At 34.8% G+C, this 262013-nt stretch overlaps 26 protein-coding genes, 2 non-coding genes and 1 pseudogene across 44 annotated transcripts; 12 read left to right on the top strand and 17 right to left on the bottom strand.

Annotated features, from left to right (window-relative positions):
• Nucleotides 1-3196: 3196 nt before the first annotated feature.
• Nucleotides 3197-7895, bottom strand: LOC145601154 (OVARIAN TUMOR DOMAIN-containing deubiquitinating enzyme 1-like). The gene is made up of 8 exons (XM_081657105.1): nt 7662-7895; nt 7349-7414; nt 7161-7244; nt 6932-7054; nt 6686-6738; nt 6533-6582; nt 6355-6455; nt 3197-3759 (listed from the first exon to the last, which is right to left on the bottom strand). The coding sequence occupies exons 1-8, from the start codon at nt 7800-7802 to the stop codon at nt 3505-3507; spliced, it is 873 nt and encodes a 290-aa protein (XP_081513231.1). The 5' UTR covers nt 7803-7895; the 3' UTR covers nt 3197-3504.
• A 912-nt stretch (nt 7896-8807) lies between these two features.
• Nucleotides 8808-16549, bottom strand: LOC145600127 (protein MEI2-like 4). Its single transcript, XM_081656017.1, has 13 exons — nt 15701-16549; nt 13416-13739; nt 12778-13211; nt 12482-12640; nt 12258-12374; nt 11989-12140; nt 11783-11853; nt 11292-11696; nt 10512-11148; nt 10247-10331; nt 10048-10116; nt 9768-9947; nt 8808-9439 (listed from the first exon to the last, which is right to left on the bottom strand). The coding sequence occupies exons 1-13, from the start codon at nt 15810-15812 to the stop codon at nt 9281-9283; spliced, it is 2904 nt and encodes a 967-aa protein (XP_081512143.1). The 5' UTR covers nt 15813-16549; the 3' UTR covers nt 8808-9280.
• Nucleotides 16550-26246: 9697 nt separating this feature from the next.
• On the top strand, nt 26247-39955 carry LOC145601226 (histone-lysine N-methyltransferase, H3 lysine-9 specific SUVH4-like). Its single transcript, XM_081657198.1, has 17 exons — nt 26247-26380; nt 26458-26513; nt 26631-27689; nt 27899-27973; nt 28664-28717; nt 29589-29643; nt 29730-29839; nt 31436-31612; nt 32302-32400; nt 33108-33206; nt 35154-35203; nt 35288-35376; nt 36243-36402; nt 37900-38005; nt 38083-38274; nt 38797-39033; nt 39591-39955. The coding sequence occupies exons 3-17, from the start codon at nt 26673-26675 to the stop codon at nt 39702-39704; spliced, it is 2634 nt and encodes an 877-aa protein (XP_081513324.1). The 5' UTR covers nt 26247-26380; nt 26458-26513; nt 26631-26672; the 3' UTR covers nt 39705-39955.
• Nucleotides 39956-42683: 2728 nt separating this feature from the next.
• On the top strand, nt 42684-45435 carry LOC145602323 (trihelix transcription factor ASR3-like). Its single transcript, XM_081658511.1, has 3 exons — nt 42684-43567; nt 44179-44220; nt 44967-45435. Exons 1-3 carry the CDS (start codon nt 42736-42738, stop codon nt 45257-45259), a joined length of 1167 nt encoding a protein of 388 aa, XP_081514637.1. The 5' UTR covers nt 42684-42735; the 3' UTR covers nt 45260-45435.
• Nucleotides 45436-48372: 2937 nt separating this feature from the next.
• LOC145603164 (ADP-ribosylation factor GTPase-activating protein AGD3-like) lies at nt 48373-65103 on the top strand. 2 transcript variants are annotated; one of them, XM_081659291.1, is made up of 19 exons: nt 48373-48971; nt 52363-52439; nt 53918-54018; nt 54314-54384; nt 55239-55301; nt 57589-57633; nt 58456-58521; nt 58627-58674; nt 58799-58894; nt 59380-59421; nt 59862-60077; nt 60175-60306; nt 60400-60624; nt 60728-60814; nt 60897-61232; nt 62295-62440; nt 62523-62616; nt 62782-63272; nt 64604-65103. In XM_081659291.1, exons 1-19 carry the CDS (start codon nt 48927-48929, stop codon nt 64629-64631), a joined length of 2409 nt encoding a protein of 802 aa, XP_081515417.1. In that variant the 5' UTR covers nt 48373-48926; the 3' UTR covers nt 64632-65103. The 2 variants fall into 2 exon arrangements, with proteins under 2 accessions (XP_081515417.1, XP_081515416.1); XM_081659290.1 differs by having other exon boundaries at nt 64596-65103.
• A 2528-nt stretch (nt 65104-67631) lies between these two features.
• On the bottom strand, nt 67632-68572 carry LOC145600804 (putative LRR receptor-like serine/threonine-protein kinase At1g51820). Its single transcript, XM_081656668.1, has 4 exons — nt 68569-68572; nt 68394-68409; nt 68167-68328; nt 67632-68034 (listed from the first exon to the last, which is right to left on the bottom strand). The coding sequence occupies exons 1-4, from the start codon at nt 68570-68572 to the stop codon at nt 67632-67634; spliced, it is 585 nt and encodes a 194-aa protein (XP_081512794.1).
• Nucleotides 68568-70427, bottom strand: LOC145600803 (cysteine-rich receptor-like protein kinase 7). The gene is made up of 5 exons (XM_081656667.1): nt 69593-70427; nt 69385-69477; nt 69179-69244; nt 68856-69082; nt 68568-68772 (listed from the first exon to the last, which is right to left on the bottom strand). Exons 1-5 carry the CDS (start codon nt 70425-70427, stop codon nt 68578-68580), a joined length of 1416 nt encoding a protein of 471 aa, XP_081512793.1. The 3' UTR covers nt 68568-68577.
• Nucleotides 70428-71416: 989 nt separating this feature from the next.
• LOC145602299 (inactive leucine-rich repeat receptor-like protein kinase CORYNE) lies at nt 71417-77595 on the bottom strand. Of its 3 annotated transcripts, XM_081658488.1 has the most exons (6): nt 75249-75495; nt 74908-75165; nt 73171-73706; nt 72759-73068; nt 72164-72567; nt 71417-72033 (listed from the first exon to the last, which is right to left on the bottom strand). In XM_081658488.1, the coding sequence occupies exons 3-6, from the start codon at nt 73582-73584 to the stop codon at nt 71713-71715; spliced, it is 1449 nt and encodes a 482-aa protein (XP_081514614.1). In that variant the 5' UTR covers nt 73585-73706; nt 74908-75165; nt 75249-75495; the 3' UTR covers nt 71417-71712. The 3 variants fall into 3 exon arrangements, with proteins under 3 accessions (XP_081514614.1, XP_081514613.1, XP_081514615.1); XM_081658487.1 differs by having other exon boundaries at nt 74908-75495; XM_081658489.1 differs by lacking the exons at nt 71417-72033; nt 72164-72567; nt 72759-73068 and adding an exon at nt 76477-77595 and having other exon boundaries at nt 73579-73706; nt 74908-75811.
• A 1954-nt stretch (nt 77596-79549) lies between these two features.
• Nucleotides 79550-93284, top strand: LOC145600802 (uncharacterized). The gene is made up of 2 exons (XM_081656666.1): nt 79550-80270; nt 92512-93284. The coding sequence occupies exons 1-2, from the start codon at nt 79550-79552 to the stop codon at nt 93282-93284; spliced, it is 1494 nt and encodes a 497-aa protein (XP_081512792.1).
• A 544-nt stretch (nt 93285-93828) lies between these two features.
• Nucleotides 93829-99397, bottom strand: LOC145600982 (aspartokinase 1, chloroplastic-like). 2 transcript variants are annotated; one of them, XM_081656873.1, is made up of 13 exons: nt 98837-99397; nt 98672-98754; nt 98550-98590; nt 98281-98435; nt 97597-97746; nt 97408-97503; nt 97155-97271; nt 95139-95258; nt 94965-95057; nt 94731-94853; nt 94472-94588; nt 94331-94393; nt 93829-94252 (listed from the first exon to the last, which is right to left on the bottom strand). In XM_081656873.1, the coding sequence occupies exons 1-13, from the start codon at nt 99221-99223 to the stop codon at nt 94103-94105; spliced, it is 1695 nt and encodes a 564-aa protein (XP_081512999.1). In that variant the 5' UTR covers nt 99224-99397; the 3' UTR covers nt 93829-94102. The 2 variants fall into 2 exon arrangements, with proteins under 2 accessions (XP_081512999.1, XP_081513000.1); XM_081656874.1 differs by having other exon boundaries at nt 94737-94853.
• A 1470-nt stretch (nt 99398-100867) lies between these two features.
• On the bottom strand, nt 100868-107413 carry LOC145602086 (snRNA-activating protein complex subunit-like). Of its 3 annotated transcripts, none has more exons than XM_081658226.1 (11): nt 106147-107413; nt 105029-105312; nt 104734-104800; nt 104543-104598; nt 103986-104187; nt 103129-103217; nt 102937-103021; nt 102429-102524; nt 102057-102182; nt 101719-101976; nt 100868-101237 (listed from the first exon to the last, which is right to left on the bottom strand). In XM_081658226.1, exons 2-11 carry the CDS (start codon nt 105229-105231, stop codon nt 100947-100949), a joined length of 1473 nt encoding a protein of 490 aa, XP_081514352.1. In that variant the 5' UTR covers nt 105232-105312; nt 106147-107413; the 3' UTR covers nt 100868-100946. The 3 variants fall into 3 exon arrangements, with proteins under 3 accessions (XP_081514352.1, XP_081514354.1, XP_081514353.1); XM_081658228.1 differs by having other exon boundaries at nt 105142-105312; XM_081658227.1 differs by having other exon boundaries at nt 105029-105309.
• Nucleotides 107414-107598: 185 nt separating this feature from the next.
• LOC145602089 (protein NEOXANTHIN-DEFICIENT 1-like) lies at nt 107599-110793 on the top strand. 4 transcript variants are annotated; one of them, XM_081658234.1, is made up of 10 exons: nt 107599-107762; nt 108143-108366; nt 108479-108542; nt 108738-108784; nt 109132-109186; nt 109325-109363; nt 109624-109795; nt 110035-110098; nt 110179-110235; nt 110447-110793. In XM_081658234.1, exons 2-10 carry the CDS (start codon nt 108215-108217, stop codon nt 110679-110681), a joined length of 885 nt encoding a protein of 294 aa, XP_081514360.1. In that variant the 5' UTR covers nt 107599-107762; nt 108143-108214; the 3' UTR covers nt 110682-110793. The 4 variants fall into 4 exon arrangements, with proteins under 4 accessions (XP_081514360.1, XP_081514358.1, XP_081514356.1 ...); XM_081658232.1 differs by having other exon boundaries at nt 107608-107762; nt 108052-108366; XM_081658230.1 differs by having other exon boundaries at nt 107609-107762; nt 108140-108366.
• On the bottom strand, nt 110744-113692 carry LOC145602088 (serine carboxypeptidase-like 45). Its single transcript, XM_081658229.1, has 9 exons — nt 113249-113692; nt 112979-113074; nt 112499-112591; nt 112276-112355; nt 111853-112134; nt 111649-111773; nt 111358-111450; nt 111145-111262; nt 110744-111044 (listed from the first exon to the last, which is right to left on the bottom strand). Exons 1-9 carry the CDS (start codon nt 113625-113627, stop codon nt 110895-110897), a joined length of 1416 nt encoding a protein of 471 aa, XP_081514355.1. The 5' UTR covers nt 113628-113692; the 3' UTR covers nt 110744-110894.
• A 1019-nt stretch (nt 113693-114711) lies between these two features.
• Nucleotides 114712-124677, bottom strand: LOC145600891 (coiled-coil domain-containing protein SCD2-like). Its single transcript, XM_081656751.1, has 17 exons — nt 124016-124677; nt 123654-123883; nt 122287-122362; nt 122131-122172; nt 121984-122046; nt 120323-120372; nt 120205-120232; nt 119866-119940; nt 119653-119763; nt 119513-119573; nt 118245-118361; nt 118000-118121; nt 117790-117859; nt 117561-117602; nt 116606-116646; nt 115508-115634; nt 114712-115124 (listed from the first exon to the last, which is right to left on the bottom strand). The coding sequence occupies exons 1-17, from the start codon at nt 124415-124417 to the stop codon at nt 115042-115044; spliced, it is 1740 nt and encodes a 579-aa protein (XP_081512877.1). The 5' UTR covers nt 124418-124677; the 3' UTR covers nt 114712-115041.
• A 3161-nt stretch (nt 124678-127838) lies between these two features.
• On the bottom strand, nt 127839-135073 carry LOC145601203 (RNA polymerase II C-terminal domain phosphatase-like 3). Its single transcript, XM_081657160.1, has 12 exons — nt 134014-135073; nt 133792-133924; nt 133582-133637; nt 133392-133452; nt 131925-133295; nt 130881-131519; nt 130624-130770; nt 130254-130522; nt 130033-130144; nt 129226-129483; nt 129021-129067; nt 127839-128878 (listed from the first exon to the last, which is right to left on the bottom strand). Exons 1-12 carry the CDS (start codon nt 134700-134702, stop codon nt 128815-128817), a joined length of 3846 nt encoding a protein of 1281 aa, XP_081513286.1. The 5' UTR covers nt 134703-135073; the 3' UTR covers nt 127839-128814.
• A 975-nt stretch (nt 135074-136048) lies between these two features.
• LOC145601695 (uncharacterized) lies at nt 136049-145612 on the bottom strand. Of its 4 annotated transcripts, none has more exons than XM_081657754.1 (14): nt 145331-145612; nt 145130-145223; nt 144910-145044; nt 144673-144770; nt 144125-144208; nt 143827-143960; nt 141655-141727; nt 141513-141558; nt 141230-141339; nt 141046-141153; nt 140885-140944; nt 138389-138450; nt 136546-136861; nt 136049-136418 (listed from the first exon to the last, which is right to left on the bottom strand). In XM_081657754.1, exons 1-14 carry the CDS (start codon nt 145418-145420, stop codon nt 136218-136220), a joined length of 1611 nt encoding a protein of 536 aa, XP_081513880.1. In that variant the 5' UTR covers nt 145421-145612; the 3' UTR covers nt 136049-136217. The 4 variants fall into 4 exon arrangements, with proteins under 4 accessions (XP_081513880.1, XP_081513882.1, XP_081513881.1 ...); XM_081657756.1 differs by having other exon boundaries at nt 144910-145038; XM_081657755.1 differs by having other exon boundaries at nt 145130-145220; nt 145331-145611.
• A 2631-nt stretch (nt 145613-148243) lies between these two features.
• On the top strand, nt 148244-149948 carry LOC145600801 (uncharacterized). The gene is made up of 6 exons (XM_081656665.1): nt 148244-148555; nt 148801-149025; nt 149159-149224; nt 149337-149405; nt 149615-149698; nt 149799-149948. Exons 1-6 carry the CDS (start codon nt 148244-148246, stop codon nt 149946-149948), a joined length of 906 nt encoding a protein of 301 aa, XP_081512791.1.
• Nucleotides 149949-155742: 5794 nt separating this feature from the next.
• On the top strand, nt 155743-156966 carry LOC145602043 (uncharacterized). Its single transcript, XM_081658154.1, has one exon. The coding sequence runs from the start codon at nt 155847-155849 to the stop codon at nt 156804-156806; it is 960 nt and encodes a 319-aa protein (XP_081514280.1). The 5' UTR covers nt 155743-155846; the 3' UTR covers nt 156807-156966.
• Nucleotides 156967-161459: 4493 nt separating this feature from the next.
• On the bottom strand, nt 161460-173922 carry LOC145600800 (uncharacterized). The gene is made up of 4 exons (XM_081656664.1): nt 172104-173922; nt 171939-171989; nt 171753-171825; nt 161460-161966 (listed from the first exon to the last, which is right to left on the bottom strand). Exons 1-4 carry the CDS (start codon nt 173324-173326, stop codon nt 161766-161768), a joined length of 1548 nt encoding a protein of 515 aa, XP_081512790.1. The 5' UTR covers nt 173327-173922; the 3' UTR covers nt 161460-161765.
• An 18223-nt stretch (nt 173923-192145) lies between these two features.
• On the bottom strand, nt 192146-204662 carry LOC145601975 (putative pentatricopeptide repeat-containing protein At5g13230, mitochondrial pseudogene; annotated as a pseudogene). 2 transcript variants are annotated; one of them, XR_014104481.1, is made up of 5 exons: nt 201844-204662; nt 199655-199714; nt 199484-199565; nt 195922-195966; nt 192146-192570 (listed from the first exon to the last, which is right to left on the bottom strand). The product of XR_014104481.1 is annotated as a putative pentatricopeptide repeat-containing protein At5g13230, mitochondrial pseudogene, transcript variant X1 (transcript). The 2 variants fall into 2 exon arrangements; XR_014104482.1 differs by lacking the exon at nt 192146-192570 and adding an exon at nt 192918-193612.
• A 4359-nt stretch (nt 204663-209021) lies between these two features.
• LOC145603184 (small nucleolar RNA SNORD36) lies at nt 209022-209105 on the top strand. The gene has a single exon (XR_014104716.1). It is a non-coding gene; the product is annotated as a small nucleolar RNA SNORD36 (small nucleolar RNA).
• A 126-nt stretch (nt 209106-209231) lies between these two features.
• On the top strand, nt 209232-209335 carry LOC145603307 (small nucleolar RNA snoR100). Its single transcript, XR_014104824.1, has one exon. It is a non-coding gene; the product is annotated as a small nucleolar RNA snoR100 (small nucleolar RNA).
• Nucleotides 209336-211180: 1845 nt separating this feature from the next.
• LOC145602944 (protein TIFY 9-like) lies at nt 211181-216087 on the bottom strand. The gene is made up of 6 exons (XM_081659086.1): nt 215778-216087; nt 215532-215697; nt 215260-215350; nt 214882-215008; nt 214678-214744; nt 211181-211689 (listed from the first exon to the last, which is right to left on the bottom strand). Exons 1-6 carry the CDS (start codon nt 215893-215895, stop codon nt 211626-211628), a joined length of 633 nt encoding a protein of 210 aa, XP_081515212.1. The 5' UTR covers nt 215896-216087; the 3' UTR covers nt 211181-211625.
• A 7386-nt stretch (nt 216088-223473) lies between these two features.
• On the bottom strand, nt 223474-225789 carry LOC145602654 (uncharacterized). Its single transcript, XM_081658820.1, has 3 exons — nt 225568-225789; nt 225230-225464; nt 223474-223657 (listed from the first exon to the last, which is right to left on the bottom strand). Exons 1-3 carry the CDS (start codon nt 225620-225622, stop codon nt 223603-223605), a joined length of 345 nt encoding a protein of 114 aa, XP_081514946.1. The 5' UTR covers nt 225623-225789; the 3' UTR covers nt 223474-223602.
• Nucleotides 225790-227173: 1384 nt separating this feature from the next.
• LOC145602682 (GEM-like protein 5) lies at nt 227174-228846 on the top strand. The gene is made up of 3 exons (XM_081658847.1): nt 227174-227656; nt 227988-228262; nt 228407-228846. Exons 1-3 carry the CDS (start codon nt 227326-227328, stop codon nt 228617-228619), a joined length of 819 nt encoding a protein of 272 aa, XP_081514973.1. The 5' UTR covers nt 227174-227325; the 3' UTR covers nt 228620-228846.
• Nucleotides 228847-233815: 4969 nt separating this feature from the next.
• On the bottom strand, nt 233816-235643 carry LOC145602063 (protein CURLY FLAG LEAF 1-like). The gene is made up of 2 exons (XM_081658195.1): nt 235114-235643; nt 233816-234540 (listed from the first exon to the last, which is right to left on the bottom strand). The coding sequence occupies exons 1-2, from the start codon at nt 235444-235446 to the stop codon at nt 234145-234147; spliced, it is 729 nt and encodes a 242-aa protein (XP_081514321.1). The 5' UTR covers nt 235447-235643; the 3' UTR covers nt 233816-234144.
• A 2823-nt stretch (nt 235644-238466) lies between these two features.
• Nucleotides 238467-245841, top strand: LOC145600799 (xyloglucan endotransglucosylase protein 7-like). Its single transcript, XM_081656663.1, has 5 exons — nt 238467-238495; nt 238813-238851; nt 244443-244680; nt 244838-245031; nt 245436-245841. The coding sequence occupies exons 1-5, from the start codon at nt 238467-238469 to the stop codon at nt 245839-245841; spliced, it is 906 nt and encodes a 301-aa protein (XP_081512789.1).
• An 865-nt stretch (nt 245842-246706) lies between these two features.
• On the top strand, nt 246707-250059 carry LOC145601578 (GSH-induced LITAF domain protein-like). Of its 2 annotated transcripts, XM_081657617.1 has the most exons (4): nt 246707-247292; nt 247894-248020; nt 249020-249119; nt 249685-250059. In XM_081657617.1, the coding sequence occupies exons 1-3, from the start codon at nt 247003-247005 to the stop codon at nt 249101-249103; spliced, it is 501 nt and encodes a 166-aa protein (XP_081513743.1). In that variant the 5' UTR covers nt 246707-247002; the 3' UTR covers nt 249104-249119; nt 249685-250059. The 2 variants fall into 2 exon arrangements, with proteins under 2 accessions (XP_081513743.1, XP_081513742.1); XM_081657616.1 differs by lacking the exon at nt 249685-250059 and having other exon boundaries at nt 246709-247292; nt 249020-249377.
• Nucleotides 250060-253414: 3355 nt separating this feature from the next.
• On the bottom strand, nt 253415-257894 carry LOC145601811 (bHLH transcription factor RHL1-like). 2 transcript variants are annotated; one of them, XM_081657888.1, is made up of 7 exons: nt 257287-257893; nt 256951-257073; nt 256672-256842; nt 256180-256245; nt 255137-255202; nt 254596-254658; nt 253415-254231 (listed from the first exon to the last, which is right to left on the bottom strand). In XM_081657888.1, the coding sequence occupies exons 1-7, from the start codon at nt 257755-257757 to the stop codon at nt 253869-253871; spliced, it is 1323 nt and encodes a 440-aa protein (XP_081514014.1). In that variant the 5' UTR covers nt 257758-257893; the 3' UTR covers nt 253415-253868. The 2 variants fall into 2 exon arrangements, with proteins under 2 accessions (XP_081514014.1, XP_081514015.1); XM_081657889.1 differs by lacking the exon at nt 256180-256245 and having other exon boundaries at nt 257287-257894.
• Between the last annotated feature and the right edge of the window lie 4119 nt (nt 257895-262013).

Below are 262013 nucleotides of genomic sequence, written 5' to 3'. Positions count from 1 at the left end.
TTTTTTCAATTTTAATCCCAATGATTTTATATTTAATTTGAAGAACAATGTTTATGTAATTAACCTCATTCTTCAAAGCTAGTGTACAAATTTAGGGTTTACTTATGCCAAAGAGTACCCAAATGTACTCAACCCTCTCTTTTTAATTTGTTCATGTATATTGTCAATGTTAATTACAATAAAATTAGTTGTTTAAGTGTAATGAGTAGCCATGTACGTGATGGGATTAGTTATATACAAAGTATGATTGAGCTACTAGGGTTTAGTTCAAAATTGTTTCTTTAATTTGATAAAATTTTATGCAAGATCGACAAAGATGCATGTCGATTTATCAGTTACAATATGGGAAATTATAAGAAAAACCTCACATTTGCTACAACTTGATAGACCTCTTTTTATTTAAAAGTTGTAATACACAAAAAGCATGTAAAATTGAAAATGAAGGCACAAAAAATGTTCAATATGCAACGATCATACATAGATTTACTGAAATGAAGTTTTATTTGATTCAACCTGCTTCTATGCATTTGTTAGATTTAATATAAATATACTATGTATATGTTGTATATATAACTTTTTATCAATGAATTAATAATTAACTTTACTATAAAAAAATAAAAAAAATAAAAAAATAAAAAAACACCTTTAAATGCATATTCTTTCATCTAGAGAACGTTTTAGATAAAATGTCTAGCCCATTAGTTTATCAAAGGGCATAATTCTAAAAGAAATGTTTTTTTTTTTTTTTAATCATTTCATTAAACACATTTGGAATGAAAAGTGAGAACTTTACCATCAATCAATTATAACATGTAGAAATGATTTTCACGCATACTTTTCACAACATATAAATAAAATTTTCATGTTCATTTTTTATTCTCAAAAGTTTTTTTTTTCCAGATATGGAGTATCATGCAATTACATTTCATGTCATGCTTGTGATGTTATTAGTTTTTCAATGCTAGACTCAAAATTACAAATAGTGATTAGGATGCTCGAGAGCCGAGACGCTAGTTAAAAAATAAAAGATGCAAATTATTAATTGCATCAAAATAATGGCCTTATTTATTTCATAAACTTATCACTATAGAGTTAATAAGCTAAGGTTTCCCGTCAAAAAAAAAAAAAAATTAAAAAAAAAAAAAATTAAGCTAAGGTTAGTCAAATTCAAGTGAAAAAATTTAACATCCTCATATCCTATTTGTTCTTCCCTATCTTCAATTATGAATTATCAAATGTTTTTCTCATTTGAAATCTTTTCATATCATTTTACTTTATTTATTTGGGGATGTGCCCAAATTTATAACATTTTTCTCTTCCATGCAATTTTTTGACTAAATAAAACACACTTTAAATAACACTATTTTCTTAAACCTCTATTTCCTTAAGTTTCAGTGTTTTTTTTTTTTTTTTTTTTTTTGAAAACCAAGCAGCGAATATCATTAATATAGATTAATTTCCGCCAAAGTAATTAAGCTCTGGGGGAAAGGACCGAGAGATACAAATTCATCACAACCCCTAGCATCCCATCTTGCTACATTATGTGCTAAAGTATTACCCGCTCGCTTAACATGAGATATAGAAAACATCCTATTTTTAATTATATTTAATCTTCTTATGGTCTTTATAAAGTTATAATTACATTATTTTAAATTATTTTTCTCACATCCAAATGATTTAATGACGATGTATTTCTGTTAAAACTTCACGCACGGGAGTAAGAGCTAAATATCTTCCTACTCATCCTATAAACTACGATAAAAGTGTTACCTTTTGTGTTGTGCATATTATTAAAGTTGTTCCACCCGTCGTTTATAAAAATAAGATTGATGAAAATGAAAGTCCTAAACGTACTTATGATTAGAATTTAGAAAAATGGGGCCTCCCACTTAATTCTCGCCGGGAGATTATTACATACTTGCATCACTAAAGCATGCAAGGAGTGTCAAATTGCCATAAACGACAAAAACTATTTAAAAAAATAAAAAAAAAAAAATAAAGGGAATAGAGACCTCATAATTATTATTAATCCATCAAATTGTCGTTATCCTTGATGAAAGAATGACCCGATACATTCAAATTAGACATAAAGGAAAGCAACATTGTATAAACACAAGTCTCACATTTAGCACTTCATTCCTATCACAAATTCACAATTCACAAGTTAACTACTGCACTGGACTACCATGGTATGATCAATAAAGTGAATAAACTATACTACCCAACCCAAGACCATTATTCAAATGTACTTGTACAGCGTTCGTATTAGTGTACCCCCCACATATTTCAAAACTAAGGACGATTAATTGGTTAAAATCTTAGAAGTGGTATCCAAAGACTCACTATTTAACTTACATAATGTCCAATGAACTAACCACTAGTAACACACTCTACCACCACCAGATGCCAGTCCATCTCATCCCCGCCCTGCCCTAGCCCCTCCCCCGCTCTCCTACAATGAACTAGACCCAGCTTGCCCATCCCACGATATTGCTGGCAATGCCAATATGTACCAGCATTTTTTATAAAAAAATAAAATTAAAAAATAAAAATTAAAAAAATAAAAAATAAAAAATAAAAAGGGGGGGCACTCAAGATTTACCAACACCCACAATCTCCCTACTTAATGAGACACTTTCCCAAAACTTTTAACTTGTAAACACTACTATACCATATTTTTTCACTCCAAGTTTAAAACAGCAATGATGAACCGCTTTTGTTCATCTTAATCATCACAACCCCCCAATAAATCCAATTATAGCCCCATATTAGTCCTCAAATTCCCAAAACACCCCCTATTTGTCTTCAAGATCCAGAAAACAGCCCTGCAATGAACAAGCATTTAGCTGTTATGAACCAGGCAAAGTTCGAAAGAGTGCATCACAGCAATAACTACCAACACTCGAATCAAACCGTATTCATTGCCAGCACTCAGCAGTCTTTTCAAATGTGATCAGAAAGAGTCCTTCCTACTTCCTAGGCGGAAGGTCTCTAGTTCACCCCAATTGCCAATATTACTAGCACAAAACAAATCTGTACCACAAGCCTATGTATAAACTATCAGGAATTACCAGACCCAGAAATCCCTTTCCTTAACAAGTGTCTAATTGTCACCTGGTATATAGTGACAGCATGTATACAAGAAAATAAGGGGCTCGCAGGAAGCAATCTCCGGCCATTACTTCTGCACTATAACTAAAAAAGCAATAAACTTTATATTTCAAAGCAATTGCCATTTGAATTCGAAAATGGAAATATACAAAATACACCTTCCCTTGGGCAATGGACATGATGGTACAGTTTTTTAAGTGAGCAAATGACCAAATAAGTTGTTTGGACTATCCCAATACTTCCCAGTTCCCACATGCAACATTGAGGCTCTTTTTAGACAAATACACTTTTGATGAGAAAAACGGTTATCCAAAGCTCCACCTACTCTACTGAACCTAATCCCTTGTCACAGAAAACACACCTTCCAGCATTTACAGAAATGCATTGCCTACATTATTTTGGGTAAAGAATGTCATAGTGACCTGGACGATAAAGCAAGGTTATGTAAGGTTTGATCTCCAAGCCGCTGCCACCACTCGACAAGGCAGAAGGTACGAAATCATGGTGATTTACACTAACACCACCAGTATCACAAGAGCTACGATCCAGGTATACAACGCGAACTGGCACACCTAATGCATCTGATAGAGCAATGATGTGAACATGATCACTTTCTTCACCCATAGGCTCCACCGATGATTTGCAAAACTACAAATAACAAATAAAATACTAAGCAAGTTAAGAGTCCAGAAAATATTTTCAGATGTAACAGAAATCCGCCTAGCAAAAGACAACTAGTTTTGGACATAATTACTTTTGTTAATATGAACTTTGCATTGATTGATCACAGTGGGACAATGAATGAAAGGGCAACAGCTAACAAGTTTAGGATGTTGCAAACAATGCAACAAAATTTAAAATTAGGAAATTTAACATATATTTCTCAGGCTACCCAAGATAAAACACATCAGACAAAAGAAAAGGCAATAATATTACCATCCATAAAATTAAAGCACATGGGAAAAAAAAGAGGAAAAAGAAAAAAAAAATAAAGAAACTGATCTAAACCAAACCAACATGTCTTTCTTTTATGCAACCTGGTAAAAATTTATTAATCCCAAGACAGTACCAAGGTATTTCATTATGAATCAACAAGGGGCAATAATTGATGATAAGAATAAAGATGTCATCTAGTCAAATTATAATAATAGAATGAGAATTCCAGTTTTTACATTGTAGCTGCTTTGTAAATGTCAAAATATCTCTTATTCAGGTATATAACTGTTTCGTTTTCAGAAAATGAATCCCAAAGACAGGGGAAGTTGTCAACAAGGTATGCCAATGTCCAAAAGGCAACATCAACTGGGAAGGGGAGGGGGGTGCGGAGGAGAATAGGTTTAGGTACTATCATAGTTGACCTTGAATATGGGACATTAACAAAGCAGATCAAAATGGATGTAGCAGCCTACAAGATTCATAGAAATTGTTTCTACAATCAATCAATATGGTATCAATAATTGTACGTGTCAATTGTATGGTGAATGTCTATAGTTTACTCAATATAAACAAAGCAATAATTCAAAATATTGCATCTATCGAAAAGCAGAGGAAGAACATATTACTTGTAATTACTTGCAAGCACATTTTTCATGGGAAAGATTGAAAGACTCTTTCCACTATCTACATGCTAGTATTTAAGGGGGCATTAATTTGGGTGTGCTTCAACACCACATAGACGCAACCGAAAAGGGATGGATAATAGTTACCAATATATACAGATTATATATGTGTTCCTACAAACCCAAATCGGATCACACATGAAGGGAATTCCAATACCGCAATGGGGAATGCTCATTGGTAAGCTATTTGGAAATTCAAATATTTGCATCTGGGAAATAGCAAGGAAAGCATATAAAATTTTCGAACACATGAAGTTTTTACTTTCCATCTCCTTCATAGAATTAATAAAAATTAATTCAAAGCATAATTAATGAACACGACGAGAAAATCGTGATTGATCAATAAGCTTCAGTCTCTACAATTTTTCCAAGTAATAACACCTTGTAAGTCTCATGTCCTTGTCTCAAAATAATTAAATTTTTCTAAATCGCAAATTCATCTAATTTTTCACTTATATATGTTCACATTTCGGATATGCCCTGAGGTTTATATCTATATACACAAGAGGTTTATTTCTCTATCCATATATCCCCTAGTATCCATCTCACTGTAGTTATCCATCCATAAAGTAACATCATCAACCAATCAATAGCAATGTTAGTATATGCTTAGCAACTCCTACTTTACTAACAAAACCACACCTTAGGAATGAACTCCAAAACACGTATTAAAGACCAAAATCCAGATGCACATCCCATAGATACCTTCTTAATACATCCTAAGGCTGGATATATACAGCATTACAGCTTGATAAAGGCTAACAACAAAAGGGGTTATTTTTGTCACAGATCCCACTTCCAGAAAAAGGGCTTGATTTGTTCTCCCTTTGCATTAGGAAAGCCTTATCCGTCTTATGTGAGAAAAGTGACTACTCCGGATTCCTAGTTAATCATTTCCAAGTAATTCAACTAAGTCATCTTCTCTTACTATCCAACAAAATGTAATAACAAAAAAAGGACCTAAATCCACTGTCTTGGCTATCTAGCTCCCAAAGACACCAGTACTTTCTAAAGTCAAACAGTAGGTGACAATGAGCTTAGCACACCTAGGATTGAACAAGCCAACCATATTAATCAACATAAACTAAAGAAAACTATGATTCATGAATAATAATACACTATCCATAAATAACCTTCATGTTAGGTATAGACACGCATATTAACAAATTTAGTATGGTGAAGTGAGGATATGAGAGAAAGATAGTAGAGGGGACCACATCACATGGATTGAGCATAACAATTTCCATTCTAAGTAACACGAAGATTTTTTGTGGATATCCTAACAAGGAATACGTGAAGATTATTTGTGAACGAAAAGTGTAGAGTAGATAATTATCACTAAATATTAGCAAAAAGTTAGATATATGTATCATAGCTTCAAAGAAGATGATTTTGTTAAGATGGTTTGGCTGGCTAAGGACCTAAGTCAACTTACTCTATTCTTTACTATATTTTATTATCACTGCACTCTTTTCTTACTACTCAAAGGATCCCTAGTTAAACAAGCTATCTGACAGCAATTCTGCCAACAAATAAATTTGCTGTTGCAACTCAAAAGTATTTTTTACCAAAATAAAAAGCTAAATGTAAATGTCTATCTTCCAATTTAAAACCAAAGACAAACCTGATCCACAGTTGCATTAGTCAATCCCAGTATGAAGGGTTCAAAGAACTCCGCACGCTTTCGTATCTCCCCAGATGTTATAAATCTAAAGAACATTACCACTGACCAACACATATGTCAATAAATAAAGCAAGAAAGGAAAGTCAATAATACATGTTCAACATGTAATATAACCCACCATAATCAGATATTGATTGATCACGACTCCTCTCAACAAGCTCGTCATGACTGATAGAACAAAAGAAACAAAATGAGATCATGCTAGCATAAGTTTATGTGAGGGAACAACTAACATATCAACATGAGGACATAAGAAGCCAACAAAGAGGACCTTATTGAAGCATCAGTCCCTTGAATAACGTTTTCCAGCTGCTCAAGAAATAACTGTAGACATCCGCCACAAAAGAATTTAGAGCAAAAAAGTAAATTATATATCCATTGAAGCGAACAGTATAGTGGTTGGACTCGAAAGTAAGAAAACGAGCAATAAGATCATGGGACTAAAATCAACCGCAGCATGTAAGGCATATAATGAAATTCCTTATGATGGTATAAAGATATGGAAAAGTGCATTCACCCCAAAAAAATCTTCAAACGTAAAATCTGCATAGCCAAGACTCTGGAGTGTCTTCCGGCACTCTTCAACATTAGCCTTGACGCGATCTACCTCAGCCTTGTCTTGACTTTCTAAAATATGCTCCTAAAATCAAAACAAAATAAGAAGACAAGAAACTGAATTCGATAACAAAATGAATAGAACAGATTACACTACTAATCACATATCCACATAAAAAATAGGCTCCTACCAAGTATGAAAACATGAAACTTCTAAAGAAGCAATTCCCATCTCCTCGAGTTCGCCTAATTGCAGAGTATTTTTCATCAAGAATCTGCTCAGCAGATAATGAGAGTCATTTATAATTATCATATTCATATACAGTTATTAAGCACTGAAAATCAAACTCAAAAAAACAAAAAGAATATGAATATAAACCTTGATCTTTTCAAGCAGAATAGAACTTCCTGATTGATATTCAGCAGCTAAAGCAGAAAGAGGTTCCTGCATCAAACAAATGCATCCAATCACAAAAACTGATTCAATCAAATACAGAATAATCTAAAATTTAGGTTACAAATTCAATCAAAAGAGGGCCTACTATAACAATGATCATAAAAGATTCGAATAATTGATGACCTAATTTTATCGTAAACAATAAATTGGGATTAAGAATTATTGCAAACTCGCAATCAATCGAATCTTAGGGTTTTGCAAACAAAGAAATTGAGGAATGAAAAAAAAAAAAAACCTTGTCGCCCAGAAAATGGATTTTGTCGGCTTGTTCAGCGCGAATAGCAGAATGTTGAAGCATGATATCGTCGTCCCTGAAATTCTCCCAATCACCAGCAGCAGTAGGATTGGAATTGCTTTCTTCTTGTTGTTTCGCCATTGTTTTCGATTTCAAGCTCTTCTTCTTGATTTCTTCTATCGACTGAGTTTTCTGTATTCTTGTAAATCGTCCACTGATACTAGCCTACTACTCTACAGTATTTGTATCAATTTTATTATTGCAACGGATTTTATCGTTGAGGCTACGTGTCTACAGCCTATTAGGCTTTTACAGCTTTACTTGGAATTTAAAGTTTTTTGTGATTCTCTTTACACACGAATTAAAGTACTTGTACAGAGTATTAAAATTTGAACACATGTAATCAAAAATCAAAATGCCAATTATACTCCGTATCCGTTATTATTATCATGTGATCTATTGTAAAATGTATTTATTACACGTAATCAAAATACACTTACCTCTTTATTGAAGTAATGTGGTCTTTTGTAAAATGTAGTGGGAAAAAGGTTGCTCATGAAGTAACTCACATCCAACCTTGGGATATTGGAAACCGTTGCCTAATATCCCGGGGAAACATCGTGGATGTACCTTCAAAAGATATAATAATATGCTTGGATTATATTGGGCACCTAAATTATCATATAAGTACTAATTTTTTATTGAGTGTGTCAAATTGACAAATTGTTACTTTGATGATATTTAATGTAAAAAATATATACTAGTACATATAGCAACATAGGGAGTAATTTTTTTCTTGCTTTTAGTCAGTTTTGATAGTTATAATAAATCTCCATTGTTCGACATACTTTGACATATATTCTTTAGTTACGTTCTCTCATTTCTTAGAAAGGGTTTGTAATTTATTGTTATCTAAGTGGTTCGTTGATGAAAATTTATGCAACATTGGCCACATACGGCTATAGTAGTACTGAATGCAACCATATGTCGTGTTGCAAAACAGTAATAGTATCAACCAGGGCATTGTTGCTGTTGATTACTAAAGCACTTGATCACAACAATTTACATACAAAAGTGAGGAATAATAGAATATGCAAGATTGCAAGCACATCTTGGCAGCAAATGCATGAAACAATGAAATCAAAATTTCAAATTAAAAGTCTTTTCATAAATTTACCCTCGGAAGGGGTACGATGACAAGAATGCCAACATACAAAGTTAAATAGGAAAATCAGTAAAAGGAGTTCAGCCCAGGAAACCTTCTCCCAGCTGCTGCAGAGCTCTCTTCTATCTTCACCACTTATATACACCTACGGAGTATATATTTACGAATACAGTGTAATTATAAGACTCAACACCAATCAAAATTTCGAAGCTCCAGTTGTTGCTCCATTTACTAACCCTCCTGATAATTACATGCACCGAGAGTAAATTCTCTCAACGCGTATGTATAGTTAGATTACTTTTATTATTGTTGATATTAATCATGCAAATACTGCATGACCAGTGCCTCACCTCACCCCTTCAGTATATTAATCCATATCCTTTCTTTATTTCTCCCTCTTCAACCTCTCCAATTCCTCCGTAAAACACTTTTGACTTTAAGTTTAGTTCACTGCTCAATCTGATTCCTTTCCCGAGCTTGAAGATGATTTTCCACAAGAATATTCTTCCTTGCTAACAACATTAGGCGGGCTCTCTAGTTGATATTCCTCGTTATTGCAGGATCTTGATTTACCAGGTCTAGATCTAACATTAACACCCATGGGAAACGGCACCTGTAATTTAAAGAAAATAAAAATTTTAAAAAAATAAATAAATAAAATAACAGGAATCAGAGAGACGAGGTTACAGAATCATCCACCCGTCACAAATAAAATATACCATGCGTCACCAACAGGATCAACATCAATATTAAAATATTAACCCAATGCAGTTGAAGAGGCTTTGTAAAATGGGACAACATTACTGCAACTATAATTGCATACAATGGTAATATGTGTGATAGGAAATTAAAAATATTTTTAGATAGAAATAGAGAGAAGAGCAAAGTAAGTCAAGAGTTAGTAAAATATTTGCTCGATGATGTCTTGGCGATGCTCATACCTGATCACCAGCATTGGTGCCATCACTGTGGAAAAGAATAGGTCTGCATCGCTTATCCTCGTTCATTAAGCTAGAATTCTGAAAATGAGCAACAAGAGCAGCTTTCCCTTGTATGCGAGCGTAAGCAAGTGATGCAACCTTTTCACTGTTGAACTTTTCCCATTTCTTCCCATTTAATGTCTGCCCATTTCAAATCAGGTCAAGATACACTCAGAAGTAAGCAAAAAATGAAAATTTTGAATTAACAAGCCACTAGTTAAAAATTGAAAAGAAAACAAACCTCATAGCATGAAATGATATGGCTAGGATCAATCATGTTGATAAAGGCATAACCCACATTGCACTTGTTCTGCGTAACATGAGGATAGGTGTTAAAGAAAATCATAGGACACAGTCCACACAGAGGATAACAAAGGTAAATGACTCTTTTAGGTCCTATTGACACAGCATAGGTAGTCACCAGATAAAAGTAAACTTGCCTTAAAATCAATTGGTAAATAGATGAAGTCATAAGTTCCACGGTGGTGTTCGTCAATGGCGGCCATAAGCATCTTGGACGTATATCTACATACACGTAAAAACGTGGTAGGGAGCAGGTACAATTAAACATGAAAAATGTCAAATTCAAGATACCACAAGCAATTCACTAGGATTGATACATGTAGTCCATTTTGTGGGATATATAGCATAAAAAAGATTACTTATATAGTAATTTAATCCAATTAAAAAGGAAACTCTACATACTTGTTAGGAATATTCTTTATCATAAGAGTGGTTCGATTGTCTTCCCCCCGCCTAATGCGCTCAAGATCAAGTTCATATAGTTTCTTGTTGTCAGCTTGAGTGGAAGAGCCATCACTTCTACGGCTTCTAGCACGTTCAACAGGATGTTCAAATGAGCCTGCCATGTTCATCTGGTTCCTGGGAGGATATATCATGCCTCTTTGATGATGGGAATTCAGAACATTTCTAGAAGAGATTGGTAGATCCAAGCTATTTCCACTGACATGAGGAAACAAATTATGAGAAACAAAATCCATGCGGTGCAGAGGGCTGCCTGAAAGTCTCATATTCCCTAATGGACCTTGGTGGAAGCCAGATGCTTCAGGCGACCCCCCTGGATAAGAATTTTGCCTATCCCAAAGAGAGTAGTTAACAGCTGGTGCCGATCCCACATGATGGGGTAGAATTGAGTTCAGCATATGAGATGGTGATCTACTGAATCCATGAAGCTGATGTTGGTTTTGAGGACTACAAAACCCATTTGATAGCGAAGGGGAGTTTGGCCACCCAAAAGCTGGAGGTTGGTGGTGATTAGTATTACTCCACATGTAATGATGCCCGGGAAGAGATCCGCTCGCATTCCCAGATTTAGAAAAACCTAACAGAATCAAAGATACAATATAAGGAGTTTAGACATCCATCTGATTGATCTGAACCAAAATAAGTAAATTTCATGCTCTACATGCCTAGATTGACTAAGGGATGTTCACAAAGGAAATACACAAAGCTCAAAACACATACCGTTACACATTTTGACATTTGAGCTTATTCGGCCCAATTGATTATTCTCAACCCTTTCCTGTGGCAGGGAACTAACAATAGCAGGCACGTAACCGTCAGAATAGCAAGAAACACCAGTAGCTAAACCATCACTATACTTCGGAACTGGGCAAGGATTAAGAGTTGGCAGGCCACGAAAATCATAATTTACTTGGCTGGCTAACTTTCCAGACTCAGAGAGCCCAGCTTGATAGCTTCCTGATTCAGCTCTGAGAAGGGATGGTAAGCCATTGGGGACACTAGAAGAGATTTCATGACACGCAGAATTATCTATGAATGAACCCAGAGTTGCCTGTATGCCGGCACTTGTAACACAACTAGTATCGCTTTCCATGCTAATAGAGCTGATGGAGCCACTTGAAATCCCTGAAAATAATGTTTCTAACATTTAAGGAAAGAGTATCACCCCTTCACATTAAATCAACACCAAACAAGTAAGAAAACCTCCTTACCAGCACTACTTTGCTGTACATGAACACCGGATTCCTCTTGCTCCATATCTGAGGGCAGTGGTTGCATTAAACTGCATAAAGAGGAATAATAATCAAAAGAAAATAAAAGCTGAAAGAGAGAGATAGAGATATTGGCAACATGCTACTGAAACGTAGGTTTCAGAAAATTTGTATTATACTTCGTAACATGAATTTTTGCTTCATACCTTCGTCTTGCACCCCCAGGACGACTTGGCTCAACCTTTATCTTCTTACCAGCAATATCACTTTGGTTCAACGCACAGAGAGCCTCATCAGCGGCTCTGACATCATAAAATTCTACAAACTTTTGATTACTTCTGTGTGGGATTTCCCGTATCTGTGGTACATAAAAAGCATTGGTTACATAATGCCCATTTAAAAGTGGTACATGTGCACTGAAGAAAATCAGACACTAGAACTGTTAGCATATGCAAAGAATATCTGATATACTTACCTCCTTAACCTCTCCGTATGCACCAAAAATCTGACGAATATCATCGGTTGTAACAGAAGCATCAAGGTTAGATACCACAAGAGTTCCTTGGTTTACATCCTTATCTGAAGGATTGTCCTAAACAAATCAATCATGGGGAGGAGGAGCATGAGTGTATTCCACTTTCGTAACTCTACTGAAAGCCAAGTCAAATGCATGAAAAGCAGAAAGTAAATAATTATTACCTTTGGGATTGAGTAATGTATATCAAGCCTCCTTCGTCTCAAAGGCTTATTTTGAAGTGCCTTCATTGCATACCTTGCTGCTCTAATGTCAAAGTATGAAATCATTACAAAACCCCTATGTTTGCAAGTTGTATAAAGGGTGCGGATATCTCCATATTGCTGCAAGTTTAGAACAAACAATTAGATTAACAATCCTCTGTCAAATTTCACAGCTTCAAAATCGAGACAAGAACATAATTAATTCAACTACATTCACAATCATCACGAGTGATAAACAAAAAAATTCCTACCCTTACCTCAAAGAGAGCCTGCAACTCGGAATCCTCAACATTGCTATTTATGTTTCTCACAAACAAAGTACGGTACGGATGTTCTCCATAAGGATGTTCCCCATTAAAAGTGACACTAGTTCCAGTGAGTTGTCCATTAAAGCTGCAAGGAAATTCGGAATTCCTTTGTCCTGCAGATGATGTATCATCTCCTAAATCCATCCCTCCAACACTACTAAAAAGGTCCAAATCTTCTATGTCATCCTCTCCTCTTAGTTGAATGTTACTTTCAATCCCATCAACGACAACTCCAGAGAGCAAGTCATCATCATCAGGAAGCAGATTTCCTATGGTCTGGGCCTCAATTTCCTCGAGGGACTGAAAAGGTTCTTCCTCCTCATAGTGCGAGGCAACAGTATCAACAAAGTGACCATGGAAGTCGACATTTGAGGATAGTTGCACTATAAAAATGAATTAAGAAACATTGAGAACAGATTAGTCATCCAGCACAGAGGAGCATAAAAATCACTATTTTACCATATAACAGTGTCATAAGATTTTAAGCTAACATAAGAAAATCAAAATGAAATCATTGTGTGGGAGAATCACATAGCAGACAAGTTAAGTTTTAGCATCTTCTCATGTAAGAAATAAAAGCCACTTACAATTTCGGGTAAACAATTCAGACATTGAACTTGAAAATAGCCCATTTTCATAGTGAGATATTGTGTTATTCTTCTCCCATGACTGTTGTGCATTAGGATTTGATCTAGCGACAGGATTAAGGTCCATAGAACTCCACAAATTCAAGGACCGACTAAGAGCTCTCTCTGCTCCCACTGCATGTCTTTGCAAATTAAAGCTGACCGTCTGTTCAAGATTTTCATGACCATTGGTTGCTAGAGAATCCACATGTACTGGTTTCTCTAAAGGCGATCCAGAAACAGGAATCCCGCATGAAGTGCCAGCAATTGCATCTGTCTTCATACCTACAAAATTGATAGTGAAAAAAACATCATTTCTCCAACAATAATTTCAGGTTTCTTAAGTACATGCACAGAAGAATGAAATCAACCAAGCTGATAATAAAAAAGGAGGGATCATATAGAGACAAATAATCACATCCAACTTTGCTGCAGAATGCATAGATTTACAGCATGTTTAGCATAGTGTTTATGTGGTGGAAATGGAATCAAATAAGAGTTTCCACTACTTAAATCTGTTTGGATAGCACGATAAGAGGGAAAGGAAAGGGAAAGGAAAGGCCGGGAGGTAGAGCTCCATTTTCTTTCAATATCCTCTCAGTTTAGGGGAATGATGTTTATTATAAATGGAGGTATAAATGGAGGTTTCCCTCCCCAATGTCTTGCCCAAACAAGGGTCTTATCCAAACAAAGTGTTAATGCTTGTTGTCATAGGTAGGTAGCACAATCATTTCCTGAAGGTAACCATTACCAATTTTCATAACCTTTCTCAACCTTTAATGGTAACAAAAATGCTTCCCTCCTTTATCCCGAATTTTCTATACTAAGAATCCATTTCTCCTTATGTCTACCACAACAAATAATGGTAACACTTACATTATCCTTTTCTTCGTATATAAATAAAATAGCTTACCCTTTCTCCTTATTATATTCATACCAAACATGCACTTATAAATAATCCTAAACTTGTGCATACATAGCACATCCCGACGTTGTTTAATTTACAAATTCCATTGAAAAAGTATCCTTTCATTAACTTCTTTAAAACTTGAAAGAATATTAACTTCGTTATCCCACAACGTTACAGAAGCAGGGTGTACACTGCAAAGTGTGAAAGTTTCTGCATTGAACTTAAACAGCAACAGCAGGCTCAAGCAAGCAGTTTTTAGTATTTTATATTGAAAAGGTGTTAGAAATTCTGTCTGCAAGCAAGATAAGATGGATATCAGCAGATGTTTGGAGCTTATGCTAGCTGAAAGTTGGAGAATTAAAGTTTTTCATGATAATAAATGGAAGGATTATTTTGAAGATTTGAACAATGTTTGTTAGACTAGAAAGGGCATTAACGATAAAGCTATATTAGATTATCTGTTTCTTATTATTTATATCTTGTGTATAACAGGATTGTGACGAAGTAGCAGCAAAAGTTTCTGACCAAATCTCAGACAAAAACCACAATGATGATGATCACATAGAAACTGACAGCAGCACTCCTTACACATATAGATCATTTATATTTCCTTACAACTCCAACTATATGTGTTTGGTTATAATCTAATTTCCTTATCAAAATCACAGAAAGAAAATCCAAGGAAGAAAATAAAGCAAAACATCAAAGGTATGGCACACTAATTCCTGATTTATCACCACCAATTTCTCAATTCCGAAAAAAGAAATGGATTACTCCTCCAATAAGGCATGACTACAGAAGATTCACCATCTACATTAACAATTGAACATACTTATTACTCCATCTCTGCATATATTACAATAAAGGACCTAATTTACTTACATAATTGATCAAGAGGTATAAGACAAACTCTCCTGGAAAGGTAAAAAAGATGAAACAGTACTGTATTTATGAATTACCTTTGATAATACTTTCCTTGCAAAATTTCAGAAAAAAATTCAAAGTGTTCCTATAAAAATTGTTCTCATATCATATCATATCATACTTTTACTTTGTACTTGTAAATAATAAAGATGTTACATCACCCCAAAATCTCCATCAACCAATTCTAAGCCATCCCTCCAAAACCATTTAAAAAGGTAAACATCAATATAACAATGATCTCTACAACAAAATTAAATACCCAACCTTGCAAATAAAAAAAAAAAAAAAATAATAATAATAATAATAATAACAAGTTTTAATAATACAATGTAGTACGAATTATCATGCATTTGCACAGGAAATTACTTGGGTATTAAAATAAAAAACCAAAAAAAAAAAAGGGAAGAATTACCAAAGTTATTGATGTTCCAGAAAGGAGATTGTCTGTCGGCAGGAAATTGAAGATCCCCAGAAAAGTAAGGTGAAGCAGACAAACCCTGCTGATCCATCATTTGAGACGGCATATTTTTCCAGTTTTTGATAAAAATCCAACAAACCCAACAATCCAATTCAATTAATTCACAACTTCCAATGTCGAATTTGGGGAATAGAGAGAAATTAAACCAAAAAGACAGACAGAAAAATTAGAGAAGAAGAAGAATGAAAAGAAAGAAATGTAATGAATATAGTATAAATAAAAAAGAATAAATTACGGCAAAAGAAAAGGAAACTGGTTAAGAATTGCAGGAAGGGGTGGAGGGATCTAGGTATCTGTGCCGTGCAACAACATCCAAAGGCTTTTTGATGCCTTAACTCTCTTCATCTCTTTGTTTTGTTTCCCTGCATTGCACGTTAACCTCCTTCCCTTCCTCCCCTACCTGCTTATTATATCTTATTTACGAAATGTTTATCAATTCGATCAAATAAAATTCCTTTGTCTTCGCGCCAAAGGAGGATATATATGTATATGCCCTCGCTCGCTCGCTCGCTCTCGCCTGCCTCTGCGGAGAGACGGGGGAGGGAGGGAGAGGGGGAAAAGGAGGAGGAAGAAGAACCAAAGATTGGTTTTTCCAAACTAAAATTATTGGAGTAATAATTTGGGGGAAAATGGGATATTGATTTTTATTTATATATATTGCGCGAAATCACCGTTTAGATCATGGAACACAGAAATCATGTAAGAGAGAGAATCCAATCCCCCTCCAAAAATTAAATAAACTTCTCTAAAAACAACAAGGTGTGGAGAAAGAAGAGGACACAAGATGCGTTGGTCAATTATTTTTCTTCTTTCTTCTCTTCTACGAGTACTTTTTATATGAGTACAATTTTTTTTAAAATTTAATTATTTATTAGTTAATTTTTTTCATATTTTTTTGAGGCATAATTATTTGAAAATTAATTGATAAACATGCACAAAGTTTCAAATGTGGCTAGCCATATTGTGTCCAACTGTCTGAGGTTACTTATTTAAGGGGGTAATTCCTGATGGACCTAGTAACCCCTAATTGAATAACTCTTGATCGACCGAGTAACCCTCTGAATAGGTTTCCCTTGACCGAGTAACCTTGACCGATCGAGTAACCCTTGAATAAGTGACCCCGGTCACACGGAGTGGCCAGCCACACAAAAAACACGTTATTGATAAAAGAGTCCTACAAATATACAATGTTGTCTGAAATAAAAACAAAGCTACTCGTAGCAAATAGTACAACATAAATTGGAGTATATAATATATTAATTGAGGCAATATAATATTTTAATTGGAGTACAAAATGCCATTAGTAAATCACAATTACATTAAAAAAAGTAAATTTTTAGTAAGGAAGTGAATAAAAAAAATGGAGGAAAAACAGCACCACGTGTCATTCTTGGTGTCTATTTTAGTATTATGTTATTGATTATTGATGAAAACCAATGCTAAAATGAGAACTAGGAACTAATCTAGGCCCTTAGATCATGTTAATTGGACAGTCCACATTTATAATGACAACCAGGTCTAAAATGAGAACTAAAAACTAATCTAGGCCCTAATAACTGAAAGAATTATGTCTTCATCAAGCGCAATTACTAGATATATATAAATGGATCAAATTATGGAGATAATTGAGTTCGTCCATTTGGGTCGTCGTTATATCATAACTAGAGGTATTAACAATCTTTGGGCTAGTAAAATAGGCCAAAGCCCAATTTGACGGATCCTATAAGCTCACACAAAGGGCCTAGATCGAGCATTAGAGGACGAGGCCCATGATGGACCTCATCACTCTAGGTGGTCGGCCATAGTGTAGGTTTGGAGGGTTTTGGGCTTCCTAACCTAGTCTAATTATAATATGATTATAAGTAGACTAGGGGCCTAGGTTTTACAAGCAAACACGAAACCAAGCCTCTCAAACTCTCTCTCTCTCTCTCTTACGGCTCTCTCCTCCCCTCTCGGCCGGTGGTGCACGGTGTTGGTGGTGATTGTTCGTGGTGGTCCGATTGTCCATAAAGGCAGTTAATCTGGTGATCGTGGTTTTCCCCTTCACTTGACCAATCTAGTATTGGTGGACGACTCTTTCGAATCCCGTGGACTAAGTTGAGGAGCAACGGTTGGGCTATATTCTCTCGCTAATTTGTCGATCGAATAGCTACGTGGAGATCACACTTCAAAGGTATAATTATGTGATTCTTGTGTGTTATGCATGTTATCTTGGTTTAAGTGCATATGAATTCATGAAATTCCGCTTATAGTACCTATAAACTCTTACAATAACATGTTAATTGGACAGTCCACATTTATAATGAAAACCAAGTCTAAAATGAGAATTAGGAACTAATCTAGGCCCTTAGATTATGTTAACGGGACAGTCCACATGTTTCATATGTCATTAATGACATTTTCGTAAAAAATTAAATAAAATCAGTAAAAGTAAATGAAATAAGTCATAAAGTAAATGAAATTTCCATAACAGTTAGAAAAAATGGGAATTAGCATAAAAAGTTGCAGAATTACAAAAATGCCATTAATGAGCACGGGGATCGGAACATCTTATCCATCCAATTATAATGATTTAAGGGTCTAGATTAGTTCCTATTTTTCAGTTTAGCCTTAGATTCTCACATGATCTCGATTATGTATATTTTAGGCTTAGGTTCTCACCGATCTCAATTATACTTTTGTAATGACTGTAACACCCCCAAATCCCCCTCTACGGAAATACCAGTATAATACGTATAATTATACCGTAGAGATAGACTTGGGCGTATAACCGCCGCGTGATTACGCAAGGCTACTCAAACTTACTAAATAAAACCAATACTTTGCAGCGGAAACTCAACTTTCTTTTATTAATGCTTATGAAAATAGTAACATTGTTATGAGTACTATAAATAAAGACAAGACCAACATTCCTAAACTAGGTGAAGCAAATCCCGGGACTCCCATATGCTTATCCATGACTCCACCTGAAAATAGTCAACACTACTTACCATTACGGTAAACAGGGCTGATAAGTCTATTTTATATATATATTTATTCCCCGTCCCATGGTCATATTTGTGCTAATTTGAGCTCTACGGAGCTATTTTTATTACTAATATACGTTTTCTAGTGTTTTTGTAGCGTTGGTATTATTTTGTAGGAATTTGCAGATTTATGACAATTCCCGAGCTTATTAAACCACTACGAAGATATTGGAGTTTGAACGTTATTTATGACCGTATTTTTGAAGCGCAAGACCGAGTTAAAGGAATTAGGTTGGGTGATTAAGGACTCAATTAAGTGAGTAAGCTACGAGAGTCCAATCAACTAGCATGGATCAAGTAGTGAGTAGAAGTATTGTGGACCTAAACCTTAAGAAGACCAATTCAAGGGAAAGACCCAATCTCCTAAAGCTGCTAGTCGTGAAAACTGAAGACTGACCGGGCCCGATCTCGTATCAGCGTTAGTATGCCGCAAGTCAAATTGGGCCGGTTGTTTGGGTTTTGTTTGCCGACTTACTCGGTTTACATTATTTAGAGGAGTGGTAATTTGAGTTTTAGTGGGATTAGGGGTTAGAAGTTGACTCCTTATAAAAGGAGGCAATAGTAGTACGTAGAAGTTAGGCAAGTTTTATTAGTTTAGATTTAAGTTTGTTAATTTCTTTTCTTAGTTTAACTTTTATGTAGTTTAGTTTTAGTTTTGTTATGTTTTCTTTCCGACTTTTCTTTGTTCACTTCAAGATTTATTATTTTGTTTTCTTACTACTTTAATACTATTATTCTCTTCTCTTAATTCTTGCTTTTAATCATGCTTTCTTTAATTGCTTTGATTAGTTTAGTTATAATTATGCACGAGTAGTTTATTTCTAGGGTTCTTGGGAATCCATAAATAATATGAAGGGATGATTTATTATTATTGATTGTTAATGTTGTTAATTAATTTCCTATTGATTGATTTAATGCTATGCAATTAGATTAGCGCTGGTTTAATTGTATGAGTTTAGCAATATTGATTCGAGATTCGAGAGATGAGAATTACGCAAATTATGCAAATAATGTGCACACTACAAACTCCCTCACCTCACTCACTAATAGCTCCCCCAAGCCAAGCTTGGGACTAGTAACCAATGGGGCAAACATGGCTTGTAATGTGGCTATAAACAACAAAAAGTGCACAAGCAACAACATGGGTAGCAAGAAGGGAACAAATGTATCTAAATAAATCTGAAGGCTACCTAAAAGAATGAACGCCTTCGTCCTCCTCATGTGCATAATAATGAGTCATGAAACACTACTCATAGTTGCAAACCAATACTCAAATTCATTGACATACCAGGAACTAAACACACATTCCTAACCAAATCAACTAGTCAAGCACTATATTCACAAGTAGTTGGACAAAATTGACGCATGTTAAGGTTTCAAAGCAATCAAACATCAAATCACGATCAACTAATCCACAATATTTATCATCAATAACCAAGAATCAAAATAATTTCGAAAAATTTCATCAAGGGGCACAGGGAAGTATGATTCATAATTCATTGGAATAAAACTAACCTAAGAAAGCAATAAAATCTATACTAAGCACACCAAAAGAAAACAAAAAAAAATAAGTAAATAAATAAAAAGAGAGAGTGAAAGATATACCATGTGAACACGAGAACCTCCCCCCAAGCTAAATTGGACAATGTCCTCATTGTCTTAAAGGGAAGCTAGTAGTCAAGGTGACTACTCATCATCATCACCACATCAATGTCACCAAAGCCTCGAGGATTGCAATGCATCTCTTTGGAACAAATTTGGGCAAGAATGAAACAAAGTGTTAGTGGGAAAAAAATTTGAGTCAGGTGCACTATTCTGATCATAAATTTTGATCTACAAATCATAATGCAGTGATTCTAATTGCATTGGAAAGTAGACTTGAAGAGCTTTCCAACGATAGGTCACACGCCAAAATCGGATAAGAAACGCAAAAGTTATGGCCTGTTGAAATTGACGAATTTTGCTGACACGTACGCGCGCCCGATCGGGCGAGCTCTGCCCGATCGGGCCCGATTGCAGTCCAACGTTAAATGCAGCCTTCTCTAGCTCAAATTCTGCACAAAAACCAACTCCCACAAGCATGAGTTACACTCTCCTTACCTCTCTAAAACAAAAAACAAAAACACACAACAAAAAGAAAAGACTAAACTAAAAAAAAAAAAAATAATAAAATACGGGTTGCCTCCCGCAAAGCGCTAGTTTATTAAGGTCCCGCTCGACCATACTCTTTCTCTCAATCGGAACAATTCAATGCCTTGAGTAACTTATCAAACGCTCCTGCAAACATTTCATTAGGCACTAGATAGGGCTTAATAGCAAGCACATTAATCCCTACAAAGAAAAGGTTAGGAGCACATAAAGAGAACTCAAGGTAATAGGAAAAATCAAAAGAAAGAGATGAAAATACACCACAACCTTCTACTTCCTCCGAAAAAAATTTAGAATTAATAGAACGAACATGGAGGTAGTCATTGTCTTTATCATCCAATAATGATTTGAATATTTTACCCTCATGAATAACCTCATCATCAACAAAGGAATTTTCAACCACCGTTTCTACAACTAATGATTTTTCAATCACCGATTCGTCAACCAATGATTTTTCAACCACAAATTCTATAACGGGTTCTTCATCCTCAATAACATTTGTATTATTATAGTGTCCATAGACTTTTTCATCAAGAGCCTTCCAATAACTTTCATTAGCAACTAATCGTTTCCGAATATGATCATATGTTAATGGAAAGACTCTAAAATCATCAGGAGCATGCACAAAAAACTCACTATAAGGGCATTCAGGATTTTCATGACAAAGACGTTGACAACAACAGTAGTCAGGTGCTGCATAAAAATCATATAATTCTTGTAGTGTAAGCATGGGTATTTTCAACACATAAGGAATATAAGGGGAAAAAAAAATTTAGACTCTAATAACAACTAGAAATAAAAATAAAACCGTTTCCCCGGTAACGGCGCCAAATTTTGACAGGGTAAAGTCGTATCCCCTAATCAAAAGTAATACCTAAGTCCTCTAACTACAGTAGATAGGGAAGTAGGGTCGAACCCACAGAGAAACTGGTCTTTCTACTCCTAATTAATTTATATAGTCTAAATTATTAAAGTAACCAATTTGTTGTTTGTAATGTGAAATTAAACTACGGAGATCAAGTTCAGGGAGAAAAACAATAATAAGAAGGCCTAGGGTCATAGGTTCACCAATAATTAATATTCCGGGATAAAACATAACAATCAATTAATCAACATTACACAGATAACATGATTAACAGGCTCTCGCAATTTATTAACCAACATAGATCTAACAGGCTCTCGCAATTTACTAGATCTAAGTCCCTATTGAAAATAGCCCTTAATATCAAATTAACATCTGCTCGATTCATCAATTCAATATTGCCAAACATTCACAATCAAATTACATCTGCTCGATTCATAATCTAATTGTAAAGAATTAAAACAATTTAATAAGAAATTATCATGCAATATCAATAATCAATAATAATAAATTATCCCTTCATATTAATTATGGATCCCCATAAACCCTAGAATTAAACTACTCGGACATAGTTAAATCTAAAACATGCATAGTAATAAAGTAAGCCATAAGGAATTGAAGGGAAGAAATTACTGAAATTAATTGAAATAGAAATCGTACCAAGACGGCGAAATTACAAAGTAGTCGAGATCAAAAGTAAGGTAGAGAGAAAAGTCTAGAGAGAGAAAATATTAAGTAGAGAGAGAAAGTGAAAAGGAAAGAGTAAGTAAAAATAATTATCCTCAAACGTACTTAAACAACTTCTAAACAATACTCCTAAATAAAAACTAAGTGTTCGTCAAACACACTCCTCCAGAAACACGCGCCCGATCGGGCTAAGGGCCGCCCGATCGGGCGCGCCTTTTGCTCGATGCTCCTTAGCTGCGCACCATGCCCGATCGTGCTAAGCATCGCACGATCGGGCGCGCCTAGCACTTGTAGCCCCCTTGATGCCTTGCCTTGCCCGATCGGGGCTATGCTTGCCCGATCGGGCCCTTGTGGCTCCTCGAGGCTTGGACTTCCGATTGGGCTCGACTCCTCGGCCCAATCCAAATCTCCTCCTCGGGTCTTGAATGCTCGGTCCAAACCTCGGTATTCCAAATACCGAGCCCTTAATCACCGGCTCGATGGATCTAGCCGGCCTTGGGCTTCAACAACGGTCATGTTCCTCCAATGCTCGTAGTTGCTTCATAAAATCCCGAAAAAGTGCTCCAAAGGTGCAATTCCCTACAAAACTCAACAAACACTACGAAAACACTAGAAAACGCATATTAGTAACAAAAGTGGCTCTAAAGAGCCAAAAACACTACTAATTATGACCAAGGGACGGGGGTAAAATACTATATAAAATGGACATATCAAGGGTGAACCAAAACAAATAGGAAGTACGGATTAGCAAAATATGCTAAGTACGATAAGTGCAAGATAATGTAAACTCAATTTATTTGCAAACATGCTTTTAAAACCAATTCCAATAAATAATCCAATAATTCCAAAACTCATGATTCAAAACCAATTCCAATGATTCAACATTCAAAATAATTGATAAACCAATTCCTTTAAAATCCAATTCCTTTTTGAACCAATTTCTTTAAATTCAATTCCTCACCCAAGTGTGCACACCCCCCAAGCTAGTCTCCTTATATTACAAGGCTATTCTTGAGGAAAGACTAGGTCATACAAAGTCCATAGTCTTATCAATAAACCAAATCCGCATAGTGGGATTACCAACATGCTTATAAAGCATTAATTATAATATTTCAATGGTTCAATAAATCCAATATAATTCAAACTCCTTTTTAATAATTCCACATACTTTCAAAATCATAACCTCTTAAATAAATATTTGAGAATAAAATCTCATATAAATAACATTTCAAAATCAATAACTCTTCAATGAAAAACCTTTTATTTAATTCAATAAACTTTTCAAATCATCCAAACATGATAAGTAATTCAAACCATTCAAAACATGATTTAAAAATCAATCATTCAAAATACTTTTATTAAAATCAATACCTCCAAACATAATTTATTTCAAAATCATAATTCAAATCAATTTAATTCAATCACCAATCAAATCATATAAAACATGTTATTCAAACCAATCACTTTCAAAGGTATCTAGCCACCTAACGTACCTTGATCTTTGCTTAGCTATACACACCAAAAGAATCTCAAGAATCTTGGTCGAACACACCCTACAAATAAATATAACCTTAATCAATATAAGGTTAACAAATAATTAAAAACCCCTAACTATATGTACATGATCCTTTTAAATTATTTTCTCATAAACATCATTAAATATATGATTTTATATAATTAAAACTACCCATAATAATTTTATATTAATCTCCCATAATAATAATAACAATAATTGAATAAGAGAAGAGAAGAAGAAAAGATAAGAAAACAAGAAAGAGAGAAGTATTGGATTTGCGTTGGAAAGAATAGGCAGAACTTGCAGAGGCTATAACTCCTTCGATATAACTCCGAATTGGGTGATTTTTGAGCCTAACCTCAAGGATTTTTTGAGAGGAACAATCTTTTGTGAGACGTCAATACCCCAAAAACTGACCAGAAGTGCCCGAAAATTGGCTTCAAAGATAAACGGGATGATTTGTGTAAAATTGAGGAGAAGGAAAGAAGAGAATTGGTGTGAAGAATGTGAGAGGTATGAAGGGGTATTTATAGGCTAGTATGAGCATGAATTATGGTAGGAAAATGTAGGAAGAATTATGGTAATTAGGGTTTAAGAGATTACTTGGAGAAGTGAATAAAGAATTAAGGAAAGTTTGGATATATAGGTGATTGTATATACTTGAATATGGAATGTATGTATGTCATGAAAAATAATAAGGAAATTAGAATTACTTGGGGAATAATCAAGAGGAACAAAAGGCAAGAGGATATGATGATTGGATACTAAAAAGATGGAGAATTAGAATCAAGGAAAATAAGAGATTCCCCTACTAGTATTTAGGAAGATTTTGCTCGGTTTAAGGAATAAAAATAATTGTGTAAATAATATAGAATAATTAAATAAATAAATAATTAAGTACCAATTATTCACCAATAATTAACTAAGAAAATCATATTTTCTATACATAGAAAATCCAAATTTCCTAGCTAAATAAATGGGAATTTTCGGCAATTTAATATAATAAATAAAATATAATTTTGCTTTAATTAAAATATCCGAAATATGTAAATAATCCGGTTTTTAAGATAAGATAAATGGATAATAAATCTTATCCAAAATAATGATTAGTTTTCAAAATACTTTTGGCGCCAAAATTCAAATATTATTTTGGCTCCAAATAATAAATTTACTAAAATACCCTTTTTATAAAATAATTCCTAATTAATTAATTTGGAAGATACGTATGAAAATACGGGGTATTACAATGACTCCAACACTTTTTTTTTTCTTTTTTTTGAAAACAAAATTTTTAAAAGTTAATCATAAAAGTCTAAATATAGCAAACAACAGTGGAGTAATATATAGAACCTAAAATAGGAAAAAAAAAAAAATCAACCTGATAAAAGTTGTATTACCACAACATTAAAGATATGATTCAATAAATCATATCAATATTTTTCAGTAAATCATATTCTACCATAAAATATGTTTAATGATATTACTTTCCTAATATGAGTATGTAAAATATATCACACAAATATATTTTCCTATATTTTATGATATGAATTGATATTGATATTGATATTGATTGATGATTCTTTAGAGTCTAAACCAAGCTTGGGCTAGCCTTAAAAACTTTAAGGTGTAAGAATTATAAGTCAAAACTAAGATTTTAAAAGGAATTAAGGGCCTTTTCTCATTGACTGAACAGAACTAAACTTAATATTTTAATTAAAAGAGACTGAACTTATTAGAGTTGAACTGAAAATAATGTATGAGAACAGGCCCTAAAACCCAAGGTGATTGTTTTCCCTAAAGTCTTGCCTCATTTTCGAGTTCCTTTTGTGAAGTTTAAAAACAGTTATCATGCGAACCCTATAACAAACACTCCGTATAAAAATTTACACTGATCAACTAATTATATATTTGTACAAATTATTTAGTTAATTTAGATTTCGTATATCTCATCATTTATTTATTTACATCTTCTCGATACAATAGGTGTTCAATGTTCATAACATACAATAACGGCCTCACAACGTGTTTAGTTATTAACCTTAGTTTGAAAGACATTAAAAAATGTGCATGAGGAGCATGACCAAAAATTTCACTAGTCATATGACATGACATATGACTCATATTAGTCATATGTCATATCTAACTTCCAAGTTCCCGCCCTTGAAGTCTTACCTTTCAAAAATCCCTTTATTAATATTTTTTAATAACACATTCCGTAATTTTAATTTTCGAAAAACCCTAATAAATAAAAAAGGTAAGACTGAAGTAGAGACAAACTATTCTGCATTCAATCGAGTCGCTGAAGCAGCAGTCAATCGCTACTTGCTAATCACTCAATCAACAAGCATGCATTCTTAAATTTGAGTGATTAACTGGTATTTTTCAAGAATTCTTCAATTTTTTGTTTTTAATCACTGCAAATTTCAATCTTTCATCATTTTTCGATTTTCAGGTAGCGTAATTGGTGCTTGAATTGCGACGGATTAGGGTTTGTTTCTGAATTGCGAGGTATAATTCTTTTTTCTCTTTAATCTTTTCGTTTTGATTCCGAACAATGTGTTTGTTTAGTTTTGGTTAAAATTTGGTAATCAACAATGTGAATTTTGGGTTATAATTGTTATGCAGATTGAATATTTTTGAAATTCGAGTATTAGGTATTCTTAATTGATGGATTTAGGGAATATGAGTAATGGGGAATTTCGGAGGAGACTCAGTCCTAGGCTTCATACTGAGTCTGAGTCTCATGATGCCGGGAATTCGGGTTCTGTTCCTAGAAGATTTAGTCCAAGATTTCATAATAACTCTTCAGTTGTTGAGATAGATTCACCTCCTGGTCAATCTAGTGTCAAAGGAAGGCTAAGCCCCAATTCCCGTCGCCCTGCCCAAGCGAAGGAGATATTAGATACCCCTGCAATCATTGCACATTCTAAAACCCCTACCCCTAAGGTTGTGGCCACTGATTCGAATTTTCAACGAAGGATGAGCCCTAGGCTCCATGAGAATCTCAGAAGTACTACAACACCGCAAAAAGATACCGTTTCACTTGGGACAAGCCCTGAAGTGCATTCGATTTCTGTTAATCAAGTAAGTCAAGTTGAGAGAAGATTTAGCCCCAGGCTTCACCCATGTACAGTGACCAATGGGAAACTAGATACTTCCAAGGAACCTAGTATTCAGAGGAGAGTAAGCCCTAGAATTCAAGGTGATCAAGAAAATCTGCTAGAGACTCCAATGGCAAAGACTATAAGCCCTACAATGCAATGTGAGCATGAAAATGAGAAGAAGAAGACTATGTCGACGACTCCAATGCAAAGGAGATTAAGCCCTAGACTTCATATCAAGCAAGATAACGAAAATCACAAAACTCTACTGGAGAGTCCTGTTGATGATAAGAGATCACTGGATGCTTCTCTTGCTAAGGACATAGTTAGTGCTAAAAGAAGTAAACATGACCATACTAAGGAAGATAACTGCAAAATGGACTTTGAATGTTCATATGTGAATGAAGTAACCCGTGCTTCTAATGGTGAAACACCTAATCAGTTTAATATGGCATTAAAAGCCTGGGAAAATGGAGCAATGAAACAAGATGGAGCCCCTCCTGATGCTGCTGGAAGAAGTGATCATGCAAGGGTAAAGGAGACTTTGAGAATCTTTAATACATACTACCTTCAATGTGTCCAGGTACTTCATTACATCTTTATTTTTTATATAGCAAGAAAAATAAAATCATTTGTTTTTCATGTCATTCAAACATTCATTTGACATTATGACTTATAAATAGTCCAAATGTTTGTGTATTAAAATATTCTACCAGCTAGGAAAGTATCAATTAGTTTGATGTAGTGTTTTCTAGATTTAACATTATTTTGTTACATACCAATTTCCTCTAGGAGGAAGAGGAGAGGCGCAAGCAAAATGAAATTGCCCTAGAGAAGAAAAAGAAAACTTCAACGTCCAAGGTGAAGGTGTGTTTTTCTACTCAAAGTATTACTGCAATTATGATCAATATTTTGCTATTTTTTGTTAAGTTTATATACCAACATCATGCTTGAATGTCAATTTTTAACATTGTTTGTGTTGACTCTTTAGCTCCAGCATGGGAGGATGTGTTTTGATAAATTTTTTGGAGATAGATTTTATTACAAAATCTCTGTTATTTTTTCCCTCTACCTGTTTTAGCTTAATGTGAGATGCTGTTTGAGATACAATGCATCTGTTTATTGGCTCTTTTTGTTACAAGTAAATCGACATTCACTATTATTAAGCTGTTAAGGGCTTTGTTACTCATCTTGATAGGTTGATTCAGACAAGGACATCACTGTGAGATATTACACTTTCTCAATGTGTGACCTTTACCATGGTCATGACTGCAAAATCTCGCCACTTTTTAATTTTTGAGATTTTCTGTTTAACTATATATCAAAACCTTGGTTGTTCCTTGATGCAAGTGTAGGAAGCACACATTTGAATATGCTTAGAACAGAGTACGAGTTTGTATCTGAACATCTAAGGGCTATTCTTTTGTCCTATGCAATTTACGTTGTTTCACTTTTCCTTTATTAGGCCTATTTTTTCATCGCTTTTGTCCAGTTTCTTCAAGGATTAGGATAGATATGGAAGTTGACGTGGAATTAATTTGTTGGCTTCATTTACAGGAGCAAGATGTAAAGCGGACTTCTTGTCGGCCTGATCTCAAGGCTTTAACAAAGGCAAGTTTTGCACTATCCTTAATTACATTGCTCTAGACAATAAGTAAATTCATCACATTAGGTAATAAATATACTTTGTGCTTGATTCTATGGTTACACATTGGCGTGTCAGATTTCATTACATAACTACTTAAGCTGTTATATTCCTTAACAACATGTTCCTTTACCAAAAGTTAAAATTATAATAAAGAGTACTTGAATGCTTCTGATTTGATCATCTTGACTTTGGAGGTTGAATTGACGTAAGAGGTTTTCCTGGGAGTTTTTTATCCATTTTTTGCACTTATAATGCTTTTCGTATCAATAAGAGATGGATAAGGTCCTCCACTTTTCTGCCAGGCTGTTTTTGCTGGAAAGTATCATTCCCTTGTTCCTTCCAGTCTTGTAATACTCTGTAACTTAATTTCTGTGCCTTGAGGTAATACTATATAGATTACTGTTTGTCACTTGCTCAATTCTCAGCTCCTTGGCATGTCAGAACTCAATTTTGTAATATGTGAATAATACTCATAAATAAAATTGAGATTGTTCTGCTGCTGTATCAATCTACATATGTCATTGTTTTAGATGGTAGACCTTTTGGCTCAGACTGTTACACTCATCTATACTACAGTATTTACTACGTATATCAATATGCCTTCAGTCCTGTCTGTAATTTTTTTACTATACATGCTTTTACGGCTAAACTGATGTCACATCGACAATATAGTTGTTTCTTTATCACTCATACATTGAAAAATATATTGTGGTGCTGTTGTTGTGAAGCACATATGACTGTTGTCCATGCATTTTCTAGACCCTTTCTGCAGTGAAATCAATACAAGTTGTTCTTACATTCACTTTTGACTTGTTTATAATGTGTTGGTGACAGATGAGAGAGAAGAATGAAATATTGTATCCTGAGAAGACAATTGGTTCTCTTCCTGGTTGGTGCATGTAACCCGATCAAAAAGGATTTCTTATTTTCTCAGTCCTGAAACTAACTGGATTCTGCTGTTTGTGGATTGTGCAGGAATTGATGTGGGGTATCAGTTTTATTCTCGAGCTGAGATGACTGCGGTTGGATTTCATAGTCATTGGCTGAATGGGATTGATTATATTGGACAATCTAAAGCCAAAAAGGTAAAGTATTTCAGAGTTAGTTGAGATGAGATTTGACAAATAGATTGGTCATAATTTCCCCTATTATTTGGTTTATGAGTTATGTTGTCTTTGGATATTAAAAAGGGAAGGAAAGGGAAGGGGAGGGGAGGGGAGGGAAGGGAAGAAAGATTCCTTCCAAATCTTTCAATTGATGGAGAGGTGAATTTCTTACAATTTAATCCCTTCATTTCTCTCCCCTCCATTTCCCTTTCTTTCTCATTTGTTATCCAAATGAAAGATAATCAATCCCTTCCTTTCCCTCCATTTCCTTCAATCCAAACACAGCATTAGTTCTACTTTCATTTCTTACCAAGAATATTTTTTAAAATAATTTCATGCATAACATTCACATAGTTCTTTTTTTTTTTTTTCCAAACATTTTCAAATAAGGCTATTGATATAAATTGATAAAATGCTGCAAAAGAACCGTCTTTATTAAATCAGCAATATGTTTTGTATGATAGGATGTATGAATTAGCTCTGCACTACATTTTCTTATATGTATTTTTAGTTCAGATTGTAAGAGATTATGTACAAAGAAAACAGAAACAAGATGAATCTTTATGATCTGATCTAGTTTGATATAACTAGAATAAGTACTAAGCTCTTGAAAATAAGGTGTAGAGAACCAAGCTCTAGTACTTCACAGCTTCACTAACCTTAGGTTATACTTCCTCCGTTCCACTAATATTGCAACAGTTACCATTGTAGGAAGTTTCATAACTTTTGCAACATTTTTTTAATTGCACATGGTTTCTCTCTACGCCCTCTGTTTTTTAAGTGTTATACACTTTCTTTTTGTGGCTGTTGTTTTAGTTGCTACACTTCCTTTTTTGGCAACATACTCCATTTAAATAGTAATTTTCTCATCTCATGGTCCCCACTTAAATCCACCACTACTTTTATTTGTTTATTATTTCTCTCCCTCTCACATTCCTTACTTCTAATAAAATTCTAACTCCACTATTCTGTAATGACCATATATGGGAAGTGGGCATTTATTTTAAAACCAAGGGAGTATTTATTATTGATTTAGGGTTGACTGTATGTAAAATTAGCCAGATTGATTTGTTGAATTTGCATATTGTAACGTAAAAAGATGTGTAAACCAAAATTTAAAGGTGGTAATGGTTGTTGGATGCCTGGATGTTAAAATTATTATTTTTTTTCCTTTTTTATTTGGGTTTTGTTGCTCTTTTCTTGTTGTTTTGTTTGTTTGGGTTGCTTTAGTTTTAATATTGATATGTTTAGTTGTTTTCTTTGCCTCTTCTCTTCTTCACACTGCATATTCTTCCTTATTTGCTTTGGGAAAGATTGTATTACCAAATTTCTAGTTAAGTTTGTGTTCTTTGCAACTAGTGACAATCGCGTGTAATAAACCTATATCAAGTTGGTGGTTTGATTCTGTTTGCGCTAGAACAATTGAAAATCAGCCTAGCCTTGGTTGAGTCATTGAACTTGTCTACATAATCCTTAATTCACGTTCAGCTCATGCCATATTAATAAAGCCAACTAAACTAATATTGAATAATTCAAGGACTGCAATTTAATTTTCCTTTTAATTTTATGCAAAAGGTACATGCAAAGTGTACTTTTCCGATTGCTGTGGCCATAGTAATGTCTGGCCAGTATGAAGATGATTTGGATAATGCAGATGATATTATCTACACTGGTGAGGGTGGCCATGACTTGCTTGGTAGTAAATTACAGCAGGAGGATCAAGTTTTGGTTCGAGGTAATCTTGCTTTGAAGGTGAGTGACTTGGGAATTTTCGTACTTTGGCTATTGTTATTGATATCTTTTCCTTCAAAACTATTACTTGTATCTCTTTTGGGATAATATTTTGTATTTGATTTTTTTTTAAGATGATCCTTCTTACTGTAATCACTCCATCCCTTGTCCCTAGCACATTTTTTTGTTTCAATGTGGCTTCTTGTTGTAAATTTTTAAATGGACCTGGTACACACTAATTTATTGTGGACCACTAATATTAGGAACACTATGGTTGCTTTATTAATAAAAAAAGGTTGCTATATTAATATATAAGATTTATGCGAAAAAAAAGTCATTGTGATATTATAAAGGCTATAAGAGGTTATTTTGATTTTTAATGAGATTTTTTATATATTGGTCAATATAAATAATAAAGGTTACTATGTTAAAATTAGGGTCACTATGCTTAACATTACGTTGTACTTCAGGTTCACGATAATATTAAATGTCACACAAGTTTTGATAAGGTTACTACCTTAGAAATAAGGTTAATATGATAAAATTAGGGTCACTATGTTCCATATAACGTCAGTTGCGTCCGTATAAACCTCGGGTTCACAATAATATTGTGGTCCAAGTCCATGCTAGATTTTTTGGCTTCTTGCTCTTTTTGACTTTTTTCCAAGTCTTTAGATTTTCTTCTATTAAAGTATTTGGTAATCTTGCAGAATAGCATGGATCAATCTGTTCCCATTAGAGTAGTCCGTGGGCGTAAAAATGCTGGCAGTTACTCTGGAAAAATTTACTCATATGATGGATTGTACAAGGTAGTTTTCTTACGTGATTTAAGTAAGTTTGGTTTTTTTTTCTTTTTTTTAAAAAAAATTGTTTTTCTTAATTTTGGCTCTCGTTTTGTGGAGTAATGAGAGTTTGAGACTTCTATTTATATTTTGTACAACTACCCATGCTTGGTGCTGCTCTCCCTGCTTTTCCTACAACATCAAAGTACTCCGTGTGTTGTTGATAAACCAACTGCATCTTATCATCTAAAATACCGTGTGTTGATTGGTGTAGAGATTATATTTTATAATTGTAAAACTTTTGTTTCCTCATGTAGTATCCATACGTGCGACTGAATTTATCTTCATGCTTCAGGTGTTTGGTCCCCTGATAATGAAAACCCTTGTGCAAATGTTCATTTTGCACTCCTTGTAATTTGACTTGCGATCTTGATGGTCCCTATTTTGGAATAATTGAAGCTAAAATTTCTGTTTTTGGGATAACCTGTCGAGTAGTTGATTAATTACCATATTGTTGCTTTTATAATGGTTCCTTTGTTCCATACCCGATATTCATCTTCAATATTACTGCCTTCCTGTCATTAATACAATTGACTCACATTTATAAAATTTGTTATTGCAAGGTCTTTGTTGTCATAATATTTTTATTTGATGAATTGTATCAACTTGAGTTAACAGTAGTCTACAGATATTGTAGTTATTTGATCCTCCAATTTTGCATTTAATACATGCAGGTTGTTGATTCTTGGGCTGATAAAGGTTGTAGAGGCCATGTTGTTTATAAGTACCGTTTAAAACGGATTATAGGACAACCAAAGTTATCTATCAATCAGGTTGATATTTGATTTTATTTTCGTTCCTAACTCCGAATTGATTTGCTTGTTCTTCTGATGTGCTGGTGTTAAGTCATCGATATGATAGTAAATTTGCTGCACTGAAGATGCCTTGACATGAATGGATTGAGGAAGCTTATCTTCAGATCTATAATCACTGTTTTGTGTTCCTATATTTTTTTTTGTTGGTTCCTCGAGCAAGTTGGTGTTTACTCATTTATAGTGGCAATTTTTCTTTGGCATATGCTTTCTTCAAATTGAATATTTGCTGTTAAAATCACATTTACCTTGAATTTTATTGTCAGTGTTTTGTGTTCCCAATATTTGTCCATTTTTCTTTTGTCGGCTAGCAAGTTGGTGGTTACTAATCTGTGACGGCAACTATTTTATTTGGCACATTATATGCTGTGAATATTGCATATAATTGGCTCTTTATTTTAACTTTAATTTTATTTTTTTTTTGAAATAATTTTTGTAATACACTAATACCTGTCTGTGCTACCTTTCAAACCTAGAATGTTGAGGAAAGATTTGATGGTATTAGAAGACAAGCTTTAGTAGTCACTGGAGTAATATTTGGTCATCAATTATGCTGTGAGTGAGAGAATCTGCTGCGCCATTTTTCTTAAAATTAGTTTCTTGAGAGACTTTCTTTATATCTTGTTTAGACCACTTTATAATCTGATCCCAGTTTAGCCAAGCATGGGGATAAGAAACAACCCACATCTGCACATTATCATTTGTATTGTCAAACCTTTTATTTATGTTCTATGTGATTATCTGAATTATAATTACACTGTAAGCCCTTGGATATTTCCCACATCTGCAAAGGGATAGGGATATACCCACATCTGCACTTTGTTGTATTGTGCAGTAAAAACTTTTATTTTGTGTTCTTTCTTTGCAAATTATCTGAATTATAAAATTTACTGAAGCCTTTGGATATTCCTGCTAGCTTTAGCATAGGACTTCAATGATGAGAAAAGTTCTACTTTCTCAAAGTCGGCACATTTATTGTTTCGAACCTCACTTACTAAGTAAACTGCCAATAGGAGAAAATGAGGGAAAGTGTGTGAGATATATGGTCACAAATGGGCTTGACATCTATACTTTTGACCAAAACCAGTGTTTGATTTTATCTTAAATGTGTGTATGCAACATTGCAACATGCAATTCTGGAATTTGTTTAAAAAATGTCCTGTCTAGCACCAGCGTCCAAATTTAGTACACTGTCCCATGTCCATATCTTAACCCTAACATGTTCGACACTAAAATATGTACCCGGTAATAGACATTTGTATCAGTGTCTGTTTTCAATAGTGTATTAAGTGTGTATATAGGAGCTTGTGAAGTTTCTGGGTAGCTTAAGATAGCTGCTTCCTGAGCGAGTTCTTGGAGTTGTAGCAGTATATAATAGCACCCAGTTAACATTGAGTAAATTTAATCGTGCTCTAAATTAATTGACAGGGCTTCCCTTTAATGGGGGGTTAGGGTATTCCTACAAATATTATGTATCAGGTTGTATAAGACCATGTCTTAGAATCAAATCATAGCTTTTTAATTTGTAGATAAGCTGACCATGTGATTCATTTATTAGGATGCCAATAGCAAGGCCTGTTATCTTAGGTTAAAGTTGAAACATCGAACCTTTTTTTAAAAAAGTGTAATAGATTTTTTAAATGTTGTTTGCTCGTTTGTACGTCATATTTGATAACTTTAAAAGGGGATGCTTTCTTTTGCCTGTATGCATGTGCAAATCTCTGTGACAGATAGTGTGAAGTTGATGCTGTTTAATTCTTCATTTTAATTGTCTGAACCTGCTTCAAATATTCTATTTGCGTGCTATCAAATACCCCCATGAAATGAAAATATTATAGCTGTTTAGGTTCAATTGGTTAATTCTTGATGCATGTATTGTGGTATTCTTAACTCAAGCAATTTTCTCAGGTCCAATTTATTCGAGGATGCCCGCTTAAGGTTGTTTCAGACTTGCCGGGGTAAGTTTTGTACATTAGTCTTAAACTGTGACGGTACATTTTAAAGATAATATGCTTGCTTATTACAATATTTTTATCGTGAAGGTTGGTCTGCCGTGATATTAGCAATGGTCTTGAAGATAATTGCATTCCTGTTACAAATTTAGTTGATGACCCTCCTATATGTCCCCCAGGTAAGTTTGCTATAGTTTCTGTGCGTGGTGTTAGTAATTGGATCCAGTCATTAGTAGCTTGTCTTTTTTTTTTTTTTCTACCATCTGTTGTGGTTGCTCACTTTAGTCAGGGCCTCATGGTCCTTATTCCGTTAATGCTCAGTTCTCCTCCGTTTATTTTCACGTACTTCATGTAAAAAAAAAATATCTTTTGAGTTAAGCTCAGCCGCTCAGGGCCTTTGAGGCTACACAAGTTCAATTCACATTTTAAATACTTCCTCGGTTTTTTTTTACGTGCAACATAGGAATGTTATTTAAGGAAGGGACTAGAGAAGGTAAAGGGATGGATTGATTATAAATTAAAGTACTGATAAGGGGTGAAGGGTTGGAATCTTAAGGTGTAAAGTTATTCTGATTAGGTTGTCCATTTACCTTCTTTTGATCTCTTAGTGAAAGTGCATACTTAAGGGGTTTTCGCATTTGCATATGCCAGGATTTCATCTTTTGGGCCACTCATTTCTAATATATATAATAAAATTCCTTTCTGAAACTATAAATTTACCTTGTACCAATGTCACAAACATAGTTATCATCATGGATTTAAAAAGTATCCCTAATTAAGCTATCATTGATAAATGTATGCATTATTTTGCATTTCTTAAATTCTCCCACAACTTTCAGCTGGAAAAGAAAAAAGGGATAAAATGGGCCTTAAGATTTGCAAAAATCAGGAATAGAAAGGGTATATACCCTACTCCCCCTCCCCGTGTTATTACATTTTTTACTTCAGACATGATATTTTCTGTCCTTTACATATTTGTTGAATAAAGTGACAGCTGGCAAACCATTTAAATTTGAATTACTTTGTGATGATGCAATATTTGTAGGATTTACGTATATCAAGTCTGTAGAAGTTGCAGAAAGTGTGAAGCTACCTCCAGCTGCGCCAGGTTGCTCATGTAAGGGGAGTTGCACAAACCACAAAACTTGTGCTTGTGCAAAACTCAATGGACAAGATTTCCCTTATGTGCTTCGAGATGGTGGGAGGTGAGGTTTTTCGTATACTATTTTACTGATTTTCTTTTTTTATATGGAGTTCCTTTGTATACTTTAATGTAAGTTATACATTTATGCCTTTTTTTTTTTTCCCTTCCTGTTATTGTTATTTAATTTGTGGATGGGGGTGTGGGTGTGGGTGTGGGTGTGGGTGTGATATTTATTTGGCTTAGGCCTATTTGATTTACATTTTCTTTTAATATTTTTTTTCTTCAATCTTGGGTACATAGCTATCATAGAAATGTGCATGGAAAGTAAGTTGGATTTGTGAATACAAACTTTGGAATTCGAAGGTGAGCAGAAGTAAGACGGAGTATTGGGTGTAAGTTTAACGACCTGAGAAACATGAGGTAGGAGTGATCACCTTGGATAGGATGATTGTCATGAGGTACAATACCTGGGATCTATTATTCGAAAGGATGGAGAATTGGACGAAATTATAGCGCATAGGATCAAAGCGATTTGGTTGAAGTGGAAGAGTGCAACGGGGTTCTTATGGAAAATTCTACCGAACTGAATAGTGCTTGCTTTGTTTAATGGTACAGAATGTTGGATGTAAATTGTAAAACATTGCCACGTGCATATAATGAATGTGGCAGAGATGTGTATGCTGTGATGGATGTGTAGCCATACAAGAAAGGATCGATTGAGGAAGGAGATAATTAGGAAGAAATGAGGGGTTACATCGATCGAGTGCAAGATGAGGTAGCATTGCTTAAGGTGGTTTGATCATGTTAGAAACAGAACAAGGGAGAAAAGATGCGAAGTGTTGGATCGGTATAGGTAAACCTAAGAAAACTATCTAGAGGGTGATTGATAGTTATATGAGTGCTTTGGGGATTGAGGAAAACATGGTGTTGAACAGGGCGGTGTGTAGGGAGAAAATTTACGTCAACGACGTGTCATGAATTCATGATTACATACTACCTCCGCTTCATATTATTTGCAACCTTTGCCAAAAATAGAAATAGATGCTACACATTGCAACAAAATGTTTTCTTTTCTTATGAGGTTGTCATTTCTTTATCATTCTGCTCATCACACACATCTATATTTTTCTCTCTCTATTATACACTCATGAACAAATTTTTCTAAGGATTTCATGCAGCCCTTCCAAAGTTGCAAATAATATAATATAATTTTCGTTTATTTAACTTAGCATTTACTATTATTATTTACTCAATTCGTGTTTTATAAATTTTATCTATTTCCTTTACTAGAGTTTTCTCAAACCATTATGTATTTTACTCTCATATTTTACCACTGTTACTCCTTTAAAACTTTCTTAAATTTTACGTTTTCTCACTTTACACACCTTATTTCAAACTTTTTCAACTGGTTATCTTGTTATGGAACCTTATTCTTTGGTGGACGATTCCTTATGATGATTCATGTTACCCGACCCCAAATCATTTTGGGACTAAGGTTTGTTGTATTCTAAATTTTTTTTCTTGGAAATTATGTTATTGAAGCAATTATGATTCCCAGGTTAGCTGAGCCCAAGGATGTTGTCTTTGAATGTGGACCAAACTGTGGCTGCAACCCTGGATGCCTAAATCGCATATCTCAAAGGAAAATCAAATACCGTCTTGAGGTTTTGTAGCTTTTGATAGCATCAAATCTTTAATTATCATGTATCATACATTAACTGTGCTTTTGTCTTTTGAGTAGGTGTATCGTACACCTGACAAGGGTTGGGCTGTTAGGTCATGGGATTATATTCCTTCAGGTGCACCGCTTTGCGAATACATCGGGGTGGTGAGAAGAAGTGATGAACTTGATAACATTGCTGGAGATGAGTCAAATGAATACATCTTTGAAATTGATTGCTTGCACACCATTAATGAGATTGAAGGAAGAGAGGTAATGTTGCAACTATATTCAAATGTCTGCTTATTGTTTATTGACAAGTTGCAACTTGTAATTGCATGTATGAATGACATAACATCGAAGTGAGGAAGCGGATTTAAGAAATTTTCTTAAATTGAATGGATGTTGTTTACTAACTATTTAGATATTGCAATTGTGTGCACTGTGCACAGTGACAATGTTAATACAAAATAAGTACTGTTATGGATGCATCATTCTCAAGCCTTGGATTTGACGACCCTGTATATGTTCTCTTGTATGTCATGTTATGGCCTGTAGCACGAGCTTTGCATTAGAATCTCATAGAATGAAATGCGTATTTGTTGGACCGTACTGGCAAGTAGTGAGGGATTGTTATCTGATACAAAGTATATCATTCGTTTGTGGTGTCAACCAAATTCTTAGTTGATCATTGTGTTTTTTCTTGTGTTGCCTAGTACAACTAATTATAAGAAACAGTTTTTTTTGCACAATCCTCAACTCTCATCTTAAATAATATTTTCTTTCTTTTTTCAGAGACGCTTAGGAAATGTACAGGTGCCCTCTGCTATAAGTATACCAAAGATTGATAAGACTATGTTAGATGGTACACCGGAGTTTTGTATTGATGCAGGGACTAGAGGAAACGTTGCTAGATTTATTAATCACAGTTGCGAACCTAATTTATTTGTGCAATGTATTTTGAGCGCACACCATGACTTACGATTAGCTCGCATTGTGCTCATTGCTGCAGACAATATACCTCCCATGCAGGTATTTTGACTCCTTTGAATGCTTGGCCTGATTCTGTTCTTTATGTTTGGAGGACTGGCTTTTCTTTTTGAAAATGCACCTCAGAAAATAATTGTTTAAACATGTTTCTCATTGTTGCATTATGTGATTAGTTTGGCTTTGAAAAGACCTTGAATCTGTGCTTAGAATTCAATGATCTAATAATTGATTATTACACATTCATTCCACTTCAGCCATCCAGTTTTCTGTGGTACCTTAACAACTAGGTCTAGGATAGCAAATAAATGCGTTAGTTATTTGTTATATTCTGTGTTCACATAGTGTAATTTGATATTTTGACTACTGAAACAAATGGCTAACAAAGTAACAAGCATGAATTCATCTGATCTGTCATTTGTCTTAGAAGTACAACCTTCTGATTGGTTCAGTTTACTTCTGATTCACTCCTTTCCTCATTGTTGCTCTAACTGAAGTCATTAGTAATTGCTCTTTTATGCTTTTAATTTTTTCCTTTTTTCCCCCTAAATACACTGAGACCTGTCTGCTGATTACAACTTGATGTATGCTTCTTGCAACAGGAACTGACTTACGACTATGGGTACGCACTAGATAGCGTTATAGGTTCTGATGGCAAAATTAAAGTATTGCCATGTTTCTGCGGTACAGGAGATTGTCGGAAACGTTTGTATTAGTGTATTTCCCTGACTGGTGCTGAAGCTCAACAATTTCTATGATTTCTTGCCATAGTTAATTGACCCATTCTATAAACGCTGTAGCTGTTTAGCAGAGTCAAACAGAGTTAATTTTTTCTTTGTACAGCAATTTTCAGTATTCTAGATGACAGCACAGAGTTAATTGATCAATTTGTAAAACGAAGGCAATGCTATGCTCCCGTTTATTCTTCGTTGCTGCCAAATTCTACAGCGTGACGTTGCAATATTCATTAACCCCATAACTTGATCTTTTAGTAGTGTTTTTTCCTTTTTTTTTTAAGGCAATATAAAATAATTTGTGAAATGTGCATATGCCATGTTTGATAGAGGAAGGAAATACTTGTAATATTTTGGATACGGAATTAAGAATCATTCAAAAGAACATTAATACTTCCAATTCTTCCATAAACTAGCATTTTTTCAGTTACCAAAAGGCTCCACACGATGAGGCCCTCTTAAGGATTCAAGCCTAGAAATCAGATAAATCAGATGATCAGAAAATCCTTTTTTCTTTTTCTCCTTTGGTTCTCATAAAATTTAGGAATTCAAACGGTAATTCAATTAAAGAGCTACTGAGATAAGAGTAGGTTATGAGGTTATGAGGTAATGGTGGGCTTGTGCCATGTTGCATAGCCTTTGTGTTGTGTCAGCTTGTCTTGTGATGTTTAGAATAGAAGTAGTCTTGCCACGTTTGGATTTGTGCCGATTTTCATAAACGAAGCTTAAGTGTGGCTTTACCCACATGTTGTGTCATAGGGCACCATAATAATTTATGTTTTTGGTTAATTGGTAAAGAAAATTAGCAGGTCTCATATGGGTTAGGTGCTCGTGCCAAATTTTGTAAATAATGTCCATGCACAACTCATAACCCACCAACATGCCTCTTGTGCCGGTGTTAAAAGTTTACCCACATAATCTCTAGTTATTATTTTTAATTGTTCACTTGAAAGGATAACTAGATCAGAGTGATGATTTGAAGCGAGATTGATAGTTTGATACCATGCTATGTTGCTATATGACCCAATGAATTGCCTTAAAAAGAGGATTAAGTTATCTATGAGAATATTTGTACCTACCAAATCGTATTTTTGTACTTATTCCATACTTCATAAAAAATTGGGGAAATAAATTTAGCTAAATGGATTTTTTGAAAGATAATGGAAATTTGTTTACTCTTAGCTAGCTTTATGTGGTTTAATTAAAAATGTACTCTTTTTAATTACTTGTAATTGGTCCTGCAAAAAAAAAAAAAAAAAAAAAATTACTCGTAAAATTGGTAAAGTTTTGGGATGTTGAGATCTGAAAATTTAGATCGAATTCCATCTATATTATGGCAATGTATAGCTCTCTACAAACCAAAAGTAAAAATAAAATTGTTATTAATATCAAAGATTAGAGGTAAGTAGCCCACTAATGCACTATAAGGTCATTATAGCTTATATTTAGGCACTAAACAAGTGGTCCCCATGGCAGGTCACAAGGAGCTAGAATATGACCTTTTACTAACTCTCCTCTTAATGACAACCCCTAATTGTGTTTCTATGCTCATCTTTGGAAGCTTTCTTAGGGGCAAAATATTATTAATAATAATTAAAATTATAATGAGGTGTATTTTGATTAGAGAAGATGGCAAATTGTTTAAGGACAATGAATGACAAGGATAGGCATATCACATAAATATATGTATGTGAATGGTGTAAGAAAGAAAGGGCAAAATGGGTGTCCCTCAATAGTCTAGAAAGTCTTAATTCAAAACAACAAATTAAAGGAGCCACTAATAAAGGGACACTAATGAGTATTTGGTAGATAATTATGCCTAATAATATAATGAAGGATGAGGTGGAGAAGAAAAAAAAAAAAAGGAGTTGCAAATAGGAGAAGTCTTTCTTTTAGTGGTAGGGTAGATTTGCCTTATGGAGTAAAAGGATCGTTTTGCCATCAACATCATTATCTTCAAATTAATGAGATTAGTCGATTATATTCTCTACATTTTTATTTTATCATATTTCTAGTATTTTTTTTTTTATTTTATTTCTTTGCAAACATTTAATTACGTATAGTAGTATTGCTATACGATTTTAATTTATGGAAAAGATAAGGTTCAAATCTTGTATTCATTAATGTCTTTTTGGTAATACAAAATTTGATAATATTCTTCCCTTAAAAAAAGGTATAATAATAACCTCTAGTAAATTGAAAATACATTGAATCATACACTAGAACAATTTACAAAGTAGGTTACGGAGTACTCGTATTATTTTTAATTTATTTGAGTGAAACAAATAAAACAATTTTTGTGTATCTTACTTTGTTTACTTTATTTATTTTTTCTCTTTTAAATGGTAAAATATTTAACAAAAGGTAAATTAAACTTGAAAACATGAAAAATGGATCGAAAAGAGAAAAAAGAAAAAAGTGAGGGAATAAGAATGGGAGGAATATAAGGTAAATAAGTAAAGAGAAGGTAATCAAGATATATGGTAATGAAGAAAGTAGCCCCAATTGGGGCTATCTCTCAAATAAAGAAATAATCTCCCCATATTAGTATGTATTTAATTAAAATTAATTATAATAATAATCAACAATCAATTAGGTATTGACAAGTCCCCACATAGTCATACGCAATACTATCCTCTCTATAATCAATATTAGGGAAGAGATTAGCAAACTTAATTACCAATATATTATACTTAAATACCTCCCACCGTCCTACTTCCTACTCCCTTAATCCCTCTATACTTTTACTAATTCTCCTTTCAACAACCCTTCAAATTTCAACACCCTTTCATCTTCCTTTTATTTTATTTTTTAATTTTTGTTATATTAATAAAAAAAAATAAAAAAATATTTAGGGTAAATAAATTGGGGTGGGGAGGGTGGAGGAGACACTGGAATTTAGGGGTTTTTTCTGTTACGGGATTGCCCTTGATTCTTTCAACGGTGTTTCATAATTCCGTCGCAAAAAATACTGTCACTCGTAAGGCCTAGTATAGATTCTTCATTAAATTCAATGGCTGAACACCTACCCCGACAACCAAAGAACGATAATAACAGCATTAACAATGATGATGACGAGGATGAGGAGGTGGTTACGATATCAGTGACACCGTCAAAGGCAGTAGTTGACGTTGACTTTAACAACAACACCGGAGACGAAGGCGGAGGAGGAAGCGGCGTAGGAGGAGGGGTAAAGGCAGCGAGGCTGCCGAGGTGGACCAGGCAGGAAATACTCGTATTAATCCAAGGCAAACGCGTAGCTGAAAATAGAGTACGTCGTGGAAGAGGCGCGGCGTTGTGTGACGGTAGTCAACAACAAGTGGAACCAAAATGGGCAACAGTGTCATCTTACTGTAAGAGACATGGTGTTAACAGAGGACCTGTTCAGTGTAGAAAAAGATGGAGTAATTTAGCAGGTGATTTTAAGAAGATTAAAGAATGGGAATCTTTGGTTAAGGATGAGTCTGATTCCTTTTGGTTGATGCGTAATGATTTGAGAAGAGAGAAGAAATTACCTGGATTCTTTGATAAAGAGGTTTTCGATATTCTTAACTCGTCTAACGAAAACAACAATACTGCTACCTGTTCTGGTTCTGAGTCTTTACCACCTGATTCGAATGTTGAACCACTGTTTGACAGTGGCAGGAGTGCTGCTGCTGATGACGGGTTATTCTCCGATTTCGAACCGCAGCAGCAGCAGCAACAGCAGCAGGATGATGAAATAATGGGTGATAATGAAAATCAAGTTGAGGTTGAAATTAAGGTTGAACCTCAATCTCAACCTCTTTTGCTGTCTTCTCCTAATACTACAACTACTACTATTCCGGCTCCTACTCCTATTTCTGGTACTCTTTTTTCCTACCTTCTCTTTTTCATTATTATATTATTTTTCCATCTTTTATTACATATATTATGATTATTATACTCCACCCCCACCACCACTAGTGATAGTGCTATTAAAAAAAAAAAAAAAAAAAAAAATTATTTTTTAGGTGTCATTAGGTGTGTACTTAACTTTAAATACAGTCGGGTGTATCTAAAATATTTCAGTATAAAATACTTCGAATCTTTTTCTTTAGAAGAATTAAATACTCCCGTAAATAACTAAATAGCTCTTGCATATATGGTTAGTTGTATACCATTTCTCCACATTTTAAACTCTTGATTGATTATATATTCCTTAATTAGTGTAATTGATTAATTAATTAATATGCTTAATAAAAGTCAACCTTAATGGGTTTAAATATTGACCGGATACTAATCCTATGTTGCCCCTTCTGAAGTTCATAGAGTTATTATTACTCCGTATAAAATATGAGTGCCAATGTTTGTTATACGGGTCCATTCTTTGGGATTTGTATTTTATTACTGTATATGATATTCTAGTCAACAAATATTTGATGTTTAATTTACTGTAATTATATTTATTGTCATTAATCTTAATACTGTTTTTCAGAGAAGCAGTACCAGCCTAAGACTGCAGAAGTCACACCTCCAGGCAAGTTCAATTCCTCTCTTCTTAATTATAAGAGTATTACCAATACATTCTTTGAGTGTTACTCAGCAATTTTTCAGTATTATTAAATAATTCTACTATACTGTGCAACTTCCCATAACCTAAGTTGCTTTGAGTTCAACCTTTTTATGTAGTCACCAATATTCATGTTTCTTTCTAATGTCAACAATATTTCCTCATTACAATGTACAATGTATACTAGTAGGAGTGTGCTTCGTACAATGGTACAAGTAAAACTATGTTGACATTATACTCTAGTACCAGCATACTATGCGTTCAATTTCTTTTCTTCAATAACGTACGCCACTTCATAATTTTCAAGTATTGGAGATAGATCATGTAATAGTTTACACTGTTACTAGAGATCACAACACGTACGTACCAAATCAATATTCCATGCCATTTGGTGGTTTTGTATAAAAATCCAAGTCCTTTCTCATAACTCTATACGTACATTATAATTTGTGTACAACTCACTGCTGTTTTGATTCTGACATATTTATATATGACGTATTATGTTTTTCTCTGTTTAAATAGTATGTGTTTTATTGGTATAGGACGTACATTATAATTTGTGTACAACTCGCTGCTATTTTGTGTTCTGTTTTGATTTGATGAAGTTAAAATTAGTCATACTCTCATCAGTTATCGTATAACTACCCTAACCTAGCTAGCTATTTCCTGAATAAAAAAATCAAATAAAGTTTTGGTATATGATCGATCTGCAGGAACAAATAATGAGAAGCAGCAAGACAGGTTGAATCATGAAATTGGATCAACATCTCGTGAGGGAAGAAAGCGAAAACGGTTTATGGAGGAAGATGATAGTAATAATAACGGTGAGCAGGATGAATTATGTCAAGTGTTGGAGAAGAACGGAAGAATCATAAGTGCTCAACTCGATGCTTACAACATTAATCTGAAACTGGATAGGGAAGAACGTAAAGAACATGCTAATAGCTTAGTTGCTGTTCTCAACAAGCTAGCTGATTCTTTGGGAAGGATTGCAGATAAGTTGTAATAGCTCGATCATCAGCTTCATTCTCAATGGCGGTATATTCGTTCGAGCATTTCATGTAAATAATTGAGCTACACTCCCATACAATTCTAGTTGGCGATGATGGGTAGGATTATCAGTATAATCTAGAGAGTTTAATTTGATTGATTTGCGTTTGTTAGTTTGATTTTAATATTTTACACCCACTTTTCTTATATTCTTAGCTTCTTTCTGCTTCGTATAAGAAGATATATGGTGAAGCACAAGAATAATCTACACAGTGCATGCACAACAGCACTTAGTTAAGTACTCTGTTATGCATCATGGTGAAATATTATACTTACCTATACATACCTAAGTTGCATTGTAATAGCTAAAAGCCTAAAACTAATTATTTACCCATGCAATGCTAGGATTACATACTTTATTTCTTCGTATAATACGTGTTTTACTTTTTTTTTTTGTGTATAGAGAATTGCAACGGCATCAACTAAACTACTTCCTCCGATAATTTTAGTTGCAACAAATGAATTTTTTATATCTCACAAATTATACCCCTTTGTTGCATTTAAAAATTAACGGAGGTAGTATGAACATTGTTTTCGTGTACCTCCGTACAGCTATTGTTAATATGTTAACCTATCTATGCACAATTCAAATGAAAGACTTACAAAAGAGTTTACGTATGCATATCTTCCTATGGGCTATGCTTTTTCCATTTCTGATCTTGCAAAGCCATTACTGAGGAATTTTTGGGATTGTGGCTTACAATAGCTGATATTGACATGGGTCCTTGTGCAAGTTGTGTGTGTCTTCCAATCAACTACATACGTCTTTTATTTTCTGGATTTGCTGCTTGTGTGTGTCACCTTGTTATCATTTAGTACCTCTTACAGCGGAACTCACCATCGTAGAAAATCCTAGATTGAGAGAGAAGAGAGTTTTAACTTTGAATTCATTCTCTATTTATTGCGTCAAATTACTGTGTTTTATTGTCGTATCACGCATCACCAATTTATGATGGAAAACAATTGTTTCAATTTTTTAATAATGTGACATTTTTTGTGTCACAAATGAGTTTTATAATTGGAAAATCTAGTTCAAATACAACTCTATCATAATTAAAATAAGCTAAAGTGAGTCTTACCATTTGACTAAAATAGTCTTTAAATATTGTTTCAAGGACCCAAATTGACTCCCACTGTTATAGATGATCTAAAAGATTTGATTCACCTTCATGATGGGGGTACCCAATCAATGTAAAGCTTTATACTTCGTATTACATATACTCATATACTCTGTATGCTCTTCAAGTGTATACGAACTACGAAGTATTATATATCAATAATGTGTTTAATTCTCGGTAAATGAATGAAGAATGTCATGGAATGGAGGGATTGGTGTAATTTAGAAAGTTGTATCATACTAGGGTGGCTAATGGAGGGATTAGTGTAGTTTACAAAGTTTGCTTCAACTTCACTATTTGGCGATGAATTTTATTTTAATAAATAAAACAAAAAACCTGTGTCAAAAAAAAAAAATTTAAAGAAAAACCATCTTGGTACTCTATAGTATATATATTAGTAATATTACGTATAGTTGTATGTACTATAATTTTCTATTCTTAAAAGGCAAATCAATATTAGCATGCGTCCGTAGAAAAAAAAATGTAGTATATATCAAATTTTGGTGCAAAATTTTCCCACCATTATGTTTTCAACCACTGTCAAAAAATAATGTATATATGTGTACTCGTATATCGTATGGGGGTAACCTAAACTTTTTTTTTTTATTTTTTTTATCAAATAGAACCCTAAAGTTCCTTAATTTCTTTCATTTTTCATAAAGTTGGCCTAATGCAATAGTTACCCTTAATGTCTTTGGTATAAGTATTAAAATCAATTTATTATGCTTCACTTAAAAATTAATTTGATTTATGGTAATTATTGTTGAATTAATTAATAAAGACTATGCATAGGGCATAAAAATAGTTTTCTATATAAGCTCATATAATAAATTTTATATTTTAATATTTTGGGGCCCAACAAATGTAAGGCCCTGTTGAGCACAACCCAATAGCTAGCCATAGCCAAGCCCAATGCCATGTCTTTTGCCATGTCATTGTGATACATGGAGAGATGACATACATTGTCTTGGTGTTTTAATAACATTATATAGATTTCTATATTTTTCCTTTTGTACATATACATATAATTTTGGCCACTAGTTAATAACATTATATAGATTTCTATATTTTTCCTTTTGTACATATACATATAATTTTGGCCACTAGTTTTATCGGTAGCTATATACGACAGTTCACTATAGAATCAAAGCAACTATAGAAAAAAACATCAATAACTTAATATTAAAACAGACACCGGGAGTAACACGTGTCACATACCAAAAATAATATTCCGACTCTTTTTTTAATTATAATAAACAGAGTACCCGTCAAAAAAAAAAAAACAGAGTAGTATTAGATTTTGCCATAAAAAGTAGTAATAATAAAATTGATTCATATTATTGATATTAAAGATTTACTTTAAAGATATTTTACAAAAAAAAAAAAAAGACTTACCGTGCATGACACGGGGACTAAACTAGTAAAAATATCTTAATGGAAGTCTAAAGTCTGTTGTTTATCCGCTGAAGGCGATTGGCAACCCATTGTAAATCTATCATTTCATGTAGAGCTCAACCATCATCCTGAAGTCTTTCGACTATTTTGAAAGCACCTGAGTAGCTAACTAGATAACAAATGTTGGGAATTTGATTCCCTATAAGATGGTAATGCAGATATTTGGAGATTATCATAGACATTGACATAAAATCTTTAGAACTAATTTACTTATAAAATATCATTACCACCATATCTCGTGTATTATCACGAGTATATATCCATAAGTATTTATAAAACGATAGAGAATTCCAATTCTTACCTTACAATGCAATCGCGCCAGAAAATACACGGGGAGTATGATTTATTATAAGGAAAAAGAAGAAATTTAGATTGAAAAAAGGGGGAAAAGGAGGAAAAGTAGGAGGGGTATGGGATAGGATGTTAAAATAAAATAAAACAAAATTTGTAAATGTCTCTTTCAATCTGTCTCCCTCTTTTTCTTTTTAGACTTCTCTCTTGGCTTTGGCTTTCTCTTTTTAATTGTTAGTCCTCTCTTTCACATACCCTTTTATTTCTTGTTCCTTCCCCCAATTTTACAGGTTTTAAACTTTAAATGCCATCAACTCACTCACTCACTCACTTACTCTATATTTAATTAAAAGCATAATCATTTCCAAGCACTTGCATTTATTGCTTTTTAAGCTCAACAAACAAACATTTCTATATTTTTTTTTGTAGTACTGTAGTTGTAGTACTGGTACATGATTTCACTGTCACTCAAAACTGCAGTTGCTGCATCTCTTGTTTGTTAATTCAGACATACATTCGCTCCGCTGTTTCTAGGGTTTTCTGGGTCCTACTGGTTTTAGGGTTCCATGAAAATTTTCTGGAAATTTTACATTTTTAAGCTTCTTTCATTACATGGGTGTTTAAGGGTTTGCTTTGATTCTTAGGGATTTGGGGTTTTTTGTTCTGGGATCTTGCTCGATTTTCTGGGTTTGATGCGGAGTGGGGTTGATTGAGTTTCAATTTGGGTGAATTGGATCATTTTGTTGCTGCCCTTTAAACATGCATTTCGGAAAGCTTGATGACTCTCCTATGTTCCGTCAGCAGGTTTGTTTCTCTCACCTATGTATTGGGATTAATTTGTTAGTTTGTTCTTGTTTCGGAAATCCCGATTGTTCGTTCTTGTTTGTTTGTTACTTTTAATATAATGTTCACATGGTTTAAGGAAATATATATGTGAGAGAATGATCTGTAATTCTCGACATAATAATTATTTCAGAAAGGAAATATCTTTGATTCTTGGTTCTATTCATTACTTGTTGCTTTCCTCGTTGTAACTCTGGTATTCCCAACCACATTTTCTTGGTAGAGCATACTCATCATGTTTGTTATCGTGGCATACCGTTGTGATAAATACATTAACAGCTCGTTTTGTACGAGGTAATGAGTAGAGGTAGCGGGAATAGGTTTTTAAGTAATGATCATGGTGATGCTAATTTACCCAAATTAACTATATTTTCTGTATAAATTTTCAATGCCATCCATTGCTACTTAAGGGAAGTAGTAAAGAAAATTGATTAAGAAAAAAAAAAAGGCATATGTTGATCAAATTGCATACCATGGACATTAGAATGATGCTCTCCTTGCAAAATACACTTAAATCCATTATGATTATAACTTTTCATTCTATCAGGGAGGGAAGGGTATTTTCAATTTTCGAGTGATACTGTATTTTTCATCTCAGAGATGTTTAAGAAGATGAACAACTGTTTAGGTATTTTAGTTTGTTTATTGCCTATGATGGACAGTAGTCTACTGTTTTTGTCTCAACTTGGGTTTAGTGGTTCACATGTCTTTGGCAATCTTGCCTCCCACTGATTTAGGATTATCCTATCAAATATCTAATATCTTGGGTGTTCTGTTAGGGGGTGATCCTAAGAGGCTTTCTTTTTGGGATTAACTGTTAGAAGATGGCTTTAATCTCATTTTGGCATAGGATAAATCTTATTAAACTTTTGTTTGTTTAATTTTTATTTTGTTATTATCTTTTCTTTTTTTTGTTGTTGGCTCAAGTTACTAAGACGTTATAGTGGCTTATGAAGGACATTTTGTGGTTGGGGGTTGTTGGGGAATAGAGGGATCACTCTTGCTGCTTGGAGTTGGATTTTTAATGAACATTGGAGCAAGTGATGTGGTGTCCAAGAATTCTCTTTAGTGATTTATTTTGGGGAAGTGTTAGTGTACTACTCTCTGACATAGGGTGATCAAGAGTAAGTTTGATTATACGGAGTAATTCAAATTGCTGGGCTGTGTCGCCTGACTCTGGGTTTCACAACTAAGCTTGTGGAAGTTTGTCTCAGTGGTTTTCTCTTTGTTACCTCCCTTGATCAAGTATTGGAAAGACAATTAGTAGGAAGCAACCAACCTATAATTCATATCCCATCTCTCTATCTTATCTCTGTCACATCATGCTCCTATTTTCGCTGTTAATGGCTTGATGTAGAATATGGCTTGTTGGTCCTTCACTGTGAGGGTAATGTTACTATATGGTGCAAACTATTTGGTTTGGTTCGAAGGGGAAGTTCCAGACTTGCCCTGTTTCTTTGTTGGGCCTTATGCAGAATTGCTAGTTTGTTTTTGGGAGCAGAAAGTTGTTTTAGTGGATGTGAGTTTATCACTACTGTTTAGGTTAGAGGATGCGGTTTGTCACTATTGTTTAGGTGCTTTGGTTGGAGTGTAATGATCGTCTTTTCTTAACAAGGCTATTTTGGGATCTTATAATTATTATGCATCCAATAATTGCAGTTGGTCAGGTAACCTATTATAGCATCTGGTGTCTGTATTTAAGTTTAGAATTCCTTATTCTAAACAGGAGCATAAATTTATTCTCTAATGGGAATGAGCTATTAAATTGACTATTTGATGATCGGGTCTCCCATATGTATGCTGACATGATGGTTGAGGATGAGGTTCTAATTTTTCTCATTATGCTGAAGTGATGCAGAACATCATATGGTAGTAGTTTCAATTAATATCATTTGTAGTCCATTGTGAAAAGACCATGTTCAAGGGTTCCAATAAATGCAATAATCATAGGAAAACCCATCCTCAATGAAGTAAAATCATCACTAACAGTCTATGAGGGCCGCTGTATTTTTACTTTGCCAGCAGGAAGAGTGTAAGACAAACGAACACGCTTCTTATTCTTGCGCTTCATGATGCTTGCCTGTTGGAGAATGATGTCTTTATGTGGTGTCTAGGAAAAACAAAAAGGTGTTGTAAACTCTGGCCAGATGAAAACTAACTATAGTTGATAGGCTGCAGTTTTCTAGAGGTGGGAAGAATGGTTGGGGAGAGGGCCAATAGGTTAGTGCTGGAGAAGGGGGAGAGGAGGAAGACTGCAGTTGGCTGGAGAAAGGAGAGGGAGAGGGGAAAGGTGTATTTTTTATTTTTTAATTTTTCTTTTTAATGGCAAATTAGAATGTGACATGGTGGCCCTTTTTACCTGCTAATCCAGTCATCTTAGACTTAAGACCAATTTCAAAACATCTCATCTTAACTTAAGGTGCTTTAGGAATAATTGACTTTAGATTGTTTTGGGAAGACAAACCAAAGCTGGGATTTTCTTGTCAATTTTCTGTACATTTTTCCTTCTAATTTATTTGTTTATGTATTTTACAACTTGCTTCTCACCAGGTAGGAGATTGGAGTAGTTATGGTTTCTTATGGATTTCATTTAGATTTTAATAATCTCATTGGAGAGAAAGAGTCGAGCTATTTCTTTTAATTTTAATGCACCAAATTAGGAAGTTTTAAAAAGTATAACAAAAAGGAGTAGCTCTTAGGTGTATGCCTTGTCCTTTATTCTCAATAATATATTTTCTTTTCTTCATTATATAATTTACTTGCCCTAAGATTACATAGACGTAATATTTGATGGTGATACCTCTATCCATGACTTTCAGACACACTGCTGGTTTGATGTAGCCAATTCTCCTGTGATGTTGCCTTATTTTCAGATGGTTGCTTAATTCAGTCCCTGAACTATGTATTCACGTTTTTCAAGTGGTTATTGTTAATTAATTAAACACACTTTCTGACAAGCTGAATTCTGAAAGTTATATTTTAGCATGTAAAACACCTTTTATCTCTTTATACTTTCCTTTATATATTGTACTTGAGGTATGTAGATAGTTCTCTCTATATTATTCCTATTTACCTATGTACTAGCATATGATAGCAAGTCGAAGAGTTGCTGTTCCTTTGCATATGATTGCATATAGTACTCAAATTCTACATTTTGCCTCAAGTACCCATGTTGGATCCTTGGCATTGCGACTTTGGTATCGATTTTACAACACTTTATTTTGAACTTAAATCATGTCACCTTTTGATTTAGCAGCCGAGTTGGGACACTGGGATATTTTTACCTGTGTCCGCAACGAGTAATAAAGTCTGAGTAACATTGTGACTCCTGTGTGTTCTGTTGGTGATGCAGCTGCAGAGCTTGGAGGAGAGTGCTGAATCATTAAGGGAAAGATGCCAAAAATTCTACAAAGGATGTCGAAAATACACGTATGTCTATTACAGTGATTGTAATTGCTCTATTTTGATGAAACATGGATGCAAGTTTTTTCCCTGATCTTATCTTCATCAAGTCTTTGTTGAGCATCTTGCATGTGTTATGTACTATGTAGTAATTTTTCGCCTTGCTTTAATCGTATTGTTGGTAATAACATTAGTTATACTACCTCCGTTTTCCAATAGTTGCATTTTTTGACTTTGTACACTATTCTTATACTAACTTTGACCCATATTTTAATATTTAAAAATAAATACCATTTTTTAAAATTGTTGTTGAGTAAATCTTAATATTTATTTTCATAATGTGATATTTTCTATAAATCATAATTGAGGATATTAATGGTCAAGATGCAACTATTAAGAAATGGACTTATTGCCCTCAAAAAAAAAAAAAAAAGACTTATCTTTGCACTAAAGTTGTCACTTTTCAAAATATTATATATCTTTGTTACCCAATCCTACATGGTAATCGACATCTCATTGTGCATTGAGGAATTTTAATACTTTGCCTTATCCTTGAGAAGAGGGTGATGGGATAATAACTTTATTTCTCTTCTCCTTATCAACCGATACTTAGCTTTAGTCTTTTAGTGTTGGTAGTTTTTCATTTGATTTTACTGTGTCCCCTATGATGTTTATGCTTTGTTATAGTTTGCATTTATGTGGATAAAAACTTTTGAATTTGTACTTGATAATTTTAATTCCATCGATATGTTATAATCCTCTTGTCTATTGTCAATGCTATGTACCTTTGTACTATGGTTTTCTGTTATTTGTATTCATACGACTGAATCCAAATATGAAGATGTTACATCCTAATGTTCTACATTACAAATGTTTAGGATGTCTCACCTCTTCTTTGACTAATGATTGGTTGATTAATTTCAAAAAAGTGCCTTAGGCGAGCCCCCGCCTTAGCTTTGCCACACGCAAACTAAAGGCACCTACCCATGCGCTTTATTCTAGGCTGCTTTTTGCGCCTTTGCGGTGCACCTTAATACCTTATGCTGTAAAGTGCCAATACATGATTTGTCTGATAATTTTTTTTCTAAAACCCTATGTAACTTTGCTACGATTAGATTTACTATAATGAATTGATGATAGTGGAGAGAGAAACCCCATATCCCTCAAATCCAATTGAAGAACCCTAGCAATATTTCACATGGCCCATTCACCTTTTCTTATAAATCCTTTTTTGAACTTATTTAATAGCAATTTATAATTTTTTTTAAATAAATAAAGTGCGCCTCAGCTGCTGAAGGTGCACATTGCCTTGTGCCTAGGCTCCAAGAACTTTTGCACCTTGCTCCTTTTAAAATTAAGATTGGTTGCTGGAGACTATATTTTGAATTAATATTTTAAGAAACAGTAGAACCACAGTGATGATGTAGAACCTTTCAATTTGCTCGTGTTTCTTTGTAATTACTAGGTTACTCAAATATAATATGTTTATTATCCAACTTTTGCAGTGAAGGACTTGGTGAGGCGTATGACGGTGACATTGCTTTCGCCAGTGCTTTAGAAACATTTGGGGGAGGCCACAACGATCCAATAAGTGTAGCTTTTGGTGGTATGTCAAAATTTATTCTATTGCAGCTATATTTTTTATTCAAATTATTGTGTCCTTTAACATTCCCATAGTTGCATTCTTTTTTATAGAATCTGTGTGCAGTCTAACTAGTACATTGATGTCAGTCCTTTAATTGGATTACAGTCGTCTGTTTGTCTATATGACAAAGGAAAAAACCCCATGATTTTGTTGGATTCTTGCCTTCTTTCCATGTTAATTGCGCCATCTCGTGTCTTTGTGGCAATAATAATGTGTATTTTATAGATTATTGACTGGGAACAACAATTGTATTCAGGTCCTGTGATGACAAAATTTACAATTGCATTAAGAGAGATTGGGACTTACAAGGAAGTACTTCGTTCTCAGGTAAATTTTTCAAGTCACCAAGCAATTCCATGGTGTCATCTGTCTAATTATGTCATGCATAGCACTATGTTTGGATAGAGAGAAATGGAGGGAAAGGACGAGAAAAGGAAGGATACATCATTCCTTCTTTGGAAATCTATTGCATGGAGGGAAGGGGAGGGAATTGGAAGGATCCATTTTCCTTCCCCTTTTAATAAACCAAATCCCTTCATTGTTGAAGAGATTTGGAAGGAAAATGGAAGTTCAACTCCTCCCTCCTCTCACCTCCCTTTCCTTTCCCTATCCCTTCACTATTGTTATCCAAACATAGTGTAAAAACTCTATGCAAAGTTTGATTGATTAAACTAAATTGCAGGGAGTATGAGTTGTGTACTATTCTCCGCATCTTATATATTCTTGTATTTATTTTTCTAAACAATAATGTTTAAATATGATGTCGAATCTGATTGAAATTGAGTCACGATTGTTTTTTCTTATAAGAAGATACTGATTTTTACTGATTAAAATAGATTTATAACTGATTGAAACTGAGATATATTGTATTTTCAATTACACACGTTCACACATGCGTGCACCCACACGCACGCGCACACAAATATAGAGTAGAGGATAAGGCCTTGGTACTGCAAAGTGGTGGTCAGGAGCTCTACTTTTATTACTATTTTGAAATTTCAATGATCCAAGAGTTTAAACCTTAATGCTTATGTTGATGTGGAACACAAATCTTGTTTTCTCAACTTTACTCACTTCACATTTAGAAAGCCTTTGTAAAGTGGGCAAGTGACACCCTTAACTTCATTCTGTTTAGTGTTGTCCTGTTTTGTTAATCCGTTCAATCCTTTTTTTTTTTCCAGGCTGAGCACATGCTTAATGACCGGCTGTTACAATTTGTCAATATTGATTTGCATGACGTAAAGGTATGATTCCGCCTTTTTAAAATATTAAGCAGAATGTTAGCTGTATATGCCAGTGCTAATACGGATTTGATATTCGAATGTAAGTATGGTATCAATGATTAATGTTTAAACTTGTGGTTAAATGTACATGTCTTGCCATATAATACTATACAATTAGAGTTTTGCGATTGTTTTCACATATATTTATTTTTTATAAGTCACTTTAATGAACGGCTGTTATTAATGCTACTACTTCTGTTCTCTTAACCCTTAAATTTATGAAATAACTAGATGGAAGCCCGTAATTAGAGTCCCCAATGGATATCAGGACTGTAGACCACCTGATTCAAAAATTGATTTACTAGTAAAAGATGTGATTTTTTTTCTCGGGAGCCCAATTTTAAGAAATAAACAAAGCATGTCAAGGGGTATCCCTGGGGGCTATTTATATCATCTAAAGTTTTGGTAGTGGGCCCCGTGGCTGATTTGACATTGCCTTTGAGAGGCCTTTTTATATAGGTTATATGGCTCATTCTTCTTCTAACTGTTTTAGGGGATTGGTGGAAAATCTTGATGAAGATTGGCGGTATATATTAATACTGTGGCATAATGGTAGTGGCTTGCAGTGACACCAAATCAAGTCTGATATGCCTTCATAAATTGTACAACTCGTGTTGGAACTCGCCTTTTGTATTCATAGGAAACTTTGTAAAATATTGTTGAGACCTTGGCTGATTAGAAGCCCAGAATGGATATTATGAGTCACATTTTAAACCTTTAGCTGAAGTTTAAAATCTTGTTGGAGGGTAGCGGGAATCTCATTGGTTTATCCAACGACCATGTGATCAAGATGGGCTGTCTTTAGTGAAGATCAAAGTGTTGGCTGGGAGACTTTTAAAAACTGTGTTGGAAAATCTTGGACAGAATGAAGATTCTAAGTCTTTAAACACCACCATAAAAGTTCAATTTGAACTATAGAAAATTTGGATAAAAAATAGCCATATAGATTATTAAAGCCCTTCCAAAAGGTTATATTATTCACACCTATGCCATCCTTGTAGGATTTGGATTGAAATGGGGTGGAATTTTGTTTTGTTCCAACACAATGAATAACGCCATAGATGATTTCAGGGAGATATTAGATTTGGGTTTCCACATTAGTCATGGTTAAAAAATCCCTTCCTGATACTGGATATGTGGATCACATAGAGTATATTTTTTTTTGGGATTAGTCTTGTTCAAGTGTCATAGATGTTACTTGAACCCAACAAGAAATTAACTTGGCTGGCTGGTTGGTCTACACAGGTATCCCATAATTTCTCCAAAGAAGATGAAAATTTGTTACTTTAGGTGATGTTTACAATAATGACCTTGTGCACAATTCTGGAAAGATATGGGCAAGTCTCCTAGGCTTCTTGCAGGAGGTTAAGCTTGTATAGGATAGATTGGGCTACTCTGGATGATCTAACATTAAAGGTTGTCAGGATTCAGGAATCCATTGTAAGGCTTAATCAACGGAAATTTTTTGACGGAAATTGGAGTAGAGTCTTCATGAAGTTTTTACTGGTTAGCAGCACCATGTATGAGTATGACACTAAACCCAATTTTGTTGTCGTGGTTAAAGCCATAAGTCAAGCTGCAAATATCCGTTCTGGACATAGTAATAAATTGGAAAATCATTGGGCCTGCTCTTCTTTGGGTTTCTTCAAGGGTTACACTGTACTACTGTAGTACTGTACACAGATTCTACATTGATGATCATGGGGACCATAGATGCTTCCAAAGCCAAATTCTCTTGGAGAAGCTTTTTTCAAGTCTACTTGTCTATAAATCATTTCCGTAAGACCTATGTTTGGTGCTTTCTTATTAACAGAGATAAAAATTTCTTCAACACAATCAACAGTCACTGAATTCTGTTTCCCATATGTTCATCGTTCTTAGGAACATGTGGTCATTGTTTATGTGGGCACTAGCAAAAGGAAGTCAGAGGCCTAATTCTCAAAACTTATAAACACTTGTTCATTGGTCGATATAAAATTCTGTGCCCCCTCTCTATATCTGTCATAGATCTGTAACATATGGAAAATCAGTTTTTGAGATGAGTAGAATTAAATTAAGGTGTATGTTAGGACTTAGGAGAGTCTCAATTTAGTTCCTAATTTGAGATTATGAATCATGATCATGGTTCTGTCACTTAGCTCAGTGAAATACATTGGTAAGTTCAGGCATCTAGGCAATTTCTTAAGGCACAGTGGAATACTTAGGTTCAGCTTCTTCGTATTATTCTGAAACCTTGTAATTATTGCAGGAAGCGCGTAAACGTTTTGACAAGGCAAGTCTTGTATATGATCAGGTTTGTGTTCTGAACTTCGTATGATAGCGGCATTGCTTTATACTAATTTTAATATATCAAGTACTACCGATTTTTTTTAGTTGCAACTTTGGAATATTTATATCTCAAATAATACCCCAAAGTTGCAACTAAAAAAAATTGAAGGTAGTATATTTTCTGTGAGATCAGCCAGGCTCTAGGCCCAGAAATTTGTTTTATATATTTTTTTAATCTATAAGCTACATATTGAAAGACATACTAAGAATAGTGAAAATTTTCACCAACGAGGCTCTTCTCAATCTAATTGAAAAGAGGAATATGCAGTTATCTATGAAAAAAGCCTTTTATGACATTGGAATGATGATAGTGATTAAATTTGAGTGATCTTATTGTGGATCACGGGTCGCATAATTAGACAAGGCCTATGAGCATTTAATTTTCAATATATGTTGGACAGGGAAATATAGTTGGTTGTAATTATTGTGTATGGAGTGTTCATTGAATTGGTAGTTTACAAGTCATATAGGTGGTGGACTGGTCTTTGCTTCAGACAAGCCAATTTGACTTAGCTAATAAATAGTTCATGCTATTGACTTTTGGAATATTCTATATCATTCAGATGGAGTTTGCAATTTTGCATTATGAGATGTAGCATTTGAGGATAACATTATGTGCTTAATCACTGTAATATATAAATGAAAAAGACTGTTGTCTTGTGAATAAATACCCCTTTTATTCTGCATTTATATATGGTAGTAGTTGAAGCAGAAAGAAACTGCTTTTCTATATTGCTTTCAGTCAACTCCTACAATAGTGGTCTTGACAAGTATATGATTGACACAGGCTCGTGAGAAGTTCTTGTCACTTAGAAAAGGAACAAAAGGTGATGTTGCTACAACCTTAGAGGAGGTATGGATTTTATTTAATTTTAACTGAATATTCTCCAGAATTTTGCAATATGGTTGTTTTGTTGTCATCATCTAACACTGTAGTTTTGGTGTTGCCTGAATATAGGAGCTGCATCAGGCAAGATCTACATTTGAGCAAGCTCGCTTTAATCTGGTATCTGATCTTCTGTAGTTCTTTTGTGTCCATGTTTTAATGATCATCACCGTCTGTATATGTTTTTCATATGACTTTATGTTTATCATCTCATTTTGTGTAATCTAAATTTTATTGGACCCAGGTGACTACTCTTTCTAACATTGAAGCAAAAAAGAGATTTGAGTTCCTTGAAGCAGTTAGTGGGACCATGGATGCTCATCTGCGTTACTTCAAGCAGGTGCTGAATTTAATCCCTTTTCTTTTTAAATTTATGAATGAGTGTTTAATTCTTCTTGCTATAAACCTTTTAGAAAATTTTCTTTAATCACTTTTTGAAATATTTGGTGGAAGGGATTCCTAATTCCTAAATTGGTATTTTTGGTTAGATATCTGTTCATTTCCAATGTAATAAAAGTTTCACTATACTTTGGTTTATGGATTATAGCGGACTAACTAATAATAGGTAATCTTAGTCTTACTGGCTACAAATTAAGGGTGGGATCCTCTTTAGAAGTAATTGAGCGTGATTTGAAGATCGCAAAAATGATCTAGATATTATGAATAAGAGATAATGCAATTAGTAGGTCACAGATTTATTAGGAAGATGAGATTTGTGTTAATCTACTATCCACATGGAAAGATAGACAGGCAGGGTATTGGGAGAGTATATAGGGGGGTTATGAATTGCTCATTTTTCTCACTGTGCAACTCTGTCTTTTATAGGGTTATGAACTGTTGCATCAGATGGAGCCATATATAAATCAGGTTTGTTTTATATTCCTTTACGAAGTTATTTGTAAGTATATTGATTCTCCTCTCTGCTTTCATTCTGTTTGTCACCTTCTACTGCACTAATAGCCTCACAACAGTGAAACCCAAATGGTTTGCTGTAGTGGTCACCTCGCCCTTTCCCCATTAGTTTGTCATCATTTAAGAGTATCAGTATGTAGTGAGCATACATAGGGATTTTATCCCATATTGGTATAATTAAAACTTCAATGACAAAAGCAACTTATCATGCTGTTGTCAAGTCCATATATGTCTTCCATTTCATTGATTTACTTTATCCCTGAACAGTGACGCAGTGATTCTGATATCTAATTGATGTGAAGGCTTGTCTAGTGTCAGAAATTATATTAGCACTCTTGGTTGGTATTGTTTGTTATCCATATCTTAATTTAATTTGTAAACCTTTATTGTTATAGGTCTTGACATATGCTCAGCAATCAAGAGAAAGGTCCAATTATGAGCAGGCAGCTCTTAATGAAAGGATGCAAGAGTACAAAAGACAAATTGATCGGGAGAGTAGGTGGTGCTCTAACGGATCTAACGGGTCTCCAAATGGTGATGGTATACAAGCTATTGGTAGAAGTTCACATAAAACAATAGACGCAGTTATGCAATCTGCCGCAAAGGGAAAGGTATAATGGATGCTTCTTAAATTTTAAATGAACTTTGTTCATCAATTTGTCTAAACATTGTTTTTCTTTGCTTTATTGAAATATTTGCTCTTTTCAGGTTCAGACCATAAGACAGGGTTATCTCTCAAAACGTTCATCTAACTTGAGAGGTGACTGGAAGAGAAGGTTTTTTGTCCTTGATAGTCGAGGAATGCTTTACTACTATAGGAAAGAGTGCAGCAAACCATCTGTAAGTAAGCTGGATGGACTGTTACAGCAAGCAAAACATAGTTTTCTTTCAATGCACCTTTTTACTGACTGGTTTAATGAAATTTGTTAATAGAGTTCTGGGCCTCGTAGTTCTGGTCAGAGGAATAGCTCTGAACTTGGGTCTGGATTGCTAAGTCGTTGGCTTTCTTCACATTATCATGGTGGAGTGCACGATGAAAAATCTGTTGCTCATCATACTGTCAATCTGCTAACTGCAACAATTAAAGTTGATGCGGATCAGTCAGATCTAAGGTTTTGCTTTAGGATTATCTCACCAACAAAGAACTACACCTTACAGGTTCACATATGTTTCAGTCCAACATATGTTTAGATTTTGTGGTAAAATTAAGATAGAGGACATCTATATATTGCTAATTCCCATCAAACGCTTCCAAATACAGGCGGAAAGTGCATCGGATCAAATGGATTGGATTGAGAAAATAACAGGAGTAATTGCTTCATTGCTAAGTTCTCAAACCCCTGAAAGGGTAAGCCTGAGTTTGGATGTTCGAGCCAGCTTGTTTCTTCATCAGTGTCTGCTTACTAATTGTTCAGTCTTTCATGTTTCAGTGTATGTCTGCTAATCATATGGGAAGTCTTCATCGATCTGCTAGTGAGAGTAGCTCCATCGAAAGTTCTGATTTTGATCATGCTGCAAATGAAGAGAACACATCTGAAAGGTGCCTCACATCTGTGCATCATGACCGCCCATTGAGAAGTTCACTGCAACAACGATCATTCATGAAGTCTGAGAAGCCAATTGAACTGCTGAGGAAGGTTGGTGGTAATGACAAGTGTGCCGATTGTGGTGCCCCGGAACCTGATTGGGCTTCCTTAAATCTGGGATTACTTGTGTGCATTGAATGTTCTGGTGTTCATCGGAACCTTGGTGTCCACATATCGAAGGTGAAATTTTATTTTATACTAACTGATTTGCATTGATTTACTTTAAACATATGCACTTTGTTCCCATTTTTTCTTGATTGTCACCTATTACTTAGAAAGAATTGCATATTCCAATGATTGTTAATAGCTGCATAAATTGGACTAGGACAGTAGGACCTACCCTCTTTCCGTTTTCTTTTTTTATTTTCCTACCTTGTTATTTATTAGAAAACCATATCTTAACTAGTTTTTATTAGTTGGAGATGAGACTTTGCGTCTTGAGCATTGTTAATTCGCTTGTACAAGATTGGTAACAGGAACTCAATTCGGTACCTAGTATTGCAAAAAGGCCAAATGTATCACTTTCTTGTATTAGTTTCCTTTTTTCAGTTTGCGAGGGGATGAGCGAATTTGATAATTTTAATCTAGAACTTTATGGTTCCTGTCATTCATTGGCAAGGCCTTGGAGTTAAATTGCATGTTTTCAGTTCATCTTAATTTTAGCAGGGTGGTTTAATTCTGAGTGTCAGCTATGTATATTAGCGTTATTGTTTTGTTGTTGGCTTGTCTGATGACAGAATTGTATGAACATGTATTGACATACGGAGTAAGGCCCATAACCCAATTTTGACCGTTAGGTATACAAAGTAATCTAGCTGGCTACTTTAGTTTATATTTGGTCAATTCTTTCTTACATATCTTAAAGTTATCTGGTATTAGCTCTATAATTACTTCATACTGGACTATGTTTCCCAGGGTTGTATTTTTGATGGTTATGAATGTTATTGCTCTTGTGTATGCATAATACAGCTTAGATGCGTGAAGTAATCTGAAACTCGATAAGGCATTGATACTATTGCTGTTATCTTGGTTGGTTCCAAATAAATAATCTCATTTCTATTCCCAAATTTATTTATTTAATAAGAGGAAGGGGTCAGGTAGATTTTAGTTGATTGTTTGTAAATTTTTATGAAAGGGATTGTAATTTTTCTGGAACAACGGCTGCACATGATGATGCAACCAATTTGTACATATTTTTTGCTTCCTGGTTTTCTTCATCTTCCATGGCTATGATTTTTATAGGTGAGATCGCTTACACTCGATGTTAAAGTTTGGGAGCCCTCAGTCATATCATTATTTCAGTCTCTGGGAAATTCCTTTGCTAATTCAGTATGGGAAGAACTTTTGCGGTCAAAGGGTGCTTTCCATGTTGATCTTTCATCTGCAAGGTAAAGGATCTCGCTGTTTTCTGCTAAATTATGTGTCATATCCTTGTATAGCTCTGCTAATTAAATTCACTTTGTTCTGAAGTTCATTGAAGGCTGATAAGTCACAGCAGCTTTTCATTAGCAAACCTAGTGCTGCTGATTCAATAGCAATAAAGGAAAAGTTCATACATGCAAAGGTCACTTAAACTTCCCTTATCTTCATTAATATTTTTGTATCCTATGTTGGATTTGGAGACATATCATGCGATTATGCATAAAAAAGAGCATGCACTATGTAGTGTAGATTTGTCACTTGTGAATTCAACTGAAAAAGAAATTATTTTGTCTTGCTGATCAAACAGTATGCTGATAAGCTTTTTGTTCGGAAGCCAAAGGACACACAACATCTTCGATTATTGGCACAACAAATCTGGGAAGGTGTACGTAATAATGACAAAAAAGCGGTATATAGATATATTGTGAACTTTGAAGCCGACGTTAATGCGGTGTATGATTTGACATCCGCAAGCTCTTCTTTAACCCTTGCAAAGGTAATGCGGTTGCCAGAGCCGACAAGCCATGGACCCAACATTAGTCAGTGGACTGGGGACTTGTCATGCAAGTCCTCTGAGAGCTCATCTAATGTATCTGCTGAAAATGAGGTACTGAGCATGGAGGATCTAGATGGATGCTCCTTGCTCCACCTTGCTTGCGAATATGCTGACATAGGCATGTTGGAGCTCCTTCTGCAGTATGGCGCAAATGTAAATGCATCTGACTCTAGAGGTCAGACACCACTTCATCGATGTGTTCTGAAAAGGAAGGCAGTAGCCGCAAGATTGCTTCTCACAAGGTGATCTTTGAATTTCTTTCTGCATTAGCTGTTATGCTGTCTTGTGTTCAGTGAGAAAAATCATTTCAATCATGGAAATGATTTTTCAGCTTTGGCTATTTATTTGCTTTTTTTTTTTTTTTTTTTTTTTTTTTTTGGTTTTCCAAGTTGTACCTATTATTTTTGGAAGCTATACACATTGCCCTTTAGGTCTGTTGAGTGAGTAAATTGTACCTTTTCTATTGAAGTATTAATGACTGATGGTAGAGAGTTGCATTTGAAGTAAAAAAATAAATCAAAACCCTCCTTTTTGTTGGATGTGGTGCCGGAAAGTTCTAAGGGCAGCGCAATGCTGCTAGTTGTGCAATGGGGATGAGGAGGACAGAAAAAGATGCTAGATTGAGATTGGGAAAAGAGGTTGAAAGCAGGAGAGGTGCAATAGGGGTTGGGTTAAGTAGCTAGTGGAAGTATCGAAGAGGTGTGGAGAGAGAGCAAGGGTGAGGTTGCACCAGCAGCTAAGGGGGTTGCTGACTTTGCTGGATCGCCTGGGTGTAGGTGGGCTGAGGTTGGGTTAACTCATAGAGGAAGGAGGAGGAAGGTGTGAAGAATGGGAAAAAGAGGAAGGTGGAGGAAGGAGAGGTGGCTAAGGTGGGTAGGTGGGGTATATTTGCTGGGTGTGGTTTGGTTAAATGGCAGAAGGAGGAGTTGCAAAGAGAGAGAGAGAGAGGTTGATAATGTTATTTATCAGTGAGTTGGTGAAGCTGCAATAGAGGGAAGATGATGTTGAACAGTAACTAACAGAGTCTTCCCTCTTCTTTATTTTTTAGTGTGGAGCTTGCCTATATAAGTTCCTTTGTGAAAGCAGTGTCTTGATTCTCTAGAATCTCTTCCCTGATTTAAGTTCACAATTTGGTTGTAGTTACTTGCTTTGTGTAGGTATGTAAAAGCACTTCTGCTTCTTGCAGCTCAGAAGCAGATAGGTTTATCTGCATTGCCTAAATGTGTGTTTCTGTTGTTCCTTTAAGGACATCTGGTAAATGTGTGTCTCTGTTGGTCCTGTCCTTTGAGGACATCTGGTAGATGTGTGTCTCTGTTGTTCCTTTGAGGACATCGAGTAAATGTGCGTCTCTGTTGTTCCTTCAAGGACATCGGGTAAATGTGCGTCTCTGTTGTTCCTTCGAGGACATCGGGTAAATGTGTGTCTGTGTTGTTCCTTTGAGGACATCTGTTAAATGTGTGCTTTTGTACGTACCATGTTGTCTGTAAGGGATAAATTTTGAACTTGCATTTCATAATATATTAGTATTCTTACTGATGTATGTCTAATTTGTTGAATCATATCAGGGGTGCAGATCCGCAGGCTGTGGATGGAGAAAATAGAACCCCTCTTGATACTGCCAAGGAGTCAAATTTCGATGATCCCGAGGTACTTTCCTTTTTGTCTGACTCAAGAGGATAGAAGTTGCATGAAAAGAGTTTTTGTTTTTTGGAGGAGAGAGGGGGGTTGTACTATATTTTTGGAGCTGGTGTTGCTGTATTTAAGAATAGGTTGTGTAGAGTTGTATTTTCTTTTTCTTTTGTATATTTTCATGTTGTTCCTAACTGGAGAATGTTAGAAGCAGTTTGAGTGCATGGCAAGTGTTGGGGGATCTCAAAATATATTGTGCTCATCCTAGATCTTTTGAAAGCACTTGGATTTAGGTCGTGTTGTGTACAAATTTTTTTTTCCCTCTTTTCTTGTGTTGAGGGGATCAATTCTTTTCTAGAGTTTTAGTTTAGCTGGTTGTTGTTCTACCATGTATCTAGTTTGATTTTAAAAAAACTCAGTAAATGAAAAGTGAGCAATTTGCAGTGCTATCCAATATTTGTTGCCCAGAATTTCCTGTATAAGTCATTTAACTTTTGATATGCCAATGGTCTGATAAGAGCATTCAGAATTTGAGATTCTACTGTAGAGCACTCTCCCTAGTCTGGTGTGAAAAACCTGTTAACTATACAGGGTGAGTAATCTTCAGCCTTTTGTTGGCTTGCATTGTTTTCGTTGTGTTATGAGACTATGTTTTGGACTTGTGGGACATTCGATATTCATCAAAACATGTAAGAGATGGAAAAATGCTAGCATTAATGTCTTTGGGAAGCTTTATGCTAGCAACATCTCAACATTCATGCTGCGTTCTCCTATTATCTGTTTGTTAGGCAGAAAGATGGGAAGAATCAAGGATTAATGATAACTTCTGGAAATACAGTTTCTTCATGTGGGAGAATATCTGATTATTTTAAGTCAGTCTATCTGAGATAGCAGGGTTAATGTACACTGTCAATTACGTCACTTAAAATAATTTCTGCATAGAAGACTGAAACATTCTATACAGGCCAGAATAATTAGAAGCTAGAAGAAGCAAAGTTAAACAAGTCTGATAAGTGTACATGAAATGGTAGAAGCGAAACATAAAGAGTATTAGCTAGGTTGGTATGAAAGACACTGTACTAATGGAAATAGCTTTACTAGCTTGGTAATGGAATGAAACTCCTCGGGTGACAATATGACTCATTGTTGGTCTTTCTGCTCCGTCTAACTGAACACAATAACACATATCACAGCTAACGCGTCTGTTTTTTAAACTATGTATCTCATCTATACCGTCTCAACCTCAGGTCTAGAGTGCTGCCCAAGTTCCCATCCTTTAAAACAAACTCACGTGTTATAATTGTTGGTTTCCTGTAATTAGCACTGTTAGGATCAATCCCTAAGTCTTGTCTGATATCAGAAATAAATCCAAGTTTGTTCCTTCTTCACAGTATCCAAATTTAAGTTTCACTACTGAAGTTCTTGTAAGAAATTTTTCCATGTATTGCATCAACTCTTAACAGCATTCATAAACCTATCCCTATCCTCTAGGCCTCTAGGGAGAATAGTTCGTTATTTGGTTATTTGGAAAACTTCAACTTCTCTGCTGTCATCTGCTAACCCACAGCAACTGCATATCAACCTTTTTACCGCATTCGAGTAGTACTGCAAGTTAGTACTAAGTAACTTGGTTAACAGTATTAAGGGAAATTGGGAGAAACACCATGTTGGCCCAAAGGTCCAGTTTTAAGTGAGAGCAACCCCAAGAAAAATCTGACAAGAGGCACCAGTAGACTGGAGTGCTTCGAGCAAGCCCCCATAAAGTCTGTGATCACGAGAGGCATTATCTATTTAAAATTAGTTGTCACATTATCTTAATCTCTATTATGTGACATGCTTTTTTACAAAAGAAAAGTTCTTAATTACAGTTCAACCGTCTCTATTTTCTTCACATCAACATATAATAAAATCTATACTTTATTTATTTATATATTTATTTAATGTTTTTCCTTTTCAACTTTGGTGTTCCAGTCAAAATGTAATACAAGCATTCCGTACTACATAAGTACATACAAGTTTTTCTATATTATTCTCTCCATTTTAATTTTTCTTCTTCGTATTTCGTTATTGTTGACAGGAACTATTGACTGTTGTGAGTTGTAAGGAACTTAACAGAATAACAGGGAGGAAATGGTGCCTTCTAAGTTGTTATTTAACTACCTCTTGCTTGATTTAGTAGCAATTATAGAGGAATCTTAATCATATTAAACGCAACTCAGACTTTTAATAAAAAATAAAAATAAAAAAAATTGTTGGTCAATGCATTTTCTTAATCATATGATTACACAAAATTTCCGTTGAATGCTAATTAAACAAACTTTGATGAATCCGTTGAATGCTAAATATATAAATATACCTCCTCTGGCTCTGGTCATGAACTAGGCATAAACTATGAAGAAATGATAACTTTATATTATTTTAAAAGTGCAAATCGAAGTAAATCTTCAAATTTCATTCTACCTGAAATCCAGATATTTCAACCTATTCAAAGTTTAAGCTAGCCAACAATATTTTATTTCATTTTCATAAATTGTATGACAGAGAATATCCTTGCTAAATAAGCCAAATAATTAATTGTATAAGTAAAAGTGAACTTCTTTATTTTTTGTGTTCAAAGTTTCAAATCTATAAGTCTGATTAAATTTGAAATACACTCTATTTAAAAACTTGGGAATATACCAAAGCACAAATTTAAAGACGGAAGAAGGATCCAGCATTTTTTATGTAGGGTGGGATGTACAAAATAATACACAAATTTGACGATCATAATGTGCTTGAAATCATAACAAAAACTTGTTAGGAATTTCTCACTTTAACAAGGATACAAGGAACAAAAATCAATTCAAAAAGAAGCAAGAATACACAAAGTTGGATACAGGCTTGATGCTTTAAATCAAGGAATGAAGTACATAACAGAAGTATAAGCTAGCTTTCCTTCAAAAATTTAAGAGTGACTCGTGTTAGCTAGCTAGCTAGCGTGGTGTGGGAGACATCGTACTACTTGAAATAGCTGCGCTCATCAGCTCTAGAGAGTCTTTAGCTGAACTAGAACCTTCTGTGTTCATCATATTCAAACACTCTTTGAGTTCTGTAACTATTTGAGTCATTGTTGGCCTATCTGCAATTTCTACCTGAATACATCTCACTGCTAGTTCTACTGTTTTCCAAACAGTGAGATAGTTGTCGTCTACACCATGTCTCAGGTTTTGGTCTAGTATGCTGGCTATATCTCCTCTTTCAAGCACGCTCCTAACCCATTGACCCAAATTCATGACTCTGTTTACTATTGCTGTTTTGCCTGTGATTAGCTCCAACAGAACTACCCCAAAGCTGTAAACATCGCCTTTTTCATGCACCTGTCCTGTTAAATTATACCTGTAATAATTATTGTGGCATATAAGTTTTAGCTCACTTTAATTAGTAGTGTCTAGTGTGTAAAGTATTACTTAGATAAAAGAGTGTTAGAATATGCAAGTAATGTAAGAATGACTGAAGTGGCTGACTTACTGAGGATCAAGATAGCCTAGTGTTCCGACAACCCTTGTTTGTAAATTTGAAACATATTCAGCTGGAAAGATTTTGGAAAACCCAAAATCAGCTACCTTTGCTCGAAATTCTTTGTTTAGAAGAATGTTTGCAGGTTTCACATCTCTATGAACTATTGGCGGGCTGCAACCATGATGCAAGTAATCCAGTCCTACAAATAGAGAGTTACACAACAAATTTTAATGTACTGAGTGATCAAGTGATCTGATTCAGAAACAGAAATGAATGTTATTATATATCTCTCACCCTGAGCTGTGTCGATTGCTATCTCAACTCTCTTTCTCCAGCTTATAGAGTCAGAATATTCTGTTCACAAACCACCCAAAAATCAAATTGATTGTTGATGGAAGGAAATAAAAAAACACATTTGGTTCAATTAATAAGTGCAACAGCTAAGAAAAAATAAAGGACTGTAGAAGTTTTAGGATGCAAGGTCCTGCCTGAGAGAAGAGCTTTCAAGTCTCCCATTGCCATGAACTCGTAAATAAGTGCCAAGTTGGTTCCTTCTTCACAATATCCAACGAGAGAAACCAAGTTCTTATGAGAAATTCGACCAAGCACTTCAATCTGTGCCAAATACATTTCTTAAGGCTTTAGCTCTCACATACCATAAAACATTAAAGTACTATTTTGTTGCCAGAATTACAAACCTCAGTGCTAAACTGCTTAGGGGCCTCAGACTTTGAGAACACCTTGACTGCAACTTCTTTGCTGCTGCCATCTTTTAAACAACCATGATACACGACTGCAAAACCGCCTTCCCCTATTTTTTCCCTGAATCCACTTGTCATGTCTTCCACTTCATAATAGGTAAACTGTGCCAAACCATGCTGCCTCCCTCTTTCATTTGCTTCTAGATTGTCTTCAATTGATGGTTCTGTAATCATTATATCGGTGTTAAGGTTTAGTTATGTTCACTATGGGGTTAGTATTGTATAGTTTGCATAAAAAAAGTTTGTGAATGGAACTCAACCGTATTCTTTTGCCTCGTGTATGAAAAGATTGTCTTGCCCTTTTCCAGGTGGTGGATGTTTATCCCCTGAACAAAGAAAAAGTAAAAACTAGTATGTTAGTTGTACATAGATTATACTTCAAAGACATAGGTACAATAGCAAAGATAATTCTCACCATCAGGTAAAACTGAACTGAACTGAATTTTACAACCTTACTAGCTCTTACCTTTTGAAGGATGGCGCTTCCAAAACCAAAAGCCACAGAGAAGTAATAAAATTACAACCACAGATAGCAGGGGTATAAGAACCTTAAAGCGTACTGTCAAAAAATAAAGGGAGGCAACAATTTAATCCCATTGCAATTTATACTTAGTGTGAACATTGTAATTCACTGTGGTGGCAAGATATAATGTGCAGAGATTGTTACCACTTACCTGGTAGAGTTGATGAAGAGAGTGGAGGGGCTGAAGGCTGTAATCCATACAACTCAAACCCAACTAGACAAATTGGAAGAAATTCCATAGTAGTGGTCCAAAGATCCATTAGCCTGAGAGCAGCTGTGAGGCATCTCTGACAAGATGTGCCGGTAATGTAGGGAACACACTGAACCATCCCCCTTAATGTCTGAGATGATGAGAGGCTAACACTTGTTGTGGAAAAACCTTGCGGTGTAAGGCTATCATTATTAGCTGCCTGATCAATGAGGCTTCTCATGGTGCTGTCAAATATTGGCTGATATTGATTGAGATAATCCCCCAAAACAGGAGTGTTGTTAAGTCTTGGGAAATAACGGTTAAGATCCTGAGTATCAAAGGAGAAGATGGAGTAGTTGGCATAACGCAAGGTGCATTCTTCGTACCAAACTATGCCTTGTTTCAGTAGTTTGCATACATCTAGTATTTTTGTTGCAGCACTATCAACACAGTCATGGCAAGTTTGGAGACCAACATCGCCCCTGCAGTAGTACATAGCATACACTGTGTCAACACCGTCTCCTGTGGTAAAGTTTGAGAAGGCTAAACGCGAGGAATTGGCAACCAGATGGGTGGAAAGGGCATCTTTCAAATTTTCTTCAAACGGGCTGCCTGCACTGTAAGAGTAGCCACCCACTGGACAGTAGTAGCCAACAAAAGCTGGATCATCTGTACCAGTGGAAGCAGCACCTCCTCTGGGTAAATCACCTAATACTAGCAGTAGCAGGCTCAGGATCAACAGCATCTTCTGCAGGACCATTCTGGTGACACGGCCAACCAAACAATAAGATTCCATATTACAGATCACCACTCATGCATTAATCTTACTTTCAATTAGTATTCCTAAAATTTCACAAAGCTCAAATTTCCCAACTTCAAAATTGAAATAACACAAGTTAAAAGCTGTTGCTGTTGAACTAGTTAATACTTTTGAGTCAAGATTATTTCAAAACAATGGAAAACTATCGTGATCCCCTATAATTATGTGAAACAAAAACTCTAGCAGGTTAATCATTCAACAGGATTAGACGGTTGACTTATGATAATTTTGTGTATTAGCTGGCCATTTTCAGATGATAGACTTTTTTTTTTTCTTTTGTTTGGTCCATTAATAAATCCTATGTTACTTCAAATTATGGATTCATTTTATAATTAGACGTGCTAAACCCTTTCATTTGATTTAGTCAGAGAAGAATAACTGAAGATTAATGCTTCTTTATTTCTTTTCTATTCAACAAAACTTCAATTATAGTTTAGATAATGTTGTTCTCAGTACAGCTATGGACCTATTACTTTATAGAATATTATGTATTCTCTGAATTGACTACATAAGGGTATAACTTTTGTTTAACAGCATTATATTTTACCAGAATGTCAGAAAAACTACATATTTTTCTAGTATTGTTGTTGTTGATTAAAAAATACTCTGCATACCAATAATGATTGTTCAATTATAACTATAAATTCCTTCGTTGTCAGTTTTTAGTATCTAAATTAAGTTTATAGTTCAGTCTCACACCCTATGAACTGCTTGATATATATGCTTAATTATGTTTATACAAGAGTAGAAACTAGAAAGTTTTGCTACAGTGTTAAAGAAAGTAAAAAAAACTGAAATTATGCTAATCTATAATTAACTGTATAAATGAAATGGTTCGCAAGTGAGAGAAAAAGCTTAGGAAGTGACTTTGTTGCGCACACAGGTAGTAATACATGATCTTCAGTATTACAGTAGTTATGTTGGATGATAATTGTACTTGTATATATACTTGATTTCAGTTTTACTGCAGGAATGTTTGGATGATACTTGTATATATACTGAATTCACAGTTACAACTTACAATTGCTTTCTCAAAAAAAAAAAAAAAGAATGGAAATTTACTGGCACTACTAACATAGGTGTCTGGCTATTGGTTGACCTTACACATCATATTGTAAACATGTAACCTCATCAGACTTACAAAATAAATCACTCATCCATCACACAAAACGCACAGACGCATTCAGTAACAAATTTAAGGACACTGACGCTGTATAGACCTTCAGTAGGAATTTCTATTCAGGCAGCTCAGTTAGGCAGGTTAATTCTTCCTTTCTTGGTAATGAGGCAGTAGGTAGCATGGAAAGGCAACTCTTCTTCTAACGGTATCACAGGTGGTTCCTAAGTAAACCATGTACAAGATGATCACCAATATTACAACACCTATTGCCCCAGCAAACAAGATCCACAGAGTATCGAAGTCCAATAGATTGGAATCAAGATCAGCTACATCTGGTTCATTTTCACATGCTTCAAGATTACCGATTGTTCTCTGTTGAATATCTGCCAATACACCGTTGTCCAATAGTTTTAATATCCCCTTTGACATATCTTGAACCAAGGTAGACCCCTTTTGGAAAGCCTATGATTTGGAGAATGTTCACATCATTAGCAAATTATGCAATTGTCTACATATAAATGGACATATTCATATCAGTATGCAAGATTATGTACTTATTAGAGAGTAAGTGAGAAAGATAAGAAACACATACAAAACCAAATCCCTCTGCATGAAGATCGAAAGAAGGGACAAGATTATAGCCCTTATTGCAGTTCTTAGAGAGGAAAACTTTGAGATATGGGGTTTCGTCAATAACAGCAGCAACGGTACCCTTAGACAGCATATCAATCATTTCCTGTTCTGTATCATAGGTATGAATTTGACTTTCTGAAAACCCTCTTTGAATTAGCAAGCGAGGGACAAAGGATCCTTTTTGATTCCCTACATTTTCTTTTCTTCGTATGAGCTCATCTATTGATTTGACTGGACTTCTTTGCCGCTGTGCTGTCAGCAATGAAGTCAAGCTGGCCGCATAGCAGGATGTCAAGAACAACAACACTAGAAAACACATTACAATCACAAGCCTTGTATGTATTATTGCTCTCAATATTTCCTCTGCATTTACCATCAAAAGAGGCAAATATAAACAATTATGATTAATAAAAAGGGTCATCTAATTGACCAACTACTGTCAGATACAACAACAGTTGGATGGACTACTTACCTTTGTACATTTAAATCATGAAGTAAGCATCACAGGATAGTAGTACCAAATATGAAGAAAAGAGATGGGTGAGGGTACTTACTCCGCCAGTAGTCATCGTTATTAGAACGTTGTCCTGGTTGGTTGGTACCCAATGGTGCTTGTGACTGTCTACTTTTGTCATTTCTAAATTCCACGAACCAAAAGATGAGAGCACTAACAAAGCAAAAGGCAAGTGCAGCAGACACCAAACCCTTGATCAGAGGCATCAACTTGATTCCGGTGCTTTTATGGTGTTGCTGCCTTGTAGAAACCATCATTGTTATTCCTGTATCTGAATAAGGCAGAGTAAAATCAACCCACTGCGACCTATCATATCTGATTGTTGTATCTCCCACTGCCCCATCAAATTCCTGCTTACATACACATGTCAAAGTCATAAAAGTTATCTTTATAATTTGGTCTGTTGTTCAAAGTCATAAAAGTTATCTTTATATATTTAGTAGTTGATGAACCTGATTATTGACTGCTTTAAGCATATCATCAAAGCTCCCGTTAAATGTTCCATCCGGCTTAGCAAAAGGGATCAGATCATAAGTAAAGGGACTGCTCAAAGCTGTATTCACGACAGCCTCAAAGACTTGAATCGAAAAGCCATCAATCTTCTGACTCTTAGTGAGAGGATCAGTGGTGATGCTTACAAACTCTTTGTAGGTACTCACTGGAACCACAATCCTTAGTTCCCTACCCGCAGTTGTTGGTGATGGTGTTGCTGCTGTTGTTTGGTTTGCTGGTGGTGGTGGTGCCGCAGCTGTAGTTGTTTGGTTTGCTGGTGGCGGTGACCCACCAGTATTCTGACCCATTGACATGAACGCATTACTAGCAATCAGGATTAGTATCAGAGATAAACTAATGGAAGAAACTCTCATGTTTGTTACAATTATTACTGTAATAATGAATGTAATGGAATGAAAGGAGATTATGTTGGTTTAGCTTAAACTTATGAAGGATACTTGAACTCTTCTATGTCCCCCGTCAATGCCGGCACACTCTGCATATAATAGATGCACAAATTTGGTTAAGTTAATCATATCCTGGTCAGATGGTTATTATTTAATTTCTTCCAAGCATAGACTTTTCTTTGATTAATATTGTGCTATAATTTATCATGCGACTATACTACTCTCTTCATTCCTTTTTGTTTGTTACGTCGTAACTATGGTCAACATTTAATGATCTTGACCATAAAAAAACTCACTATTATTAGCATTAAACGCGTTAAAACTTCAGAAAATTCATGTTCATCTTTGTGATAAATTTCACGCGTTCATCATATTCATGGTCATGTATGTTAGAGACCATCAAAGTCATAATGTAACAAATAAAAAAAAAAAAATGGAGGAAGAGAGTAGTCAAAATTAAGCCTCGTACAGAAGAGAATAATGCGCTCATATAATTCTCAGACAGCTCATTTATACAACCATTTATCATTAGAATACTAAGTTTCCTAAGTTCAATTATCTATATATTATTACATGAAGTAACATCACTTCATCATAATGACTTCCTAATTACTCACTTCAAATTTCTTATAAGGATATCACGTCATCATCATTCAACCCCTTCATTAGCAAATAATACAAAGTCTTATCCTTCCCCTCCCCTCTTTAAATTATTAAATGACCTAAATAACCTAATAATTTACACAGTCATATCATTTTTTTTTTTTAAAAAAAGTCATTATCTTATAACAGCTTATATAAGCAATTTGTTATTAGAAGGATGTTTATCCCTTGTCAAAAACTCAAACTCAAGTAACAATCAGCTGACGAGTTATATAATAACTAAATTAACTGGCTTTATAACAATGACATTTCCATCCTCTTATCCACTACTCTCTCGACAACAATTATACTGGAAATGAAGGATTCTTTAAGCAGCCAAGGTCCTTTGCAAGCGAAGATTTTAACTTTATTTGTTGTTGGTATGTACTCCCTCCGTCCCTAAATTACATTCCTACTTCTCTTTATTATGTAATAGAGACGGAGGAAATGTTAGAAGTAGGAATGTAATTTAGGGACGGAGGAAATAAGAGCTAAGCACCAGTGACTCAAAAGAAAATACTAGTATATATGTACGTGTCATCATGTTGATTGATGTTAATTATGTTAAATCATGTAATTATATTTCCACTTTTAGTTCCTTAGTATATGCAACCTAAATCAAACAAATAATGAAGAAAATACGTTTACCTCTTCATTCAACAATCTCATAACTTCTGGAGAATCTGGACAGTATTTCTTGCATTACAGAGGCATGTAACACTATAAGAGTGGAAGCTCATTTCTACTCTATGACATGTGGGGTGATTTAGACAAATGGAGACAAGGTAGCTGACCTTCCAAGTCTAATGCTTCCTAAAAATAGGCATTTCCAGCAGTATAGTACACCCCTAAAAACCTCCAGCATAACATTAATACAAGTGAAATTTACATTGCACCTCTCTTCCCCTGCAATATAATTTGTTCATCCAAGTGAGCGAAACTACAAGGAACTTTAGCTCAAAATTTAAAGAGGGTGATCTGGTGCTCACGACTAATTACAATTTTTCTCTTCAAAGTATATCTCAATACCCAGTGCATCCTAGAAACCTAGCACACCTCATCTAAGATTTTCATGAACAAGCCACTTTGCTTCTTTCCAATACATATACAATGAATCAGTCTGAGAGCCTCATGTATTTGCCGGTTTTTCCCACAGCAAGGACAATGAAAGAGATACTCCATCATTGAAGCCCTCAAGCCTACACCAGACTAACAGGTCCCAATAGGCCATTCACATCACCATCAAAAACTGTGAAGACGAGAAAGCATTGGGACAAGCTCATCACTGGAAGGACGGTCTTCAGGGAGATCTGACATGCAGACAACTGCAATTCTCACTGCCATAAGCATCTCTTCTTCCTCAACCTCTTGCCCAAGCATGCTTTTATCTAACGCCCGCTGAGCTTCTCCAGCTTGCTGCAATTGCCGCAGCCATCTGCTCAAACTTTCCCCATTAGCTGCTTCCCCAAAAAAAGGTTCTAAGGGATCTCGACCAGTCAGAAGTACCCCAAGTATAACTCCAAAGCTAAAGACATCACTCTTATCTGTATATCTGTAGCAACAGAAACCAAGATATAGAATTTAGGACGATTCTAGAATGAGCCTTCAGGAAGGAACTTTTTTCTGCACTTGTATACACAATCTAACCAAAGAGTTTAATTCAATATCATGATAAGCAATGGGACATTTAATGAGCCAGCAATTTTGTTTCAGGGGTGTTCTCTAGCCCACTGAAACACACCATACTCTCCAAACCTATGATAAACTAACAGAAATGGATGAGAACAAACAATTAACAGACAAGTTTTTAACAGCAATAGTTTATACAGCAAAAATTTACTTCGTATACCTTAACCCTCAACCAATTAACACAGAAAAAACAGGAACGCCTATACTTGGCTATTTGGCTATGTGTGCATATAATGTACATTGTCAACATCCAGACATTAATCAACGAAGGACATTATTTATACAACAGGTGTTTAATTCATTATGTACTCTGATGAAAGCAAAAGGGACATCTCCTACATCTGAATAAAAGACATTAATCTAGGCCTAGCAAATAGCAAAGCAACAAATGACATAACTCTGGTTATCTTTAGCATATTTTGATAATTAGTTAATCCATGCTACCAAATTCAAAACAATTCACTCTAGAACAATAAAAGAATTATCAAACAGAGCAGTAATATAAAGTGAAAGAGACATCAGTCTCACCTGCAGTTTTGAGATAACTCAGGAGCTCTATATGCATTTGGTGATCTATACAATTTGGGCATAAGATTGGCTAGACCACAATCTGCAAGCTTGGGTTCGAACTCTGCATCCAACATCACATTACTAGGCTTGAGATTATAATGCAACACACTAGGATTGCATTCAAAATGCAGGAACTTGAGTGCCTTTATAGTCCCCACAGCAATTCGAAGCCTAACATCCCAACCCATTTGCAACTGATTGAGACGAACTTTACTCATAGCATCTTCAAGGCTCCCTGTGGGCATATAATCATAAACTAAGCTGAAACGATCAGGTTCACGAACGTAAGCCCTCAAACTCATCAAATGCCTATGTCTTAATCCAGCAAGAACCTGAAGCTCCTGCTGTAATTTCCTCTTCAACCCCTTATTATGAGTTTCCGGGGACCCAATTTCAAAGGGCTCGAGGCTCTTGACCGCGATATTCAGACCATTATCAAGAGAAGTTCTATAGTAAGTCCCATTTGGACTAGATCCTATAAGCTGATTTTCATTTTCTAGAGCTAAACGAAGTGTTTTCGGATCGATTTTCGGGGAAAAAACAACAGGGCCTTTGAGGATAGGAGCTCTATTAATATACTGAACAAAGCATCTGATCATAGCAGCAACAAGAATAGCAGCAACAGAACCACTAATAATTCCAGAGAAAATGCTAAATGCAACCCTTTTAACTTCAATTTTCAAAGCAGGAGAAGAAACAGGTGGTGGGGATTCTGACTCCATTAACATATGCTTAATCATAAATCCATGGCAAGGTAAAGAAACTAAGAAAACCCATGAAATTAAGAGCAGAAAATGAAGATAATTGTAATTTTCCATTGACAAAATTGAAAACCCTAAGCCACAAATTATCTCAAAATTGGTAACACTTTCATGCCCAGAATGAAGAAACGGAAAGAGGGGCAAACCTGTCCAGAAGATAAAAGTGAAACCCAGAATTCAAAATGGAGAGAAATCACAGGATGAAGAGACTGCGGAGTTTGAGATTTCCATGTCCAAACTTTTGAGCTTTCAAGAAAGGAAATGGAGAGAGAATACTCCCAACAGTCCCACTACCATTTGTCACAAAGCTAAAGCCTTTTTTTTGGTATAGGCATAAGATTACACTTTAGAGCATCTATTTAGGCTTGAACTATATTAGATCCCGTTTTAACCAAATTTTATTACTTTAGAGCATCTTTTGTGTAAATTATTGCATAAAACTTTGATCGACACATGGCTTCAGCAATATATATTTAGTTAACATATATACAAATTGGGGATTGATGTCGATATAGGGTAGTATTTTGGCTTGCCTTCAGGATATTTTTTGAAGAGCCAGTGCACAACCAAGCATAGTTAAGACATTTTAAACACTAGGACAGATGTAGATTGTAAAAAAAACACCCTTTTATGCCAAATGAAGGGTAACATCTTAGCTTGCCTTAGGGGTATTTTTTAGATAGCCAATGCACAACAGGCATAGTCAGATCAAGACATCTTAAAATATAATCAAAAGTGGTGCAAAATCTTGGACTAAGACATGAATTAGTTGATACCATGTACTAATCGAATAGACCTCCCAAGGTCCTTTGTGCACCTTGATGTATATCCTTGTCAAGTCCAGATTACTCATATGGACTAATTTTTCAGAGGCTTCAAGCTCTAGCGTTGAATTGAAAAATTAAGTGATGGCGAGGGACAATTCCAGAGGTAATAAACATTTCGTGAACAAATATTGCCTCTATGGTCACATAAAGATTATTGGTTGACTTGAATCAATGACGAGAGAGGCGAATATGTGATTAACTAAATTGGTAGCTAAAGTCAAAGTGGATTACATATTAAGGTTCATGGTGGGCTTTATTGAGTCAATATCCAGAGGCGAGTTTGTAACCGTCTACAATCATAGTAAGTGAATGATTTATGTATTGAACTTGGACTTTCCAATAAAGACTCTACTCATTACGTTGTTGAATAAAACCTTTTAAGGCTTTAACCAAACCCAAACCTATATTTATTGGCCTACTGAGTACCTTTTCCAATAACCAGATCTATTCATTACTTCGTATTATTTAAATTTTCTCTATTCCGCCTAATTTCCCTTTTTTATTAATAAATAATTATAAAAGCTATGTATATATGAACCATCACCAAAACTAACAACTCATGAACTATCACATTCCCGCAATCACTAGATCAGAACAAAGACTAGAAATTTATGTGTTCCCGATCATGAAACCAAACTCGAAAACCGTACCTCTTTCAATCCAGTCCATGATAATCGAACACCCTACTTACTACACTCATCAACTAACCCCTTTTTTTTTTTTTTTTTTTTTTGACGGGAACTAACCTTGATACAATATTCATAGAAACCAATGTGTACAATAGCCGTAAAGGCAATAGCTTCATCCCTAAATCCCCTTCACACCCAAAACCCAAAAACTAGGCATTACGCATACTTACATTTTCTTTTGCAAGACAAAGTATCATTTTGCTAAATCTTCTAATGACTGTTACAGGTAAACGTGTATTTTATTTTTTTTCCCCTCAACTTGATAACTTACTTCATTAGTAGTCAAGGATCACTTCAATTTAACATTTAAAAAAAAAAAAAACATAATTATTTCTCATTAATAAAGCTTTGGCTAAATGTCAAAATACAGAAATACCCCTTTTCTTTCTTCATATTTAAGTGATTCCGATATAGTGTGAAATGCAAAAAGGCTGCACCATGGCAATATTTACAATCAAATATAAGGTCGGTCCATTTAATGTTTGCAGTTTATAGTTTATGCAGTATATGATAATTGCATGTGTAGTATGACTTCAACTCTTCAAGGAATAGATTTAACTTTTGTCCCCAACAATTAAGGAAATAATCAATTAATGTTAATTATGAAATCAACAAGCATGACTTCGTTCACATCTATAAAAGCAATTGTTGGTTTAAGATATATATCCATCAAACCTTGAATATAGTAAGTACAACTTAATTCATAAGTATTACTTACAATTTTCATTAGTACTAAATTAAATCAGCTAAGAAAATGGGTTCACCCAAGATGATTTATCTTGGGTTTTTTGTTTTGTTTTTGGCTATCATAGCCGAGGCAGCAAGTACTCCTCCGGGAATCGCTAAAAATCCTTCAAGAGCGTCATGTAATAAAAAGGAGTACAAGATGTGCTATAACTTAGAGCATGTTTGTCCTAAATTTTGTCCTGATAGTTGTGAAGTAGATTGTGCTTCATGTAAGCCAATTTGTTCTTCTACTTCTTCAAGCGAACACCATTCACCTTCGGGATCATCTTCTGCATCATCCGCTGCATCATCTGCTGCTTCATCCGCAGCATCATCTGCCTCTTCATCGGCAACATCATCTGCATCATCAGCAGCCGCAGCAGCTGCTGCAGCTGCTGCTGCAGCATCTTCTTCAGCGTCTTCTGGTTCCTCCTCCTCTTCAACTGGAGGAGCACAAAAAAACTCTCATACATCATATTACCCAACACCAACTCCTAAGCCATCAACCCCACCAACTCCTAAGGCACCAACACCTTCTCCTTCTACCCCGTCAACCAAAACTCCAACATCGCCTTCAAGCCCTACTCCCTCGACATCTTCTCCTCCTCATTCCTCTAATGCTGGCTCCAGAAAGAGAGCTAAATGTAACAACAAGAAGTACGGACAATGTTATAACCAAGAGCATGTGTGCCCTGCTAATTGCCCTACTTCATGTCAAGTCGATTGTGTCACTTGCAAGCCTGTCTGCAGTAAGTTTAATTATCAATTAAACCATAATGCATTTTACATACACTAGAATATTACATGTGCCAATAATGAACCCAAATTTCTAGATTTATATTTTAGGACTTACATTATCCTTAAATTACTGAGAATGCCCCAGTTTCACGTGGTGAGAAACGAATGGGGGCATTTTCGTGAATAAATCAACAATGTTTGGGCTAAGTCCATTGTCCTAAGCCCATTGACCTGGAATTACGAAAATACCCCTCCATTATCCAGCCCATCATTAGTCAGCACCAAGTACGAATTTACCCCTAATCCATCCAATTAAGTACAACTTCTGCCACCTGAAAGTACATCTATAAATAGCTCTCCAATCATTAGCAATGGTAACTTTTTCCTAATTCTCTAATTCTCTCTCTACTTTCTCTCTCTAAAGTACGATCGCTGACTTAAGCATCGGAGGGGCTTTCCCGGGTCACACCCCCGGGGCAGTTAACCTTCTCTCTTTTTTGCAGGCCTAGCTCTCGGACAGCAAGGCATAGCGGAGGGAAATTCGGACATTATTAGGACTTTGCCTTGAGACATCTTGACATTATTACCGTAACCCCGAGGAATACTTTAAGACTCCCAGGAGCAACTCTGTTTTCCAGAAACAGGTGGCGCCGTCTGTGGGGATAAGTAACAAAAAGTCATGGTGAACACTAGGCGTCCCCGCAGTACATACCAAGATGCTACTAGGCGAGCTCCTATTCTCTCGGCTAGGCATGCTCATGTAGTCGAGGAGATAATACCCCAGGCTCGCAGTGACCCCGTCGGGGAAGTGACTAGCCCCCAGGTGGTCACCCGCCGAGACTTGGATCAACTAGCTCTCCAAATCAACAAAAACTTGGAAGAAAGCCTCAGGGCACTTGTCAACCCGGGCGGGGGGCAAGGCGGGTTAGGGAACGCTCAACAGCTTAACCTCCAACCTCATGTCTCCCAGCTCCATCAAGCCTCCTCCCGTCCCAGGCATCAGGAGTCTCACCGCTCTCAGCCAAGACAATCTCCCAACTCCCGGCGGGGGTCAAAGCAACCCACCCAGCCGAGAGATGCTAGAGAAATAATCAATGACCGAAGGCTGAGGGAAGGAACTTTGGATGCCCGTCAGATAATCAACTCAAGGAGGGATAATTCTAAGGAAGAAGAGGATGCACCCCCGAGAGGTCGAACAAGAGTTCACTCTCACCGTGGTTCCACCAGGTATCGGGATAACACAGCTAACTCAGCTACTTCAAGGCAAAGAAGGACTTCTCCTAGGCCTACATCTTCACCAAGAAGAAGCCCGGAGCGCTCTCCACCTCCCAGGACAGGAAGACTTGGGATTGTCAAGAATATCACCCCCTTCAGTGAGGAGATCATGAACACACCCATTCCGCCTAAAGTCAAAATCCCCACGTTGGACCCATATGATGGAAAGACAGACCCGAAGGACCATCTGAACGCTTACAAAGCACAGATGGGAGTCCAAACGGGATGTGAGGCCTCGTGGTGTAGATTCTTCCCCACTACACTCAAGGGTATAGCCCAGGCCTGGTTTAATAACCTTACCCCTGGGAGCATTAAAACATTTGACATGCTGGCTACTCAATTCACAAAACACTTTATTGCTGGGAGTAGACAAACGAAGACCAGCGTGCACTTGATGACTGTCAAGCAGGGAGAGAATGAAAGTCTGAAGGATTATATCAAGAGGTTCAACACCGAGTCCCAGCTTATCCCCGACCTCCAAGATAATGTTGCCTTCACAGCCCTTCTCTTCGGGCTCAAGTCCAACAAGCTGAAGTTTGAACTTGTGCATGATAAAGTCAGTACCTTCTCTGAAGCTATGGAAAGAGCTGAAAGGATCATTGAAGCTAGTGAGGTGTGCAAGGCACCCTTGGCTAACAACAAGGGGAAAAGAAAGCAAGAAGACAACTATCATGAGAACAGGAATAGAAGGCCAAGAAGGGCTGAGAGTGATGATGAAGGGCTCAAGTACAATGCTGATAGGCGTGAGATCTATTTGGACATAAAGAACAAGGCTATCCTCCCCAAGCCTAATCCAATGAATACACCAATGGAGCAAAGGAACAAGAAGCTTTGGTGTGAATACCATAGGGAGTGTGGTCATGTCACCCGGAATTGCAGAGAACTCAAGAAAGCCTTAGATAAGCTAGCAGAAGAAGGGAAGCTTAATCGTTACTTGAAAGACCTTCCGAAAGACAAGCAAAGGAGTAAGGCTTCAAGGGTCGTGAATGAGGCCCACAGCTCAGCCGATACCAACATATCTATCCATGTCATAGCCGGGGGATATGCCTCTGGGGGCTTATCTAATAGAGCACGCAAAGGTCATTTGCGATCGCTAGGGGAAGCTATCTATGATATTGACACCCCTTCATCTACCCCGAAGGACCCTCTCATGGTCTTCGGGGGGGATTCGGCAAAGAAGATTCAAAGGCCCCATGATGACCCACTAGTGATCAGCATGAAGGTGGCAAATGCCAAGGTCAGGAAAGTGTTGGTAAATAGTGGGAGTTCAGCTGATATAATCACTTGGAATTGCCTCGTGCAAATGCGTTTTGGCAAAGGAGATCTCTCACCCCTTGACAAGCCCTTAGTAGGTTTCGGGGGAAACCATGTCTACCCTTTGGGTACAATCAGGCTCCCAATCCGCCTAGGGGAGAAGAAGAAAGGGAGAAGCTTTGTATTCACATTCTTAGTTGTGGACACCCCTCTGCCATACAACATGATCATAGGCCGACCCCTGCTCAACGAGGTTAAGGCTGCAATCTCAACTTATCATCTACTCCTTCAATTTGAGACCGATGATGGCTCGGTAGGGAAGATATATGGAGATCAGTTTGAAGGACGAAAATGCTATGTAGACAGCCTGAGGCAGCCTGAAGGCTCAAATAATCAGGAAGACAAGGGGACTAAGCGAAAGGCAATGGATATAGATGACCCTCAGCTCCCCATAATGAACATATACATGGCTGAAAATCCCAAGCTCTATGGCAGGCCTAAACCTATCGAAGAGGATGAGAGCATACCCTTGGGAGATGACCCCGCTCGGGCTGTGAGAGTGGGAAAGAACTTAGACCCCCAGCTCAGGGAAGATATCATTCAAGTACTTAGAGAGTACAAAGACATCTTCGCTTTTACAGCAGATGAAATGCCGGGCATAGACCCCGAGGTGATGACACATAAGTTGAACATAAAGAAAGGCTACAAGCCTATCAAGCAAAAACTCCGGCATGCTGGGCCGGAGAGAAACAAAGCTGCAGCTGCTGAGGTCAAGAAGCTTCTCGAAGCGGGTTTCATTCGAGAATGCCAATACACCGAGTGGTTATCTAATGTTGTGCTTGTTAGGAAGCCAAATGGCTCTTGGCGTATGTGTGTGGATTTTACGGATTTGAACAAGGCCTGCCCCAAGGATGATCATCCCTTACCAAAGATTGATAGGTTGGTGGATTCGACCGCTGGTCACGCCCTCCTAAGCTTCATGGATGCCAATGCTGGGTATCATCAGATACCCATGTCTGAAAAAGATCAAGCTCACACGGCCTTCATCACTAGTCAAGGGGTCTATTGTTATAACGTGATGCCATTCGGTCTGAAGAATGCTGGGGCTACGTATCAGCGCCTGATGAACAAAATCTTTGAAGGACAGCTAGGCCGGAATGTGGAGGCCTATGTTGATGACATGATCGTTAAAAGAAAAGAAAGCTCAGACCATATAGCAGACCTAAGGGAAACATTCACTACCCTTAGAAAATACAAGATGAAACTCAATCCTAGCAAGTGTGTCTTCGGGGTACAAGGAGGAAAGTGCCTGGGATTTATGGTAGATCAGCGGGGTATTGATGCCAACCCGGAGAAGATTCAAGCAATTCTTGATATGGAATCCCCCCGGAATGTTAAAGAAGTGCAACGCCTTACAGGCTGCCTAGCTGCTTTAGGGCGATTCCTATCCCGATCAGCTGATAAGAGTTTATCATTCTTCAAGGCCCTTAAGAGGCCCAAGTTCTTATGGGATGAGGAGGCTGAGAAAGCCTTCCAGCAATTGAAGGAACATCTCACCAACATCCCGAAGCTTGTTAGTCCCCTACCTGGGGAAACATTGTTTGTGTACTTGGCCATATCAGACTATGCCTTGAGTGCGGTTCTTGTCGTTGAGAGAGAAGAAGGCCAAGTACCCGTCTATTTTGTCAGCCATGCCCTAAGGGGGGCTGAGACAAGGTACACCCTTATTGAAAAAGTGGTGTATGCACTAGTAATGGCAAGCAGAAAGCTAAAGCCTTATTTTCAAGCACACCCCATCAAAGTTCTCACCAGTCAACCCGTCAAGAAGGTGCTAGAAAGCAAAAATCACTCATCTCGAATGACAGATTGGTCGGATCAGTTGGCTGATTTTGGAATTGAGTTTGAGCCCCGCAAGGCCATCAAAGCCCAGGCTTTGGCTGACTTCATAGCTGAATGCGCCCATAGGCCAACTCCAACAGATACCTCCGCCCCTTGGGCTCTTTATGTGGATGGGTCGTCTAGTAAGGCTGGAAGTGGGGCTGGGCTAGTTATCATCTCCCCGGAAGGAGAGAAATTTGAATATGCAGTAAAGTTTGCCTTCCATGCATCAAATAATGAAGCTGAGTATGAAGCTCTCATCTTGGGACTAAACTTATGCCAATTTATGAAAATCAAATCAGTTCAAGTATGCTCAGATTCACAACTCATCGTGGGGCAATTAACAAAAGAATTTGAAGTAAAGGAGGAAAACATGAAGGCCTACTTTGAGAAGGCTGAGAGCTTGGCAAAAGCGTTTGAAAACTTTGAAATCAGGCACATCCCCCGTTCAGAGAATCAACAAGCAGATGCTCTTGCACGCTTAGCAAGCTCAGCTGAAGGGATAGCTCCCAGGAACATCATGTGGGAAGTGTTGGAAAGGCCAAGTACCCAAAGGCCCATCATCATGGAAATTGATAGGGGGGAGACTTGGATGGACCAGATCATTCTGTGCTTAAAAGGGGAATTGCCTGAGGATACCCCCGACTTCAAGATGATCAAAAAACGGGCTGAATGGTTCGTGCTTCATGATGGAACACTTTATAAGAAATCTTTCACTCACCCTTTGCTCAAATGCATTACCCCGGAGGAGGGAAACTATGTCCTAAGAGAAATTCATGAAGGGGCATGCGGTAGTCATCAAGGTGGGAGGACTATAGCTGGAAAGGCGCTGAGGGCCGGATTCTATTGGCCAACCCTAAGGCATGACGCCATGAAAATTGTTAAGAAGTGTGAGAGATGTCAATTGTTTGCTGATGTGCCTCATATCCCGGCCAACGCACTCACAAGCATTCAATCAGTCTTACCTTTCGACCGGTGGGGCATGGATATCCTGGGACCTTTTCCTGTAGCCTCGGGGCAAAGGAAGTTTCTGATAGTGGCTGTTGATTATTTCACTAAGTGGGTTGAGGCCGAGCCCGTAGCAACAATCACTGACAAGCAAGTCCAAAAATTCATCTGGAGAAATATCATCACCCGCTTCGGGGTACCTCGCATTTTAGTCTCAGATAATGGCCGGCAATTCAATAGTGGGCCAACCATAGAGTATTGCGGGCGTTTTGGAATCAAAACAAGGTTTTCGGCTGTATGCCGACCCCAGACTAATGGCCAAGCTGAGGCAGCAAACAAAACAATCTTGAAGGGGTTAAAAACAATGTTGGAGGGTACGAAAGGCTCTTGGGTGGATGACTTGCCTGGGATTCTGTGGTCCATTCGTACCACCACCAAAGAAGCTACGGGGCAAACTCCTTTTGCCTTAGTATATGGAAGTGATGCTGTACTCCCAGTGGAGGTTGGAATCCCATCTCCCAGGGTAACCTTCTATGACTACACCCAAAATGATCAATTGAAGCCTATGGCCTTAGACTTGCTCCCAGAGATAAGAGGAGATGCTTTGCTTCGCTCTATAGCATACAAGCAAAGAATAACTCGTTATTACAACAACAAAGTCAAGGCAAGACCCCTAGCTGAGGGTGATTGGGTACTCCGAAAGTGTGAGGCTGCTGGCAAACCCTCGGCATTGGGAAAGCTAAGCCCAAATTGGGAGGGGCCTTACAAGATTAAGGAGGTGATCCGCCCGGGGACCTTTCGCTTACAAACTCCTAATGGCAAGGACCTCCCCAGGCCATGGAATGCTGATAACTTAAGAAGGTTTTATGTCTGAACTTTCCCTTACAATGATGCCCTAGGGGCAATAAGAACCGATACGAGGAAATCAACCTTTCTGTATAGTGCATCATTGTAATGTCTTTTTTGCATCAAAGTTAATATAATGAAAAACCCCTCAGCTGGGATGTTTGCCCTTATTTATTTTCGTTTTTACTTAGCCTATTTTTTCAATTTTCATATCGCTTGTTAGCATAGCACCATGTGCCCAACATAAGGCACTTTGGTTTCGCTAAAATTTGTTCCAATGTTTGGGGCAAGATGCTAGCCTATACTCAAATATTTGAGATAGAGTCCTGGCCGGAAAATCACTTATAACTTGAGGCTCGTTTAGCCCTCAGCTTACCTCAAAGAGTTGGAATAGCCCAGCTCTCATACACCTCTTAAACTTGGGGCTCGTTTTTTAGCCCCTAGCTCATTTACATTATCTTTACAAATTTTATAACTAAGGGCTCGTTTAGCCCCCAGGTAATCATGCAATTCTTGTAGGAATAACATGAGGCTCGTTTTAGCCTTCAAACAAGCAATAATAGATATGCTAAGGACTCTTCAAACACTAGGGACTTATTTTGGCCCCTAGGGGAAAATGATCAAGCAAGAAACAAATAAATAGCAGGGAGTAGTAAAGAGAAAAGCCTACAAGTTCTACAGCATCATAAAAACAAAGGCAAAACCAAATGTACATCTACAAGTCATCCAAAACGACAAAGTTAATGTTCGAAACTTAAGCAAAGAACCATAAGTATCATACATCCCAGAGAATCAAGTACATCATAAAAAGATAAATCAAGTCTGAAATAAAGGCTAGAGAAAACTACTCCTGGGTCTCACCCTGCTCGGCCAACAACCTCCTGTGCTCCTCCTCCTCGGCCGCGCGAACAAGGTCCCTAACCTTATCCCGCACCCCGGGATATGAATCCTGGAGACCAAGGGAAGTGAAAGCGGTCTCCATGTGAGTAATGGCGTCGGTGATCCCCGCCTCAAAGGCCTCACTCCCTATCATGGCCTGATAATCAGCACAATCAGGACTCTGCTTCCATTCAGCAATCACCTCCTCCTGGGTCCGCTCCAACTTCTCCCGGGCCTCGGCCAGCTCACTCTTCATCCTCTTCACCTCGGCTTTCTTCTCCTTGAGCTCGGCGGCGATTCTTGCTTTCTCATCCAAGGCCTCCTTCAGCTTGGTCTCTGCGGCGGAGAGGCTAGACTTTCCGGCTTCCTGAGCATCAGAGAGCTCCTTCTTGGCCTTCTTCACCTCCTCCTGGGCCAAGTGAAGCCCCTCCGTGAGATCATGGATCTCGGTTCTTGCCTGCGAAAGCTCCGTCTTGAGGCCTTTGACATCCTTCATGGCCCCCTTCCGGTAGTCCTCCGCAAGAACACTCAGGGTCATGCCAGCCTACACCAACACAAAAGACAAGGACAGGGTTAATACAACCTCAAGGATATAAGAACATAATGATATTATAAGATAAATATACCTTCATGACACCATCAAAAGCGGAGGTAATGGCCCTAGAGGGTTTTGCCCTCATCACCTCAAAGTCCTTAGCCGTAGGGAAGCGGGACATTGTCTTCTTCATCATCTTCCTCCGACCCCGCTTGGTCAGGCCCAGAATAGACTGAGGAAAGAAGGGAGGAACCTCAGTGTCACCATCCTCCTCCTCATCATCATCTTCACTCGAATCATCAAACCGGGTTTGCTTCCCCCGGTCCGCAAAGCCCTCAGCCTCCAGAGTATCAATGTGCTGAGAGACCGCCGGTGAAGCATGCTGGGATCCCTGATCATCCACCTCCATTGTCGTAGCCTGGGATGACCCTTCCCCTTTCTCGATGGCCTTCCTCCTGAGCTTGGAGTTCTTTGGGTTCTGAAAAAGCAAATCACAAGTAAAGTTAGCAAAAAACCAAAACATTTGAAGGAATCAACATTAGAGTGGGAATTTTACCGGGGGAGGAGGAGGGATGCTCATGTTTCCCCTCTTCAAGGAGAGCTTAAGTTTTCCAGCTCGAAAGTTGATCTGAGACATCTTGTTTTGAAGTTTCTCCGACAATTGGCTGAAAGCAACACCTGAAATCATCATTCAAACAAGATAGATAGTCAATGGTAAAGCCCAGGAGAAATCACAAAAGGTACAAAACATACATGAATAAATAAACAAGTCCTACCACAATCATAGGTGTGGCTCAGGCCCACGACACTCAAGAACCGCTCTTTCTTGAAATGCTTATCCTTCACAATCCACATGGTGGGAAGCTTATCCTTGGACCCTTTTTCCTTATAAGATTGCAACCAAACAGCCGGCACGGCTTCATCCACTCCCATGGCAGGAACATTATAGTTCAAGCCGATCCTAGGTACACCACTATGATCCCGGGGAATCCTCCAACCCCCAGCATGGAAGATGAAAAGAAAGGTGTGGCGAAAACCCTTTTGGCTCGTGGGTTTTGTGTTGATGGTAAGATAAAATTCCCTATCATGAAAAGCATACCACCCGTGGCTATCTACATTACCCGGGACCTCCTGAAGCCTATGAGTGTTCCTAAAGGCGGTGACGGTGCAAGGAGCTCCAAGCAAACTACAAGTGGCTATGTACGCATTTATTGTCAACCAAGAGTTAGGAACAAGCTGGGATATACTAAGGTTATACTCAATCAACAACTCCTCAATGAAAGGATGAAGCGGAAATCTCAACCCATTATCCAAATCTTGCTTATATACAGCTACACACCCAGGGGGAGGGTTATCTACAGTGCTATCACCCCTAGGAGAAGAAATGAGAAAAGGGTCCCTAATATGGTACTCAGTCTGCAAATGCCTAGTCCCCTCCGACAAAGATCTAAGCCAAGTAGCAGAAGGGTGGCACATAGAGGGGCTAATCCTCCTCCTACTAGGGGGTTTAAAAGTCACCGGCGCCCCAAGAGAAGTGGAAGTATCATCCTCACTCGACATAGTCACCACACCGTCAAAAAGCAATCTGTTCAAAGAACCTCTAGAAGTCGGTTCACGTGCAAGAGAAACTTCCCAAGGGGAAGGAGGTAAAAAATAATCAAAGCCTAAATCATGCTCAGGGGACGGGGATGACACACAAGGAAAAGGCACGCCCAAAGGAATAGATGAATCAATGCTACTACCAATTACATTTGTTATAAGTACTCCCCCCGACCAAATTTCCTTAGACAAGTCATAAGATGAAGGGCCGGGGAGAGAGTCTAGGTAATCTTGAGTCGCTTGGTCGTTCATAATACATGCATAGCTCAACTCAAGATTACCCCCAAAAAATTTTAATGTACATGCAAAAGTACAACAAGCGTACCTCTAAGCCTAATATCATCACAAGCGCAGCCGAGGGACAAGCAAAGCATACACGGAGAAATAACAAACAATTACTAAGCATGGAGATAGGATACTTAGAGCATAAAAAACTAAGTATAGAGTGCTTACCAAGCGGTTAGAGAGGCCGGAGAAGCTACCCCCAGGCAAAATCAAGTGAACCCCGGAGAGAAATACTCCTGCCATAGCAACAAAAATTCAAGAAGTCAGAAAAACATCCATGGATAATCCTAGCTAAGGAGCAATGGTTAAAAGAGTCAAAATCTCGAAATTTTTTCTAAGTAAAAGCCTTATCCTTCTAAATTTAAGACTCAGCTATACATATTTTACCCTTGCCTAGGAGTAGTAGACCCTTTTACACAAAAAAACAAAAAAAAAAATCCAAAAGCCGAAACATTTTTTGGCACTCACATCTTTCCGCGCTCTCCTTCCCTCTCGGCCATCGGGCTGCCCTCAAGGCAACCCCTCTCTCTCTTCGGCATCTCTCGGCATATACCCCGCTCACCTTGCACCAAAACTCCCTCGGCAAGCCAACTTACCCTCTCGGCCAGCCAAACCCTTGGCGCTTCACAGCACTCCCGCACCACACTCTCTCTCTCACTCACCTCCCTCGGCCTCGCTGCACACTACCTCATACTCCCTCGGCATTTCTCTCTCGGCTTCCCTCACAAACTCCCTCAGCCTTGCCGCACACCGATCCCCTCGGCCTCGCTCACCCAAATCCCTCGGCCTCGCTACCCCAATTCCCTCGGCACGCCCAGTCACTCCCTCGGCCAGCCCTCACTCCCTCGGCAATCACCCCGAGGAAGCTCACCTTAGCTGCTGGCCGAGGGAGCTACGGTTCCCCTCACTCCCTCGGCTTCCCTTACTCTTTCGGCATCTACCCAAAAAAAAAAAAAAAAAAATGCAATTCAAACAAAACGAAAATTCAGCAAAAATCAAACACAAACCCGAGTTTCAGCTTGAACTCCCTCGGAAAATTCGAAAAAGCCACAATGAAAATCTCAATTTCAGCTGGGCATAGCCGTTATACCCCGAAATTCCAGCAATTCAAGTCACAAGTTCATACATATGCACGACAGAAATTTCAGAAAACTCCCAGGTAAAAACCCCCGAATTTCAGCCTGCTACACCCCCAGAAATTCGAAAGAATTTCCCACGAAAAACAGCAATTTCGGCTGGGTATAGCCGTTTCATCCCAAGACCAAGCTAAATTCAACGCAAAAACCCCTGAATTTCGGCTTTGTATACCCCCAATTTCGGCTGGGAATAGCCGACTTTACCCCGGGTTAAGCCAATTCAAGGAAGTCGAAGTTTCAGACATGCGTGCCCCGAAAATAAAATTCGAAATTCAAGTACATAAACACCTATACATGCATTCGGATCTATGAAAAACGGATCAAAAGCTAGGAAAATTCACATACCTCTTGAAGATCTTGATGAACTTGGATGAACACCGATTGATGTGACTTGAACACTCAAACTCTCAAGAACTCTCGGGAAAAATTGAGGAGGATTTTTTGAAATTTTCTCTAAGGCAAGTGGTGAGTGAACAAATGAAGGTACAAGTGGGAGCTCATAGGTCCCAAGAAAAGGAGATGGCAACTCCTCAAAACCCTGGTTCAGTTGGGCCTTGAAGAATGCTTGAGCCCAGAATATCACCATGGAAGGATTAAAGCTTAAATACAAGCTTAATTAGCATTAAAACATCATCGGCTTATCTCAAAAAGCCCTAGGGGTAGGGAAGAGGGAGATGAGACATGCCTTCAGCAAAATGCTTGGAGCTGAGGAAAAATTCTAAAAAGAAAAATTATTAGTTGTGCCTAAGCCCTCATCAGGCTTAGCCCCCACCAAACTGCTCAGTCATCCGAGTTAAAGCACTCTTAATGCATTGCTTGGGGCTGGTTTTCACCCTTGCAAGTCGCTTGGGGCTCATTTTAGCCCTCGGGTATACCTCGGGATTCTCTCTGGTATATCAGACAGTCTTTCTTATTTTTTCCGCATGATATCCGAACTTCATGAGATCTCGTTCCCACATCACGCGTGGGGCTAAATGTTTGGGCTAAGTCCATTGTCCTAAGCCCATTGACCTGGAATTACGAAAATACCCCTCCATTATCCAGCCCATCATTAGTCAGCACCAAGTACGAATTTACCCCTAATCCATCCAATTAAGTACAACTTCTGCCACCTGAAAGTACATCTATAAATAGCTCTCCAATCATTAGCAATGGTAACTTTTTCCTAATTCTCTAATTCTCTCTCTACTTTCTCTCTCTAAAGTACGATCGCTGACTTAAGCATCGGAGGGGCTTTCCCGGGTCACACCCCCGGGGCAGTTAACCTTCTCTCTTTTTTGCAGGCCTAGCTCTCGGACAGCAAGGCATAGCGGAGGGAAATTCGGACATTATTAGGACTTTGCCTTGAGACATCTTGACATTATTACCGTAACCCCGAGGAATACTTTAAGACTCCCAGGAGCAACTCTGTTTTCCAGAAACAAACAACTTTTTCAACTTTATTCAATTGTGGAGTCCACAATATTGAAAAAGTTGTTGATTTATTCACGAAAATGCCCACCATGAGAAACAAGGAATTTTCCTAAATTAATAGCGTAGTTGTACTTTTGTTTGTGGTATTAGTATAACTCATAGTATTAACATAGGCCACTAATTGTTTGTTTTTGTACACCGTAGACTGTGACTATCCAGGAGCCGTATGTCAAGACCCTCGCTTCATAGGAGGAGACGGAATCACCTTCTACTTTCACGGCAAGAAGGACAAAGACTTTTGCCTAGTGACCGACCCCAACCTCCACATCAACGCACACTTCATTGGTATAAGAAATGCAAACATGGGACGTGACTTTACATGGGTTCAATCCATTGGAGTCCTCTTCGACAACCATCGTCTCTTCCTAGGTGCAAAGAAGACCTCCGTGTGGGACGATGCCAATGACCGCCTTTCCTTGGCCTTCAACGGAGAGCCAATATACCTAGAAGAAACCGAAGGCTCACAATGGTCATCCACCTCCACTCCACTAGTCACCATAACAAGAACAAGTAAAACCAACGAGCTTATCATTGAAGTCCAAGGAAAACTCAAGGTCACGGCTAAAGTTGTACCTATAACTGACGAAGATTCTAGGGTGCACAACTATGGCATAACCGATGAGGATCGGTTTGCTCATCTTGATCTCGGGTTCAAATTTCTATCATTAACCGGAAAGGTTGATGGTGTATTAGGAAAAACTTATGCTAATGATTACGTGAGTCGAGTTAATACTCGAGTATCGATGCCGGTTATGGGAGGAGAACGAGAGTATGCTAGTAGTAGCATTTTCGCCACGGATTGTTTGGCTTCAAGGTTTGTTGGTGCTCAAGATGAGACTTCATTGCCAGCCATGGAGCTTGCTAGCATGAATTGTGCTAGTGGGATGAATGGACGTGGGGTTGTTTGCAAGAGGTAGCTCAATATTGTATAATTTAATTTCCATGTGATGGAATATATAAGTTACAAAATTTAATTAATTACATACTCGTATAATAAAGTACATAAATATATGTACAAAGTTGAATGTAAAGAATATTCAGCCTTTTATGGAATGTTTGATAAATGAAAATTTGAGAAATGTTTGTAATAAATATTTTCAAATAGGTCATTTGTTATGTTGGTTTTGCATAAAATTTCTTATAAAACGATTTGTGAATTGATATAACCAAATTATTCTTTACCAATGAGGCCAATTAAGGGCCTGTTTTCATTGACTGAACTCAGCAGAACTGAACTGAGCTAAGCTGAATTGAATATTTTATAAGAGAAGGAAATGAGGAGCTGAGCTGAATTTCAACGTAAGAGAACAGGGCCTAAGTTGATATGCAATATCCAAAAAAATTGCTTCAGCTTTCCGTTGCCCAGAACATGCTCTAAGCCTCTAAAGACGGGCAACTTGTACAAGCAAATTTTTATTTTATTAAAATAAAAAAAAATTCGTAACGCATAATCGACCAGAATTACCATAATAGCACATAGAGCCACAAAAGAATACTTCCTTTGGGCTGCAACAACAATGGAGTTCTAAGTAACTACTACTACAAATACAAATACAACAGCTTGCACACCATCAAAAAGCACAACTTCAAATAAAAAATACATATAGAAAATTTCCCTTGGATCATAAACAACTGCAGGCAGCTCAAGGACTATAAAGCTAGTTTCCCCTCAAGGGGTACGCCAAAAAAATGAATCAACACAGAATGCTGTGTGCAGAACTGAGCCCAAAATATCTCAGTTATCTAAGCTAACTACTGAGCCGTTTCCAATTGTTGCAGCACTGTGATGCAATTCAGGAACATCGCTGCTTTCGAAAAATGCATAATGAAGTGCCTTGACACATTTTTCAGCTTCATCATCATTTACAATCAAAGATATGTTGACCTGGAAAGTACCAAATTAAGTGCCAACAATAGGGCAATGTCTCAAGGACTTTTGAGGATTTAAAGTAAAGACACTAACCTTAGAAGCCCCTTGTGAGATCATCTGGACATTAACATTGTTGGTTCGAAGAACACGAAAAGCCTGCAGAGAATACAACACTTGTGAAAAGGAGCTGAAGGCGATAAGTAAATAACAAAAAATAAGTGTAAAAGACCACACCTTTTCTAGAATTAAAGACGAATATTGTACATTCCCAATGAGAGATATGATTGATCTGTTTTGCAGCAAGTTAACAACTGCAATATTTTCCAACTCCTCTACTACACGATCGAGTTCCTGCCATAGCACAATGGAGTTAGCTCCATCACCCTTTCTACCATAAGCTTATAAACTTTCAAAAGGCAATCATAAAGAATGGAAAAATGCATATTTATGGTTTCGAATGGAAACAAATCAAACAACGTATATCACCCCATACTCTTGCCTGCTGAATAAGTTCTCTGCTCCAAAGCTTAGATGGATCCAACGTCAGTGATATACTCACTTCACTAGTAGCAACAACATCCACAGAGATCCCCAAATCTTCAAATATTGAAAAGACCTGCATGTCGATGAGCCAGATTAAACCACGTTGAAAAAATAAACTGTAAGAGCCATGTTACACTAGTGATTAGTGAAGGAAAAAGCAGTACAAAAGATAAAGAAGTCTGACCTTTGCAAGGAATCCAAATTGACCAAGCATGCGAGTACTAACTATGTCCAACATGGTAACATTCCGCTTCAACACTATGCTAGTAAGTAGAACCTGTAATTCCATCGAGGAAGAAGCGGTCAATGCCAATTATGCAAGGATTGTAGCCATCGAATACCCCAATTATATACACACCTCACTCATATCACGTGCTCTGTTGATCAGTGTCCCTGGAGCTTTTGGGTTGTATGAATTTTTCACTCTGACAGGAACATCCCCCTCCCTAGCAGGTCTCATTGACTGTGGATGCAAAACCTACATAGAAACAAACAGTATCCATAATCAACTATAATAACCTTACACTTAAGGCCTTGCCTGGAAAAGGTGTAATAATTAAAGGGGTAGATATTAGGTGGTGAACTATTACAGGAAATAGATTCATGGAGTGAGATTTTTTAGGGGTAATTTATTTTGAGGTTTAGATCATGTGTAAATATATCCCCACCAAACCAAACCAAATCATGGTTATGAATCCACTGTTGAAGCACAATAGCACATATTTTTGCTCAAGATGGTGGAATTCTGCCATTAAAGCTCTCGATATGGAGTTGTTATGGTTGACAGAGAGGGTACTGTGGCGGTGGGCGAGATAATAACGATGAAGGATTGAGAAATTACAGGGTAATTTGTTACCCTAGGGGGGGCATATGTAATGTATCACCATCAAATGGGGGGTATAAAGTCCAGGCCCAAAAATTTAACCCCATTCCAGGCATGTGTTGCAACCCAGTAACAATTATCCCTTTAATCTTTCACCTCCATTACCCTCATTCCAGGCAGGGCCTAAAAAAGAAAGATAATGGGGATAAAAGAAATAAAAATTTAAGGGCATCAAGGCCAGATGGCAGATAGGCTGTAATCTATGAAACCACATATTACCGAAATAATCAAAATGATGGCACTCTGGCACAAAAAAGAGTGCAATCTTACTAGAAAAAGGCTAAGTGTCACAGTCTGACTGTTTTGACACAAGATCATGCAACACACTTACACACTCTTGCTCTAAAAAGGCAAGAGTGCAAGCCAAAGTTGTGCATGTTCACAAATATCATGCACAAACATTTCCTCTTCCCTATTGACGACAATGATCAATCTAGGCCCTTAGATGCGTTAAGTGAGACAAACGAGGCCAACAACATGAATGAGTATTTTTATGAGCGACAAATGAAAGGGATGTTAACAAAAAGCCAATATCAACAACTCATGTGCTAAGATAGAAAGCTTTGAATCTCATCCGTTAATTTTAACTTCCTAAAGAGCTTTATTTTAAAAACAACAAGTATTCCCACTAAATATTGTGCATCAATTTCATAATAATGCATTTCAACAAGCAACATGTGCACGCCTCAAAGGTATAATGAGAGGGTTAAATTTAAGGGAGTATTATGTCTGTGTCTTTGGATTGGACTTGGGGTAATTAGAGAGAATTAATAGCAACCCCATCCCCCACCCCCCTCCTGATTACCACTGTAAAATTAAGACTCTTCCTCTATCATACTCTCCCTTCTCTATCCTCTATTTCTCTCTCTCCTTCGCCTCTGTATCTCTCTGCCCAATGGAAGCAGCTGGCCACCACCAAAGCTGCCAGATGGAGTTGAGAATCCACACCAATCCAGGCCAATTAAAAAGAATGGTTTGAATTGGAGCCATCAATTGAAGTAGTTGAATGGCAGTTTAGGGCTTTTCATCTTTCCAGTGAAGGGATGCTCAATGTGGTATCAATTTTCCAACCGTCATGGTGGCTGCCGCCTGCAGTCAATGACCATGAACTGGTGGTCTTGCAACTGAGGCTGAAGAAGATTGAAGGGATTTTCTTCTTCACCCTGTTGCCAAACCTTAAGGAAAGATTATCCCCAAAACTACCAGTCAAGTAGAATCTACCATTACCCCTTTCACAAATTCTGGAATTCAGGCATGCCATTAAAGGACGGCCTGGGGGCACACAATAAATATGCCTATAGGTTCTATAAAAACCATAACGAAACCTAAGGAAAAAGATTAAAGAAAGGTAAATTCTAACACTAGGACTATATTCAAGTGATTTCTTGCCCAGCTTCCTAGGGCTGTAGGCTTGTAGCTCCACATTATAGAAATTAACCAATCCTAAGCAACCAACAATCACCTTGGCACATAAAAATAGTTAGTGCTTACCTGTGCCCCAAAATAAGCAAGCTCAGCTGCCTCATCAAATGTCAGGTATGGTACAGGTTGAGCTTGAGGATAAATCGTTGGGTCACAAGTTAAAACACCATCAACATCTTTCCATACCTGAGAATATACAAGCAAAAAAAGTTTAATACGTAGTATATAATGGAACAACCTTTTTAGCACTTACATATGCTTTAGGATATGTTATAACGTATACAATTCAAAAATTTAAACCATGAATATAAGACAGATCAACCTGTATTTCCCTTAAGCCCAGTGCTTTGCCAATGGTTGTAGCAGTTAAATCACTGCCACCCCTGCCCAATGTTGTGATAGCACAAGACTTGCAACCCTAGAAATTGAAAAAACAGTTCCATAACGAAACAACACAGATGATCTAATTTCTAAGAAAAGAATCCCAGAAAATTTCAGTACAGCAAAAAACCTTTCCAAGGAAACCAGTGACAATGGGAATTGCAGGATCAGCAGCCCAATCATCATAAAATCTTTTGGCTAAGGCCGGATAGGTTGCTTCCAAAATATCCGCATTGGTGAAGTCATCCGTTGTAATAAATCCGATATCAAATGCATCATACTGCAAAATTCTAATCAGTATCCCAGTTAGCAAAATTTAACACCAAGCAAAAGAAAGTAAAAATCTATGGACCCAAAAGAGACACAATACCAAAGTGATTGCAAAATATCACGATAATCTATATTCTTCAGATATCATGTACAATACCATAGAAGAATCAGTCGTATCAGGTTGCAATGACATAATCAGATGTTGATCTGACTGTTAAAACAGTTTTAAGAGCATATAGACTTGTGTTACAACCTTATTATATGAGATGTATCAAAAAGTACCTATTTCATACACCAAACATGTAATTAAAAGTTGAACATGTTCATTAACCCAACAAAAAAGGATTGTGCTGACATATTACTAAAAGAGCAGAATATAACTGAATCCTATGATTTTGGCATTAGTATAAATAAGTTGATGTGAGCTAGATGGAACACAAATGCTTTGAAGTTTTCATTTACAATGAATGGTCTTTAAAATTATAACTTCGTCAAAGTTCAAACAGTACATATATAATCATATAATCTGAAGCTGATAACATACTTGGCGTGCTTTGGCACCGATTTTGTTCATATAAGCGGCGAAGATTCTTGTGGACAAACACTCTCCAAAGGAAACAAGATAATCCTTAGTACGCAGGGTAAGCTCCTTCATCATTGCAATACCCTTGAGAAGCTGCTCTAATTCTTCTAAATGTGCTTTTGGAAGAAAAAAAAAAACCAAAATTTTAAAAAAAAACACTGGTAGACAAAGAAGTGATCACAATGCATACTAGATTACTAACTACTTCAATTAGATAGAACAATGCTTACAAGATACAACAGAAACGTCGATTCCGAGCTCGGCCACCGTCCTTAAAGCACAAAATTATTTGTTTCAGAATCAAACAGGAATAACAAATAAGCTACTGTTATTGTTATGGTTTTCTGGTTACCTATAATGAAGATCCTTAATAAGGCTAAGCTCCGGGATGTCGGACGCCTTCGAAGCTCCGCAACTTACCGCCTTTTCTCCGGCCTATGTACCCAACACATACATAAAATGAATCCAATCCAATAAAACGAAAGATGATTGAAGGAGAGAGAAAATGCAAACATACATTCAGGAGATTGTTAGTGGTCTTTCCCATGGCAGAAAGAACAACAACAGGAATTTCTTCAGGAAAACTGAGAATAAGCTGAGCAACCTCCTTCATTCTGTCAGCAGAAGCAACAGATGATCCACCGAACTTCATAACAACCGTGAAAGTCTTCTGCTCTTCAGAACTATTCCGCTGAGTATGTCTCTCTTCCTCGACCTTCAAACATTTAACTGCAAATGAATGATTCATCTTCGCGTTCTTCGCAATCGCCATTGATTTACAGACCTTGAATTGAAGTTGTTGGGGACAACAATTGAAACCTAAATTGTTCAACGAAGGTTTAGAAGGGACGAATTTGGGATTGACAGCAGCTTTGACGCCATGGAAATGCAAGGAAGCCGCCATTTGAGATAATAGAAGAAGGATTGTCGACGAAATGAGGGGGGTTTTGTGTGTGTTTCTGTCTCTCTCTCTCTCTGTGTTCAAAATCAGAGGGCGTTGGAAAGCATAGGAGAGAGAGAGCAGTCAAAGGAGTGCGGAGGACGAGGAGAGGAGACTAAAATGGGGGTATTAGAAAAATAATACTCGTAGTGGTAATTGCGTAGTAGGGTTTTTGTGTGTGTTTGAGTCTTACTCGAGTCTCCGCCTCTTTCGGGTCACAGGATACCCGGACCACCCCTTTCCTCTCTTGCTCTTCAACCACATCATTTTACCACCAAAAAAAAAAAAAAAAAAAAAAAAAAAAAAAAAAAAAAAAAACTAGAGCGAGTGATGTTGAATATAGATATGAATAATTAGTTTAGTCAATTAAAGTACTTAGAGCTCGTTTGGTTGCAATGGAAATTAACTTCCCATGGCAATTTGCAAATTATGAAAAATTATTTTCCTCTTCAAATTCCTAGAAAGTTGCCTTAGTTTGTTTGGTTGACATTAAGAAAATTACAATTTCTAGGAAATTTGAATCACCTAGGGGGAGGTGGGTAAATAAATTCCCACATTATGTTGGGAAATTGAAATTCCTAGGAATTTCTATTTCCTCCACTTTGCACTTTTTTTGGTTAACCAAACAACACCCAATAATACATTTCCTAGGAATTTTGAATGCCTACATAAATTTAGTGCAACCAAACAAGACCTTAGTTTAGTTGATTAAAGTATTAAGGGTGATACTAGAGTCGGGCATTGTGCCGTGCCGGCGGGCCAAAAGTTTGTGTCGTCCCGGGTTCGTGTCGAATTTTTATTTTTTTGTTCACGACATGGCCCACGACCCACCCCTTGTTCCTTGTGTCGTGCCCGTGCCGGTCGCTACCGTATCGTGCTCGTGCCGGCCCATGCTCAGCTCTAGGTGATACTCAAGATATGGATCAAATTTCATCTACTAGTATATTTTCTACCCACGTGCTTTTGGAAAGTAGAAACTCAAAAACACGTGCTTTTTATGTTTTCTTTGTCAAATATATTGAGACTAAGGCATTGTTGTTATAAATTTGTAATACAAAGTAGAGTATATCTTGTAACTTTCTTGTATTCAACATTGTTTATTTGCAACGATTAAATAACTTCTCACACTTTACGTCAAATTGTTGTAATATGAAACGGATATAATATTCTCCTTGTGGGTGATCATAGGTAAACTAAAGCAAACCACTTTTAAAATTTCTAGTTGGTCTTCTCAAATTCAGCTCAATATTTGTTGTTTTTTTTTTTTTTTTTTTTTTTTTTTTTTTTTTTTTTTTTTTTTTGTGACAAGCTATATTTGTTGTCTTTGTCTCACACAAATCAGCACTAAACACATCTTACTTAGGACCTGTTCTCATTGATTGAACTCAGCTGAACTGAACTGAACTCAGCTGAACTGAAATGAACTGAATATTTTATAAGAGAAGGAAATTAGGAGCTGAACTGAACTGAGCTTAGCTGAACTGAACTCAGCTGAACTGAACTGAATTTCAACGTAAGAGAACAGACCCTTAAGACCCCACTTTTTTCACTGCTTATACTGACTGGTCTATACCCCTGACACATAATCATTGTCATCATCACAATCAATTGGCTAATGTTTTCATTTATGTGATGAAAAACTCAAAAAAGGAATATACAACTACACATTGAATATGAAAGACCACAATTAGCAGTAATCTTGAAGATAATCGTGCACTTCAAACGTATTATACAACAGAGTACCCTCTTCAGAGTAATGGAGGAGGTAATAACAGTTATCACAGAAATAACAAGGATTTTCCCCGGCCAACTTGTCATCCAACGTCACCTTTGTGGCTTTGTATATACGGCAGATAGAGCACTTCTTTAAAACTGTTTTTAATTGATACACAAGCAAAGGATAAGCTGCCCGCTTTTGTACGTCATCTGGGTGAATCAATCTCATGTCTCTTATCACAATAACATGCTTGCAATCTCCCTGCATACAGTTTGGCTAATTACATCAGTAGTCATGAATCAATCTCAGTAGTCATGAATCAGGAAGCACATGACATTGGACAAAGAGAATGATGAAGTCATAAGCGATATAACCAAGAAAAGTGACGCGAAAAGATTAAAATACGTAGTGATTGATTTACTATATTAATGAGAGCAAACTTCTAAGAATTTGCTCTTTGACTTGTTCAAACCGACCACACTTGTTTTCCTTATGCATTGGAAATGAGTTATACCCTTGACAAAAGGATATTATGAGATTATATTAGGTAATGGGGAGGATTCACATTCAGCTGTAAAGAACAGTAGATACAAGATCCTTTATCAATATGAATTTTCCTAAATTTAACAAATGTCTGGTTATGTGAAAGCTACCTTTAACTTCCAGAAAATCTCACACAAATTATAAGAAAAGACAATGAGAAAGGTTAATACTGATGAGCAAGAGCAAAATTAAGGCTTACCTGGTGACAATACAGATACCCAGAGCCAAGCCGGAATCCCAAGTCACAAAAGCGAGTCCTTTGCATGTCAACTGATCTAAAATTAGGCAATTTGGATATTGGCTTGCTGTCCAAAGGAACCTTCCGACCCTTTCCTACACCAGACAGAATAGAGTTCCATTTTGCAAGTGCCTCTTTCTTGCTATTCTTAAGCCAATCAAAAATTGGCTCACTGTAGTTGATAGCAGAAGGGTCCCTTGTGTCGTTGCAGAAAACCTCCTGTAGCAACGGGAAAGTTTGGTTTAATATAGTAATCAGGCACCATATGGATAAAACGAACAAAAGAACCCATGACTTGCTTCTATGAGGAAATATCCAGAAGGATCATATGTATTTGCTTTCTGCATAACCATATCCGTCAAACAACGAATCTTATCCCTCAGCTCAGTCAAGGTTTGATTGCCAAGGACCAGAAATTCCTGTGTCTGAAAAGAGGAGAGACAAAGAATGAATATACACAAGACACAAAGACTGATTGTACCACTACATCAATAGCCTACAGACCACCAACTACATAAATAAAGAAAAAAGACCACAATTTTACTTGTAAGATCCAAGGACCTTCTACAGGTTAAGATTGGATGTAATGAAATACTATCATAAAGTAATAGACATCAGCAAGTTAAACCACTGAAATCTAATCCTAGCTGAATGAATGTAGACACCCATACCTTTTTCCACGAATGTTTGTTGTGATAAACCTCGACACACAGAATAGTTTCTGGGTATTGAATTGGTCCATGTTTCCCAGTCAGTGAGCACTTAACCTAAACAAGAAATAAAATGTTATGGATAATAAGGGAATTTATACATACTCAGGACAAAATAAATACTCCATAGAGCACTCTTAAGGATATCAATAAATTACAGTTATACAGTAAACTACTCCATTCAATGATATAAAAACAAAGAGGGCAAGTGAGATGCATCAGCTCTTACATATTTCATTGCAGTGTTGTTAATATAAGAGCATTTAGAGTTCCCCCAATTTATATCGCAAACAACACTAAAGTACGTAGTAATAAAAAGTTGAAAATAGGAGGAGATCAGAGCAACCAAAAAATTCATCCGTTATGTAAGAAATTTTTGGAAGCAAACCCTGACTAGGCAGCAGAGTAACTTGGAGAGAAAGTAACATCAGTAATCAAATAGATTCAAGGAAAGTTTTGAAGCACAGACCTTGGCAGGACAGCCAGATGAATCGAGATATTTCAGAGTTTCAATGTTTCCAGATGATAGAGCAGTGGCGTTACCTTTCTCACAACTGCAATTTCACCGACAAACAGAAAACAAAAGATAAGAAACAAGATAGAAATCAACAAATAAAAGAAGTTCAATCAGAAGAGAGTTTCAAATAGATCCAGAACAAACTTGAATGAATGGAGTTTAACTGATGCCTTTTCTTCTTCCTGCTTCTGCCTGATTTTTGCAAGATGCTCCACTTTCTCAAGATACGAGTCCTGCAAAAACAAATCCACATAAATCTAAGGGTTAAGATGGATTCAATAGAAAACTTCATAATAAAATTTATAAACCAGGAAAAATAAGGAAGCTACATTTTGCAGGCCTTGCCCTTCAAACAAAATGATCTTGATAGGTCAATTTTTATTTAAGAAAAAACTCTACCAGAAAATGATATGAAAAAAAAAAAAAAAAAAAAAAAAAAAAAAAAAAAAGTTCCTATAAGCTTAATCTTTGGATCATTATTCAATAAGGAAGCCAAAATACACAAAATTTGTTTTTAAAATTCAAACAGGCTCTTGTTATAGTTTAGGCAGCAGTGCCTCCCTTCATTAATCCCTATATACCACACCAAAGGAATTAAACAAATCTTTAAAATTGTTTGTCTTACAAAAATTGCAAGTTGAAATTCGACTATTACAGTGTGTTTGGATTGAAGGAAATACAGGGAAAGGAAGGGAAAGGAAATGAAGGGATTGATTATCTTTCATTTGGATAACACATGAGAAAGAAAGGGAAATGGAGAGGAGAGAAAGGAGGGATTTAATTATAAGAAATGCATCTCTCCATCAATTGAGAGATTGGGAAGGAAAGCTCATCTTTCTTCCCTCCCCTCCCCTTCCCCTTCCCCTCCCTCCCCTTCCCCTTCCCCTCCCTCCCCTTCTTTTACTTCCCTTTTTAATATCCAAACACAACGTTACATGTATTCACAACGTTAAAAGTATATACTACAACACAGGGAATAATAATACGAAGGAGAACAATACATTGTGTTTTTCCTTATCACGATCAATCACTTTCTTCGTCCTCCCATTCTTTGAACCGGCTTTATTTTTAGCATTTCTCTTCCTCTTCTTCACATTAGTGCCATCTTTTTCTCCACAGTAACTTGTGTCAGATGAAGAGCCATTAAAGGACTCACAGGAAGCTGATGTATCAGCATCCAACATCGTTTGATACTCTTCAGCCCTGGGAAACAAGACAGACAGTAAGAAGTCTAATAAACCGTTTTGCAAGCTCAAGCAAAAAACTCCAATATGAACCACCAATCTATAGCCTAGTATTAATTTTTATTCAATCAATCACTTAACCAGATAGAAATAGTGTATTAAAACCACTAATAAGTCTCTTGCCCCTCTCTTAAGCACCAAATAAGGTCCTTATGGAAATGGGTTCATCAGACTCTCGGCATAGTATCACACCAAATTGAAATCCCAATGTATGTGTTATGTAATATATTCAGAAAGGGGTAAGGAATTTTCAGATACAGTACAACTTTTTGAATTCTCACTGATCATATCTTTAAAATTTTAAACTTACTAACCCTGAACTGCATGGGTCCTCTTCCAAGTCTGAAGAAGTTTTAGACTTCGAATCATCCTATAGAAATAAAATAATTAAAATACAAAAAAGCAACAAAGATGATTTGAGAACCATAACAGATGTGTGAAAAAAACAAAAAACAAAAACAAAAACAAAAAATTAATTTTTTTTAGAAAAGAAACTATACCATACCTGAAAAGCTATTCTCATAGCCTCAGCAACCAACTCCTCATCACTGTATAACTTAAGTTGATCCACCCTAAGACAGAAAATTGACAGCTAAATTCATCGGCAACAGTAGGAACACCTTTAATATACACCCGAGAATAGTTTTTTTTTGTTCATTTGATACGGAGTATTTTTTTTTTTCTTCTCATTTTAAGATTTTGAAATGGGCAGAAAATATCCTTGCACTTTCTGCCCGGGTGTATACAAGTATTAGGAAAATCAAAGGAGCAGCAGGGATGAAAAACAAGAAGTGACTTACGAAATATCTTCATCTTCGAAATCAGTAACATCAGAGACTAATTCAGCTTTCAAACCCTCCAATTCATGGAAAAAATCGGACTCGAAAACAGAAACCCTAGTGAGGGGGCTTACAAAGTCATGTACAAAGATTGGACCTCCTCGAGGAATGGAATATGAGGATTCTTCATCTGAAATTTGTTGTGATGACTCTCCCTTATCCATCTCTAATCACCAAATTTCTTGGGAACCCCAACCAATTTAGCATTCAGGCAGTTTTTGATCCTCAACGCAAAATACTAACTTCTGTGAGAATCATGAATTAGAAAACGTGACCATTAATTTACAAAGCAAATATTATAGTTTCTACAAGAATCCATTTTAAGCAGTGGCGGATACAGGATTCGGGGAATAGGGGTACGAAATCAATAAAAATTGTTAAAATAATTCAATGGAAACACTTTTTTTGTAATTGATATTGGCTAGTAGTTCTTGCTGTACTTTAGGTGTAGTTAAAGTCCTTTCATGTTCATTTTCTTCCTGAATTGGAGGAGCAGGGACTTCATGCTCAAATTTCCCCATCAACTTCTTGCTCATTATCTAAAGTTGGAGGCTCTAGTTATGGCTGTGAGCTTGGAGAAGATGAATTACAGTATAAGATTTTTGTGACTTCCCTCCACCTCCCTTCCATTAATCTAAACTTTTTTTTCATCTTCCAATTCTAGCATCTAAAATCGAACCCATAATTAGTCTAAATTTAATAGTCAATATCATTTACACACAACAATTTATATAAAATTTTGGATTGCATATAAATTAGTCAATTAGATATCCAACAACTAATTAGTCTAAATCTAACAGCCAATATCAATAAAACTTTGGCATGAATTGCTAAAAATTTAAAACTGTATACAAGTATAATCTATCTAACAACTAATTGAACTATTCATATTGAAAAAACTTAAAACTAATTCAACCAATCAAGAATCAACCAGCTATATATTCTATTAATCCAACATTTTAACAAGTACTGTAACAACTAAACAATACTCCGTATTACAGTACGAGTATAAATTAAAAGCTGAAACATTGAAAAAATTAAAATAAAAACTGAAAAAAAAAAAGAAAGAACTGACTTACGACTTCGAGACAACAACTCGACAAATCGTCGGTCGGTGCGGGACGATGCCGCCAGCGGCCAGCCTCCGTGCGCTGTGCGGGTCTGCCGGGAGTCCGAGCAGTCGAGCAAAGGAGCGAAACTAGGGAAATTTTTTGGGGGGAAAATAACTGAGAAAGAGAGGAAGTGAGGAGGGAGAGACCGTGCAAAGAATGAGGTTTTTTTTTAATTACTTGTTGGCCTGATAGTTTGGTTTTTTTTTTTTTTTTTTTTTTTTTTTTTTTTTTTTTTTTAAGGTAGGGAAAATGGGGGAATTTTCTACGTGGCTGGCCACACTGTGTGGTCGGGGTTATTCGAGTTACTCGTTAAGGGGTTACTCGAGTTACTAATCCCTGATTGATTGACCCTTCGAGTAACCCTGATCGAACCCCTCTTGTAACCCATAACCGAATGACCTCTGATTGAGTAACTCAAAAAACCCTGGCCACATGGTGTGGCCAGCCATGTATAAAATATTGTGAAGGAAAATAAAATTAGGAACCCTTCTTACGAGGGGAATTCTTAACGTATTAGTAGAATGAATAGGAAATAGGCTAGAGCGATTACAAACATCAATATCCATATTATCAGATACTAAATGACCAACGTTAGCAATTCAATTTGCTGCTCAATTTGCCTCTTGGTAAATGTGCCGAATACTCTAATTATGAAATTGAGTGAGGAGAGACCGAATGTCTTTGATTATATGCTCGATCTGCCAAGAGATTGCCCAAACGTCTTTCACTGAGTTGATGACTAATAGATTATCATTTTCAATCTGCCACATTGAAGAGCTAGTTGGACTCCTTTATGAAGAGTTGTAGCTTTTACTATTTGATGTTGCCGAGACTGAAAATAGATGTCTTGATGAGGGCTCCGTTGGTGATTCCTGCTACTGCTGAGTTGTCGCAAACCAAACCATCGAAGTTGATTTGGGTATGTACATACTCGTTCACTACTTATCAAAATTATCTTCACACCTGTAAAAGGCAAGAATTCATGAACTCTAAGCACCTAAGACCTGACTTTTGAATTTTGATAATATCCCTTATGTAAAATGAAGATTAGCTTTCTTTCCAAATGATACATCTTATGTCTAAACACGAGTATATGGAGTACTCCCTCCGTCTCTAAATTAAAAGTCTCTTTCTCTTTATTATGTGAGTAATAAAGGGTAGAAAGAGGCTTTAGGGTATTAATCAAAAAAAAAAAAGTGGGGAAGGCAGTTGGCGCCAAACTAGAATAAAAAAAGTAGTTAGATCTGGGTGTTTATGTTTGTATGGTAAATTGGTTTGGTACTATTTCATAGTTTATTCTTTAATCTCTCAAATTCAGTACTATCACTCTTATCAGCTTCAGTTTGAGGATAAAGACATACTTGTATTAAAGGGGAATTCTATTCTATCCACATTAAAATAAACCAACCAATGAATTTCAGCAGAGTATTCCCCTTCCTTTTATTTATAAAATAAAGGATAAACTCCGATCTCCATCAAACTGCTGACGTCACTCCTCGTCATCTACTCTTCTTCAACACTTTCTCTTCTTCACCTCCACCTTTTCATTGAAGTTGCTCATCAATTAAACCCTCCATTCAAATGTAAGTCTGTATCATTTATTTACTTTAGAGCATTACATTTTACATTACTAGTTGCATATACTTTTTGTTGATTGTATCAGTATTTTCATTTTCCATGATTTCATGAATTATGATGTATGGTATATATAATATATGTATATGTATATATTAAAATATCTGAGTTATTGTATCATACTATCATGAATTCATCATAACATAACCAACTTGCTATATAAAAAAGGAAAAAGAGGCTGCTACTTGCTATTTATAGATAGTCCGAATCCATCTAATTAGCTGGATGTCTTCTCAGTGACATCATCGCCGCCTCGGTTCTTTGCATCATTCAATCATTCATTCGGTTTGCAAAACTATGGACTAATACTACTACTACTATACAGTAGTTACTGAAAAAAGGCAACTTTACAGATTACAAATAAATTGAGCTGAATTTCAAAGAAAGCACAAACTTTGAAATGGAGGCTGCTGTGGAAACTAAATCTTGTACTAGTTATGGAAAACCCCCTTGGAGATTCAAAGGCAGGGCTCTGTATCAGTTTCATTTAGTCAAGGCCGATGTCGCCCGAGCTCTGATTCCCAAAGAGTTCAGATTAGTTGAAGCTTTTGGGTATTGTTATTCATTCCTTTTGTTTTTTGAGTGGAAATTTGTTTTGTTTTGTTTCATTATTGGTGATCATTTGGGTATTATAATTTCATAACAAACTTTGCGGACTGTGCAGATATACACTTGGTGGATTCTTTCTTGCTAACTATGATCATAGTCCTGCTGGAGTCTTTGATGAGGTGCATACATTTCCACTCAAAACATACTAGCTTAGATTATTGTAAAATTCATTCATTGCTCTAATAACATACAGTAGCAATTATTATATTTTGAACTCTTTTTTATATCTGGAAAGTGCACTCTTTTGGATGTATAGTGATACTGTTTTCTTATTCTTTTGCTTTTTTTTTTGGGTACTTTGTGGTTTGTTCCAGTTAGTGGTGATTGCGGGGATTGTTTGGAACCCACCGACATCTTGCGCGTACGTTTCTTTAACTTTATCATCTATTGCTTAATTATTGTTTAATTAATCTAGACATAATTATTGTTTAATTAATCTAGACAGTCAGCATGCTGTGCTAACTGTTGCAAACTAAAAGAAAAGTTAGGAAGGAGAATTACATAAAACAAAACACTACTCCCTATTTTCATTAACTAGTATCTCTAATTTTATGAAACCTATGTAACGATATAAAGATAAGATAGTTGAGGGAAAGAACATGATTGAATAAGATTGAGTCAAATAGTGGTAGTCATCAGTATGTTCAACAAATTCATGCTTACATGGTACTGAGACTTTAATATTTTTTTTGGATGTTGGTCAAACAGATGGGCATCCAAGGTTCTTGTTAACAGCAACGAGGCATGCCTTCATGGGCGAAAGGTAGGGGATTGCTATCTTGATACCAAGCATAATTTCCTGTTGTTTCCAAGCAAAGGAGAGCCGTTTTTAAAAAAAATTATGTATGCAAGTTTGTTTCTGTTTTGGTGACTACTTTACTTATAATGTTCAACCTTGTAGGAAGTGGGACTTCCAAGCCATGTTGCAAAGTTTACAAAGGTGGGTTCAGCTCAAAATTATGTTAATCGTCAAATGCTGCGTATTCTCTCTGGAAAGGCTTCTAAGCTGCTGGCTTATGTTATAAACCGGTCCATTGAGCCATCAGTAGTTGTGGTTTCAGTTTTTTTGCGGAAGTTACAAAAACTAGTAACCAAGACACCAATGCTATGATTATGCTGAAATTTGAATATGGCTTGTTGTTTTAAATACTGTTTTATAATCAATTCTATCTTACATAGCTTCCTTGCTGTCCAGAGCAGAAACTCACACCAGATGCTAGGACAGAGGAGAGCAGAGGCAATCACTTCCTAAATATGATTGGTTTAGGTCATGCCAAGCCTAGTTCAAGGTTTCATTTGGATACGGAAGTAACTGAAATAAGTGGCTCAGCAGCTACAGCTGAGAAGTTCAGTATCAACCTCCTAAGTTCTGGTGAGTTTGGTGCCATTTGATCAGTGGAGTTTTTGTTAGCAAATGGTGGAAAATGTTGCTAATTAATCGATGTTCCTGATGCTTTACCTTGCACCAACTTGATATTTTTTAGATCCTAGAGCTGTCTGGAGTACTAGGCTATATGGTCATACTTTACCTGGATTGTTAATTCTCTGTCAACTGTGATGTGATTATTGTTTTGATGTTCACTTATTGTTTGTGTTTTTTGGTCTGTTTAGTGCCTGAGGAGAATTCCAAAGCATGGTTGGGTCCGTTCATCAACTTGTCACTTCCAAGCTTTAGGTAAATCATCCAGAATATCAGTTCCACCTTTACATGTCGAAGTTTTATATGTCTAAAGGTTTCATCTGCCGATTTTGTAGTGGACGTACAGAACATAATCCCAACCTTCTCAAGTACTCTTGCCAAATGGATTGCAGGTTTGCATCTTCCTACAATGCCTGTCTTTCATATTAATTTTCATACATTAAAAAGCGCCAGCCAATGGAAATTGTTAGTATTTAAGGAAGTGCTAATGAATGATTAACCTACACAAATAATAATTTCAAAGACTTCCCTTCAACTTGGATGGATAGTTGTTTATTTGTTTGTGTAATCTGTTTTTCTAAGAAAAAATCTTTTTGAGTACAGGGTGCGTGTAGTACAGCCACTTCAGATATCCAGGCCATCTCCTACTACTGGTCACAGGACTGAACATCAGGCTGCTGTAAACCAGAATTCAGATTCTGCACTTCAAGCTGTGGAAGATACCTCAGAAATAAGAAGACGTTTAAGTTTTTCTGTGATGTTATCAAAACCGATACTGGCTTTAGAATTCAACTGTTTAAATATGAATGTTGAAGATCCTCTTGTCATTTCTCATTGAAATGCACTTTATCTGTGTAAGAATTATCTTGGTAGCAGATCTATTGTGCATCTTATCTTAATAAAAAGCTGACTAACACAACTTTCATTCGACATTATGCAGAAAAGAAAAACTGGCCTTTCTTACTGAATACAAAATTCACAAAAAGCTTATACTTAAATTTTCTAGTTACACTTATGCTTGCTGTTTCCTGTGCTTACTCATTTAAGTAGATCAGAATACTTCAGGAAGAGGCTTACCCTCCAGAAAAGATTTAAACAGCACAAGGGACCTCTCTGGCTGAGAAAATGGAGCTTCATGAGATGCTCCTCGTATTGTGGCAAAAGATAGTACATCTCCATGCACTTCTGTCCAACCACCAACCTAAAAAATGAAGACAGCTTTTTTTAAGTATATCCATAGTCTAGAACATTAGTTGTTAGCGTATTGTAAAGGTATGAAATTCTTCAGTCTGAAAGCTGACCTGCATCCCCACAAACCAGACTCTGTATGGTACAGTTGTGTTCAGTTTTAGCTCATCAGCCAGCCGTTTAACTAGTGTTCTACTTCCAGTCAGAGGAATTACCGAATCCTGATCTCCACTATGACCGCAAAGGTTAAAGGAAAGATATTGTCATGGAAAAATTAACTCAAATTACAAGACATTATCACTGACATAAATAGAAAACTAGTATACCTGTAAATCAGTACAGGAATTCCAGCCTTGATGAGATCGCCTAGAATATGTATAGTTGGTTGCTCCAGGTCAAGTAGCTCATAATCCAGGATTCTATTGTTAAGCATGGAAGCAAGCATGCATATCAAAATCATACATTTATAGTTCACGATACATACTTTAACATCAGTAAAGTGCTAAAGCTAAATACAGAGATTCTTCTCCTCAACAAGAAATTAGTCTTTGGTATTTCCAATCCAATGTGTATACAAATTCAAACTAAATTAAGGATAAGTGATGAGAAAGTATTACTTGCTACAAACAGTCCATGAATTGACTCCTACAAGACGAGCATGCATGGCCTTTTGCACATCTTGCCGATTCAAGTATTTCAATGTTTCATCCTCCACACAAACGTCAATTGTCTCACCATCTTGCTGCAGTATGCATGAAAAGATTGAGACAAAAACTTTCAGCTGAGAAAAAAAAAAGGTAACTTATGATATTCAGACTCACATGCGGAGTAAGGAATTTGGATTGTGAGAATATAGATGGCAAGCAAACATCCAGGGTAACATCATATTTATCAACAAATTTGCTTGTTTCTCGGCTCACCAAGCTCATCACCTTAGAACACATTGGTGACACAAATCCTCGGTAGTATTCCCCCACATAACGTGAATAATTGCAAGCCGAAGTAAATACATTGTATGTGGAATCAGATATCAATCCATGAGACCAGAAAAACTCTGCCCGTGAATTGAAATCAGTTACGAACTCCAGAACTGGATTACCCAACTGCAATTGAGAATCGAGATATAAAATAATACTAAAATGTTATCAATTATCATCAATAAACTATATGGCAACTATGTCAGCAGATAAACTACTACAAAAACCAAACAAAATTTAAAAAGAAATATGTGAGGTGTTACTTACTGCAATTCCTTTCAAGTTAAATAGTCTGTCCTTCTTGTTGTATTGAAGCATAAGTTCAGCTAGTTGGGGAACATAATGACCTGTTTATTTAGTGTGCATCAGGAGTTCAAATTAAAATTGCAGTTTACATCATTATCCGGAGATTTTAGTCACAATGTAACAACTAATTTCGGATAGAGTGAGTACGAATTAAGTTAGTTCTGCTAAAGGAAAAGAGAATTACCGGCATAGCTTTCCCCGGTAATGTACAAGCTTTTGTTCTGATACTGTGGGAACTTGAGAAACCATTTTTGCAGAAACGCGAGATTGTCCCTGGCTTTATTTTTTGAGTAAAAGAAACCAAAAAAAGCAAAAGAAGCAGTGATGGAAAATGTGTCAATCATGAAGTCTTTTCTTTTTCCAAATGGAAAAATACACAAAGAAAAAGAAAAAGGGAAAACGCAGAAAAGGTAAAGAAGAAGAAAACGAAGCCATAAAGTATTGAAGTGGACAAAGCTTGAAAAAGGCAAAAATTAACAAAGGGTGTTGCAGATAAGATTCCTCATTCACCACTGTGTTTAAAAGTTTATAAGTAGTAGGTGGGGCGAGAGCGAGACCCGGAGAAGAATCCGATTTAGGTACTTGAATATTCATTCTTCATAACTTCAATGCAACTATTTTAAGTAAGATGAAGCACAATGACATAAAAATGGAGGATAAAAACCTGTGATATGATCGTTTGCAGTTTGATAAAAGGAAAGATTAGTTGAATAAGAGAAACCAACTCCTGCAGGAGTTTCTAAATACAGCATATTTGCTTCTGCAAAAATATCAGCAAGTTAAACTGTCAACAAACAATGCAGGAGATCCAGAACATAAAAAATGCAGGAGTTTCTAAATGCAGCATATTTGCTTCTGCAAATATATTAGTAAGTTAAACTGTCAACAAATAATGCAGGAAATCAAGCTTGACAAGGAAGAAAAGAAAAGGAACCTTTGTTCCAGCTATACTGATTAGTAACGAGGCGATTTCCTGTAGGCCGAAAAGGACCATTTTCAGAGAAAGCACCAACACCAAGTGAAGAACAACCAGGTCCTCCATTAAGCCAGAGAACAAGAGGCTTAGTAAGAGGGTTGATTTCAGCCTCAACAAAGTAGTAAAACAGAGCTTTTTGGTTGGTTTCGTCTTGATCATCAGTAATTGTTACATAACCTGAGTAATGCTGGAATCCTACTGAGGGTTGTCCTGGTAATCTTGTTATTTTGTCAGTCGACTCGATCATGATCACACCATTCCCAATTCCTAAAATTAGTAACTGCAAGACTAGGAGCATTCTCATCACCATTGCTTTACTTTTTGGTAGGCAACTCATGCAAATCAGTCAAAGTGGAAGAGAAAGAGAGACGTTGGGTTGAATAGGATGAGGGTAGCAGGTAGAAATGCTGTTCTACTGTGGTGCACTTCCTCAGACCCACAAATTTATAGTATGTCCAATAATAAAGACTTTTCGCTTTCAAAATAATAAATTATTCTACTAAGGAGTACTTCGTATTATATAGCACTCATTTTTACCGTAATAGAACATCTATTGTGAGCTTATCTAAACTTGCCTCAACTTATGTTTTTGAACATTAAAAGGTAAAACTTCTAGTCAATTAGCTTAAATTTTCAAAAATATTGAACCTAAAAGAAATCTATAACATGTACCTCTTCTCTTATGATATCACCATACAAAATACTCTGTATATTGCTGTAACTAATTGTTAGGGAGTAATTAACAAGTACAAGTATTATTTTTCTTTTGTTATAATTATAAAAGTGTCCTTTATTTATGAATCATGTCATAAACTTAACTTGATGTTATCAAATCAATGATTGACTCTTAACTAACAATGAAAAAGTGAAAAGAGGGGCAATCTGTTACCCTTCAAAAGAACTTACCCTAAATTTCTGTTCATTGTACTAAATATACTAGTAGGAAATTCAAGTGGACTGACCCCTTTTTGTTTACTTTTGGTGCATGAACAAGGCCCATTAAGGCTACTTCCTACCAGTAGAAGACTACGGAGTAGATGGCAGTACCAAAAGACTACAAGGATGTTGTTAACTTGTGAATTTGTGATAGTGATGCCGCACATGGTTTAATGACCCCATATTTCCACTTTTTGGTGGTGTGTTGTGACCAGCCAAAGTGTAACTAGGCGAAATTAAGAATAAACAAGAAACCTTTTCATGTATGTACTTCGTCTCTTCAAGACATGTCACTCGGGTAAACACGACAGACATAGACTTGTTTAGTTGTTTTAGTCATAGTTATTAAGTTACAAAAACGAACACAGCTTCGAATTAGGAGTACATGGGAGATATTCCCTAAGGTCACAAACAAGTCCTTTCAACAATTGTGGCTTACGGACCTCAATTAATTTGGAATCCTCTCAATGATTGTGTAACCCAAAAATAAACAACACAGAGAATTTAGCCTTAGTATCTCAGTTATCTAAGTAACTGCTGAGCCAATTCTAGTTGTTGCAGCATTGATATGCATTTCAGGAACATCAATTACAGTGTGCATTACAAACAAGATTGAACATCTGGTCTAGGATGGCAACTCGATATATGAAACATATAGGAGCCTGAATCCCGATAAACAAAACAGGGATGGCCCAGCAAGTAGGAGAATCTAAGCTATGTACATATAAAGAAGAAATACATTCTATACAGCAGTGAGAATGAAAGCTGAGGTCTCAACTAGTAAGTAGAAATTACGTGTAATTTAAGCAGTGGCATCAGAAATCATTTTCTCTGCGAGATGCCTCCCAGAGTCGACGTTCAATCCCTAATTTTCTCAGCTCCACCAAACCTTGATCAACTGAGCAAGAGGCATCAAATGAAGTATATTAGAAACCATGTGCTCTGATACTGAAACCAGTTTGCAAGTAGGCAAACAATCCAAAACAAATTTCTTAGCCAATTGCCAATTAACAAACAAAATGTCAAGAATAAGAACACTTTTTTCCTGAAATGAGAGCAAAAAAGTGTATAGATGGACAGCAATTCTGTCTTTGTATGGGACACCCACACACATCTAGAAACACGGACAAATATAGATCAGAGGTTTATCAGCATGATCAACTTTTCAAAGAGTAGGGCCCTCTTACAGGATACAACAGGAGCATAAAATCCACGAGGATATTTACGTTTTATTTTTCAAAAGGTTTTTATAAGAATTAGAAACCACAAGAGAAATTTTACCATCAACTGCATCATGTGAGGTTGGTGAATGTCTGCTCCGACCGATCCAAAATTGAAGCCTTTCTTTGGCAATGTCCTTCTCTATACCAAGGTTTAGAGCTCTTCTCCAAAAGTAAGTCAGCCATGCCTATTCAATCCAACATTCAATTAGTTACAATTACAACCTTATATCACTCCATCAGAAAAACACGAATAACCAAACACCTGAAGTTTACCACATAGGTCATCCCCATGTTCCTTAATCCCATTTTAGTATAATGGTAACTAGAAATCGATCCATTGAACATTGATTTGCTTGCTTATTTTCTTCTTCACATTAAATAACTTGGTCTGTTCATATAAAATGAACTTAAAGACAAATTGTATATATACTCTCAAGATGTCTAAGGTTGCTGTCTTTTTGGTCAAAATTGTAGCCATACAGGGTAAAGGAATGAGGAGAGGACACAAGACAAAAACGAAAGGGTTTTGGCTGCAGAACTCACACCATGAGGCATTTGATTCGATTTAGCATTCAGAATATGAAATAACAAAACATCATTAACAGTGTATTAACTTTGAGAAACAATTGGGACAACAGTGGTTGAGTAGAATTTGATGTCAGAATGGATATGTAAACTGGCCACTTCAACAAAAACTATTTTCCCTCCGTTTTATAATAATTACAACACTAGGCATTGCACAGAGTTTTAGGAAAATTATAGGGTGGTCGGGTGAGGACCAAAGGGGATTTTTATAAGAGTTAGTAGGAGAAAGAAATAATCGAAAAAAGTGGTGTAAGTGGGATTAATGGGAGAGAAATAATAAAATAGTAGGGGGTCCTTACCATATAAAGAGGTGTTGCAATTATTATAAAACGGACGTAAAAGGAAAGTGTTGCAATAATTACGGAACGGAGGGAGTAATGAACATTGAAAAGTAGTTTTCTGTCAAAAGCAATGGATACAAATGATAGCTAGTAGTGATCATTGAGAACACAAATAGCATTTGGCAGTCAGAAAAATTTCAAACACAAAATTATATGCCCTCTTAATTTGTCAAGAAGGAAAATAGAAAAAACCTAGAGTGAAGAAAAACTGAAAGGGAAAAGAGCCAAACCTCTTTAAATAGAACATCTTCAGACTCCTCTGGACTTAGTTCTGTCAGCAGAAAGAAATTTCAGAACCATGAAGGTAATCAAAATTTAACATAACATCTATCAGATATACAAGTCAGATCCACACTTAGAAAATCCCCATGATTTCTAGATGAACGAGAATATATTTCAGCAGAATATTGGCATAGCTGGATCATTAAAAAAACAAAACAAAACATAAATCCGACAAGGTGATAAAATACTTCCTCCGTTAACTATTATTTGCAACATATACTATAAATGGATGCTAATAGTTAACGGAGGAAGTAGAGAAAATCATAAAGTTTATTGATTTTTTTTTTTTAATTCAATTAATAGAGCATCACTATTTGCAAAAAAAAACTGAGTGTAAACTTACAAACTTAAGGATTAGTTGCCCAGAAAAAAGTCAAGAGCTTAGTTACAACTACTCTTACAGTGGATTTTGATTAGAATTGTAAATGAAAGGGCAGGGAAGAAAGGGAAGGGATGGTATGGGGATTGGTTTATTCCCTCCAAATCTCTCCATTCAAAAGAAGGAAAATGGATTGCTCAGTTCCATTTTTCTTTCCCATCCCAAATTCAATTAATTGAACATGGATCCCTCACTCTCCCTTTCTTTCTTCACCTTTATATCCTTTCATCAAAATTCACATACAAGGATTTTCAACAAACCATCTGCAGGAGATGAGTCCAAAGGGCAGGTCAATTTTTAAGCCTAATAGAGTAATAGAGCATCATATACTATTTATTCAGCATACATCTTGATTGAGCTTCAAATTTCTCGAAGTTCTTTACTAAGGGTTTTGGTAGATAAAGTTATCATTGTAATTTGTAACTATCTCTGTATAAAATACACCCAACCCTAATGAAGAGTGGTTTCATCAACAATTAATCTATCTGGTACTTTTATCTAAGAGCGATTACAGAGATATATACCAAAGGCTTCCATATACTTAGCATCTCCTGGTGATTTAAAATCTGCATGTAAATGAAAATGGTACATTAGTATTATAGAAAAAGTGTAACAGCCAAACAGATGTAGAAAGAATCTCCATGCCTAAAAACCATACATACAGTACAAGCAAGCTCATCATAACCATTAAAACAAAGTCAAGATAAGCTTGTAGAGCCTTTATGAGAAAGTGCCAAAGTAATGTATGGAAACCTGAAATAGATAATCTAGAAGAATTTGGCCGGCGTTGCTGGGCTAATGCATATGCAATGGATTCTTCCACCTGAAAAGATTAAAACCATGTCAAAAGTAAGAAAGAAAGAAAAGGTTAAAAGCATATGAAAAGAAAATTTTACAAAATGAGGAATGACAGTCACAACATATTGCATATAGTGCCATATCTTTAGGGAAACTGAAAAGAACCTTTAATGACGCAAGCTCTTTTAAGCCCATTTCAACCGATAGCATACTCTCTATGTTTCCATCTCCAGTAAGATCATTGAAGTCTTGGTTAAGCCTGCTTTTATTCTCAGAATCTTCACCGCCTGCTTAAGCATACAAATGGCATGAACAAGTATTGAGTCCAGAATTCATAAACAAACTTCTGTAATCAGAAGAATTAGAAGATACTTCCATGGCTTCACAAAGCTAGGAGACATAGGAACAACCTTTTTCCCAGCTTTCCTCTTTAGCCTTCTGACCGGCAGAAATAACTAACTCGAAAGGAAGAGGAGCTAATGAAGACCAGTGTTCATATTTGGATGTAGCAATATCTGCACATATACCTGCAAAAAAGTATGAGAGTACAGTCAAAATCAACTAAGTAAACATATTATTTACCAAGTATTAAATTTCTAAATTGTAATATCCAATGCTAGAGGATGGAGGGTAGAACATAGGCAATTGCTGGTCTTCTGTTATCAACTCTCTGAATCATTGTAATATGAAGAGCTCCCAGGTTGCAAACAGTAAAGGCACTTATCTTTTCCACTTGTGCAAGCCTTACTACACTATTCAACCATATGGTATTTTATGGCCGTATGACACTTATGAAAAATGTACACACTTATAAAATGATATAATAACACACAACCCCCAGCTACTCCTAATAAGGCAACTGACTGCATTCAGCAAGACATAAATAGGGCCCTTTAAAATAATCCCCTCTAGGTTCAAGAAATTACCCAACTTAGTACCTCATAAGGCTGCCGATGTAGGTTCTCAGTTTGCATATATGATACTATTCAGCAACTTTTGATGGATGCAAATTGATGTTGAAAATTTCCTTAGCAAAACTACTTAATAAAGGGACAAATGTGCAATTTTTAACCAGATGCAATATAAATGCCCAATGAGCCTGCATTATTATTCAATTGTTATTATGTTTATTTTTTTACACCCTGCTTTCTGTAGCTTCACTTAATTTAGTAAAGATCAAATAACATTATGATGTTCAAAACATAAAAGGTGTTACTGAAGGATAACTAGTGAGGTTGTGTGATATGTGACTAGACCAGGAGGTCAACATGGTAGCCTTTCAGTAGCAGAGATTTGTGTGGATCTGACTCTGTAACAAGGTAAACTAAGCCCTTTTCTAGTTATATCCAAGCCAGACCGTCGTATGGAGTCATTATGCATATGAGACAAAGGAATGAAGATATCAGTAAGCAAGGGCAGATGATAATATTTGAACATGTATCTATGGAAATTGACAAGATTAAAATCACACACAAGTTATTGAGGATTCCAGTATTTCCATGGAAAGAAACTAAGCTCTCAAAATAGCCAAGCCTACGAGGTGAATAACATTTCTCAATATTTCCTCGAAAGCATGTCAAAAATTTATTCTGAATAAAAAGAATGAACAAAGTATTCCCTAACCAATGAGTAAAGACCGAAAACATTAAAAAGACCATGAATATAAAAGGTGTATTACCAATTTGTGCAGCTAAGCCCCAGTAACGAGCAAGCCAACATCTCTTGAGAACTACTTCTTCCTGCCATGATAACTTGATCAGTCAGATAACTTCCAAATAACTAATGATGAAATCTGCAGTACACATAGCTGGAACAGACCATCTCTTCCTGCGTTAAAATCATTCTTTCCGTCATTGAACGAAGAGCTTTTACTTCAGATTCAGTACCCTGAAGTCGTGCTGCAGCAGCTTCAACTTCATGTTTAGCATTCTTCAAAGCAAGGAAGGACAGAATAAGATCGCATGTAATAGCAAAAAAGCATAAGCAAGCAATTAAGTAGCCAAAAGTTGCAACTGTATCTTAAAAAGCTACCTTGGCTTCTAAACGAAGATTTGTGACTTCTTTGTTAATCACTTCTTTTGATTGCTTGTCATCTTTAAGTGCAGCCTGTAGAGGTTGAGATCTTCATTAATATCCATATGAGCAAAGAACCCACAAGTACAGAATAAAGTTGACAAGTGAGGGGGTTGGGTTTGTTTGATGCATTAAGAATCCTGGAAAAAGCCAACTATAGTACTATATACCCCCACATTTAACATAAGAAAATCAATTAATGAAAACTGAAATATTCCAGAGGAAGGACCAGTAAATAATCAATCAAGCTCATAGAAGAAAAAGGAAAAGAGAAACAAAAGCCATGTTGTTAACAACCTCTCTTTGACGTAAGGCGGCTTCTTTTCTGCAGAGATTACCAGAATGCAGAAATCAGAACAGAAAGTCTGAAACCCCAAAACAGGTCAAATCATATATATTGACAGTAACATGATACCTGTTCAAAAATTTAGCTTCTAAAGAGACTCCATCCCCAAGCGAAGCAACCTAAAGAGACACAGGAATACAGAATTATCAAAATAATCAGCAGCAACAGGATAAACAACTACGAAATACTTCCTCCGTTTCTTTTTAGTTGACACGTTTATTTAGTCACGTTTGTCAATGCACTTATTCAATCATTAATATCTTTAATTATCGATAAGCAAAAATTATGAAAAGTTGATATTTTGAAAGTATATAACGTGACGAATCTAATAAGATCCTTATGACTATATTTTTCATTACGTATAAAGCACAAAACACGGTCAAAGGGAGGTGTGTGAATAGTGCTAAAGTCAAAACGTGTCAACTAAATAAAAACAGAGGTAGTATAAATTAGCATAGCTGAACAGCGGCATGAAAGTTTCAGTTCAAATTACTACCTCTTAAAAAAATGTTTTGCAATTATTCCATTCTAAAATTCACCCAAATATTAGCAAAATTTTCAAGTTAATATTCCACAGTTATAGCCAAATTGTATGTCAATACACCCCCAATAATTATATATGGACGTCCATTTTTATAATATTTGGATTTTACAGTCATCTATTAATTTTCTTTATGTTTTCAATGAAGCAATTTCATTTTATAGGCTTTTTTGTAATCTAACTTTCATCCAAAACACCAACCATGTTTCAAAAATTCAAAATAATTTAGGAGAGTATGACTATTAATTGTATGTGGCACACTATCAGGTTCATTAGCTGTCAGATACTTTTAACCTGATCATTAAAAGTTTCATTCCTACATCATACTCTGGACAAGCAAAAAAGCAACAGCTCCCAGAACTGAGCTCCATGCCTAATTCATTTAAGGTTCACATTAGGAATCAATCAATCAATCAATCAATCAATCAATCAATCAAAGCCTTAATCCCAAAAGTGGGGTCGGCTAACATGAACCAAATAAAAAATTAGGAATGTAAAATAAAAAATTCCACTATATTTAACTTGGAATCAACTGTAAAAGACAATCTGATCTAAATGCTAAACTTATGGTGAAGGAGAGTCTCCTAATGATGAGTACAAGAATACATGGAAATATTTCACACGAGACATAAAAAGGATTTTGGAAACCTATAACCCTATATAGCGAAGATTGAAGAACCCTTTTTAATTATGTTTCTGAAGTCAAAGCTTCTTTTAAGTGAGCTAGTAATTTTATTCGCGATCCAATTTTGTTTCAGTCTGAATTAATAATGTTACCTTTTACTTCAAAGGAAGTTACAATTAATTATGTCTAAGCTCTACTGAATCCACATATAGAATACATCTACTCATGTCTGCTCCAATTCTATTAGTCTGAAAGCCACTTATCCCTTTCTACCTCCTCACTTACGTATCAATTTTCCTTTGGATAGCTAAAATTGCTCTTTTCGTTTGAGTTCATAAAGTGGGAAAAAATTCCCTGTGATTTTAAGAAAGCCAATGACCTTTGTAGTAAATGGAAAAAAATCTGTTGTTTCCCACCTATATAGACCTAGTTCTTAATCCCATAATATAAAAGCAAATTTAATTTCAAATACTACAAGCTTGCCAAAGAAAAACAGAAGTTATAGTAGCAACTTGGAATCATCATTGTTCTTTTTGTCTCAGAAAAAGGACAACGAAGCAAAACCTGTTTTTCAAGCTCTTTAACTCTAGCCTCCACTTGCTTACTTCTCTCTTCTTCTGCTCTAAGCTACAGAAGATATGAAATAAAAAATAAAAACCAGACCAAAACATTAATAAATATGACGAAACTAGAAATGCAGAAAGCATGAACCTTTGCAAGCACACTGTTGTTCTCCTCTTGTAGCATATCAAGCTGCAAAAGGATGTGTCAATCAAACCAATATTGAAGAACATGGAAATAATATCCTCCACCTTTTATTTTTAGATGCATAATTTACAAATCTCTGTGTATAAATTCAAAACATACTTCATCACGTAGACCAGAAGAATCTTGCAGATGTCCGGCATCTTTTGTATTATTTTGTACTTTATCTGCAAAGAATCTGGAAACAATAACAACAATTTAAACTTTTTAAAGCCAATGCATTACAATGATTTATTCACCAAAGATTTACGATATACATGGTTCTGCACAAGGGAAATAGACATCCATCCATGTGGCTTAATTAGGCAAGGAACCACAGACCGACAGACGGGACCAAAGTAAAAGGTATGAGATGATACAGGATGCCATGGGCAGATAGGAGAATAGGAGAGTACTTGTATATAAATCAATAATCTATAGAAGTATTAGATATCAAACTACAGATGATACAAAACAGTACATAGGAAGCATTACTTGAAATTAAGCTCTCAATGGCCCACCATTTCTATAACCTCAAAACCAAGATTAGTTTTATTTTTAGAATAAAAGAGGCTAATTAATTATTACACTAAACCTTTCAAACTAGCTCCACTTCACACATTACACATTTGAAAAAATATCTAATGGGTGTGATATCAACAATCATAAGTTCATGACTGATGCTGCATAAAATTGATGAATTCATATCTTTTAACAGCAAATTTATACTCACCAAGTGAGTAAGTAACCTTCAACATGGTCTTATTATGTTAGCGAAGAAGTGAATGGTTATCCAAAAACTAAGGCTAACATATGACTGATATGAGTACAATAATTTGTTCTACTTGAATATGACATACGATGCTTTAGGATCAGTAGGTGCAATGGCATTAGCTATATTAACATTTCATAACTCTATGGGCTGTAAACTTTTGTTACAACATGATTATGGAAACCATGACCACTGAACATTTGTGTTAGAACAACTGAGCAAAAACAACATTATCCAAGCATGAATCTCATCAATACAGGGTCAGCGCAAGTTCAAATATATGCAATCTTTTTTTTTTTTTTTTTTTTTTTTTTTTTTGAAGAAATGTATGCAATCTTGATTGTGCAACATTAGCATTCATTTAAAAATACCATATGCCATTTTGCCTTAATAAGAATCTTAAATTTAGCAATTGAGAGCTATAGGAGCTCTACAGAGACGGAACTGAAAGGCAATATATCGAAATCATAACTATGTACGTCTAAAATAATGTATAATCAAAGCCAAACTTTAGTAATTCATAGCATCAGTGACAATACAGCATGTTTCAGATTCTGTCTCTAATGCAAATGAAGCACATTCACTGATCTTAATTATCAACTAAAATTCGCAACAGAAAAGATGCATACTCCTAAGATTCCTAACCACAATTAGCAACAAAAATCACCACATACGACTTAATTAATAAGAAAGCAAAGATGAGAAATCAGTACTGTACCGTCTACTATTATCTTTCTGAGACCTAAAAGAAGGTGAATCCAATGGTGGGAGGGAAGATTGGCTCTTCAACGTTGTAACATTCGACGACAACGGCACTGGTGCCGGTGCTGGTACCGGTGCTTGTGCTGGTACTGGTTTCGGTGCGGCAGCAGTTCTCACAGATGCTGATGATCTACCATTAGATTTCGCCCGAACAGACGGCATTTCATCCAGCGAATTCCTCGCTGACTTTCTCCACCAAAACAATCAACAAAAACTCAATCAATCGTCAATTCAATCAACAACAAAACTCAACAATGCCATCACAACAACAGCAAATCAACAAATCAAGGTTTTGAGAGAGAAAGAGAGGTGACTGACAGCAGGAGAAGAAGATCTAGTGCTGCTGATTTTAGGAGCAGAAGGAAGAACAGGCTTGGAAACACCATTAACGATGTTTCTAGACAATGCAGGAGCAGGAAACCGTAGATCAGCACCATCATCATCATCTTCATCAGTAGTCTGAGAAGCCATAACCTGAGCTAACCGTTGAGCAGCAGCTCGAGCAGCGAAGTTCTGAGTGCGCTTAACACTGGAGATTCCGGTAGCAGAGGAAGTGCGAGCATGGTGGGCGCGAGTAGGCGATGCGGTGGGTGACTCGACGGAGGAGGTGGTGCGATTGTGGTGAGGACGGGAAGAGAGGAGAGATGCGGCGGCGACATTGTTGGGCTCGGAAGTCCACCGGCGAGGGTAGATCGGACTTTCAGTACGTTTGGTTTCCATAGTAGGAGGAGAGGAGTGTTGGGAGTTGTGTGGAAGATTCTGGAGAAATTTGGTGGAGCTAGATTGTTGTGGAAGTTAATATACCATTGTCGTCAAAGTGGTAATGAGGAGAGAGAAAGAGAAGAAGAAGATGTTGTTTGTTTTGGTGGTGTAATTGGCTCCACCTCCGTCGAGGCCGGCGAAACAGTTGTTGTTGTTGTTCACTTTTTTTTATTTACTTTCTTCTTTTATTTTCTTATCTCTTTCTTTGCTCAGTCACTGCCGTCGCTGAACATTAAAGACCTGATGGAGTGATAGGTAAGATTTCGACTTTAAACCTTTATAATTGCAACATTTTGACTTTTAGATTTACTAGAGTAGTTAGTGCGCGCTATCTGAAATCTCTTTTGGTTAAATTTTACATCACAAATTTTAGTTATTGGCAGTATATATAATGAGAGAAAATATATACACACTAACACACATATATTTAGGGGTACGATATAAATATTCAAACATTATATTATATTATATTATATTATATTATATATATTATATATTATTTTTATATATATATAATTACGCAAAAAGTATCTTAGTGTTATAATTGCTCAAATAGGTCTTATAAAAAACTAGGTTGAACAAAATTTTCAAATCAACTTATGGAACTCCAATAACCTATTTCAATCATTTAATTTTTAAACACCAAAAATAGTTGATTTTATAGTCAATATCTAATTGCTAAAGACACTAAACCATAAAGTTAGTAGCCCGGGCGTTGCCCTTGATAACTATTGTTGTAGACTTGTAGACGTACAATCGAAAAAATTTTCTTCAGGTTTTTCAAAAATGTAATTGTCATTGTCAAGCCAAAATTGAGTTATTTTTAGAGTATTTTGTTTTAATTGAACTTTGATGTTTGCACTTATATAAATTTTGTACATATTAATAACATAGTAATGATGTCAACTGTTGTTACTTTCGTTATTCTTATGGTAAATGATTACTCATTCTAATCTCTAACCTAAGGGCCTGTTCACATTTACTTAACTGAGCTAAATTGATTGGAGCTAAACTAAATTGAACTGAATAAAGCTGAAATGAATATTTTATGAGAGAAGGAAATTAGGAGCTGAAATGAACTGAATTGATTAAAGCTGAACTAAACTGAACTAAACTAAACTGAACTGATTGGAGCTGAACTAAATTGAACTGATATTAAGTAAATGTGAATAGGCCCTAAATGTATTTGAATTTACCATTTCAAACCACATACTATTTACTTCACATATAATCTATGCACATATAATCTATGATTCGTGTGAATGTCTACATCACGGAAATATATATATATTTCCTTCAATTCGTTTCAAAATTACTTTGTAGTTGACATGTTTATTCTTTTGGCTCTATTAATAGATTCTACTTTGGATGGATATCTTTGGTGATTAATAGATGAGTTGCATAGTAATCAATATAATATTATAATTGATATCCCAAGTTGATTATTACAAATATAACATCAACAAAGCCTTAATCCCAATATCCATTCAAAAAAAAGCCTTAGGGCCTGTTCATATTTACTGAATTGAGCTAAACTGAACTGAACTAAACTGATTGGAGCTGAACTGAACTGAACTGATTGGAACTGAACTGAACTGAACTTAATTGAGCTGAAATGAATATTTTATGTGAGAGGGAAATTAAGAGCTGAACTGAACTGAATTGAACTGATTGGAGCTGAACTGAACTGAACTGAAATTAAGTAAATGTGAACAGGCCCTTAATTTCAATATGAAAGTTACATATTACAAAATATTATAAAAAATATTTCTCTGAAAACTAAAAATTAGGATGAATCTAACAAAATCACACATGAAAATGTTTGAAAAATAGAAAAAACATAAAAGTATAAGATTCTAATGCTTCTATTTGCATTAGAATCTTTCAAGATTATTCCAAACAGAACAAGCAGAGGAAAAATAGATGGAGTATATCAAGTGGTATTTTGTTTTCTCTATATATTAGGAGTTGTTCACCACACCTTAAAAAAATATTTAGTAAAAATAATTTAAGTTCAGTAAAAATAAGTTCAATTCGGTAAAAATAAGTATTTTGAAGAAAAAATATATTATAAAATCAGTAAAAAAAAATGTTCAGCAAAACTAGTAAAGCCCCGTTCATTTTACCTTATTTTTACTGAACTGAAATTATTATTGCTAAACTGAAATTATATTTTACTGAATTGAAATTAATCTTGCTAAGTTGAAATGTATTGAGCAGATTGGTAAAGATGATTAAAAAAAGAAAAAAAAAAGCTTGTGAATTATTTTGGAACAAAGGGAGTATTTACGCTATGTTTAGTTCAAAGTTATTTAAGGTGATATCAACTTATTTCACAAATAAGTAGATTTTATCATTCTATTTACATTTATTTAGCATTAAAAGTACATGTTATCCGAATCTTATTACATCTCATTTGATAATAGTGTACAAATTAGGTCAAAGTTTGATCAAATTAAAATATAAGTCAGATATAATTAAAAAAAACATGATTATATCAAATGATATAATGTGAACTGAACATAGCGTTAATGAGTTATTATTTCCAAAAAAAAAAAAAAAAAAAAAAGTTAAATGTCCATTTAAAATGTATTCCAAGAAGCAAATTAGGTCTTTACTGCCAATTATATCCCAATTTAAATTTCCCAAGAAGTGATTTATGTCATTAGTGTCAATTATATCTCAATGTTTCCCATCTTAGTGAAGGACCTCACAGACTCAGTCACTACTACTCACTAGTGTGGTCCAAATGTTTGATTTGATAAGGAACAATGAGATCGAATAAAGCAAGCATGCAGTGACGCAACACTCTGAGTTTATAATGTAATGTGCATTTATCACAACCCTAGCTGGGCATGGTAATAGAATTTTGTGTCTTTGTTACACTTACACTCTCCGTTCTTTCAAGTATGCCCATTAGGGTGGCTACAGCAGCTCACCCCTGCTGGGCTGCTGGCGGCTTATGCTGTATCTATGGTCTGTTCACTACCATGTCAAAAGGTAAAAATCAAGCCATAAATGAAGTAGATTATGTAGTACAGACTACAGAGTAGTAGTAGAGTACTGCCATTGCTTGCATAAGCATGAGAAATGACAGACCCGAAGGCTTATTGCTGACACATACTAGTCCAGGTTTGCACGTCAATATACTCTTATACAAAAAAAATATTACTTAAAAAGGTTTTCTTAGAATGTTCAATTATAGTACTCGATAGACCAAATTTCTTGATGTTGTACAGAAATGTCATAGCCAACGGCTTGGTATTCGGTAGACCAAATTTTAGTTAGTTCCACTCTAAGCAGTCAGCAGTCAGCACTCAGCAGTCAGTAGTCATATTTTAATATTCCGATTTATCGGACAAATATACCATCTATCAAATAAAGGGTTCCAATGAAAAATATAAGATGAAAAACAATCAAAATATCACCTTCTGTCAATTAACCTATTTTCTCCTATGAAAGTATTCAGTAAATGAAAACTTCAACAAACTTGCAGATTAGACTTATTTGACAAACAACCCACACCCGACCACATTTTCAGATTAATTTTACAGTTTTACCTTAAATGGTAAATCTTTCATGAAAAATTGATTCAGATAATCTTTGATAATGTCCCCATTACCACCCCAAATAATGAATTTCTTTTTTAGTTAGTTACTCGAATTAATGTTTTGGCCTTAGGACTTTAAGAGAGCAATTGATCTGGCCAGCATTCAACTTTGCCATATGTATTTCCCAGGCAAAGTTGTAAAAAATCATGCTTTTCTGTACATCGCATCAAGTTAAGTCATCCCTGCTTATCCCTTCACTTTGCAAGAAAGGCACCACCACATACCTGCAATATTCAACATTTTAGCCTCTGCGATCAACCTCTCTTTAACCCACGACACTGATTTCCCCACCAAAAAGCGACAGCCAAGAAAATGGCTTCTCCCCCTCAATATTGTCGAACTGTAGAGCATCAAACACCTCCCTCAATTCCCTCTCTCATCGAGCATCACCAATTTATCCCATGTCCCAGCAGTTACTACATTCTACACCTACCTTGGCTGTAAAATCCAATCTCTTAAAACAAACACAGCCAGCCACTTTATGCTGGGCACCCAGCCATAAATTTACCCAATCAAGCATCACTAGGGACAAGCCATCCTAAATGTCAGGCGAAAAGTCAGGGGTGAAAAGATAGGGCTGGTCCTCACCATCAAAACCACAAGTTCAGAATCACTGGCAAGGAAGGTCTGAGGTCAGTTTCCCCTTGGTACCAGCTTTTCATGAATTTGAGGAAGGCTACCTTAAAAATATCAAACTGCACTCAACAGTTTCTGTTCGATTAGAGCTGGACACACTATAACCTTTCAAGATTTCACAGCAAAATCTTGCTCATTTACCCTTCTGTAAAGTAATGCAGAAGCTTCCACCCTATCATGCAGTTAAAAATAATAATAGTAATCATCAGAACAAATTAAAAAAAAGAATAAAGATCTACTAACAATAATAATAATACAGAGTACTCCGTATTATGCTTTAAAATAAACTAAAATGGACAGGCAGAAATTCTCACCAGCCAGGATGCACAACAAATTTTCCAGTAGATATAGCCCAATTAACCTGTTCCAAATCAAATAAATCAGGGCCTACCGTTAAAAATGAAATAGATTTATGGGCAATAGGTAATTCTTCTGGATTAAACAGCAACACAGAACGACTAATCACAAGCAGTCTCACAATTAAGGATTTACAGTCAACTGGGGAAAAAAATAAAATACCTTGTCAGTCCCTAGAGAATTGGCCACTACATGGGTGACTTGTTCATCTATTTGGTTGGTGCACACAGCACCAAACTGCTCCGCTGTCTGCCAAAGTGGGTGTAAATGAGGTTTAACTTCCCCAACAGGGAAGACCCTGCTAAACACAATGCGGCAGCCAGCAAGAATCTTTCGCTGCTCAGAAGCCAAGATATTTCTCACATCCACATCATCCAGGGAGTTGTGAGCAAAGAAATTTTGGTGTATCCTCTCTATGACCTGTTTCACAAATAAATAGACAAGATCCTATGTAAGCCATTCTTATTTTTAATAATGTGCTTAAATGAAAATTTTGGAGGGAACGGGAGAAGAGGGAGGGTGAAAAAATCCAATTTTATTATTTGTACTTTCTCCGTTTCTATTTAGATGCATGTCTTTCTAAATAAGGAATTTCAGATTTGATGCATCACTTTCCTTTTTACTCGTAGTTAATAAATTCTGTCTCTCTCATATCACATGGATCCTCTTTTTTTCTCTCTCTATCTCTCCCATATCCAAAAACTACCTTGGAGTCCATGTTTTTAACAAATGATGCATCTAAAATAACACTGAGGAAGCATATGGGATGAGGAGAGGACAGAGAATAGGAGTGATCCATTTTTCCCCCTTTTAATTAATCCAAAACCCTCCAAATTATTAAAAGATTTGGAATGAAGAAGGAAGCACATGCTCTCTATTCCCTGGAGCCCTCACGTCCCTGCTCTTTTCCTCGAAAAATACTAACCGACTTCACACTTAAATCTCAAGAAACTTCTGCAATAGACTTACTGCCAAAGACGATGCCAACGTTCCTTCTTCTGGTCTCTCATCATGGTCAATCTCAAGAAGTGAAGGTCCTGGGAGCCCAAATTGCCTCCTACTACAAGGAAAATAAGTATACCTGTGGGACAAACGATTGTGAGCTGTATACAAAGCAGTGAAAACACAGAAGAGACAAACATAAATAAAAAATAAATCCAGGACATAACACAATACTTGTATTCCCTCACCTTTCCACAACTATCAGATTAAGCTTGTTATGTGGCCAAACTCTAGCAGAATCATCAATTATTACAACAGAAGATTCCATGCCCAAAACACCCTCTAAATCCTTACTCTTGGGTACCCTCTCATCTCCATCAACAGTATCCCCATCATCACCCCGTGAGATAACTCGCCCAGAAAACAAACTTCCCTTTGGATCAAGCACTTTGGCCATCTCAGTGGCATACAACTTGTTCCCCATGGTATATAAGTGAAGTTCATAAAGCTTACTAGCCTGGAAAAGCAGCAAAAGTGCTAAAATTAATCACCCTGCACTAAGCCACCAAGGTCCAGCCAGTAAAGGGGTAAAACTAATATTGTTGCAGACATACATACCTTCTCCAAGAAATTCCAAATACCAGGCCGTAGCTTTGTCCACATCGCCATATGTGGAAAGCGAAAGAGATGTCGCCGGGGCTTTTCACGATCTTGTTCCTCTTTCTTTCTCAAAATCTCATCATGCACAGGATCGACCTCCGAGAACTGTGAGGAACCAGATCAGATAATTATCTGTGTAATGTCAAGACTCAAGAGCGCCAATAATATTAAAATAGCAGAGGCACTTAAGTTATAGCCTTAAGCACCACACTCACCTTTGCTGAATTGAGCAGCGTATGATCCAGATCCAACACAAGGCACAGTTTGTGGGAAGCAAACATTTTCTTCTGCTCATCAAGCCTTCTAGTTCTCTCTTGCTGTATAGCAGCCTTTTGCTGATCATCATATCCATCAAAATAATGCTCAACATCTCCCCAATTGTTCTGCAATTGTGGACCAGTAGAAACTTCTTCAGGCTTCAATGCAGACCCACTACGCTGGTCGCCAGTATTTAAAACTCCACCAGAACTACCAGTGGTTGCTCCACCAGAACTAAAACTTTCACTGTCCAAATTAACTTGCACAGATGGAGAACTTAATGAAGGTGGAGACTGAATACTGGAAGTTTGTGGGGCAGAAATAATGTCAGCAATATTTTTCAAATTCTTTGTAAACTGCTTAGTAATATCAGGCAAAACTGGGGTCTGAGAAGATGCAGCACTAAGACTTTTCCCATTAACATGCCTTTGGAGATTGATATTGTCCTGGAATCCTTGAGTAGTTGCATTTTGAACTCCATTTACTTTTGTTTGTTCTGGTGCAGAACTGCCAGTCCTTTGGACCAAATTGGCATGCAGTACACGACGAGGGTCACGGGGTTTCATGCGAAGTTTTGTCAACTCATCCTGTGGGCTCTGCAAGTACATCATGTTTACAAAATATTAGCAATTAGCCTCAGTTGCTTTGATTAGGCATGATTTCCAAAGCTTCAAAAGAACGATTCAAAGAAAGCTAGCATAAATTACACATAGTAGCCTTGTTGGTACATTGGATAATCTAAGATGGCTAAGCCAAGAGCAACATAGAGCAGACCACTAATAAAACAATGTATGGGGTATATATTATCATCCTAAATCTTAATGATGTACAAAACAACTCCATGCAGACAAGAGACAAGATCACAACTAGCAGCTCAAAGCCACAAATGAGAGATCTCAGGTGGCTAATTGCAAAGAAGGCAACAAAACACCTTAAAACATTACTATTAATTTATTTATTATAAATGGGAAACCCCATTATAAAAGGGAACAGTGTCTCACCGTGACTGCTATCTGAGAAGGGACCTGAAGCAATCCTGCACTTGCCTGCCCCATCCCAGGCGAAGTTGTTGGAGAAGTGCTAGGCGAGGGAGATGTTCCTAGTATTGAATTTGAGTTTGCAGAGTGTGATACACTTTGTAAAGATTCACCGGATTTTTTCTGCTCCTTCATAATATTTACCCATGCCGCTGGATTCCCTGCAATGCCTTTTAGCAGAGACTGCAAGGGCGAGGTGCCACTGGTGTTCTTTGCGGACTGAGTAGTTGTATTCACTGTCGCACTGGAATTAACAGTAGTAATCCCAGAAGAAGCTATACCACTTCCTATTTTCCTAGGATCAACAGCCGGACCCAACAGCCCTCTGCTTGCAAATTGTGGTCCTAGAATACTACTACTAGTCTCCACTCCAGTACTTCCAGGCAAGGTTTTTACTAGATTTACATTTGTGGACATCTCTTTGGTAACTAGGACATTTCTTGGTCTCTTGGCAACAGGACCATCTGAGAGGGGCCCCTCAAGTGCCTTAGTCTTCTTAGGATTCATTATCTCTCCCAACGGTTCTAATTTAGCTGCTGGGCTGGAAACCATGGGTGAAGGGCAGAAACTAATATCTAATGAGCCAAAACTGGGATTAATATGCCGAAGTCTAGGATCTCGACTCTTTGCAGTGGGCCGCGATGAAGAAGAAGATCCAGCACTAGTGCCACTAATCACCCCTTGGACACTTAAAGTACTTGTGTAAGGAGCAGAAGAAACAACTGGTTGTGGAGTTACAGAGGAATTTGTATTCCTACTAACAATATTATTATAGGCAGCAGAGCTAGAAACCTCCTCATTGGAATCATCAGCTCCTCCATCATTACCATCTTCGGAAGGAGTTGGGCTAGGAAGTGTGTCAGTTGCTTGGAATGTACTCCGAACATACCTTTGTTGGTAGCTTGAGACAGCTTTCACTGCTTCAGTTTGATAGGGATGCACAACAGATTCCTCCGAAACATGGACAGCACGGGGAAAAGCTGCTTCAGAGACGGGTTTGCTGGTGGGTGATGGAAGACTGTCTTCATCATGAACTACATGGAGATCTAGCAGAGGAGGACTGAAATTGCTTCTTGCCTTTACATTAGAAGGAAGTTGCCTCAACGCTTCTGACAGAATGTCAGTGTTCTTTCTTTCCAAATGATAAACAGAAGATTCAAATTCCGATTTCTTCAAATACTGGGAACTATTGTCACCAGTATTCACGGTTAATGTATTCGAATCAGTGAGGATAGCCTTGTCCGTAACTGACAGTTCTTCCTGCCTCTCCCTGGATTTGGGCTTCACTGAAACCACCGGTGGAGGGGGATTAACAACGGCAATCATGTCCTCCACCTATTAGTTAAAACATAATACAATCAAATTTCAATACTAGAACGAATCGGAAGTAAGTTCATATGATTAAGAGAGAAAACATTGCAGTAAACCAACCTCTTTCCTCTGTTCTGGTGTAAAAAGAGCGGAACTGAGGCCCTTTACAAAATTAAGCAGTCTGCATTACAGAATTGAAGGCAAAAACAGTATTTGGTTGGTCAAAAGAGGGAGAAAAAAACAACAATGGCTTCATTTACTGACTACTTAAAAATATGTAACTGAAGCAATGAAGGGTACAAAACAAGACCTTGACATCCTATCCTTATTCTGTTCTTTTAAAGTAGGGGTCATTGAACTGTAAACCTGAAGAAAAAATAAAAAATAAAAAATAAACATCATACATTTGAACAAGAAACCTTCCTCCAGAATTCCTATAAAACCACACTTCAAGCAAGCTGAATTGAACTAAAATTGAATTGAATTCTCGAGGTTCGAAAAGAAGAGAATATTGGCTTACAGTGTAAACACACTGGACAGCAGCAAAAGCTTGTTGAATAAGCGCATCCTTAGAAGGAAACCAGGTATGCATCACCAACTCTTTCAAGCTGTCTAATGAACTCTTCAATCGAGCACACACGATATCGAATGATCTAAACAATAAACAAACACACAAACAACAATCAATCAATTTGTTTCTCCTGATAAATTATTTCAAAGCAAGTCATAATATCAAACTTACTTATTGGCTTCAGCAACAGTGACATTCTGAAGAACTTTACGAATAGAAGAAACCTGATTCTCCAACTCTTCATCCTCCATTTCCAAACCTCCTAACCTACTAAATTCATCTTCAACCTTTTTATTAGCATTACTGATAAGTTTATTATGATTACTATCGGTTTCGTCCTCGGAATCGAAATCAATCTCGCCTTCTTCCAATTCACCTTCTTCCTTCTCACTATCAACCATTTCAGCAACTCCATTATTACCACTACTATCTAACTGCTGCTGCTCCTTCCCCGCATCAGCAGCAGCAGCAGCAGCAGCAGTATCATCAGTCACTTTATTACTACCATTTTTATCATCCAATTCTACCAGTGCTTCATTCAAAGGCTTATTCTGTACAGCTTGCGCCCACGCTAAATTGTGAAGACCTGAAGCTCCATATCCTCTTGGATAATACTTGTACAAATTATTCATCCAATACCTGTTGTTGGTGTTGTTGTTGTTGTTGTTGTTGTTGTTATTGTTTTTGTTATTCGTTGTCGAATCCGAAGAAGCCGTTGTTGTCTTGCTCATTGATTGTTGTTGTTGTTGTTTCCATGGCTTAATTTCATCCTTACTAATCTCAACAATGGCGTCTGAATCTGCTTCTGAGATTTCACCTTCTTCACCTCTATTAATCTTCATCTTCACATCGCTTCCCATTTGAAATTACACTGCCTAATCTAACAAATCTAGGGTTTCTAATTTCGAATTCGCTCAATCACTCACCCGATCTATGATATTATACAACAAAATAATGTAGTTTTTAATTTAGATCTAGAGATTTCCGTCAAAATTAGGGTTTCAGATTTGAGAAACACTTTTATTTTTCGGTCGAAAATTACAGAAAAATTAAAGTCAGTAAAGCCTATCAAATCTCAAATTAAGCGACTTTATCCGCCGATTTTGACGATCTATTCAATTGTTGATTTATTGAGATGATGAATTGAAGATCCAGAACAAAAACAAGAACACGAATTGTAGCCGAAAGAGGAGAGAGAAAAGAGAGGATGACGTTGATGATGATGTTAATAACACAATTTGACGATGGAAAAGAAAGCAAAGCAAATTAAGAGGTTTAAATAAACCAAAATATATTTAGAATACAGTATGATATCGGATCTCAGCCGTCCACGTCAGCGATCCGAATCAAAAAGTAGTTTCCCAGCCTTTGGATTGATTGAATAAAGCAGCGCCAGTCGGCACTAAAGCCACTAATTATTGTGTTTACTTAAGGTTCTGTTTGCATCAAATTAGGAGTTTTTGTTTTGATTTAATTAAGCTCTAACTTGATCTATTTCTCCTTGTTTAACTGAATTTTAAATTAGGAAGGTTGACGTGGAATGTCTCGAGTTATTACTTTGATAATTTGATTTGAGTTTTTACTCCATATAGGATTATCATGAACCTTGAATATTTTAGCTTGACTTGTGATTTATATGGGTTAATGTTTCGGGTCATTGCATGTCATTTCAGGTTCATTGCAAGATTTGCTGCTAATTATGGAATATGCATGCACAACATATAGAGCTGAAAATCTTGCACTAGAACAAGGTCTAAAGCTAGCTAAACAAAGAGGCATACGGAAGCTAATAGTTCAAATGAATAATAAAGCTTGCGTCGAAGCCATCATCAATCCAACACAGCAGCGGAGTGAATGCATGCATATCATCAAACCATCGTAATCTTAATAGTTCCTTTATTTAATATGGTTCATTGTTTTCGGGAGGGTAATAGGGTAGCAGATAAACTCGCTAATATGGATGTTATCCTCGAAAAGAGGTGGTTTATTCGATGCTCTCTGATCAAGATATAAAAAAACCTTCTTTAGGAGGGTATGATTGTTTTTTATTGTTTTTTTATTATTTAGAGAGGGATAATCTAAGCAAAATTGTTCAAAAAGGACCTTGTTTGCAATATAGCACAAAATAAAAAAAAAAAATTATTCCCCCCCCCCCCCCCAAAAAAAAAAGGAAAAGCAGCCGGCACTATGTATAACAACAATGGGCTCAAGATTAACAAAGCAACCTTAATAATATACGAAGTATTATGAATTTATGATGTAAGAGTCTAAGACTACATAAATAATACTTGTAAATTTCCTTTGAATAAAGAATGTCCTACTCCCTAAAATCTAATTTTTCATGTAATCTTTAATTTCCATTGACATGTTATCATTTATGATTTTGAGTATGGAGGATAAATTGTATCAAAAATAATTCTTGACAACATATATCGCATTTCATGCAAACTCCCAAGAGCCAATGACTCATAGTTAATCTTAGTCCCATGCTTTGGCGTGAACCCTTTTTCCCTTCCCTTTGCAACACAACTAATAATCCTCTCTGTCCGCAATTGCAGTGGCAGTGAAATGAAAACCTGTAAAAATTAAGAAAGGAAAGCAGATTAGCAAAATTTAGCCACCTTTCATTAATCTAGCTGAAACCAAAAAACAGCGATAGTGAGGATTTTACCACACCAAGCTGTAATGAAAAGGAAACCTTACCAAATCTGAAAATGGTGCCTGTGGATACTTTGCCATTGCTTGAGAAACAATAGTCTCATCAGTCATCTGACACAATGCTGTTTTAACAGCAGCAGCAAGATCTTTGACACCATTTACCAAATTCTCACCCATATTTTGATTCTGGTCTTCAAGTATTTCACGGAAACATGAAGCATGTGGTCGAGTGATGCTCTTAGCAATGTTTACCGCTTCAGGTAAAGAGCCACCATTGTGGACAGCTAGACAGAAAGCAGCAATAACCAAAGGATCCCGTGGTTGGTCAGCCAATGCTTTGTGAAATGCTAATAAGCATACCCTATAATGTGATTCAAACAATCAGAAATCGAAAGGCTTCAAGTCTGATGGACGGATGTATTAAATATTAATAGACCTATATACATAAGGATCATGGGCTCCGTAAAAGTAAAAACTGCTAATATAGCTCTGTTAAGAAGTCAGGACTTGCATCAAAGCAAACACACAATTAAATATAAACTCCAAGTAAAATGCTACTCCCTTTGTCTGATGAACTCTGTAAAATTTGTGATGCATCAGGTTTATGGGGAGGGACATTCTAGATTTCTAGGTAGTGCAATATGACTAATATTTTGAGGAGGAAGATAACTGAGTTCAATCCAAGGTTAATTTTGTAATCAAAAGTGACTCTCTTCATCCCATATTCCCATAATAATCCATATTGGCATGGAGATCAAGAAGAGTGAAAGTTGGAGAGAAAAAGTGGGTGAGTGAGTGTGAGGAACTGAGGACCAAGCATAGAGAAGACGCAGAGGAAAAGCCTACTACACAAAGTATGTGTACGGAATATCTCAACAAGGAATATGCATACTTTAGTACTCCCTCTGTTTTTAAATACCTGCTTCACTTTCAATTTCCGGCCATTTATAAATACTTGTTCAATTTTCTTATTTGGAAAGCTTTTACAATATTTAATTCATTTCTCTCAACTAGTGGGACCCAATAGAATTATATTTTATTACCTTTAAATCCTCTCTCCTCCAATTTACCTTCCACTAACCCCACTAACTCTATATTTTAATTATGCAAACAGAAGAAATCAACTACAGCCAACATCCAAAATATATTTCTGCTGATTGTGTGGTACGGGAAAGCCCTTGATCAGTCCAAACTAGCAACACCCAGTACTGAGGTATGGATTTTGCTGAATGACTTTTTGGGAGATCCAACAGTTTCCAAAACCATAGAAGTGGAAAATTACTATAAGCTAGATAAACGTAAGAAAGAAAAAAAAATAAAATTATTTGCACTTATCTATAATTTGGCAAGGCAATACATTTGAAGAAAAAGCATTCATATGCTGAACAATGACTGATTAATTGCAAAAGGGATCCAATTGTCGTTCAACACCTTGTTTACATGAATATGATACAGAAACAAAATCTACAACATAAATGTAAATCCAAAAATTGACTAATACTCCCTCCGTCTTTTTTTTTTTTTTAATTGTCCCATAGAGCATAGTTCACTTTTACCAGGAAACAAAGCAAAAATTGCACACATGAGGTTACAAGTGGGGTTGGTGTGTGTGTGTGTGAGAGAGAGGATTGGGTTGCGAGTGAGAATATTTACCAAATAGGGTAATGGAGCAATCTCAAAAGAATACCCCAAAAAGGAATACGGGGCAAACAAAAAGGGTCCTAGGGAGTAGGAACTAGAAGTACTCAAATCCAAGTCAACTGATACTTTAACATACAACATTTTCAGCTATAATAACAACCTATAAGCAGCAACATCAAATACTGATTGGTCCATGCAATAGCAATCAGCCAAAGCTACAATCACTTAGTCAGATGAAATTTCTTACCACAAGCTGCTATGGCATGGACGATCTGGTGCTAGGAGTTTATCCAGATTTGAAAACAAAGACTGCAGACAAGTCAAACACAATATAAGCATGTAGCACAGTGTTGGCTAGAATAGAATGGCTGAAACTTAGTGGTAAAATAGTGACCAAAAGCACAAAACGAAGAGATTAAGGATTGAAACGAGAGATTAAGGGATGAAGAAGCAAGATTAAGGAAGAACAATTAAATATATGACTGAATTAATGCTAATCAAGTGCAAATCACCAACTTGCCAATCTTTCGAGAGGAATGACACTCTCCCAAAACTACAACAATCACTGACCAAAATATTCAACATGATTATCTCTCTAGTTAGCTCTATTTATAGAGCATTTACCTAACAAACAAACTACTTCTCCTTCAAGCAATCAAGCTACTAATAAGGGGCTGTTTGGTTGGGGGTAATAATCAAAGGGAAAGGGAATGAACATGCTCCATTCCCTTTGTTGTTGTTTGTTTGCCACTATCAATCATTCCCTTTACCCTCTTTCATTATTGACTTTACCCATTTTTGCTCTAACATGATTCCCCACCCCCCCCCCCCCTAGACTTTTCCATTCCCTTTCCCTAGCCACCAAACCCACCCACCTAGCAACCTTCTACAGCACAACCACCACCCAGCCACCTCGCCACCCCTCCCCCAGCCACCGCCGCCCCTCCCCCAGCCAGCTCGCCACCCACCCCTTCCTCCCGAAAACATTTCCCCTCCTCGAAAATACTTCTCCCCACCTAGGGTTTCGAGGGTGGGGGAGGGGGGGCGGCCGACGGTTTTAAGGGGAGGGGGAGGGTTTTTTTGGGTTTTTCGTGGGTGGGGGGAAAGTTTTCCGGGTAAATAAATGACGGCGAGGGTCGGAGGAGGGAGGGTGAGGGGCAGCGAAGGTCGGAGGAGGGAGTGTGAGGGGCGGCGAGGTGGTGGTTGGGTTGTAGGGTGGGTGGGAAATGAAGAAATAGAGTGTTGCTATGGTGGATGTGGTGGGGATGTGGTGGAGGTGATTCCCTTGTGTTTTTTATAAAACAAACAACATGCTAAATGGAAAGGGATTCATTCTATTCTCTTTAATACCCTTTCTCCATTCCATTCCAATTCCACTGTGCGAACCAAACGGCCCCTAAATTTAATATCATTGGAATATGACTAGAAAATCAATCAAGGTTTGGCATAAAGTTAAGGGATGAATTACTTGCGCTAAGCAAGGAAAAATTCAACGGGTCAACTTCTGCTGAGCATATCTCTTAAATTACTTTGAATTTTGAGATGAATCAAGTTTGGATGTGAAAGCTTGTTTCAAGAGCTTTCCATTGACTGGTCATAAGCTTGATTCTAAATAACATACAAGGAAGTTATAGTTGTTTTACGATGAGCTGTCTGAACTAACCTGTTTTATTGGACAATATATAGCATTTTGAAGCCTTAGCTACGTATAAATTTATTCTAAGATATTATAAACGAAGTGTAGAACTGCTATCATGACAGAAAAAAGGCAGTAAATAAATAAAATTCAAGGCATATAACTCAAGAATAAAGTAAAAAGTGAAAAAAAATGTTAAATACTATGGAGTATATGGGATTACTAGGATCCCAAATTGGAGCAAGCCCACTAACAAATAATGGGGATGCAGGGAATAAATAGTGATGTCTAAAGGATGGAGAGAAAAACAGTGCAATGAAATTCAAACTCTAGTCACGCGGAAGACACTCCCTTGAAATATTTCAGGCTGAAACAACTGATCTATCACGGATAAACTATCATCATATGCAAAATCGATTTATAACCATAATCATAGGGGTTACCCTAGTGCCCCCAACACACACACTCCCCCCCCCCCCCCCCCAGCAAATACTATTAGGAGGGCAGTCAATCAACATGTACCCACGACCATTAATGATAAATTGCAGGCGACATTGAATGTACTACAAAATGATCATAGTGGTACAGAAGCCAATGAAAGAAAGAGGAACCTGAAAGCTAATTTTAATCATGTACATAAACATTACAGTAAACTTAGCAGCTGTCCCTCAAAAAGAAAATAAAACAGCTAACTTGCTACAAACTGACATCTTAAAACTGCCAAGCGTCTTCAATTACACTGACAGCTTAACACTAAAACATAGCCTTATGTTCAGTTGCCAACCAGCATTTATTAACTACCAGGACTTTATGCATCTTAGCCATAGCAATAGGAGAGTGTAAGATGGTAAATCATCATTTGTTTTAGCAACAATGTGAGAGAGACAGAATCAGTGAATCGCAGAAGTACAATGAAAACTGAGAGAGTAAATAAGGGGCCTTTAAAGCGGCTACGACAAACATTTTGTAATCACATGCATAATTTAAGGCTTTTTGACAGACCGTCATATATTCAGCTGCATTTTTATTACACTTATAACACTAAGCACAAACTAGGGAGAGATCAAAGGATTTTCAACTGAAGAAGATAAAAAAACTTCCTCTTACCAGAAGCAAGTTGGACCTTTTGTCTCTCCTTCGAAAACCCTGTGAAACAAAATATGCTGCCTGCAGGCATGAAGTAACAATCATGTATAGGAAATAAAATATGGACACAATAAGAAGTCAGGCAATTGTCCTAACATGAATAACATATAAAGATTCCATACCTGTAAGGGTAAGAGTATCTCTAGAAGGCCATACTTCCATAATAACCTTAAAGAAGGCTCAGCAGATCCATAAGCCAGCATATAATTCAGCTCCATAAGGATCCTTCCCTGCAGAATTCTGTGAGACTCTATGTGTGAATAGCAAGAAAGACAATTCATAAAAAGAACTTAAAGGTACAGATACCTTGTCAAGCCTTAGCAACGAGTAAGATAATTCTTTCAAAGAAAGTGCGAGTTCTTTTGTAAATTTAAACTCTAAGCGCGCCGCAATTCTAAAAGCGCGTAAAATTCGAGCTGCAAAATCAGAATGTCTCTGTAAGATGAAGTACCAGACAAAGATGTAATGGTATTGGTATCCCATATTATATGGATATAACGTTCCAAATCTATTACATATTTGATTTTCAAAATTCCAGCATGGGAGTTATATCAAAGACAGAACAATGAGAAAAAATTATTATGGTTACCACAATCTTCCGTGAAAGAAGAAAATGCCGGGATTACTGTCCGCACCTACATGAGTACAAGGAAGAAAAATAAGCATTTGGTAACCACTAACCACAATGGGTGATAAGACTGATAACAAATTAACAAGAGAGAGAAACAAACCCTAGATTTTTTAATATCTTCAATCCCACCAATATAGTCATATACTAACTTTGAGTAAGGATCAAACATCAGCCTGCAAAAATCACGAAGTAAAAAAGGATGAGATCAATCAATCAATCAATCAATCAATCAAAGCCTTAATCCCAAAAGTGGGGTCGGCTAACATGAACCAAATTTGATTATTCCGTGTAGTCATCAACATAAATCTTTCTCCTCCATCCCTTACGATCCAAAACTTCATCCTCACGTAAATCCATGCACTTCATATCCTTCCTCACTCCTTCCAACCAAGTCATCTTTGGTCTCCCTCTTCCTCGTTTAATCCCTCCATGGTCCCACTCTTCCACTCTTCGCACCGGTGCACCCTCGGGTCTCCGTCTTACATGTCCAAACCAACGCAGACGATTTTCCCTTAATTTATCTACAATGCCCGCCACACCTACTTTCTTGCGAATAACCTCATTTCTGATTCTATCTCTTAAAGTGTTTCCACACATCCACCTTAACATGCGCATTTCCGTAACCTCCATCTTTTTAATATGCTCTTTCTTAGAAGCCCAACATTCTGTACCATAGAGCAACACTGGTCTTATGGCAGTCCTGTAGAATTTTCCCTTCAACTTTAAGGGAATGCTGCGGTCGCATAGCACTCCCGTGGCCGCTCTCCATTTAAGCCACCCTGACTTAATCCTGTGGGTCACGTCTTGATCAATGTCACCATTCTTCTGGATGATCGACCCTAGGTACTTAAAACATTCACTCATGGTCAAATCCTTTCCATCCAAACTCACCACTTCATTGCTTGTCCCCCTCTGAGTGCCAAAACGACATACCAAATATTCAGTCTTACTCCGACTTAGCTTAAACCCTCTAGATTCCAACCTTTGCCTCCATTGCTCCAACTTGACATTAACCCCATCCTTAGTCTCATCCACCAAAACGATATCATCTGCGAACAGCATACACCATGGAACCTCATCTTGAATTGGTCTAGTTAATTCGTCTAGAACCGTTGCAAAAAGAAAAGGGCTTAATGCAGACCCTTGATGCAATCCGATTGTAATAGGGAAATCTTTTGTCAACCCTCCGCATGTCCTCACATTTGTTGACACATCTCGATACATATCCTTAACTAGGTCTACATACCTTCGTGGGATACCTTTCTTCAACATTGCCCACCAAAGTATCTCTCTTGGCACCTTGTCATATGCCTTCTCTAAATCAATAAAGACCATATGAAGATCTTTCTTCTTTACCCTATAAAACTCCATCATTTGTCTTATCAAATGGATTGCCTCCATAGTAGATCTCCCAGGCATAAAACCAAATTGGTTATCTGAAATGCTTGTGCATGCCCTCAACCTTTGTTCAATCACCCTTTCCCACAACTTCATAGTATGGCTCATAAGCTTAATTCCTCGATAGTTAGAACAATCTTGAGCGTCTCCTTTGTTTTTATAAACCGGGACCAAGGTGCTCTTCCTCCAATCTTGTGGGATCCTTGTAGCCGTCCATATCTTGTTGAAAAGGTTTGTTAACCAATCAATACCAATCTTACCCAAACACCTCCACACCTCTATCGGTACCCCATCAGGGCCAACCGCCTTCTTAGGTTTCATCTTCCTCAGTGCAATCTCCACCTCTACTCTCCTAATCCTTCGCACATACTCCATGTTGATTTCTTCATCACTCATAGAGGTATCTCCTATCACAACTCCATTACTTCCATTAAATAATTCATCGAAGTACCCCTTCCACCTGTCCTTGATGCCCTCCTCTTGCACTAGGACCATTTGGTTCTTATCTTTGACACACTTCACCATGCCAATATCCTTCCTTGCCTCTTGTCTTCTCTTTGCCATCTTATAAATGATCCTTTCTCCCTCCTTGGAATCAAGCTTTTCATAAACCTCCTGATATGCCTTTTCTTTTGCTTGGCGAACAGCTGCCTTTGCCTTACTCTTAGCCTCCTTATATCGCTGCCTTTGCCTTACTCTTAGCCTCCTTAAAAAAGGATGAGAAAGTTTAAAAAAAACTGACTTCAGGGAATGAACTGATGAGGGAGGCCAATGACAATCGTAAGATTAGAATAGGATCATTCAAATTCAACCAGATTAGTTAAGCCAGAAAATGCAATCTGAAATATCTGACTTACGAAAGTCATGTAAATACCCGTTAATCGTAAAGTCTCGCTGAATACAATTCCTCCAGCGAATATAATCGTGCTCATCACATCCTCGAGGCCTTTTGAAAAGATGATCGTAATTCTTCCTTGGCTTCTTTGCAACAGTGCTAAAGCTTGACACCTGTTCTGACAACAAAATGCCTAAAGTTGGAACATAGATATGTTGACAGAGAAAAGTTGCCGACTGAAGAAAACTGACATAAATATAACTCTCACTCTCCACTCATTCTTTCTCCTCTCATTTTAGGGATGTCACTCTGATTTCATGCAATCAGGATTGCAAACCTCAATAATAGAATCCGCTACATGCACATGACAAATAGGAAATCGCCTTCCAACTATTTCACACCGAGGAAAGCTTCGAACAACCTGAAAGTAATACAGAAACAGAAAATCAGAGGCCACCATAGTCATGTACATCTTAATTAAGGATATGTACAGGCCATTAACTAACCATAGAACCAAATAAAAGATCACTCTGGCAAGAAATCAACAGCTTTCTCCCCATGGGAAGCAAATGGGCTTCCTTATTCAAACATAAAACAATCATTTTATAGTAGTATAGTGTTCTTATATCCAAGTAAGGAACGTTCAATTCAAAACACAATAATATAATCATCCCTCATTCCATTGCACCATCTTATGAATCCCATAATATATCACACAATAGTATTCTTTAATCCAAGTAAAGAACGTTCAATTCAAAACACTGCCTTATCCTAACATAACATCCCTCATTCCATTTCACCAAAGACTTGGTCGATTTGAATGTCTTAATAGAACAAGCATAGATTAAAAGGAGTGACGAGGGGTCGTGTTGGCAATAGACAAACCTCCTTGAGCTCAGCTGAAGTGATGATGTCAAAATCCTTGGGAATTCTCTTCAAGATGAGGTCGCGCACGCACCCTCCAACAAGGTATACCTGGTATCCTGTGAGATAAGTTCATGAAAACAGAAACAGAAAAGCATCTCTAAGTCATAATTGCAGACATACAGGTATACAAAGAGAAAATATATTTATTGAAAGGAATTGTATAATAGTTTTAAAAAAGCATAGAGAAAGACAAACCCTTGTTCTTGAGGGCTTTAAGAACATATTGAGTTTGTTTATCAATCATGGAATTAGTGATGCCTAGTTGTTTGGAACTCAACGTCTTCCACTCTCGAGTTTTACATTGAATACCACCAACTCCATTAACTATATCTTCAAAACCAAAAACTCAATAAACAACAACAACAACAACAACAAATCAAGCAACAAGAAATAAAATTTAATCAGAATAAAAAACCTGGTGAATTAGGGGTAGACTTAGGAAGGGTTGGATGAACATCGTCTGCTTTGGGAGATTCAATAGCAGAAACAAAAGTAATGCGAGGAAACTGCTAAAACCCAGAAAACCCAAATCAAAATTGAATCAAATGAACAAGGAAATGAAAGTAAAAGACAGAAAATTGAAGGAAAAAAAAGGAAAAATGGAAGATTAGTTAACCTTGGCAACACAATAGATGAAAGGTGGACAAATTGCAAAGGTTCGTTTACTGTAACCCAATCCAATTCCTATTGCAGCAGCCATTGCCATTTTCAGATTTTTCACATCACAATTCTTCCCCTTTTCTTGTTAAAATTTGAAAGTTTTGTTGTTGATTTTGCAATATTCACTACATTTTCTGGGCGGCATAGCATATAGAGAAGGCTTCCAGAGTAGCAGGTTTCTGTGTTTTCTCATCCTTCCGTAAGATTCTTGGTTTTGGGAGGGATATTTTTTAGCATTTGGGCCTATGATTGTCTTGGTCAATGGTTACCTTTCAGGCCTTTGACATCTAAACAAAACACTACTAGTACTAGTTTTGTTTATTTAGACAAATAATCATTACGTGATCTATGTCGTCTAGGTATTTTTGGATAGGTAAGAAGAACCGTCCTATTTGAATTAAATTCTGTAAGGATCAGTCCAATTAAGGTAAGCGGGCTAGCTCCTTTGGAGTGGGAAGAAGAGAGAATCGTTGGCGCCCTCAACCTATATTTTTGTTAAGTCCACCACCCTTAGAGGATATAGTCATATAGAGATTAGCTTAGCTTAGTTAAGCTTGGTAATAACTAGCTTTACTTGGTTTGCGAAGAGACTATAGCCTTTATAAGTACATGGAAAAAAAGGGATAGTAACATTCTTGCAAACAATCCTTCTTGTACAAAGTATTTGGTAAAAATTAATGATTTCTTATAACAACTTATACTAAATCTTCAAAAAAAAAAAATGAAAAATTATAAACTCTCTTGTCATTTGGTGTTTAGCAAGCTTACAAAAATGGTGTAAATCTATAAGTTGCATTGATCTCGTGTGGATGTGACAAACTGACAATTTGAACAATTGAATAGAATGCCTAAACCTCATAAAGCCCTATAAGAAGATATTGTGATATTAGGTGTGATTTGCAAAGCAATACTTTGATGAGATGAGTAACAGTTGAAGTTTTTTTTTTTCGACAAAAGAGCAACAATTGAAGTTAATGATAACACAAACGACATTTACTTCGTAACTACCAAACAGTGAAAACAACCGATTCTACTATCAACTCTGATATCACATAGTATAAAGAGGAGCAAAATGATCGATAACTAAGTCGAATAAGTACTTATATAGAAGTTCATTGTGGACTATTATTTGTAATTTTTCCTTAATATATACTTGCATTATTACTACATATACTAGTAGATATGATCTATGAAGGTAAAGTATCATTAGCAAATTCATCGATGATAAAGTTAGGACCACTATATATGGAGCCGGACTTTAGTGAAGTATTCCAAGGCCTATTTTCAATTTTCACCCCCTTCACACATCTTCTCTCCATTCCTAAGAAGCATGCAAAACAATGGTCAACATTAAGTCCTTGATGACAACCATATAATCCATATTGACTCAAATGATACAATACAATACAAAGTATAAGCTAAGATAGAAAATGATGAGGATATAAATTTACTACATTGCATACTCGATATACACATTATATTGATAATAACCATTTGATGTCGGCTTCTGTAATTTAATCGATCTCAGAAAGAACAAAAAATAAAAAAAGAGAGTTACATGCAAAGTTGCAGGACATTTGATAACAAAACCACGTGGTACAAACATGGGCGCCGACTACTTAACAACCGATATATGTTAATGTAGATGCTCTTTTGACTATGGTTTTCTGGCTTTAGTAGTACTAGTGTATCGTTTTCATGTCATGTTCTGTTATATATGCTAGCTGGTCCCTAACTCATCTTTGAACTCCTCCTTTCTTCTAGAGGATGCAACTAGCATTCAAGTGCCCCCCATCCTCCTCCTTTATCCTCTTCTTTCCCTTTTCTTCTCTCCATGGAATATATTACAACATAAATACATGGAATGTATACGATAATAATCTTCACTGGGTTATTACGACCACATTGAAGGAGAGAGTATGACCACATATAAGTCTGACATGATGTAAGGTTCCTATATAAAATCAATTGACAATAAATAGATTGATAGACCATTGGACTTGCAATTTATATGTGAGCTATATTTTATAAGTGGACTATACAAGGCAAGCCTTTGAAGCTAGTAAGCCATAGCCTCCCAAAGGCCCAATTGTCCATTAAAAAAAAAGGATAATATTTTATTTTTTTTTTTTAAAAAAAAGATAATATGTTAAAACTAGATTGGTCTGTCTCTTTAACAATCAAGTCTGGCTTCGCCTCTAATAGTATACGTACTACATTTTATGTATAACATATGTAATGTACATAGCCAATTAAATTGAATTTCAACCAATCCAATCAATTACATTTTATATGGTCTTATAAATCAGAGTATGTTCTCTTTAACTTATTTTCAGTTCAGTTCAGTTCAGCTAATAAGTTCAGTTCTTATCTTAATTTCCTTCTCTCATAAAATATTCAATTCAGTTCAGTTCAGTTCAGTCAATCAGAACAGGCCCTCAAACTCCAAAACCCTTGTTTATCCAAGAAGTTTTGAGAAGAATGCACCACTTAAATGGTGACTACACTACTAGTAGTGTTGCATAGGAAATCAGCCGCACATGAAAAACCATACAGGGAATGGAGGTTAATTGTGTTCATTCTCCTGGGCATATGCAGTTACAGTTCTGCTAAAAAAAAGCGACCACTCAAGGTGCAAAATATTTTTTGACAATGACAGCCTTAAATGTACCACTATGATTTTTATTGGTAGTTTTGTAAATTCCCTTTGCTTTCAATATTGTTGTGTTACACTATATATCATTATTACTGCTCTGTTACTTTTCTGCTATGTATGAAGTACTGGTACTATATATATATGCCTTGACCTGTTGATCAAGCACCAAACTAGCTACTCAATAATATTGAAATTTATTAGTATAAACTCAAAATGTCAGCTACATGGTACCAGCAACCCTCTTCATTTTTATGTGTGGTGGATGATGGACAACAACATCCTCATCTCCCGTCTACTCATCATCCTGCTAGCAACTACGATAATGGAGGCTCGTCGTGTACTAGTAATTTGACTGCCATGCCACATAACATGAATTCTAACTATTCATGGATTTGTGATAACTTTAGTACTTTTGAGGATTTTTCTCAGTATTATGATAGTCATCAGCAATATTATCAGGGCAGTGATGTTAATGAGCTCACAGCTGTACCCGAAAATACCAAGAGTAGTACTATCCATCCTGAGGTAACACAAAAACATTATTACATTACCATTTTTGCATGCATACATTGCTACAATTTAAAACTTTTGTTGTAAGTTTGTAACATTACCTAGGAAAACCTTTTCTCAATGCAATATTGCAATAATAGACATATATGACTACTATATACGTACTGAATACTCGTATTTGATATTATGTGATAAATAATGTAGCTGCCTACATACTACATATATAATATGTACTGAATGCTCATTGATTGTATATACAGGGAGCAAGACAGAATACAAAAGGGAGACAGAGAAATCGGAGGACTGACAAAAAGAAAGACAATGTCTTAGAGAAGAAGAGTAATACAACACAAAACATTAGCAAGAAAGACGAGGAAAAAACAATTTGTGATAATAAAGAGGGTGCATCAGGTTGTAAAGATGGCTGTGTGTATGTAAGGGCCAAGAGGGGTCAAGCCATAGACAGTCACAGTCTTGCTGAAAGGGTATGTATGTCTTCGGAATATATTTTTTTTTAATTATTATATACTTCGTATTATTATAATAAAGTAATAATCATTACTTTGAACAAATAATTAAACATTCTTATGCAATACACTATACACTCCATTTCTTCAGGTAAGAAGACAAAAAATCAGAGAAAAGATGAAGCTCTTGCAATCTATTGTTCCTGGTTGTGACAAGGTGCGTCGTATTCAGCAACCAAGTTGCAAACTTCTCTATGTGTTAACTTAATTAATGAATGTTTTTTTGTTCGTTTCGTTGTTTCAAAACTTAACATTAAGCATTCTTACAGATAGCAGGAAAAATCCCAACACTAGACAACATAATAGACTATATTCACACATTACAGGATCAAGTCAAGGTAAATACTGACAAAGTCATGCAAAACGAGAAAAACATATTATTCCTTGATGTCTTTTAGTACTCTTTTGGTTTTATGCTTTTCTTCAGCTTCATGCTATAAGCTAAGTACTGTAATCGTATATCCTTTTTCGTTAAATTAACAGAATTTGACCGGATAAAATTGATCATTATTCACTCTAATTCTCACATGTATGTGTTTCCTTGTAGTCCCTAATGACAGAGATTGCTTTGGTTGATCCCACATTTGATGTCAACTATCTTGCCTTAGAGTCGATTATGACACATCTAGAGGTATGTACTACTCCTCTTATTACTATGTGAGATTAAGCAAGGCAAAGCTTTCCACTTAATAATAAAAATTTTTGTGTGTGTGTATGTGTATGTATGACAGAGTTCGTATGCTACGACTGATGGTTCAGAATGCACAAGGATAGCAAGTCAACATCAGTCCACCCCTATGTATGGGAGTAGTGCTCAGGCGGTATCTGCACTCCCCTCACCTTGGCTTGCTCTTCTAGAAGACCGGGAATATACAATTTAATTTGATGTATTATGCTTGTTTTAAGAGTAATCAACCCCCCCTCATTCACTTATTTTCTATGGAATGGGGGCAGAGGTGGTTCATGTATGTTATATCTGTCATCCGATTGTGGATATAAATAAATAGAGTGCTTAATTAACTAAACCAGTCCCCTATTGTCTCTTAGTTTAGATCATATCATGTATATTATGTGTTATGTATTATAGATCAGTAAAATTAATTTTAAGCAGGTTTAAACTTCTAATAGTTGCACCAACAAACTGTATTTGGATAACAAGTTTTGATCTCTATGACCATTAATGCTTTAGATTTTAGACTGATATGACAAAATTAAAGACAAAAGTCTACTGCCATTTTGATACAATGTTTATAGAACAATTAGTTTTTATATGGTAATCATGTCCATGAAATGTGATCCATAGGCAAATCAGAGAACTCGAAGGTCTGCAACGGGGTAAGCCTTTCAAGTTCACATGATTCTTGGACATCAGTCAATGTAGCATTGCCGTAGGGATAAGGCGTGCTTGGTCTCGCTTCCACTTCCATATCATCTACTACAGAAAAGTCTGAAAGATTGTCCAGGTACATGTAGCTGTTGGAATTGTTTGTGATACCCAAGTTGGAAACCAAGCAGCCATAATTATTCTCATTAGTATTAGTATTGGTATTAGTATTAACCAAAGACTCTCCATTAATTTGTTCGGCTTCCTTTGATGCTCCGATCACCTGCTCAAGAATTATTACATATTTACACTCAGTTAATTAAACATACCAAATATGAGACTTCATTTGTTCTAACAAGCAAGAAATCTAGATCAACTTACATATCTTCTACTTTCTTCATCTATGTAAATGCCAATATAGTCCCCTGCTTTCAAATCATGGGCTTCAAGAAATTGTCCTACAAGATGCAAAATCTTCTCAATGCATACAATTAAACAACAATCAAATTTGTTTATGCAATTATAAAGTGTCACAATAATTAAGTATTGAAGAAGGCCCTTACGAGTTCCTTCTAGGGAATGGACTTTGGACTTGTTTGTAACACGGTATCTGCTCCATAAAAGGGAATGAAACGAAGTGAGCAAATTACTCATTATTGATTGAGATATCCATTTACAGTTAATAACTTGAATTGAAGTAAACATATATTCATCATCATAGTCTATGTATGTACATGTACGTTCTTACATACATAAATAATCTATCTTTATACACCGTATAAGGGAAATAAACCATACTTGAATCTGAAGCACCAAATTTGTTTAGTTTCTGTATCTTCCATATATAGTCGCGTACCATGTCTTGAGCTTAGATTAGGCAAATGAGTTTCAGCATCCCTCTGTTTTGGAATAATATAAGACTATATATTAGGTGAAAGAAATCGATTTTAATGGTATAAATCATATATATGGACCAACATTAATTAAAGTTAGAAGGTGTAGCTGACCCTAGGAATGATAATTTTGTTTTTCTTCAAGGCATCACTGTGTGTAAGCTCCTTGCCAAAGAGGAACCTCAAAGGCCTTGTATTGTTTACCTGTGTGTACGCGTATTCATCAAGTTTGTTATAAGTGCTAAGTTTCGAAAAAAGGCCTGAAGTTCATAACATTGACAATAAAAAACTGAATGAAACGGCCTAAAGCGACAAAAATGCCCTTTTTGATTGAATTAACAAATTTGGGACATACTATAAATATTCTTGATTACAAAAATTATACTAATATAATTTTGATGTTTTGATCATTGATCAGTTACAATTATAATTCAAGGTAACAAATATTGTGCACAAGTACTAACATGTAACATGAATGATGAATAGTATGGCTTGCATGAATGGCCTAGGGAGCAAATTCCCTGAGCCACAAAAAATGAGAGATAATATAATCTAACATAAGTTGGTTCAATCGATCCAAGTGATAAAAATTAGTTGCATGGATCATTGGTGCATAAACTTGTTCAATTGGGCTAGCAATTTTAATTTAGGCATATTAAACATGTGCAAGCGCAAGTTTGGTATACTGAGATCATCAAAATTTTTGTGCTAAACACAAATGTACTCCGTAATTAATAATTAATCTAGAAAATAATAATGATAAATTTTATGTGATCAAGAAAGTGTACTAATAATTATTTAATTAAGGCCCAATACAGTTAGAAGTAAACAATTCAATGAGTAAGGTGCTTACAAGGGGAGCAACAGAATGGTAGTATACGGTAGAGGAATTAGGTAAGGATGCAGGCCATTGGGAATGACCAACAGGCATCATCAAAGAATTGATGTTGAGAATCTGCTGATGCTGAGGCTGATGCAGAAGTTGCTGCTGCTGCTGCTGCTGGCGCGAAATCTGTGATGCACAAGAGCACGTCCCCTCACTACTGATATTTTTTTCTGAATTATTGATTCTTGGAAGAGGAGGCCACACCCAGTCCTTGTTACATGACATGCGCGTTCCATCACCTACTGCACCACCGTGACCCTGGGCTGATAAATATGGCCCAAAATTACCGGTGTTACCTCTAGAGGGATCAGACACCATGATAAGTTAGCCGTAAAAAACTGTTTAGCTATTAGCACAAAACTACCTTTTACAACAACTTAGAAATGCAATATTTGAAAATTAATACTACCAGCTATTGAGCTATATATACACAAATTATACTAAAGTATTGGTAATAAATATATAAAACCATAACTGATTTTCCAAACTCGAGTTTGAAATTTAAAAAATAAAGAAAAAAGAAAGCATAGGTGTAGAAATTTACTTGGGCAAGCGAAGGAGTATATGTATTAGTGATATGTTACTGCATGTAGTACATACGAAAACACATTATCATTCAAGTGTAACAAATTCAGGAGTTATAAATCAAGCAACACATTATTTTTGGGTTGAAGGTTACAATTTTCAGTTTTATATTTGTTTTTTTGTTGATAATTACATCCCCTTTTTGTACCTGTATCAAGGTGGATTTGATTACATTAATTAGTAAGTTGTGCTGACATAGTTTGGATTTATCCCGACTCCTGTTTCATCATGCAACCTGTTATACCTTGCGTGAGCACATAAGCACAAGGTACTTGCATATATAATAAGCTACATTTTCTCAACGATTATATATCTTAATGTAAACTAATTAACGCAACAAGTTAAGGGTATGCAAGTTCTCGTGAAGACAAAGCAAATGGTTAATTTTCTTTTTTTGAAAAAAAAAATAAAAATAACTTTAATCCTGAAATTGCTTGATATCCAATAGGATACACAATGGTCAACCTTAATAAGTAGCTAGGAGCCTAGGATGCTGAGTAGAATCAACAAAGATTTCTCAAAATTTTAATGTAGACAGCTAAGCATGCATGCAAGTATTGTGTAGCTAACTTCTTCGGAGGTTGTTCCGACCGTTTCTTCTTGCTTTTTAGGCCCCTTGACTCCTAACCTTAAAAATATAAAATTTAATAAAAATCATTTCGATTCAGTAAAATCCTAAAAATAATTTTTATTAGTTAATGTTAGTAAGTTTAAAGAAGAAATATAATAGAGAATTGGTAAATATAATTTCAAGTAAGTATATTAATTTCATTTCAATAAAAATAATTAATTTCAACAAAAGTAATTTGAGTTCAATAAAAATAATTTATGAAGACAACACTTTTAAGTTTGATATATATTTAATGTTCTTTTATTCATTTTTTTCTTGATGGGCATTTTCCTCTAAAATATGGAGATGGTTATGTATGCATACCTTTCTGTTACAAAATACGCACTTCCCTCACTTTTTATTAATAGCACCCTTTTTTTTTACACTTGTTAATGCAAAACTTTGGCCATTCATATCAATTTAATTTTAATAACAATTATAAACTATTGATATTTGAAAATCATTGCATAAAACCATAAATCAATACAAAGCTATTATAACATTCCACGCGATTATATTTTTTCTTATGTATAAAACAAGTTAAAGAGGAATGTGTGAATATTGAAAGAAGTCCAAATGGTGTGACTAAAATAAATCAAAGTAATAAAAGTACAGTAAAATTGTATTTTTCTTAAAAAAAAGAAATTTTTTATGAGCACAAAGACTAACAAATCTTGGGCTGGTTTAAATTTTGAAGTCGCCAGACAATTGTGATATACACGTACACATTCTGTTCCAAAATAATTGATACATTGGACTTTTTTTTTCACTGTTCTCATATCAACTTTGACAAAAAAAAAATTTAGTAACATATTAAAAACAAATCTTATCAAATAATATGCATGTTGTTAAATAGTTCAGAAATTCATTTATGTCAAAAGATTTGTCTAACTTTGAAGGTTAGAGGAGAATCAACTAATGTGAATTTAGGTCTTGCTCGAAAGGTCTCGCCAAAAACGAGTTGGGATTCAATCACTTGGTCTCTTAACTTGATTATTGGTGTGAGAATCTTATTGCAGAAGGAAGGCTGAGTAAAAAAAAAAAAGAAAAAAACGTTTCTTGCATGCGCAATATGGTTTTCTTTAAATATGCAATTCGTAAAAGTCTAACTAACCTTTTTGTATGACTTAAATTTCTGGATTTTGGCCGAAATTCTGTAACGAAACCCCAACCACCTATATGGTAACGAACTTGCTTCTTACTTATTTGTTATTATGTGCTCGTAATGGGAATCCAAATTCTAAAAGTTTGAGGGGATTCCATGTTGTTTGGCAGGATTTAAGTGTAGTAGGCGCTCGTGTAATATATCTTTACATGAACATGTGTGCATTTCACATGACATCATATGCACGTGGATGCGAGTCATTGATAGTTGGAGGAATTGAAGCCACATCACAAGTCACAACCCGACATAAATAAATAGCAAACAACATACTATTTTCGTTTTTTTAGTTGACACGTATTCTTTTTTAGGAAGCTTTTTTTTAGTTGACATGTTTCCTTTTGGGGTAAGTTTTTTACCTTGTATTTACAAGCTACCCCACTTGCTTTATCATTCTCTCTCACTCTCTATCCTCTCCTTAATATATGTGCCTAAATCAAACGCGTTAACTAACGAAGGAAGTATATTTTTAAATAAAACAATCATTTTAATTCCTCAAATTGAAGCCTAAATTCAATATATCAGTCACTAGTCAACTTTATGCATTGTTATTAAAAGAAATAAAAAGTTTAAGCAAAACAAAATCAAGTTTAGTTATAATTGACCAACCTAATAACATCTAATGCACCTATAAAAGGCAAAAATTGTGCTTTCATTCTTACTATGCTCATATTTCATTGATATATCTAATAAAGGAGGATTCACAATTAATAATTTAACAACCAAAATATGCCAATTTGAATAATTTCAATAAAATATAGTTAAATTGAATTATATCATACACTTAAGTGCCATTTTTAGAAAGACCGGTTTAAGTAAGAGATCAACTTATTATAAGCTAACCAAATCAACTTGCTATTGTAATCATTTCTCTATTTATTTACAAGGAAGCCTCAATTAATCTATGAGATAAACAAAATTTATCACATGACATTTTGGTAAATAAATCAGCAACTTTATCATGACATCATCATTATGGGCCTCGCTTTTACGGAAAAAAGTTGTTGATTTATTTACAAAAATGTCATATGATTAACAAATTTTGTGTATCAACTTCGTAATTCAAATCCATAATAGTAATAAGAATTGATAATTTGACATTACTAGCACAAGTACTAGAATAAATGAAAGTTTTTCTATTTAATCCAAAAGATAAAGGATGCCCTAAAAGTGGGCCTAGACGATAAAAACCAGCGGGTTCGGGTCAAAATAACGCAATCCAAGCCCTCCTCATCCCAACACTTCACTCACACACTTTCTCTCTCCTCTTCATCTTCCTTCTCTTTCTCTCTCCTCTCCTTCGAATCAAGCTTTCATTAATGGCGGCCGAACTACACCCACCTGGATTAGGAACCCAACTCACAACCCTTCTTCCCGGAGCATCATCAGCAGCACCTCAGAATGTCCCACCTTCATCGACCACCGAACCCACCCCCGGCTCAACTCTAGCCCCAAAACGGCACCGCCGACCCAGTGTTCGATTAGGCGACATCGGAGACCAACCCGCCACTCTTCGGACCTCCAGACCATGGCGGCTCAACCCCAACTCGCACCCACATCGAGAACAGAACCCTAATAAATCCTCCAAGATTCGCCCGTTAACTAATCTTGTTGCCCCCATTAATGGCAATTTCGATTACTCCTCCGCTGAAACTACCGCAACCGCCGCAACAACCAACAATAACGGGACAATTTCTCACCGGAAGTTCCCGAAAGAGTTCAAATCGAAGAGGGCTACTAGTACTAACAGTTCGAAGAGGGTTCGAACCAATTTGAGGGTTGAAGAAGATGATGATGATGAGGAGGAGAGAGAAAATGGAGGTAATAATCATGATTTTAATGAATTTGATGAGGATATTGATGAAGATGTTAACAAAAATAATAACAATGGGGAAGAAGGGTTTAGAGATTTCGACCCAGAAATTGATGGGCCTGAAAGCCCAATTAATTCAGGGGATGATGTTGGGGTTAATCTAGATATCTGGCATGCTCATAATCGAAGGTCAATTAGAGCAACTAGGGTTTCAAATTCACAGCAAGAAATGGGGATGGAATCGAATTCCAGAAATAGAGGAAGTGGATTGGAAGAAGGGGTAAGGAAATGGCTGGTGGAATTGGGGTTGGGACGATACGCCCCGGTTTTCGAAATTCATGAGGTTGATGAGGAGGTGTTGCCATACTTGACACTTGATGATCTTAAAGATATGGGGATAAATGCAGTTGGTTCTAGAAGGAAATTGTATTCTGCCATTCAAAATCTCAGGAAAGGTTTATCGTGAGTCTTCAATTTTACTCAAATATATCAACTTTCTGTTGCTCACTTTTGTATTTGTATTATTTTCAAGCCTTTTATTTTTCTTTCTTTATAGTAATCCGTTGATAAATAATAATAATCATAGTAATAATGATTTCAATGCAAGAATCTCTTTTTTGGCGCAATTGATATTTGCAGGGTGGTTGTTATGTCGCATTGTTTTAGTATTTTTCTTGCATTGATTGATTGGTAGAAGTTGAAATGGAATGAAGTTGATTCTCTATTTGCTTACCATTTTTTGACTTGTCTTGTTTTCTCTATTTCGGGGATTCACCTTTATTGTTTAAGCATCATTATTCAGGAATATGCGCTTTGGTTGAATCGGATTATGTAGTTTCCACTTGATGTTTGTGAGTTATGATTTGTGAGCTTATGAGAGCTTATGACAATGTTATATGCTGCATTTTTTTTTTTGGTGCAATGAGATATCTGGTACAAAGTATACAATAAACTCTTATGTAACCTACTTCAGTCAACTTCTGAATGATTGTGATGAATGATTTTACCTGTTTATATTGCCCTTTAGTTGAGCACAGAAGTAGGTTATGAAATGTCGATTGCTATATGCAGAACTCTTATACACTATCTTCCTAGAGGATCTAATGCTGCTGCTTGGTGCTGTGCCTTATATGATACCTTAGTGCAAGACTGCCTACCATCAACAAAACTGGCTAAAACATGATATTTGAGTTTCAATTCTTTGGGCAGTGCCTGCTGCCCATCGTCAAATGTATTATAAGTGCATATGCAATTTTCTTTTCTCTCGGCTTATTATGACATGTGGGAAAGAGAAGAATTCAGTTAAAAGGCTTCCGATTTGACGTTATGCTCTCTAATCGTTTCGAAGTTATATGGTCATGCAACGAGTCAGTAGGTTTTTTTTGTAAGTAGGATAGGAGAAAAGTTATCTCCTATCATATAATGATATATACTGAAGATCTTCTTCAAACTTCTATGTGATGCCTTAATTTAGGACAATGTAGCTGCTAGTGGACAATTACCTCTAACCTCTGATGGACCTAGTATAGTGATAATTCTTATAAATCCTGAAATTTATTGCTCATTGTCTTATTAGCCTAGATAAAAGATACGAAGTATATGGTGAAGATCTTCTTCAAACTTCTCTGTGATGCCTTATTTTAGGACAGTGTAGCTGCTGGTGGATAATTACCTCTTACCTTTGATAGACCAAGTATAGTTATAAATCCTGAAAATTGTTGCTCATTGTCTTATTGCTTTATTAGCCTAATTGATATAAGATATATGCTGAAGATCTTCTTCAAACTTCTCTGTGATGTCTTAATTTAGGACAATGACGCTGCTAGTGGATAATTACCTCTCTGATAGACCTAGTATAGTTATAGTTTCATGAAAATTGTTGCTCATTGTCTTATTAAGCCTAATTGATTATTAAATATATATGCTGAAGATCTTCTTCAAAGCTCTCTGTGATGCCTTAATTTAGGACAATGAGGCTACCTCTTACCTTTGATAAAACTACTATAATTATTAATCCTGAAAAAGTGTTGCTCATTGTCTTATTGGACTGAATGATAAAAGATTACAGCATCCTGAAAGTTAAATGCTGTCTATTCCGCTCATACTGTTTTGCATGTTGTCCAAGATGAATCGATGCATGAATGCATGATGTGATCCTTCTAAAAGGCTATTGTTTCAAAATTGAGCACAAGCTAATTCTGTGGGAACCATTTACATCAGTTATCCAAGCTGCTTGTCATTGCAGGTAACTAGTCCCATACCTGTATTGAAATCTTGGCATATGGTTAAGAATCAAAGGTAGCTTGAATTATGGGAGGTGCATGCAATGCTCTATGCTTGTTAATATTGGTACATTGCTTTGTGTAAATCACTAAATCATATGTGCATGCAACTCACTTCATAATGTACTTATCTAATGGTTCTGATCAGTTTACAGTTTATTCTACTCATGCTTAATTATGGCTATATAGTTGTGAAAAGTAGTATAGGTATCTAGGTTATAGGATTTGTAATTACGTTCTGCCGTATCTTAGGATTAATAATACAAATTTTTTCTCTGCTGAACTGTTTTCAGTTTTCACATATGTTTCCCTTTCAACATACACTTCAGGAATTCATTATTGTGCAACTCTTTACTCTTTAGCCACAAAATCCACGTGCTGAAGCAACTCTACTTGTGGTGTGATGTTAAGCAGTAGGTCAATCAATTGGCTTTTTGATGATGGTCTCATGGAAACAGGCAAACAGTCTTACTAATCTGGGGTAAGGTTCTGTACTTTGAACCCGTTATCCCACTCTAGGTAGTGTCATGGCAGGCTTGTTGGTGGTCTATAGATAGCTTCAGGTAGTTCCGTTTTATATTTAGTGTTAGATTAGCTTTTCTGGATCAATTTGCCGCAACTGTTCTGATGGTTTTAGAATTTTGAATACTAAGGCGTCTCAGTAATATTTACGAGGTTCTTTTGAGTAACTAGATGGAGAGACCTGGAAAGTGGAAACTCATTGTTAATGCATTCTAAGTTTTTGGAAGAACTTGCAGTGTAATGGGCCCTTCTTATTGGTAAGAGTAGCCCTTTTTCGTCAGCTTGAAAGACAAGGCCCTAGTAAGAGTAGCCCAGCAATTACTTCGTAGAAACTTAACAATAGTCCTAAACATCTGATTATTGGGAACATCTGATTATTGGGCCTTATTCCATGGTTCAGGAGGGAGAGAAAAAGGCATACTTGTATTTTTTATTTTATTTTATTTATATTTTATGTTAAGGTCAGTAGGTTATCATTTAAGGAGTATGTAAATCAAGCTTCGTCAAAGTAATACTCCTTCGTCATACTTTGGGGGAATGCATCAAACCATACAGATATACTACAAGCCCGAAGTTGTGTACAATCCTATTTAGCTACTAAATGAGCGTTAATGTTTACTCACCAAGTGTACTACCTAGTATTATCATCAAGCAAGAGAAAAATGGTAGCTGCCCAAGCTTTAGGAGTTCGCAGCCTTGACCACCATGAAAGAACATTTCAAATGAAGTCATGAAGGGGAAAAATGAGATATGCTTTGTATCTAATTATACTTATTCTTCGTTCAAAAAAAAAATTATACTTATTCTTCCTAAACAAATTCAAATGAATATTATTTTGATCTCTCTCCTGGAAATTGACTTTTGTTTCTGGTAAAATCAGTTGACTTGTTTTTGTGGCATAAAAGGGCAACTTTTACAACTGCCAAATTTACAAATATACGTATTAAAAGAGCATAATTCTGATAGTTGTCTTGAATTGGTTTTGAGGTAATTGACTCATCAATTATATATTTATCAACTTATTATGATAAAATAATGAACAAAGAGGATAAGACAAATGCCATGGAATGTACTAAATTTTAGTTTGAAGCAGTAACTGGAGATACGATGAAATCTACCTGGAAAGTGACTTATCAAAGCGTTGAAAATTAGTACGAGTAATATTTTTCTGAGAATGAAGCCAAGTTCATGCACTTAACCTCTAATCCTCCCCTTAATTGCTTAATTAGTCAATTAATATGATACTACGTATTTGATTATGTGAAGATTTCATATCTTTTATGATGCTGAAAGTTTAAGGTAAACAATGCTTGTATAACTTGGAGCTCCGGCCTTTCTCTTGCATGGCTTCGATGCATGTTAACCACTACATATACACATATATTATGGAGTAGAATACAATATTATTTTTAGTGTTTTTTCCCCTTATTTTAAATACTGGCCTACTACACCGCACCCATTATCAAGAGAGAGTTCACTTTAAATGTCCAAGAAGATTTCATCTTTAAATTATGTGACAATAGGACGAGTAGCCCCGGCCCTAACCTTATAAATTGCAAGCAAGCCAACCGGCTAAACCTTAACCTAACATTGACAATACAATGTTTGATGAGCCAAGCTTAATTGAACAAGAAATTTAATTGTTAGTTTGAGCTCAGAAGCCATGCTCAAACAAAATTATTTCAGCTTAAAACAATAAAACTAAATTCCACTTAGGGCCTGTTTGGTTCACCTTATTTTTTCTTTTTAGAACTTATCTAATCTGATTTGGTCTGGTTTGGTCTGATCTGGTCTGAATTTCAGATTTGACCAAACTTTATCCTTAAATATACGATGATCTATACGGATAATATATCAAGTCGAGTTTTGTTAGATTTGTAATAATGTGAATTTTATTAATTTGTGATTTTCATAATATTTTTTCATAACGAAATCAAAGATATATAGCGATAAAAAAACTACTTATAAAACGATGATCTGATCTGTATTTAAATTTTCTGATTTGAACTTATTTTTCTAATGTAATCTAATCTGAACTTATTCTTTCTGAAATATGTAAAAATAAGGTGAACTAAACAAGGCCAAAGTTGGTTTACCAACCCTATTTTTGCAAGAATGTATGTATCCCATTATTCCCATACATCTTTCTTTACACAAATCAAACACTGATAGTATCATAAACAATTATATAGATAAGCACATACAAGATAATAATCTTATCAAAAAGGGCAAGTATAAAAGAGAATAAATAAAATGTCCTATTATCGGACTATAAAATTTGTTTTATACAATTACAAGGGACCCCAAATGCCAAAACACATACCATAATGGGGTATTTAATTTGGGAGCTAATTAATTCATCCTACAAACTAAGCAAAGAAGGAAAATTACAATTGGAACTGTTAGAGAAAACTTTTTTTTTTTTTTTTTTTCTTTTTTCCTTCTAATTAGAGGGTATTAATTTAATTGATCAACAATAATATTGATACAAGATGTTGGTGGGTTGGTTAATGAATAAGGAGAGATTAAAAAATAAGAATCTCCATAGTTTATCGATTAATCGATCTCGTAGTAGTAATTTAGTAACCTAGCATTATAATTAAGCATAATTAATTAATTAATTAGGTAGAGGTAGCTAGGTACGTAGAAGAAGAAGAAGTGCTTCTACCATAATTTAAAACCATGAGATGATCAGTTGTTGAGGAGTCAGGAAGTAATGTCACAGTCGTCACAGCCGCGTCTCTTGAACTCCAAATATTGTCTCGTACATGCTGCAACGTCAAGTATGGTACTAGTTGTTGCCCTCTACATCTTATCTCTACCTGCATATGTACATTCCCATGCATAATTTAGTTATATTTATAAATATCATATATTATAATAATCTTAACAATAATAATAATAATTATTATTATTCCTTTTGTCCTAAAATTAGTTATATATGTAACAGATGGTACGTGCTTTTCATTCATTTTCCTTATGACAGATAGATAGATAATGAAAGTTTTAAGATTAAGAAAAGAAAATAAAAGAATTGAATAATAGTTTATACATTATCAATTTCATAATCTCCATGAAATCCGCTTTAAAGTGACAGTTTTAAGAGTTAAGATGAGTAGTAGTGTTAGTTGTGAATTAGCACTAATTTGTCAACTTTAAACAAATTAAGTCATACTCATAAGAGCCTATGGATTGAATTAATTAACAAGTTTAGGGAAAGTCATACTATATCTATATGGTGTATATAAATATTTTTTTTGATTATTAAATGTCAATTCTACAGAGAATATATATGAGCATCTTGTACTAAATCAAATGTCCATTATTCATTCAATCAATAAGAGGATTATTCTTTAAACCAAAAAACAATTATCATTTAAAATATACTTGTAGATTTAAGGAATAAGAATGAAGAGTCTATTTCTGTAGACGATTGTCAATTATATGAATGACAGAAAAAAATGAGAAAATTTAAGATTTAAGATTATTGGAAAATGAAAAGAAAAAAACTAGAGAAAATCTTAACACGAGGTGACCATATAAGTATCAGTAAAATATAGCTAAAGTGGTCAGAGCTTTTCTCCGGTTCCCAGAAATCCTGAAATCCCTAAACACCAAAAAAAATTGTTGCCACTTCGACGCCTCTAGCAGTTGGTCACATAGGGTAAAACTATATAGTTGACTACCCTTTTTTGATAATCAGTCTAAGGACACAAGTCCTTAATGATGAATTATTTTTAATTATATACTATTATACATAAAATAATAATCAACCCAAAGTAGTTTTCAGTTCTTACAACGAATTCAAAAGTCATATTTTCACACACTACAACTTTGAGTGTGTTGGCCTACAATTCTGGAAGGAGCTAATATTCAAGATTGACTACGGACTAGTTTCCTCTTATGAGCCAACATTATTAGAATTACTTTGCTAGTTAAAGAGAAAGGGAATAATTTAATTTGTACGGACTACAGTAGTTCAACTTTCTATATTTTACACATATGAGAAGAGTCTTATTGGGAATATATAGGATTGTTTGGTAAAGAGTTTATCGAGGCAAAATTAGCTTATTTGACCATCATAAAAAGTTAATTGAGGTGTTTGATAGTGAGTTGATTGAAAGAGCTTATTCCACCAAATAAGCTCATATTCAATAAGTTGCTTAGAGGAGCTTTTTCATTAGCTTATTTAAGATTTTAAAGTGAAATAATAATTATACCCACATGTAACCCAAAACCCTATAGATAAAGTATCAACTATTAACCAAACGATATTACACAACATAGCTAGTCAAAATCAGCTAGCATGATCAAGTTCAGCTTTTCACCAAACATGGCCATATAGTATGAGTTTGCTGATCGTATAATACTACCTCCACGCTAAAAGTATCTTATTAGCTAGGTGAGTAATATATACCCCAATATCTATAGGTAAAAGTATCAAAAATTAGAACAAGTACCCGCTTAGTTATTAGAAGTAGTAGTTCAATTGTTTGATTCCTATAGTTCGTTGCAAGTTCCATGTCAGTATATGTACTCCGTGTTATCCTATAATAAGAACAATTACTTTGAAACAAGAAAAACCCAAAATTAGGAGGCAAGTACCACCTCAACTACTACTGATAGTGAACACCACCATTTCTACAAATAAAGCCAAACACACTACTTGTGCTCTTTATTTGACGTTAACAATACTATAAACATGATCATTTTTTATAAAAAAAATTACTGAATAATAATGAGGTCACCATTGTGACAAGCTTACATCATTCATGCTAAAATTATTTTAGCTAAAAATACTTTTTGTCGACGTCAAAATCATCATACAAAAAGAAGTGATCTCCTAAAGTTATAATAGTTGATGATCCAAAAAAAAAAAAGTCTAATTTTCTCCCGACAAGACGAGGCAAAGCACTACGGTCAGCGGTCAGCCGCTTAATTAAAAGATACGATTGAATAATTAGGGTAATCACTTATATATTATCACAATACTATAGACTAAAACTTAGTGGAATATTAATCTGCCCGTCATCCCACGATCAAAAGTTTGCCCGAGTTTAAATCATTACATGTCCCACCCATACTTTGCTCGTAAGCCAAAATCATCATCTCTTATGACTTTTCATTTTTATAACTCACATACATTATGTTATGTGCATACACTATTGCTTTCTCTAGCTATCCCTTTACACAAACTCGTAAAAAAGTCGGGTATACAACGTATGCAGTAAGGCGGATATAAAGTTATACACATCTAAAGATATTACGTATTGTATTTTTTAACTGTTAAAGTTATCCTCTATCAAAAATGTGATTATTTTACCATTTTTTAATTTGTTCCCTAAAAAATCATTTCTTGATAACACAAAGATGATAAAAAAATAGGTTAAAGGTAATTTAAAACTAGTTTAAGATTTGTATTTCAAAAAAAAAAAAAAAAAAAAAAAAAAAAAAAAAAAAAAAAAAAAAAAAAAAAAACTAGTTTAAGATTTCCTAATTTTAAATGTCATACTCGTAATTTAATAGGGATTTTTCTTCACAGTTTCAATGGCAAATTTTTATCAAATGAGGAGTAATAGGTATTTCCTAGTTTTTCCACTTATATATCTAATATTAATTCTAATTTAATAATAATAGACAAAGAAAAAATTATCCAAATACTATACTTGTATTATTGAAGTTTTCTCCCAAAAAAGTCTAATCTTAAAAATTGAAATTCTGAATGGAGTATGTATAAAAGTAGATAATAGGATCCACAAAGCACGGCGAGGAATCGGCAAAAGATTTTCTCACCCTTTTTCTTGTAAATTTCTTCAACCTTTTCTAACATCTAAAAAATACATACATATATAAAACCTAACTTTCATAGTATACACTATACATCTTTCATTGTCATTCATTTTTTTAATTGAAAAATTCCATGCACGTCGTATTCACGTTGTTGTTATCATCCATGAAACCCTAGAACTTTGCCAAGGGTCAATCTAATTCCACATATTATACCAACTTGTCTTTTCATACCCCATCTCATTTAATTTCTCCCATCATCTACCTCACATTTTTATCTTTTCTATATACATTAAGCAACGTCATCAATGTACATTTAATAGGTCATCTTACGCAAACCAACTTTCATGCTCGTTATGTACTACTAGTAGTACTAATTTCAATTCAGAGTACAAGTAAGATTGTTAATTTAACAATTTTTCTATGATGCTTACTTAAATAAGGGATGACACTCTTTTGCATATATGTTGTACTTCCCCTTTTTCTTTTATTATTGCTTCGTATTCACTTTTACACTATTTATAAATGTACTACTCCATATAATTTTACTACATATGATAAAGTCAATTACATTATGTTATTGGGTTAATGTCATTGTAGATTTCCAAAAACTAAAAAAAAATAAAATTATTTATGAGGCATTATTAATCAATCAAAGCCAAAAATATTTATGACTTATGAGATATTAGATTACCTAAAATATTCCCTCAAAAAAAAAAAAAAAAAAAAGATTACCTTAAATATTAATTCTCAAAATTACCATGTACTTCGTATTATTTAAGAGCATAAAAGTCAAAATCTACAATAATAAAGTAACAAAGAAAATTTTTTGTATATCATAAGGGTCAAGTCATCATATTCCAACAAACTAATGAAGCTCTAATACTTTATATATCAGTTAGATTGATTATTCAACAACTAATAAACTTAGCAACCTAAATGAGATGTTCTAATAATACACTCATCAATTGGTTATTAGAGAGCTGAGTCTAAATAATTTGATGATCTACTTCAAAGGTAAACATCAAAGAGCATTATGCATAAAATGGCTAATCAATTAATCTTAGGTCTCTTTCTTTTTATTTCTTTTTTCTTTTCCTTCCTTTTGGTTCAACAAGGTGTATGTTGGTTACATTAATAGAAACAACTCATTTAGAATTCCACTAACAATCAAACTCCATAAAAAGTAAAAAAAAAAAAAAAAACAAATATATTGACCTTATTTGACAATTAGCTTCACCCTAACATTTATACTATGAGATTAAATTTTTTTTTTTCCCTATTACTAAACGACGAGAACAAATCAAGTGAACCACAATAACAAATACCCCGTAACCTATATTTATGTAGTAAATCAACTATCTAAGGCAAGATTGGTAGAACGGAAGAGAATAAGAGATCCTAGATAGAGATGATAGATAAATGGAGGGGCCAACCATAGATTAAACAATCTAAGGCATCTAGTAACGTACGGACTAAGTGCGTATGCTACAGAGAAATTAAAGAGATTATTGGATGAATGAATTATAATTGATGAGTGTAAACAATCGAAAGCATGACGAAGAAGAAGATCTTGCTACTTACATACACTTTCTAAGAGAAAGGCATGCAAATGGGCTGCTTCACGTAAAAGCCTCCACGTGTACTTTTTTTAAATTTTTTTTAAATTTTTTTTTTTTTTTTTTTTTGTAGGTGCCTATGCATTTCCATACTACTCGTAAATAATTAAATAATATTATTGATGATCAATGATGATTTTTTTTTTATCATGGATGTAATAGTTCCACAACTATTACTACTCATTATTATTAAAATCATCATCAACACTGACCCTTTTTTTCCTTTTTTTTTTTTTTTTTTTTTTCCTAATAATGTCTTCATTTCTTGTGTAATTTCGAGTGTCAACTAATCCCAAAACATTAGATAATGCCATAAATATATGATTGATTCTTCTATAAATGCACTTTTATTTACACATTTCATAAAAAAAGTCAATGCACCCCATAAAAAGAAATATATTATATAGTAAGCTACTACTATGTAATTATGCAGGATAGAATATAGATGGAGTAATTGATAAATTACATGAAAAAAGTGATATAATTAGGGTTAAGGCTAGCTAGATAAGTAGATATATCAAACATGCTCACTTTTCTTATAATTATAATACTATCTTTATATTTTTTTGCTTTCCCGTGGCATCCTACCATTATTGTTTATAAGACTCTTTTTCATGTTTTGATGATGATATATCTCAGTGCTTCTCGATTATTTCCCTTTTCATTTTTATAATTTTTTTTATTCATATATTAATTTATAAGGAGGTAATCATCAAGATGATTGATATGATATGATATATGCATATATGTAATTAAGTACAACACGTTTGCGTGCGGAATATGAACAAAAATCATCATGGCATTCTAGAAATTATACACCATAATTTTATTTTTCTTTATTATATATAATGAGCTACAATTTTTTTTTCTTTTGAAAAAAGCAAGATCCTTATTTCAAAAGATAAATTTCTAGGTATCAATATGCATGAATTAGGTTGGGATGAGTGGGTATATGATTAGAGACCGTGAATTGCGGTAAAATCACGTAAGAGTATTTTTCAATTTGTAAAAAAAAAAAAAAAAAAAAAAAAAAAAAAAAAAAAAAAAAAGAAAGAGTGAGAATATAATGATTGGTAGTACTATAATAAGTTGCATGCCATATCAGATATTGGGAATTGGATGACTAGAGAGCTTTGGACGTGAAATTATATCTTGTGTTGATACACAATCTTTCTATTTTCTTTTACGCAAAACTTGAATTCTTACTTGAGTTGCAAGAACTCAATGTGAAATTGCTACTGCTCTAGTATTTTGATTGATGTTTTGAAATTCGACCTTAAGTGATATAATGAATTAATGACGATTAGTATTACACCTTATCAACAATACAACACTCTTGACTACTTCTCCGTACCTCCAAAACCTAAGAATATAAGAGATGGTTCTATTTACGCTATATTATTCATTGCCTAGGAGTTTATCAAGGTCAGCTTTTGCCTTGTCAACGGAACATCATTTAGTTGTATTACTTATATAGTGCGGGCGAGGGCACCCAATATATTCACAATCCATGGCGGCTATATGAAGGCCTTGAAGGGTATGTATGTACAAGAGTATGACTAGAGACAAATGTGATGGCTGGCATGTCCAGTTGGTAGCTAGACAAGCTTAAGGATTAACAAATGATTTCCTACAATTAAAAAAAAAAAACCTCAAGAATTTGGATTATCTAAACCCAAAATGTTAAGGTTGACATAAGAAAGATATTATTAAGCTAGTTGGATATACAATAGGAATACCTACACTATAATTTGGTGCTATTATGATTAGAAAAAAGAATATTAATATTGTCACACATTTCATTAAATTTAAAAATTTGAAGTTACATGATTAATATTACGTGGGATGAGTTGATCACATCCTTGATGAAGTCGACAAGACAATCAAATGACAAATTATATATAATTAAGTGAGCTTAGACGAGATAGATTTTAGATTCTTGATTGGTACGTATGATTATTCTTCTTATAATAATTTCAATGAATGATTGCTACAATATTATCCGCATTCTAATCTCACTTAAGACAACACGACGTATGTAATTAAGGGTTGACTTGATGATTATAAAAATATTAGCTAGCAAGGGGAGAAGAATAAAAAGGAATGTTTGAGTATTTTCATGCATTCCTCTTCTTAAGCTAAGTCAAGACAACAAAACACTTTAATTATTTATTAATATATAATTATAATTATTAGGTAAGGAATATATATTATATATACGGGCGAAGTAATACGGAGTATATAAAGCATAATATTAATTATAACGATGGTTTTCATAATAATCTTGTTTGTATGAAAGTATCAAAACATGACATAATCAAAAAGGAGAATCTATAAGATTATGCATCTATTCATATATTAAACGTCGATGAACTTCTGCCGTCGTTGTAGTAGTTTGTTGCCTTGTTTATTTTTATTGTCGGGAAAATTATAATGTAATTGTGTCACCATTACTTCTATTATTCCTAGCTCAGATACAGATTTTGAAATTTCTTTCTACAATAAGGGAAAAATAATGAGTACATATATGAAGACCAATTGTGTTATTTTAATTCTCTGACTTATATAAGGGTTTTTGTAGTTGTTTCTCCTTTTGATCAATTGATTGCTTGATAATATTTTCATTTTTTTGACGTGCTAAAAAGACCATATACATGTTTTTTGAGGAAAAAAGACAATATACATTGATGAAGCAACTAATGAAAATATAAGGTTGATATATATATAAAAAATGTTAATAATACTATTTTATACCAAGAATAAAGTAATATAATTTATTATTAGTTGGAGAAAAATATGTCAATTATGAACTACATAATCATTAAAAATATTATGGTAGTCATATTTCAAACGACTGTTATAAAATTTTCAATTAATTATAATCAAATATGAAGTATTTTTTTCTACATGAAATTGTATTTACTTCTTTTAAGATGAAGTATTTCCTATATGAGTACTACTTATTTGCACCTTTATTTTTTTTTTATTTTTTTTTCGTTATGTTAATATATATATATATATATATATTATTTTTTTTATTTTTTGAGAATTAAAAGAAATAATTCTACCCTATCCAGCTTACTAGAGTTCGTTACTACATACACAATTATTCTTGCCGGCTAACTTGAACAAATCAATCCCATGTTAGTTGCATGTAAATTAATTAAAACAGCAAAAATGGGTTCAGACATGGAAGGCATAGCCGAATAGATGGTGTGCGAGGATATGATCTCCAATCATCGCATTATGATTAAAGTAGTAGGTATAGTAATTACTAATAACCAATTGCTAATTAAAATTAAAAGTTTGGTAGTATCCTCTATTAATCATTAATGGGATCGTAGGAAAATTTAAGAATATTGCATGAATATGAACATACGTAGTAGTAGATAATGTTCCCTGGACAATTTATTGGCTAATATACTGGTTTTGATTATGTGATGCACCTTATAATTATTAAGTCTCCCATTATAATATCTTATATGTAATAATGTTTGGAATATAAGTTTAACTAATGTTTTCATAAGTTAATTTGAAAAGAAAATTTGTGTTATGTCTCTTGAAAATGAGTGATTTTTACATATTACTTTTGGGAATGAGACTTGTTTTCGTTCTTGTTTTTTAATGGTTTTATAGTTTATATGGGTTTTATAGATACTTTGTATGTAGTTTAATTTCAAGGCTTTATTGCTTGACAACTGATAAGTAAGTAGGAAATATAAGTATTGGGGTAGGAAAACATGTAGGATTACATATCTCAATTGTTAAGCTCCAGCCTTTAAATCATAGGTTATTTGATGAGATTCATTGTATAAAAGAGAGTGACATGCGCTAAGTAGACTGACTTAATCGAGCTAGAATTCTTTTTAATATCTCAAAATATAAATTATGTTATTATCTTTTTTATACTTTGTAAAATACTTGTAATATAGTATAATATGATTGTACAATAACATAAGAAATAAAAAGCTCAATTAGCATTGTCTTTTAACTTCCTAAAATCATGTCATATGAACACACATTGATGGAGTTTATTTTTGTAATTAGGATTTACTCACTTTAACTATTCATGTTTGCATTTTTTATTTTCAGTTCTTTTGCCTTTTCAATAATGACTGAATTTTTTCTCACTATGTATTCCCACTTTCCAATATTTTAGCTTCTTCACTATACATGTTGATTATGTGCATTGAAAACAATAAAAATCCTCACCAACTCCTCTCAATTTAATTTTGGTGAATTGTTATTATGGAAAATTTTGTAAAATAAATTGATAGGCACTTGATCGAGATGTTGCTTTCTAGTGAAATAAATGAGTGTAAGGTGAAGGACATAGACATATTTATATTGTAATCCCCTTGAAGAAGATATATGATGAGAAAATTACTTTATATATATATGATTCAAATAATTTTATTTGTTTTGAGGTAGGAAGCAAATTAAGATGGTGGTAGGTAGTTCTCTAACCTATATCTCTCCATTTTCTACTCTTAAGTACAAGGAGTGCTTAATTAATCAACATAAATGACTAAAAACACTAATACATCCTTTAATTAATTACTGTCTAAAGCATGCATGAAAGCTTAGAAGCAATACAAACTCGAGGAGCGCATTTCCTAGATTAGATAAACAGTAATAGCAACGTAGCTTAACTTAGCCCCCCTAATAAAAACAAAAAGGAGATTGCAACCTAGAAATCTACTCACCACCTAAACTAAAGTAGTGGCACTATCGGACTCCTTAATTCCCTATCTTATATCAGAACTCAATGAATGTCAACTATCTTAATTGATTAAAGTATAAGGAGCTAATAGCCAACATTTAAGATCGAACTTTATCTACGTTTTTATTCTTTGTGGCTTTCTCTACACCCAAAAAAACAACACTACACATATCTATATACTTCGTATGTAATTAGTTCCAATGATTTATATACCCGGGGGAACTGATTAATTTTTGATTTTGCCTTTATAAATGTTTTTTGTTTAGCAATCAAAGTGCACTTATTCCTTAATTAACACCATTTGCATAGATAACACCCACAAAACCACAAACATGCCTCTATATGTATGAAAATGATCTAGTATACTAATTAACCAATGATAAACTAAGTAATGAAAGTATGTGAACTAGGTTTAATTAATCATTATCATTGTAATAGTACGTAGACGAAATTAAAGAGAGATGATTGAATTGAAATACCTCTGATTCGCTATCCAATCCAAGCTTGTTAGCCACATACTTCATCACTAATCGAACAGTCATCCTCTCATCCCTAATCAAACAAACAATTTATTAACTTCAATCGAACCTTAATTAATCATTATTCATTTTTACAACCAAGAAAAAAAAAATTTAAAAAAATAAATAACAAGAGAAGAAAATTACTTGATTCGGAGAAAACTCTTGGATACTTGAGGTAAAAACGGTTCTTTTGATCTGGGTTTGAACCAAATTGAACAACCAAGTATACCCATTAGTTTACATGAAAGCATATTATTATGACAAACAATAAAAATAAATATAAAAATAGAGGTAGCTAAGAAAGCTTACTGATGGAGAGAAGCTTGAAGAGCAAACCAAATGCCAGTATGAGGTCTCCTAGGAGGAGGATGTATAACTCTGAATTCGGAATCTACGGCATCTACGGATGACCCGAAAGGCGTAAACGGGCGGGTTAAAAACGAACCTGAACCCGTGGCAGGTGGCATGGAGGATGATGAAGATGGAGATAAAGATGAAGAACATCCCGCGGCTGCTGACAAAGCCGCTCTCTGATTAGCAAAACCCCAACTTATCTGATGTTGTTGTTGTTGATGATGATCGCTTAGTATTAAATGGTGAGGATGAGATTGGAGTTGTTGATGAGGTTGCGGAATAGAGGCTATTAGAGGAATCATAGGATGATGATGATGTTGTTGTTGTTGTTGTTGATGAGAGATGTAAGTAGTTGGTGATCCAAGAACACCTCCACTAGTAAACAAATTATTACTCGTTGTAATAAAATGATGATCAATTGATCTTTGAGGGGTCATTCTAGCCTCTAACCCCGGCATCATTAATGGTATTCCGCCACTGCTTCCACCTCCACCTCCTCCTCCTCCTCCTCCTCCTAGGTTGAGCTCAAGCATCAACCCACCCGCGCTTCCTCCCATCTGTAACGATGAAGACATCTGAGCTTGAGCTTGATGTTGTTGCTGAAGCGGAGAGGTATCCACGTGGGTCCTACCTAGACCTAACTGCAGCCAGCTGCTGCTGCTGTCGACGATACCCCTTTGATGATGGTGTGGAGGTGGGGGAGGGGTAGGGGTATCGTCCCGCCCCTTCATGGAGGTAGAAGAAGCAGCGGCCGCAGCAGCAGCAGCTGCCTGCGGATCACCATCATCATTAACACTAGTACTGTTAGAAGTTCTAGACTGCTCTTCCTCAGCCATACGAAAAATATTATGGTAGGAGTCGTAATTGCTGCTATTATTATTATTATTATTATTATTATTATTATTAGGATAACCAATCCCTACACCAGATCCTAAAACACAGTTATCGTTATCAATATCAAGCTTGCTATTAGCAATAATGTCGGTATTACTAGTAACAGTATTAGTACAAGTGTTGCCGTTGATGACGTTATCGTAACCAACATAGCCAGCAGGAGGAGCACTGCAGCCATCGGCGAATCGAGTCATGACATCGGAGGCACCAACACCAGCACCACCACAGCCACCATAAAAAACAAGATGTGGTTTGGATAGTTTAGGAGCAGGAACCATAGTCATATCTTATAACAAAAAAATAATATTAATACTAATATTAATAGCAATAATAATAATGATAATAATAATAATAATCCAACCACAGTACCAAAAGCTGTTTAAATTTCTTGAAAAATCACTAGTTGATAATTTTCTGCTGCTTTTGTTGGTAGCTTGTTGTTTTTCCATGAGCACGCCGACTAATTCGAGTTACAGAACACAAACTAATAACGAATTATTAGTAGATGTACATGTACAGATTGTACACCATGTACTTGTACCCATTTATTTTGGACTCGTAATTAACAAAAAGGCTTTCTTTAAGGGGTGGTTTTATTATTTAGATTGCTTGTGTTTCAATTTTAGAGAGAGAATATGTAATTTTTATTTCAAAGAGAGAGAAGATTGCAAAGAGGGATAACAAGCTAAGAAGATAGATAGGTAGTGCTGAAAAATCTGGGTTAATTCTCTTACTTTGGAAGTTTGTGAGTTGTGATTTCGAGCTTTTTATGAGAGAGAGGACGTGAGATAGATCCATATTGGCGACCACTTCTATTTTTTATTTTTTAATATAAATGAATAAATATAATTGTCACTTTTTCTTTTTTTTTTTTGGAGGGTTAGGATTATTGATTATAAATAAATACAAGAATATTTGGGGTAATAATAGTAATCAGTGTAGGGGGAAAGAATAGTATGGAGTACTTTTATTTGACTTTATAAAGACCAAGTATTTATTCGAAAAGAGGATGGATTTTTATTAGGGATGTCGTTCAAGAGGTCAATATATATACTCTAAAGTTCATTTCTTTTTAGGATATCTCTTAAAAGTCCCTTTTCTTCCTTTCATTCATATTTTTTATAAAATTTTATTTTATATAAAAATCATATAAAAAGATATACGAGATAAACAAATAATTGTTGTTTAATATATTGCGAAGAGTGTAAAATCAAAGCGTTATAAAAATGTCTTATATTATTATAGTAGAAATTTCGTTTAAACTTTTGCAAAATGATATGGAGAAAGCTAAGGTTTTTTCTCTCCTCTTTCATATTACATTCCTTTTATTTTAATTTTCCTATTTACATTATCCTCTTTGATGTTAGGTATAGGACCATTATTGTCTTTGATCACATCTAATTATTTTGTTTAATACTCACAATATTCACATGTATTCTTCTCTCTTTTAAAATTTATAAATTATGAATTCATTATTTCCAATCCCATTTACTACATTTCCATTAGTAGAAAATCACTCATTACCTCTAATCACATCTCATTTTCAACCATACTATGTATACAATGGCCCACCAAAACACTTTCCTAAAACGTTTGGCAAACTTCAAGTGTATATTGAATTGTGAGTATATACTTGTATGATAGAATCTCATCAAGCAATTCAAGTATAATATCACTTTCAAATCAATGTTGCTATGTACTTCATGTTAGATATATTATGTAAATGAAAAAGAATTTATGTGAATGGTTGCACTTTTCTTTTTTTTGTATAGGAAAAATTTTGCATGGACATTTCACCACACAAAAATTCACAATAATGTCTTGATTGTTTTACTGCATGGACTTTTCATATCCAATTTGATTAGAGAGAATAATGCATTCATCATATTTATTATTCCTAGCTACTACATGCACTTTAAAGCTTAGATTTTACTCCCTAGATTTTTTTTCAATAAACACATTTGTATTAACTACTTCACTATCTACATTTTTTTTTTGAGAAATCTTCACTATCTACATCATATATACACGTAAGTGAATAAGACGTACGGATTGAATATTGTCTTGGAAAAATCATCGTAAAATATAATGGAAGTGTCAAATAATTATATGTTTCGTCCAAACATGCAAAGTATATAGAAAAGGAAAAGGAGTGCCTGGCCATACTCTAAACTCATACAATGGTCGATGGAGTATAAGGTAGTGGACCTAGAAAATTAGCAATGCAATGAAGAAATGATGGTGCTAGCTGTGCATGTCTTGTAGTACTAGACTACTAGATAGTACAGCAGTACTAGTAGTAAACTAGTGATAAATAAAGCTAGTATGATACACATAAATTACTATTTAAGTTGAATCAATTTTATTTTAATACCCTTTCAAATAAACATTGTTTTAATACTATAGATTAAAATCTACCTTTAAAACTATAATTTGGTAAAAAAATTTAATTTTTGGTTTTTAATCAACTAGAAAGAGTGGTATAATATGTTTCTAATGGCTTTGTTTTATTCACCTTAATTATTATCACTGGTATAAATCACAATAGCTAGAATAAGTTCAAGTAAGGGTTAATAAACTCAGATACTTTTTAATATGGGCTACTTATCTAAATTTAATCTACAACTATAATAAGTTTTAATAAGCTCTTATAAGTTCATATGATTGAAAATCATGTGAATAGAACACTTATGTAAGAAAGACGCGAATATAAATGAAATAGGCCGGAACAATGCAAGTACTAGTGAGATACTTTGATAATAATAATAAAAAAAAAATAGAAAAAGAGAAGAGGTTGGTATAGACATGATGGTGTTTGCCATGATAATACTTTGATTCACACTGAGCCAATGCTGAAATGAACCAAATTAACCAATTAGCCATAAATAAACGTGGTGTCCTGTTAATTCATCCTTGCATTGTTGTTGGTATTTAAGAAAGAAAAGATCATGTGCTTCCCACCCTCCATGCAATATATGTTGTCCAACTCTAATACATATATATAGTTTTAATTATAATTAGGATTATTAATTAAATAATTAGGATGGCAGAGACGTGATAATTTTCTAAACACAAAAATGCTGATCTAGAGATAGATGACCAAAACATTGCTGTTCAATTGGTTTGGTTGGTTCCACTATTAATATTATTTTATTTTATTTAAAATTTAATAAAATTAATTATCTGGAAAAGCTGATGACATCTTTCCAGCCCATCATCTCTATTCATTCTCAATCTATCTTTGTTTGAATAATATATATGAGTATATTTCATTCATCAGACACAAACACAAACACAAACACACACACCATCTTATTGCAATTGTTGCAGGGCTTATTATTATTACTTTTGTGGAGATGTCAATCAACCAATCTTCTCACTCTGATTTTGTAACCCCGCATAACATTCAACATTTCAACTACTTTAGCTATATTCTTAGACTTTTACACATTTTTTTTTCTTCTCCTCTATAATCATTTTTATTTAATCAATCTCATGAGACAAAATATATTAATGTTCTCTTAGTGACTTGGATAATGTTGAACAATGTTGTGATGAATTTGTTATGATGGATGATAATAATAAAAACAAATCAATTAATTAAAAAAGGACACATATTTTACGTTGTTTACGGACGTATGTAAAGGAGGGTTCTATTTATCCTGAGGAGTACATATTATAGAATAGTGGATTGGTTAAATCCTAAGAGAGTTTATATTAGATCGCAAAATATTTTTTTACAATTAAGGGTGTGCTCTATTCACCTGGTTTTCACTGATCTGAAGTTATCTTAACTTATCTGAACTTAATACGGAGTATATTCTTTTTTTTTCAAAAAAACAAGCAAAATAAGAAAATCTAGTCTTATCCATCTTTTAAGGGTCTGTTCTCATTTACTGAAGTGAGCTGAACTGAACTGATTAGAGCTGAACTGAACTGATTAGAGCTGAACTGAACTGAAATGAATATTTTATAAGAGAAAAAAATTAGGAACTGAACTGAACTGAAATTAAGCTGAAGAAAACAATACCTAACTTTGATTTCATTAAGAATAACTTATAAACCTTGTAAATTAGGTGAACAAACTTAATAAGTAGGAAATATGAGTGCATCCTTCTAGAGTAAAGGCTAGCAAAAAATAGTCGAGGCGATGAGAACATAATTGGTTATGAAAGGAATACCTCGTTAAGCTTAAAACTAACACACAGGACACAGCACTTTAATTGTGAAAAATTCTAGGAACAGATGAAGTTAATTGAAACCTAATTAATTAAACAGGATATGTTGAGTAATAAATTAATAGTAGGAGTAGTAACTGACATTCTATTATACTAATTAAGAAAGTTAAAAATGTATTTTCAAAATCATTAGGGACAATTATTCGCCTTTGAAGAGCTGTTGTCAGGAAAAAAAAAAAAACGTACTTTATATCTTATCTTATTATGTAAATAAGTATAAACAGACAACATGAATATATACTATTTTTATTTTTATGTATCCAACGCATGCCCATGTACGAGTACCAGTTTACTAGTCCTAAAGATCGATCGAATGTTTATATACTATCGTTATAAATTTTTAATATAATGTACTTCAAATGAATTGAATGACGTCCTTCCTATTCTTGTCCCTCCACTAACATTAATTTCTGACTTTATTTCTTTTCAGTATAAATATATAATTAAGCCTGATAAATTTATGTGATAGATATATAAATATATAATAGACCTAGTCCCATTGAATGCGACTAATATCAAGTTAGCCAGCAGTTTATAAATTTATGTGCAAGTAGCATGCATGAACTGGTGTAGAAGACCTAGGTTGAACCAAATTATTTTCATACATATTAATGTAGGGGTTGAAATGCTTCTAAACTATGACAAAGATAGAAGAGTTCAAGCCTTCAAGGATGCATGCTTAATGTCAAATCTTCCATACAAAACAAAACAATAATACAATTATTTAATTTAAAATAAGATACGGATCAAATTAATATACTTATGACGTACATTAGCTACATTATTATTCATAATAATAATTTTATAATTTATATGTATAATCCTTTATCCCTATTCAAGATTTACTTAAGAGAAAAAGAAAAGGGTAATGTATGAGAAAAGATAGGTAGGAATTGAAAGTGGAATAGATTTGTAAACGTGAAATTTGTGTAAGAAATTGTAGATAGAAAAAAAGAGTTTTAATTAGTAAGCAGGAAATAAATTGTTGTATGGATGGGTACTGTAAGGTGAAATTTCTATTTTCACCAAAATGAAGCTGTAAATTAAATAATACTTCTAAAAAACTACTCATAAGAATATAAAAGAAGATAGTGTAACCATTAAAAATGAATATGCCATGTAGTATAATCTATCTAATATAATATAAATCTAATATACCTGTAAAAAAAAAATATAAATCTAATATATATATTTAAAGGGGAGTTTTTTTCCGAGTTTTAGAGAGCCACGTAGGATTTAATTTTCTTAGCGATCCATGCAGGATTATAAAGTTTAGTTTTAGCCAATTAAATAAGAGATTATTAATTTCTTTTATAATTAAATAATTCAAATATCACGTAAGCAAAATTGACAAATGAGATATTTAAGTTTAAATTAATTATATATAAAATATTATCTTTTAATCGTATGAATTTTATCTAAATATATAACAAATTTTAACACATTAATTTAAAAAAAAAAAAAAAAAAACCGTGCATCGCACGGGCTTCATTTAGTTTATATATAAAGGGGAGTTTTTTTCCCGAGTTTTTAGAGAGCCACGTAGGATTTAATTTTCTTAAAACGTCACGTATGATTATAATTTTTGTTTTAGCCAATCAAATAAGAGATTATTAATTTCTTTTATAATTAAATAATTCAAATGGCACGTAAGCAAAATTGGCGAATGAAATTTTTAAGTTTAAACTAATTAAATATTATATATTATTTTTTTGATATTAGGAATTAAAGAGTGGTTCATCATATCTCTTGTTTTACTTGGGCTTTTTTTTTTTTTTTAATGTGTAAGTGAGCCACAAAGGTGTTACTAGTGGAAACATAAACAAGCCTCATCATTAGTCTTTGCTACTAGGCCAAGACTATATTAGATTATCGGTACATCTTATTTAACTTGGTACTTATTATTATGTGTATGTAGTATATATACTGTAAGCATATTAGAACGAAGTACGTCTTAGATTGTTTGGTAGCTAAAAAATAAGTTATTTTGGCCATCAATCTGCTCAAAATTATGACTCACATGACTGGTTTGATAATTTTGGCAATTGATCGAGTAATTGACTTATTGCTGCACATAATATGTGATTTGCTCTTTGTAATTTTATTTATTAGTTATATTTTTTCAATACGTTGATAAAATATATTAGCCAAAAAAAGTTAAAATTTTCAAAGAAAAAAATACTAAGTCATCAAAAGATTCCAACGAGCAATTCCTGAGAAGATTCCGCGCAAATATTCTTCCAATCCGATGAAAGCAGACTAATAAATTTATAAATTAGATTACTGCCAAATTCATAATAAAAGAAGAAAAAACTAAAGTCAACCAATTTTGTTTTAATGGCCGGCTTATATAATGTCAAATCTCATATAACTATGTAATAAAATCTTGTATTAGATACGTTGGTTACATAGCAGGCTGCATGGAAGCATATAAATTTGCCTTGTCAATATAAATTCAATCCACAATTGGAGAAATTTTTAAGAAACTATAAATGCATGACAAGCATGTAGTTTAAGTTGATTTGCCCAGATAATTGTGTAGTTGACATGTACACTTTGTTTAGGGTATTTTTTTAGATTTGAGACAAGTCAAAGAATTAAAATATTGTTCAAACGAAATATGTACTTATCAAAGTTATTAGTTTATTACCACCATTTCAACTACAATTCATACTATTTTCCATCGATTTAAAAGAAATATATTCATTTGTATCAAATACGAGTCGGAGTAAAATACATTTTAAGTCCTATTTAAAATAGATTACTACGTATCTTGTATTAGCTTATCATTGCATATATATTTGTAGAACCAAGTTACCAATTATATAGATCAAAGCTAGGATTGACATTATTGCTCGAATATTTAACATATGCAGTATAGCATGGACTACATTTTTAAGACTAAATACGAAGTACTAGGTTTCATTGATAGTTGAACTAATAACCAAATTAGCTTGGGTTGCATAGGTAGCATTCTAACACGATTTAAGGGTTGCATAGGTAGCATTCTAACACGATTTGGTTAAGGTAAAGTTTTGGGTGAGACGGACTCACGTGAGTCCACTATCATGTTTTTGGTGTTGCGGGCCTCGTGATCGGGTTTAGTTAGCCCGCGCCTTTTTATTGGACTTTTGTTATTGAGCCCGGTCTCACGTGAGTCCGGTCTCACACAAAACCTTTTGTTTTGTTAAATCGTGTTAGAATGCTACCTATACTAGCTAATTAATTTGGCACCTAAGCTAATTTGGACATTTGGTTATAATTCTACCTATGCAACCCAAGTTAATTGGGTTGGGTTACATAGGTTGAATAGTAGGTGATTCTTGAAGTATTATTGAAGTTTACATTGGTTGAATAGAAAAAACTTAAATAATAATTACTGCTATATTTTCTTTTACATATAAAATACTTTTCAAGACAACGCAGTCATTTATTTAGTCTAGCTTAATTAATGTGTTTGCGAGGAGAGAAAATGTGATTAGTGGTAGATTTTTGCAACTCCATTGATAAAGGATAATTATTGCATGAGACATGTTATAGGGTAGAGAAGAAAATTAGCCAAAAACATCGGCTATTCCGGGAGTAATGTCTAGTGGCGGCCCCTCAATGATCGTTGAATGATAATGGTACTTGAATATTCCTCCCACCAAAGACATTTCATTACATTACTATCAAAGTAGGATTTATAAATGTTGAAAAGCTCCACTAACCCCAAAACACCACAAACGTTTGGAATTATATATGATGCAATGCGTACTACACTTTTTTTTTTGGCCCCTTACAAATAACTAGTAAAGCTTAAGTCTACAGATAACTATTTCATCTATATATACGTACCATCATATATATACCTTTTACAATCTCGTTTTTAAAATGTGTGTTGATAAGACTATGAAATTTTCTAGTGTATACTTCTAAATAAATTAAATTTTAACTTTTCTCTGTTCGACTTAATTTACAGATTACTTAAGTTATTATAAAAGATACTTATTACGATAAACTATGGAAAAGAAGTTACTCATTTGTAATAAACAACACCCTAAAAAGATCGAGAAGGTGGGAAAGTTGTCTAGGGTAAAAAAAACTTAGGAAAACTTACCCCGAAGTAAGTAAGTAGTTGCATGTGTGAAAACAAAAGGGTGATAGAACGTCGTTGCATTGCATGTTATTGTTTCTTGGATGAAGATAATTAATAAAAGTGGGGTTTAAATTATTTGCTTTTAATTTTTTTTTCTCTCCACTAACGTTACTTCGATTCCAAATGCTATGCGTGCTTTTCCTCCATGCATGCGTCATCGTGTTCTCATCAATCATCATCGTTTCCACTCCTTCCAACAGACTACAGTATATACGCTCTAAGCTAGTCTCTACGTTTGTGTTTAATTTTTCTCTTTCGGATGAACAATATTTTTTAGGTCAAATGAATACTTAAAAATCATCTCTTCGATCATTTTAAGCAGTTAAACACTAATATTACACGGATCATGCATATATTCATATATGATTATACTTTCTCTGTTTCATGATAATTAACACATTTAGACTTTTTTTTTATTAATTTATTTATGTACTTATATTAACTTTGATTAAGGTTTTTTTTACTAATGATTTACTTCGTAAGAAATTTTATAATATAAAAATATTGTCAAGAAAAAATTGATATGATGTTTCATACACTAGGTTTAATTTTTTACTGAGTTTTATTAATATTTAATTATTTATATCTAGGGTTAAACTTGTGCATTGACAAGTGTGTTAATCTATCAATGATTATGGAACTAAGTTAATTATTTAAATATAACGATATTATTAGCCTGCTTTTATTCAAAACAAAAGAAACTTAAAAATAGCGATGTACGTACTTTGTTTTTCATATACTATGTAGTATATTCTACACGTGGTATAGGGAAAAAAAATATACGAAGTATTTCTCTAATTATTACTCCTTTTAATTCATACTCGTATTAATTGTTATAAAGCGTCACTTTATACCTTTTATATACTAATCTTCACTACTTTTGTTTGATTCAATAATTAATATTGTCCAAAAATCATTTTTGTTACAGTATCATGTAAAATTTTGGTGAAGTAGTAATGTAGTATTGTACTAATAATAAATGGTTAAATTTAGGTATTGACACACATGCCTAGTTAAGCTATCTCCATTAATGCAAGTGGTACAATTTTTACAATCAGCTTATGAAAAATGATTATCAAAAGGTTAAAATCATAGCGCGTTGTGATTAGCTATCTTTTCTAAGTAGGCATTTCTTTGAGCTTTTTTTTTTTTTTTTTTTTTTTAATTGTCCAAAAAACTAAAGAAACACTTTTCTTACTCCTACTTTTTAAGTTCTACTTATAATTTCTAATAATATTTATTACACTTTTGAAATATAATTTTTGGAAAATCAGTCTTTAGTTTAACAAATTATATTATTAAAATAATAAAATTAAAATCACAGAATAATGTTCAATTATTTTATTATCATCGTTTTTATGAAAAGTTTGTACGTGTTACACTTAAGGGTGAAATTTATTTTTATTGAGCTAGCTAGAGAATTAATAAATTTGAATAAGTGTACGTAAGCAATGCAAGAGGTTGGGAGAAAGAATATTAGATGAGCATGCATGTGGTTATAATGAGTGGAAATGGGCAGAGTATGCATGTGAGTGTAGGAAAGTTAATAATATTAAAATTAAATAAAATTGAGTTTAGTTTAAAATTAATGATGATTAATTAACATTAACGTGTTGGGACGAGAGTGAGTTAGTGGAGATAAACTGAGAGAGAATAGCAACGCAATATACGAGTAGCTAGTTAGCATGCAGGGCGTGTGCCGGCAATTGTCAGCTTGGTTTGTGTTCCAATACTACTAATTTCTTTTTTTGCATTGCCTGATTCATCTAAAAGTTTTACTAAAGTTTTTCATAAGTTTTAGGCTGGTCAAATTTAGTAAACAAATCCGTAAGGAGTTGTTTTCCTCCATGAGAATATGTTAAAAGCAAGCAATTTAAATTACTTTCGCTTTATACTCTAACTGAGCTACTTATTATTATATTGACAATTGGTTTTAGGATGAAACTCTTATTTCCTTGTCATCTCTCCTCTATATGTGGTATCCGAGTTAGGTTTGGTTGGACAATTTGGACCATCTAATGAGCATTGTTGCCTTGTCAATCTATGCTAGGGCTTGTGCGATGAGGCCCGACTAGGCGGTGTCTCTAGAGTATGCCCTGATCTTTAGAGCTGCTCTATTCTACTCTGCTGACTCGATCTGCTCTGCTGACAACTGTTCTGCTCAATCTGTTGAAATTTGCTAGGGCCTAATACAATGATGAAGTGTATATATACAACCAAAGAGGCAAGGACAAACATTCATTTATTTTCACTTTCACAAGTAAAATTTTCCATCAAAGTAATGTTGTCAACGCGAATGGCAGTGATTGAGTATGACATATGTATGGGAGCAGAAAGTGAGGGGTGGATTTTGTTCTTCTTTTTGTGTATTTCAATTGACCTTTGCTTCCAAACTAGGCAAACAAATTGAATGTCAGAGAAGTTTGAACTAGAAATTTCAACTGTTTTTAGTAAAGACCGGACGAGGTTCCTAATTCCAATTGTCATCCACAGGAATACAATCATGAATTATAACTCTCTAGAGTAGCTTATTTATTACTTGTCAATTGTTTGGGAAACTTGTTACCCTATAAATAACACACTTAAACTAACACACTTGTCAATGCACAACTTTAATTATCAATTAATACTCTCTCTGTATTTTAGAATAATTGACACAATTAAACTTAGCAGTTAGCACACATATCTGTTCAAAAAAAAAAATAGCACATATATCATGTTAATACACTACTTTGATTCAAAAGGCTATGATTTTCTTTTAATTTTGTAGATAAAATGGATTTTGATTCAATTCTGGATAAAATGGATTTTGATTCAATTCTGTGACAGAGGTCAATTCCACTTCTGCAATTAAATGATCAATTGCATCAAGTTTAGTTTGATTTCAAAATTACAATAGATTAAAAGACCCCCTTCTAAAAAATTGTATCAAACAACGACGTGAAAGAGATATTAATCAATGTCAGATTTCTTACGACGCAATATTAATCAATGTCAGATTTCTTACGACGCAATGATCCTAATTTTGCCCAATTAGAATCTTAGTTAACCCAATTTATTTTGTACTTGCTAGTTTTGAGTTTATTATGGATGTCTAAACTATCCAATGGTTAATGCGATAATGTTAGGAAAGTGTGTAGCTTTAACAAATTGTTTGTTCTTAATTTAGAATAGGTAAGTAACGACCAAATTAGCCTTAACAAATTGCTCACTAGAATTATGGGGTCTCTTAGAGTGAATTTAAATATCTATTAATGTTCACACAAAAAATAAATAAATAAATAATTTTTAAAAAAAAATTTGTCATTGAAAATGTCGTGTTTTTAAGAATAATAATATTATTATTAAAAAAAAAAAAAAAGTCTTATCTATATTGAACATTTTCTACTCCAATCACTTATTTTTGCAAAGTTGTTACTTTTTCTTGCTAGAATGACACATAAATAAGTCCGTCTAGTGTGAGGTTGGCCACACCGTATAACCACTTGAAAAATAACAAAGTAAATTCTATAATACTAATCAAGTAACCCCTTTAACACTATCTGTTTAACTACTATAACACTGATGAAATAACCCCTGTAATATTGACCAAATAACCCCCATAACACTTACGAAATAACCCTCATGGTGGCTGGCCACATCATATGGCCAGCCACATATAAGAATTTATGAACATATATTAGTTTAACTAGAAATATTTAGTTCAAATTACTTCTTTTTTCTTTTGAGCCAATAGTTTAAAACACTAAAGAGTTTAAGTGTTTACTTAGGGTTTGTTCACTTCAGCTTAATTTCATTTCAGTTAAGCTCCAATCAGTTCATTTCAGTTCAATTCTCCAATCAATTCAGTTCAGTTTAGCTCCTAATTTCCTTCTCTCATAAAATATTCATTTCAACTCTATTCAGCTCAGTTTAGTTCAGCTACAATCAGTTCAGTTTAGTTCAGCTCCAAGCAATTCAATTCAGTTCAGCTCTAATCAGTTCAGTTCAGTAAGTTGAACAGGCCCTTATTAGTAACACGTTAAAGATATAAAAATGTGAAAATTACAAATTGAGACAAATCTAAACACTAAACATTTAAGAAAGTTATTATTTTTTTGTTATTATTTTTTTACAATTAAAGTTTATTTAGAGTTTTAGACTAGTACAAGTGTACAATAAAATTAGACCCAATTAAATAAGAGAAATCAGATTATATCTTAATAAAAGTACACTATATGTAAATCTGTAATCCACCAATTCAAATAATATGAGGTGAAGTAAACAAATTTATACATATGTTATTCTTTGCCTATATTTGATAGAGTGCTACCACCTTGACTATAAAATGAACTCCGTTAATATAAATAAATATTGCATGAAGATATCATGCTCATCTATCGTACTCATTTTATACAATTGAGTATGTACTAAAATGGAAGAATTTTCCAAATAATTAAAAGGAGGTCCATTTAAATCCTGATTCAGGTGTTAAATCTTTTTCAATAAATTGACAAATATATCATTATAACATTGAGAAAAGATTAAATTTAGAGGGTCCTCGAATGGATTGATATAACTAACTGTAGATCGATATATGGTGGATGAAAGAAAGAGTATAATTTGATAAATTAAAAGATAGATAAAATGAACAAATAATGCGATGATATATAACTCATTATTTGTTAACCTCTTCTTTTTCTTCGTTAGTGGATTGTGGGGAAGAGTTTTCTTTCCAAAGTGCAAAAGGCCACTTACTTTCTGCATGCTTAATTCCCACCATTTCTATTACTATTTTTTTTCTTTCTCTTTTTACGTTTTTAAGCATTTGCATGCTTTCTCACGTCTTTACGAAGTATATATATAGCGGGCCAATAGAGGTATATTTATGCAGGAAAGAAAACATACATCTGCTGAATAACTTATTTATTAAGAAGTAACATTTTATTTTATAAATGAAAGAAAAATAACTCATTTATTAACATATTATTTTATTTCATATTAAAAAAAAATGGTTAAAATTGTGTAAAAAAATATAAATTAAAGTGTGTCAATTATTCTGTGACGAAGAAAGTAATAAATTAATATTTGTTTTGTCTTACTATGTTAAAATCTGCCGTATTATGTCTGTTGAGCCCTGTTCTACTTTGTTCTGCTTAAAATGACGAGGGCTATTTTTATCATTAACGAATGTAAGCTGCGTAAGATAAAATTGGACTCCATATATAATTACCATTGATGAGCTACTATACGTGGTAAGAAATTTGAAAGAAGGGTTAATAATTAAAGTGTGGGGCAAATAAAGAAGGAGGAAAGGGGGACAGAAAATGAGGGACAAACGCACTGCGTAGTTTGCATGGTCACAAAACCCCAAATATTCCATTCTTGTTTAATTCTGATCTATCTATCTGTGGTACGACTAATTTAAAATAAACCCTTTTTACCTCTTTCTTTCTTTTTATATCTCAACGTTAACGTTTCCCCACTCACCATCATCACCACCGCCTCATCATTTTTAACTCCTCTCTTTCTTTTTATACGTAGTATTTTCTACTTCGTCCCACAAAAGTATATGCATAATACTCCGTATGTCTTTCTACAATACCTTTTACTCTAAATAATTATTCTAGATGAAGTGTCAAAAAAAAATAATTATTCTGATGAAATAGTTTACAATATTGAATAAAATTTCTGATTTTGTAAGAGATACAAAAAGTTAAAGTAAAACGTTAAGAATAATATTCCCTAGCATTAGGGTATAAAATTTTAAATAAGACCATGTTATAGATAAATTAGTTAAGAAAATAAGGAAACTAAGATAAGGATCAAATACGAGCGCGTCTTGTACTGTGTGCGGCTGGTCATATCATGTGGCCACTTGTAAAATAACAAAGTAACTCCTATAAAACTGACTCGGTAACCCCTGTAATACTGACCAAGTAACCCCATAGTAACCCCTGTTACACCGACGAAGTAATTTAACCCCTATAAAACTGAACGAGTAACCCCTATAACACTAACAAAGTTACGTACGCTCATGATGGATGGTCACACCGTGTGGCCAGCCACATATAAGACTTTGTGCTTACGAAGTTATTGATAGAGTATAAAACATATTCTTGGGCCTCAACCATCAGCTTAAGTTTTTGGTTGAGATGGTCCTCTAACATGGTATCAGAGCCAACGTGACACAAAGGTCACGGGTTCAAATCTCATCCGCCCCTCCTTTAAAGTGGAATTAATTCGTCGGACCAAGTATGGATGGGCCTATGTTGCATCCACATTTCAAGCCCAAAGGGCCTTTCATTTGAGGGGGAGTGAGAGAGAGTATAAAACATATTCCTGGGCCTCAACCATCAGTTTAAGCTTTTGGTTGAGTTGATCCTCTAGCATGGTATCGGAGCCAGCGTAACACAAAGGTCACGGGTTCAAATCTCATCCACCCCCACTTTCAAGTGGGATATTAAGCGCAGGGTATGAGAGGGGCCCATGCTGCATCCACACTTCTAGCCCAACGGGCTCTCGTGTGAGGGGGCGTGATAGAGTATAAAACATATTCCTGGGCCTCAACCATCAGCTTAAGCTTTTGGTTGAATTGGTCCTCTAATAGTTATCTTATAATAAACTAATACGAAGTAATTTATAAGACAATAAAAGTACACTTCTAATTTTGTACCACTAGCATTAGGGTATAACTAAGTGTATAACGCACAAGAGTGCAGGGATGTCCGGGTTCCAATTAAAATTAATTTGTAACAAAATATTAGCCTATAAAAATTAAAGTTTTTGTTTCTTTTTTTGACGATAAAAAATTGAAGTTGAATTGGCTAGATTTGGTTTGATTACTTTTGTAAAGTCACAATATAAATACTCCCTCAATTCCTAAATACGATATTGTACACTTGCTTCTTCAATTCAACCGGTTCTGAATAATTAGCACACTTTCTATACTAGGCCTTAGGTTATTGGAAAGTCTGAAATCTCCGGGACATTAGTTTGGTTTGATCACGGAAAGCCGGCCAGTGGGCAACGCAAGAGCGGGCCAGTGAGTGTAACTTTCTTGAGTGTTATGATTAAATTGTAGTCTCGTAGATCTATTTCTAATTATTACTATTTTAAACGTCAATAATTCTAAAGGAAAGGTCATCCCCATGTTTTTTCCTTTCCTTTTTTCTAACACTATGTATAATCGGACCCACTCAATATTCATACTTTGAAGGCAAATTTTGTTTATATTTTCATTTCTATATTCAAACAAAGATGGTGTTTTATCAAAAAAATAATAATATTAATAAAAAGAATTAAAAAAATCATTTGACTACCTAGGGGATATAATAAAAATGTGGAGATATTTATAGAAATTCTAATTAATCACCTTTCATTTTAGGTTAATGGTGCTTCTTCCTTAACCCTAATGTTTAACTTTGAAAGTTCACATACTTGCATTAAGGGCCTGTTCTGATTTAGGCCCAATTCTCTTCATCTTAAAAAAAATAATATTAAGTAAAAATAAGTTCCGTTCAGTAAAATTAATTTCAGTAAAGTACAAATAATTTCAGTTCAGTAAAAATAAGTTCAGTTCAGTAAAATTCAGTTTTCTTAAAGAAGAATTATAGTAGAAAATCAGTTAAATAATTTCAGTTCAGCAAAAATAATTTCAGTTCAGTAAAATTAATTTAATTTCAGTAAAAATGATTTAAGTTCAGCAAAAATAATTTCAGTTCCGCAAAATTAAGGTGAAGAGAACAGGGCCTTACAAATATATAATAAAATTAACCATAGGAATGATCGATGATAAATCGCAAGTTAATTGTAATATTTACATAGATTATAGTATTATAGTCTTATTAGCGATTCTTATATTTTGGAATATATCTTGTTAGATTAATTTTAATCTAATTAATGAATATCAAATATTTATAATTTTCACACATAAATTTAGAGATTTTTATGTTTTCAGATGTATCTCAAAAATCGTGAAAAATTAAATGAGACAAACACTTTAAAGCGGGGGTTATGTATTGACGTATGACGATATTCCTTGATGACTTGATTGCTCATTGTTATACATACTATTTAAGTATGAGCTTGCTTAGATCTTACACATGATCCTTGTGTTATTTGTCCATTTAAAACTTTAAGTATTAACATATATAATTACTATGTATATAGATAAAAATTATAAAAGTTAAAACTTTAATCCTTTTGTTGACTCACTTTGCCTGCATAAGATATTGTATCAATTGCAACAATAGAACTTTTAGTGAATTGGATGAATATAAGAACTGGCTAACTAATAATTTGGGATATGTATTATTCTCCATGGGGTGAAATAGACCTAATTGAGAAATTTCGGTCTATGATTCTTGGAAATCCATGAATTTGGCTTTCACTATGGTCTTGTCCATACTCGAATAAATCCTATTCAAATGTCTTTAATACTTTCTATAAGTGAAAATATTGATATGTTTTAATCAACACTCACATTATACTTTGATTAGGATGTACTACAATTTTGTTAAAAGAAAAAAATTACAAATTTTTTTTAGAAGTTTATAACCATGAAATTGGTTCAAAACTAATATCTTAATCAAGGCTTGTTCTCTTCAGATTATTTTCAATTTAATTTTGTTCAGTTCAGTTATTAATTTCCTTTTCTTATAAAATATTCAGTTCAAATCAATTCATTTCATCTCAGTTCAATCAATCAGAATAGGCCCTGATATTTCGATCCATCCGATTTAGGACCATACCAATGCACAACCCTAGCTTCCAACAATTAGAAGTGGGCTACTAATGGCATCAACAATAATTCTAGTAACAATGATAACATAATTAGAGATACTTTTCGAATCCATGATGATAATAATGTTGATTGTCTCATTGGTAAATGGTTAAAAGTATAATTTTAAGAGAGTTTAAGGGATTAATATTAGAGGTAAAGTGGCCCCACAAGATGAAAAACCTACCAAATGCAAATGCACGCGCAGTCAGGAATTTTATGCACGTCCATGCAAAAAGCTAAGCGTGGAATTTTATGGCCTTTTTTTTTAAATTAAATTTTTTTTGGGCTTCCAAATTCTGTTGAGGAGCGTTTTACGAGTACTAAACTCTCTCTCTATCAAAAGCGCATGGCATTTTCACGTTGTTTTGTCTTCTTATTGTTCCTTCACTTTTAGTTTTTATTTATATCCGACACTTAACATACTATTGTACTAAAACATATGTACTCTATAAGTGTTCATTCTCGATTAACATTAATTAATTAAAGTATTGTTGTTCGTTGTTCTCAATAAATCTTAAACTGTTATTAGCAAGAAGTTTGATATTATGGTTCGTTATATACTTTGTGTATATAAAACTAAGTTCTCGATTATATAATTTGATTCTTATGCGTTATAATCTATTCTTTTTAGAATACCCCCATCTTATTATTTGTATATAATGAAGTATAATTGTTTGTTTAATCATCACAACTTACAAAGGTTAAAGGTATCTAATAATATAAATTACTACTATAATTATACACATAAAAGATACATACAAAAGGGACACAAAAGTGGTTGATTGGACCATAATTAGATAATCCATGTATCAATGCATGATTTTGGTATAATACTACATTATTATACTTTTCCATTATTATTAGATAAGTTCATCCTTGACATTCTCTCAGGATTATTCTTTCTCAACAACCACACTTCTATTCCATATTTCCATGTAATTATATACCGAGCCTTTAAAATAACGTTTATTAAAGTATTTTTGAGCTTTTACATGTTTATATTTATTATCTTATTCTGTGTGTGCGTGATTACATGGCATGAAATCATTTACCTACTTTTATATGACATGTTATATTGGTATAGCTAGCCCTAGATAGTAGATACAAGTAGTACCCTATTTGATGACAATAGTTACTTCCTTTTTATGAAGTTAATAATCATATTATTTGATATCCAAAAAACACTTCTTGTACATTTAAAACAATGTTGATTTCTGATTGGATTTTTAATATTACTGTTCAAATTAATTGAATGCCCTTACTTAAAGTCGTGTAACTCTATGCATTTGAAGATATAATCGCTGTAATTGAAGCCAATTCTTCAAAAATAAACGGAGTAGAATTAAATTTAATAAAATATTATAATCAGAAAGTTCTCCACGCACTTAGAGTTGTTCTAGATTTTAAGGTTAAAATTTAAATGGAAAATCAAGTGTACAAGGATGGAAAAGTGCAATAGCATCAACCTTTTTTTAGCAGAATTTTCAATATCAATAAATATAAAAGGATGGAAAAGTGCAATAGTATCAACCCTTTTTAGTAATAATGTACAAAATGAGTTCATGATTCTTGCCTTACGTCTTAGGAAGGAGTACGTTGTTACTTGTTAGGGCTTTGATTTGTCTCCTAACTTAAATTATCCCTTAATCTTGGCCCAATATCGTGTGGGTCAAGGGAAAGAATCTGCAACATATAGTATATAAAGATTTAAATCTCTTACTACGTATAATTTTCCATACTATTAAAGCACAATCAAAGTATAAAATCTTGAGATTAACAGTATAATTCTCGATAGTTGAGTATTTTATCTCAAATAATTATATACTACTCCGTACCTGTTTTATATTATTGACAACAATTAGACATTTTCTACTCATTTTATGTCAAATCATTGCAAATAATATGAAATGAAAATAGTAAAAAGATTAGATAGAACTAAGGTTAACAATAATATAATGCCGCATCAAGCAAGTTGTTGAATATGAATAGAACTCAAATGATCAAACATTACGCAGTGGACGATGCAAAAATGAATGCAATCTTATTTACAGGCAACGCAAAACTTAGGAAAGTTGCCTACTTGCCTACCGCCACCACCTTATTACTTTACTACCAAGATATGGAAGGTTGATGTCCCCCTCTAACACCTACTACTTGTATGTGGAAGTATACAATATTCCAAAATAATTGGATTATAATTCACAAGCACAAATCAGCATACCCTATTCTGCGAAGCAAGGTGCCATAACTTGGTTACGTGCTAGAGCTGCAGCTGGTGCAAATGCTTCAGCAACTTGTTTATGAGTACAAGCTGCATACAAAAGATAGTCCAATTTTGATGTGGAACTCCTTCCCCAAAGAGTTGAAATTTTGTTCCACATATTCTGCCTGCATCACGAAAACCATAGGGAAAAATCAACCGCTTGCTATCAAATTATTCAAAGATATTCATGTCTGAAAATTTGGAGAATAATCAAATGATGCTGAGCAAGTCTGCAGACAGATTCCGCTTGACTACAAATAATCAGAAAAATAGAATTATAACTTTTATATAGCTCATTGAGAGATTTCACTACAATCAATTGTATATGAGCTGACCCACATAATAAGCTACTAAACATGAGAATACAAGAACTAGAATTTAAGCGCTCTCAGTAAACAGGATACACAAAGTAGGCATGTAAGATGTGTAATGAAGACACTTGAATAGAATCTGGTTAGGATCTTAGAGCAAGGTTTTCCAAGTTTACTCCATGTGAAATGCCTTATACGAAGTATTAATAAGTAACAACCTTCTAGTAAGCAACAACACAGAAAAACAATAGCTCCAGTACACTCCAAAGGTACTTGCATTTCAACAATGTCCAGAGTCCAAAGTACATATTATGCAGAATGGCGAGTTAAGATATATAACTCCATTCGTACTGCTCGAGAAAAATGATTCAAAGTTAGGTGGTCAATGAATATAGGTCCACTTACAGCACCATAAATATGCAGCTTGTGGCTAAGGCAGCAGAAAACGTAAGTACATATGGAAAGAGTAGAGTTATATGCATGCTAGGACTAGAACCAATTATCTCATAATTCAACTGAGTGAATAAAAGTGCATCATTACTCTGGTTTGCTAATGAACAATACAGCAAACAAGCTCCAATGGACAAGGGGTAGTAGAGCTAGAGTTGGGAAGGGAATAAAAACTCCAAAAAAAAAAGAAAAAAAAAAAAGAAATAACAAATTAAACATAAAATAAAATAAAGGTCTGTATGCTACACCAATCAATCAATCAAAGCCTTAATCCCAAAAGTGGGGTCGGCTAACATGAACCAAATTTGATTATTCCGTGTAGTCATCAACATAAATCTTTCTCCTCCATCCCTTACGATCCAAAACTTCATCCTCACGTAAATCCATGCACTTCATATCCACAATACTAAAATATACAAAAAAAGATAAAATTACCATAACTGAATGCATAAATGAGGAATATTGTGGTTGCTTTGTCATTTTAGGGCATGACTTTAGCAGCAAATCTATTCAATGTTTGAAGAAGATGAAATGTTGCTTTCTGAGATATTTCACTTAGAAAGTAGATGGGATTAGACACAAGAGCAAGTTTACATCAAACAGTCCAAACCTGATTATTCATTCTTTAATTTCAATAAGAAAATACACAAACAAAGCCTAAAAGGCTCGAAGATGTGGAGTGAGCATGTTATACATGTCATACAACCTCCTAATATGAACTAGTTCAAGACACATGTTTTGCGGCCAGATAATCCTATTATAAAGCCTCTAAAAATTGCTTCTTTGACTTGTAACTAACAAGCTCCAACAAAACTTATTGCAATCTAGCATATCATATCAAAACTCAGCTACTCTAATCATTTGCAATACTCTTACAGCCTGTTAAGTAGACAGCAATGGCAATGGTAATGATTTTGTATGTAATTTTGTAAGAATAGCCTCGTGCTCATGCCTTTAATAATGAAACTCCATCTCCAAACATATGTTTTTCTTCCTAAATTCATTACCTCCCACCAAAATGATAATGGATGGTAATAAAATTTTATGAAGAAAAGGTTACATTTGGGGAAGACAAGCATAACCAAGAACATTGACAAGGGACTTTCCTTAACATTACATCAATTTATTACCACCCACCAAACGGGTCGTTACTGATGCAATATCTCTATATCTCAGGAAAACCCACAACCTTGCCAGTGGAAAGATCATTTCGGCCACCATGATTGCTGTGTGCACTTCATAGTATAATGAGAGAAAAAAACTGAGAGTAGTCTTTCGAAAATTGATTCATTGTCAGTGACAATGATGTTAATTACTCTTAAATGTCCAATTGTCCACTGCTGATCCACTATAGATATCAAGGAAGCTGCATGTCACATCCGTGGCTTTGTATATTACTAATTTCCTAATACTCTTTCACCTAAAGGGGCATGACCACCAAACTCAATATCCAAATCCAACTAAATCAAGCAAGAGAGCAAAAAAGACAGAGACTAGACTCCAACTTTATAGTCCCTCAGAGAATGATTTAAACAATGGAAAACTGCATTAGATTGACGTAAGACATATTAAACTCCGTTAGTCAGTTAGTGCGGACAATGTAATCAACAAGATAAGAATCGTAAAAGTCAAAAGTTCATCGAACGTAGATGCACTAAATAACACCACAAATATCACATCATGTAGCACTACAAGTGATGGGTCACCTAACTCTCCTTAGAATATCATTGTCAAACTTGGGCTGTGTCTACTACAATACGTAATTGTGCTAAATCCGACGAATAAATTTCCACTGCTTTAAGTTTGCATATAATTGCAAAATCTGTGAAGTTATAGCAAACGAATCTAAACCCTTGAGAATATATGAAATGACTATAACAATTATAAATCTTCCACTAGACCCCCAGCAAGAACACTCAGATAGCCAGATATGTGCATGACACTTTTGAACGAAACATAAAAACTAGAAAGTATCTCAAAAAAGCCAAGTCTGATCTTCCTCCAGCACCCACAACTAAAATATACGTCTTCAATCAAGTAGGGTGTGGATCTACGTCATGCTTCAGATTATAATAGACAAGAGGTTTAACCTACCTCCATGGCTCAAATAAACTCCTGATTATGTTTTTCTATTCAGTTCAATACAGCACCATAATACTCTGAAAAAGGCTCCTACCTCAATTTCCAAGATAACAGGAAGAGAAAAAGAGAAGAATTGTTACTTGGCTCCCTATTGAATTCTTCAGTGTGAAAGTTATGTTGATTGCAGAATCAAGGTAGCACTCAACAGATTCAGAGCATCAGTAACACAATCTACATTAGCCTAGGGGTTTTTAAGCAAGAAAAGAACAGCGAGAAACATGAAAGTTGTGATATTAAGAGAGAAAATTACACGAAAGAACAGATACAGGGTATGGAAAGTAACTCAGCTATCCTAACTGACATACTAAATAGCTAATAAGATAAAAGCATCTTTTAATTTATAAAGCATGCATTATCTCCATATATGAAAAGTTAGATATTTGGTTATGCAACATGTACTTCAAATGAGCATACAAGTAATTTAAGCTCACAAGTTCACACAAGCACAAGACTTAAGCCTCTGCAGGTCTAAGGGAGTAGGCAGGAAGGAAGGAAAGTGAAAAGATACCCTTTTCTGATATCTATAACCCAGAAGAAGATGAGGGATCAAAGGGGGTATTCCCGATATGTTACCTGGTAAGGAGCGTCAACCGTCTTCCAGAATCCATTCGTAATCACCTGCAGTTAATAGAATTTAAGTAAAGAAGCTTAGTTATCATCACCACTTCAGCAACTCACATTTCAGCTCATAAAATAAGCATATAAATTCTTAATTCTGCCACCTCTCAGCAACATCAACTCAGCGAAGGAAATTTAAATCCAAAAATCAACTTATTCATCAGCTACTCACCTCTGGTTTAAACATTTTTAATATAGGTCTTAGGTTATCCCATTTTTATTACCAAAAGCCCACCAGAATTGATCTCCTTAGCTCTGATAAAGGATAAGGTTTGCAACGGTATTAAATTCATTCATAGAAACCAAAAGCAGCAATGAAAATGTATAGATGGAAAATATAGATACCAAGTGCAGCAACATGCAACAAGGCATATCAAAGTTAGACTATCACTGAAAGAAAAATACTTTTTTACAAAAATGAACAACAGTCTCTGTACTAAAGCTGAAACAACAAAAGAATAACAAGCAATTTTTTGGCATCCCACAATAGTTAATGAATCACGGTTTGACTCTTGAGTTGTACATGACTTTAATTCCTCAAAAACTCTCCATGTGGCCCCAGCCATGAAAATTTGGTATAGTTTATTTCTTGCATTATTATTGCTCATTACATCACAACAACAATAAATGTTTAATTAAGGCAAGAAATAAGCTAACATCATCATATGTATTAGCCAATAGAACCACCACCCATTTCTATGCTAATACTTAAAAATGCCCCTTAAATATTTGAGTGCTAATTTGAACCTGCATTAAGCATTTACTCTGCACCGTTAATTACATTGACACGGTCAATACACATTCCGCCAATGGCGGGGTATGATGAGATCACGAAAACCTAATGAGTTGAAAGTTTGACAAAGCCATGATGCACTAAATGTTTTTAAAGGGCCAATGATGAACAGTAGATTAAGTTAATAACAATATTTCATAGAAATACATCATCAGTACTCCATACTTGTCAGTCTCCATGCTTGCTGACGGAAACTAGTATGCATCCTAATTAATCAATACAAATTACATAAAGTACGCTGAAAAGAAAGTTAGCAAAGACAACAATGTGAAATAGACATATCAACATTAGGAGATGATTTGATGATGTAGACATGAAAAGAAGTCAAGTATTGTACTTAACCCAATATATGTAGAGCATGGAATACCAAATCAAGAGAAAAAAGAAGATATATAGAATAAAGGTTATAAATCAATTTCTTTGGATCAAAGGATAGCGATAAGGTCATTGGATGTCACTGAAAAGAACACTTACTACCTTCCCACAGAAATGATGATGCAAGAACTGGTCTACCCTGTAGTACCAGAAATATAGAAGTGGGGGCAAAACCATTGAGGGACCACTGAGACCTTGCCCACCCCTTCAATTTTTTGCCATCATTTAAATATTAAATTTCATTAAGTCACAATATGAGATTTTAGGAGAGAGTAATAGAGCATAAAGTGAGGAAATTTGCTGATATATTGGACAATCACTTCCAGTTTATGCCACAACAATCCCTAGAGAAGCTTCTAATCTTATGAGACAAATAAGGGAAAATTATATGTTAAGTAAGGACTTACACGGTCTTAATTGATTTGAAGAGGGTGTATGACAAGGTCCTATGAGAGGTGCTTTGGTGGCAATGACGAAGAAGGGAATACCACGTAAGTATACAACCTATTTAAGGACAATTATTGACATGTGAAAGCAAATGTGGATGAGTGACGGAGGATTTATCTATTACCATAAGATTACACCAAGTAACCGGCCTAAGTCCTTTTCACTTTGCAGCAGTTTTGGGCAAAATAACAAGGGATGTCCAAGATGAGATATGGTGGTGTTTGTTGTTAGAAGATGATATTGTATTAGTAGATGAGAATAGAACTATAAAAGCATCTACTCCATCTATACTTATTACTTGCTCCATTTCCCTTTTGGAAACCTTCCACAATATTTCACTAATTTTTCTCTCCTAGTGGACCCCCACCAATCATAATTTAATACTACCTCCGTTAAAGGTTATATGCAACGATTTGACATAAAGCAGAGAGGGAAAATGTCTAATCGTTGCACATAACTTGTAACGGAGGTAGTATTTCCAGATTCTCTCTCCTCCCAACTATCATCTTTATTCTTCCACCAACCCCACTTCCTTCATATTTTATTACTTTCTACTATTTCTCCTAAAACTATGTGAATGGAGAAATGGAGCAAGTAATAAAATACGGAGGGAGTATGTTAGAGAGATTGAGACAAAAGTAAAACCTAGGGGGATACAAGAAATGACAGTATAGTATTGGAAGTGGCAAAGCGAGAATATTGTGCCATTAAATCATAATGAACTACCCTTAGTGAATGGTTTTAGTGCCTCCATGTTTTATTTACCAAAGAATTGAAGATATTAATCAGGATATAACTCATAGAATTATGTTTGGGTGGCTGAAATAGAGAGTCACGACTATCAAAGGCAAGGAAGACCAAAGATGACTTGGACAAAAGGATTTAAAATGATATAAAGAAAGTGGGTTTGTAAGACCATGAAGCACTGATAGAAGTGAATGGAAGAACCACATGAGATGGAGTCTAGGTTCATACAGATGACCCAATACTTTTGGGAATAAGGCTTTGATCTTGTTGTTACATAGAGAGGACTCGGTTTGCCCTTGGAATATTACAAATGGATTGCAAATTCGTTTCAAGCATTTTGGAAGGGCAAAGGGAAAGACATTGTTGCATTTAGTAAAATGCCATGATGGCTATGTTTGGACCAGTACCCACTATTATAATAGATTGATAGGTTATGGTATAAAAGTCACTTAGTGTCTAATAGCTTAGGCAGTTGGGGGTTTAAGACCACATCAGAGATCCAAAGGATATATGCTAGCTTATATATATTTTTGGTATTTCTCCTTGAGGACATCTTGTACTCAAGCAGTATTTCTCTCTTAGTGTTTCAATAGAAATATATAATTATGATAAGTTGAAACTTAGGTAATATAAATACAACCAGCACCCTTCATCAACAATTAAGACTAAAGCCATCGGTCTACTCCGTATAGCTTTGTCATTATCAATCAAAGGCAAAAAGTAGCATTTAATCGTTTTACCCTGCGGCCCTGCCAAGTGCCAACCAAGATGAATAAGAACAATATCAGATGCTAGGAAACTCTAGGCAGGACAAGGCTACACACATACTCTTATGGCAGTTTGCTAAAAGTTTCACAGTATACTTTCTACTGCATGATAATCAAGATAGATATTTATTCTGGAATTAATTACTTCAAAACTCACACAGAGGAGATCAAGTGGACAAGGTATACTATACGGAAAACATCTACAAAAAATCAGTAAGATAGATATTAAATACCACTTACCAGAAACCATAGAATGCAAAAATTAAAACTTAAAAGAAGGAGCATAGGATGTTGAGTTTTAGACAGCACACAAAAAGTATCCATCAGATGACTCAATGAACTTAATCTTGGACATAAAAGTTTAAATTAGCTAAGATAAGAGTAGTACCTGTAGTCTCTTGATATTGGAAAAAGCAAGTAACTCTATACCACCTAAGTCAAGAGACACGCTGCTAAGGAGTTGTAAAACACTGCGGGATTAATGAAACTTTCAGTTTTCTAAAGAGGAATTGATTGCCTTCACATATTTATGCCCATTTTAAATAGCTTCAGAGCGTACCTTTAGTTCCATGGGATGAAAGATGGACTTATCTTCAAAAGAATGGCACTGCTGCATCATCTGAATTTGCATTTAAATCATCCACTGTCAATATTAAACATTGGAATGAAAATGGAAAACAGCTATGCAGAGTCAGTCATTAGTAAACTGTCAAGGAAAGACTGGGGACAATGATAAGTGCATAGAGTTGCACCCAAATAAAAGACATAGGTCTCCAATGGCCTGCATACCAAGAACAGGGGCAGTTCAATGAATAAATATTAAAAATGGGATCAGAAATTAAATTTGTGAGAAATTTGTATAATAAGCAAATGAGAGTACAAAAAGATTATAGCTTTCTTTGTAGCTTAATTCGATTTTTTTTTTTTTTCTGCATCTTTTGATTCTAAATCATCTTATTCCTTACTTTGTCCGTTATACTATATTCTGCATCACTGATCAAACCACAACTTTTGCTTTACATTTATGGCCAATAATCATTCATAATGCCAGGAGTAGATACAGACATATTTAATCTGGATATTAGAGGTGCCTGACCCTCAATATATAGGGCAGAATATGAGCTTATAAGTACATAAGCGATTTGCCTTAAAAATTACTCCACTTGGAAATTTGTAATCACATGTTTTAAAGTGGACTATAAATTTTAGATGGGGCAGCACAAAGAATCTACGATCCATATGGTTCTACCAAATAATTAGAACATGTCAAAGTATAAACTTTGGAAGCCTAAGATTGCTCAAGAAATAGTCTATAGTCTATAAAGCTGGTATGGTCAAGACTCAAGACAAGGCAAGGGCACAAAGCAAAATCATGGGCCAAGGCATGAATTAGTAGGTTCCAGTTGAGCAACCACCACCGAATAGGCCTCTTGAGGTCCCATGGGAACCATGAGAATCACCTCAATGTCCAAAAAAGTTATCCAGTTGCAAAATTGAAGGTTAACGCACAAGATAGGATTATTTTTGGAGATTTTCAGGACCCATGGTCAAAATATGATGTGATGGAGCCCTCCTAAGGCCATAAATGGTTGTTTAGTGCAAAAAACGCTCACTAGTGGATCACAAATATAGCTGGCAAAATGTTGTATTGTGTCCTGTTCGTGTTTGGTCTTGTGTGCATTTCATGTTCACAAAATCTATCAAAAACTATGTTAAATGCAGGGCAATTGCATAATTTGACCATTTTATTAAAATCGGTCTGGTTGGTTTAGTTGTGTGTCATGTCGACTTTGTGTTCTCTTTTAGTAATTTTGTGTTCGTGTCGTGCCGGTTTCAATCGTGTTGTTGTGTCTCGCAAAGAATCTTAAAAAGGCCATCATTCAATGACATCAAGGGGCAAAGTAGGTGCCACCGAGGGTGCCATGGGGCGCATGGAGAGCATCTCGACCTCCGACCTTTGAAGGTTTTAAAAAGTGAATAATGTTCCCATTATAAAGGCATGCAAGATCTTGGACCATTTTTTAGGGAAAAACAAAAAAATTGAAATTGGTGTGGATGTAAGGGATGTCTCCTAGCATCACAAAAGTTGGGTTGGAGCCATATACGACCTACTAGTTGGTCTCTAAAGTCCTGAAAATGAGTTTTGTTCATATGATGGAGAATTGATTGGTCAAAATCTAGATTATTATACGTACTATTTGCAATTACAAAATGAAACCTCTAATATATTTGGGTCTCTCTTAAGTTGAAAAGAAACTATATAGAGATTTCTATATACTAAAAGCAAGATTTTGAGTGCCTCTTAGGTCCAAAATATAAAGCTTGCTTCAAAAGGATAGTAATCAACTATTGAGAATCCCATCAATAAGTTGCAATTTTCTCATCTACAAAGAGCAGGACTTACTTGCAATCACTAATGAGAAATCTGTTTCTGAAAAAGTGCAACTCATGGTACAAGCAAATTCAAGTGCAACCAAAGCAAGCAAAGATTGTTTCATCGAGAGCAACCAAGACATATTAGAGTATCGACCATGTGTACTAGAACCAAGACAAATCTCAACCAACAACAATAATAACAATGACGACCAACTGCCAAATCAAAAATGTATGCAACCTTACAACTATATAGACTAAACTAGATGGAAGGCTAGAAAACAGAAAACCTCAAAGAAATACAATATCATATCCTGGAGACATATACTGCACCAGCAACAGCTAAGACTCTAAGAAGCACTAGCAGGAACTTACCATACTGGTGAGTTGAAAATTTTGACGAGCATCTAAAGTCAGCTTGATCTAACTCCATATCAACTGATGTACATGGCCAGATGATGTTCCACCAATGAAAGAAAATTTCAGGCTACAGATTCTTTTCATTTGTGTGACCGGTGAAAAAGATGAAACATGTAATGTTTAAAGCTCTTAGCTCTACAAGAGTTCACCAATAATCACCACAAGAGCAGATGCCATCCTCAAAGTGGTGGAACCGATTTATATCTCGGACGACAATTTCTCGCTGAACAACCTTTGATATAAGCTTAACTGTCGCATGGCAATCAGCACATATTCGAAGATTTTTAAGTATACGGACAGGACTACCCAATGGTGTCCTAACTAAAGCAAAGGCCAACGCTAATCTTTCACTGTGTGACCACACGAGGCGCTCTTTTTCTTCATCTTCTACATCGAGCAGAATCACATTGCAATTAGCAATATATCCTTCTCTGTTGACTTTCATCTTCAACCATTCAAGCATGCCCTGAATTAACCGGATATCAGGATGTGATGTATCGCCTACAGCGAAGTAATGTGTCTCACCTTGTATCTCAACCCAGCTTAATCCTGGTTCTTTCTTGACTCCTTTATTTTTCATGCTTTTCCTGACATGAGCTACATGCCCCCATCTCTTTAGCGAGGCATAAATGTTTGATAGTAATACATAAGCTGTCTGGTCTTGTGGATCCATTTCAAGCACATGTTCAGCAGCAACTTTGCCAAGCTCAACATTCTTGTGTATGGCACATGCTCCGAGAACAGCACGCCATATCATGATACTAGGCTCAAATGGCATTTCCCATATCAGTTCCATAGCCTTATCAAGATTCCCTGATCTCCCCAAAAGCCAAACCATACATGTGTAATGCTCTATGCATGGTTCTATGCCATAATCACTGATCATTGAGGTGAAATAAGTTTGCCCCTCATCTAATAGTCCCATGTTGCTGCAAGCTGACAGAACACCAACAAAAGTTAACTTGTTTGGCTTACAGTCTGTTCCCTGCATCTTCTCAAACATTATTAGTGCCTCCTTTCCAAGGCCATGCATCGCATATGCTGAAATAATAGTATTCCATGAAACTTCATTCCATTTTCCCATTGTATCAAATATTAAACGAGCAGGCTTAATGTTTCCACACTTGGCATACATATCTATTAATGAATTACCAACTACACTATCTTTGTCAAATTTTGTTTTTATGGTAAAAGCATGTATCTGCATTCCAGGATCAACTGTCGCTAAGCTGGCACAAGCACGAAGTGTACTAGAATATGTAACCTCAGTTGGCAGCACATTGTGCTCAAGCATGCCCCTAAACATTATCAATGCTCTCTCGCCATCCCCTAATTGGCTATAGCCAACAATCATAGTGTTCCAGGTGACATCATTTTTGTTTGCCGAGGCCTCAAACAATACCAAAGAGTCCTCAATCCTTTCACACTTTGCATAAACGTCCATAAGGGCATTAGAGACAAATACATTAGAATCAAGGCCAACCTTCATGACAATGCAATGCATTTGCTTCCCCATATTCAAACTGGCCATGCTTGCACAAGCTTGCAATAAACTAGCTAGAGTAAACTCATTAGGCATGACAAAAGCTTTCCTCATCTGATGAAATATATCCACAGCCAAATCACTCTGGTCAGTCTGTGCACAGTGCGTAATCATGAAGCTCCACGGGATCACATCCTTTTTTGGCATATCATTAAATACTAACTCAGCTTCACTAAAGTCGCCAAATTTAGTGTACAAGCCAAGTAAAGCAATGCCCACATAGTTGTCCTTCTCAAAACCAGTCTTTAAAGCACACCCATGAATGCTTTTTGCTGAACACACTGCCCCCAAACCAATGCAAGCCTTCAACCCACTAGCTAAAGTGAAATTATTGGGCATGAATCCCATCATCCGCATCTCCAAATAAAGTCGCAAAGCCTCCTCAAAGCAAGCATTCTCAACATAGCCAGCCACCATTCCACTCCAAGAAATCATGTCTTTGTACAAAATCCCATCAAAGACATCCCTTGCGATATCCACAAGCCCACACATGGAATAGGAATCAATAAGAGCAGTACCCACAAACGCATTACAATCCTGTCCAAGCTTATAAATACAAGCATGAACATTCCAACCCAATTCCGGCCGTTCCATACCAACAAACAATTTCAAGACTGTAGTAAATACAAAGGGGTTCAACTCATGGCCATCCCTATGAAGCACAGAGAAAAACCCCAGAGCGTCGGTAAAGCGATCAGCTTTACCTAGCCCCTGAATTAAAGTAACCAATGAAATAGTATTTCTCTCAGGCATTTCATCAAACAGTTTACATGCATCAACAAGAAGGTCAGATTTGACATAAAAATTAAGCAAAACATTGCGGCCAAAAAGGTCAAGACAATTACCTTTCTTGAGAATTTGACAATGTAAAGCTTGACCCTTGATAATGTCGTGATTTAATATACAATCCTGAATCGAACTTCCATAAAAATGGGAATTGAGCTCCTCAAATGGGGAAGAAGGTGTTGGGTTTGTGTAATCTACGGAGTAGTAATCTCCCTTTAGTTGAGCAGCTTGGGCTGAAAACCCTTGTCCTTTTGAAATGAATAAAGATGATGGGTTGTTCTTGTTCATCCATGGCAGTCGCACAGCAGTTTGGCGCAACACTTTAATCATACGCCTTGCAATTCAACGACTAAACAAGGCTTTTTTGATTTGGATTTTTGGAGAGTGAGATTGGGAGATAATGAATTAGCATAATGGTCTCAGAAATTTTGCAGCAATTTTTTGTTACGTGCGTGGTTAAGGAGAGATAGCTAATCAAGGGCTTGTTATGGTCACTTTATTGTTTCGGTTTAGGTAAATTAAGTTTAGGAAAGATAAGTTCTGATAAGAGTTACCTAACTTCAAATTACAACTAAAATAAATTCAAATAAGTCCAGTTATGTAAAAATCAGGTGAAATATAACACACCCTAAGAAATCAAGGAATTACGGAGTATTGTACTCTTTATTTCACATCGAATACTTATTTCGGACTTAATACTCAAATATAGGTATAAGGTATGACACTTGAACACTTCACTTTTAGTTCAAAATCATGGAAAAAAATTTCACAAAGTAACCGAGTTGGACACTTAAACACGTACTCGTGTCGGATGGGTTCACAAATTCGTGTAACAACATAGGGTCATATCGGTCATCCGGTCATACGAGTAGCTAGTAAAGCGGAGTACCAATTTAAAAGTTTTTTCCTCGGTTAAATAATTTTTATTAATACAATCATTTGGAGTACCAATTTGAAAGATTTTTCCTCGATTAAATAATATTTATAAATACAATCATTCTAAAAAATCAAATGAAATCTTTTAATTAGAATGATTTTATAATGAGAAAGCCTATAATTTTCTTTTAGTATTCATCAATCATCATTCACGTATTTAATTCATTATATTTCTAAAAGGGTTTTAATCTATTTTATTAACATGGCAAAACACATTAGACGCAGACAAGTTGTTTCTCTATTCAAAATTTCCAATCATCGACTTGTCATACTGGGGTTCCATTATAACTATGGGTGAAAGTTCTGTTTCCAAGTTGGTTTATAGCCCAAACCGAAACCGAACCACTCTAATTCGGGTTTTGGATTTTACAAACCACACCGCACCACTTTACTTTTTTTTTGAAAACAAACCATTTTAATTTCGGTTTTAATTAAAAAAAAATCCCCGAACCACACTGAATTTTTTGGGCCTTATTTATTTGGGCCTTAATCTGCGATTTTTGTGGGCTTCCAAACCATATAAACCAAACTAAAATATCATATTCATCAATATAGCAGTAGCATAAAAGGAATAAACCAACATTAACAAGTTCTAATACAAAATTACAAGGCCAATCTGGGGGGAAAAAAAATTAAACACTTCATCCAAAAAAAATAAAAAAATAAAAACCAGTTTGTTTTTGGTTTTTCAATTTCTCAAACCGAAACCAAACCACTCTAATTCGGTTTTTAGATTTTACAAACTAAACCGAACCACATTAGGAAAGGAAAAAAAACAAACCATATTTCTAAATCGTTTGGTTTGCATTAGTTTCACCTCAACTATAACGTCTCATGAAAAAACATCCTGGTGACATCCTAAGGCTATATTATAAGATGTTAAGAAACAGTTTTCCATAGGTTAATTTTGAAGTGAATTATTCACCAATGAAATCTAATCAATTTCAATATCCAAAGCTAGGAACTTGTGACAAAAAACTCAAGTAATGACAAGGGAGACACCCTAGGGGCTTATGACGTTACTTGGAACTATATCTGACCACCACTTAGTCACATAAAGGCAGGTGGATGATGTCTTTGAGTTAATGAAAGAAGGTGTATACGTAATTGGCTAACTTGATATTCTAAAGGCAAAATGGATAGTCCCAACCATCCATGCATATGGCCTCTCGTGGTCTTTGTAAGGTTCGTGGAAAGAACTCCGACTTCTTTCCTTTTATAGACTCATAGATATTTAAAAAATGTTCAAAATTGAAAACTATAATCCATACTTTCGGATCAATTTTGAGAGATTTTTCCAAAAATGAAGTGAATGTGTGAGGCGTCTTCCAGGGGTTATACAACTATTTTTGGAATGATAATAGACTCTCTAATAGGACTATAAAGTCTCGAGAATTAGTTTATTTCAACCATGTGGCTATTTCAAAATTATTTGCATTGGCAGACAAGAACTACAAGTAAGTGGTTCCAGTCACCAACTTGACATCTAGTGTTATAATTAGAAGTGTTGCTGGACGCATATCCTAGTAGTCGAGTCAAAATTAGTGAGCTAAATTTGAATAATACATATATTTAACCTGGTTCGACAAAGACAAAATATGTCCATAACCGAAAGCCATCAACGATTTTGGATCGATTTTAGATTTATTTTTTAGCAAATTGTTTAAAAAAATGAAGTGATGAGTGTGTAGGTCATCAAACATATGATTTAACTATAGTAGACTTTCCAATATATTTGTTAAATCTCGATGTTGAAGTGCTATTAGAGGAGACATCCCTTGGTCATACGATGTTGTTTTGAACCATGTCTGTCCATTAGTCAGTTACATAGTGGATTTGAGTAAAAAAAAAATGTGTGTATGTAATTGCTAAATTGACTGTTAAGAGTATAAAAAGGCATTTCCAACCACCCAAATAGCTTTTCAGAATTTCATGAGTTTCAAGTGAAGAAGCACGTCAGTCCTGTTTAGGATAAAATTATACCCTAACACGTGGGCCAATCCTATGGTGACACGTGGCCCAATTAAAGGGCAACACGTGTCCCTATACGAAGATGACTCGTGTAAGCCCTAAAAGAACACCTGAAAAGAGAGTTACGGGCCTCCTGATGTCAGGAGACCCAAATCCCGAGAAAGCCGCAAAACGACGCTCATCAAGACACATGTCAATACCTGATTGTGCCGCCAATCAAAGCACGTAATTCTAGGTCAACAACCCTAAATGGTCACAATTCCCCACCCCTATAAATACCCTAATCATTTATGGATTGTGACATAACATAAAAAAGAGCATTAAGAGCTCCAACTTCTCTCTACTTCTCTCTTTAGTTTTTCCATTTCCGATCACTAACTTGATCGTCGGAGGCGAATATTCCGATAAACGGAATATATTCGTTGTTTTGCAGGTATCCGAGCCAATCTGTCCGAGTGCGCGACCAGTATCTCGATGGGCCGAAAGAATCACAAAAAACCACGAATTTAACCCTTTGTCCTTAATTTTTCAATTTAGAAAATGTTAAAATTATCCAGAAATAAGGACTAAAACAAAATTTAACATCCAATATACATTTTCGACCTCAAAAAGTCTACACTTAAGTGGACTCGTGGTGTTTCCCCATGGTTCTTCATGGCCTTGAGAGGCATAATTGATAGTCTGACTATAACTTTATACACAAACTAGGCTCATCAAGTCATCAAAAGATGAACCAATCTCAAACTAAACATGATTCTAACTTTTTCTGGCTTATTCGTCTTCATTTGTTATTTTTGTTTTTGTTTTTTTTTTCTACTAAAAGTAAAATTATGAAATTACAAAAAGTGGTTTGGAATTTTTTTAGTGTAATTTTTCAAAATCATGATGATATTAATAAGTTTTTTTTTTTTTTTTTAAAAAAAATAGAAATACTTCATCAGTTTTTTTTTTTTTTTTTTTTTTTTTTTTTTTTTTTTTTTTTTAAGTTGACACGTTTCTTTAGTCATGTTTGTCAATATACAAATTCAACCATTAGTATCTTTAGTTACCGAGAAGCAAAAATTATGAGTAGTTGATATTTTGAAAAAATATATCGTGACAAAGGTAACAAAGTACAATCAAAGGAAAGTGTGTGAATAGTGCTAAAGTCTAAATGTATCAAAACTGTCAACGAAAAAAAGGAGGTAATTCAAAATCGAAAAACAAAAAAAAAAACATTAGGGTTCGTTTGGCATCGTTGTGGTTTTCTGTTTTTTGGTTTTTTGTTTTTTAAAAGTATATTATATATGTCACATAATGAATCAAAAATTATTTAGACTTATTAAAATCATGATAATTTTGAAAACTGACAACAGAAAAGTGAAAACACCTTTTTCTTGTTTCCTGTTTTTGGTTTTTAGTTTTCAAAAAAACAGAAAACTGAAAACCAAAAATAATGTCAAACAAGCCCTTAGCAATTTTATTTGTGTCCACACCCCAATGGCCATATTTAGGCTGATAAAAAGGTTTTGAGTTTAGGCTGAAATTAAGCCACGCCCATTGGGCCAGTAAGCAACCCAAAATTACAAACATGACCCTAAAAACTCAGTGGCGCGGCCCATTGCATACACCACCACATCTAGGGTTTCACTTGGCCGCCTTTAAATGGGGATCATGTTCTCTTCACTTCTTCATCGCTCATCTGTAAAGTTTTTAATCTTTCATCTTCAGATCTTCTTTTTTCTCCATTTTGTTCTTCATCTTCTTTCTGATTTTCGTTTTTTTTGTAAGTTTTGTTTTGCCTGTGTTTTAATTTCTCATCTTTCTTTACTTTTATTGTTAAAAAAAAATCTTGTTTCCTGATAAAAGTATTGAATTTGAATAATCAAATTTTATGATCTGGGGGCGACTAATTAGTGAGCAGATGATGATACACATGATATAACAACTGAGTTGTAATGCATGATGTTACAAAAATCGAGCTTTTTAAAACTGATGCTCCTATAATCAACCTCATCTGTTCTTATTATAGATGATTAGCAAGTTAATCAAAGAATTAGTTGTTAAGTTTGTAATTAAAATTTAAAAAAGTGCTGTGCACAATAAGCCGATGCTCTGGATAAAAGAAAGATGAAGGAAGCATGGTAGTGTGCACAGAGAGTGAAGCATAGGTCGACATGTCTGCCCCCTCTGAATTTCTCTGATTTGGGGGCCTGGTCAAGACCTATATTTTTTCTAATTCTTCACTAATTTGTTGGGGGTGAACATCTATATTAATGGATAGGACGTTTTATTAAGGAGTATGATGAAGTGAAAAACTTGTTTTTAAAATGGAAACTTGACTATCAGATTCAGATACATATGGTTTCATGAGTCATGACCTGTTAAACAGTACACCACAGTGAACCCATACATATTAGTACTAACATACGCAAGTATTTCCGATCCAACTTACAAATGTACCAACCAAGCTGAGCTCATCTTCCAAATTTCCAACCCCAGATCGGTTGGCTAATTATGTTATTGAAGTTTGTCATATCAAATATTTTATTTTTTTTTTGGTTTTTTTTTTTTTAAATTCCTTTTTATGTTTGATGGCTGATAAAAATTTTGGATGATAAAATAATTTAGCTTAATATATCATACATTTGTAATTGGTTTTTTCTTTTTAAAAAAAAAAACCCATTAACGCTTTAGTGAAAAATAAATAAATTTATTTTGATTTTAGAATTTAAAAAATCAGAAAATGTTTATAAAAAGATTATAATGTTGAGAATGATAGTGACGAGGACTGATGACCCCAAAGAAGCATAAATCTTCCATCTTTCTAGCATTTGCATGCCAAACTATCTCCTACACATAAATAATAAATCAATAGATAGTGGATCGGATTCACAATGTATCAATATCCAAAGTGTTAGAGTTTTAAAGTCCTTGTTCTGCAATTTGTCTTGTACTTATTATTTGGAAAATAAGTTTATGATAACTTATTTTGGGAACTAAGGTCTGTTCACTTCAGCTAAATTTTACTTCTATTCAGATCAGCTCCAATTAGTTCAGTTTAGCTCATAATTTCGTTCTCTCAACAGGCTCTAAGGGCCTATTCTGAATCACTGAATTGATTAGAGCTGAATTGAACTGAAATAAATTGTTCATGAGAGAAAGAAATTAAGTGCTAAACTGATTAGAGCTGAACTGAAATTAAGCTGAAGAGAACATGCCGTAGCACAATAAAAAATTATTCATGAAAATACAAATAAAAGGGCAAGTAACAAGTGGCTAGTTTGGCTACACAAAATTGGCAAGTTCAAGTCCAATAATTTTTTTAGCTTATACATTGAATTTATGAACTCAAATTCTCTCCTTTAAAGCTAGACCTAGGGATGTTTGGTTACACGAAAAAATGGAGGAAATGGAAAATCAGAATTAGAAAATGAATGAGTTATTTGGTTGACAATAACAAGTGTAAATGAGGGAATTGCAAATTAATGGGAATTATGACTTTCTACAAAACATAGGAAGCTAATTACCCAACCTTCCTAAGTAAGTCAAAATTCCCATAATTTGCAACTTTCTTCATGCCACCCAAATACTTTTATGCAATTTTCATGAATTTGATGTAGGAATTTAATTCCCATAAAATTCAAAGTACTATGAGAAATAAATTCCCATAACATCCAAACGACACCTTACATAGTCTAAAATGTTTAATACGGAGTATTAGACAATAGACATTTAGGGTCTGTTTTGTTTATTGAACTGATTGGAGCTGAGCTGAAACAAATATTTTATGAGAGAAGAAAATTAGGAGCTGAACTAAACTGAACTGATTGGAGCCAAACTGAACTGGACTGAAATTAAGTAAATATGAACAAGCCCTTAGACAAGCACTATTCATTTAAGGAATTAAACTCGTAGTCTCTTATCAAAAACGGAGTATTTGCATATGCCACGCAAATATTAATTTGAAGTTTTCAGTCTTTTCACAAATAATCGAATACATAAAAATTCAAGTATTCAACCTCATAACTTAACACAATCATACAAAGTCAACAACATAAAGTTGGCCTAGAAGAACAATTCAATGTGAAACGTGACTAAAACATTAAGCATTAATAATTTAATATAAATAAATAAACAAACAAATAAATAAATAAAGACATCATTATTGCTAATAAGGAAGCACCCACTCCATTGTTTGACTAATTAAAGCTAAACGAATTATATATAGTCATTCTACACCAGATGGTTGGTCTAGAATAGACTTAGCTAGAAAATAGTCTAAAGTACTTAATACGAAATGCGTAATAATAATACTACACCATAGTATATACGACAACTAAAATAAAAACGTGCAGAATTCCCATAAGAAAAGGAAAGAGGGTGGAAGTTGCATGAAGACTTTTATACAGGGAATTGAAAGATAGTGTTTGGTTAATCCTGGAAATAAAGATAACAAAAACAATACGGCAAAATAATTGACGTGGGTAATCAACGTTGTTGTCTGCTATTGCATAATAATTTAGGTCTTTTGCTGGTGGACTCCGGTAACCATGTGTTCCATGTTTGTATATGGTGACACCAACCTGCATCAATTAACCAATACTGCTTCCTTAGTTCCGGCCTTTTACCAAATTATGTCACGGACTAAGACTTTTAACAAGTTACGAGATTGTAGCATGTTACTATTGATCCTCGAGAAGAGTGGATCGATCCTTCAACTGCGTATGAAAATCCGACTTACACTATATTTAAAAAAATATTGAAATTACTTTTGAAAATAAAAGTGATATATTGGAGTACTCCAATAATATTTAGAACAAACATTAAACATGCATTATTGACTCCTTGAGTATTAGAAGTTGGTTGGTTATGTACTTATGTTAATATTTTGTTGTGTATTTATATTTGATGAATACATGTATATCTATAACATAGAGTACAACCCAACACGTGTTACCTAATACCTACCCACCATTGATTAATGAAGAAAATTGTCCAACATCAATAAAAATTCTCTACCATAATAAATGGAAGAAAAAGAAAATATTGTTGAAAATCAGGCAAAAATTTGTACGAGCAGCATTAAAAGGAGTGAGGAAGCAAAGAATATCGCACGAGATAATTGGTAATGCTACTTTTGCGGGTAATCAATCTAAACAATAGCATCCTATAAAAGGAAGATGTGATGAGGAGTTTTGAATCTTTTAAAGATTGTAATTTGTAAGCAAAGGGAAAGACCCACTCAACCTCAACCAATTCATACTTTAGAGAATAATGGACAAATCACATTATTTGACGTACTTCCAAGAGCTTTCCAGGAAAGGATGAAGTAGTTTCCTAAATTAATTAAAAACGTGGATACTTTCGATTTTTTAGAGTATTATTATTATATTAATTTATAGGTCTACAGTGTACACGATATCTTTATCATGTAAAAGGCCAAAATGTACATCAAGGTCGAGTTGTACGTATCTTGTCAATTATGAGCTTTATTTAATTTTTTTTACAAATAAGGTAGGGATATGTACCACTAACAAGGTACTATCATAGACTAGTTCCTAATAAAGTAATACTAACCTTATTCATATAAATTGAACAACCATGCTAAAGTAACAGTATACATAATCGACTAACCATCTACCATCCTTCGTTTCAATAATTTGTACTTTAACCATTTGCTATTAGCTTATCACCAATTGTTCCAAGACAACAATCTTTGCGCATTTTAGTCAATGGAGTATAGGCTAGGTTAGTTGACAACAAGGAAAGAAAACGTGTGTTTATGCTGAATTGAACTTTGAAGTTTGACCATTAATCAATACCATTATTAAAGAAGGAGAGCACTCTCATTGGCTATGTATATCAACACCTCTATAATAGTAGTGCTAGTTTACCATTTTTATTTATTTTTTATTTAATTTATTTTTTGTGGGGGAAAGGGCATAGTTTACGGATTGATAAAGGATATTTTTAGTGAAAAACATGGAAAGTAAAAAGTACTCTAACTTAATTAAAATGAAGGGATAGTTTTCAAATGGCTACAATAAAATTGTGGCCATTGTAATTAGTGAATCACAACCCTTCAATTTATAAAATTCATCTTATCCATCCATTTAGTTGACTTTAAAATACACCTTATTAACTACCAAAAAAAATAATAATAAAAAAAAAAATCAACTTTTAATTAAATGTTAGAATTCTTTCAAAAAAAAAAAAATTAAATGTTAGAATTTGGTCGAAGGATATGGAATCAATTAATTTTTTTTAAATCTTTAATGTCAATTGATTGGTTTCTTGAAAACTAGAGACAAATTTCATAACTTTTTATCATCTTCTTCTTTTTCCCTCCCTTTTTCTGGGTTGTTTTTAATGGAGGATGATTTATTTTTTGATAAAAATGATGAAAAAAATATGGACCTTGTAATGTATAATGCGGTAGATAGGTTATTGTTAATAAACTATGATCAAATGTTTAATTTTAATGGAGATGGACAATCATTTTAGCTTAGATATTGCAGATCGAATATGCATCAATGGCAATGTTCAGAATTTTTGTTTTAGTAACTGTTTTTTTTTAATTTTTTATTTTTTTATAATTTAAAATTAAAAACTGTTTTTTTTTTCTTTTTTCATTTCTATTTAAAATTAAAGTCAATTGGATGAATGGACAAGATTGAACATTTAAAAATATAGGGCCAAGATTAAAACTAATTACAATAGCTACAATTTTATTGTAGCCATTGAATAGTTTTCCTAAAATGAAGATTATTTAAACTATTCTTAATCACCGAATCTAGTCAATTATACTATGATTTTATGATTAGATTAAAATTTGACCTTAACACTACTACTATGTATACTTTGTAAGGAAAATTAAAAATTAATCTGTATTAAATAAAATGGTTTTAAAGAAGAATTTTTTTTTTTTTAACTTTTTTATTATGATTTTTTTTTTTAACTTCTTAATTATAATTTTAAAGATATTTCACGACAAGCAAATACAAATAAAATGATATGGCATGATCTAACGATCATTAATGAAATAAGCAAATATTTGATTATTTAAGTTAAACTGATTATACTACCCCCGTTACATATTATTTGCAACGATTAGACATTTTTCCTCTCTACTTTATGTCAAATCGTTACAAATAATGTGTAACGGAGGTAGTATAATCTTGTACTCACATGAATCAAATTAGTTCTTTTTATGAAAATCATAAAAGAGTTAAAGAGGATACATCATATGGATCGGACTTCGGAGTACATAGCAAAATGCAATAAGTACTCCTTCCAACCTAAATAATAGGCATGTGGAGGTGACCCTATTTTTAAATTACTCTCATCAACCAACAAAATACAATTTCACTAGTTTACCTTTTCATCAACTCCACTTAACAAGCTTTAGAAACCATTCCCATCAAAAAAATAAATACTACTCATATGATTTTGATGGACCATTTTCATAAATTTAACCCTAAACTTATTATGATGAAGCTACTAATTAATATGCACAAGTAAGAATAATAATAAAAGAGGTACTAGTAATATTAATAGAAAATGAAAAATACCTCTCTTTGCGCTTCTCAAAGAACCTCTGAAGTGATTTCTTACGTTTGATAGGCATATCAGCATCATCTAAACAAACACATCCCATTTTAATGCAAACATTTTAAGGAATCTTAATTCAAACAGTAATACACACGCACGCATGTTTAAATTAATAATTAATTACCTCCAAATCATAATTAAAAGTAGATTAATACTCCACTAACCTCCATCATCACTTAGTGGTCCGTGTATATTCTCAGTATTATTAGTACTTGTTTGGGATGACTTAGAACTTGAATCATCAAACACTTTTCCATTCTTTTCCATTGCTAACTTCATTACGTGCTCTGCCTGTCAATTATCACCGACGATTGTTAATAATATTAAATACGATCAAAAATTTTAACCACATGAATAATAAGCGAGTAGAATTAAATTCATGAAACGTAAACGGAGAGAATATTAAACTACCTCCGTTACATATTTTTTTGCAACGATTTAACATAAAGTAGTGAGGAAAAATGTCTAATTGTTACAAATAATATGTAACGGAGTTAATATTTAAATTTGTTAAAGAGAAAAAAAGGTATATAAGTAGAAACCTTGTCGCGGGGCAGATCAAAAACAGAAACGGTCCCATTATAAAATATGGTCATTGGGGCAGTTTCTCCAGCCTTCTCCATGCTACCTGCCCTGTTTTCTTTTCTCAATTATTAAATAAATAAATAAATACCTTCATTTTCTTTTAATCAACTTTAAATAATTAAAGAAGAATAATTAGATTAGATATTTAAATTGACCAATAATAAAAACACGTTTATTAAAAAAAATATTATTTAATATGTATGATATATAAAATGATCGGAAAACAAACCCAGGTTGAGGATGAAGATGAGGATGAAAGACGGGGAGTTGAGAAAATCCAAGACGAGGAGTCCCAGGAAGTGACACGGACTTATGGTTATTATCAGCTGCGGCGGGTGCACCATACTTGCTTGCTATCACATTCTTCACTATTTCCGGATTTATTTTTGCTATTCCTGTTTCACACGAATATAAGAATCATATTATATCATATCATATCATATCTATCGGTCTACATGATATGAATGTTACATACCACGGAAACTTTCACGGCGATCAAGGCGATGCCGAGGCTGAGGTTGAGGCTGAGGCTGAGGAGGATGGGGCAAGGATTGCAAACCAAAGAAGTCGAGTTCAACGTGAGACTTAGCCATGACTTGGTCTAGTGAGAGTTTGTCACGTATGTAATTGTTGATTCACGAATACAAGTACTAGTAGTGATTTTTAATTTGTGGAATGTTTGTAATTGCAAGAAATTAAAGGAACTTAATGGATGTTAATTTAAAGTGAGATGGGGTGGAATTTTAACAACTTGACTTAACACATATTTAAAACAAGCTAAAAAGAAAATAGTAGTTGGATTTGTACTTTGTTTGTTTTGAATGAAAAAAGGAGGGGAGAAAGGGATGAGAAGTGGGGTTTTAATTTATTGAGTCACGACGTTCACGAGATGAATGGGGCATGACTTCAGATGTGGGGATACAAGTGTCAAAGGCCGTGATTCACCTGTTATTCTCTCTATACCCCTCTGTGTTTTAATAAGTGTTACTGTACACCTTGATTGCTATATAATTTAAATAATTTAATTGACTTAATTAAAATAAGATCTAAGCGAGGTAGTTGGAGTTAAAATAAGTTGTAAGCGGGGTAGTTGGAGTATTTAAAAATTGTAAAAGAAAGATATTGTAGTTTTTTTGAATAATAATGAATGTGAAAAGAAAATAAAATATAAAATAGTAATAATGGATGTGAGTGGGGACCATGAAAAGAAAATGGATATATAATACTAAAATGTACTTGTGGCTCTTTGCCAAAAAAGGAAATGTAACACTAAAATACGACCACATTAGATAAGTGTAACACTTATAAAAACACGGATGTAGTTTATCCATGTACTACTCCTTCCATCTTTTTTTTTATTTATTTAATACATGTAGTATTTCCTCCGTTTTTTAGTTGCTATTATTTGACTTTTACACTATTCTCACATTACACTTTTTGACTTGCTTTTGTGATTTATAGATACAATAAAATATAGCCATGTGAGATCTTATTTGAATTGTCTCAATGTATATTTTATTAGTATTCTCTTTTTATAATTTTACAAAGTTGATAATTAGACATATCAATCATTAAAAACATGCGTTAGTAAATGTGATAAAAGAAAGGTATCAACTAAAAAAACGAAGGAAATATGTAGTATAATGTATTGATTTGATCAACACATATATTTAAGGGTGAGCATAATAGGGTATCATGTAAATATTTATCAAACCAAAACTTGTTACAACAAATTTGTTGAAATGGAAGATGAGTATGTGTAAAAAAATAATAATAATAATAATAGAAGATGAGATCCACAAATTTAATACAGATATTTTTAACTTTTTTATTTTGATTTTTGTGAACTTGGGCTTTGAATGGTGTATTATTCAGACTTAATTGGTACTCAATATCTTTTATCGAATTTCCGTGTTTGATTTCGAGTGATATTGGTTACTTTGTTACGGTAAGATGAAGAACCCTATTAAACTAACACCTTCTACACATTAAGCCAGAACATCTTAGTCCCAAGTAAATGTAAGTGATGAGTCTCCAACTACTAAACCCACACCTTTTACAAGTTAAGCCAAAACAATTTCTCACAAGTTAGTCAGCTGAGTTATATAAGTCAACGCCTAAGAGTAGAAGGTGAGGATAAGAGAATCTTCGACTCCCAAGAAAATGTAAGTGATGAGTCTCAATCCTCAAACTTGTGACTTCAAAGTTATATAATGAGCTACCTACCATGCTTTATTTTACACATAATATGCATTTTTGTATTTTTTTTGGTTGGCAAGGAAAAATGCCCTACCGGGTCTCTTACAGGTCCTCCCTACTCGGGTCCGTAGAGATGGAAATCCACTCCGGATCGATCCGACTCTACTCTGCCCCAATCCGAGGTAAAAAATCCGCTCCGAGATAAAAGTAATCCGAGTTTGCACCTCTGTTAAAATAAACCGACTCCGAGTCGGAGGAGGGTCTGAGTCCGATCCTACAAAAAATCCGAGAAAATAATTCGATTCCGATAAATGTCCGACTCTAACGGTTTATCCGACTCCGATAGATCGTGGATTTTGGTATGGGTCATGGTGAAATTAGGTGTGGGTTGTAAAGGCCCAAGTAACCCAAATTCTCAAAGTATATTGAATAATGAAAAAAATATCGGAGTCGGAGGTCGGATATTAAAGTCGGAGTCGGATTTACTTCCTGTAGGGTCAGAGTCAGATTTAGCATAATTCGCTCCGAATCCGACCCGTTACTTTAGGAGTGGAGGGGGGGGAGGGTAAGGGAATCCCCACCCCCAATGTGTCTCTGATGCGGGAGCAATAGACCAATATGAGTATTCTTGAAAATTCATATAATTTTAAGAAAGCCTACACTATCTTTTAGTTATTATTAATTATTAGGATTTTTGCCTATGGGTTTTTACCTTTCACTTGAAAGGATTTTTCCTATTGTTAGGCTTTAAGAGTTTTAGCCATTAGGATATTTATTTATTTATTTATTTATGTTAGGATAGATTTAGTAGTTGGTTAATATATGATTAGTAGATCTATTAGGATTAGGATTCTTAATATTTTAGGATATAATTATTAGTTTTCTATATTATCTTTGTACGATTTGTCACCCTATAAATATGGGTGTATATCAATAATAGCTCAAGAATAATGAGAGAGATTTGTTATGGGAATTAATCCTGTGAGCGTTGCTCATTTGATTGTTAATAAAAAACATCACTTGTTGCGACTTGCGATCGTCTTCTAGTTGCGACTAGGAAAAGACCCTCTATTCCTATGAGAATTAGAGTACTATCATTTTTATTTTCGTGTAATTTCTTTAGTTCTTATTAAAATCCGAAAATCCAATGTTATTATAGCTTCGAGCCTTATGAGAGTCTTGAGAGATCCACATCAGTCTCTAGTGGAGTTTGATTATTTCACAACCTCTTAAAAACTGTTCTCATGACTGAATTGTACTGAACTGAACTGAACTGAAATGAATATTTTATAAGAGAAGGAAATTAGGTTCTGAACTGAATTGAACTGAACTTATTAGAGCTGAACTGAATTGAATTGAAAATAATCGTATGATAACAAACCCTTAATTGTGGGATCCAAACTTGACTACTAGACCAAGCTATGTTTGGTACATAAAATGCAATTATGCATATTGCATGCCATGATTCTAAATAACTAAGACCATCATCACTCATGGTATAAAAATTTATACCACCTCTCTCTCTCTCTACCACTTTCTCACTCCTCCACATCATCTATACAACAATACAATATACTTTCTCCAAAAATCACCCCACCCATGATATAAAAAAAGTTTACCAACATACTTTCTCTCTCCTATATGTATGAATTATACACTTAATTAAATTATAATTATATTTTGTTTTATGTTGAAAATAACTAATTATTTAATTATAAAGTTAATTAAATAAAAATAAGCAATTTAGGTAAAAAAAAGGTAAATTTCAAAAAATATATAAAACTATATCAATATGGGTGTCTATGTGTATGTCTTGAAAAATTATAAGCAATGGTAATTTTTTCATAATTTTTGACTTTATAATTTTTTCTTAAAATGCAATTGAAAAAAAAAAAAAATGTATGACAACCAGGCTACATGGCGTGACCTGGTTGGTTCATGTTTTACGTGGAAGGAAGCAAAAGTTTACCATGGCATGGTATATACCATTTGATGATATAATTTTATGCCACCAAGATAGTAATAAAAATTTGCAACTTTTGGATGAATATTTATACCGTGGTACAAAATTATACTGCAAGTGTTGACGCTCTAAGAGTACACTGCATTAAGAGTACTCCGTATATTTGTGATAACTTGTTATTTGATATGATTTTAGGGTGATTTTGAATCTTGTTTACTCGATATATTAGCATTTTGGTTCACTTCTATCCTATTTTCGTTCATTTTTTGTGTATCCTTTGCTTCACGGGTTGTTAGTGTTTTTGTTGAGTTTTTAGGTCCAAAGACGATCATTTGAAGCATATGGATGATAAACTGAGGTTAGAAGCCGTGACAAAGGATCAAAACCGAAGAAAATGTGAAGAGAAGGGCCTAGAAGACCCTGCACGACCGTGCAGGGGTGTTCCAGCAAGCTGACTGTTCTGCCAGATCTTGCACGGCCGTGGAGACTTCAGCACGTCCGTGCAAGTCACCAATCACGTCCGTGCAGCTTGCTCAGCCCGAATCAGTTTCAAAACTGATTTTGCAGCTTAAGGCCGTCCGTGCTGGTTTCCCTGGCCAAATCAGTAGCAAACTGATTCACCCCCTCTGACTCTGCACGACCATGCATAGGATGGCACGTCCGTGCTACTTAGGCTGCACGTCCGTGCCATGCCTGGCTTGTCCGTGCGGACTTGTAGCCGTGCCCGAATCTTGTTTTCTCCGTTCTTTTTATTCGGGAGTCATATAAATACCCCCCTTTGCTCATTTGTACGACATTCAAGTTTTTAGTGCTTCCTCTTAGTTTGTAATTGTAGAAACACAAATACTCTCAAATCTTTAGTTAGATCTTAATTATTAGCTTGAAAATTTCAATCTCAATCATTGTTGAAGACAAATTCCACCATTGTTAATCAAAGTTGAAGCTTTTTAGTAATTATTTCTCACTCTTTTCTCCTACTTCTTCTTGCTTTGTTGATAATTATTTGCTTAATTCTTGTAAGTTTAGATTGTTATTTAGCTTAATCCTTAGTTTGAATCTTGTTCATGAGTTACTTGAAATTCTTAATTGCTTTAATCTCCATGGATTATGAGTTGTCTAATTTTCTAGGGTTTGGGTAAAACCCTCAATGTAGTCACTAATTACTTGTTGCATGTGCTAATTTGTAATTGTTGGGTGTTAATTAGTTGAGCTTAAGGGCGTGTTCGGCAAAATATAGCTGTGAAGGTAGCTGTAGCTGTGGAGGCAGCTGTTAGCTGTGTAGGTAGGTGTTAGCTGTCAACAAGCTGTTAGCTGTGAAGATAAATAATTAGAAATGAGTGTTCGGTAAAGTAGCGGTTGACTAGCTGTTACATATAAAAATCAATATTTTATTTTTAAAACTATAGATTAAATTTTCAACAGCTACCTCAAAAGCTACCTCTAATTTCAAAAGCTAATTTTTCTAACTTTTCACAAAAGCTACCTCCACCACCAAAAGCTACCCTAACCACTACCTTACCAAACACTCACATTTTTTGTTAAGTAGTGGTTTGACCAAGTCAAACCACTAAAAGCTACCTAAAAGCTACTTAAAAGCTAGCGCCGAACACGCCCTAAGTGGTTTAATTGCTTAGTTCTTGTATATGGCCATTGCTAGAACTATTATCCAAGCTTTCTCAACGAAGGATCGAGAGATGAACTTGAGTTAGCTCCCTTATGCTTGATTGACTTGAAATGCCATGAGAATAAGAATGTTTTAGTCAAGGGAATGTTTATGTCATCGTGATTATGCTTTAACACTTGCTTTATGCTTTATAACCACGAGAGTAGATTGTATTTATGATTCAAGTAATCCCTCTAGCTTGAGAGAGTAGTTGGGTGCCTTAGATGACTTCCCCTATTTTATCCCTTATTTTGTCTCGTTTGTGCATGCTACTTGTGATTTGTGGTAAAGTTGAGTGGTATAACCTGAGCCCTAGAATCCTCTAAATATTGTTAATCTCCCCCTAACTCTAGTTGACTTGAACTAGTACTTGTTATATAAAACCAAACCAATTTCGACTTCATTAAGCTTATTTATGTGGTAGTATTTCGGTGGTTGATTCAACGCCTCTCTTGGGTTCGACCCCTTTCTTACCCTTGCTATTAGCTAGCGAGACCAAGATAGGACTTTATATTTAGTAGGCTCGACGATGGCCTATCAATTTGTAGAGCGTGCTTCCCGTATCTTGCACAATCCAATCTTTTGAATTTAGGATTGAATTGAAAGAGGTGGATCACGCCTCACGCAACTGTGGAAAAAGAATTAGTTTCAACAACTCCTTAGTTCACGCAAGCTGTACCTTGTATTTACCTTTACCCTTGAAAGAAGGGATAAGAGAGCGGCACATTAAATTAAATTAAATTGTAGCAATATAAAAAACGTGGCCTTGAAATTAGGGAATTCTACGGTTGAATTTGAATCAGCAGAACATAACATTGAATTAGAAAGAAAGACAATTAATTCAACACAAAAAAGGATGTCCCCCTTACACCAAACTTACCTTTTTCTACATTTTAGGCCTAACCACGTGCTTTTTGATTATGCACTGAATTAGCTTTAGCCCCAAGCAATGAATTACAACTACAGTTCTCCGTACTAAGGGGCTATTCACTTCAACTTAATTTCGTTTTAGTTCAATTCAGTTCAGTTCAGCTCCAATCAGTTCAGTTCAGCTCCTAATTTCCTTCTCTCATAAAATATTCATTTCAACTCCAATCAATTCAGTTCAGTTCAACTCAATTCAATAAATATGAACAAACCCTAAGTATTATGGCAAAAACTAACAAGCATTATCGGACCGTTAAGTAAGAAAAATAAAAGTGAAAATATTAAGATAAAATAAATACAAAGTATTAATTATATTAATTGATGTGTAATTTTAACAAGCATTTCAAAGCTAACATTATTTTTGGTTACATACTTCGTATTAATTAGTTATTTAACTTTAAGAGGGGCTCGTTAGCTAAATCTGAGTATTACTGTATTTTTTTAGTGTTTAAAGAGCCACGAGGACGGGTGATGAGAATCGATCCCAAGATCTCTCGAAATCGGGAGGGGAGCTCTAATCACTTGAGCTATCCCTCACTCTCAAAATCTGAGTATTATTATACCAATGTTTTATGGATTTACTGTATTATTTATACAGTATTGTTTGGCTTTACTAAAGTTTTCACGCCTAACCTGGCCTGCTAGTAGTAATAGTAACATGATTTTGACGTTTTTGCTATATTTTCATTTCTTGCTTATTGTTCAGGTTGGATAATTTACTGTTTATGGAGGTTTCTATTGCCGACATCTATGTCCATGAATCAAACAAACATTTTCACTCTATATTTATAGTAGGAACTACCCTATATAAATAAAGTAACAAATAATGTGAGCTCAAAAATAAAAAGGTGTTATTGTGTTACTTTATATTCTCTTCGCAAATGATGCAAACTAAGTATTAAGATTCAAAAAGAAGATTTTTCTAACATGGTTTTTACATTTGTATTTCTTTTAAATATTACTTCTTTTTTTGAATGAACTTTCTTTTACTTTATTTATTTTTAATCACACTTTTTTTTGAAAATTAATAACAAAAAACAACAGAATAATTGTATCTTTAGTAGATGCATTCATGCAATGAGCTGATGTCGAGAATTAAATTCCTCTCACATGGATGAAATGAAGGCCTTTAAACCATTAGTTTAACATTAATACGAAGTACTCTGTAGTTCTCTACTGTCATATAAACCTAGATAGATAGCCATTTGTCAAAATCGACTGATTTTAAGATTGGGTTGATGTCCATTTCTCTAGTGGGCCTCATGACCTAGTTTATAGGGATATCTCCAGATCTCCTTGTAAAAATTTGAAAGCTGTTGGACAACTTCCAACAAAAACTAGCAACTATACCGGCCTCAGCAACCGGCCACTATGGCTACTTGGCTAGCTAAGCTAGCTAGCTAGTGCCTCAAAATTAAATTAATTAAATAAAGCGATTAACAATTTAACATTATTTCAGATTACTACATTGTTTTCAAGTAATTTATAAACAAAGTTTATGAATATAATACATGACTTAAATTGCATGAGTATCATCACTACACAAAATCACCAGAAACTGCAGCACTGCTCCAGGACGCAGCAGCAACAAAGAGCAGTAAAGCTGCATCATCAACAAAGTCAAAAACTAGCTATTAATAATATTATACATGCATTCTATATCATCCAAATGCCAAATTAATAATTCAATGCAAAGCAGAATTTTTATTATTTTGATTTACAATTTGGTCTTATGCTTGATTGGAATCTTCAACATAATAAAATAATAAAAATAAATGAAAAAATACAGTAAAAAAAACTCTATTGTAGTACTACACTACTACATAGTTCTTCCTTGCTTAAAGTGCGGGGCTGACCTACATAGTAACAAGGAGTAGCACTGGAGGAGAAAAATTAAAAAAAAAAAAAAAAAAAGACTGTTAATCAAAGAGACCTGTTTTTTCAAATAACAGCTCTCTTTGATGATGCTACAACAAACTAATGCCTAACGTTCGCTGCTTCGTTTTAAACCTAAAGAGACCAGTTAGGTATAAAACAGGTCTCTTAGGTTATTATATTTTTTTCACTTTTATTGATCCTTGTTTTTATTTTTTTAAAAAAACTTTAGCTTCTACTTGTATGTATTGATGTGGGCATTATTAATTTTTTTTCATCCAATTATTTTTTTTCTTCTAAAGGCTCTCATTTAAGTAGTTGTAGAATATATGACTAATATATTTTTTTCTAAATATCGTACGGTCGTACCTAATTCTAATTAATATTAAGGAAAAAAAAATAGAAAATGAGTAACTTATTACCATATAATTTTTAACCTTATGAATAATAGATGCGAAGTATATATACAAAAGTAATAATTTATCGAACATATGGAGTACTTTTTAATTTGATCGTTGTATTATATAAACAACTAGGTAGAATATAATTATTCTATATTTGTAATATAAATATTTATCCATCAAAATAAATGTTTAAAAATTTAAAAGCTAAACATCAAACATCAAAATAACTCAATTTTACAAGTATTTTTTTTGTTTTCCTTATTGTTTCATGCTACCCCTCATTAGAAATCCTGGATCTGCCACTAAAAGTGCCAATTAAATTAATTGTTACAAGTTTTTTTTAAATAAGCCAACTGGATTAAATGGTAGTTTGGCTAATTAAACGTTTGAAGAAATACATTGTATTAGTAGTAAATTGGTGAATCACTACGGGACTAAGTAATTAAACTCTCTTCATCATTTTGTAGGAAGTAGAGTAACTGCTATATTTCACCTAGAAACTTTTATCAAGCACAAATTTCTATTTTTCTCATCACAATAGTGGTATATATAGTTTATTTCATCTATCCAAAGGCTATCCCACATAATTATGTAACGCTCCTTGTAGGTGATTGAACGCGTGCGTATCACGAGCTCATGAAGTTCATACTCACTTTCATACTAATTGCACTATTTCAATCTTTGATGTGCTTTCATATAGTTTCATACTTAATACTTTTGTCCATGTATTTACACACACCAATACTATCCCTTATCTTTTATTCTATTCTAGCTCTAAATGACTAAATATTGTGTCTCAATTAAATGATGCAATTAGAAATTTCCACAAAAAAATATTGTAAAAAACAAATAATCTAGATATAGCAAGAAAAATAAGCTAAGACAGATGGTAATACCAAGCCCTAAGGAAGGAAGGACAGCCAGAATCATAGGAGTAATCATAGCCTTCATAGTGCTGCTGATAGGGATAATGAGTTGGGCCGCGGTGGTGGACGTGGGCTACCGGTGGCGGGTAATTGTCACTGAAGTAGCCTTGATACCCAGGCCCTGGAGGCTGCCTTGATCCATACCCTTGCTCAAAACCCGGCCGAGGCGGTGGAGGCGGTGCAGTTTCCGGTCCAGGATACCAACCTGATCAATTCATTAGCTCCAAAAGTAAGCAAATTGCATCATAGTATAGATAAGTAGAATTATTTAATATAAAAAAAAATATTAAAGAAAAGATGGTATTTACCTTGAGATGGAGGGTATGATTCATGACCAACATGGGTAACATTAGAGTAGCTCATAATTTTGATGATCGACTTTAGGTTATATATGATATTATATTGTATGAGTAGTATCTAAAACATTATATTGGCAAATTAAACTTGTGAATTGAGTAGAGAACGAAATAATTAAAGGATAAGATATAGAGGCAAATTAAGTTTGTTGGTAGAATATCTATGAATGCGAAGTTTAAATTGCTAGTTTTGGTTTTAATGATTAATACGTACTACACACCTTTCCTTCCTACGTTAACTTAAGAAATTTTGGCGAAATTTCTATATTTCGTCCTTATCCTTATTGCCAAACTAACAGCTAGCTAGCTAACAACATATGCATGCACGATGATGGACCCTTTGCTAAACACATCATGTCACATATACACCATTTATTACACATGTACATCAATCGGTCTATGCTTGTAGTTCGTACATGATGGTCTATGAAAATAATAAAATTATCATATGACCACAAGGCAGACCGTAGACCGCTTTGCTACCGCCCCTTAGAGTCGAAACTATGTAAATTCTACTAGTAGACAGTATAATCAATAAGATTTTATATGTGCACCCGACTACCCAAGTGTACTTAAAATCCTATCATTGCAAGTTACACAATACTTGCTCTATTTGATCATTTGTATATGATAGGATCATGTAGGATGCCCCCGGTAATATCAAAGTTTGAGATATACAATTACTAAATGCTCGCTAATTCGTATCTCAAGGACTTATGAGAGATTCCGATTCAATAGGGCCCTTCTCCTTACCCAAAAAAAAAATTGTCAACAACAACAAAGACTTAAACAACCTAGTCTTTTTGGGCCTCTAAGGAAAACATAACTATTAAGTGATGGGCCTGGTCCCTCGTCATATGTTCACGTATTTATGGGCTTATGAACACGATCCATGCTACTGAAGAATTGGACATCTACTCCAGAAACATCTCTGCCATATTTATTTTATTCCCATTTAAAGTTTGGTGTTTCAATCAACAATAATTTTGCTAGTAATCATCAAATGTCAACATCATTCATCTTCTAAACAAATCCAAACTAACCGGCCGCAATTCTGGAGACTTCCATATGTTTCGCCACATCCTAATTCACATCTCTATTTGTCTAAATAACATCTTTAGCATTTTTTTAATTTCATATACTACCTCCGTTAATTATTATGTGCAACTTTGGGGTATTATTTGTGAGATATAAAATATTTCAAAGTTGCACATAATAATTAACAGAGGTAGTAAAAGTTAAGGATAAATTTATGAGAATGTTCTTCTTGAACCTAGGTGTCAAAAGTAACATTAACTTAAAATTTGACATGCCACGTGTGATAATGACGATTTAACAGAATAAAATTAGATTATAAATAATTTGTACATTTTTTTTAATAAAACGGAGGGAGTACTTGATATGTTTTTTAATTGTTACTCGGCAATTATAAATTTGAAAACTATATTGTATGAAGTTAATGATTAACAATAAGTCCTCACAATTGTGATTTTACTTAACAAGAAAGGAATTACAACACCGCGTGGAAGTGACATCTTCATTTTGGAATTTGGAACAACTCAACTCGTATTTGCTTGCTTAGAATATCTGATTAGTATATAAATATTATCATCTTAGACCAATTTTATTTGTACCTAACAAAGCATAACACCTCATAATCTACTTGCATAATTTGTTTGCATTGTGTTCAACTGATCAACCAAACCACCAATGGCGGGAACACATCAAGAAGAACAGCCACAACCACAACCACAACCGCAACCGCAACCACAGGAAGCGGTCCCGGATCATGAAGATACAAAGAAGTGGGGGACTCACGTGATGGGGCCGCCGGCTAATCCGACAGCCCATCCAGACAACCAGCAAGCGGCCTTGTGGAGGGCAGATGAGCACCAGACACAATATTTTCATGATCAACCTTACTTGGTATACTCTCCTTTGGAAAAAGCACCTACTAATAACCCTCTTGAGCCTGTTATTCATGCCTTCAACACTTGGAGTCACAAGGCCGAGACTATTGCTCGTAACATCTGGTCTAACTGTAAGTCTCCTTTTACCGGTAAATATCCAATGCAACTGTTGTATAGCTAACTCCAGAGTCTGAACCCTCCAAAATAATTTATTTCAGATGACCATGATTTTTGTGAATTTGTGATTGTTGTTGGTCCTTGTCCATCAATCAAAACCTTAATTCCATAAGTGTGGTTGATTGGTCGGCTATATGAACAAAATTTGATTATTTCGTGAATTGTTCAGTAATTTATTAAATAGGGTGTATGTAATTCATGTATGTCTGATAAATGGTAATCTAGTAAGGTCAATATTTTTAGAGAAATTTAGACTGAAATGTAAGATATTTTTTTTGGATGCAGTGAAAACAGGGCCATCAGTATCAGAAGCAGCATGGGGAAAGATCAATCTGACGGCAAAGGCACTCACAGAGGGTGGATTTGAGCCGATGTTCAAGCAGATTTTCGAAACACAGCCCGACGAGAGGCTCAAAAAGACCTTTGCCTGTTACCTCTCCACCACCAAAGGACCTGTTGCAGGAACCCTGTACCTGTCTAATATCAGGGTTGGCTTCTGCAGTGATCGTCCGCTTTCTTTCATTGCTCCTTCCGGCCAAGAGGCTTGGAGCTACTACAAGGTACTATAAATATACTCGCGATATATAGATTAATTTACTAAGGTTTAATGGGGTGATACTGATACCAAAGACGTGAGATCAAATCCTATCTTCGTTACTGTTATGTATTGGCTAAGTACTAAAATGTGCAATGTCATGTGACAGGTTATGATACCACTGGCACAAATAAACACGATTAACCCTACAACTATGGGAGCGAATTCTAATGAAAGATACATTCAGATAACAACAATAGACAACCATGAGTTCTGGTTCATGGGATTTGTCAATTTTGAAAAGGCAACCCATCATCTCTTGGAGACTCTCACTCAGTTTAGGGCCTCGGATTATGGTCCCCATGCCGCTGCATCGCACTAGCTAGACATCGATCTATATCATCTTCTTGATTGTGAAATTTGGTTGTGCTTTATGGTACAAGTATTTTGGGCTCACTTAGCATGATTTTAGCATATTTAAGATTCTATTTCTGCCTCATGTTTTGTTCTAGGATTTTTAGTTTGTGATTGTATGTTTCTTGTTTTATTGAATTGATGTGATGTACATTATTGCTTATGTAATATATAAAAACTTATAGAGTACTCGTATGTTTATTTGGGTTACTACTTTATCCGGAGTATATATTATCGATGTCATTCTACCTTTAATTTCACAAGCTATTCGGTACATTAACACACATGGTATTAGCTCATTTTGTTCCAGCGTGTTATACACCAGCATGTGGTCATCCATCCTGCATGCCTTCGGGTATACCTTTTTTAAAGTACATCCGAGTGCATGATAGACTACACAAAAGCTACATGAGTCCGGTGAGTGTTATGGTTCCAAATGGACCAAATGTCTTAGGAATAGTTGGAAAAGATGGTTTAAGTTTTCAAATCCTATATGTATGTATGCGATCTGCAAATATTCCAGTGGTTAGAGAGACTTTGGGCCATAGTAAAGAGAGATTTTTGTGGTTGGAAGTTGCAGATGAAAGTATAAACCCATTAAGCTGTTTCTGTTTCCTGACAATTAACTGAACTAACAAGCCTGGCCCATTTGGAAAACAAGTGGCTGATCCATATTACACCTTCATCAACATACTCGGATCCAAGTACTACCATCATTTCAAAATAATGCGCCAAGATGGCACAACATAGCATATTGCCATTTTACTATTTTAGTTATGGTTTTAAATTTTGATCAATTGCTAAAATCTTTTTAAAGAATTTAAATGATATACATCAGTTACATTTTACAACATGAGCAGGTTGAACAATCATGCTAATTTTATTTCACTAAAGAAAGGGGGTTTTTTTTTTTTTTTTTTTTTTTTTTTTTTTGGATTAGTAAGATAATAGATTTGATTACACAATAACACATCTTAACTCGACTAGTATCAGAAATACGGATTAAAATTTATTTAATTGTAGAATAAGTGGGGATATAATTTACGCTTTAGCAATCAAATATTGTTCTTATAGACTTTTGGTTTAAGGCAGAGGGATCAATAAGCATTTTGATAAGCTACTTAGCTAAGTTAAGCGAATTCAAATTAAAAAAAAAAGTCATGTATCCATCAAATAATAATATATTGTATTCTACAGTATTTATTTTGAGGGGCACATATTTTGATAGATAAGCCTTAAGATTAACACTATCTATTTAATACGGAGTATTTGTAAACATTATCAAGGAGACAAATGTACATAACTTTACATGTTTCAAGTTGGGTGTATAAGCGTATTTCACTCCGTATTATGAAGTACAAGTACTTTATATTAGCAAGGTTATCTAATGTGAAACACTAAATACACTTTAGGGTGGGGATCCCCTTTGAAAATTCTAACTAGTATATACATTCGGGTGTATCTTTCTTTGAGTGTACGTTACACCAAGGTGTACATGATAAATTTTGAAACAATATGAAATGGGTCTGGGCAACCCGAACAAGGAGGAGGAGAGTTAGGCCCACAAACAAGGCTTTGGAGCTTCCATACTAAAAACAATTGGCAATAGTAGGAGTTACTCCTCTACCTTATAAAGTGGAACCACCTCTCCTCTTTCTCCAATGTGGGACACTCATAAGTGGGCTACAATGGGATTCAACACTCCCCCTATTTTATGAGTGTCCTTAGAACTAGAGCACACCAGAAGGTACAATATAAATCCTCTTTGGGAATGAACATCCAATAGAGACCCCTTAACCAGTGGCTTGACAAATATCCAGTTATAAACGGCCCAACAAACCTGGGCTCTGATACCATGATAAATTTTGAAACAATATGAAATGGGCCTGGGCAACCCGAACAAGGAGAAGGAGAGTTAGGCCCACAAACAAGGCTTTGGAGCTTCCATACTAAAACCAATTGGCAATAGTAGGAGTTACTCTTCTACCTTATAAAGTAGAACCACCTCTCCTCTTTCTCTAATGTGGGACACTCATAAGTGGGCTACAATGGGATTCAACAGTACATAAAAAAAATCTTTATTATTAATGTGAGACATACATACACATATGTTATGCTTTGAGAAGGTCCATCTAAAGTTAACTGCACCCGGATGTATGTAAAAATATCTCCGTTCAGTAAGTAAGCATATTTTAACCAAGGGGGGTGAAAAGGAGCAGAGTATGAAGAAAAGAATCTTAAATCTTTTACAGAAGAGAACAACAACTCGTCTTTTGATTGTAACAAAGTGGGTAACGAGTTTTAACTTACCGAGAAGGGGGAGTTTTGAGAGAAATATGAAAACAGGAATGTGGTTAAAATAAAAAATAAAACGATGGGTGGATAAAAGACTTTAACAACAACAAGAAGAAGAAAGAAAAGAAGTCAGAAAGGAGGACAAAAAAGCCCCCACAAAAAGCAGATTCTCTTTTCTGGGGTTTCCAGACTATCAGAAACCCACTTATATAGATACTCTTTTTTTTTAGCCTGCTCTTTCTCTCCTTCATCTATTTTCTGTCACCTGGACCCTTTTTTTATTTAACCTTCACATCCTTTATAATCTAGCTTAATATGCTTTTTTAGGGCCTGTTCTCATTGACTGAATTGAACTGAATTGAAATGAGCTGAGCTGAACTGAATATTTTATAAGAGAAGGAAATTAGGAGCTGAACTGAACTGAACTTCAACGTATGAGAATAGGCCCTTAGTCTTAAAATAAGATCTATTCATTTCAGCTTAATTTTAGTTTAGTTCAGTTCCAAATTTCCTTCTCTCATAAAATATTCATTTCATCTCTATTCATTTCAGATCAATTCAGCTCCAATCAGTTCAGTCAGTTCAGTAAATGTAAACAAGCCTTTAATTTGGTAACTCTAATTACTACTTATTGGCCCTGATCTAAACTTATCTCTTAATTATGTTTTGATTTCGCGTGTTTGGATTACTGGGTAGCGGAGTTATTCTAACTTAAACACATAGAAGTCGATTTATCTGAAATCCATATTAGTTAGAGTGTAGTAGGCACGGGAGACCCGTGATCTAAGCTAAAAGAACAATAAGAGAGGGAATATTTGCAACACTGTAACATGGACCATAACGAAATGGATAGTAGTAGTACAAGTCATGTTACTATCAAGAAAGAAAATGAACACAGTATAGGTTCTGCTGCTGTTGGTGGTGGCAATTTTAACAGCAATAACCTGCTTAGATTCCCCTGACGAATGACAATGAGAAACCAAACGAACAAAGGTCCCTTTGGTTTTTTTTTTTTTTTTTTTTTTTTTTTTTTTTTTTTTTTTTTTTTTTTTTTGTTTGCTAGTGTTTCCTATATACGACTACTGTATACTCTCTAACTTTATACTACGAGTAGCTTAAATATAGGGGTGTTTTGCCTCTATTACCAATCCATTCTACCACCAGACAAATACCATTGTTTACAGCTCATCTCTTCCCATTCTATGACTAGTATTTAAAGGTCCATTTTTTATATATTCAAATATGTTCGTTCTTTTTTTGTTCTTACATGAGTAAAAAGGATAAAATTAAGGGACAAAAGGAGTAATAATATTTCGAGTGGTCTAAAATACAATGTTAATATACAAAGGAATGCAGGAAATAAGGGTCTGTTCTCTTCAGCTTATTTTCAGTTCAGTTCAGCTCCAATAAGTTCAGTTCAATTTAATTCTTATCTTAATTTCTTTCTCTCATAAAATATTCAGTTCACTTCAGCTTAGTTCAGCTCCAATAAACTAAGCTCAGCTCTGTCAGAACAGGCCCTAATATTTTACGAGTAAGTGTCAATTTAATCGAATTGGCTTGCATTATGAATCACTTGTGATCAAGAAATAAACCAAAACAAAATTTGAAAATATAAAGAGATTATAAAGTAATCAAGAATTAATTAGTCTTGAGTATGATTAAGGCACCTAATAATAGTTGAGAAGGATGATAATAATTAATTAAAAAATAGAGTTGCTAAAGGATAACAATCTACCAGTAGTTGATTTAATTTTAAAATACAATTGTTGATCAAGGTGGACTGACTTGGAGCAGGTGGTAAATGATTGTGCTAACCCCATTATATATACTTCTGCGTATATAACTTCAACTTGTGACATTGATGAGTATGGATATCACCTCCCGTAGAATAAGGGTCAAACTACTTGATCATACTTTCGGTTACAACTTAGCTTTTATTCTTTTAAAAAGGGGGAAGAAAAAGATGGGCAAAAAAATAAAGCTTTCCTAGTCAACCATGATAAACGTAAAGGTTAGGACTGCTTATAACTACGTGGCGACGGCTGATTTGCTTGCATTTCAACAAACAAGATCAATTTTGGTAAAAATGGCCTCTTCTATGACTAATTAAGTTTTGATCTTGGTCTTATAAATGCTTATGCCTTACTTGTACAAGTAAAAGAAAGATTTCAATATCACAGGGTTATTTTGTAATGACATGATAAACCATTCATATATGTGTGAATGTGGGAACGATAGTGTGATGTTCATTTGAAGGGTTTATCATGCCATTACAAAACTATGCGGAAAATTGTGAATGTTTACCAAGCACAAAACCAACGACATTGACAAACCGACATCCATGTATTAACAAGTCTTATTAATGTACAATTAAACGACCACTACATAAGTACTCCGTATGTACTGTGATCAATATGGTTCATAGACAACACATCCTACGAGTATTATATTGGATTCTAGTAGCTCACATGAAGTATTTAAGTAATAATCAAAGGAGTAAGAATTAAGCATCTTTGTTAAGTAGTACAGCTCATTGCAAACAATATAACATGAAAGACCAATAAATGACATAAAATTTAAAAAATTGCAGTCATCAAGAAGCATGTTTGTATACATATGCAATATGCCAATATGCATGTACCAGAACACAATCAATCATTTGTTTTAACACTTTGTAGTTTTTGGCATTAAATCACTCAACATATTAAATGTCAAAGGCATAAACATATTAAATAACTAATCCATAGTCAATGACTAACTCATAAATCATGGATATAATTTTCTTAATCAAATAATCTTGCATAATTTATGGAGAAAAAAATATAAAAAATGAGACAAATTAAAGAAAAAGAGGGAGTAGACAAAATAAAAGAACACTGAAAATATAATATTTATGTGAGCATGGGAGATAAGAGAAAGAACAAAGAGAACAAAGTTACAGAATGTCACAATCAAGAATCAACCATTCATCCACCCCTCTCACTCTTTCTTCTCTTTCTTCTATCTACCATCAATTCACCTTAATCAACAAACTAAACCACTAAAAATTAAAATAAAATAAAATAAAATACACTTTCCTCCTCCATTTCTAGGATTATATTAAAAATAAAAAAAGATTATATAGACTTTAGAAAAAGGGGGGTTGATTAATAATAATGATAATAATAATGTCTGTTTAATTTGATATTAAAATTTCTAAGGGGAGGAATTATTGGCAGCAAAGTGAAGAAGCTGACCAGAACATTTGGGGCAGTCTTCCTCATGTTTAGGCACCATGTAGTACATTAAGCAACTCTTGCAACCTGCCACTACTAATACTGATTCTTGGTTCAATTCTGGCTCTTGTTGTTGTTGTTTCTCGAGTGATCGGAAACTCGTTTTTCGATTACTCGAACACGGAGATGATTCAGTTGATGAACTCTCACTATCATAGCAGTTACTCTCCTCTTCCTCATCCTCGTCCTCGTCTTCATCATCATCCTCCTCCTCGCCTTCTGAGTAGTAATCACCATTGTAACCTGTTGCAGTTGTTCTTGGATCTTCTTTTGCTTTCATCCCATTACTCCAATTTATGTAATATAACTCCCCTGTCTGTCATTATACATAACCAATTTTAATACTATTAGCCTTATTTTTGTATGACATTGCTGAAAATTAAATAACAAACATATGACTTCTATCCACCAACCCCAACAAACCCATTTTTTATTTTTTTTTAAAAATTTGGTGAAAAAACTTATAAAGATTAAAACTTTATCTCTAAATAGAAGAAAGCTAAATGAAAAGCCATACAAATTTGCAATTGTTTCTTCCCCATTTCAAGATAAAAATTCATAAGCCTTTTTTTTTTTTTTTTTTGAGCAATGCATGCAAATTAAAAAAGAATAAAATTATAATAACTGCAACCTATCTAAAAATCTATTGCAATGTTAATTTTAATATTGAATTAGGGTTTCATACAAAGAAGAAAAAAAAATCTAAGAATAACATTGAATGCAAGTAGTAAAATCAATGAATAGAAGTAATTAATAGAAGGGTATTTATTGACAAGAAAACATTCATAAATGGAAGAATCATACAAAAATTAACTACACAAAAGTATCCCTTTCAACCCCACAAAAATAGAGATGAACCCAAAAAAATATATAAAAATAAAAAACGAACCTTCAAATCAAGGCATTGTTCCCAATGGTAAGGGAGAGAAACATGGGAGTTAAGTTCTACGAATGTTGAATTTTCATCTGATGAAGATGCGGCGTTTGAGCAGTGTTGTTGTTGTATTGTTGTCGTCGTCGTCGCGCCTACCAAAGATTGATCGTTACCGCGCCGTCTAACACGGTTGTCATTTTTATGATTGTGAATAATTTCCGGCGAATCAGACGACGATGACCGCCCTAAACCACCGCCACCTCCGCCGTTACCTCGGCGGGTTCGGGTGGTTTGGTTTAAGGAACAGTTTTGAAGTGATCGCTCTAATGATGCTGTTATTGTTGCCATTTTATGTAATAAATTGTTTGATTTTTAAGCAAAAATAACTTTGCTTACCAAAGTCTTTCTTCTCCAAATATGAAACCAGAATATAAAAAGTTTTCTATTAAACAAAAAAAAAAGGGAAAATCTTCCCAAAAAATGAGAGAAATATTAGAGAAAATGGAGAGGAGAGAGAAAGAAGGGGGTTTGTTAAGAGAGAGAGATGAAAGAGGAAAGAGCGTGTAATTGTAAAAGAAGCAAACACAAAATACACAATGGTGGTGGTGGGGGAAAACTTTCATGAGGGTATTTTGGTCAAATTATAAAATTACAACTAACAAGTTAACAACAAGTATACACGCGCCAGCCTATTATTTCATTTTTATTTTACTGTCAATCATCATTAAAATTGATTGATTTCATTTATGGAAGTCGTGGAATCTAATTATTGACTTAACTATTTTCCTAAATTTTATGGTTAAATACATGCCTATATGTCTTAAATTTTTCATTTTTTTTTTTTTTTGAAGGAAAATTTTTCATTTTTTTTAAATGCAATTTGTTTCTTTTACAGTACATTATAAATAGTTGAATTAGGAAAATATTTAACATTTTTCTTATCAATCAAATTCAATAATCTTAAACCTTCAAAAAAAAAAAAAATTCAATAATCTTAAAATTCGTCTTGAATTTTACTTTGCCTTAATCCTTAGAAAAAGAAAAAAAAAAATTTTTGAATACATTTAGCTACATCAAAAAAAAAAAGATCAACTTGATTGTTAAGTCGTTGCGTACATTCATTTGTCTTTGTCATGTGACACCCTCAATCACGTTATATCTATCTTTCTAATAGACTATCCTCCTAGTTTTACGTAAAAGGAATTACTTATCAACCTGTATAGTTTAAAACACATGACCTCACAAGTAGAGAATAAATTTCAAAAATTGCTGAACAATCCATCTTCCTTTTTTTTTTTGGCCAGGACCTTTATAAATTTTTGCGCTTGTTTGTGTATAAAATTGTTCATAATACTAATATAATTTAAATCATCAATGAGGGTATGTTCTCTTACGTTGAAATTCAGTTCAGCTTCTAATTTCCTTCTCTTATAAGATATTCATTTCAGTTCAGTTGAGTTCAGTCAATGAGAACAGGCCCTGAGTAAGGGTTGTAAAGTGTTTTAAATATACATTGACACAAATCTAACAAAATGTCACATGATCTAATGCTTCCTTAAGTTCAACTCATCTTTCAATCAAATAATATACTTTGTATATGTTAAAGAATAATGCAAAAAAAAGAAAGGAAAAAAAACAAAGCTTTTATTATCATGATTTTTGGTTATGAATTTCCTTATAAATCTATAATCATTATTCATTAATTAATATCTTTCAACAATCTTAGGATTTTGTCCATGTCATTGTTAAATTTCGTCTTATTCTGTTCAACTTGTTTTTACTTATTATAGTTCTTATAAGTTTTGTTAAGTTAATATCAGAATAAAATGTTCAATAAGGTAATCCAAATTCAAATTACAACTAAATTAAGATATAATAAGTTCAGTCAAGTTCATATTAATAGAATTAAGTTAATAGACACGCTCATTGATATGGTTATAAGTTATTGTATAACAAACTAAAGATTATTCACTCGTTTGTCTTATTTCATAAAATATGCTCAATCAAGTAGCTAATAGAAAGAAAATAACTTGTTGATTAACCATGTTAGATGTTTACTTATTTACCACATGACACCCCTAATCATGCTAATCACATTATTAGGGGTACCGTGTTCCAAAATCAGTTAAATCAGATCGATCCCGAATCAAACCGTTAGGCTAAAAAATTAAAAAATAATTGAATAATCTTCAATCCATTTCGATTTAAAATCCTTTTAAAACTGGTCTTGGTTCTTTCAAATATTTTTGTTTTAAACTGTGCATCAAGTTTCCTCTTGTTCGACATTATTTTTTGCTTTCAATTTTCTGTTTTTTTTTAAATAAAAAAATCAAAAACAGGAAACAAAATAAAGTCATTTTCACCTTTATGTTATCAGTTTTCAAAGTTATCACGATTAATAAGTTTGACTAATTTTTGTTTCATTATATGACGTATGGCCGGAATATCAGACTTAGAAGAAGGAGCTCCTGCACGAGAACTGATAGAACCTAAAATGGATGAAACATCAGATAGATGAATATCATATAATTTTGAAAAATAAAAACCAAATAATAGAAAACCACCACGATGCCAAACAAACTCGGGTATAATACAAGTGTTTGATTTTAACCTTTGCTTCAATATACTAGTTCAATACGAATTTATTATTTTTGTATTATAAGATATTTTATATTAGATGTTCAAAATATATATTAAACAATCATTATTTATATTCATAACACATTTCTTTCTCAAAATGTAGGGAAGGCCTCGATCACTAGTACAAGCAATTATTTGACCCCTTGGGGACATCACTCAATAAATAAGCTACCTCCAATTCTCAAAATTAAAAAGTAAAGCTATACAAAGTACTTGTATAATTTAAGGAAATTTGAAATTAATGTCATTTCAAACCGAAAGAATATTAAGGAAATTTGAAATCAATGTCATCTCAAATTGAAAGAATATTACAGATTTACAGTATTATGTACATCGTACAGTTTGATCACATCAATTCAATTTTCAATTTAAACTATAACCTTTGTAAGTTTCCAACACATTTCAGTTACTTCTTCTTTCAATTTGAAAAGAGAATTTTATTAATTCAACTTACACTTTGTTTTCTTTTTATAAAATCTTTACATAAGTTAAATTAGTCAAATGTCAATGTTGCGAAATGTAATAGAGAGTTAACTCAATTAAATCGCTATCAACATAAATACATTTTGAAACTATATGATAGCGAATATGGTATTAGTAGGTAAAGAAAAAAACAAACTTCTTTTTTATGGTGGAAAGAGCTGAGGACAGTATTACACCCTGTTGTTTTCATGATAAATATGATAAGTCTTCCAAAATTATAATTAACTTTATTAAGATAAACATCGATGACAATAACAATAACTCTCTCTTTGATGTAAAAAAAAAAAAAACCAATAAACAATAATAATCTCGAAAGAGAAATTATCAAATTAAAGATTGGTCAATACTCAATATAGTTTGCGAAAAATATAATTCAATCTAAAAGTGTTTTGTTATAACCGGCAGTAGCTTTCCTAATTAATATGAGATGTAACATTTAATTTGCATCATAAATTTCAACAAAGTTAGAACCTATCTTAAGAAAACATTCGTGGAAAGCTCCTTTTGCCGCCTTCTATATAAGAATGCATGACAATATGACATCTTATATATAGTATACAAAGTATTATTTATTTGTTACAATTAAACTAGTTGGCTCATCTACATTTCGTCCACTACCCTTTTCATTACCAAATTTGTCAATTTATCAAGCAAGTCAACCAATTTCCATCTACTAGCTTAGTTAATTATATATACCTCATCTTAAAAATATAAAATGTGTGAAATTGAAAACTAAATTGATTGAGAAATTTAACCTTAGGTTATTAGGTAGGTTTTGAAGTATTTTACGTGTACCAAACACATACAAGTATATATTTTTGGTTGGGTGAAAAAAGACGAAAGGTGAATAAATGTTGGCTAAAATACGATTAATACAAAATTACAAACAAAGGCGAAGCTTAGTCTATCTTGTTGATTACTTGGTACTCTGTGATATATAATTAATTAATTAAAAAGGTAGAGCTTAGCATTTATATACTACGTATTTAGAAACTATAGTTTTGAAAGCATAGAAAATATAGTTATTTAGTGTACTAGTCAGCTATATTAAGAACTGATAGAGTATAAAATATATTCTGGGCCTCAACCAAAAGCTTAAGCTAATGGTTGAGGCCCAGAATATATTTTATACTCTATCAAGAACTAATGTACTTGTAGCAATATTTAACTATTTATTTAACTATTTCGACTAAGGGAGGAAAGGAAATAGATGAAACCAAATGGAAAACTATTTGTCTAAGACTAGTATAATATTACTCCCTCTGTTTTTAAATACTTGCTCCACTTTCCACTTCTGTCCGTTTTTAAATACTTGCTCCATTTCCTTTTTTAGAAATCTTTTACAATATTTAATTCATTTCTCACACTTAGTGGACCCAACATAATACTCTTTCTCCTCCAATTCTTCCACCACTTTTGCTTTTTACAATTTTTTATTCTCACTACTACCCCACTATCTCCATATTTTATTACTTTCTCCAATTTCTCCTAAAACTCCGCGCATAAAGAAATGGAGCAAATATTTAAAAAGGGAGGACGTATAAGACTACTTTTGTTGTTTTGTGAAAGAAGCATGTAATTCTGTCCTAATTTTTTTTAATTTTTTCCTTGTCTAAACTCACATATAAGGTAGTTTTATAATGATAAGACGGTCTTATTTAAAAAAAATTATCTCATGTATATGTTAAGAAAGTGGATGAATGAAGTTGGTGTGTACATACTACATGTCTTCATGGTAAGAGAAGGGTCAGGGTCAAGAAAAGAATAAAAATAAGTGAATAAAAAGAGCATTTGCAAACAAAATAAAAACGGCTTCTAGCTAAGAAGGGTGACACAACACATGATACAGTACGTACGTACGAGCTAACATAAGGGCATGTTCTCATTGACTGAAATCAGCTGAACTGAACTGAACTGAATTGAATTTCAACGTATGAGAACAAGCCCTTAATCTTTAAGAAACTGAAAACTTTACTTTATTTTTTTTTTATTTTATTTTTTTAATAATATCATTATGAAGAAAAATGTGTTTTTAAAATAAAAAAAAAAAAAAAAATTCAAAGTCAAGAGGATGAATGGACAAGATTAATCCCTAAAATTATAGGGCTAAGATTAAAACTAATACAATAGCTACAAAGCCATTGAATAGTCTTCCATTATTAATCAAATGATAATGAGAGAGACAGACTGATAGATGTATGGAATTGAAGGAAGGACTAAACTAATTAGGAAGAAGGTCCAAGCTCAGCTGAGACCTGTCTATGCTAATGGTATTGTTGTCCTTGTTATTTTGCCTGTTGTAGGAATCTCTGCTGCCATTTTTTTCTGACACTTTCTACTCTTTACCCCTCATTCCAACTCTACCAAATATTCCCTTTGGCCCTCCTCATTTCATTTCTCATTTTCCTTTTCTTTGTTTCCGCATAAATTGTTTTCTTATTTAGATATAATAAATTTAAATAAGATAATATCAGAGGATTAACTCAACCAAAAACTTAAGTTGATGGTAGAGGTTTAGAAATATGCCGTTTTTAATACTCTATTAGATAACATAAGAGCTAATAAGTTTAGGTAAGATGATACTCCTATAATGACTCCTAGGTTTAATAAAGTTTATAAAGTTAAAGAGAAATTCGACCACGTAGAGAACATACACTAGCTAGCTTAGCTACTATACTTTAGCAACTTTAGCAAGAGTTGAACTTCAAACCTCTAGATTTCGAGACAAGAAACAAGTGAGTCAAGCTTTAATATACGAGTATCATTAAGGATTTTATGTGTGTGGATGCTGTCTAATAGACGGATATATATTACTCCCTCCGTCCCTTTATTATATGCCTATTTCTCATTTTGCATGGGAATTAAGAAAGCTAAAGATTTCTTAAAACTAAAAATTGGGAGTACAAATATGCATGTGGGGTTAGAGAGAGATAGAGAGAAAGAAAAAAGTTGTTGAGAATTAGGAGAGAGAAAGTATTGCGAATTGATATAAAGTACAAAAAAGAAAAAGAAAAATGATGACAAATCATCAAAACAAAAATAATATTGGCAAAAAGTACAACCTATTAATAGAAATAGGCACTTAATTTTGGTCACCCCAAAAAGGAATACAGGCATGTAATAAAGGGACGGAGGGAGTATTAGACATGGCCTAATTCAATTGAATGATGAAAGTTCATTCAATTACTAAGAAGTTAGGTTGAAATGCATAGTATTGGAAGTATAACTTGGTAGAATTATTAATACTCGTATAGTATAATAATAATTGTAAAATTCCATTCCCTTAAAGCTTAAGCACAGTCAACGAGGGATAATCATCTGATCTTTTACAAGCACAAGAAAAATAGCAATATTAGGGAACAAATCCGAGTGGGTGTGCTACCCCATATAAATATATTTACCCATACACAAATACGAATGAAGTATATTTATTTGTTGTTTACTCAATCAGCCCTTAATATAGTTTACTTATCGATTAATTTAGCTTTTTACGTTTGCTTTTTTATAAATTAAAACAATCATTCTTCCATATGCTCTTGTGCGTGCTTTTTTTTTTTTTTTTTTTTTTTGTGAACCCCAACACCCAGGGAAGTCCTCCGGCAACCGCGCGCGTATCTATATTTTTACAGATTTTTTTGTTACTACTTCACTCTTCTCTAGAACTTATACCACGTTACTTTGTACGCCGTATATTGTATTATTATACGGTACTCCAAAGAAATGATTCTAGCACGTCATAAGTTGATTTTGACACACCCTATGTGAAAGCACAATTTTTTATGCTCCTCTTATATGGAGGTGTGTCAATATCAATACAGGGTGTGCTAAAATCAATATCCGGTACTCCATATATTATTATTGAGTGGTTGCCTGAATTATTCTACTCTCATTTGATATGATCTGATTTTCTTTGACTATTCTAAGTTATAAGTAACTTCTAAATAATAAGATTAGGGTGAAATAAAAAAACCTAGCTTAGGGCATGTTTTCATTAACTGAACTCAGCTGAACTGAACTGAATTTCAATGTATGAGAACAAGCCCTAAACTATATACTGGCCATTTTATTTAATATGGTACACTTTAGTACACTACACCATGAATTTCTTGTTGATTAGGGACTAAGGACATGTTCACTTCAACTTATTTCAGGTAATTATTACTTATTCCTTAATAATTTCAAATCAGATCAAACCAGATGGAAACATTCATATCAGACCAGATCAAAAATTTTAATTGTCATTACTTATTGCTAAATATAGTTATTACTATATCACAAAAAATTATGAAATTACATATTTGAAAAGTTCATAATGAAACGAATCTATCAAGATCCATTTTGATAATGTTTTTCTTTATAGATTAGTATTAAAATGCGATCAAAGTTTAGACAAATTATTTAATCAGATCAGACCAGACCAGACCATTTAATAAAAATTCAGATCAGACCTTATTAAAATCAGACCAAATCTCCTTGTTTCAGGTGAAGAGAACAAGTCCTAACCAAGGTGGGATACTCATGGCTCATGAGAATTAGGTGGTGAGGAGCCTTGAACATGAGACTGAATGAGTGGAAGGGGTTAGCCTTGTACAAGTCGTTCATAAAAACTAGGGACACTCACACAAAAACCAAGTACGCAACTAGAAAGCTCAATATGAACATGGCAGTAAGGACGGTCTTGTGCAGCGTTTTAGTGATATATACACTGATACCTCAATTTGTGTATATGTAATATGAAACAGAGGTAGTATATCAATGTGTGTTGTAAAAACATAGCTTTGGGATCACCTCTTTTTTATTTCCTCCGTTTTTTTTCATTTGACACCGTTTGACTTTTACACTATTCACACAACACACTTTGACTTGCTCTTGTGATTTATAGATGCGATAAAACATATTCATGTGCGATTTTGTTTGAATTAGTTCAATGTATATTCATTTTAATAAAACATATTTATTGATATCCATTTTTTTTTTTTATAATTTTACAATGTTAATAATTAGATATATCTATACTAATATATTAAAAGGCGCTCATAAGAACGTCCACGTGTCACGTAAGCTCTTCTCACTACTCACCTACTCAACTATTCATTACGCCACGTGGCTCTCCTTCCATTTGTTTTTCATACCATGTCATGGACTCATCATTTTTTTTAAAAAAAAGAACGTTCTCCACAAGAATTGAACCCACAACCTCTAATTTTATAACTAAATATCTTACCACCAAGCTACGTAATTTTTTATGCAATCTTTTCAATATAAAATATTAATAAGTAGCAAATGACAGTTTGAACAATAAATTTAATTACAAGAAAATTAAATCATAAATTACAATGTATATTAATGTTTAATTCCATGTAATCAACCGGGGCATCGCCCGGGTCCAAAAACTAGTTAATCGTTAAAAACATGCGTTGCCAAGCGTAAAAAAAAAGTGTCAAAAAAAAAAAAGCAGAGGAAGTATTTATTAACAGTGATATTTAATTTACAAGTATTACTATTTGCGGTTGGGCTTGGACAATATTGGGCTTTAAAACTTTTTTATTGGGCCAAGTTCCTAATTTCCTATTGCTGGACCTCAATCTCTTAATGTGCTCCCTATCAAAAGGCCTAAAGTTGGTGGCCATTTTGGGCACTTAAACAACTAGCAAAAGGGGATGGTGATTTAGTTGTATATAATTACTTACATACTTGTATAACATATAATTACTCCTACTGATACCTAGTTGCTAAGAAGCATTAAAGCAGTGGCTGATGTTTCCCTATTTTATTCAAAAGTATATTAGCACAACTTAACAAAACCTGATTACTACTTTGATCATAATTTATTTATACTAAGGTATCTATTTATACTAAGGTATTGATGCAATGGAATGCTGAGCATGTATCGCACTTTGATCATTTGAATATTGCAGCCGCGCGCACCGCCATTTTATCCCAACCTTACTGAACTAAGCATTGTGCACCTTACAAAACTGTATTTAAAAAATAATGTTCTCTAGTCCTTGATTAATCCAGCCTGGTTTTTCACTTAGAAATTCCACCATCACCAACCTCTAGCTTTATCCATCAAATTTTCTAGGATAAATATGAATACTGGTCATGTATATATATAGCCTCGTTTATGTTCATCATCAAAATCGATCATTAAACATATATACAGTACAAGAAACACTCGCAGTTACTATGTCTGGAGGATTAGTGCCATTAGCAATAATACTCTTATTTAGCAACTTAATCGTAGGAGCATTGAGTGGAAATTTCATCAAGGATTTTGATATAACATGGGGTGATCAACATGTTACGATGCTAAACAACGGGAAGCTTCTCACTCTTTCTTTGGATCAATCATCTGGCTCCGGATTCAAGTCCAAGAACGAGTATATGTTTGGGAAGATTGATATGCAAATCAAACTCGTCCCTGGCAACTCAGCAGGGGTTGTCACTGCATACTATGTACGTACTAAATTAAATTTTATATTCGCATAATCGTATTGTTTGTTATTTCTTGAATCTTGAACAATGAGCACGCAATGTTGTTTAACATAGAGACTGATTTTATGTACGTAGTGATAATAGTGTACTAACTTATTATCGATCTTGATTTGTGCAGCTATCTTCACTAGGAGCGACACACGATGAAATTGATTTCGAGTTCTTAGGCAACATTTCTGGTCAACCTTATATATTACACACCAACATCTTCACCCAAGGCCAAGGCAACCGGGAGCAGCAGTTTTACCTTTGGTTTGATCCGACTGCTAATTTTCACACTTACTCCATCCTTTGGAATCCCCAACTCATTGCGTTAGTACCTATACACTTATCTCATACGGAGTAATAATTTTATATACTTCATTTGTCCGTAATTAATTATCACATAACAAAAACGTACTAACTTGACACCAAGATGGTTATGGAATATGGACTAATGGTAGGCAAGCTTCCAAATGGGCCAATGCCTACAATACATAGCCCAAAGTTATCATGCCCAAATGAAATTGACATAATATTAGGGCTTGTTCTCTTTTGCTTATTTTCAGTTCAGTTCAGTTTAGTTCTTATCTTAATTTCCTTCTCTCATAAAATATTCAGTTTAGTTCAGTTCAGTTCAGCTCCAATAAGTTTAGTTTAGTTCAGTTTAATCAATCAACACTGTTATTATCCACATACTCAATGCTTATACTAGCTGTTATTTTTATATGTTTCAGTTTCTATGTAGATGGAACTCCAATAAGAGTCTTTCGTAACTTGGAATCGAAAGGAATTCCATACGCAAACAACCAAACAATGAGGCTTTACGGAAGCATTTGGGATGCAGAGGACTGGGCAACACAAGGTGGACGTGTTAAGACAAATTGGACAGCCGCGCCATTTACTTCTTCCTTTAAAAATTACAAAGCTAATGTTTGTGTATGGTCTTCTACAAAGGGTAAATCTTCTTGCAAGCCTGAATCGTCCTCTACTCCTAAGTTTCAATGGCTTTCTCAAGAGCTTGATTCTTCGACTCTAGAGACTATCAAATCCATTCGACAACACTACATTGTTTACGATTATTGTATGGACAACAATCGCTTTCCTCAAGGTCTTCCTCTTGAATGCACGATCACTAGCTAGTAATTAATATGAATTGAAGTATGTAACATGGATTTTAAGGATTTTTGATAATCTTTGTTAGGTTGTACCGTTTAATGATTTGATTATTGGTGATATCACTTATTGCTTATATATTCTTGAATTGTATCCTGTGTTTCAAATAATTGAAATGATCAAGAAGCATATGAACTACATAAAATGAGTAGAACAATAGTTATTGTCACATCCTCAGTAATACACAGATACAAGTGAAATCAAGTTTCTCTATGTTATGATATGTAGATAACCGATCTAACCTTCAAAAGTCCACTAGTGGTTAAGTCCACCCCCCCCCCCCCCCCCCCCCCTCCCTCTCTCATCAAGTCCTCCATGATGGACCATGAGGATTGAACCCCTGCCACAGCCAATAGGGTTGGGGCCTTGGGGGAAAGGCTAACAGGGGTTATCAAATAATTGACCTCGGTATCATATAGTTAAAAAAACTAGACTTACCCCACATGCAATTTTAATTACATCCCTATAAATTAAGCAACATATTAATGCGTATAATTATCTAATCACATTAGTGTGCCTAAATAGTTTTTTCAACATAAGTTCTTTTTTTAAAAAAGGACAAAGACATTTCTATCACAAAGGATAAAAAGAAAAACATTAGGAACAATTTCACAAGGGAAAAAACAAATGCATTGAAAACCAATACAATGAATGAATTAACTGATGTTTGCAATCCAATTCAATTCACGCTGAACTATCTATATTAACCATGAAATCTTTGTGAATGACATTATTCCTTCCGTCCCCAAATAAAAGTATTACTCGTCCTTTAACCCATAATAGTTAGTCCATAAATCCATTAAATCATTAATTGAATATCTAGAAATACAGGAAAACTAAACATGATCATGATAAAGAAATACGTAACCCATTAACCAAGCATCCACCCGTCCACAATAACAACATTGACCATAGACCACTACTCTTCTTGTCAATAAACATCAAAAATTCAGAAAATTTCAGCCGGCTTAGAAATTTCAAAAGCGCGTCCCAAATTCATCATCAAATTCACTCCCCCCCACGAAAATTCGATCTTCACTCCCATTATTTTCATTAATCAATTTCTAATCAATCAATCATCCCATTAATCAATCTATCTTCGAATTTCTTCTTAATCTCAATTTCTAAATGGGGAATAAAGATGAAGAACCAGTGCTCGGAATTCCGTACAACGCCGGGCACCCACCGCCGGCAATGATGTATCAGCCGCAGCAACCGCCGCAACCGCAACCGCCGCTGCCATCACAACCGCCGCAATATTATTATGTCGCAGAAAACCCTTATCAAAGAGGAACTCTTCCTCCCAATGCCATTTTTGATGATCCTAAAGGTGCCCCAATTCATCAGACTTTTTACAGAGATACCCCTGCTCCTTTTTCCTGCGTTTTCTGCTCTCATTCTTCCGTTACTTCCGTCAAGTTAGTCTCTTTCTCTTTCCTCCCTTTTGTTCGTTTTTATGTTCTTTTAATAATTTAGATTCTTGGGTTTTTTTTTAATTGGTTTGATTTATGTGAAATTAAGCTCAATTGGGGATTACATGATGGGATTGATTTGCCCCTTTTATTTGAAATTTTAAATCTTTCGTGTAATGTTTCGGTCAATTAGTAGTATTGTTTAGGGAAATTAGTTTGAGTGAATTTTGTATTACCCATAATTTGATTCCCCAAATATTGACATCAGTGGACTATAATTTGATGGAATGTTGAATTCAAATACTATGACTATTTGTAATTCATGATTTGAACCATCATACATTTTCTAGTGATTTCTTTGGTTGTGCATACCATTGTAATTCTAGATGCCACTAAAATGTGATTCTTTGTTTATTGCATTTCTACCAAATTATCATGTAATTTCAATCATATCAAAATTAGGATATAAGCTTTCCTTGGGTGATTTCACATGAATTACTTGTGTATGAATCTATGTAGTTTAGCAAAATTTTCGTAGTAATCAAAATTAGATGATCGTTGCATGTTAAATGCTCTAAGAATATTCTAATTTGAAAATGCATTCCAGGTCGAAACCTAGTCTTGCGGCTTTTATTGGTTGCATGATGCCGATGATGCTCGGATTCTGCTTTCTCTGCCCTTCCATGGATTGCCTCTGGCATAAGTATCACTATTGCCCTAGATGTGGAGAAAAGGTGTTCACTTAAACCTTATATTGACATTCATTTTTTACTTTTTTCATTTGTAGCTTCTGGTACTTTTATCTATCATACTATCAGTACTTCTTGGAGTCAATCAATCAATCAATCAATCAAAGCCTTAATCCCAAAAGTGGGGTCGGCTAACATGAACCAAATTTGATTATTCCGTGTAGTCATCAACATAAATCTTTCTCCTCCATCCCTTACGATCCAAAACTTCATCCTCACGTAAATCCATGCACTTCATATCCTTCCTCACTCCTTCCAACCAAGTCATCTTTGGTCTCCCTCTTCCTCGTTTAATCCCTCCATGGTCCCACTCTTCCACTCTTCGCACCGGTGCACCCTCGGGTCTCCGTCTTACATGTCCAAACCAACGCAGACGATTTTCCCTTAATTTATCTACAATGCCCGCCACACCTACTTTCTTGCGAATAACCTCATTTCTGATTCTATCTCTTAAAGTGTTTCCACACATCCACCTTAACATGCGCATTTCCGTAACCTCCATCTTTTTAATATGCTCTTTCTTAGAAGCCCAACATTCTGTACCATAGAGCAACACTGGTCTTATGGCAGTCCTGTAGAATTTTCCCTTCAACTTTAAGGGAATGCTGCGGTCGCATAGCACTCCCGTGGCCGCTCTCCATTTAAGCCACCCTGACTTAATCCTGTGGGTCACGTCTTGATCAATGTCACCATTCTTCTGGATGATCGACCCTAGGTACTTAAAACATTCACTCATGGTCAAATCCTTTCCATCCAAACTCACCACTTCATTGCTTGTCCCCCTCTGAGTGCCAAAACGACATACCAAATATTCAGTCTTACTCCGACTTAGCTTAAACCCTCTAGATTCCAACCTTTGCCTCCATTGCTCCAACTTGACATTAACCCCATCCTTAGTCTCATCCACCAAAACGATATTTCCATCCTTAGTACTTCTTGGAGTAATACTTAATATTTTCTTTTTGCTTATTGCCCTGAATGTAGGTTGCTGACTTTGAAAAATCAGATCCTTGTGCTGTGATGGATCCTCCACATTGGGTAGAGAGAAGTTTTGCATTAACCGGCTGAAGCTAATATGGCGATGGTTAGTTTGTCTGATGTTAAGCCTTCTCTCAATGCTCTAACTCTATTGTATGTCCTCTATAGATTATGAATGTAGCACATGAGCTGAGGTATGAATAAGTTATATGTGTGTCATGTGTTGAAATTTGGTGCATTGTAATTGTACTAGTACTGCTTAGTCTATACAAATTATCTTGCTATATATGGTATTACCTATTCATGTTATGAATATTGTACAGATGCTATCGTGTATTCATGTGTGTGTGATTTGTTTTGGTCACTTGGTCGGGCTTGTGTAATTGCAAATACAAAGAGGGGTCAATAGGAAAAAGAAATTTTACGCTGTATTTGTCACGTCACTGGACCACATACCTGTGTACATGGTTCATGCTTCTTGTCTGGCATATTGACTTATGCCTTATAGCAGGTAGAATGAATGAAGCGGAAAAGTAGATGTTTATTTAAACTCATTTATGCATTTGATAGTACACATAAATTAAGCTATAAATGCATCTTGAATGATATACCTTAATGGCTTAATTACTTACCTGATGCTTAATGCTGCATCTTGCATTTGTTGAAACTAGAAAAGATGAACAAAGCGCTTCATACGACTGTAACTGAAGAGCTTGGAAAAGGAGTTCCAGCATGAGGGATCAGAGTCTGCCAGGGTAGCCAAGGATGACCTGCCTCCAAAATCTCACTTTAGGACATACCATGATAGCTCTTTTCATCGAAGGCACTTGGGTGGGCATATAATGTGTATCATCTTTGGCTTTATCTTTACATAGAATAGGCTATCTTGTGCATAGAAAACCTATAGAGAACTGTAGGCAAGTCATCCTTGGCTGCCTGAAAATGACTCTCCATCCTCGTGCAGGGACTCTCTTCCTCTAACACAGCTGTTTAGAGATCCTCAGTTCACTTAAATTTATACATGTTGTGTGTAGGCCGAATTGTCATTTATACTGAATGTTGTTTTGTGGTTTAACTAGAATCTGATTGTTTGCCATATAACTCAGCATCCTCTAAGATTTTAGTGATTCTGAATTAATGGACTGGAATCAATTCTATGAACTTTATGGCTGGATATGCACAATCTCTCTCTTTCTATATTTGAGACTTTCGTTGATTGTTGGATGTACTTTTGTTATTCAGAGGGTGTAATACACTTTACCATGGGGGAGTCTTTTCTTATATGAATCGGCCTTAGCAATCCCTTCAAATTCTTTGTCGCTTTTAGAGGAGTGGATAGGGAAAGGGTAATTGGCTTTGTATCACCACATAATTGCTGACCATAGTGAAGATAGAGCAGTGGGGATGAAATACAACAACCTGACCAATGACCTTAGCTTCTAAGGCAAGTAAATTTGCTAGTTGGCTAATGACGTTATATCTCTGACTAACATTTAGGAACTTATGTACCTATTCCTGTGTTGTTTTTGCCTGTTTATAGATTTAAACAACTCTTAGTAAGTTATGAACTTTCATTTGCTGTTTTTTTTTAAAGGTAAATATATTGGCATGACTCTCACTCCACATGGAAAACAAGTGTGTTTTTTAATTTGTGAAATGTAAATGGCATGACCCTTGAGAAGGACTAGTCATTTTGGACAGCGATTGAATGTTGTCTTGTCAATTATAACAACCTGTATTAGTTCAACTAGCTTTGTCTTTAATGTGATTAGATGATTGATTTTGGTCATTAGGAGTAATTGTGGTCACAAGTTAGTTGATCTAAGGGAGATTGACACGTAAAACAGTCTGACACTGGCCTTCTTATATTCGGGATAGATGAAGATTATGTGGGGAACTTGACTTATAATCTGTTCCTCTCAGTGGCATAAATTGTATTCGTATATGTTACGTGATTTCTTTGAGAGTGCTATAATTCCTTGAGAAGTTGACTGCGAGCAGTCGAAAATTTTACTGACAGGTGGCTTACTTAGAAAGGCCCAGCTCATAAAAGGATGCAGTCTTTGATACTGAGTAAGAGAGTAGGAATATAATAGGATGGTCAAAAATTAAAGTGAAAGATCAAACTGAATAATATATAAGAGAGAGCAGATATTATTCTTGTACAAGTGAAAGTCAAAAGAATCCACACTTCTTCTCTCCCATAGAAGTACTACTCTGAAGCATAGGATCAAAGAGTTATCCTGTTTGATCTAAGGTCATCTTTGTACATTGCTTTCACTTGTCCCTACTAGGAAACCATGGCACATACACTGACTTAGGCTCTCCATGTAAAGCAAGGGCCACCTATACGTCCGATAGTGGGTTTTTTTTGCAGATCATGACACACAAAATCCTTATCCAAACTTTGTCTTAAGACTTGTTTAAACTAATTTGTGCATTGATCTTTTTGTTTTTTGCTGCGAGTTGTATGCCTTACAACTTATTGACCCTTGCAGACTATATGAATTTGTTAGCGCTTTACTTTTCATGAAACTGATCTATTAAAGTGTAAAGATTTAAGCCTTAGTGTAACTTGAATATCCACTCTCACCCTAAAATATATGTCATGTATTTCTTTGAATAAGTTTTTTAGAAGGGACAATATGATAAATGTAGCCCTGTCTAGGTTCCTACCTGGTGCTTTATAGTGTTGCGAGATGAATTCAATTAAGATGCTGCAAGGTGATACAGTTTTTTATGTGTTGCTTCTTCAGACCCTTAGAATCTATTCTGTTGATTGTTTTAGAGCACGACATTAGATGTTTGTTTCAGCTCAAGAATTTCAGGGTAGCATAAGGCAAATTTTAAAGTTTGGAACTTTGTGATAATATTGTTTAACTCAGGACCTCAGTTTCTTTGCAAGTTTTGGTGAGAGGGATTATCGGATCTGGAAGGAATTACAATATAAACTTAGGCGGGTTAGTAGAAGCTTATTTTTCTGACTTTTAGAATTGATGGAGTTGATTTACTGTTTTGATTTTGAAGCGATACTCAGAGCAGACATACAATATAAACTGCTGCTGCATTGCAACATGCAGAATAGAAACTGATGCAAAGCTCAAAATTATAGATTCTTAGTGCATAAAAAAGCTTCTTCTAAACCGCCCGCCCGGTAAGGTGGTTATACTTGTCACCTACCAAGATTCCTTGAAAAGTTAAAAATTACTAGGAGACCAAACTGACTGCTCGTATTCTGTTAATCAATTCGAGTTACCCTATGAAAACTTAAACTTTACTTAAAATTGCATAACTTAGCTTTGGTTCAAATGAAATTAACTCGATCAACATGTGATTGATTTTTTTTTTATTGGGTGCAAAACTGTGATTGAATATTAATGTGACTAATACGTATTTTTTAGTTGAATTACTTGAAAGTACATCTCAAATTCTCAACACCACTTGGATTGAAAACTGAATGACTTACCATTTAAATGTGACCTAATTTGTATGACTTGTATGCCCAAATAAGATTTTGCTACCTGTCTTATTTATTACTTTGATGTAATCCTAATCATATTTTGTGCAATTAGTAAACGGCCACAAGCATTTGGTGGTAATTACATCCTCAATACATCGGTGGTCCAATGCTACTCCACTTGATTACTAGTATACAAATAAGTTAATTACGTAATAATAAACTAATAATCACTCTGTTTTTTTAAGGGGAAAATTGAGCTAATGCATTGATCAAGGGGCATAGTGCTCAAAAGAACATATAGACGACTAGGGAGCAATCTCGGTAGTAGAGTTATTTACCCCTCACTTGTTCAATACCAAATGACATTAGCTTAGCAAGGTGATGAGCAACGAAATTGTCATCTCATTTCACATGAGACCAACTAAGAGTTAAATTCAGCATTTAGGGGCAGATTATCTTCAAGAACACTATCGAAATCAGTGACGGTTCACAAGGACTTCAGAGTCGGATCTCTAGCACATTTTAACCATGCAACTTAACATTGTGTTCTATCGCCCTTCCAAATAAATACTTCAATGCCCTTTTAAATATGCAACTCTGGTTTTTTGTCAAATGTTGTGAATTTTAGACAATCCGTTATTTGAAAATCCAATAAGCCCCGATCAAGAGAATGCCGATGATTTTATTTGTCTCAATCGTGTATTAATTAATGAGTAAGCAAGAAATTAAGATTAGATACCTCAACCAGTTAATTATACATTCATCATGAATGATTACATGATTAACAAATTGAAACTGTAATAATGCAATATGTTTCAAAAACTCATGCCTCCTTTGCAAAAATTGCAATAGAGGCCGGTTAAGTACCGAGATTCGTGTTTAAAGAAAGATTAAGTGTAATATTTACAATAAGACAAAGAGCTTCATCCTGAGGACTCAACAGTCCAAGTATATATATATAAATAAAAACTATAGTATAAAAAAAAAAAGAAAACCATTACAATACTAGTAGAAGAAATGGTGGTACTGGTATTGTTTAGCATTGTTATTGAACAATTAAAGAGAAAAGGAAAGATAAGGTTTTGTTTATTAAAAGGGAAGTTTCGTAGGGAATCTTGGGCTTTGTCGGGTGGTGCAGATGTTAGGATTATCTTTGAGCAAAAGTCTACGCATATACGACGTAGACAGAATCACACAAAAAAAAAGTCCTATATTTGTTGTTGATTTTCAACTTCATTCCTTTGTGATTCTCAAATCTCAAACTATAATTTACTATTCCTTTCTTTCCTGCCGTCTAAACCGAACTATGATAACATAATTAAAGTACTAATGATGAAACAAAAGTAATAAGGTAGGTAAGTAGGTGGGTGAGATGAAGTTGGTTACATTACGAAATCAGTTGGATGGATCCTTGACCGAAGAGTCTGGAGACGGGTTAGCCTTAGTCATACTCATACCATTTCCGTTGTTGTCATGGTGGTGGTTTATGTCATGATGGTTTATGTCATGGTGGTGGTTGCCGTTGTTGATGTGAGGCCGAGGTGGAGGCAGAGGAGTCCTGGAGAGTGATGTTGCTGTGGAAATGGCTGTAGCTAAGGAGATGGGCATGAGACACAGCCCTTTCCCTTGCAGATACTGCATGGCTGAACCCATGTCTTCCTCCATCAACTTTGCCACCTGATGCTCCGTTATTGTCATGCTGTCGTTTGTTGATGTTGGCTGGTTTCCGTTGCTGCTCCGCCCTACTCCTACTCCTCCCTGTTCCATAACCCATATTAAATACCAGTATCCAATTAAATAACGTGACATTTTCACTATGTAAAATACTGACTTATTCTTTATAATAATGTACACCCTTTACTAGTAACCAAGTGATCACTTTCACAATAATCATCCAAAAAGATTCAAGGGTTGGGGAATCTGCAAAAAGATTAGTAGTACTAAGAACTAAACCTTTTTCTTTTTACACTTTTACGAGTATCATTGTAAGAAAGAAAAATTCTACCACAATAACAAAAGCTGCTTGGAAAAGTCCTAGCACCAATATGTTAAAAGAAAAAAGGCCAAAATATGTAAAGAAGAGTAAAGCAGCAAACTAAAAAGCTCAACAAAGTTTTGGTACCTCAGAGGCTGCAACCAGTGGAGCTACAGCAGCTGCACCGCCTAATCTGCTCATGCTTAGTACCTGAGGCCACCATATCAGTGTCCAATCAAAGTCACACACCCATATAATATTAGCTTATGTTAATGGTGCCATGCATATTGGGATCGTTTAGTTTCTTATTGAAATTACTCGTAACAAAGTACTTTGAGTATTAACTTGATAATTATCTAGTCATTACTTCAGAAATTAGCCATCAAATAATCAGCATATACAATGACATAGATATGTTACGTAGTATTAGATTCCCAATTCTTTTCATGTAAAACAGCAAATAAATGCAAATTCTGATCTCCATTGACATGTTAAATGTATGTATGGACTTTACAGAGTAATGATGAGATCAAAGATAAGCAGGCAGCCAAAAAAAACATGATCCAAAAAACTGTCAGATAGTAAGCTTATTAGACTTCGTTTAATAAAAAAAAATGAATAATTATATGTTCAATAAAAAAAGCCAGTTTGCGAGATAATGACAGAAAGCGAGAGGAAGGAAGAGGACCTTGACTTGGAGCTGGAGAAACTTGACATAGTCGATGATTTCATCAAGCATAGAGGCCTTGTCAGTCTGCCATTGCATAAAAAAATCCCAGAATTCAGTTTAATATTTACAAGAATGTAACTAATTATAGAAAATAATAACACTTCTACGTTTAAGATCATGTTTAAATAAAAAAGAATTACGAGTCAGAGGTCCAAATTTAAGATGTCTCCAACACATATGCAGACTTAGCTTAATGTAATCACAAGAATCAGATCGATGTCTCATCTCTTATTCCCTAACCATTAAATGCAGTGACTGTAATCAATCCTTAATCGTACACTACATAATTAATAATGATAATTTTTGTTATTAACTGGTAGTTGCAACTCCAACAACCCTATTACTAGTAATAATATATACTAGTCATAATAGTCAGACGACCTCATGGGTCATGCAGAAGCAGTGCTCCATTTCTGTGCACATATCCAACAGCAACAGCAGTTTTTAAAATATAAAACCGACCTTAACAACATCGTGCTTAGGAGTTGGACATAGCCATTGACTACCCCTTTTTCACTAAGGAATATACCTCCCCCGATGATCAATGGTCAATCATGAATTATGAACGAGAATCTCTTTTTCCCCCATGGCCTAAACCCCTCATCGTGCCTTGTCACACTACTCACTACCAACATGATTCATTGGCCATTTCCACACTTTCGGAACTTGTAAGGAGTTACCATCTAGATACGTTTGTTGAACAAATCGTTAGCTTAACTTATCCCGTCTTTCACATATTTTTATATTAGAGCACCATGTAGGTAGATTGGGCGAATGGATCAGGCAAATAATGATAAGGCGGTCTTATACAAATGTTTTTCCACTTCCTTTATTGGAAACTAATAAAATTACTCTCACATCACCATCATGTATGGTAATGTAACTAATAATGTTGTACTTGGTGTTACAATTTTATCTAATTATTTATTCAGTAATATGGTAGTGCTGGCGTGCTGCTAACATTAAATTAAAAAACTTAGGTGATAAACTGAGGAGGTTACCTTGTTTGCATTCGGAACCAGTTCTTGTAAACCTTTCATTCTCTCTGCAATTCTCTCCCTCCGAAGCTGCATTGCAATGAATGCCAACCTTAAATCAACATTAACAAAACAAAAACATGTACTCGGTACTAAATAATTAACATAAATGAAATATATATAGTCGGTCAAAGCAAAAGTTAAACCTACCCCGTATGCACCTAAATCATACAAGCATATGCTAAACTAATGTTGTGAATTTTCGATTTATGATAAAATCACACGTCGTGGATTGCAATTATACTGTACCAATTAAATGTTTAGAACTCCCTTTGTCCCTTAATACAAAGTCTCTTTCTCTTTATTATGTGAGTAAAAAATGCTAAAAAGAGGCTTTGTATTAAAGGGACGGAGGGAGTACTTATTTTTCGAAAATAGCCCTAGCTAAACGTTTAATACGAAGTACATGTACAAGTTTAACACAAATAAATTAGATGAAAAAAAAAGTGTGCATACTCTTTCAGCAATGCTATGTGGGTCGGTGGCCTGGCCTCTGCGAGCCCTAACCCTCTGCCTTTGAGGAGCGCCGGCACCACTACTCCCTCCAGTCGATGCGCTCGCTGGCGGTGCTTGATTCATTCCTGCTCCCTGTCCTCCAAAGTTCTGTCCTCCGCTCATATTTCCTCCCTACATTAATAATTTACGAACCATTAGATTTGATTATAAAGAAAAATGAAAAAATGTTTAATCGTTGTAAATAATTTGAAACGGATTTGATAATTAAAATAATAAGACCTGAGGCGGAGGAGGTGGAGGAGGGTGAAAATGCTGCTGATTGGGAGGCGGAGGCTGCGCATTAGCATGAAGAGATCCAACAAAACCATTGTACAATGCTTGAACTGATGCTTCTGCTCCAACCTAATAAATTAAAACAATACATTCATTATTCATTTTAATTAAATGGACTGGGCATTTAATAATACACACGAATTACTGTCAATAAATGTCCTCCCTAGTCCCTCCGTTTCATATTGTTCTGTGAGATAAAATTGGTCAAAGTAAGAAGAACAATATGAAACGGAGGAAGCACTAATAGTCGTAAATGAGAAAGAATACATTATTAAAGCATACCTGAGATTTGAAAGAAGAAGGATCAACAGAATCAGTATTACCAAGAGTCAAAGGCATAGGCAACATCCCAGGTGGAGCAGCATCACCAGGCGCCCTACGAGACATCAGAAACTGCTGCTGATGCTGCAGAAGCAATGACTTTGCTGTCATCTGTTGCTGATGCTGTTGCTGCCTGAGTTTCGATACCAAAGACGCTTCGTCGAAAGGGTATCGATGATGATCATCCGAGGGTGAATGCGAATCCCCGGGTTTGAGAGAAAGATTTGAATTAGAATTGTTGGGATTATTACTAGATGGAGAAGGAAGGTCGTGGTGTGGGGTTGGAGGCCAAGAACAGTTAGGAATAGTTGACAGCATCTGATCCAAGAAATCATCGTTTTGAGATTCTTGATACTGTTGTTGTGATTGAGACTCATCGTTTTGTTGTAACTCATCACACTCAGAATGCTGCATTCCTGCTGCTCCTTCCATTTTGTGTTAATCTCTCTTTCTTCTGATTCTGATACTGATTCTCTCTCTTCTTCTGAATTTGAATTAATGTGTTACAGAAATTAACTGTTTAAATATGGGTTTAGGAATTCTATTTTGACTTGCCCAATAATACCCTTAACAACTTCTCATTTTATATTCTTCTTAAGAATAACAATTCAATTTTTAATTTTTTTTTAAATTTGAAAAAAATGGAGGGTGAGTTGAGAAACAGCATACCGGCCCACGTTTCCTTCTATTTTGCAGGTTGTTGTTATCTTTTAACTTGCAAATATGGGGGAATTTTTATTTTTTTCAAAAAGGTGTAATTTATCAACATTTCTTCTCTAAGATTATAAAGTGTTAAAAATTGATGAGATTGAGTAGTGTGAGTCCCCACGGTCCTTACTAAGCAACTTTATTTTCTCCTTTTGAAATGGTAGTATAGCATTTGTTCTAGTAGCAAGTAATGGTCATTTGGATGAAGAATCAACAACGAATGAATTTGATTCATAAAATGTAATTCGACGAAATCATCTACCAAAAATCAAATTATAAATGTAATAAGTTTATTTTAAGTTGAATAATAAGTGAATCGGTTAAATAGATAAAATTCAAGTATTCAATAGTTAATTTATACGAGTCTGTATTCGATTGTGACAAAAATTTTGTATAAAAGACAATATGCATAATTGGTGTTGTAGACTTTGAGCATTCTTTATCGATTTCATAGTAAGTGAACCTTGAATTGATGCCTTAATTTTTATTTTTTCTATAACATATGCAAAAACAAAACGAATCTATCTATCCAAAACCTACAAAACCACATGTAGCATTACACTATCATTACACAAAAAAAGATTAAAGGACTCAGCGAGCAACCTGAGTTGATGCAATGTAAAAGGAACAATTTAAAGTTGTACGTAACTCTGTAAGTCTAAATTTCAATTTGAAGCCTTGAAGGTAGTAAACTGTAAACAGCAGATTGCAATTTAGGTCCATCTCTAACTAGGCCCAACAAGGCCATTATTTGAGGCCCATCTCAACTTGCTATAGTGAATTAGTGAGTAATATTTGTGTCAATGTCAATACTCAATACATATGGTACGTATGTTAGTATGTATATGGATTACAAATCAATTGTGTTTTACATGCATTCAAAAGATATTAGGTTTTTACAAGTCACTACTCTCTAAATAAAAGTGTGAAAGTGTCATTTGAGATTTTTACAAAGGTGGATAGAATATAAAGTGGGGTTTGGCTTAATAAGAATGAATATATATAAAATTACAACCCAAAAAAAACACAAAAAATAAAAAATAAAAAATATAGTGAGTTTAGTCAGATTAAAATGAATAAAAAAAATACTAGGATTTAATTGGTTAAAACATTTATATATTATTTGATAAAAGTTAAATAAAAGAGTTTTAGGTAAAATAAGGATCTTAGGATCGATTCTCATCATTCGTCTTTGTGGTTTGTATTAACCTTGTATAAATGAAAGGGGGTCATAATCATTAAATTGATAATTCAAAGGTAAATTGAAAGGTTCCAACCATCCAAATGGTTTCCAGGGTTCCATGGATAGGAGTGGTTAAAAGCAATCCAATGATTAAAAACCAATCCGGACAAATGGTATTTGGTCTAGTCTAGCTCAAAACTCCGAGTTTAACCATAAAAAAAAAAAACAAAAAAAAAAATAATCAAAAAAAACAATCGCTTAAACTTAAATCTCATGCATTTTGTTTGATGAGAATAAAGATAATTATTACTATATATTTTATAGAGGAAATAAATAGGTGGTAGCCATTACCCTTAGCCTTAGGTCCTGTTTGGCAAAAGTAGCGGTAGCGGGTAACTTTTAGTGGTTGAGTAACGGGTAGCTGTTAAGGTAGCGAGTAGCGGTCAATTAGTAGTGGGTAGAGGTTAGTTGTCAAAATAACGGTTGATAATATGAGTGTTTGGCAAAAGTAGCGGTTGCAATACCAAAATATATTAAAATTCATATAAATATTATATAAAATTAATAAAAATTTGTCAAACGCTACCCGCTACTTCTAAACGCTACTATTTTTAACGTTTGAGAAAAGCTACTTAAACGCTACCTCTATAGCTAACCGCTACTAAAATCGCTACCTTGCCAAACTCTCTCAAATTTTTTCTATTAGTGTTTTGACTGGTCAAAACGCTACCCGCTACCTCAAACGCTACCACTAAACAGGGCCTTAAGTTATGGTAATAATACCTAATAAATCTTTTAATTAACCAAATACTCGGTAACAATAATGGTAATTGTACGATTTGTACCTTTTAAATAGACCTGATGAAGATGGGCCTGACCCGACTTGGCTTAATTTTGGGTGAGCCATGAACATAAAAATTCTGCCCAAACCCAAGACCTGAAAATAATTTTTTTGGACAAGTGAATTATTAGACAAGCATTCTACACATTATTAGGTATTTTTCATTTTTTTTTTAATATTTTTGCTCGGTCTGAAAGCCCGCTAGCCTGAACATGGCTCGACCCGACTTAATAGGTTGCTCTTTTAGGCTTAGGCCTGCCCTGCCCATCCTCTACTTATAAAGTACATGTGTGGGGAAGGAAACAGGGGAAGTATAATTATACTTCCTCCGTTTTTTTAGTTAACACAATTTGACTTTTACATTATTTACAAAACTATAGTTTGACTATCTTACGATAAAACATAATTAAGTGGGATTTTTTTTTGAATCGACTCAATTTATGTTTTTATAATATCCACTTTTTACAATTTTACAATATCGAAAATTAAAGATGTAAGTGCATTGGCAAGCGTGATTAAAAATGTCAACTAAAAAAACGGAGAAGGTTAAAGGGTTGCAGCGAAAGCCATGCAAATATAGTTTTCCATCGAATATTCAACTTCAATTTGATTATTAAAAAATCCAAATAACAAAGTTTTTTTGGATTGAATTCCAGTATTAATCCAACTAATAGACATCTCTAAATGTCAACAACATTTACTCTTATAATAGTGGGTTCTTACCAAACAAGAAAGTATTAAAAAATTTTAAGTATTACGAAGTTAATGGGACAGATGAAAAAGAAAAATACTATAATTATTATGAAAAGGAGGATAGAGGGATAATACTTAATTTTTTTTTTGTATTATCTAACAATAGAATAAAGGGGAGAGACCGAGTGAGGCAACTAATTCATAAATAAAGGAGATGAGGAATTATAACCCCATCACTTAAGAGGACCATCTCTCCAACTCTTAGGGGAAGCATCCCTCCATCTCCTAGATCATCCGTAACACTTAACAATTAGCGTACATGCATATAGAAGAATTTATCGGCATGTTTTATAACCTTGTTCCAACTATTTTCTCCTTACTACATTAAAGAATGTAGGCCCTGTTCTTTTGAGCTTCTGGGCTGGCAGAGCAGAGCAGAGCAGATTTCAGTAGAGCAGAGCAGATTGAAGCAGAGCAGGGCAGAGCAGAGCAGATTGAAGCAGCTAATTTTAAATACTATTTTTGAGTAGAGCAGAGCAAATTTCAGCAGAGCAGAGTAGAGCGAAGCAGCTTTAAAGAACTAAGAATGTTTTAGATCATCTTTGAAAACCTTGGCAAGTTGGTGTCATTTTCAAGCCTTTCTTCATCTATTATATTATGGTTGGCCCAACATGGCCCAATATAACCAATACTCATGAATTAAAACTCGTTCTCTGAAATCATGTTTTGTATAAAAATTTTAAGATTTGGTCAAATCTGAATATTTTTTATCTGATTAGAATTTGTCTGATATTTTTTCAAAAAAAAAGAATTTGTCTGATATGGTTTGATTCTTCTTGTCATTGTTTAATAAGTCTATTTGATCTGATATGAATTTTTCTAGACGGATTTAAGATAAATTTTTCTGATCAAAATAAAAATCTGAAATTAGTATCCGAAATAAGTTGAAGTGTTAGAACAAGTTCTTAATGCCTCGATGATCTAGAAAATTACAACTTAACCCTCTAATCAATATAATTAATGACAAAATTAAGAAAACTCAAGCCTCAATCTAATCCACTCCACCGCATTAATCAATTATTGAAATCATCAATAATTACATACATGGCAAAGCATTAAAAATAGGGAAAGGATATGAGCAAAGAAGGATATGGTGATGGTGGTGGTGGTGGGGGGTTTTGGAGGATTGAGCCACAGCATAATGTAGGGAGATATACGTCACCATGCATGTCATCATACCTAGGGAGCCGCAAAAACAAGTAT

The sequence above is a fragment of the Chenopodium album genome, chromosome 21 (assembly GCF_948465745.1).
Source record: "Chenopodium album chromosome 21, dcCheAlbu1.1, whole genome shotgun sequence".
Classification (NCBI taxonomy): domain Eukaryota; kingdom Viridiplantae; phylum Streptophyta; class Magnoliopsida; order Caryophyllales; family Amaranthaceae; genus Chenopodium; species Chenopodium album.
The sequence above is the reverse complement of the archived record's forward strand: the minus strand, read 5'-3'. Positions and strand labels throughout refer to the sequence as shown.

Bases quoted from the DNA above. Each gene is read 5' to 3' on its own strand.
- LOC145601154 (XM_081657105.1), bottom strand. From the start codon at position 7,802: ATGGCGAAACAACAAGAAGAAAGCAATTCCAATCCTACTGCTGCTGGT. The intron at 6,739-6,931 runs GTGAATGCACTT...GGATGTCTACAG, and splicing joins CGTTTGAAGATTTTTTTGGG to TTATTTCTTGAGCAGCTGGA. The intron at 6,583-6,685 runs GTCCTCTTTGTT...TTGTTCTATCAG, and splicing joins GGGACTGATGCTTCAATAAG to TCATGACGAGCTTGTTGAGA.
- LOC145600127 (XM_081656017.1), bottom strand. From the start codon at position 15,812: ATGCCGTCTCAAATGATGGATCAGCAGGGTTTGTCTGCTTCACCTTAC. The intron at 12,641-12,777 runs GTAAGGGTAGGA...CTAAACTTGCAG, and splicing joins AGTTGCAGGCTCTCTTTGAG to CAATATGGAGATATCCGCAC. The intron at 10,332-10,511 runs GTATGTAGAGTT...ACGTGTATGTAG, and splicing joins ATAAAGAATATTCCTAACAA to ATATACGTCCAAGATGCTTA.
- LOC145601226 (XM_081657198.1), top strand. From the start codon at position 26,673: ATGGATTTAGGGAATATGAGTAATGGGGAATTTCGGAGGAGACTCAGT. The intron at 32,401-33,107 runs GTAGTTTTCTTA...TAATACATGCAG, and splicing joins CATATGATGGATTGTACAAG to GTTGTTGATTCTTGGGCTGA. The intron at 35,377-36,242 runs GTAAGTTTGCTA...CAATATTTGTAG, and splicing joins CCCTCCTATATGTCCCCCAG to GATTTACGTATATCAAGTCT.
- LOC145602323 (XM_081658511.1), top strand. From the start codon at position 42,736: ATGGCTGAACACCTACCCCGACAACCAAAGAACGATAATAACAGCATT. The intron at 43,568-44,178 runs GTACTCTTTTTT...ACTGTTTTTCAG, and splicing joins GGCTCCTACTCCTATTTCTG to AGAAGCAGTACCAGCCTAAG. The intron at 44,221-44,966 runs GCAAGTTCAATT...ATCGATCTGCAG, and splicing joins TGCAGAAGTCACACCTCCAG to GAACAAATAATGAGAAGCAG.
- LOC145603164 (XM_081659290.1), top strand. From the start codon at position 48,927: ATGCATTTCGGAAAGCTTGATGACTCTCCTATGTTCCGTCAGCAG. The intron at 57,634-58,455 runs GTTTGTGTTCTG...TGATTGACACAG, and splicing joins CAAGTCTTGTATATGATCAG to GCTCGTGAGAAGTTCTTGTC. The intron at 58,895-59,379 runs GTGCTGAATTTA...TGTCTTTTATAG, and splicing joins ATCTGCGTTACTTCAAGCAG to GGTTATGAACTGTTGCATCA.
- LOC145600804 (XM_081656668.1), bottom strand. The intron at 68,035-68,166 runs GTAAGTCAGCCA...TAATTATTACAG, and splicing joins CTAGGCTATCTTGATCCTCA to GTATAATTTAACAGGACAGG.
- LOC145600803 (XM_081656667.1), bottom strand. From the start codon at position 70,427: ATGGAATCTTATTGTTTGGTTGGCCGTGTCACCAGAATGGTCCTGCAG. The intron at 69,245-69,384 runs GTAAGAGCTAGT...TTCTTTGTTCAG, and splicing joins GAAGCGCCATCCTTCAAAAG to GGGATAAACATCCACCACCT. The intron at 68,773-68,855 runs GTTTGTAATTCT...TATTTGGCACAG, and splicing joins CTAAGCAGTTTAGCACTGAG to ATTGAAGTGCTTGGTCGAAT.
- LOC145602299 (XM_081658487.1), bottom strand. From the start codon at position 73,584: ATGAGAGTTTCTTCCATTAGTTTATCTCTGATACTAATCCTGATTGCT. The intron at 73,069-73,170 runs GTTCATCAACTA...GTATGTAAGCAG, and splicing joins TTAAAGCAGTCAATAATCAG to GAATTTGATGGGGCAGTGGG. The intron at 72,568-72,758 runs GTAAGTACCCTC...TGGTAAATGCAG, and splicing joins TAACGATGACTACTGGCGGA to AGGAAATATTGAGAGCAATA.
- LOC145600802 (XM_081656666.1), top strand. From the start codon at position 79,550: ATGGGTTCACCCAAGATGATTTATCTTGGGTTTTTTGTTTTGTTTTTG. The intron at 80,271-92,511 runs GTAAGTTTAATT...TGTACACCGTAG, and splicing joins CACTTGCAAGCCTGTCTGCA to ACTGTGACTATCCAGGAGCC.
- LOC145600982 (XM_081656873.1), bottom strand. From the start codon at position 99,223: ATGGCGGCTTCCTTGCATTTCCATGGCGTCAAAGCTGCTGTCAATCCC. The intron at 97,747-98,280 runs GTATGTTATCAG...AGAATTTTGCAG, and splicing joins TCGGTGCCAAAGCACGCCAA to TATGATGCATTTGATATCGG. The intron at 95,058-95,138 runs GTGTGTATATAA...ATGGAATTACAG, and splicing joins GAGCACGTGATATGAGTGAG to GTTCTACTTACTAGCATAGT.
- LOC145602086 (XM_081658226.1), bottom strand. From the start codon at position 105,231: ATGGATAAGGGAGAGTCATCACAACAAATTTCAGATGAAGAATCCTCA. The intron at 104,188-104,542 runs GTTAGTAAGTTT...CTTGTTTCCCAG, and splicing joins GAGGACCCATGCAGTTCAGG to GGCTGAAGAGTATCAAACGA. The intron at 103,022-103,128 runs GTTTGTTCTGGA...GTGAAATTGCAG, and splicing joins GTTAAACTCCATTCATTCAA to TTGTGAGAAAGGTAACGCCA.
- LOC145602089 (XM_081658234.1), top strand. From the start codon at position 108,215: ATGGAGGCTGCTGTGGAAACTAAATCTTGTACTAGTTATGGAAAACCC. The intron at 108,367-108,478 runs GTATTGTTATTC...CGGACTGTGCAG, and splicing joins AGATTAGTTGAAGCTTTTGG to ATATACACTTGGTGGATTCT. The intron at 110,099-110,178 runs GTAAATCATCCA...CCGATTTTGTAG, and splicing joins TTGTCACTTCCAAGCTTTAG to TGGACGTACAGAACATAATC.
- LOC145602088 (XM_081658229.1), bottom strand. From the start codon at position 113,627: ATGAGTTGCCTACCAAAAAGTAAAGCAATGGTGATGAGAATGCTCCTA. The intron at 112,356-112,498 runs GTAATTCTCTTT...CTAAATAAACAG, and splicing joins TACCGGGGAAAGCTATGCCG to GTCATTATGTTCCCCAACTA. The intron at 111,045-111,144 runs GTCAGCTTTCAG...TTCATTTTTTAG, and splicing joins TCTGGTTTGTGGGGATGCAG to GTTGGTGGTTGGACAGAAGT.
- LOC145600891 (XM_081656751.1), bottom strand. From the start codon at position 124,417: ATGGAAACCAAACGTACTGAAAGTCCGATCTACCCTCGCCGGTGGACT. The intron at 122,047-122,130 runs GTTCATGCTTTC...TATCTTCTGTAG, and splicing joins ACAACAGTGTGCTTGCAAAG to CTTAGAGCAGAAGAAGAGAG. The intron at 119,764-119,865 runs GTAGCTTTTTAA...CTTGCTTTGAAG, and splicing joins ATCTTCGTTTAGAAGCCAAG to AATGCTAAACATGAAGTTGA.
- LOC145601203 (XM_081657160.1), bottom strand. From the start codon at position 134,702: ATGGGAAGCGATGTGAAGATGAAGATTAATAGAGGTGAAGAAGGTGAA. The intron at 129,484-130,032 runs GTAAGTCTATTG...TTTGTGAAACAG, and splicing joins CGTTGGCATCGTCTTTGGCA to GTCATAGAGAGGATACACCA. The intron at 128,879-129,020 runs GTGAGAATTTCT...ACTGCATGATAG, and splicing joins TTTGTTGTGCATCCTGGCTG to GGTGGAAGCTTCTGCATTAC.
- LOC145601695 (XM_081657754.1), bottom strand. From the start codon at position 145,420: ATGGCAATGGCTGCTGCAATAGGAATTGGATTGGGTTACAGTAAACGA. The intron at 144,209-144,672 runs GTTTGTCTATTG...TATTACTTTCAG, and splicing joins CTTCAGCTGAGCTCAAGGAG to GTTGTTCGAAGCTTTCCTCG. The intron at 141,728-143,826 runs GTATTTACATGA...TGATTTTTGCAG, and splicing joins CGAGACTTTACGATTAACGG to GCTGATGTTTGATCCTTACT.
- LOC145600801 (XM_081656665.1), top strand. From the start codon at position 148,244: ATGTCAGCTACATGGTACCAGCAACCCTCTTCATTTTTATGTGTGGTG. The intron at 148,556-148,800 runs GTAACACAAAAA...TTGTATATACAG, and splicing joins GTAGTACTATCCATCCTGAG to GGAGCAAGACAGAATACAAA. The intron at 149,699-149,798 runs GTATGTACTACT...TATGTATGACAG, and splicing joins CGATTATGACACATCTAGAG to AGTTCGTATGCTACGACTGA.
- LOC145602043 (XM_081658154.1), top strand. From the start codon at position 155,847: ATGGCGGCCGAACTACACCCACCTGGATTAGGAACCCAACTCACAACC.
- LOC145600800 (XM_081656664.1), bottom strand. From the start codon at position 173,326: ATGACTATGGTTCCTGCTCCTAAACTATCCAAACCACATCTTGTTTTT. The intron at 171,826-171,938 runs GTAATTTTCTTC...TTGTTTGATTAG, and splicing joins AAGAGTTTTCTCCGAATCAA to GGATGAGAGGATGACTGTTC. The intron at 161,967-171,752 runs GTATTTCAATTC...GTACATATGCAG, and splicing joins GATTGGATAGCGAATCAGAG to GTAGAGATAAGATGTAGAGG.
- LOC145602944 (XM_081659086.1), bottom strand. From the start codon at position 215,895: ATGGCTAAGTCTCACGTTGAACTCGACTTCTTTGGTTTGCAATCCTTG. The intron at 215,698-215,777 runs GTATGTAACATT...CGTGTGAAACAG, and splicing joins TCGCCGTGAAAGTTTCCGTG to GAATAGCAAAAATAAATCCG. The intron at 214,745-214,881 runs GTTAGTGGAGTA...GTGTTTGTTTAG, and splicing joins ACCACTAAGTGATGATGGAG to ATGATGCTGATATGCCTATC.
- LOC145602654 (XM_081658820.1), bottom strand. From the start codon at position 225,622: ATGAGCTACTCTAATGTTACCCATGTTGGTCATGAATCATACCCTCCA. The intron at 225,465-225,567 runs GTAAATACCATC...TGAATTGATCAG, and splicing joins ATCATACCCTCCATCTCAAG to GTTGGTATCCTGGACCGGAA. The intron at 223,658-225,229 runs GTATTACCATCT...TTGATGATGCAG, and splicing joins CCTTCCTTCCTTAGGGCTTG to CTTTACTGCTCTTTGTTGCT.
- LOC145602682 (XM_081658847.1), top strand. From the start codon at position 227,326: ATGGCGGGAACACATCAAGAAGAACAGCCACAACCACAACCACAACCG. The intron at 227,657-227,987 runs GTAAGTCTCCTT...TTTTGGATGCAG, and splicing joins TCGTAACATCTGGTCTAACT to TGAAAACAGGGCCATCAGTA. The intron at 228,263-228,406 runs GTACTATAAATA...GTCATGTGACAG, and splicing joins AGGCTTGGAGCTACTACAAG to GTTATGATACCACTGGCACA.
- LOC145602063 (XM_081658195.1), bottom strand. From the start codon at position 235,446: ATGGCAACAATAACAGCATCATTAGAGCGATCACTTCAAAACTGTTCC. The intron at 234,541-235,113 runs GTTCGTTTTTTA...GTATAATGACAG, and splicing joins AACAATGCCTTGATTTGAAG to ACAGGGGAGTTATATTACAT.
- LOC145600799 (XM_081656663.1), top strand. From the start codon at position 238,467: ATGACAATAACAATAACTCTCTCTTTGAT. The intron at 238,852-244,442 runs CAAATTTGTCAA...ATTAGCAATAAT, and splicing joins TCCACTACCCTTTTCATTAC to ACTCTTATTTAGCAACTTAA. The intron at 244,681-244,837 runs GTACGTACTAAA...TGATTTGTGCAG, and splicing joins GGGTTGTCACTGCATACTAT to CTATCTTCACTAGGAGCGAC.
- LOC145601578 (XM_081657617.1), top strand. From the start codon at position 247,003: ATGGGGAATAAAGATGAAGAACCAGTGCTCGGAATTCCGTACAACGCC. The intron at 247,293-247,893 runs GTTAGTCTCTTT...AATGCATTCCAG, and splicing joins TCTTCCGTTACTTCCGTCAA to GTCGAAACCTAGTCTTGCGG. The intron at 248,021-249,019 runs GTGTTCACTTAA...CCCTGAATGTAG, and splicing joins GCCCTAGATGTGGAGAAAAG to GTTGCTGACTTTGAAAAATC.
- LOC145601811 (XM_081657888.1), bottom strand. From the start codon at position 257,757: ATGGAAGGAGCAGCAGGAATGCAGCATTCTGAGTGTGATGAGTTACAA. The intron at 257,074-257,286 runs GTATGCTTTAAT...TTAATTTATTAG, and splicing joins CTTCTTCTTTCAAATCTCAG to GTTGGAGCAGAAGCATCAGT. The intron at 254,659-255,136 runs GTCCTCTTCCTT...TGGTGGCCTCAG, and splicing joins TTCTCCAGCTCCAAGTCAAG to GTACTAAGCATGAGCAGATT.